Below are 253820 nucleotides of genomic sequence, written 5' to 3'. Positions count from 1 at the left end.
GCTTTTAGGGCAGAAAGTCAGTCAGTCAATATAATTTCTTAATCAACAAGGCTAACGCGATAACAAAATGCACAATGACACAATACAGAGATGCAGCAAAATAAAGATAAAAGGCTATGATAAAATAAAATGACATGGTTATGAGCAAAGTTCCCGTTGCTATATATAGCACTTGCCCAGGAAGAAACAGTCCTTAACTAGCTAAATTATTCTCCTTAACAGCAGAGAACTTAAAGAATGAATGAATGAAAAGATTTTTTATTGCACAATTACTTAAAACCATTTGCAATATTTCTTACATTGGTAAATAGAAAACGAGTAAAATTCAGCCGAATGCCATGGTGAAACTGTTTAATAACACGTGTTTATCTTAAAAAGGAAAGTAATTATTATAGCAGCAATTATAAAATAAATGTCCGATTCAATGTCTTAAAGACATCGGGTGGCAGAAGTGTGAAACAGAAGTGACATCTATGTCAGCCACTGTGTGTCTAAGCACCACTAGATTTAAGGTGACTGAGTACCTAATGTCGTGTGAGAGTTTGATGTTAAAATTGAAAAGCAAGTCTATTACCTATTTATTTACTTTGCTACTGTACAAGCTCTTCAGATGTCGACCAAACCTTCTTTATCGGAGAGCCCAACACGCAACTCAGCCATATAGTTGCCATATTTGACCAGATCTGTTGGTGCGGTGCAGTCGAACAGAACTGTCACCGCTTCTTTGCATGTCCGAACCCCTTTAGATAGACACATCGATTTTAGGAGCTTCTGATGTTGTTGTAGCAAGCCGGGGCAGCAGCAGACTAAATGTAGCAGATACCTTTATTTTGTAATTACAGATTCTGCACTTGGTTATAGAGGCCAGGGATTTCCATCCAGGGTTTAATTTTTTGATTGGAAGGGGCATTAGCCTGGCCCATTGAATGTTTTTAAAGCCTTCCTCCCCACTGCTTGCTTCAGGTAGGGCTGTAATTTATGCTGTTATCAGCCGCAGGAGCCCACCCCGTGCTGTGTAGTTTCCTAGGTCGGCTTCCCGTGACAATTGGTAGATGTGTTTGTTCAGTGCGTTCTTGATTGCCAAGTAGCTTAGACCCTCTCTTCCCCAGTTTTGTGTTGCCAGACCCAATGTTTCCACTGTGTCTTGCATATAAGTTTTCCATGGATTGGTTGTCTCTTCATAAATGGGCTTTAGCATGCTCTTTAGGCCTCCAATTGGTGCATTCAAAACCTGGTAATAATATTTGGCCTGCATTCCCAAGCATTCATAGTGTTGTTGCACAAAACCGAACTCCCAAGCAGATCAGGCTGCTCCGGGTGTGCTTTGGTAGCTTAAATATGTGTTTGTGCGCCTGGCATTGTTATTTCTCTAGGATGATATCCATCTTGCCTGGGAATGCCTGCTGTGCATAGCCCGCTATTGCCCTTATTTTGGACAGTATGACTCTTCTTATTGGGACGGTCGTTCGACTAAGCCATTTGTCATGAAGTTTGCACAAACCATAGATTGTCGACTGCGCTTTTGAGTTCATTTTTTGTAGGTGTAAGGATGCTTTCCTGGTATCACTGAGCCATGCCCCAAGATAGTTGTATGATTTTGCGGCAGCAATTGTTTCACTGCCCACTTTCCATTTAAGTAGTGGTGTTTTTGCACAGCATCCAAATATCATCACTTTAGTCATGTGTGGATTTATTACTAATTCATTGGTCTCATTATAGATGTTGAGAGCATTTAGTCCCCTTTGGGGGCCGATTTTGGTGTGATCCATCACAACCATGTCGTCTATGTATTGCAATATTTGAAACTTGTTGAGGCCTATTTTGAAACTGGCGAGGTTGACATTTTGGAGCAGATTCCCTAGATCTGCTGTATATAAGTTAAAAAGGGTCGGGGCAAGGACCCAGCCCTGTTTTAGACCCCGGTCTGTAAAGCACTTTTTTGTTATTGTGTTGTCTTCTAATTTAACTTTTATCCAGGTTTCACTGTATAGGGAATAATAATAGCATTCAAGAGGCTAGTTCGAATGTCCCAGTTTCATAGCTTATTCCAAAGCTTGTGTCGAGAAACCCCCTCACATGCCACAGAATAGTCGACAAAACAGACAAAAACTGTTTTTTTATTTTTGAGGTTAGCTTGCTGGCTCAGATAGAAAACGGCCACTATGTTGTCAATTGTCGACCCTCCTTTGCGGCAGTAGCGGCCCGTGGAGGGAGCGATGCAGCGTGCGCAACGAAATTCATTTTATTTATTTAAATGTTTACTTACCTCCTTTCATCCATATTCCGGTGTTTACTACCCCCCACCCTGCCTCTCCCACGCCCCACCTCACCGCCCCACGGAACTCCCTCCACGGGCCGCTACTGCTTTGCGGAACCCTGTTTGATATAGGGGGGAGGATTTCTTTGTCTTCGATCCATCTACTCAAATCTGCCAATAGAGTGCTATCATAGGCTTTCCATTCGGTGTCCAGTAGGGCAATCAATCTGTAGTTTTTAGGTTCTGTATTGTCTCCTTTCTTGAATAAGGGTTGTAGTAGTGAGCCTCGCCATGAATCTGGGACATTGACTTGCAGGCGACATTCAAAGAATAGGTGGGATAGGACTCCTCCCCAGTATACGATGTCCGATGTCTTCTCTGAACATTCCTTCCGGAAGCCCGTTGAGACCCAGGGTCCCGTCTTTTCTTATCTTTTGTAAGAAGAATGAATTGTGCAACAGCATGCACAGTGAAACTGTTCAGTATCATTTGCAGCCTGAGGAAGGAAAGTCAGCACTGATGACTGGGAACAGATTTACAAAAGAAGATGGTCACAGTTGTTTTAATAGATGTAAAATAACAGTAACTTTGTTAGCCTGTAGGGGGACTATTGTTGTGAAGGGCTCTCAAAGAGGCCGAATCCATTCAGAAATGAGCATGTAATCTTTTTAGATGAAAAAAAACTAGGATTCAGGGAGAGGTGACGTTAGAAATGGTAGATATGCTCAGACAGTAATCTCTGTTAATTGAAGAGTTTAGTTTATTCAATCCCTCTATCATCCTTTTTGTTATTTATTTAATCACCATGGGTGGCAAAAAAACACAAGGCACCCACATAGGAGATTTTTCTTTTTCTATAAGCAAATCAGTTAATGACTTACGGTTTTGGCAGCCCATAGAGAAAAGTATCAAAGTTCGAGTCAATGCAGCATGGAAATTACACAGGGTACAATCCAAACAATGCCTGGAGCTGGGTAATCTGATCCTCAATATGTAACTGTGTCAATTTCTGATGAATTTTTTATTTCCCCCACCATAACATGTCTAGCGCTGCAACATCCTCACTGTGAGAAATTGGTTACTGGTTGAGGGGAGTGTAACCATTCTCTAGCAGCCACCACAATCCTTGTCAGGGTGAGGCACAAGCAAACCTCAAATTAACCAGGGCTAAATCTTCAGGTAGCTTGGCACAGAGCAGTCAGGCTTAATTTAGAGTCAATGTGTAAAATATGCATGCAACACTTGAAACATTAATAAAATGGAAACAATACACAAGACAAATATCACACCAAGCTAGAAAGATAGAGTAACATCTAATAAATAAATCAAGACCAAAATATAAACAATCCAATCAGTAGAACCGGAGATATGCAATTTTTTAACATTTAAGTGAAAATAGCATAAAAAATCCCATAGCGCCACTCATGGCTATCTGGTCGTGCAAGACCAGGAGAAAGTCACAAGTTCAGGCCGACCGCAATTGAGCGCAGGTCGGATACAGGGACCAGGTTAGTCCAGCTGAAAAGTTACCATCTCAGTCCAGCGCAAAGTCATGTTTGAGGTTGAGGGGGACGCACGGAGCAGAGAAGTGTTGTGGATGGTCGTCAATGTAGCACAAAAAGCAGACCTGTCGCTGCTGACATTTGTCGCTGTAGTGCAAATATCTTGTAGTAGTGAGTGGGTGGGTTGGAGCTTCACGGTGGTGCTCACTGCGAGCGGTTGATGCTGTAGCGTGAAGGGTCAAGCTGACAGAACTTCACATTGGCAGGCTGTGAAAGTGACAAGGTTTCAGTGCCAATGGGCCACTTGCAGTCGCAAGGAGACTACAAACTTCAGTTCAGTTTCTCTGAGGCCACACCAAGGGTCCAGGACCTTAGGGGCACCACACGGGGGTCAGAGACGTGCTCCTGCTGGATCTGGGTGTGGTTGCAAGTAGTAAGGAGCCTATTATGTTGCTGTGGCTCTTAACAGGAGGTCAGCAGATTAGTCCTTGTAGTCACTCTGGGTGTCCTGGGTTCAGGTGTAGTTCCAATCTCTCTACTTCAGGCTGAATGACAGCCGGGCACCAGCACTTAAGCATTGGTCAGCAGTGGTAAAGTGTGCAGAGTTCTAAATGGCAACAAAAATGGGTTCAGCAATCAGGAGTTAGAAGGAAAAAACTTTAGGATGACCCTGCAGAAAGGGCCAAGTCCAACACTCCTGAAACACTGCCTTGTAAACTGTACAGGGCAGATTAGCTCACAATTTGTACTAGGTTTGTGTAACAAAAGTTATGCAAACTGGAAAGACTGTTAATTTGGGATTTACTGGGGAACTGGGGAATATATTTGGGAACCAGTGCGCCTTCGTGATGGACCAGAAGCCCTCCGCCCCATCAGCGCCTTGAGACCCTTACGGGTGAGTAGTTGCGCTCTACAAGCTACCTGATTGATTGATTGATACTTTAATTTGAGGGAGAAGGAATGACTCAATCCATAGTTTAGTCCCCCCACCACACACACGTTAGAATGGGCGTTTTTCCATGGAAGTAGCAAACATTGTGATTAGTTGCTGAAGGACACTGGCTGTCTGGGACAGGACAACTGCCTCAAATGTATAAAACAGGGGAATACATCTGTTGCCCTCACCTTGAACAATGCTAATTGCAGAGCCTGTCTCCTCGCCTAGTGTAGTGATATAAATCCATGATTGACCTTCGTCTTCTCTCAGGGAAAGACATGACCGGTGAGTTAACATACAAATCTATTGTGTACAGACACTGGCACTCATTATTACTGCACATTATTACCTATCATTCAAATATTTAACTGCACAAGTGCACTTAGATTAGCCCCAAAGTCTCCTGTAGCAGGGAGAAAGGAAAACGGTGCCATTTCTCAGTAGATATGGTGCTGTCTCACTCTCTACCTTTCTCACAACGTAATGCAGCAAATTTGATTGCTATGATGCATTGTGTGAAAAGTTAGTAAATCTGCCCCTACTTGTTTTGCCTCCCTGCAACTAGGTGTTCAAATGTTTGTCACCCTACTTTTGGCCAATACCAGCGCATAGAATCTGCAAGGGCACAGACCATGTGACAAGGTTATTTCCTTTACAATGTATAATCTTAGTATTAGATGTGCCATTACTCAGGGTCATATGCTCAGATGCCTTACATTTTGTGGAGAGCAGGCTTTGTTATGTTAGGAGTTTATAAATGTGCAAATAAATAAAAGGTGTCCTGGCACTGAGAGACTAGCAACTGCTCTACCCACTGCAAAAGACCCAAAATAGATAGGCACTGAAAATCAGGCAGCAAAAATCAGGAAAAAATAAAAATGTGGAACTTATAATGAGAACAGACACAGGTGTGGGACCATAGCCACCGACTAGTCCATGACCCTTCTGCCCAATTCTAAAATACAATTATATTGTGTGTCAGCAAGTTCTCTGAATCTTTCTGAAATGCAAATGTGGCAATGTAATAGGGAGGGTATTCCATAATTTAGCCACCACCACTGAGAAAGCATCCCCACCTGACGGGGCTTGCTGGAATTATAGAACTAAAAGAAAGGCATCCAGTGATTGAAGGGACCTACTCAGGATATAGATATTGAATTCGTTCCTCAAGTAGAGCGGACCAGAATTGTGTTTGGCTCAATGGACAATGCATACAAACTTAACAGTAATCCTTTTAGCAAAAGAATGGCAGTGTAGCATGCTCAATGCAGAAGAAGACGGGCATGCCAGAACAGGCCAAGAGCTAGCTGGCAGTCATGTTTTGGATGCATTGAAGCTTGTTTATCAAGTCATGTGGGGCACCCAAAAAAGAGAATTACAGTAGTCAAGGGGACAAAGAATAGTTGCCTGAACCATTATCAGGTGGGCTGAGGAAGAGGAATGGAACAATTTTCCTTAAGACATTCTGCGAGAGAAAACAGGAGGATTTTAGATGATTTGCCTGTCTTTCCAACAGGAGATTGGAATCAGACCAGGTTGAGGGCCAGACCATAGAAGGAAAAAGTCTATCCAGGGAGGTGAGAGACTCACAAAACCTCAGTCTTATGATTGTTAAATTTCAAGGCATTGGAATGTGGCCATGAAGATACAGTGGACATGCACTGTTGGAGTGCTTCAATCAAGCTTGTCTCTGTCCTATCAAAGGCAATGATCAATTGAGTGTTGTTGGACTTGCCCCTTTTTGCAAGGTCATCCTAGAACATTTTGCCTTCTGTATTATGTCTGACGTGTTGTTGGTGGTTTTATGACTCTGGGAGCTTTTTCACTGCTGATCAGTACTAAAGTGCATGTGCTCTCTCTGGTGAACATGGTAAGATTAGTCTACACCTGTTTGGCTTATTTAATTTACCTGTAAGTCCCTTGTACAGTAGTATCTCAAATATCCAGGGCCTGTAAATTAAATGCTACTGGTGGACTTGCAGTGCTGCTTGCGCCACCCACCCTAGTAGCCTTTCAAACCTGTCCCAGGCCTCTGCCACTGGAGGGCCTGCAAGTGCAATTTACTACCGCCGTGACATGGTTTATAAAGTGGTTGCCATGTCAGCAACTCCCCTTTTACTACATGTATGTCACCCTTAAGGTAGGCCCTAGCTAGCCCTATGGGCAGGGTGCTGTGTAGATAAATGATAGGACATGTGCCTTAGCTGTGTGGCATGTCCTCGAAGTGACAAACAGCCTATTTGGTTTCTCACTGCTGTAACGCTGCCCTCTCAGAGGGATGTATTGGGGATTCCCTGATATGTGCTTCAGTGGTAATTCCTGACATGAGAGGGGAAGCGTGACCGTGTTGGAAAAGTAGTGATAAATCCTGCTTAGTGGTGAAAGTGAATTTATTATTAATAATTTAGAAATGGCACTTTTAGAAGTAGGCATTGTTGTGTGCTTAGGTGTCTTTGTGCCCTGCCTGGATGTGTATTGACCATCTGGTTCTGACTGACAGGGGAGAGGGAATATGCACTCACTCCGGCCAGTCCCCGGGGGGGTTGAGGTGTGTCCTGCCTTTCCTGGGTGACTCAGTGCTAGGCTGCAGAGACCTTGACTGAATTTAGAGTAGCGGGAGGAGTTTTCCCTAACAGCCTAATAGGCCCGGTCTGCATTTGGAGTGGTGGGAGGAGTAGCACCTGCAACTCAAAAGGGCTGTGCCTGCCTTCCCCAATGCTGGTTCCACCCCCCTGTGGTGTGTCTGGGGCCTGGGCTGAAAATGTGAATGGGGATGTTGTGCACTTCAATGGTGGTTGAAGTGCCCCCCAGAACAAAGACACTAGTACTATAAGTAGAGGGGCTGTGACCCCATGAAGGGGAGAAGACACTGCTGTGTGTTTGGAGGAACTGCCATTTGGGACTATCTGCTTGTGAGACTGACCTGCTGCCTGCTGAGTGGCTTAAGGGATAGCCTCTCTGCTGGGTGACCCTGTGTGCTGGCCTGCCTGTGCCCTGTTCTCTGCCACCAGTTACCTCCCAGGGCTTTGTGACCGCCCTGTGTGATTTTTACCCGGCGTATCGTGAGCGCTGTGATTCCCCAGCCTGTTGTTGCAGAGTTTGTTTGGAGCACTGTACAGGGTCTGGGGATTGCTTTTTCCGGTGAACTAATGTGGGCACTTCGTGGGGTCTCATGCCAGCTGAGTTCTGGGCTGAGTCACCACGTGACTGAAAAGAAGGCACCAAGTGCAGCCGCTCTTGAGGGATCGAGCACCGCAGGAGAGCCAGCCATTGCCTTGCAACCAGAGGAAGCTGCAACCCTGCCCAGCAGGAGACACAACAGATCGCCGAGAGCAGTAAGGACTCTCTCCCGACTCAGGCCATGTCACACAGCCTGGGGGGTCCACAGCAGATTTTGAGGCCTGGTGTTCTTGCTGACAGGGATGCCACCAGGGCCTCAGGCAAATCCAGGTTGAGGGTGGAGTAGCGCCACGGCAATGAGCTGTACTGCCAGGTAGCCCAACCAGCTCCATTTTACCCACAGGTGTGCTGGCACCGTGAGGTTGCGAGAACAGTCTGGACGTGGTGTGTCTTACTCAGCGTGTTCTGCCTGCAACAGGGTTTGCCAAAGTGAAAGTCACCCTGCGAGCCGTGTGGCCGCCATAATGAAATATAAAGTGACTCGGGCATGCCGTCTGGAAGTGGTGTCTCACTCAGCGTGTCCTGCCTGCAACAGGGTTTGCCAAAATAAAAGTCACCCTGCGAGCCGTGTGGCCGCCATAATGAAATATAAAGCGCCTCGGGCATGCTGTCTGGACGTGGCGTGTCTCACTCAGCGTGTCCTGCCTGCAAAAGGGTTTGCCAAAGTAAAAGTCACCCTGCAGCCGCCATAATGAAATATGAAGCGCCTTCGGCATGCCGTCTGAGAGTGGTGTGTCTCACTGTGCACCAAGAGTATTCTTACAAAGTAGCCCAAAAGTAGCAAAACAATATAACAACAAAGTAGCATAATAATAAAAATACAAAGTAGCGTACAAGCATACAACGCCATTCCCCATGGAAACGCATGCGATGGTTTAAAAAATAAAGTGCAGCAAGTTAATATTAAGCCTACTGTGTAAATCCGCCTGTAAGAGATCCAATCCCGCTGGGCGTGGCCTAACAAGGACAGGCTGGCAACCAGGAGGGGCTACAAACCATCCGGGACAATCAGCAAAGTCGGATTGGAATAATTAGTGATGAGAAATGACGCATACCAATCTAATTTGAAGGCGGAGCTGAGACAAGGCTTCGGAATCCGTATTGATTCCAAGAAGCCCTCGCATGGCGAGCGCAGCGCATGCGCGCTGCTAACGCCAGGCGAGATCTAAAAATGAGACTAGTAAGTTTTTGCTGAAGTCCACACAGTTGTCACTACATGCAGCACCCATCTAGAAGGAACTACCTCTACAAGAAAAGGGAGAACACACTTCACTGGGCTCGGTAGGCTCAATATGACAGGAAGTGGGCAGAGAGGATTGCGCCGTATATCATCCATTAAAGTTCAAGGGCAGGGGGAAACAATTCCTCAAGGAAGAGGAAATTCATCTAACATAGCGCCTTCACGACAGGAATCAAGGTACTTAAGCAGTACTTCATTCTACACGGCAGGAGTGAATTGAAAGGGCCCAGATACAGTGCCAAATCAGAGCAAATGCCATGTAAAGGCATCAACAAATATGGAGGAAACTCCAAAAGGAATTCAGGTATGTATTGTTTGTCTATCAAAATATGTTTTCCCAACTACCTCCTTAAGTTCTTTAACATTCTGCGCTGCCCTTGTGGCACCTTAAATCAGTGCAAGCAACATATCGTTGTTGGAGCAAACCTGACTGAGTGCCCTTATTGATTTAAATTGATTGATTTAGAGGATCCTGATCAAATTCCATATCAGCCCTGTACAATGGTCCAGTTAGTTAAAAAGGAAAGGAAGCATCAACGCCTCCTCCTAGGCTAGTTGCTTGGAGAACAAACCACAAGGGCCTCTTTATCTGCTTCCACTTTGGCCTGCTCTGAGTCATGTTAATCATTTTTAAAGTAAAAGGGGAAAAGGCCAACAAAGTGAGAAAAGCACTGAAAAAGCAAGTGAAGTAAATTTCGCATCGAAAAATATAACATCTCTGCAATCTTGTGAATCCTGCAAAGAATATTAATTCCTGACATGAATTTCCAATTAAGTACTGGATAGAGATAACTGATCGGTATGATACAAAAGGCTTCGCAGACAAATTTCAAAGCCAAAGGTTTAAAATAAATGTATTGACATTCAGACAATCATTAAATGCCCATTGTCAAAAATTTGCTAGTGGTTTAAAGTAGCAAAGAATGATTATTTTGCAGGAATTTCACTCTTACAGAAGAAGGTGTCACGTCTGTCAGGAAAATGAGAAGAAACAGCGATGTGGAAGCTGAATCAAGTCTCATCACCAGAAGGTATAGTTTCATTCTCTGATATCCAGCAAAAGTTTTAAATTGAATTTCATGGAAGATTCTTTAATTTCTTCAATTAAGGATCTTTTTTCTCACTGTCGTATGATTGAAGAACTGTTGGTCTATACTGAAGTTGTTTAATGCACATTGAGGGTTGATCTGGAGAACACACCACTAATCGCAAGGTAAGAGCAAAGTGAGCCAGAAAGTAGAGATTTGAATTCTCAGATAAAGAATGGATGAAAATTAATCAAGACATGCATACGCTCCATTGCTCTAATCTCCATCATTTACAGTAATATTCTGTGCATTGTTTATAACTTACCCTGCGGAGGATTAGTAACTTTGCTCCAGGAAACCCTACCATGTTGACTAGGTGTAACAATATAATGAGCATTTGGCGGCAATTGATTTGGGAATGTCCCAATAATTAGAGTTTTCCGGGGAAACATGAAGAGGATGGGTCACTGTACCCATCTCCATCATCCATCTGCACAGGAAGTGAATTCCCTGGCTTTCACATAATCCACCTGCGCAGGAAGTGGAATCACTGGATTTCCCATTATTCATATGCACAATAAGTGACATAACTGAATTTCCCATCAATCTTCATAGACAGTGGCATCACTCCTCTTCCCTCCTGGGACCAACCTTTTAAATAAAAAAGTTTTAGAGTTTTATATAGCGTGAACTAGACTCGAAGATATCGGGTACCAGAGCGCTTTACATGAGGACCAGTTTTGTTACACAAGGACACAATGGCTGCCATTGCATGGACATGCAGCGAATGTGTGTAGCGGGTGCGCCACAGGCACGTCACAGGCAATCCTTTCTTTGGCCATTGCGCCTGGACTGCGCCCAGTGCCAGAAACCCTGGTCTTTCCCCCTCCTGCCAATACCATGCTGCAACCTTCCATGCCCTCAACCCAGGCTGCCACTCCACACGCTGCTGTCTCACTTCCTGCAAGTTTTCATGCCCTTACCCACACCCAAAACTCACTGCACCAACAGCACCCAACATGCCACTCTCTCACATGGTTCAGCGTGGATTACAGAGGGTTCAACTCAGTCATGAAGACTGATGCTCACCCTATCTGCTCACCCCGTCTCATGAGCTCATAAACAGGCTGTGAGCTGCCAGGTTTCTGAGTACCTTTAACTTGACGTCATGGTACTGGCAGATTGCCCAGACAGAGGAGAACAAAGAGAGGTCTGCATTTTCTACCACAGAGGGCCACTTCCAATTTTAAGGGATGTCCTTTGGATCGAAAAATCCCCTGGCCACCATTCAGAGGTTGGTAAACAGGGTCCTATCTGGAAAGAAGATATTCAGTGCCACCTACTTGGACGGTATAGCTGTCTACAGCTCCAGCTGGGAGGATCACCTTTACCATCTCCAGGAGGTGCTTCATGCTCTGCAAAAGGCAGGCCTGTCTACCAATACCAGCAAGTACCTGAAGGGTAGGGTTCGGTGATATATCTGGGATGCCTGGTGGTTGCGGAAAGAGAACACCCCCCGGGTCAATATTGAGACCATCCTGGACTAGGAATCCCCTAAAACTAAGACTGAAGTGTGCCACTTCCTGGCCGTCTCCGGCTACTATAGCAGATTTGCAAAGGGCTATGGCACCATTGTTGCCCCCCTTCACTAGGCTGATTTCTATGAAGCAGTCCTAGAAGGTGATTTCTGCCAGAAACCATTTTACGCCCACCGGAAGGCCATGTGCACAGAACCTGTGCTTAAGGCCCCTGACATCTCCCAGGAATTTATTGTACAGACAGACTCTTCAAACCATGGCGTAGGGGCTGTGCTTGCACAGTTAAATGAGGAAGACCTAGACCAACCAGTAGCCTTCATCCGCAGGAGGTACTGCCCTGGGAACAGAGGTGGAGTGTTATTAAGAGGGAAGCTTTGCTGTGGTCTGGGCATTGAAGAAGCTGAGGTCAAACCTGTTTGGGACTCACTTCTGATTTCAGACAGACCATAAACCCCTCAGGTGGCTCATGCAAATGAGGAGTGAGAAACCCAAACTGTTGAGGTGGTCCATCTTCTTACAGGAAATTACACTTTATAGTGGAACACCACCCTGGCTCAGACCACTCCAATGTTGATGGTCTATCCAGGCCCTTCCACCTTAGTGATGAGAAATCCCAGGAGGGTGGATAGTTCTCCTCACTTTCAGCTGGGGGGGCATATGCTAAACCTGTCAGCCTTAGGGTGGTCCTCCCCCCCACGTTTTACCTTCTCCACTCCTACTTTTGCTGATTTAATTTTTGTTGGCCTTAGGACTCTAATCAGTGCTAAAGTGCTTGTGCTCACTCCCTAAAACATGGTACAATTGGCTTACACCCGATTGGCTTATTTAATTCACTTATAAGTCACTAGTAAAGTGATATATCACATATTCAGGGCTGGCAAATTAAATGCTACCAAGTGGACCTGCAGCACTTATTGTGCCACCTAGTAAGTAGCCCCTTAAAACATGTCTCAGTCCTGCCATTGCAGCTTGTTGGCACTTTCAAACTGCCAATTCGACTAGGCACACAAATCCCCTTGACAGGCCTAAAACTCCCTTATTAAAACATATGTCATCCCTAAGGTAGGCCCTCAACAGCCCATAGGAAAGGGAATATTGTAGTTACAAAGCTGAACATGTACTTTTAAGTTTAATATGCCCTTGTAGTGAAAAACTCGCAAATCAATTTTTCACTACTGTGAGGCTTACCTCTCCCCTAGGGTAACATTAAGTTACCTTATTAGATTTAAGAAGTGCCATCCTTCGATTGGAAACAGGTAGGAAAGTCATGTTTGGCGCCTGAGAAATTGTGATTTAAATCTTCTTCACTGATAAAGTTGGATTTTAAGTCACAATTCTGAAAATGACACTTTTAGAAAGTTGGCATTTTCTTGTCATAACAATTTAGTGAGTGGCTGCAGCGTATATCCTGGGTCACATGACTAGGTGCAGTTTACAGTTGGCGTCACATGGTCAGGATAGGCCTAGCAGAAACACCACCATTTACATGCCTTCTCTTTTACACACAATGACTTTTGACATACATTTGCGTGCGTGTCAATGCAGGATAACATTCTCCGAATCTGCATTGCTTACATTTCTATTTCACGGGTACATTAGCATGACACCTTGAACATTTAGTACGAGGGAAAGGTTCACTCAAATGTCATATTTGTTATTTATCCAGTCGGCGACTCCACTATTCAAATAGGATAAACAGTTGTGGCTTAAATAGGGGATGTGACATAGCCACATGGATACTTTCATTATAAATACACCACCACGTCCGTGTTTAGACAGAGGAGCACTCAACTGACACAGCAAGGTCACTTCCTGCCGAAATTATAGCTCAGCTGATTACTGCGTACCAACACAAGGGATTTCCAGCTTCACACCAAGACGGGGGCATCCTGATGACATTTACACACAGGTAACGGGGAGTTAGTCTACCCAGCAGGGATTTGGTAGATGACCCACGCTAAGCAAGACTAGATTAGGGAGCACTAGGTAGGACTTCAACTATACATAGTACTTATATGCCAGCATATATTCATTGTCTTAGCACAATGGTGGAAATTTTAATTCTTTTCAGTGTTCTTGTGATGCTAATTACGCATTCTACTAATCATTGCAGCACACGTATTATAAGCAAGAATCACAATGCTATAATAAATATTATAACACCATGCTGAGTATTTCTTCTGTACTTCTTTGGCCATGCATGAGAGTCCAAACGAAAGGTTCTACATCTGTTACCAAGATTTCCTTGGGGATCAGGGTTGTCATGTTCTAAGGTTGCACACACGTTTGTTGCCCTGTAAGGTTAGGGGTACCGATGGTGCACTGTGGCTAGCAGGCACATAGTCCAAAATAGCCTGAGGGTGTGCACAGAATCAGTCTGGCGTAATCCTGACATGTATGCTGTCCAACATATGCAAAGTTTTACTAAGGGAAGTACAAGCTGTACAACATTGGACTTTGCACATTTCTCTCAGACATCATCACAATAGAGGGTCTGCGTGCTGGCAGGATGGACCATCTTGAATTGATAGGGGTAGAGCTGTCACCTACCAAACCTGCACTTCAAAGGCACTGGCTCAGGTCACACACAAAAGACTTCACACTAGCATATTGTGCCCCCAGACAGACTGAGACCAGGGCAGGGAGGCAGGAAATTCCAAATACCCCTGGAGGGGGAAAACTTCAGAAACCTCTCACCCTTCAAAGGGGGCACCATGTATAAAAATGGGGCCCTCAGACCCAATCTTCAGTACACTACTGTACCTGTGAATACTACAGAAGAAGGACTGCCCTGCTGCTTAAGGCCTGCCTGAGAAGGATGGACCTGCACCCTTCATCCCGGGCTGAGGTGACTACAAGCTACAGATGCCGCTCCACTTGACCTGCCTGGACCTTCAACTTTACCTGCATGAGACCTGCACGCCTCTGCTGGAGTGAATTCCCGATTCCCAGGTGGTGCCACCCAGTTCAGTGAGCTCTACCTTCAATAAAAAAAATTCTGAAGTTTTGGGCTGTTCTTGACTGCAAACGGGTCTGTTTGTGCCAAGTTCTTACCGCCTGCGCCAATCGTGGACCCAAAACTCCGGTTAACCTGACTCTTCATGCTACCACGATCACGAGCGTTAACTAGAAATCCGAAATCTGTACTTCACTCTGCAGCATCAACAGCCCATGATGACCGCCAACGCGAATCTCTAGCAACAACCGTTCACAACGCACAACAGGATCTTTACACTACAGCGAAAACCGTCCACGATGCCCGGCCTGCTCTTCATGCTGCAGCGATGTCCATCTATGATACTCTGCCTGCTCCTCGAGGCCTCCTCCACTGCAAACAGAACTCTTTGTGCTGGATTTTAGAAGGTAACTTTTTCAGCGAGAATGGCCTAAATGCTTTTGTGCCATGCTACCAGAGGGCTAAGCCCCGGCTAATTTAGTGACCTTTGGTGGTTCACCCTGACAAGGATTGTGGCTGTTGTTTGAGTAGGGTTTCACCTACCCCAGTCAACAACCCAATTTCTCACACTTATGGCCTACTGAACTCATTTTATGAATGGTGATGCTAGATAAAAGAGTGTGCAAAATCATCATATTAGCTTAGCTGCAGGTTGACATTAGTCATGCTAACAAAAAAAAAAACACCAGTGAGAAGAATCTTCCATTCCACAGTCCAGAGGACGTGATGTAGCGATTAGCACTGCAAGGCGATCCGATGATGCATGGAACAAGCGTGGAAGGAGGAAAGAAACAGAATTGGTTACAGTTCCTTGCCTTTCGCACAGTCTCAACAGAGGCGTTGATTGCACCTTAAAGGGTGAGATAAGAGGGGCTGCAGAACAGTTCCTTCTCTATAGAGAGACAGTGGGGAGAAAGGAGTAAAGAGACCCAGGAATATGGGAGTAGCTGATCCTGATTTTGATTGCTAGACGGGATGTGACAGAACACCATTATCCAAACGCAAGCCTGACAGCTTTCTAAGGTAGGCATGGATAATTTCATGGCTTGGCTTATAATAGTTAGGAAATTACTACTAGTTCTGCCAATACAATAAACTTGAAGCTGACCATACAAATAGTTGTTAGCTAGGAATCAGAATAATCTATTGGAATAAGTAGATATGAGTGATGTAAAATGATTTGGATTTTTCTAATATCCACTAATCCGACTAATCCGACTGCTGAGATTACCATAACATGTGCCATCATTCTGACATTTACGTCCTGACAACATAATAACTAAACACTTACTGAAAAATACCAACATCAGTATATGCCCACTGCTTCCGGGGAATGGGCTGTATTAATGTATGTATGTGTATCTCTTCCTGCACATGAGTTTCTCTGACAATGCTGTCTAACTCCTAACACTCTGATTCTGGATGAGCCTAACTTGTCATAGAGAAAAGTGAGACACTTGTGTCATTGCCTTTCCATCAACGGGGTGTGAGATGCATAATCTCCTTGTGGCTGGAGAGACCAACCAGATGTGCTGAGGTTCACGGCAGTAGCATCTCATTCAAGAAGATCACCCGTTTAATAACGACATACTAATTCTATGCAGCACATAACTCACTAATTCTCCATAAAAATAGGGGGGCCTATCTACAAGGCCGAAAAGCGGTGATAATTTTATCGCAATATCAGCAAGGTCACGCTATTGCGTGAATCCTTGCCTTAGCGCCTGTTTACTGAACGCCCAGCTTTGCATCTATAATGAGATGCAAATCGGGCGTTCTTTCCCGAAATAAATGGAGAAATATCGCTAACCGACATTTCTCCAATTATCAAGGGAATCGCTAACAAGCATAGCGATAAGAAAAGTAGCGCTAACCATGGTTATCGCTACTTTCCTTACGCCTGCTTTAGTTCTGACTTAGCGATGTAATCCAATGGTCGGTGGATTACATGGCTAAGAACACCCTGCCCTATCAGCAAGGTATCGCCGGTCGCAGTGCGATTATCGCTGGATTTCCAGCGATAATCACACTGTTTTCCAGCTAACGCTTGCATTCCTATCGCTTTGGAGATAAGCATTGCTGATAGCACGCTATCTCCGCGATAGAAAGCAGCAATAGCCGGCGATAAGTATCCTAGCGCTAAGTGCGCTTAGCGATAAATATCTCCGGCCCTTGCTGATATGCCCAGGGTTCTTTGACTGAAAAAGTGATAAAAGCTTCCACCAATCCAAAAAATAATTTCAGGTGCAGTGATTCTTTGTAAAATGTGATCATCCGAGCTGAGATTCGGCATCCATTGTTCACAGTACCAAAGGTACTCCTTCAATCTTTGAATGTGGGTCCTTGGGTGTGATCTTCTAGAAGCTTATTTTCCACTCAAAAAACATGTTATCTTTAGTAGCTGCTTGATCAGTCTACTACATAATCTCTTCCTTTCAATTTTCATATGGGATGTTCCTTGTTGATGGTAATCATCTCTGGTGGTACAATTGCCCTAAAGCTATGAAGGTAAGAACTGGTGTATTTAAGGAGGTCCAAAAACCAAATGTCCTAATTACTGTGCCCCACTGAAGATTATAGATGGTTGCCCTGAGCAGAAGTCCACCCATGGAACCTTTTATATCTGCAAAATGTTCCTCTCGTTGGAATTATGCGATTTTGCTGCTGCTGCATTTTCAGCATAATTATGCGTTTGCCACATAATCCATCATCTGCTGCATAATGTGCAGATTTTTAACAAAAAAAATGTTTATAGCTTAAATTGATCAAAAGTTACTAAAAAGCAGTAATACATGTTGCTGCGCCATAGAAGGCCCCTTGCAAAGTTTGACTGGTCATCTTTCTGCTGCTTATTGCTGTATTTGCGTGTCAGACTGATGCTAATAATATGCTCATTGGTAATATGCTTGAAAACGACAAAATTAGGTACATTTATCACAAAATGTACTGCATTATGCTGCATAATTTGCCTTTTCTTGCCGCTTTATTTGGGAAACGCTGACAAATAATGTGATCATTCCCTGCTGTATATTTCCACTGGTCTTGCATATCATTATTGTATTGTTACCAATTAATTATATTCTCTGGAAATATGTTTCTTTCTTGATAAATTGTTTTCACTATGAAATCTATGCCGAATTTGAGGCAAAAGAAGTGCCCGTTTTAGGTCATTTCTTTTGTAAGAAGAAAACTTCAGTGAACAAAAACAGTATTTATTCAGTGCCAATGAAGCACAAATAACTAAAAATTTAGTGGGTACTTGGAGTCTGCTCCTGTTACTGACTCCGCTAAACTGTCCCGCACCATTTTTTTAAGCAGATTGTAGTATTTGAAGTACATACGTTGGGGAGACCCCAAAATCTTCACCTTTTCTGCTTTTTCAAGTCTCATGGCTTGAGCTCTTGCTCTTCAGCCGGGAGTTGTTTTCTAAGGGCTTTGTGTATGGTAACATTTTTGAAAGTTGGAAAGTCTGAAAAATGTAAAATGCATGGTTCATGTAGTGGGTCTTGTATGATTACATTGCACTGTTTTTGTTCATTATGTTTGTTGATTGCAATGCCTTCCAGAGGTTGTTCTAACCATTACAGATAATTGCAAAGACTTTGGGGCAGTTTTTGTGGCCAGATCTGTCCAATGTGCAGTGCTGTGTCGGAAAAACATCCTCTTGGGGTTGAAAGGTGATAACTGCATGTGTGTATATTCAAAATGGAAAAGTCCCTTCGGGGCTATAATTGAAGTAAAGTATTTTATGTTTAATGTTCTAAAAGTGTATGCTGCTATAATTGCATAGTGATGTAATGATAAAGGATACCCTTTAGGGGCTGTGGTTAAATTGCATATTTCATGCAAACATGAGGCCGACAGCCACCCTTGATAAAAGTTTGCATACTTACTTGCCAATAGTAAGTGCTCTCACCCAAATTCTTGCTCAAGTATTGCTGCTGCATACAAGTGAATGTTTTTCACATGTGATTTGTTGGTCTAAATCTCCCCTTGGGAAAAGCAAGAATGATTTTGCAGTGTCATCCAAAACTATTTACATCAGCTTGAGTATATTTGTATAATGTTACATAGTATTTAGGGGAGAGAGAAAGAGGGAGGGAGGGAGGGAGAGAGAGAGAGAGAGAAAGAGGGAGGGAGGGAGAGAGAGAGAAAGAGGGAGAGAGAGAGAAAGAGGGAGGGAGGGAGGGAGGGAGGGAGGGGGAGAGAGAGAGAGAGAGAGAGAGAGAGAGAGAGAGAGAGACAGAGAGAGACAGAGAGAGAGAGAGAGAGACAGAGAGAGACAGAGAGAGAGAGAGAGAGAGAGAGAGAGAGAGAGAGAGAGAGAGAGAGAGAGATAGAGATAGAGATAGAGATAGAGATAGAGATAGAGATAGAGATAGAGATAGGGAGAGGGAGAGGGAGTGTATGTATATCTATATATATATATGAAATATCAGGTTGTTCGGTATGCAATGCGTAATACTCAAATCAGGTACTCCGTTATACATAAATGATGCAATGTGTAATACGACAGTCAGGTACTACGTTCTTCAGAAATGGAATAATGCGTAATACACTCAGGCCCCAATCACCGGGCCTTAGGCGGTCTCTTCTCCTCTCACAGTTGCCCCTCACACAGTACGATGTAATCCCAAAGTGCTGCTTCGCACTCCGGCCCCCGGTACCACCATTCCTTTGGCGATACGGGCCACGACATGAGCCGAAGCAGAGACTCGCGCTGGCAGCACGAGAGAGTGTCCGAGAGCTTTTCCCTCCGAGCCCGCGCCCCACCCTAGGAGTCGACACACGTTACCTGGGGGGGGCGCAAACTCACTCTCCTCGGTCAGTGGCTGGGCCTCCAATGCAGCTTTGTGAAATGGCAATGGCGGCTCTGGGCCGGCACTTCAGCTCCTCCGGGACTGCCGGTTCGGGCCGCCTCACTTACGTAGATCTCAGGCTGCCACAAAACACATGCCAACAGTGTCACTAAATCTTCCTTCACTCCGGGTGCACGATCACTGGGTACTCCACACACGAGTCTCCGTTTGCACGAAGATTACATGTACAGCGTCGCTGAGACTCTTTACTCCGGTGCACACGATAACATGGCAAATCCTCACGAAGGTCTCACGGTGAACAACTCGCCCGCACACAACGATGTTGAGACTTACTTGGATTCCTGTGCACACGACGACGAGGCCAATCCTCACGAAAGTTTCTCGGTGCACAACGCACCCGCATACATCGTCGTTGAGACTCACTTGGCTTCCGGTGCACAATATGACAAGGCAAATCCTCACGAAGGTATCACGGTGTACAATGCACCCGCACACAACGGCGTTGAGACACACTTGGATTCCGGTGCACATTATCAGTGGACAATCCTCACAAAGGGGTTCAGGCAGCACAAAGCACATGCAGTGTCGCTGATCCTTGCTTGGATTCCAGGTACCCCCGATCACAGATCGATCCTCCTGAAGATCTCCGGCTGCACAAAGCACGCACACACAGTGCCACTGAGACTCATTTGGATGCCAGGATCCTATGATCACAGGTAGTCCTTACGAGGGTCTCAGACTGCAACAGCCACGCTTACACAGCGCCGCAGAGACTCTCCTGGAAACTTTTATGTTCCTGTGTTTCCGAAGGGAGCGAGCTCACCTCAGGCCCTTGGGGATAGTTACTTCAGGACACATCACACCGCAAAGTCCTTCAAGCAGCGGGACACAGCAAAGTCCCTTTAGCCTTTCCTTGGTTAAAACAGCAAACTGCTGGCCAGCCTCAGATCACACAGCAAGAGCAGTCCTATCGATCAGTCTCTTCAGTTGTTTCTTCCTTGGCAAAGGTCCTCTTGACCACAAAGTAGCTCCAGTCTTGTTCACAGTTGATCAAGCCATTCTCCAAAGTTCAGGGGCTTCAGTTCTCTTAGTTATACCACTCAATGGCTTTAAAGTCTTTGTGCTTCAGGGGGCACTGGCTGTAGGAGAGTAGGATCTGCTTCACATGGTTACCCCCACTTTTTGCTGCTGTAACACTGTTTTTCAACTTTAGTCTGGCTGGTGCCCTGCTATTCAGGACCCCAGCCTAGCTGCTTTCTCTCTAAATTGATTCAATGTACTCTAGGTACATAACAGATTGGATTCTGCGGTGCCCTTATAAGTCCCTAGTACATGGTATACTATGTACCCAGGGCATAGGTACCCCAGAGGCCTACCAGGGGCTGAAGCATGTATTATGCCACCCCTGGGAAGCCCTCCAAAATGACACCACAGGTCTGCTACTGCAGCCTGGGTAAGGTGGTACATGAACCCATTACAGAGATATAGGTTCACTATATCTCACCTATCACTGCACATAGAAACCTATCAGTCACCCCTATGGCAGGCCTTATCAATCCTGAAGGCAGGGTGCTTGGTTATATGTGAGAGAGTGCCCAGGCATGAGCTGAGCCCCTCTGCAGCCTTCGGAATCTCTTTTCCGGGGTTGTCAGTAGTGCAGCCTGACCATATACTCTTAAGAGCATTATAACCAAACGGTAAATGCTAACTTTAGACTGGCTGCACGGAAACATGTCATGTTTGGTGTCAAGCACCTTGGAATCATACCCCCACACCAGTAACTGGTGTGGGAGTATGATCCCACCCTTCTAGAGGGAGAGACATGACAGCACCGGTATACCCGGTACCAACTTAAAAGAGCCCTGGCATCACAAAATGGATGCTGCAGCCACAGACACAGGTCTGGCCTCCTGCTGCTGACCAAAACTCCGGCAGGGGAGGCCTGGACAATAGGTTTCCTGTCGCAGGGAGATGTAACCACCTCCAGACAGGCTGATGTGTATTGGGGCTGGGTGGGAGCACTCTCTGAGTGCTTTGAAGTCCTGCACTGGGGGGAAATTTGGTGTCCTGTGCATAGTCCAGCTCAAACTGGTTCAAGGGCTACCAGACCCTGCTCTGGCTCAAAACTGGACAAAGGAAATGGGTGTAGCCACTCCTCTTCCCGAACCCTCCCATAGGTGGGTCCCCTGAGTTAGTCCAACACCTTTCTTAGGTATAAGTAAGGAACCCCTGGCAACAGGACTTTAGATATCCCTGGACGAAACTCTGCAACTGAATCCTGGAACTTCGACGCTCTACTCAAGATTAGAGGACTAAAGAAATCTCCCTTGGGGTCAAGGAGTGACTCCCCTGCAAGGCAGGCACCAACAAAGCAATTGCCGGTCTGTGTCTCCGAGGCTCCCGCCGGACTCCGAAGTACCTGCAGCACAGGAAGAGGATCTCCAGACTTCTCAGAGGCCGACCCGAGTCCCTAGCAAATCGGAGACCCGCAGCCCTCATGAGTAACGTGGAACCAGAACTCCTGGTCACTGTGCACATTTGCAAGTGCATTGACTTCTCGACGTCTCTTGAAGTCGTGCTTTGGGTTACTTGTAGCCCACACCTCGAGCAGAGAATCCACCGAAGGTTGTCGGCCTAGTCACCCCGAGTGACCCGTGGGCCGCCATTTTGTGATTCCTCTCGAGGTACCTTTGCGATCCCTGGTCCGTCGACTGGTGGGTCCCTGTGAAGGCAACTTTGATTTTCCTTGGACTTCCCTGGTTGCTCTAGACGTGCCCTGACTCCCCACCGTGTGGTGAGTCCCTCAGATCTTGCTGGTCTGCACCAAAGCATCTTTCTCCTTTCTGCGTTGGTTGCTGTTGACAAGGCTTGTTGTGTCCAATCTGGGCACCGACGCTGCAGCACTCGACATCCTTCGTGGCACAGCTCGAATCCAGCTCCTGGTCGTCCTCGACGCCTCCTGGTCCTCGTGGCTGAAGAGTCAAGCTTTACCTTCTTCACCTGAAATCACCTTACATCGGTGGGCATTCGTCTATCGTGCCCCTAGTCACTGGCTAGTGACCCAGACTCTGTCCCTTCTGCTTTCAGGTTCTTCTCGACTTCGATCCAGGCTTGGATCTCTTCGGACACATCACTTCTTCCTGGCAGCAGCACTTCCTTGCCAGCTCCCATTGAAAACGACGTGACCTGACACCATTTGACACCTATGCACCCGGCTTCCTTGGGTAACTAGAGTACTCCTGTGCTTCCTTGGGTGTCGACCCTAGAACTTCCTAAGTCCAAAAAGGTTTGGTCCTAGCTCCTCACTAAGTGTCCCTAATCTTTAAAAACCTAACCGCGACTTTCCCCATAGAAGCTAACGGGAGCTCGCGGCTATGTTCTCACACTGCACACGGCCTCCGTGGGTCCCCAGTGTCACTACCTTGGTTGGTTCCTTGGGGTCCCAGCGATTGGCCTTGTGTCTAGTTAAGTCGTGGTTCTTATACCACTATTTCAGTATACGGTTTGGCTCGCCCCTAGGGCCTGACGTGTATTTGTGCTATTCTACTTTAATATTTGAAGTGTAACTTATGTGTTTGGACCTCTAGCCTCATAAAGAGACTAGTAGGGTGTGTTTAGAAATAAATACATATATTTTATATATTTACCTGGCGTGGTTGCCTTTCATTTAGCCATTCAAGAGATTATAGACTGGTAAAACAAGCTGCTTTACATTCCTTCAAGACTTAGCCTGACGGCTGCTCTCCATAGCTACCACTAGGATAGCTTTCAACAAAGGTTGTCTTTAACCGATCATCAATAAGGGGTTGTTTGAACTGGTGCAAGGTGCCCACTATAACTAGTGGACAGCATATGCCAGGCCAACTTCTCACACTCACCCCTGCTCAAACCAGTTCTGGGTGCCTCCCTGCCAGTGACACCTTCTTCCTTTGATTAGTGGGGGTCTGGATTCTCAATCACTCAGCAGGAGATGGGACAATTGTTTTATAGCAGCAGCCCAGGCCTCTTCACCTCTAGGGGCTTCTCCTCCCCCTACACTTCCGATGCAGGTCAGCCTGTTGCTGTCTCACCTCCTCCCCTGGGTTAAGACATTCCCCATTTCCTATCGCTTTCAAATCCAGACAGTCAATCCACAGCCAGGCAGAGACACACAGAAATGTCAGAGCACAAATACGCAGCCACTTTCAAAAGAGTGGCTTCTGAACACACAATGCAAAAACCACCTCATAAAAAGATGTGTGATTACATTATGAGTTCAGGCATACTAAACTCCACCTTTCCATCTTAAGCCTTTGGGAGGACAGGCTGAAAAACATTACATTTCCATTCTGTCCTATGGGCAATATGGCCTTTCAATAGTGAAAACGAAATGGAGATTATTTCACAGTCAGGACATGATACACACCTTAGTACATGTCCTACCTTTCACATGCACTACACCTTGTCCAGGGGGGACCCTAAACCTACCATAGGGGTGTCTAAGGTGCACAGAAAGGGAAGGGTAAAGTCTGGCAAGTGAGTGCAATTGACAGAACAACATGGCACTTTCACAAACTGTGCACAGGCCCTGCAATGGCAGGCCTGAGTTCCCTTTATAAGGCCACTTGTGTGGGTGGCACAAATAATGCTACAGGCCCACTAGTAGCAATTACATTACCAGCCCTGGCACACATAGTGCACTTTACTAGGGACTTTACTAGTAAGGCAAACATACCAATCATGGACAACCAATTACCATTACTTTATACAGGGAACACTTACACCTTGACACTGGTTAGCAGTGGCAAAGTGTCCAAAGTATCTAAGTTGGCAACACCATTTCAGAAAAAAGGTCTAGGGGGAAAGCAAAATGTTTAGGGACTTTAGCCAAAAAGGGCCAAGTCCTACAACATTGAAAACTAAAAAGTACATACTCTACTTTTAAACACTGAACCCTGGGATCAGGACTGTTTAGGGCCTACCCAAGGGCTGACTTATATGTATTAATAAGGAAGGTTTGGGCCTGGCAAAAGGTTTGCCAGGTTGACATGGCAATTTAAAACTGCACACACAGGCTGCCATTGCAGACCCGAGACATGTTATGTTAAAGTGCTACTTAAGTGGGTCACGGGTGCTGCAGGCTCACTAATAACTGTTAATTTACAGTCCCTGGGCACAGGTAGTGCCGCTTTACTGGGGACCTAAACGTAAATCAATATGACAATTGGGTTTAAGTAAATTCTATCATATTTTTAAAAAATGAGCACAATCAATTTAGCACTGGTTAGCAGTGGTAAAGGGCGCTGATTTCTAAAGTCAGCAAAAACAAATTTAGCAAATAGGAGGGTGAAGGCAAAAGGTTTTGGGACGACCCTGCAGAAAGGGCAAAGTCCACCTAGTGGAGAAGTGTGGCTCAATGGTTAGAGCGGCAGACCCTGATGCAGAGGTCTGGCCCGGACCAGGGTTCAATTGCCGCCTCGGCGGGTCTTGGGCTCAATTTCCCCGGACCCGATTATTCTCACCTCGGTGCCTATTCTAATCATGGGTCCAACTCTGGGCAATAGCTTGCTTAATCTCCACAACGGCCCCAAAAGCGCTAGGATGCCTGGCTTCACCTTGGGGGTGCCCAGGAGTGGGCACTTCACAGGGAAAGGCCAGGAAGGGTTCCACAGCGGTATGTGCACAGCGCCTGAGAGACCCTTTCGGGGGTGTGCGGCGCGCTATATAAATGCACTACATTTACACTTACATTTACATTTAGAACAAAAAAAATTGTTTTGTGAATGTCTCTCTTTGTCAGCCTCTCCCTCCTGCTCAGATGTTTGTGCGAATGGAAGCCTCCTTTGGCTTCAATTCAAAGATCATTTAGAATGTTTCCAAGATGTATCACACACAGAATGACTACAGCGAGACAAACAACATATGTATATATGTGTGGAGTTGATACACGTATAGCTTAAAACTAACCAAAAGGCAGAGGAGAGCTTCCGAGCGTCTAAGGCAGAGGCCTACTGGTGAATGATTGGGGGTAGCTAGGTTTTGAGAGCACTGTGGAGTATTGCCACAATTTAAATGGAATGGTATGACAGCTTGAATAGAAATTCTGAAGTCACTTTCTGGGAAGAATGTTTTGTTTCAGGCCCTATTGGTTTACTTATCAATGCATCACTTAAAGATGAGATCAGTATTGAGTTTGATAGTGATTTAACTGTGGATGAAAGTAGGTGTTCATATTGGTCCAGGTACTTGAGTCACGTTTGGACAAGTTGTTGGCTGTTATTCTTGGCAAATAGTAGGAATTCTGTTTCTTCTCCATCACAACACTGATGAAGCCCTCTGCTCTGACCTGCAGAATGCCAAAGGACTCGACACATCCACTGAGCTGGAGCTCACGTTTCCCTCTAGTCCACTGATGGAAGGACTCCTTTACTGCACTCATCCACAAAGCAACAGTACTGCTGAACCTGACTCTTCTGGTTGAAAAGTCCAAAGCTAATTTAATGACAGATTTGGCAGTTGACCTCTTAATTTTGGGAGCCTGCTCCCCTTTATTGAGGCTTCAATACACTGAGGTTGGACAAGCCCAAATACATTCCATAGATGAGCCATCAGGCAGAACTACAAACCTGTGCCTGGTAACCAATAGTTTTTCACTGCTTGCCAGTCGCCCAAGGGGTTTGCGGCGCAGGCTTTAAAACTGAACCTCAATGTGTTCCTAACTACTCTGCCTGATCAGGAGTCCAAATGCATAAATGTTATGCTAGAAATAGGTCTTCTTCTCTGGTAGGTCGTCCTTGCACCCTTCTAATTCCACCTGCCACGTTAATCACAAGTGCTATGAGAGATGGTCCACCTGCCACCCAAAATACAAATGTTGTCTCTTACGCAACTAATCAGAGAAAGACAGTATGCGGTCAAGAAGATTTTGAGACCCAATCTGGATACTGTTATCTTTTTAGCCAAGTCCCTGAGTGTGGTCGTCATTAGACACCAAGCCTGGATGTGTTTGTCAGGCACAGACTGCTGGTGTCTGATCCACGGGCAGACTGCTGGTGTCAGAAAATTGATGTGCCATTATTTCAGAGTATTGGGTCCTCAAAATTGTAGAGAAAGGTTATACCCTTGCATTTCAGGATGTTCACCCTGACCTTGTTCCTGTTTGCTGCCCACCTTAAACTGTCCAGGCCAAGATTCTTTCAAGGGAGGTGTTAATCATACTAAGCAAGGGAGCCACAGAGATGATTCCTTTGATAAAAAAAGGCAAAGATTCCAAAATGTTTTGGTCCCCAAGGACTGGAGCCTTTGACCTATACTGGATTGTCAAGTAATGAAACGACTCTTCAGCACAGATACATTTAAAATGCTGATCTTTCAGCCCTGCAGGAGTTTTCTGTGATTTGTTGTGGAGTCCACTCACTGTCAATTTGATTATCCGTGGTTTCCACTCACCATGGGTGGGAATACATCTATTCTAGTATCTCAATGAGTGGTTATCACTCTGAAGAGATCTTCTAGGACCTGTAGTCAAATTTGGAATAGGACCATTTGATGTGTGAAAAAACCTTTTGTCGACAGCTAGAGATTGTCTTAGTCATAGGTAATGCTTCTTCTCTCTGTTGGAGTGGCAACTTGGGTACCAATGAGATTTGACTCCTCCCTCAATCTGAAGGTTTCATATCAATCTGCTTGAGTTATCGATGATTTGGATTGCCCTCAAAGCATTTTTGCCAGCAGCCTTGGGAAAATCTGTCCACGCCCTCAATGACTACATAACCCCAATGTGGTGCACCAACAAGGTCAGCGTGGACTTTCTTCCCTTGTACACGGAAAGTGTCCTACAGTTTCAAGTTGCCAGAGGCCATTTGGACTAATTCCACATTTAGTGGGATTTAGATCTGCAATACATATTCCCACCAAATCCACTGGTTCCTCGAGTTCTGAGAGAGATAGGACTGAGGGCAAGTGCTTCAGATTGCTCCAGACTGGGCATGGATAATCTTGTATTCAGAGCTGCTGTGCCTCACTGTCAGACCTCCTTTTCCTCTTAGTGAGGATGTTGTAGTACAGCAAAGGGGGCAAGGTGCCTACCCAAAACTTTTCTGCCTATACATTCAAGGCAGGGAGATTTAGCAGGCTCTCTCAATTGGACTTCCGAGGTTGCGTGAATTATTCATGCTGTATACCACTCCTCAGCAAATCTGTTTACTTCGCCTGTGGGTCATCCTTTCAGTCTTAGCAGAGGCCGCCCCCAAAGGGGGCCTCGAGGGCCGGCGCCATAATGGCCGCCCGTACCCACAAGGAAAGGATCCGGTTTGGCCGCCGGTAAGTGCCGCACTGCAAAAAGCGCCCGAGGCCCTCTCCTCCCCCTCCCCAACAACAAAGGGAAGAAGGAAAGGGGAAGGGGGATATAAGGCAACGCTCCCCCTGGGCAGCTCACCTTTTACATCAGGGAGCTGGGGGAGCGGCACCAACTGTTTTTGAGTATGGGGCACGTCGGACCGGCATACTTCTGTAAGGGACTGAACTTGTCCGAGCCCCTGATGTACTGCGGAAGGCGTGAAGCGCTGGATGAGGCCCTGTCGACTCAGTTTTTGGGTGAGCCAAGCAGAGGGATCTGAACGGGAGACGCACCACACCCCCATATGAGCAGCCACTCCTGGAGACCACATGCCCCGCTCCCAGGTGGCACTACCCAGCCACAACTGCTGGTCCGAGAAAAATGGACAGTACGGGGCGGACAGCTGCAGGTACAGCACAGGGCAAGCCGTGGTAGATTGGGAGCAGGAGGCTAGTGGACATGAGGCACGCGGATGACCCCATCCCCATGCAGCTGTGAAGAAGGATACAAAACAGAAGCAACAAGAATGACCGACCAAGGTCCAGCTCAACCAATACACAATTAGTGAAGACAATCCGTTAAATTGGTGCAAAGCCACTTCCTACATCTGTCATCCAGAGATGTAACATGAGTCAAAACATAAAGCCAAAGGTGGAAGGTGCACTCCTTGTGTCCGGACACATTAAATCAAATAGTCCAAACAGTATAAGATCTCTCTTCTTTTAATTCTTGAGATTTTTTCACGATCATTCAGACACGAACAAAGTACAGCCAACGCGTTTCGTTCCGTACAGGAACTTCATCAGGGCTCTTTCAAAAAGAGTAGAATATAGATATGGTAAGATACTCCTAGGGCAGTGTGTGCTCCTGTGTGGCTCGTTACGTCGCAGACAGAATTAAAAGGGCATATGAAAATTATTTCATTCCTTGTGTTTAGTCATCCCATGTATAAATTAATACAATTGGACCCTCATGCGGTTTCAATGATGGGACGCATTCGGAGTAGTGAGATTCCTTGTCTTCAGCATTCCGAACAAGCAGGGTAGCTGTCGAGCCCTGATGAAGTTCCTGTACGGAACGAAACGCGTTGGCTGTACTTTGTTCGTGTCTGAATGATCGTGAAAAAATCTCAAGAATTAAAAGAAGAGAGATCTTATACTGTTTGGACTATTTGATTTAATGTGTCCGGACACAAGGAGTGCACCTTCCACCTTTGGCTTTAAGCTGTGAAGAAGGAAGAGGCTTTCGGGCCGGAGGTGAACCGGCCGGTACAGAACAGCCATAGCTGCAAGGATAAGGGTTTTCAATAGTTAGGAGAAGTGGGGCTGCGCGCCTTTTTTGCCACTAGACAGGTGAAAATAGGGGTGTAATGGCGGCGTACGGTCAGAGCTGCCAGGAGCTAGGGAACCAGGCTTGATCCATGGCGTTGGCCCAGTAGCTGGCTATTTGATGTAAGAGCTCCTGGTAGGCGGTGTAGCATCGGCCACGCTGCGTGTAATCAACAGCCCCCGAGCTGCACATCCAAGGTGTGTGTCTCGCAGCGGATGGGGCTGGTATGGCTCCGGCCGAATGTCTGCCTCAGACCCGGTCCATGGGCACGTGGGACAGCGAGCTCAGATAGAGCTGTGCTGGGACTCCCCTTTCCCTCTACAATGCAGTTAAGGCTGTTAACTGTGTTTCTTAATCACTTACGCTACCCGGGCCTAATGGGGCAAAGAAGAGGGCCAGGGTAAAGTAGCTGATGCTTGTATAAAGAGCTCGGATGCCTACGGGGCGAGTCCGCGTGGTATGGACCTGCATAATGGGGAGGGAATGTGAATGTCAAAGCAATGAAAACTCCCTGATCAGGAAGGAATAGGCCCTGAGTGACAGGGCTGGTGCTCGTGTGAAGCACTTGGATACTTATAAGGGGGTCACAAGTAGGGTATGGGCCGAGTCTGCGCAAGATAAGTCTGCAAAATTCAAGCCATGATGGTTGAAGTACAAAAATAAATAAAATGAGGTGATTGAGGTTTTGTGCGGCATTGAAGGCGCATCCTTGTGGGACCTGGATTGCGGATATCACCGGTCAGCTGCTTAGGCTATCCATAACAGGGTTAAGCGCGGGGAGTACAGAGGCGTGTATATGCTGTAGATGGCTTGTTCGAGCCCCGCGGATGCGACTAGCCGATGGAGTGGATTTCTGTGCAACTTACGGACGACGGGAAGTAAGTCCCACCGGGCCACCGGTCATCCTTCCAGGATCGATAAAACAAGGAGCATTGATCACAGCAGAGCGCCTGACGCCGAGTACTAGCTATGCAAAAATGCCCATTCCTGGCCCTGCTGTAGTACAAGGTTCGCGTAGACTAAAGTATAGGCTACGCAGTGGGGATGAAAGGCTGATTTGCCCAATACTTAGAAATGTGGTTGCAAGTGGGGGGGGGGGCTTCCCGGAAGGGTACCTATCAAGGGTTTTATCATGGCCTGGGATTCTACGTTCCCGCGACCAGCCTGCTACTTAATTGTCTGAAGCTTGGGCCACTTGTGCATGGTGGCAACATTTTTCGAGGCCGAAAGGGTGCCAATGAAATAGAGGCTAGCATGACATTTACGAAGATAAGTTGCTACCTGATAGACTGAAGGTCGATTTTGAGGCATTTCTGCCCCCCCCCGAATTTAAACCAGGTTACAACACTTTGTGTGGAAATTGTCCTTGCGGTGTTATAACAGTGATATCTAGTGGCCCGAGTGCAAGGGGGCATAGATATCAATAATATCCAGGGTTCCACGTTCTTCATGTGGCCTCACGGCTATTGCTGCCGACTCTGAAGCAGGGAAATCAAGTTTGGAGCCTTGGGTCAACTCCACGTCCCGTGACTCAGGGCAAACCACGCACACCGTGCCTCCCCAATACCATTAGGAATGTGTCCGGGTGTAATGGCATTGGTGCTCATGTGAAGCGCTCCAATACCCTCGAGTCATAAACCTGCCAAAATGAACAAATAAATCCACAGGAAGGGTTCTTACTGTTTGCTACCATACATTGGAGGTGAACCCTTGCGCGACGCAAAATATTATTAAAAAGCGAAAGTTCTAAAGTGAAAGTTTTAAACATGAACCTGGAAGCACAGCACAAACACAAGGTGGGCAAGGCAAAGAATGGCGGCTCTCCTTTTCACAAGTCAACAAGCTCAGCATAGTTTAAGTAAGGAGTAGAAGAAGCAAGGGGCTTGTTAGTAGCGCTCAGAAAACACAAATGGCATTTGGCACTATAATATATACACGTTATTATATTACTATACCGTATACACGTTATTATATTACTATACTGTACAAAGGGCATGCGGCTGCCATAAACAATTACAGCTAGTTGCAGACTGGAAGCTGAACCCTCACGAATGGCCAGAGAGTTATATTCCGCAGGGACCTCCATGGTCGGCGTGATTGCAGGTACGCTAGTTGGTGGCATTAGCAATTAACTTTCTTGTAAAAAAATAAAATAAAAAAAATAAGACTTCCTCGCTAATATAAGTATAATGGCCAGGAGCATGTCTTGGAAAATAAACAAATGGACCAACCTCACTTTAGATCATCTCAATCTTCCCCGATATCTCACGCCCGAGCATGACAGATAATAGGGGTTTTGGGTTTCCCAGCTGACGTGGGCCTGTGATGTGCATTTTTGGCAGTTTTCCAAGCAGGCACAGGATGCCATGCCTGGTAGGGCTGTTTGAAGCATAGCACCAAATGGCAAATGTGTCACCAGGGGTAGGTAAATGGGAATAATGCGCGCTTCCCTTGGTGGAACCTGAAAACAGACATATCATAATAGCAGTAAGCAGCATGATCAGCAGGCTAACCAAATCGAGAAGGGCTGCCATCAACTCAAGTAGTGCTCAGGACTGCTGGGCGCTCGGCAGCAGAGGGTGGACACCAGACTGGTAATAGCAGGTCCCTACTTCTTGAATAAAAACCTCTGGGCATGCCGTGCAGCAAGGAGGCACAGGGCACCATTATACCATATTATGGCGGCACTGAGAGATGGGTGATTAACTGATTTACTGACGACCTCCTGATATTGCAACAGCTCCTGTCTAGGGGGCCTTTCGTTTTCAGTGGGTAGGCTATAGATACAGTTATAGCAACTAGCTAGTTGGGACACGGCGGTCCGCACCCACTCCCAGTTAGAAAAGTTTGCCCACACGGGAAACATATTAATAAATAAATAAAATATAATAATAAATAAATACATTTCAATAAGAATGACACCTGTGCAGGTGGATGCAGTAATGAGACATAGGACATCAGGACATCAACCCATGCATATGAAGTCAGTTGATCATATGGCGGCATCTGCAATCTAAGTAACGCCCAGGGTGCCAGGCACAGGGCACGTACCGCACACCGGATTAAAAAAAATAAAATTAAGTACCATTGAATGGGTAACAATAAACATCTGTTATGCAGCGCCAGTGCCCCCCTATTTGTACGGTATTTCAAGAGGGAAGGTCAAAGTCAGTTTCCCCGGGGACAAGGGCTGAGAACGCCCCCTGGGGCGTCGAGGTTACTAGAGGGACCAGCGCCCGCGACAACTGCTCCATGCGCAGGAGGGAAGGGAAGTGATACTTTAAAAAAACAAAACAAAAAAAATAAAAAAACGTGCAGTATAGTAGGCTTACAGGCATGCCGGTGCGCTAAATACTTGGCCCCCTGACAGGAGCAGACCGGTACTTACCGGGGCAGCCTGCCAGGAGCATGGACGAAGTAAAGGGTGTAATTAAGCAATGTATGTTGTATCATGCCTCCACGAGCGGTATCTGACCATCTCCCAATTTTGTTTGATTTCATGGGTGACTCATGGTGAGAGGATACAGTGCCATAAGACTCCGAACAGGACAAAGGCGTGCCACTACAGGAGGGCTAGGGCAGAGGTGAGCACACCACTTGTTTGTGGGGAAGATTGCCGTCAGACCTTACTAGACGTCAGCCTCCCGGAGACACAGCTATCCTAGCGCTTGAGTGGTACGACAACATGGGCGGGCCCACAAAGAGCAACAGAGGCGCAAAAGAGACGACACAGGGTAGGGGGAACAACAGGAAGACGGAAGCCTCCCTGGCGGCGTGGCGGAAACAAGAGGTGTATTGGTTTGGTAATGGAAACACACCGACAGGGTGGTGTATAGAAGGAGGGCCACTCACTCTGGGATGCCTTACGGCTGGGTGAGTACGCCTGACAGAAAATCGGAGTAGCAAACGGAGACGGCACTCGCAGCCCAGCTCCCGCCAGACAGCAGGGCGCAGGAAAGACTAGAAAAGTAGCGAGTTGTGGCCTGGCTCCGGGAAAAGGCTACCCCCCACATGCAAAGGGGCGTGGAAAACAACAAAGAACAATCTACAAGCTGTCAGGGTGATTTACGATCCCTATGATATTCAAATGAGCAAAAGACAAACTAGTGATTTATGGCCAGCTGATGATTTATGATGCCCATGCAGAATGATTTATGACAACGAAATGATGACAGATTTGTGACAGAATGATTTATGAAATCCCGATGATTTATTACCAAGATTTATGGCAACAAAAATGATGACAGATTTGTGACAGAATGATTTATGATACTCGATGATTTATGACCCATGATTTATGATGTCCAAATGACACTGAGTGATAACCAATTGTGATAATGTATGATAATGATTTATGACCCCGGCCCGAGAAGGAGTCCAGGGTAATTGTACAAATATGACGTATGTAATGTGAAATAAAACTGCGGCCAACAACCACCACAAAAACAATGACTGTTGGCTGTGTGTAGTAATACAGGTACACTGGTATGGTACGGTTCCGGGAATGGGCGCAGTGCGGCTGTTATAGCAGAGGCCGCTCCCGAAGGGGGCCTCGAGGGCCGGCACCATAATGGCCGCCTGTGCCCACATGGAAAGGATCCGGTTTTTGCTGGTCAGCGCCTCCGGGAAGTGTAGCGCTGCAAAAAGCGCCCGAGGCCCTCTCCTCCCCCTCCCCAAGAACAAAGGGAAGAAGGAAAGGGGGAGGGGTATATAAGGCAAAGCTCCCCCTGGGCAGCTCACCTTTTACATCAGGGAGCTGGGGAAGCGGCACCAACTGTTTTTAAATCCCACCCACCCACCCACACCTACAACAGCAGCGTCGCAGTGCTGACAGGGACGAAAGGAACTAAGGGTGCAACGATTGGCGAAGGAGACACACCGGGCGGTGTGTGAAAGTAAGGCCACTCACTTTAGGATGCCTCACAGCAGAGTGAAGTGGCACCACTCACTTTGGGATGCCTTACGGCTGAGTGAAGTGGTCTAACAAAAGGGGGTAGCAAACGGAGACGGCACTCGCAGCCCAGCCCCCGCCAGACGGCAGGACACAAAAGAGTCCAAAATGGTAGCGAGCTGAGGCCTAACTCCGGGAAGAGGCTACCCCCATGCGATGAGAGCGCAAAGAGAGGAAATCCAACCAAAAAGGGGCGGAAACAAGAGGTGTATTGGTTTGGTAACGGAAACACACCAACAGGTGTGTAGAAGGAGGGCCACTCACTCTGGGATGCCTTACGACTGGGTGAGTACGCCTGACAGAAAATCGGGGTAGCAAACGAAGACGGCACTCGCAGCCCAGCCCCCGCCAGACGGCAGGGCGCAGGAAAGACTAGCAAGGTAGCGAGTTGTGGCCTGGCTCCGGGAAAAGGCTACCCTCCACACGCAAAGGGGCGTGGAAAACAACAAAGAACAATCTACAAGCTGTCAGGGTGATTTACGACCCCTATGATATGCAAATGAGCAAAAGACAAACCAGTGATTTATGGCCAGCCGATGATTTATGGCTGATGATTTATGATGCCCATGCAGAATGATTTATGACAACAATATGATGACAGATTTGTGACAGAATGATTTATGACATCCCTATGATTTATGACCAAGATTTATGGCAACAAAAATGATGACAGATGTGTGACAGAATGATTTATGATACTCAATGATTTATGACCCATGATGTGATAACCAATTGTGATAATGTATGATAATGATTTAAGACCCCGGCCCGAGAAGGTGTCCAGGGTAATTGTACAAATATGACATATGTAATGTGAAATAAAACTGCGGCCAACAACCACCACAAAAACAATGACTGTTGGCTGTGTGTTGTAATACAGGTACACTGGTATGGTACGGTTCCGGGAATGGGCGCAATGCGGCTGTTATGATTTGCCAGAGGAAGACGATGTGCCTAGACATAATTGTCCGAGGTTTGGCAGTTCGCACTCTCCTTGGCTGGGCAAGGATTTGCTCTTGGCCTGGTTGAAGATTACCCATTGGCCTTTTCGGCCTTTATGTTTGTGCCTAATCTGCCTTTGTTGTGGTTTGAAAAGGTGAACTCATGTTTTCTACTTACAGGTTTATTGTGCCAGAACGGGACTTGAATTCAACTCTTTAGGTCTCGGCTCTAAACTGCGCGCATGCTTCAGCCTGCCCAAAGTCTTCCACTTGCTGGTACCACTGTCGCTCTAACAGCCTCTCCACCCATGTTTCCATGGCATGCATTTCCATGCCTCTTCCTGGGTTTCCTCCTTCATGAGAAATACCTTTGGGAACTTCTTTTTGCTTGGTTTACCTGCTCTCCTCATCCTGTTCTCATTAGCGGCGAGTGTGGTTGTTTTTTTCTCATATCCCGTGCCCAGCAAAGGGGCGTCTCAGTGCTGGCACAACTGTTTAATAACAATGTATGACGCCTCTGGCAGATGGTGCAAAGACGTGGGCCTCCAGTTCCAGCGTGCGCTGCTGACCCGAGCTACGCCAGTGTGCTTTGTGATCTCTAAAGCAGAAAATACACAGAGGAAAATCACCCTAAGTGGTGCACATGCCTGTGCCTGGAGATGAGCAAGTTCTGTGAGCGTGTTACAAATAAAGACATTGTATGCTTTTGTGCCCCGTACATTAGTCATGTAATTAATGCACTCCCGACCACTGCATCGGACACGTTGTCGGAGCTCAGCTGCACAGCATTGAGTGATGGCGTGCACTGTGCTAGTAGACAGTGCTTTCTCGCTTGTTTTAAAGTCTACACACTGCTGTGCAAAATAAAGAAACTCTGGTGCCCCACGTCCCACATTAATCAACCAGAACGTGTCTCGGTTATTAACAATTACTGACACAGCATAGTGCCCCCGCGTGGATCTGGAGGTAGCGCCTTGCCAGTGGAGTAACGAAACGTGAGCCCCTCCGCCCTGCAAAGTACATACAGGGGACCCCCCACGCTCCAGACCCAGTCCGAAGTTCTATGACAAGGGGCCTGCCAGTGCTTGAGGGGGGGGCCAGGACTCGGGACCCCAGAGCTCAGGGCCCCCGCACCACAGGGGCTTGGGTTACACCACTTTGCCGTGCCTATTGTTTACCTTCATAGCGCCTGCCCCACTGGGACCTTGCTGCGGGGTCCGATTAGTCCGCAGAGCAGGTAAGGCGCTTTAAGTCCAGAGGCTGGCCTGCATGGGCGATCGCAGCAATGAGGAGATCATAGATCATGCTCCAGTGTGGCAGTCTCTGGAGACAGTATGTTTTCATCAAAATTGTCCTGCAGCCACAGCCCGCTGAGCAGCTCCCAGCACTGGTAGACAATCACCTCTGTCCAGGAGGGCCCAGTCTCCCTTAAGTCTGAAATCAAAAGAAACTTCACCTATGCTCTTCATGTGTGTTGTAGGGGCCGGGGGGTTACTGTTTCACTGCAAGCAGGATGTTTCAAAGTCCGAGGGTGGCCGAAGAGGTAGAGCTCATTTTGTTATTCTTCAGGGGCTGCTGTAATGTATAGTTGTAAAATAACGCAGCCTAACCTTAAAAGGACAAGAGCATAATATGCTGGATCTACCGAGACCTAAAAACTGCTGAAGAGTACAAGGTATGTGTGTGGGTGTGTAGATATCCCAAGAATCCTTCTGACTTTTGCAGCAACACAGCTTTGAGAGAATCTAACACTTTTGATTTAGATAAGAAAGCCCCGTGTTTCTTTTTAAAGCTAAAATGAATCTAGATTTACCATTTTCTTCCACTTAACAATTCATCAATTCGAATGCAGCTTAATGTTTAAACTAATTCCTCAGCCCATTTTACCGTGCAGCATAACGGAAGTCTGTGGCAGGCATGTTTTTCTTAATGTATATTTTAGACTGTGATGCAAAATGCATGCCTGTAGTTACTTATTTCACACAGATAATGAATGGTATTTATGTCCTAATTGCCATGAATGAAGTTTAGCAATTTTCAGATCCATGCGGGTATGAATGCCAAACTGTCAGCATCTCATGAATTATGCTTATCAGGTGCCCTGCACTAAAGCCAGACTTAACTATCTGGTTGTTAGAAATGGGGGTCTCTAGTTGGCAGAGGTAGGTACATTTGTCCAAATAGGGACCCTTGCTTCTAGTCAGGGTAAGGGGATACACTCTTTAGATAACCCCTGCTCACCCCCTCGGTGGCTTGGCACGAGCAGACAGGCTTATCCCAAAGGCAATGTGTAAAGTACGAGTTACTTACCTTCGGTAACAATGTATCTGGTAGAGACGTTGTCTAGCCGCAGATTCCTTAACATAGAATATCCCCAGGCATCAGGCTGGATCCGGAAATTATTTTGCAGCAGCACCTCTGCGCACCGGGGGACGGCGCCACATGACGCCGCCATGATGTCTTCCACGTATGTGACGTCAGCGAGGTCATAGAAGTCCTTCCCGGCGCGCTGACGTCAGTTTTCTTTGGAGAATCTTTTCCGCGGTACAACGCGGAGCCGCCAACAACAAACTGTGAAAGTATGGGAACAGTGTGCGAGGGATGAAAAATCCGTGAATAAAGAAGGAAGATAGTGCAAGACACCATCGTAAAAGATAGAATTAGACACTGCCTACATACAAATGAAAAAGCTGCGAGAAAGAACCCCACAAGCTAAGCGAAGACCCTTCCTGAGTGCAACAAGGGAAGAATATCTCAATAGACAGTCATTACCATGTAGAACTGTCCACCGCAGGAAGGTATGAAAAGAGTGGCACTGCCCCTATAGTAATGGAGGTCTGAAACAGAGGTCAACAGATCCCCAAAGAAGATGACTGTAGAGGAGAGCAGAACCCTGAGTCAATAGAGAAGGTGGGAGGGAGAAAGCAGCAGGAGAAGAAAAGAAAATGAAGATGAATCTCCTGGTGAAGGTTAATCAAAAGGCATCCTTTTACAGGTAAGAAACCCCTGAGTGGGAGTCAGCTGTATTATGACACTACTCAAAGGGACGCAACAATGTGAACACCCGTGAGAGTAAAACCAATGGCAACTGAAAGGAGCCAGCGGAGAACCCTACATGGCAAGGTCCTCGCAGAACGGGGAGGCTGGGTGGGCATTAAGGAATCTGCGGCTAGACGTCTCTACCAGATACATTGTTACCAAAGGTAAGTAACTCGTACATCTGATAGAGACATCTAGCCGCAGATTCCTTAACTTAGAATAGATACCACAGCCATACCCCAAAGGGGGAGGTAGGTCTGTGACAGAACAACAGAAAGCGCCAAGCACTTGAGCCGGCAACAGAGTGACGGACAATGGGGAAGGCTGTGGCGGAACAGCCAGACAGCAACCCAAATAGCTCTGAAGAGCAAAAGATGACGGGATGCAAGACATCCCAAAAATGCCAGAATGGCGCTACACCATACCTGTATAAGCATGAGAGGTAGAAAAGGCACCAGCCATATACCAGAACAAAAGAAAGAGAGGAAGAAGGACCACTCTCAGCTTAATGGCGCACTATGTGAACACCAACCAAAGGTTGAGAAGAAACATGAAGAGATCCAACCAGAGCCTACCAGGCTAGCCCACGGAAGGAAGGCCGGAGAGGCTACAGCCAAGAACGAAAGGTCAAGAGTAGAAATTAGCAATGTTTTTAGAATTGCAGGCGGAGACAAGAAACACGCCAGGTGTACACCCAGTCCCAAAAGGGGAAACAGGGGCGAACAGTAATAATCTTAAGCACGCTGATGCAGGCCACCACAGAAACATGCACAGAGTAAACAGCCACAGAGACCATAAGGTGGCGTAGCTAAAAGAAGCATAAAACAGCCACAGAGACCATAAGGTGGCGTATCTAAAATAAAACATGAGGCCGCTCGACCAGGCAGCTGAAAGACCAATGTGAGAACCAACACACGAAATACAGATATGCAGGGTATAGACCTAGGACTTTTGACATCAGAAGAGCCGTCGCGCATGCCCTGCTGATATAATATAGGGTGAACTTAAAGAAGGAGGCACATCCGAAGGAAGGTGCAGCAAAGACACCAAGGTACTAAGGCGTAGAAACGGAGGGCGAATCGCAGAATTTCAGACCACACCCTCTGACTGGAAGGAAAGCAACCCTTGTCCAGAAGAGAGAATCGCTCAGTAACTGAACACGAAGAAGGGAGCAGTTTAAAACTGGGGAACCACCCCAGTAAGTGGAACGCAAAAAGGGGCTTATTGGCAATTCCGCATGCAGCACTGAAAAGCTCCCTGAAACATGGAGACTTCAGACCAGACCTTGCAGCCTCGAAGAGAGGTGAAGAGTTAGGAAGAAGAGTACCCATGGGACTTGTATATATACATAAATACATATATATAGCAAAAACTGGTAAACCAGCCACGACTATGTAAACATGGTTGTAGAGGAACACACCTGGTGCAGTAATGGCAGATGGAAGCTGCCCTTAAAGTGTGATGAACACCACGAAAAACCTTTCAAGGAGAATGAAGCAAATTAGCAAGATGACTCATGACGTATAGAAGATGACGCCAAGGCACAACAATGAGCACCGTACAACGGCAGGTAACATTGAGCACCGTACAACGTCAGAAAAGAGCACCAGAGGGCTCATAGAGGCCAAGGGGTCTCTTAGGCCTAGTTGACATAAACAGAGCTATATAATAGCAAACAAGTACCCCACACGGAGTATGCACACCCCAACAACGGGGAACACCTATTAGGACAAGCCACAGTCAGTGGAACAATCTGTGGAACACTGCCACAGTAGGTTAACTGCCAGTTTAAAACGCATAATGCATCCAAAGGATGCTAAATGAAAGGGTAATCACCCCCAACCATGGGAAAGGAAGACCTGAGGCTTACTACCAGCCTAGAACACATAACGCTTCAAAAGGATGCTAAATGAAAAGGTACCAGCCCAGAACAAACGCATGAGGAACACAGGCCAAAAGGCGGGGGGGGGCGAAGGGCAGCAAGGAGGTGCTGAACAGCCAAGTCGGTGTGAGCATCAAACAATAAAACCCCATCAAAGGGTAAATCAACAAGTCTTCAACATATTCTCTGGGAAGACGCTATCCCGTAACCAAGCATGGCGCCGCAAGGCGACTGAAACAGCCATGGCCTGGCCTAAGGAATCAGCAGTATCCAATGCGGAGCGGATTGTAAACTCAGCAAGGTCACGGCCATCCCGGAGAAGATGAAGGAGGTCAACACGAGCACCTTCAGTGCAGGTGGAGAGCAAAGACTCTGCAGAGTCCCACAGGGCAGAGGTAGCCCGAACCAGGACATACACTGTATTTAGTGACCGTAGTGCAGCACTAGTGGAGGCAAAGATGTTCCGAACCCATGACTCAAGCCATCTGGACTCCCGGGAGGGAGGAAGCATTAACCGGGGAAAGGAAGGGAAGGCAGTTTGCAAAACAAATTCCTGCACGTCTGGATGCACAAATAAGCAGACCGGATCATGTGGAGCAGGACGGTGGTGGTGCAAGACCGAACAAGCCACCGGATCACCGGAAGCTGGCAAGTAAAGGGTCCACAGACAAGGGCGCCGAAGGGGGTTGCATGTTCAAAATCCGAGTGGCCACTCTGAAAAAAGTCGCACCAGCCTCGGTAGCCCTCCGAAGAGGGGACAGTAGCACATCTGTAGGTGAGGGCTGTAAGCTAACCCTCCCATGACAGTGAGGGTGCAACCAATACCTAACTGAGGGGAGCCCCATTGACGAATGGGGGCCCTGATGAGGCTCTTGAGGAGGCGAGGAGCCTGCCGGTTGCTCCTGAGGAGGCGGGGATCCTGCCGGATCCACATATTCTAATGGAGGCACAGGCAAGAATACATCTGGCATCGTCGGGCGTGAGGCCGACGCCAAACTCGCATCCGGCGTCGATGCTGCTCCAAAACGACTTTAGTCGGCGCCGATCAAGCTTCGTCCGGCACCGACTGGACTCCATCTGGCATCGAATCGGGCCCCGTCCGGCACCGAAACTACGAGAAGCTCCCCTTCCGAAGGAGAAGGCGGCGCCGGGGATGCAAGCACCGGCGCCGACTCGGCCTCCACCACAACCGGCTCTGATTCCGAAGGAAGAAGCGGAGGTAGAGCCAGGGAGGCGCTAAGTTCTCCTTCCGAAGAAGGAGAAGGTGTCTGTGCCAGGGAGGCAAGCTTCCAGAGCCGCACCGGCCCCGACTCAGCCTCAACCACAACAGGCTGTGACTCCGAAGAAAGAAGCGGAGGCAGTGCCGGGGAGGCGAGTCTACGGCACCGGAACGGCGCCAACATCAGCTCCAGACAGGCGGCAGCCTGCCCAGAAGGCCGAGGCGTGCACTAAGTGAGGCTTTGAGCACCAGCAACCACCTGCGACGCAACAGGGAGGCCTATGGGACTGTGCGGCACGGCAGGGTTGCAATGGGTCGCAGAGGGGGCCCCAGCCGGGCCGTGCCCTGACGATACCACATCTCCGACATCCCTGGAGGGCAAAGGCTCATTCGATGCCGGGGTCGAACCCACCGGCGAGTCCATCAGGGACCCCACAGGTAGCGGAGCCCCCAAGGAAACCCCAGGGAAGGGAGAGGACCCAAGGGAGGCCTGCAGAGCCGTGGCATAGGCCTCCATCTGTGCCCGAGTCGCCCCCGCACCCGGATAGAGCGGATAGAGGGGGGACGACTGTCGGGGGTGTACGTCCGGAATATTCCGGGAACCAGTGCCCCTGACAACAGATGAAAGTGAGGTCAAGGACCTCGGCGACATGCACCACGACTTACCAAGATGTGGTGAATGATGGTCCGGGCACCAGAGGGCGATCGACGACGGAACTGCAATGAAGAGGCTGGGGGACAAGATGACTCCGACCGGGAAAGCCGTGCCGAAAGAAGCTTCATCCGGCACTCCCGCCGGGACTTCGGCTTGAGGTGTTGGCAGGCGTCGCAGTCCGTGGAGTCGTGGTGCTCGCCCAAACACCACATACAGATAAGATGTGGGTCCGTCGCGGACATTTGCCGCGAACAAGAATTAAAGCCCGAAGGCATCGCACACTGTTCCAGATGCGAAGCGTCGAAAAGGGACTGAAAACAGGCCAGAGGAACCGCTCACTCTGGATCCGCGTTGCACGCGGAAAAGAAGGAAACTGACGTCAGCGCGCCGGGAGGGACTTAAAGGACCTCGCTGACGTCACGTATGTGGACGACATCAGGGCAGGGTCGCGTGGGGCCGTCCGCGGGCTCGCGCAGAGGTGCTGCCGCAAAATGTTTTCCGGATCCAGCCTGATGCCTGGGGATATTCTAAGTTAAGGAATCTGCGGCTAGATGTCTCTTTCAGATGTATTTGTGCCAACACTCACAGTAACACAGTGAAAACACCACAAAAGAACACCACGTCAGTTTAGAAAAAATTAAATATCCTTATCTAAACTAAACAAGACCAAAACAAAAATATCCAATATACAGTTAAAAATATGATTTTCAAAAGGTTTCAAGAACTTGTACCATAGAAATCTATGGATGCGTGACTTTTCACCAAAGTACCTGTAGATGCATCAAAGTTCCAAAAGCCAAACAGCCGCAGCCCATGGGGAGGCGATGCGACAGTTCTGCGACACGCAGAGGATGAGTTGCATCGAATCCAGTCTGTATTGGGAGTGATGCGTCGATTCTTCGTGACGATTCCGGTTCGCAGGTGATGCATCAGGGAAAGCGTGCCGCATAGGCACGATGCATGGAAATCCAGAACGCGTCTGTGATTGAGGCTCGTCGATGAGCGGCGCTGTGTCGGTCCACTTAAGCCACAATCCCTCGATGCGTCGATCTTCACGTTTCTTCTTTCTTCCAGCTCCTAAACAGCAGCAACAACCTCCAGAGGCCCAAAACTGTCACCGGCACCTCTTGGCAAGCTAGAACTCACAGCAGGAGAGTTCAGGGGAGCTGGGGGTAAAGTCTTTGTGTCCCTGAGACTTCTGAACCAGATCCCAGCTTACATCAGGCCCTTGGAGATCTCCTTCAAGCAGGGGACACAGCACACAGCAAAGTGCATCTCCTTTCCTTGGCAGAAACAGCAACTGCAGGCCAACCCCAGACACACAGCAATAGTAGTCCTTCTCCTCAGTCTCTCCAGCTCTTCTCCTTGGCAAAGGTTCCTCTTGAATTCCAGGAATGATCTAAAGTCTGGGGTTTTGGGTCTGATACTTAAACCCCAAAATGTCTTGGTTCTCTTTGTGCAGGGGGCTCTGAGCCCAGTTCAAACCAGTTCTGGGGGGCACTCTGCAAGTGCACAAAAACATCCATTGTCAGTGTGAGGCTTGGCTCCAGACACACCACAGGGGGGCGGAGCCAGCATTGTAGAAGGCAGGCACAGCCCTATTCAGGTACAGGTGCTACTCCTCCCACCACTCCAAATGCAGATCAGGTCTATTCAGCCCAGTGCTGACTCATCCAGACTCCTGGAGCCACTGCACCTCCCCAACCTCTTTCACTCCAAAGCCAGACAGTCAATAAACAAACAGGCAGAGGGACAGAGAGGATGGTTGAACAAGAAAATAACCACTTTCTAAAAGTGTTATTTTCAAACACAATTTAAAAACCATCTATACTAAAAGATGTGTTATTAAATCCTGAGTTCAGGGATATCAAACTCAATTTTACTACCTTATCCCTATGGGAAGATGCACTTGTAAACATTTTGTTTTGTGGCAGCAAAAACTTTGGAATACTCTACCCTCCTCGATTTCCCAGGTGGAATCCCTTCCGGTGTTCAAAAAACTGCTGAAGACTTGGCTATTCTCAGTTTAGTCAGCAGCCTGTCATTCTCCTCTCTTCTTCCCAGCGCCTTGGCACCTTCGGGTTTTAGTGCGCTTTATAAATCCTCATCCAATCCTATCCTAAATGTAACAAAGTATTCCCCATTCTGTCCTATGGGGAAAGATAGCCTTTCAATAGTGAAAAACTAAATTGGCAGTATTTCACTATCAGGACATGTTACACACACCAGTACATGTCCTAACATGTTACACACACCAGTACATGTCCTACCTTTCACATACACTGCACCCTGCCCAGGGGGGGGTACCTTGGGCCTACCACAGGGGTGTCCAATGTGTAAGAGAAGGGAAGGGTAGAATAGGGCCTGGCAAGTTGGTGCACTTGCAAGTCGACATGGCAGTTAACAAACTGCGCACAAGCACTGCGGTGGCAGGCCTGAGACATCTTTTCAGGGATACTCATGTGGGTGGAACAATCAGTGCTGCAGGCCCACTAGTAGCATTTGATTTACCAGCCATGGCACACTCAGCGCACTTTACTAGGGACCTACTGGTAAATCAAATACGCCAATCATAGATAACCAATCACAATAACAATTTACACATAGAGCATATGCACTTTAGCACTGATCAGCAGTGGTAAAGTGCCCAGAGTCCTATAGCCAACAACCACAGGTCAGGAACAAATAGGAGGAAGAAGCAAAACGTTTGGGGATAACCCTGCAAAAAGGGCCATTTCCAACACTGGGTAAATTTGTATCTATGGCAAAAGGCCCAAGTTGGCTTCAGCTCTGACTGTTCAATCAAATATAAAACTTATTTTTTGACGTTTTATCCTTAGATAACTGCATACAAGATAACCACACACCTAAATGAAACATAATAAATCATCCAAGTTAAAGAAATTGATGTGAAATGCATTCTTTATGTTAATGTTATGAAGTGTCAATTGGATAATGCAATCACTGCAAAGATTTGGTGCATAATCAACAAGAAACAGAACTGAGCACTGGTTGAAGCAGTGGGAACTAGTGAGTTAAGTATTATGGTGCTATGAGGTTGCAGCCTGCAACTGAAAGCACTATGAATATTTACATTGTTTTAAAATTGTAATACACCCTTTAAAGGATAGGGTGCATGTAGGAGGCTAGCTTAGTACATGGGGCACACTTGGAGAAGTGATACACCTTGCACTAATTCAGGCAACCCTTATGGTCATTTTAGTGGTCTTTGATAACCTTAAAGCTCTCAAAGGGGTAGCTGTGGAGAGCAGCCTTCAGGCACATCTTGAAGAAGTGTAAAGCAGCTTGTTTCACCATATTTAATCAATAGTGTGGATTAGAGAAAGAACCACACAGTGTCCATGAAAAATAAGGTTATTTATTAACACAACACAATCACTCCCATTTGGTATATCTCCTACCCGAAGATATTAATAATACATACAGGAATATTTGGACGAAATCCGGTAAGTTGCAGAAATATAGACTGGTCTCAAAGGGGAGACCAAGCCAGATACTAAATAAGTGGAATGCGAATTGCAAAGTAGAACAGGACTTGGCCCTAAGGACTTAGAAGAGCTTGTGAACCAGGAACCAAACAAGGTAGGTACCCAAGAACCTCAAGGAGGCTGTGTGCAAAATGGAAACACAGCAGCGTTTTCAACAGAAGTCAATGGAGAAGTCACGGTTGCAGTTTTGAATAAGAAGGACCCTTTCCAGAGAACCGCAAAGAAACCCTTGGAGGACGGAAGGTTGGAGAGCCACCCTACCCATGGATGCCCCAGGAACTAGGTTACCTTCACCAGGCAGTAGGGTGCATGGGGGAGAAGTGATGCTGGAACCATCGGTGGATGACAATAGGTGACTCAGGAAGAAATGTCTCTGGAGAAGTCTGTGAAGACGTCTGGTGGAATCCAAGGGTGAATTCTTGAAGAGGTGAACCTGCAAGCTGAGGGGACAGTGTCTATGCCACTCAGAGGTGACCGGGAGGCACGGAAGCACAATGCCCGCCTTTGTCGGGAAGTTCAGAAGAGTTCACAAGGACCTTGTCACTGCAGCTGTGGGGACCCGGCGACACTGTAGAAGGCTAGGAACCGCACGTGATCTGTCCCACCTCAGATGACGGTGTCCAACGGGAGCACCAACAAGCCTTGGTATACGCAACTGGCATGGAAGATGAAAAGAGGCAATCGTTGGGGCCAGCAAGGTCCAAGTGACTCACCATGTGCAGGAGAGATAGAGCAGGCGTGGAGCAAGTAGGGGGCCCTCCAAAGCCGAAGAAGACCCTCAAGAGGACGCACAGGAGTCACAAGAGGCCCTCAGGCAGCTCACCAAAATTGGAGGCCCACGATGCATGGTATGCAGGGAGGATGCTGTTTTTCAAGGGATGAGATGCCGGAGGCTGGAGTTTCTTGTAGCATGGAGATCTCTGGTGGGCAGAGCCAACAAGCCTTTGCAATGACAAGTTGACGCGGTGCAGGGGTGCTCAGTCTCAGCGGCACAGACGAGAGATACTGTCCTCCAAATTGCAGGGAAGACAGGTCAGGCCTCTGGGGAGCCACAGATCCACCACCTATGTTGCTGAGCCTTGTGAGGTCGTAGGACAATAAGATCAGCAGGCCGGTCAGCTTGGATGCGGTGCCTGCAGATGCAGGGCAGTGACTCCTTCACTCCAAGGGAGATTACTTCAGATGACCTTGATACCCACAGGTCCCTGAAGATCCTGAGTGAAGTACAGGCACTGACGAGGCAGAATACTTGCAGAAGAGCAAGACAATGAGCAGCAGGAGTCTTCCTTGATGCAGTCTCCATTCCAGGCGAAGTCCAAGTGCCCAGACAGTCGAAGAGTTTAGTGGTTTCAGTGATTAGTTTAGGTCCACAATTAATCTGAAGATCCACCCACGGGAGGGTCCTTAAGTACCCAAGGAAATGGTTGGTACAACTCACACATCCCACCCAGAGGAGGGGCTGAACCGAGGGAAGGATATTCCACTGTCCTTTGTCCAGTTTCATGCCAGAGCAGGAACCGAGGGTTCCTGAACTGGCTCAAACCTGAACTGGCTCAAACCGGTGTTTGCAAGGAAGGCACCAAATGTGCCCTTCAATTCAGACTGGTCGCGTTGGAAAGCACGTCCACCGCAGCCAAATACACTAAGTCCTGTCTGTTAGGTGGTCAAACCTCCCTGCGACAGGACACCTATTGTTCTACTTTCCCCTGCTCGAGCTCAGCTCAGAAGCAGGAGGGCAGAAGTGTCTGTGGTCGCAGCAGCACTAGCTTGCTGTCAGACCCTGGAAGGCTGTAACTGGCGGTACGGGGGGCTCCTCTAAGAAGCCCCCCGTACATGGGATCATACCTCCAACACCATAATCGGTGTTAGGGTATGATCCCAACATGTTTGATACCTAAAATGAGCAGGTTCAGTGCAGCCATTGTATAGTTAGACATCTTGTAATGATTGACTGCGCTTACAAAGCCTGAAGGATCAACTCTGGGGTTTGTAGGGGTGTCCTGCTCATGCAGGGGCACCCTCACACTTATTACCAAACGCCCTGCCCTCAGGACTGAAGGGCCTGTCACAGGGCGACTTATAGGCTTTAAGTGTAGTGACCTCAAGTATAAGAAAACGTATATCTGTTGTGAGAGTTTCAAGCACCATCTCATACAGGCTGTAATGGCAGAACTGTAGTCAGAGTTTAAGTAGACTCCCAGGGGTGGCACTATACATGCTGCAGCCCATGGGAGACCCCTGGAGTACCTATGCTCTGGGCACCTTAGTACCATATACTAGGGACTTATAAGGGTACACCAGAAGCCAATTGTGGAGGTACCAAAGTACTAACCAAAGCCATTTTGGGAGAGAGTGTACGGACGCTGGGGTCCTGGTTAGCAGAATCCCAGCAAACTACAACAACATACTGACACCAGGGAAAAAGTGGGGGTAACCAGAAAAAAGATAGTATAATTATGCAGGCAAGTAGGATCTTTCTCTCTCCATCCATCAATCGGGTGTCCTGGCTCTCTGCTGAGGCGTGTTTTTTTCTGCTTTCCGAAGAAGTCTGTCACGAGCAGGCGACGACTTACCTTGCTGTGTTTCGTTCATTTCAAGTGAATCATGACTCTGTTTTGATAAGCCTGGCATCAGTGGTGAGGAAGAGAGGCAAGCAAGCTCCTCTCGACATTTTGATCTTTACACTGCGGAGTGCCATTCGCTGCGCAGCCTCTATGCTTCCCCCTTGTGTTTTCCATGACAGTAGCCCCCTCGCTCCTCCTCCCACATTTTGTTTTGAACGGAAGAGTAAGGGTGCATTATAAGCAGTCTTGTATCAAGTTATGATCAGCGAGAGATGCTGTGTGGCAGGGGTTGGTGGGGGGCTGTGTAACCTTGTTGATTTGGGCTCTACCATAATAAGCTGGGACACTGAATTAACAAGCATTAATAAAGCCAATACGCCTTTGCAATGCAAGAGCTATTGGCTTTGTCAATGTCTTTTAGCTATGATGTATAGCAGTAGAGCTGCTGTTCAACATGGCTGAGAGTCAGGGGAAATAAGCACTATGGCGCTGCTATACAACATTGCTAAAAGACATTGACAAAGCCAATCGCTCTTGCATTGCCGAGACCTATTGCTTATGTCAATGCTTGTTTCAATAGAGGTACTCTTTTGGACAACTGCTCTTTGAGGCTCCTCACTACAGTCTCTCTTCTCGCTATTACCGCAGCTTGGAGGGCGAGCGAACTGCAAACTTTCACTCTTCTACCTCTGTTCTGCATCATGCTGGACAAGTTTGTGCTACAGATTCGGACCTATCTTTTGCCAAAGATGGTTTCACCCTTTCAAACAAATCAGAGTATAACCCCTACCAGTCTTCATGCCTTGTACGCATCCTAATAAGGATAAGGAGTGGCTGCATTTCTTGAAACAGCAATAAGACCGGAGCATCTAAACTTGACAGACCCAAGAAACACTATGTATGGCTAGCTGTTCCTAGGTATTTCATGACACAAAAAAAACAAGGCAATTCAGAAGCAGGAGTCTTCCCACTGGATAGCATTTGCATTGCCAAGAAGGAACGTAAAGGTGGCAGGGTGCATTCTACCAGCATGAAAGTGACTTTTTCGTAGCATTGTCTAAAGGTGCTGCTATTCTGGACATTTGTCAGGCTGCAAGATGGCTTGTAGACCACCTTTACTAGGCACTAGTGTCTTAAATACCAACTCTGCAAAGATCATTTTGCCACATCCATAATGCAAGCTTGTTTTGGAATAGTTTTATTTTAAGACCCAGTATATGGTAATACTGCTAGGGGGCTTATACATAAAGTAACTCATCTGGAGGTGAGACCATCAATCTGAAATATAAGTTACTTACCTTCTATAACAATCATTCTGGTGGATACTCTTATCTACCTGCAGATTGCTCACCGCATACTCACCTCCCCATACTTAGTGGCCACGCAGATTCTTTTGATAAAGCACCAAGTTTCTTTCTCATATTTGCACACTTGTGTTCTTTAAATAGGTCAGTCTGATTTCCACCTCGGAGGATGTAAACAAAAAAGCCGAGAACTTATGTCAGCCTGAAGTGTGGCATTTTGTATGGCTCTGTTCATTAAGTCTGTGGAGGGACCAAGACATGTAGCACCACTTGCTAGTGCTGTGAAACTGTTTCAAGTTTCTAGACCCAGTCTGGCAGACACTGCCGTGTATTAGATGAAGGTTTTAGAACTAAAACTGTAAAACAATAAATAATTAAAAATGCACTACCCAGACTGCGTTGTTCTAAAACCAACGATTAGGCTATGAGGCGCTCAAAAAACGGAGGAAAAGCAAGCTAAACTTTACAGAACAGGAAAAAAACTCCACAGACAATAAAACGGCTGGTTGGAGATTGCAAGGAAGAAAGTGTTGGAAAAGAGAGGAAGGTGCGGGATCACATTTTATCTCTTAAATTTAAAAAAGAGATACTCGGATCATTAACTGCTGCACCTATGGATATAAAATGGCTTCACCAGTCAGGTAACAAATCAGACGAAATTAATTCGGCTCGAGGTGAACCTCAGCTATTTTGAAGGCAGGGCGGTCTAAACTTGAGGAAAACGTCAAATGAAAGGTACATGTCGGACACTAGCAACAGATTGCACTTTCCTTACCTCAGACATGAACTATTTCTACAAACTCATAAAAGGTGTTAACCCCTTCTGTGCCACGCCCTTTCCCCCTCCTGTGCCGGGCGTTTCATTAATGGGTGGGGTTCATGACGAGATAGTCTCGTCATGGGCACAGCGCGACCGTGCTCCATGACGAGACTATCTCGTCATGGGCACAGAAGAGGTTAAAGCTGGCGAGATAAAAAATAGACTGAATATTGTAAAGCACATTTAGAAGAGAGGTTGCAAGCAAGACAGTGGGTGTCGGGTTAACGTTATCCCAAGACCACCACTACAACCAGATTTGAAGCCGGTGAACAGTCTCATTTAATGCTAAGTAGCAGACTCTATAACAGCAAAATATTAGAGAAAACTCAGATGTTCACTTACCTTGTTTTTGAGAAAGGGAGTAGTTCCCAGGCTTCGGTAAATATAGTCATTCATATTGTCTGCACATTACTTATTTTGCTGGTTGTATACATTTAAAAGCTTTATTCCTGCTACTACTGTGCACAGAGCAAATAGGGTATCTCTTCGAAATATAGGTATTACTTTAATATATCTGAAGTCTCTTATCAATTCCAAAGTGAAATAGATCTGAGGAGCCCCACCTTCAAGCATGTCCATTTAGAATGCATATCAATTTCCATAAACGTCTCATTTAATTTAAAATGTGTCCTATATTTCTGTATTGCAAGGTTTACTGCTTTGCAAAAACCATGAAAAAGAGAGTTAAAGGTTCTTCTTTATTTTAAACATTTTTCTAAATTGCTGGTATTGTGGGCTCATCTGTTCCTTCTTTAAACATATCGATAAGCAATTTGTGAATGTAGACATTTCACAGCTTTAGAAAATTTCGATTATCAGATCCCAGAATACATGCGATAAAGTAGTAAAACAGCAATGTAGAACAACTTCAACAGAACACACCTAAAACGGCCAGTTGGCAAATGGAGGGAAAAAAAGTATTTTGCTTAAACCGTTGTATGGCGGACATTTGGACACAAGAGCAGTAATACCACATTTAATCGTTCGACTCCTGTCCAACAACCCCCTTAAAAAGTTAGACAATATACAAGAAATAAAAAAATGAAAGTTATTGACAAGAAGTGAGCGTCAGAAGCCCTTATTGCACAGGAAATGTGCTACCAACAAATTATCAGGACTCTTATGGTTACTGTACAAAATAAATTGTATGCAAATAAAAAAAATCCCTCTAAGTTCTGCCACTTTGACATGCTACCAAAAAAGCCATTTCAACTAACTACATGCTGCTTATTGAATTTACAGTAGGCAAACAATTTTGCAGTGACCAGCTGGGAACCAATGTGCAGGTAAAAGTTTCTTTCAGATGAGCACTCATTAAACAATACTGACAGGTCCTTACGATTTAGCATATACAGTGGAATTTATCTCTTATAGGGAGTTATATAAACTTTAATTTGGTAGCACGCTGTAATGAACAAAATACTGCCATGCACATAATCTTTAAATATTTAACCACAGGAGAATTCTAACTTCGTGTTTTTTTTTGGCTTTCACCAATCGTCAAAACTAAACATATCCTATTGGACGATTACCTATTGCCTAATTGTCAACTCACATTAACAGGTGTTCCAATTTCCCTGTTTGCACTTCTTTGCAGATAACCTTTAAGACCAGACACCATCATTCGTGAATAACAACATCAAGGCCTACAGATAGCACAATCATGTATGGTAAAAATCAGAACAGTTGTGCACACATCCAACAAACTGGAGAAACAAACGTTTGGATTTCCAGCAGACATAATCTAAAACGGTTTCCAAACTTTCCTTTCCTTTGACTGAAGAAAAAAAGAACAGTTTTAACATATAATTAATTCACTATTTTCCAAAAATCAAAGCAGAGTTGTCCATGGAGAAAAAAACATAAGAACGCCAACATTTATATTATTGTTACGTTTGATGATGTCTTTTCCATTTCCTCAGGACACTGGTTGCTTACTACTTCCTTGATGAATTGTTCCAGGGCAGTGAAGTAGCCCTGGCACTGCCAAGTGTCATTGTGAGTTCCATCAGGGAATATTGCCAGCCTCTTAGTCCGAGATGGGGACAGTTCATAGAGCTGCTTCATCATTACTGGAGGAATTAGCTGATCTGACAATCCAGAAATGAAAAGGGAAGGCATTCTGCACTGTAAGATTTTTCGATATGACAAGAACTTATTTTTGTAGCACCATAAAGGAAGATATCTCATTGGAAAGAAAGAAAACAAGGTACTGGCCATGTGGGGGATGCTGAGGAATGTATTCTCTATCATTACAGCAGCAATCCTGTGGGAGTTTCCAGAGGCTAGATGAACAGCCACAGCTCCACCCAAGGAACGTCCAAAAAGGATAATTTTCGTTTTGTCAATGTCTGGCCGAGTCATCACATAATCTAGCACAGCTTCAGCATCAAGGTAGAGTCCTTCTTCACTAGCTTCACCATCGCTTTTCCCATAACCTCTATAATCGACTAGAAGCAGATTAACTTTTAGGTTTACCAACATCAGCAAAGCATTTGGTAATCTATGCCCGATATTTCCGGCGTTGCCATGAAAATATATAACAGTTGGAGTGTGGCCCGGGTTGTCTCCAACATATCTTAACAGAAGAAGGTTGAGAACTATACCATCTTTAGTCTTAATGAAGATGTTTTCATGGGGTATACCAGTAGGCATAGGAACATAGAGGCGCGATGAAGAGGGCTGTTCAGGGAAATAGAGCAGCACATCTTGGAATTTGTACAGGATACCAGCAATGGATACAAATATTAATAAAAGTAAAAGTATGCCTCCATACATATTAAATGTTAATATCAAAGGTAACAGAGACACCCGGCATAGAGCCCATGACCAGGAAGCTAACAAAAACAGCCATCGTTCAGCATATGCCCAAAACTTCCATGACTTTTCCATAGTGAAGGCCAGAATCAATTATTTTCCATCAGACACCTGGAAAAGGAAAGAACAATAAAATCAGTCTTTAAAAATTGACTTCCACTAAAGATCACATTAGTATCTCTATTTGCATCTTGAAAAGTTTGTTCTAAATTAAAATTCTTTCTAAATTTACAAAACAAACACAAGATTCAACAGAATGTAGTGGATGAACCACAATTTGTGGTCTAATAGTGCAGGTTTTCTTCATTTGAAAACATACTTTTAACTAAAAACTTGCAGCAAGGATGGCTGCCTAGTATCCGTAACCAGAAGCAAGTCTTATTGGGTGAGACTACGACAAAAACAGACACCCTTTTCTTAAATGCTGTATACATTTCACACTCTAACAGTCAAACCCCAGTCTTAGATCAGATTATTGATGTAGTTAGAACTAATTCTGAGGAAAAGCCAGGACGATGGCCACACTTTATTTAGAGCGAGACAGCTTATTAGAGAGAGCGTGCTATTACTAAAAACTTTATGGAAACAGCTTTCCAATAGGAGGTTGCCACTAAATGTAAGCCCAACACAATACAAGTAACTGCATCATTTAAAATAGTAAAACTTTTTAAACGCTCCCCAAAAATCTAAATATGCATATGAGGATACACAATTACAGTAAGACATTATGATTAAAACATACACTAAGTTCAAACACATTTAGAAAGTTCCACAAGTCTTGAGTTTGAAAAAATGAGTTAGTCCAGTCAATTACAACGCTAAATGACATTTCATCATCTAATTTTCTCTACCTCAATAGTGCAGACTAACCAAACATTCACATTGCTCTATTTGCCTCTATTTTATTGGCTGAATATGTTTTAAATACAAAGCTAGGGCAATACCGACCTTCACTGACACTACTCTGAAAAGTAAATTAAGAGCTTCACAAACTAATCTTATTTGTTTTTGAAAAAACACTGGTTTCAGGAACCACTGATTATGCCTCTAGTTTGTTGGACAAACCAGTATTTGAAGGACTCTCTGGTGCATTCATACCACAATTAAACAAATTGCTTTTTTTCTCTTACTAACAAGCCCACTGAAACTATTTGATGAGGACATCGAGGGAATGAAGCTCAGTAAACAGGATCCAATTTGGCCAATAGCGATAATAAACAAATAAATCAATAATGTCAAGATCTTTTCTACATTTCTATACATTTCTAGAGTAGAATTTCCTAGAACATAATCTTTTTCTAGTACATTGTCTGATAAAATTACCAAATTTTGATCCTGGCCCCCCTCATTTGAGGCATAGGCGGTTAATTGTCACACACGGGCTGCAGCATGTCTTTATATCACCCAGATATGACAAAAGTATACAAAAATAGGGTGCAGCTTAAGTGAACTGCAGTGACACATGGAAGCACAATGTGCACCTTGCAAGCTCGCAGAGTAGGCTGTGAATATATAAAAATACAGAACACTACAGGGAAATGATTCAAACTTATTTCTTACTTACTTTATCAAAAAATCTTATTTCAAAATTAAATTAAATTAATTAAGAAGAAACTAACTTTATATAACTGTACTTTTTCCTTCCAGAGTCTCGACTGGCACAAAAACAGTTATTGCACACAGCACCCCCAGGCCTGAAATACACATGCTTTGCATGGAAAGTTAACAACACTCACTTTGAGGACAATACTTTGCTGTAAGTTCATAAATGGCAGGTGGGTGTTAACTGCTATCACTAAGCAGGGATCTGCTACCTGGAAGTGTGCAGAATAGTTGGCAAAACAAAGAGCAGCTTTAGCACGGCCTCTTTTTGACACCTCATACCAGAGATACCAGGCTTCTCTTATTCATTCCTGGTGCCTTCTTAGACATGCCGCAGTCACAGTAAAGAAGAGAACAGTTTTAACCATGTCAGTCGTAAATTAAATTCACCCTATTGGAAAGCACCCACATTGACCATCAAAATGCAATTATTTTAGATTTGGTTTTTATTACTTAATTACACATATTCATTATTAGTCACACAAATCTTCTCACATTGTCCTTCTGTCTTACAATTCACATATTAGTATTAAATACCCAAATTTAAATTACAGTTTCAACAATATTCTGAAGCATCAAACAAGAAATGAATGGTTTATAAAGTAGCTACAGTACTAATCTTTGACAAAAAACAGCCTAGAACAGTCAACATGTGTTTCGCGACTCCTGATGCTTTCTCAAGTCTGAAAAGACATTACAAGTAAAATCATTGTGAACATTCAATAGTACATCAGTTCTAAACACTTTTCAGTAATACAGTACTCGTTATGCATTTACAGTATTATGCTGATCCATAAGCAAAAATATAAAGAAAAAACAAGACAAGAAAAAAGAAAAGAGATGAATCAAAATCAAATCAACACATTGAGACTTCACCACGCAGTGCGAAGTCCAGAATTTAAACCTTCACACTGGTTCATTTTCTATGCGCAAAAATTACCTGTACTATATTCTTATGTACTCATGCCCCAATAAGAATATTCAAAAATACTAAAAGTTCATTATGAATACTCTCATATCTTCATGGAAGAATGGACTTCCACCGTTAATGGGTCAGATTAATGTGCACAGGAGCCTTCAATCTCGAACAAGGCTCCATTAATTCTAAGAAGACATTAATTGGATAGAACAATTTTAGATGTATAAATGCATTACCTCAAAAACGTATATGACGCCCAATCATCGCCCAGGAATGTTGTGCCCGCTGCATCCAACCTTTCAAATAGAGTACCCCCAAATATTCAAAGTCAATAGTACCATTGGGCACTAATAGGAAAAATATATTGAATGCATTTAAACAGAACAGAAACTATTTTATACCGAACATAAGCATCATCTTTGTTTAAAATAATATATGTCCCATTCAAGAAAAATTCCAAACTACAAACATGTAAAAGCATAATTCACATAATTATGTTCAACCTACTAAAATGCAACGAAAAAGAGGAAATTACCACTGTCTATACCGTATAACTGCTCAACCTACATCATAGATTTCATCCTTACCGTCACAAATTCTCTATAAGAGCTGTTGCCAGTAGAATACAAATTATGGACAGGCTCTCACAGTTATGAATTATAGCTTCAGGTTTAACATCCAAGAAACACCCATAATAAGGCCCTAAAATTAAAAAATAAATAGACTAAAACATAAACAACACAACTTTAATTCAACTACAATAAGACACCCTTTGTTTCCAAAGCTCACAGTCACAACTGCTCGTTTCACTTGTAGCCACAACCAGTGAAAATAGAAACTAACTGTATTCCCAGTTTATATCGTGGAATACACCAATCAGGTTAACCCAAAAAAAGCGTGCGCTATGGGAACCTGTAAGATTCGTATTTAGTCCAATTAGAAACAAACTAAAATATTACACTCCATCACAAATAAATACAGTTTACAGTACCCAAAAAAAAAAATAACATTGATGACCTCTCCATTGGAAATGCAGGGATTAAAGCTCACACTTCCAACAAGGATTTTACCAGTATCCGATTTTAGTGCTATTCCTTCAGTTCCCATTTAAGTTAGTTATAACTGCTCAAATAGTATATTGGAAACAAAATTAATTTACAAATATTTTATATTTTTTTGGTCACACGCGCTCTCTTCTTGAACCAATTAGAGAACCAGAAACTTTGCAATTTTAAATTTGCACAAACCATCAGAAAAAATATAAAATGTACAATGACTTAGTATAAAGACCTAGTATAAATCACCATTGCTAACCTATTCATGGTTGAAACCGGGATTAAAACTCACACTTCCAACAACGTTTACACTGGCATCTGTATTTAATACTATTTCTTATGTTTCCATTTGAGTTACTAATAGTTGTTCTTATCTAACAGTGAGAACACCATTCCTGAAAAAATATTTTCCTAATCACAGAAAATATCTTCTTGAACAAGTAGTCATCTTGCTTGCTGTAGAATGACTCATCACTCATCTATGAGGAAATTCAACACTATGTCCAGCCTAAAACACTATTTGTAGTATTGACGCCTGGAGATAAAACATTGATCACAGAGAAATAAAGATATTAATAAGTCATCCTCATCAAAATTACCAAACTGTCCACATGATTCAATCTAGAGCATCTGAGGCTTAAGTGGCATCATTAATGGAACTGTAACTATAACTTATCTCAAACTTAACTCATCCTAGATAGTATCAGGTACTGTCCTCCAACACCACCACACCTCAAAGATAAAGAAGATTCACCACTTCACATTAGTCATAAAAGTCTATATATAACCGAAGTCAGTTACCTTCACTTCCATCTAAATTATGTTAACTCAATCAAATAGAAAAGTATGAAGCTCCTTATCAGAATCCGATCCACCTCGTATTACATTTTCTTAAATGTTGAATTTTATCACCTCCTTTTCTGTCACTCCTTACCTGCTGCTATACCCAAAAGTTTGATCTCAAAAATGCCTTTACTCTCATGGTGAGCCCAAAAACTATTTGCTACAGGATCTGAGTTGTCTGTTATAAACTGCTGATACATGTTCATTTCATCGTGCTTTTTAGTGCCCTTTTTGTGGATCCTACATACAGTTTTCCACACACACAGAACATGATATATACACAATATTCTGAGTTAAAATTCATACATGTTAAAATAGTATAGGTCTTGTTACTAACCAAATCAGAAAAAGCAGTACACTTATCGATAACACACAGTGGTCTAAGTGGGGGAAAAAAACTAGGGAAACTGGGCGGAGAATCAGAGGGTGGGAATAACCTGTGGATTGGATCAGTGGGCGGAGTCAGAGGTTTAGCAGAAAGAGCAAAATATCCCAATTTTTTGTTTTTGTTTCCAATTTCACCAACCAGTTACAGCTTATTACGTTATTTAATTTAACCAATGGATACACATTTTTATTTATGGTTTAACATAAGTTGACATTAAAATACATTCAAAAAGAGGGACACGTTTCCAATCACAGAATTTCCCAAATATCCTTAAAAGTGGAATCACAAGCCATTTGTCTCCCAGCCGTGGAGTTTATGTCATCAGCACTTCTCCTCCCTTTTTCCACAAGAGCAGTTCAAACATGAATGACTAACTATCCTAGTTTGCAAATGTTCTCCACATAATTATGACTGTGCCATATTTGCCACATCATACATCGTGTGCTGCATAATCTGATGATTTAACTAGTAAATTGTTCAAATGGATCAAAAGTTCCTGAAAATGTGACTTGTGCTGCCGTGAAGTGGAGGGCCCTTTGCAAAGGTTGACTGGTCACCTTTCTCACTGCTGCAGTTCTATGTTCCCCTGGTACTAATATGGCAAAATCTTTCCAGAGACTGTTAGCATGTGTAAAATGTCAAAATAATAAAGAATCAGCCAAGTTACAGCACCACTACTACCAGTGTAGGGTGTCAGAGAACTTTACATCACACATATTACACTGAGACACTCAATCTTACGTTTGTAAATCACTGTATAGGAAATGTTACATAAGACAAAGGACTACAAGGTGTAGGAGTCACATGACAATCATACTAGTAGGCAGCATAGTTTAATAGTGATGATCAAAACAGAAATCCAGAAAGATCAAGGACTCAAGGGACAGACATCAGGACTGTGCCCGTGGTTCCACTCGTGATATTTGGAACTGACTCGGGAGCGCATACTGGTAGACTGGTGATTCCGGCATTCACATTATTACGCAGGACCAATTGTGGCCCATTTACAATCCTGGCTTTTGATTTCAACGTCCATGCCTTGAAAAAGTCTTAGAAAAAGACGAAACACGTGTCGGAAAATCGTGTGCTGGGAGCTTTTACACTTTTATAATATGAATAAAAACTGCTGAACAGCAAGAAGATTGATCTTTCTAAATTTCTGTTTTGATCAATATTGTTGAATTGTCTCTGTTTGTAGTAGAGGGTTACTTATACCCACAGGTGTGATAAACTTAATCAGGACTAAATAAGTGGTGTGCTATATAAGCCCTAGTTTTTGTATTTAAATTGGTTGCACATTTAGTTGTGCCGACAACACCGTTAGGTAGTAGGTGTTTGGGCCCAACCTAGCACCCGTGTATAGATACACAGGAAGATACTTATATATTTCATGCTGAATGATTGCTAGATTACTGTCTGTTTAGTGAATGTGCAGACGCTTCCCTTCAAGGGAACACTACTACCTGTATTTCTTATGTTATATAGTTTAATAGGGATTGGTCTGGAGAAACACAAACTCTGAATTTAGAACGCAAATCCCATGGTTGGGGGTTCCCTTCAATAACCAGAATTGATTTCTATCCAAATGGACCCTTTTTTGCAACATTAGAATAATCGAAGACTGGGGAAAAAATCATGAAGCTCTAAAGTATACCTTGCAGTTGGCATGCAGCTCTTACATGACCGTTAATAGCTCACTGTTCTATGTTAGGATTTTAACTTATTAACTGCAAGTAACAATATGGTCTCTCTGACAAAAGCAGTAACCCACTGACCTATTTACATTATGTGCACTTTGTGATCTGCATGGTACATGTTCTTAGCAGCAGGCACAATAACCCTCTGAGCTTCCTTTCCATGAGTCAAAACTTCCACTAGACAAAACACCATCTCTCTCTACTAAGAACAATAATCACTGGAGTTATCATGACATTTTTATTGTTGCCGAAAATTGTTGGAGGCCAGGAAGAAGGCAGCAAGTGCTTTTAAAAACATATTATACTTACAAACATGACACCCCCACCTGAAGTCAGCGTCTGGAGCGGTCACACTGCCCTAGAGCCACCCTGCTCAAGAGTTCAGTGACCTCAGTGACAGTCACTGTCACTCTATGGTGTGCTGGTTCATAGTCCTGCCCGCAAGACTGGAGATGAACTTCATGGATTGTGGTGGACAGGCCTTCAAGGTTAACCCACACTTGCCACTGCTAGGGTCCACCTGCTGGTGCTAAGACACCAGGGCTTTTAAGATCTTGCGGGGCCTTCTTATGTCTAGCATGGGAATGTGCTCCCTCAGGAGAGTGGTCTGGGGGACTGGTCAAGTAGGCCGAACCTGGTTCCCCAGTTTCAAATTCAGTAGCTCTGACCATAGTGCCACATCCTCTCCCGCACTGAACACCATACTGCCCCACTGAGAAAAACTTGCTCTGCACTGACCCGCTATAAACACCTGGATGTGACTCAATTCAAATTACGCACTAGACAAGAGTAACATGCTGCCTAAAAAAAATTAACAACACTGCACAAGTTACTGACTGACCGCCATGTGACTGCTTTGCAGATTGTACAGGCATACATACATTAAGAAAGAGGTCATGACAAATGAACCTCTTTGTGAGTGTGCCCAGGTATTGCCAAATAGTAGCAAGGAATTCAGAGGCATTATTTGGTTCACCATGGCTGAAGTACTGGGATTAGAAAGGTGCACTAAAACACATGGATAAGTACTATATAATACCAATAAATACATCAATTCCTGGCAGACAAATGCTGATATACTGTGCCAAAAATAGTACAGTTGTTAAAAAAGTGTGAGTACTGTTCTGAGAAAAGATAAGAATAGAAGACCGCGACAGAAATTAAAGTGTTATCTCAATCGCCAGCTCTTAATGATACAGATGTGGTGAAAGAGTCTTAGCTCGCTTGTGCCCTAGTTAAAATAAATGTAGTATGTTTCTACATTTTTACCATCCCAGCTAAATATACAGAACAATTCCAACATTAGTCCTATCTGTACAAGATGTATAAACTGGGTGTTCTAGTAGCTCCACTACCTGTGCAGGGGGTGTATAAATAGTATGTAAAATAAATGCAAAAGGATGCTGCTGGTATTTCGACTGAGAGTGCACTGAGGCCTGCTAACCAGACCTCAGTGCCAGTGTTCTAACATTTTTAAAAGTACATGTTGAATTCGCTACCCCCAGTTGTCATAAGCTGATTTACTTATAAGTCCTTGGTATAGGATACCAAGGGTATTCAAGGCATGCAAGTTGGAGTGGGCACCCAGGACTGCAGCACTGGTGCCAGTGTGTCCGACAACGTATCTAATGGCTCCCAGCCTCCCACTGCCGCCTATTAAAACTGAAAGATTGACTTTGCCATTTAACCAATTGGCAAAGCCCACAGCTCCCTTAACAATATACGTAAGTCTTCCCTAAGGAAGGCCTATAGAGCCCTAAGGAAGGGAGCTGTATATTGTTAAGTGGAAATTATACTTTCAATATGTCCAAACAGCAAATCTTCCACATCGTCGTTTCTGCTGTGGAAGATTTAATAGCCCTATTGGCTAACACAGCGTTACTGGCTGACCCCTCAGTCCGACTAACTGCTGAATGGGAATACTAAAATGTCTACTGAAAGGTATCAAATTAATTGTGACATTAAACCCGCCTTGATGCCCAAGTCGAATTTAATGTGACTTTTAGGGACAGGCAACTTTTAGAAAGTTTCCTCTCTGTTGCCCAGTTTGTCGAGTGGCATTGTGCAGCTGCTGGCCCCCAGACAGCCTTCTGCCCGCCTGGGGAGTCGTGTGAACGACTCCCAGGCCCAGGAACAATAGAGGCCCAGGAACAATAGAAGCCTGCTACAGAGCAAGATGCCACAAAGGGTGTTGACCCAAACAGCGACCTCCAAAGGGAAAAGCTGCCTTTAGTAGGCAAATGGCAATCACACTCATGTGGAGCTGCCCCTTTATTCAGGGAGACATGCTGGCAGTGGGAACAAGGAGGGGAAACAAGTGACAAAAACGGTTTTCCCGTGGGCGTGTAGCCCACAGGTAGCCAGACATCTAGGGTGGGCTACCAAGCTCCTAACATGCAAGGCAGTATTCTGATATCTTGAGAGAGGGTAAAATAGTGCACTCTGGGATTGCTAGATGCCACACACAGCTGAAAGTTGTCAGGAGGGATCCTAGCAGCCCATTGGCTAGTGACATCATCATCCCTCCGGGCACTTTCCGGGCATAAATATTGCACCTCTGGTGCCCTGAAACTCAGATCATGATGGAACCGGAGAAAAGACTGAAGGTCTGCCCTGCTGACCCCCTGGACCTGGCAAGAGAGCCTGCACTGACTGATGGACTGCACCCGTTGCACCTTGGGCTAGCAGAGAGAGGACTTAGCCCGTGGCCCCTTGAAAAGCAGCTCCGAACCCTATACCAAAGAAGTGACTCCAAGGGTCAGTCGGCTGACTCCCTGAAACCAGTACTAGGGCCATCAAAGCTGAAGTAGCTCATTCCTGCAAGTCAGTAGCTGCATTCTTTGAATCACGACTGACCACCACTGAGCAACCTAAGAGACCTCGATGCCCAAAAGTTTCACACGAGTCTGCTGGAACTAGACGTGTAGATTGAGTCCAGATTGATCGCCAAGGATGGATACGAGCCCTAAGCAAAGGACAAAAGGATACCGCTGGACCCACTGTGTAAGGAGATCAATAGTCAAGCATCAGCTGGTATTCTACAGGCTCAAAAAACACTTCGAGGGACACTGACCCTGGTGGCCAAAGTCATCCCACCTTACCAGTGGACCGAGGAATAACCACAAGGACACCCCCGTAGGCTGCACAACACACAGAGAATCTTTTAGCATCCTTATCATCCTGCATCAGGACCACTCCATTGAAGTCAATGGCGGTCTTGATATAAAGTGTGGAACTGGAACCGAGATTACTTTGGTGACTGTCCAAATGCTCCCTATTGGCCCCCTTGACCTGCTCTCTGTTGGAATTGGTCGCCACACTCGGGCCAGAGTAGCCAAACACAACTCTTCAAATGTTTCAAAAGTTTCTAAACTTTACAGTTACCAATGATAGTTTGAGCTAGAGACTAAAAAGCGGAGATTTACGTTTTACTTAAAACCTATATCTCCAGAACACTACTGTAGATTTTGTTCATCTTGGAGTCTAAAAATTCAGAAAAATATCATCTATTTTTGTCAATTGGTGTTGGATTTCTTTCGTGGTGCGTAACTTTCTTATTCTATTGTTTGGTTCATCTAAATGCTTTATACTAGGTCCTTTATTTAAGCCATGCTGCTCGTAGCCAAATTTATGTAAAGTGGACTGAGAGCGACCCCTCGTACAATACAGGGAAAGGGGTACCCAATAACAGGTATCAACAAGACAATCCCAATATTACCACCCAATGGTATAGTACTATAAAAATATCACACTAATATCACACAGATTCCGGAAATATATCACATTTATTAAAAAGAGAATTTGGACAATAAAAAATCCTAAATCCATCAATACAGTACACATTAAAAACAATCAATTTGTATCAACATTCATTTTATACATTTTAAAAATACAAAACACAAACTGTTATGAGCCCGCATAACAGAAAAACAGACAGACAGTGGACTTTGTCATCTAAGACACATCTAAAATGACCGTGATTTTACACCGTGATTTGGGATATATTTGAAACTGCTATCTCCAATCCTCTACGGCGGTCCCTTAGATTGTGTATATCTTTGGCGTCGACGCGTTTCGATGGTTTGAATTTTATAGGACCATCTTTATCAAGACAATTTTATAGGCTTAAGTTACTTCTGGCTTGATTTAAAACCTTTCGAAATACAGCCTGCTGCTATGTGCTCGCTTCCTGAAATAATTGAAGGCGGAAGGCTAGCGTTCTGGTTTCCGTAAAAGAACTTCAATTCCCAGAAGTACACAGACTTCAGTTGAGAACAGACGGAGCAATAAGACTCCATACCGGCGGAATTATTTGAGAGCCGTAAGGAACCACTACGAGACGTGCCAAAAGGGTGTGATAGATGGACCCCAGTCTCTGATAAAACTATTTGATTTTTCATTAAGAAACACGCTACCAAGAAATACGCTGCGGTATATTATACAAGCGCATCTACGAATACCAAAACTGAAGTCTGTGTACTTCTGGGAATTGAAGTTCTTTTACGGAAACCAGAACGCTAGCCTTCCGCCTTCAATTATTTCAGGAAGCGAGCACATAGCAGCAGGCTGTATTTCGAAAGGTTTTAAATCAAGCCAGAAGTAACTTAAGCCTATAAAATTGTCTTGATAAAGATGGTCCTATAAAATTCAAACCATCGAAACGCGTCGACGCCAAAGATATACACAATCTAAGGGACCGCCGTAGAGGATTGGAGATAGCAGTTTCAAATATATCCCAAATCACGGTGTAAAATCACGGTCATTTTAGATGTGTCTTAGATGACAAAGTCCACTGTCTGTCTGTTTTTCTGTTATGCGGGCTCATAACAGTTTGTGTTTTGTATTTTTAAAATGTATAAAATGAATGTTGATACAAATTGATTGTTTTTAATGTGTACTGTATTGATGGATTTAGGATTTTTTATTGTCAAAATTCTCTTTTTAATAAATGTGATATATTTCCGGAATCTGTGTGATATTAGTGTGATATTTTTATAGTACTATACCATTGGGTGGTAATATTGGGATTGTCTTGTTGATACCCGTAGCCAAATTTAGCCAGGATTGTGCTAAAGGTTTTATAAATGAGCCAGACTGGACCCAAGACAGTTTGGCAAGTGTATTACATGGTAAGGTCGAACTTCCATGCCAATAATACATTATAGTCCTCACATAGAAGAACAATTGGAGCGCTATTGACATGAAATTTAAAAAGTGAAGGCAGTGGTGCTATCACATTGATGTGTTCATAGTTCGGGAGATCGCTATAGAGTGTAGAATATCTGTGACATTCAAAGGTGTACTTAAATGTCCATCATGAAACTGAGCCAGGTGCCCTGAGAAATAAGTGCCCCGTTCCTCATTCGGGCCACACTTGGATAGGTATCATATATTGTAAGATGCTGCATTTCAGAAAATAATTTGCGTGCATCTATTTTCCTTTATCCGCCACTGCACAAAATCTCCTCCTTATACAATGCATTCTGTATTGTTAGGGGTATTTCTAAAGCACGAATCAGGCCTGGGATGGTCTGGGCAGAGCAACGCAAATAGCAACAGGGATACATGTTTGCATCAGTGTTTAGATAGACAGATTTCTAAATCGGTTCAACAAAAACAATTTAAAACAGCAATGTCAATTATATTGGACTACCAACACTTTCCTAAACAACCAGAAAACTGTGACAGCAAGTGCTCCTCGCCATTACTTATTACGGGAAAACATCAAAAGGAGCGCCCAATCACAGAAACACATCAAACGTTAAAGTATATTAATCAATTCCAGTAACTTGAAGTGGGACGGCTGGAGAAATTTGACCATGAACCAAATTGGCTACCCATAAATGTCATGTTGTTCATAAAGGAAGGAATTTAAAATATGACCAATCTGCGGTTTCACATTAAAAAAACACATAACCTAGAAAACATGCAGCAAGTCACATCCTGTTTAAATGTGGCGGTCCAACCTGTGGTTTGGAAACAATAAACCATTGGTGGAGACTTTTTCTGCAGCGGACAGACCACTTTTAGGCTAAGACATAGATTAAATCAGTAGAGTTGTTCTTGTCACCTGGCACCCGGAGCTATTTCCCTGAGGTGGAGGGTAGAGTTAGGGGGTGAGAGTGATTAGCTTAAGAGCCATAACATTCTTTTCTACAATAGATTATGCCACACAACTCTTTCATTTTATCACATTGTTTTGTTAGGCAGAAAGGTCAAGCAATACAGCATTCAAGTTAACATTTCAAAGCATTTTTATATCATCAGGCAGTCAACAAAACAGGAAGTAGAACTGCTAGTGAAATACAGAAAAAGAAGGAGAACAGGCTTAACACATCAGTCAGACCACAGCATAAATAAAACCCAACCTTGACATTAGACCATGGCTCCATGAAGTCCGAGCCCCTCCCAGGAGATCAGCAGACATCACAAAACCTAATGTAACCTAGATGTGGAAACAGATTTAGTAAGACATGAGGTGACCCGACTGCATATGAAACTTGTACCTGGACTCTTCTTTGGTGCAGTTAACACTATAAAATAGGGTGTGTGCAAATGCCTAGGCATGTTCATGATGATTCTGAGGTCCAGAATCTGTTCTGTAACCTGGAGGAGTGCATCAAACATGGCTCCTATCTTGACATGACACTACTGTTCATGTCCTGCATTAGGAACATAAAACAGTGATGCCAGCATACTTGTTTTTTTAGAATATAGTACTGAACAGGCCTTCTTATTGGTTCAGATGGAGCGTGGCCTGCCTTGTAAAGTTCCAATATCTGTGACACTCAGACACTTGCGTTAATATATAGAGAGAGAGTGAGTGAGGGTGTGGTGTGTGCATGTGTAACGTGTTATGTGTGTGTAAGGTCTGGATATAACCAAGACTCTGCTGTGGTGAAAGGATGGTTGCTGTAACCTGCTGGCTCAACTTTGGACTGCCCGTGGTTTGACATGGCAAAAAATGGAGGGTGGAGTAGAGCTGCCCTATTACAGTAGACGTGTATGGTCTACTTTCCTGGAGCTAAAGAGAGGAGCACAAGACACTGAGGAGTAGGAGGATGGAGACAGGGCTACCCTCAGGAAATAGGAGGCCCTTTTAGCAGGGGTTTGCGGCTTAGGTGTGTTTACGCTGCATCAGTTGTTACTGAGTACTGCCATTTGGAGGATGATATGAGACTAGCGAGTGAGTTGTCAGATTAAGTGTTTTGGGTAGAAAGGTTTCTAGACAGAGTCTGTCCTTCTGTCTGTCAGACTGCAACTTCAGGAAGACGGATGACAGCCAGTTTCTGAGTCTTTACATCTCATTGATCTCATATTTGGGATAGTGTTGCTTATAGGCAGACTCATCACTATCTACTGCGAGAGTCATCATCATGTACTGCAGTCAATAAATGAACTGTGGCGAACTATGAGAAGTATTAACAACACCAAAGCAACAGTGTTCTGTTTAGCATCACTGTGACGTGGCCGGAGGAAACTGTTCTCCCTTTGGCTCCATGTGCTGCAAGTCCCAATAACGCTGCCATAGCGGAGAATTTTATTGTATATTTTTTCGTGTACAACATCTTTATATAGGTACATAGCAAAAAAATAAAGCCTTTTTGTGACAATAGTGCAGATGACGCAGCGCATGAACAAAGGGAGGAAAACTGACTTTGGACAGACCTGCTTGTAGCCAACCTCATCACTACCTGCTGCAAGAGCGATTATCCTCTACACAAACTGTACTGCAACCAGGACATTAAGTTTAATAAAAATACAGGTGTACCAATATACACAATTCCTGGTTTACACAACAATCTGACATAAAGACTGTCAACCCTTTACAAGTGGTCATGGCATGTAATATACAAGATGAGTCTAATACCCGTAGTACTTTTACACTGGGCAAATGTAAATACTGTCCAGCCTTAACCTTTTTCTAGACAAGAGCAACTTGCTAGGAGAACAACCATTAAACTGTCTGTTATGAAAAAGAAAAGAACTTTAGGCCACTAAATCAGCTTATCCAGAATCATTGGACTAATTCTCCTCTTTTTGGTTAACGTGGACTGCCATCTCTATATACTAGAAGAATCGGTCAAGTGGGGGTATATATTGCCTGCAGATCGCTCCCAGCCTTTCGCAAATAGCTCTAAACTTGGCTGTTTCCATCTCTTTAACATAGGTTAACTGTTTGGTTAATTGGTAATGGGTGATACTGGTTGAGCGAGGAGGCTAACGCTGGGAAACCATTTTTTAGGTAGCCATGCGCTTTACAAATCACGTATAATAATAATTATACCACTGTATATTTATTGGGAATTAAATTGTACTTTCAAAACATATCACTCAAAGTCTGCAGAGGAAATCATTTTCAAAAACCTACTTCGGTTAGTTCCTAAAGGTGATTTGTCTCATCTGAACAGTAACTTGCCAGTGTGTTTATGGAATAGACCACAAACAAACTGTGCTGATAACAAGTCTTAGCATCATTATGGCATATTCTGGATTCAGTCAGGATTTTAGTGCAAATAAAACCATGCCATAAAACATCAGCATTAAGTAAATTGACATTTATTAAGCTCACAAGTTAAGAAATAATTGTTTAAAAAGATGTGGCAATCATACCAACCAGTGGATCAGCACTACCTCAGGCAGAGTGGGTGTCCTCTGGCACAAGGGGAATAAATTAGGATAATAAGGTAAGAAAAAGAAGGAAGAAAAAGGCACTTAGTAAGGAAAGACAACAAGAAGATGAAATAGCAATGAAGGCCACAAAATAGGGAAAAGAAGGGAGGAAGGAAGGCGAATACAAAAAGATGAACCAAAAGATTTGATAGGAGCAGAAAGGAGAAGAGTTGAAAAGAAGAGTACAAAACCAAGGCAGTAGGAGAAGAGATGAACAAAATGACAAACGTGTGAAGGGGCGAAACAGCCCACTTTTTATTCTGTTTCTAATCCTGGATTCCTACCCTCGCCATTGTGTGATCTTGGGTATTTCGATTTGGGTCACATTCCCAAGGTGTTTCATGCATATAACTGGAACATTAAGCATGTAGAAAAAGATATGCAAAGCCCCTGATACTACTGTTGGATCAGTGGACATTTCCACTCAGAGATAATTCTCACAAACAATACAGGACTAGGATACAGAAATTCATGTTTAGCGGTTAGTAATACCTGAATCCCCGTGAATAAGGGATCAGTTCGAGGGTAAGATATGAACCTAATGGTATATGCGGATAGTGAGATGGCGAAGGTATTGACTTTTTGAAAGGATAGCTTAAAGCTTACATTTTACCTCCATTCATTTTGATAAACAGGATGTTCACTTCAGGTTAGGTCTTCAGGAGTAACACAAATGTATCGTTGTACGAAAGGAATGGAGGTTGGCATATGCATATTCCTTTATCAAGTTTATTTAATATATCACACTCTTTGTAATGGATGAGAATAGGAAAGTGGTATATAAAACATAGAAACTAATATATATATATATATATATATATATATATATATATATATATATATATATATATATATATATATATATATATTAGAACTAAAGGCTATGGGAAACAAAGTATTAACAGTGGAGATTCTGGTTCATAAACAAAGAGTTCCAATTCTTCCCACAGTAGAAGAAGTAGCTCAGTATGAGTTTCTGGGAGTACTTTTTTTAGGTCTCGCCAAGCGTAGCAACGTGTATGCGCTGCGATTGCTTTGCGAGGCATGCGGTATATACTGCAGTGTGGAAGCTTTGTGGACGCTCCGCCCACTCTCTGCCCATTGGCTTTTGTCTTAAATGCTGCCTTCTGATTGGTTTGAGGCTTGTTAGTCATCATTTGTATCCTTCCACGGCTATTGGCCCCTTTACTACTAACCCTATTTTCTACCCTGTCTCCCCACCCCACTGCCCCCTCCCTCAGTCTGTGACTTCTCACCCTCCCCCGCCCCCCTCCCCTCCCCACTCCTGTTCGCGTTTTCTTGCCTACCGGCACTTCCGTTTTCATCTTTATTATTGCCACCTTGAAATATGCGAGTTCAAGATGCGTGCTGTACAAAAACTTCTGTTTAATGAACTAGATTTTAATGTTACTCTAAATATAATAAGACTCTAGGCAACATTCGGGGTATGCATGGCAACTGACGCCTCTTAGTTCACAAATGGCATTGTTGTCGGGCGGGAGGAGCGGCAGTGTTTTAACTCATGCTTAAAACAAGCACTTTTAAGAACTTCCTCTCAATTCAGTGCAATAATCTTGTGTACTGAGGTGACGCACTAAAGAAATGCACTTTTTTTAAATTCTGTAGAGACATTATCGCACATTTACATCATGTTTACTGTATGATTAACATGCCAATCATTTTCACGGCTCGCCCACTGGCTCGTATACGGCTGGCTCTACCTGTTAATTGATATATTGGCTTGCGCACCTCTAACAAAGAGAGATGAATGGATACATTACAGTGAGCCTGGTAGACAGTAGAGAAATAGACTGGTGCAGACAAACAGACAGTCAGTCTCCATTGTCTCATGTCAGAATCATCACTTTCAATAACCTGGAAATCTGCCGGCAACTCCCGCATGCCCCAACCTCATCCCCCTCACCTATTTTTAGCAGAAGCAGGAGATTCTGAGCTGTGCCCTGCTGGTGCAGAGGAGCACAGCAGAGTTTGTAGAAGCGCTGGGATCCCTAGCCTCTCTGGGCGGGCACCTAAGCCTTCCGGGTGCCTGCACACTCAGGATAAATGAATACATTTTGTTCTGTGCTTTAGCACCCCTCTATGAGCACTGTCTGGTAGATAAAGATCTGTGTTAATAAACACATTCAGAGAGGTGGTTGTGTACAAACAAACAACAACCACAATACTGTACGTTTTGAACGTTTAGGTAAATACCTGCTCATCGAGTAACTCACTGGCTGATCATTCCATGGCACTACCAAAATTCCATTTGGACACATTTGCTCAACCGTAAAACACTCCCTTCTATGGGTCATTTAACAACTCGGGGCTTTGGAGTTAAGTAACCTACTTTGGATGCTGTGTAAAAGAGTAAATACAAAAATTAATGCAATGAAACTAAGCAACCAGTACTGTCTAAAACACTGTAAATAATGACACGCATGCTGGCATTTTGTTTAGTTAATGTTGATTTTCTCACAGATGCGAGTAAAGTACTCTTAATATCTTAATGAAATCTGCACACTTTTAACAAATAGCACCGGGCGACCTTTGACAACTAGGCAATTAATACATTTTCATGTACCCCCGAAGCCCCCCACCCCCGTGGCAAACTTATTGCCTCCCAGTGTTTGGGAGATAACCAAGACACAGGAGAGTGAGTCAAATAGTCTAGAAAATGAAAGAGAAGCCAGGATTCGGATTCACATAATCCGATCCCGATCGCGTTGGTTAGTCTGTAAGCACTACTTTTATTAATGAGTTTCGCATTAGTAAAGCACCACGGTGTGCATGTGTGGCGACACTACACCCATGAGGTACGTGCCAAGCAATTGTTGACACAATCCACACTTTGCGTCTTTTTCAATATATTTATTACGAAGTGCAGGACCTTTCAAAGGGATTTTGCACACTACATACATTCACTCCAAAAATAAAACGTGAGGGTAAAAAGCATTGCCATTTACAATGTCAATAGCTCTAACTCACAAATGCAAGACCTATTTGCATTGCAAATGCTTGTTTTATTAGTCTGAAACTACAATGCAGAATTAAAATTAGTATGGTTAAAATGCAAGATCAAGATTCAAATAATAGTTCCCTTCTTAATATAAACCCTTTTTCAAAGTGCTATATACTCCTTTAGAGGAATATTTTATTATTTCAGAACTTTCTAAACACTTTGCACTTTTTCACGCCTGTTTTTGAAACAGATGTTGCATGCCGTATATTTAGAGTGAGTTTGGGGATATAATATAGTGGTGTGAACTATTATAATCACTGGATACTCGAGAGAACTGTGGCAGCAATTAGTTGGTGGTACGTTTAACATTAAGAAAAGTGAACAGTAATATTAGTGTAATTATCTGGGCACAAGTTTTGACAGATTGATATTTCTATTTATTTTTTAAAGGATGTGCTACCATAGACTTGAATTCATAAAACAAAAACATTGTAGTAAACTGACCTGCAGATTATAAATAGTAAGAGACCAGTGCAGTTCCCAAAATTAATAAAAAATGCTATTGATGAACTGTTTAACATTATAAAGGTTAATATTTTAAAAACAGTAGAGTTATATTTATGAATGGAGTCTGAAAACAAGGTGACATACTTATATGTCTCTTTGCCATGCCACAAAGTTAATGATATTCCATACATTTAGCTTTAGGACTTCACAGATGTTAGATTAATGAGAAGCAGAATAACTTCAGTTGTTTAAGTAAACTAACCTATAACAATTAAAAGATATAGAGAAGTTTTTTATTGTAAAATAGTTAAAAGAATCTATGAAAAAGGTCTCTATGCATTTGTTTTGAAGATTTTCCACAGTACTCTGTTATAAGGGCGTGTAAGGGAAACAAATGTAAGATTGCATAAAGTGAGTATAAAAAAAGAACATACATTTTTGGAATAACATTTCTTACACTACCTATTGGTGGGAGTATTAGAAAAGAAGATATTAATTTGGGATGTGGGTGTCCATACCACCTAATGATCTACTGTGGTTAGGTTAAAACAAACCTTGTGGGATTCTCTTTTCAAACACTGGTACATATGGCACAAGCTGCAAACAATCCCCAATGAAGTGCATGCGATGTTCAAACAGCACCACCAATTTAAAAATAAAGAACAAAACACAACAACATTTACAAGCCCATTTATAAAATAAATTGAAAAGTTAATAAGCAAAAAGATACCCTAATCATCAAAATAGGTTAAGGGGAACCAGAGTTAAACATTTTTAAAGTTTTGGGAAAAAAGTGATATGAAAAAGTAGAAAACACAAGGAAATGATGGACGGAGCGCTGAAACTTTTCAGACACTCACAGATCTGGGATGAATCCATCATCATTCTTTAGCTCACTTTGCCACCTCAATTCAGACCCAGCTATATGCAAATCAGTCTCGACCCTTTGCCTCATGGGAACAGTCCAGCCCGAACTGCCAAGCCAGGTCTTCCCTGAACCGAAAAAAGGCATCCTGGGACCGGTTTCAGGGTAACACCCTTCATCAGCCAGGCTAGCTTGAATTCAGTGGCAAAGTGAGCAAGGGACCCACGTCTGGGCATGCCATGCCAGAAAGAAAAAGTAGGACAACATTAAAAAAAGTCATTGTTCAAAGTTGACTGCGATCTAGGTGCGATCAGAATCCTACTGCGATTAAGAAGAATAACAATACTTTTTTTATTTTTTTTATTCTTTAAATGGAACTAGAAATGGTCCAAGGCTGTGGCAGGCAAAGGTCACTTCAAACGGGATAAATCATCACCGAGCTCCCACTGAAGCAGCTGTTTTTGGTGCCAAAAGCTTAAGAGTGAGATAAACCTGGATTCCGTAGCTAGCGAGGTCACTTTGCGGGTCACAAATATTTGACAATTCTCTGCAGGCCAAATTTTTACATTCGTACTTAGTTACTTTTTGGAAGTTTGAATATTCCAGTGGAGCACGGCTGGAAGCAGTAGCAGGTTAAGGATCCATGAGGCGCAATACCTTCATCACAATATCTAGCTGAACCTATTTTTTCAGTATGGCAAAATACTACAAGTGGGACAAACTTGAATTTCTTGGTTGCCTTGGGTGAGACATCTCTGGACACAGTCCGGTCCCTTGTCCAAGTTTTCCCGAGGTAAAAAAAACAAGCATTTGCAATGCAATAGGTCTTGCATTTACGCGAGTTTGAGCTATTGGCATTGTAAATGACAATGCTTTTTTTAAGTTTTGGTTTTTAAAACATACACAACGACTAATCAATCGACTGATAATCTGAAATGTCATTACAAATGTTCCCTTTTAGAAACCAAAATAAATGGTGTAAATATTGTTATCCTAAATTGGCCAGAGCATGAAAAGGAATAGTGCGCTTATGAAATAACGGCAGTCTGCCCTCTCTTTATTAGTTGCCATGTCTACTGAATTAAAACGTGATTTTTGTTTTTTTCAGATAAGACATTGTGTTTTTTGTTTTTTTTCCCTCCAGGCTTCCAAGATCCACTCAAAGTCATAAAAAAAAAAATAATAAAAAAAATGCCCAGGGCACATGGGGAGCAAACGCAAAAGCTGAGAGGGAGGAAGGAGTAGAGTTAATGGCAAAATTGCGAGTTCCAAGAAAGGTGCTTAATTGCTCTTTATTTTACTTTGGGAAATTGTTGGCATGTCTGAATCGGAAGTGCTCGCCAGGCACCCGCCTGGCTGGCTTGCTCACGTGCCATCCAGGCCCCAGGAAATGAGGCATCGTGCCTCACCGCTGTGTGCCCTGCACTGGGATTGTGTTCTTCTATTTCCCAGGGCTAATGATTTTCACCCCCTCCCATCCACCCCCCCCCCCCCACACACACGTGGAGTGCTACAAAGGAAATCTCAGGCGAGGATTCCTACTGTAGCCAGACACCTCGAGTTCCTGCCTTGTGTACTCCTTACCGTAAATGCAGCTTATCCCTTCCTCCCTCCCGCCGGCCACCCTGACAGGATCGACGGTCAATTACCAGGGTAATTTACAGACGCGTTTAGTCATAACTGCTTTTAGCCCTGCGTTTTCTGTGGACCCGGAAGCCCCTCTCCCCACTACCACAGAATATATTTCGGTGCTTTCAGTGTAGTGTTGTGGTTTTATACACTATTCTCACGCCCTTGCCTTGTTTGTGGGTTTGAGGAAGCCTAGAATTTACATTATTTGACTGTGGAACCAGTGTTTGGGCACTCTTACTTAACCGAACAGTGTGATACTGAGTAATTCGAGTCACTGTGCTTCAAATAGTTTGCCAAAATGGCGAAGTGTTAGGAAAGAACTAATCAACGGTATTTAGTGCTATAAAAACTAACATCCAGTGTGCTGAAAAGGCAGCTTATCCTAGGCCCAGTGGAATTGCTGTTTTGTATGTTTGCGCAGTTGCTTACAATTTCTAGAGTTGCATATGTTCGAAATATCCTGACCTCTCTCCAGTTGGAACCGAACTGTGGCTTTAACAAACATGAGTTTATAAATCAGAAGTGCTTTACGGCTAGAGCTTTGGCAGAAGAGAAATACTTGCATCGAGTGGTGGGACTTCAGGGAGGCCTCATTTTGTTACCGTATGCAATTATTCTTGTAATGTTAGTGCCTTGCACAGTGGTGTCTGTTCTTCCAAGCTTGGGGAGGGCTTTCAGACTGTGGCCCCCATCTCGTCTTTCCCGGTGGTCTGCTTGGGTGACCAGGGGCCCATCACTTCACAGCTTTGTATCTTGAGCCACAGCTATCGTCAGAGCTTTGAAATGGATTCCAGTATTAATCGTATTCTGGAATGTTACTGTGTACATTGTAGAGCCGACCATGGAAGCAGAAGCAGTCGTTTGGTCCTTGCCCATCAGGGGCTTGTTACAGTGAATGTGCACTGTCTGGCAGGGGGAGCTGTCGTGCACTTGAGATGTACTTCACTGAAGCGGCCTGTGACGCTGGAATATTCCAGGGGTGGTTTGTGTTCCTGTTCGGAGAGGGCGCGGCCAAACGTTTTGTGTTGGACTGGGCATATCACATAGGGCACTTCTAGTGTCATACAGTTCCCACTTTCTCAGTAAGACTGCGTTTGGGCAACATAAGTGCCAAAATGATGTGGAACAGAGTCCGCGCATGCCATAAGAAAATGTTGACCTGATTTCTGGCTAGCTCGTAGTGTGCCATGTGGGACCCTAAAGTGACAGGGCACCAGATGGGGTCTGCAACCTCAGAACATGACAACCCTAAGTCTGCCAAGAAAATTGTGGAAACAAATCTTAACCTTTCATTTGTAACTCAGGCACGCCCAAAGAGGTATACGCGAAATACACAAGGAGAGTTTTAAAAATTTATTGAGGCAACTGGAATCGTGTGTAGAATGTATGCGCTGCAATGATTATTAGAATGAAGCAAACCGATGTCACCAGCATGACAAAAATAGTACACAGGATAAATAATTCAACCACTGTAGAATTGCATTTGATTATATGAATACATATAATTGTACTCCTAGCAAACTCTGCCTATCGTAATGAGCATAGGTGTGCTAATCTGCCAGATCCCACAGAGAGGTCCAACTCCCCTGTGCGTGCGTTTATCATCCAACAGGTAGGTCTGATGTTGAGCAGGCTGTCATCCTTCTGAGGATAGGCATGGAATCCAGCTGGGCTAGAATTCAGGCACAGAGTGACCACGACAATCCTGTCAAATTGCTCCTCTGCCTAAGCAAGGACTCATGTGGTTTAAATTTTAAAATAAAGCCATGCACTCAGTGCCTGAGCTCTGGTCCGGCCGCATCTTGTTTATTCTACCCACCCAGGGCGGTCGCCTACCAGACAACAATCCATAACACATTTGCGCAGAGTACCGGAGACCTTGTACAGAGTGTTCCAAGAGATGTACATGTAAGCAATTATTTCCTGAGTATACTGATGTGCAGGTAAATTGTGTTACAAAGGTCACTGTTTCAAAGAAGTCAACTTTGAACGTAAAATGGATGAGTTTGTGTCTAGGGCCTATGCAACCACACAACACTAGGAACCAGTAGAAATGCAATCCTCAGTAATTTCTCAGGTCGAGGCTTGACAATGCTTGAACTCACTGAGGACTTCCTTCCAAGTACACTGGCTGATAACCCGGATTGGCTCTCACAGACTGTGCCTGGCCTAACGAGCAAGGGGAAGACCTCACCTGTCAAATCAAATCAAATATAGCTTTATTCGATTTTAGTCATTTAAAATCAGAAAAGCTTACATTTCCATAAAAACAAAATAAGTAGTAAATATTTGATAAAAATACATTAAAATACAAATATCTGTCATAAAGTGCAAAAGTGCTTTCAAGTAGATCAACTATCTTTCAGTGCACTTCAGTCCTGCTGTTATATACTTTTTCTAGCTCTCAGTGCATTTTTCAAAAAACCAGTCATAACACATACAAGTAATACACTATCTAAAAATTGTAAGGATAAAAAAGCTGGTTTACATTGTCGCCAGCCTGCTTGTTTTAAAAAGGGGAGAATCCATCTTTTCCTTTCTAGTGCATAAAATTTACAAAATAGGATCACATGAACTGTGGATTGCGGTGACACATTATCACAGGGACAGGAAGAAAGCTCTCTGGTCCAATCATTTATACCAGGATAACTAACCAGACGATGAAAAGTGTTAAACCTGAAACGAGTTAAAAGATATCTATCATATCCCTCAGTGCAACATGTGAGATATGGTTGAATATCAAACGTTGTCAAGGTCAAATGATGTTGTACTACAGTCTTCTTGTTCATCTCCTTGGTGACTCTGAGTGACTCTAGGTGAGACAGGCAAGTTAATTTAAGTTCCTTCCTTGTGATAGCACACATTTTCTCTGAGGTAGAGTAAAACTCTAGATGCCCTATGTCATTCAAATTTTTTTTGACGTAATCCAACCATACCACCTTATTAACATGGTCCAGGTTCATTGTATCCCCTATTATATCTCTATTTAGACCTGTACTACTAGTAGTCCAGATACGGTGCCACAACAGGACAGGTTGCATTTTAATAATGTTGTAACATAAGGGATACCCAACTCGCTGTGGCAATTAAAAACCGAGGAGCTTGCTGGTACAGCTAAAATGAATCGTAAAAAGGCATTTTCCACGCGTTGGATCATAGAGGCATCATAAAAACCCCAGACTCCCGCTCCATAAATCACAATACTTATGCATTTAGCTTGATAAATTTTAAGGAGAATTTCAGGGGGCCTTTTTCCCATGTTCTTAGTGAAGTTAATAAGAGCCGCAGTTGACTTCATAAATAATAGGCTCCTATTTTTCACCGCTGGGCCCCAAGAGCCCGTGTTTGCGAACAAAACGCCCAAGTAAGAAAAAAGTATTGGTAGAAACTACCCTTTTATCCCCCATTTGGAGGCTATTACATTTACTTCTCCCTCTCCCACAGGTCATTATAAAAGTTTTTTTTGCATTTAATTTCAGACCTAGCCTGTCCATAAAGCCTGTATATAAAGTAAGTGCTTTTCGCAGGCCCAATTGCGTACGGGCCATAAGTACCGCATCATCTGCATAAAGGAGGGAGACTATTGGCCTTTTGCTGACATACGGGGGGTCCTGTGCCGTTCCTTCAAGCTCTTGCTCTAGAGCGTTGGTATATAGAGTAAAAAGGAACGGCGCAAGCACACAGCCTTGTCGCACTTCCCTATCCACAGTAAATGGGGCGGTACATTCTCCATTGGAGCCATAGCGCACCTTAGCGGTAGCCCCAGAGTATAGTTCTTTTAAAAACTGTATCAAAACTGGATCTACCTTAAGATTTGATAAAATACTCCACAATTTATTATGTCCCACACAGTCAAATGCGGCAGTTAGATCTACAAACGCCACATAGAATTTACCGCCCTTTGCCTGAGTGTACTTTCCGATTAAAATGTTTAAATTTAAAACTTGTTCCATTGTCCCCAGCCCTTGTCTAAAACCATATTGCACATCGCTAATTATGTTATTTTCATCAGCCCAAGATTGGAATTTATTCAACACTACTCTTCCCATAACCTTCATTAAGGAATCGAGAAGAGATATTGGGCGATAACATGCCGGGTTTTCACGATCTCCTTTTTAAAAAATTGGAACAATTACTGACTCTGACCATGTTTTTAAAAAAAAAAAACCCTTGCGCAACTTGCTTGCAAAATCCTAGTTATCAGGAGTATCCAGAGTAATGGGGTGGAACTGAATAGGTCAATGGGAAGCCCATCAGGCCCAGGAGCCTTACCACCTCTACTTGCGTTTAGTGCCTCGGTCACTTCGTCTAGGGAGATTTGCAGTTCGATGGGCAAAAAAGTGTTCAAATTTTCTGGCAAGGGAGCTATAGGGTCAAGATTGGGCTCCTCCTGACCCGCGGTGCTATAAACCTTAGAGAAAAAATCTATCCATGTTCTTTCATCCATTGCGACCGCTGTTGTTGCAACATCCTTATTTTTAAAAAATTGTGCATTTACTGCCCGCCAGAACATGGAACAATCTTTACACAGTGAGGCATCGCAAAGCTAAGTTTTTTAGCTCCTTCTTGCGGGTTTTACGCGCCTCATTATACAACTTTCTACACTCCCTAATTTCAACTAAATCTCTCTCAACCCTATTTAGAGCCTCTTTTAAGCGCGAGTATGACTTAGTACAATTTGTATCGAACCACCCATTTTTCCGATCTTGATTACACCTACGTTCAATTTTACGCGTATTTTGAACAATTAGGGAGATCTGGATGAAAGCATTCAAGATGGTATCATGTGAGGAATATTCCTGCAGGCAGGCTAAAATAAAGGCATAGGCCTTAAAAATGATTTGCTTATGTAGCTCGACCTGATTGCAGCTCTCCCAGCGTAAAGTATATCCATTTTGAGTAGCAAGATGGATACCCTCGGTCCCAACCAAATTATTGCTCAGTCGCCAAATCTGAGCGTCTGGCAATACTAGGTCAATGTTAGAGGCAGATGGTCACTCAGGGCTTTTAAATGTATTTTAAAATTGGCTATCCAGTTTGCATAGCAGTTTGGGACAATGATAAAATCAGTAATAGATCTACAGCCTCTACCTACGAAGGTATAATCAAAATCCACTCTAGGGGAGCACAGTCGGTTTGCAAAGCCGAAATCATGAGAAAACAAGAGTTCATAAAATTTTTCTCCACGCTCCGTATGTTCGAAATGTATTAATGGATCATCCTCCTCAATTATTAAACAACATGCCCCTGACTCTGATTTAGAGCATAGCTTAATATTAAAATCACCCCCCCAGATCGTAATCATATCTGTATCATTGGGAGCTCTCAATTTGCCAATATCATCACTAAGCTGACTCAGAATATCCCCCAAATGGCCCTTCTCTTTATTATTGTAAAAATGTATCAAAGTTATGCAATAATTCGAGCCAACGTAAATCAAGCCTATCTGATAGAAGTTTGTCGTTTTTATCATAGAAATTTTATGCACTTCCAATAAGTTTGAGATATAGATACAGAGCCCCCCCCCCTTGTGTCTGCCATGACTTGATTGAATTGCTGGCGTATGGAATGTCCTATACCCCTCAATATGAAATTCCTCTGTTAGCCAAGTCTCTCGAAAACATTAGATGTCAAAACGGTCAACAAAGTCAAGCCAAGCTTGGGTATTCTCTTTACTCCGGAGACCAGCCACGTTTCAAAATAACACGCTAATAACCTTCTGGATATTTAATTCATTAATACAGATTTCTTCTCTGACAGTTTCGGTCTGACATATCAATTCCGTCCCCCTGCACTCACCACTGTTTAGGACATTGGGGTGGCCAGACTTTAATGGGCCACTAAGACTAGTTCTTGGCCCGTCGTCCTTTTCCTTTGTGGCCATACATTCCATCCTGCCAGAGTTCAAACTTGAGTTTATATTCAGCCTATCAGGCTCACAATCCTTCGGGTTATCGTTCTCGTTATAACTGGTCCTCAGACCTTTCTTAGTTATCAGTCAATCATTCTCGTCTAGTGTTTGCAGAATCTCAAATCTATTAGACATCTCCAATTCTTATAATTCCTTTGATAGTTGACTGTGATCTACGGAGGGATTCCATTTGGATCTTGGGCCAACTGAGTCTATAAAAGAAACCTAGTGGGAAGATATTTATGCCTACTTCTGAAGTATCAACTTCCATTGCTCTATTCAGCACTTCCCTAACCAAGGAGGGTAATCCAAGGGAGAGAACAACACAGTCACCCCTGACAGCTTTATGCTTTTACCTACCCAAGGAACCCGCCTCACCATTTTAAATGCCCCAAACATTTCGGCAGTTAGTCCCACTCTCTTCCGCAAGCAGTAGATGGTTTTATTTCTCAATGTGTCCCATGTTTCAGTTTCTCCTGGTTTAAGGACAGGAACATTTGCCAGTATTATTGTATATGGAGCCGCTGCCGGCGGAAGATCAAGATTATGTACCTTACGTGGGCTTACTTGCGGCAAAAGCAAAGATGGACTTGGTCCAGATTGTAAGTCATTTGGTATTATACCCCCCTGTCGACTCACTGGTATTCTCTTCTCTACTATGCGTAGATCTCCGTTGTTACTTATAATCCTTTTATCTGTAACTACCGCAATTTTCTTCTGTGCCTCATCACTATCCACAGGTTTACTAACCTTTTCTGGGGGTTTGTTGAATACATTTTGACTTTGGCATCCAGTTAGGGTGGCTGAGTGACTAGGGGTGTTCTGTCTAAGTGGATTTTTGTTAGATATAATTAGATTCTGATTTATCGTAATCTTCTCTAGACCTTTTTCAATTTGAATTAGTCTATCTTCCAAGGTGCCCATATATGATTTAACATAACTTGTTAACTCTAGAAGTAAAGCTTCTAGTTTGGTACTATCACCTAGTAATTGTGAACTATTTCTAACTTTTGGGCCTGAGGTAGTGGCTTTATCCTTTTGTTTCTGTGTATGACATTTTTTCCCCTGTTTTTTGGTCAAAGTACTCTTAGTGAGGCTATTATCAGTCGAAACCTTATGGGGGTCGGGGGTCTACCTGGACGTTAGTGGAAGGCTTTGGTAGCTTTGGATTACATTGCCTTTTGGGGAGGGGGGGGGTAAGGGGTCAAAATCCTTATCACTGACGGAGACTTCCTCATTGACATTACTTATTGCTTGGATGCAACCATTTCCATTTAGTGTTATACCCGAGGTTTCTAATGAGCGACTGTCCACAACCCCCTTACATGGTGTATTCTTTTTCCGGCTATTCCCAGTTAATCCCTGCGCTTCTACACTTAGTGACTCCACTGATGAGATCTGTTTTTCTTTAACGCCTACAGCACCCGTAAGGTAGTTTAGCAGAGTCATTTTCACATCCTTGGGGTTGCTAGAAAGTTTATCAGATTTGGCACAGTGTAGTTTCCTTTTCCCCATTTCAAGCTCCGAGATTATGGATTATATATATATACACCTCCACTAGTGATGTTCCCCGAACCTCAGGGTACAAAATGAAATGTCGTGGAGCAAATCTTAAACAGAGACACAGTACCTTCTAATGTTGAAGTTGAATACCTCAGTCAATTCCGAAATTGAATTTGAAAGGGGGGGTGGCCCAGCCCAGCCTCGGACGGGCGCAGACAGGCCCGGGCGCGGCGCGGGTACGCCCGCGCAAGTCCCGCGCTGCGGGAGGGCTGCTCGAGATTTGAATGGCCCCGGCACTGTGGTGACACGTTATGCAGGCGACATCTGGCGCCTGCTGGGGGCTGTAGTCCTCAGAAGGCCGTTCCCTTCACGGCGTAGCCCGATGGCCAATGGACAGGTGAGCCGTTCCCCTCACGGCTAGGGCAGACAACAGCAGCAGCAACAAATATGGTGCGGAAGAAGCCGTTCCCCTCACGGCTGTATCGGCAAAGTACAAAGCGCGTCAAACAAGGATGCAAAATGCAGCAGCACGCACAACAGTAGTCGTTTTAGATACTAATTTGAATTACCAAAGACTCAGTAGGAAATGGAGTTACTGAAATACCATGTCACAGCCTTATAGTATTTACATTCAGGACTGCAACATTAATTGTGATGCTTGCTAGTTTAATCCTGCATATGTTCTGTCTTCTACTAAATTCATCTAGTCTAGACTTCTTGCGCGTGTTGTATATGAAGAAAGGGTGAAGAAAGCCAAAGAGAGTTCTTTGTCTCCAGTATGTGTTGTCCATTCCCAAAACTAGGTCCTTTTTAGGTCGAGCCTGGGCAGCGCATGCGTTGCTCTGTGAGGCATGCTGTATTGGAGTAAGGATGTGAAGCCCCGCCCATTCTCCGCCCATATTGTTCATTGGCTTGTGTCATTGTCCTCTGTAAATGCTGGCTTCTGATTTGTTAATAGGCTTGTTAGTCCCTCCTTGGTACCGCCTTGTCTACATTTGTAACCTCCCATGAGGACTGGCCCTTCTACTTTGGTTGTTACACAGTACATCTTATTTGGCCTGTAAGCACTTGTTGGAAAACGAGGCAGTATCTGTGAGACCAGCACAAATAACATGACTACATTTGTCCTTCACTGGGAATCAAACACCCAATTGTAGCGCCCGACTCTCAGAGGGTAGCGTTGCAGAGCAGTCTGAGGCCTACTCAAGGGAGGTGGTGTGGGCTAGTAATCGCCATTGGCAGGTGCGCAGAAATAACACTCAATAATTGATTGTCCAGTCAGTACTTTGGTTTATAAAAGTAAGAGTACATTTATTAAACACACACATTACTCAATACTATGCACCAATTTACAAATATATATAAGCTGTTGCAATTACTTTGTGACATTGCATAACATCTCCACCCCTCCCGCGGGGGGGGGGGGCTAATACCACCACTCCCATGTATGCACATCATCTTGCCCCCAATGCAGTGGGTTGAACATAACATGGAGCGAGGGACCTGTGCACCGGCACCATCCCAGTGGCGACCCACCCCATTATCTCAACAAGCAATTAAAATAGGTACACCTGCCCTGGTGACACACAACTCTGATGGAGCATTTCCTACTGACTATGAACTATACACCTCTACATCTTAAGGGCTACCAGCTGGGGTTCTTCACCTAAGCGCAGCAGCAAGAATACATATGAAAGCATCACTTTGGAATGACAGTACTCATCACATTTGTGGATCATTAGAATGCTCTCTGAGTTACTTCTCTATACATCCCCCGTTGTAGAACAAAAGTTCCAGCCCAAGAGGTGTTGAACTAGTGGTTGAGCCCTTGAGGGGTTATTCGTTTCAAGTCCCCATGTGACTTAGGGAGGAACTTCTTTTCGTGCTGGGGGGGAGACTGCACTTCTCCAGCAGCTCCCCCAGCACCTTTGCACCCATGTGGTGGTGACCCCGTTCTCCTGGGGCCACCACAAGCAGAGAAAAAAAGCTGTTTGCCCTTGCAGGCCGGTACTGGCCTGTAAGGCATTTTGGGACTTCTTGCATGCTTTAACAGCAGCTCTCCCGCTGCTCCGGGGAGAGCCGCGATGTCAGGAGTGCCACGATGAGGGCCTCTGGCCGCTGGGGACTTCCGTTGGAGGGTCCGGTCCCACCCGGACCCCCAGGTACCTGCTATGGCTCGGAGAGCCCATCCCCGGCTGCTCATGCAGATTTTCGGGCACCTCTTCTCGCGGGGCCCGGTCCCACCCGGGCCCCGCATGGCCATCCTGATGGAGAGCCACCTGGGGAGCCCCTGCGCGGCCAGCACCCTCGCGTGCTGCCGCGGGAGCCAGCTCAGCATTTCTCCGGCTCCTCCGGTCCTCGGGGAAGTGCGATAGCACTCCCCCCACCACCCCCCGACTTCTCTTCTTCTTCGGGGCCCGGGGATGGGGTCCCGGGCCCCTGGGCACATCTTCACGGGGATCCACGATTTTACTTCTTCGGGGCCCAGGGATGGGGTCCCGGACCCCTGGGCACATTTTTGCAGGGGGGAGGGCGCGACATCGCTCCCCCGGGGGCCCATTAAAGACCGGCAGTGGAGCCCCACGCACTTCGTCAACGGTCTTCTTGGCGGTCAAAGGTCGCCTACCTTCTGGGGGGCATATCTCAGCCCCCAGGGCACCGAACTGCGCCATTTTCACCTCCTCTTGCTTCTGGTGGCGCTCCCCAGCCACTGGGAGCACCATCCTTCGCCCTCTGGGTCTCCCAGAGGGTGGATTCAGCAGGGGGCTGTCTTCACTGGCTCCCTGCGCCAGCCTTTCACCTGGCTCTCCTCCTGGACCTCTCTTCTCCCTGCGCAGAGGCCCCTGCTTCTGTGCACTGGTCCTGGGCTCTTCTCCTGGCGCTGTTCGTGATCCTGGGGGCAGTCAGGGGGTTCCTTCTTCCAACTGCCCATTGTGCCAGACTCCAGCACCTTCTGCCTCAGCAGACCACACCCCAGAGAGAGCTCCTCGTCCTGTGCAAGTTCTTTTAAGAAGTTGGGGAGGGGGCTGGCAGGAAGTCTCTGTTTGCCCCATCACACAGCGACACATCACTTCTCTGCCCCATCTCCCTCCTTCCTGCCCAGGCTTTTGGGTTTGTTCAAGATGGCGTCGTCTAGGGTCTCCTGCCACATGGTCTCTGAAAAAGCCCCTTCCCCCCAGAGCTGCCTTTTCCCTGGTGCAGCCTGGTGCCTGGCACCCAGTGATAGAGCTGATGGACGAGCCTGTAGCTCCACCCATCTTCTCCTCCTTGGAGAGGAGGCCTTAGCTCGTGGAAGAAAGGTTATCAATCCAGCCCACTGAGGGCAGGCCCCAGCCAGGCCCTGGTTATGACTGACTCAGAGAAATATGACATTTCTGGATGACCCAAAAGCAGTACAAATATGACTTTGGACTCTGCAGAATACTTCTTCTCACACCCGTTACAGTGGACTTTAGTGCATGTCTGGAATTTGTAGGCCTTAGGAAAGTAAAACTAGCCCATGTGCTTCCTATCCCCACAAGAGAGTAATGGAATACACACTGACTTTCCCTGGCATGTTTCTTCCCAGTGCATAAAGCCTATTCCATGTCACGACCCCATTCTGCATAAGTCCTGCCACACCAGTCTATCTGCACCTGCTCCTTGGCTGCGCACGCTAGGAATCTCCCCTACGCAGCCCCTACATGTGTGCATTGGATACCACCTTCTACATTGAGAATGTTAATGCTCATGTTAATGATCAAGACACATACCTTCAATTGACCTCGGATCCCACCAAAGAATTTTCAGCTGTTTTACTGGCTATTGTAAACAAGGCACTGGAACAAGGCACTATCAATGATAGAGACAAACGGTTTCTTATCACAGACTATCCTAAGGTACCATATCTTTATATGATACCTAAGATTCACAAAAATCTTGAGAAACCTCCATTTAGACCAATTGTTAGCACCAGAAACTTTATCCATGAACCTATTGGAAAATATATCGACAGACACCTACAACCCATCGTCCAAGCTATGTCTACATACCTCAAAGACACTACAGACTTTCTTGTTAAACTCAACCAAATTCAAGTTCCAGGCAACGATCAAATAGTTTTATGTACTATTGATGTCAAATCTTTGTACACCTCCATTCCACATGATTTGGGCATGCAAGCGGTTGAATCGTTCCTTGTAAATACTACTATGGATGAGGACTTAAAAGTTTTTCTACTTGAACTATTACACTTTTCTCTATACCATAGTTACTTTGTTTGGAATGAAAACTATTACATTCAACTGTCAGGTACATCGATGGGCAATTGTGCCGCACCTGCCTACGCCAATATCTTTATGCAGCGCTTTGAGATTGATTACATTTTATCACAAGAAGCATGGTCAAAGAATTTACTTATGTTTTACAGGTACATTGATGACATTTTTCTTATTTGGAAGGGTACACAAAAGGATCTGGTGACAAAGATTACCCACCTCAACACCATCAACGACCGCATTCAATTTACCTACGAACTAAATCAAAAACATATTAAATTCTTAGACGTTGACATCACAGTACTAAACAAGGAAATCATTACGACCGTCTTCACGAAGACGACCGACCGTAACAATCTTTTACACTTTTCCAGCTTTCACCAAAAATCTCTGAAGAAACACCTTCCATATTCACAACTCCTAAGAATAAAACGTATATCTTCTACAGAGGAGATTTATCAGCAACAAAGTGATATCCTTATGGATAAATTCAAAAAGAGATCTTACCCAGTTTCTGTTTTGCAAGATGCCAGAAATCGTGCTGAAACTAAGGACAGATCTACCCTGTTAGAAAAATCCACTTGTATGACTTCTGATGAAAGACTGGTATTCGTATCCAAATTTTCCAGACAAAGCTACAAAATCAAGAACTCCATTCGGAAATATTGGCCACTTTTGCAGTCTGAGTCTGATTTTAAAGGTATTTTTGATCAGTTACCAATTTTTGCTTATCAACGGACTTCAAACTTACAACAGCTTCTGAACAAGACCTCCTCCGAATCCATTATAACACACAAAGGAACTATCCCATGCTATAATTGTGGTGGCTGCAACAACATTATCAGGGGAACCAGCTTCATTCACCCCTCGAAAGGAACTCCAATCAAACTAAAAGTTACAGCCACTTGCGACTCTAGCAACATCATTTACCTTCTTAAATGTCCATGCGGTCTTCCTTACGTAGGCAAAACTGAAAGGAAGATGAAAACCAGACTCATAGAACACAAAAGCAACATTCGAACTCTCAACACTAAGTCTACGGTTGCGAAACATTTCCTTGAAAACAGACACAACTGCAGCCAACTGAGATTTTTGATTCTGGAACAAGTTCCACTGTTACAAGGAAGAGACAACAATGCCTTTTTATTGCAACGTGAATTATTTTGGATAAACAGACTTAATGCAGTTCATCCTTTTGGAATGAATGAACGTGTTGAATACAGTTGCTATCTGTAAAGGACTTCATGAATTGTATGCGTTGTTTCCACACTGAATCTTAGAGATTTACTGTTCATGCAGCCACTATTGCTTGGTTAATATAATTTTTTTTTTGTTTACATAATTGCAGCGTTTTCGCTATTGTATATTCGGATACCTTTTCCGGCTATCCTTACTCTAACTCGTGGTTTCCTTGACTACCTCATACTTTCTCTAGTCTTTTATTACTTGCTTTCGATCACGTGTCACTTTACGCAATACACGTACCTGTCACTTCCGGGTGAATGGGCTTTATCTTCCGCTATCCAAACTTTGTACCGGCATCACCTCTCCACGCGTTTACTTTGTAGAAGCTCTGGCGGTTTCTTCAGGTATTTATGTTATATATCAATCTACCCGTATGTTTCTTTACCTTTGGGATGCACTATTTTGACTTGGTTATCACGAAATTCATGGATCACCCGTTGGCCTTTCGGCGTTGTACCTCGTTCCACCTTGTTCTCGCTATACTGGCTCCTTTCCGTTAACCTACTGTTGACCGCATTCTGACCATGTTTTCTTTTTAACACACACTGAGGTATATTTTCCGCTCCGTTCTTCACCATCGATCACCTAACGCTACGGTTTGTTAACTTACTAAACCAAACTCTTTACGTCCTGGACCTCTGCTCATTTTCTCTCTCTCATAGAAATACACCCCCCTGACGAAGAGCGAGTCCCGAAATGCATCGGGGATATCTGAAAAACTATGCCATGAATGTTGACCTTTTGACCTATTAACATGGATATCCTAATTTGAGTATGAGATGTATCATACTGGATTACTGATGAATTAAAAGACAGCACAAAGAGCTACGAAAACTGTTTACTTTGTTCTTTAAAGCGGATCCTCCGCTGACTGAGTGCTGATGTGAGGTCGTCTTTCTTATGAGACGCTTTTCCTACTTGCACACGCATGTACACATGTGTCTGCATGTAACCAGCCCGGTCTCCCTTACTCTAGCAGCTGCGCAATGGCCTGGTCAAGCTAGGGGGACACCAGTAAAAATCCCCATGCAGTCTCTTTCATTATGAGTTCACTGTGGGTGAGTCAAAACCACCTTCAGACAGCACTATTTTCTTTAATGATTTTTTCTTAGTACAGGAGGGTCTTTAGTAAGCAGTTGTGACCACTGGCTTGTTTACTCACATTGTGCATGGGTTCTGTGCACAGCGCTGAGAGGGGGACGGTACGTGTCTGTTTGCTTGCGGTGTGATACTTTACATTTTTTTTAGCCTGCAGCGCCTCGAGGCAGCAGGAGCAGGTGCTGCCATTGCACCGCCGCCTTCTGCCCAGTCAGTCTTGTTAACCGTTTGCAAAGCTCGGCTTAACATTTAGCGATTTGAATTTCTTTTGCCTAGTTAGCCAGAAAACAAACTTGATGTCATGCAGGAAAGGCCACAAGCTTAAAGTTATTTCATGCATGCTGCAGCGCTTTTCTGACACGGATTCGGTGTCTAAGCTGTCCTCGAAGCCTGTGGTTAACAGTTCCAGCATTTATGTACACTACACACATGCTTGAGTAATGCAGTCACTGGCTCAGCTGGGACAGTCCATGCGCCTCAGCCGTGGCTCTGGGCTGGGAGACCACACTCCGCTCACGTGCAGATAGATAGAATGCTGACTTTCCACAAGCTGATAGTGAAGCCAGGCTTTCACAATAAACAACAACAAAAAAGAAACCTGTACTTGGTGAATTCAAGTTTTAAGCGGTGTATATTAGATACTAAAACAGCTAACCGCCTGTTTCTGCTTTCATCCTAACTCTCCAAACCTAGTGGCATTGAGATGGGTTCTGCAGCAGGTTTATGCCGACTTTTTCCCTGTATAATCTTAAATCCTACTCATAGATCACCCAAAATCGTATAGGCAAACAAGCATTTGCAATGCAATAGGTCTCGAATTTGTTAGATTTTGAGCAATTAGCATTGGAAATGGCAATGCCATTTATTTATGTGTAAAAAACCTGCAATAATAAAAGACATTGTCATTTAGAATACCAGCAGCTCAAAATCTCGCAAATGCGAAACCTATTGCATTGCAAATGTTTTTTCAGTTAAGTTATGAGACAGATTCACAGAACAGCAAGTCTTCCCCGCTTCAGTTGGTAAATTGATATATCTTTATTAGCTGACGGCCAAGGGAAACCTACAGTGTGCAACCAATATTTATTAGCAACACAACAATCAAACTACCTGGAATGGGTCAAGCAAGAAGAAAACATTCAAATTTAACTAAATTAGAGTTCAAACAAGAGTCTGGACTCAAAGCTCATAATCTCAAGAATCTGAATCGGCGAAGAGCACAGTTATAAAAGGTAAGTTTCATATACATTAAAGCATGTTACACTATCCCTGCATGTAACTTTCAAAGACTGCAACTACTCAAGGGCCATAGCATGAAGTCGCACTGCCATCTGCTGGATTACAAGGCAAAACGTTGAGGTTACAAATTCAAAACATAACATTTAAATCAATACAACAATGCACGCCACCATCAACAATATTAAATAACTGTCAACCTGGCATTAGCATACCAGGCTGCAAGAAGGAATGGAAAGTAGCTGGGCTATATTATAAAGTGAACATATCACTGTCATGCAAACGGGCAGGAGCAACTTAAGACCAAATACCAATGCTCTTTGTATTTCCAGAGAGTATGACTGACAGTAGGCTACTTTGTTTTTAATTCTATGACTTTAAGCAGAGGTCTGTTGAGGTACCTGCAGTACCTAAGGTGTCTCGAAAGGACAACTATGCAACCCGTGGTTGCTGTTACCCGACTAATCAACCCGTCTGACAGAGGAATTGACAATGCATAGTAAGGGGGGATGACATCTTAATAAGAGGGAACGCACAGATAGACCCAATATCTCCACAGGCAGCCGATGAAGAGAGCAATCCTCAAGTTTCACAGACAACGATATCTGGATGTTCACCTGCCCATACATCAAAAGGATTCAACGAAAGGAATTTAATGTATGCCTTTATAAAGTTAACTAAACATGAACATGTCTATTTGTCCGGGATCTTACCAATTCTATCAAGCTATCAACCATTTCAGGATTGTATCTGCTGCCTCTCCCCCTTCATCTTGGCATTCCTCCACTGTCAAAGAACACTTTTCCTTCCTCTAAGAGTGCTATACCTACCTATTCCCTACCTCAACACATTCTCTCACTGTTACAATTTCTCAACCTACCCTCTTCTTTTCAAAAACAATCTGCATAATCAACTTATAAATTTCTCATCCAGGCCTCGAATTGCTCTCCCTCAATCCCCCTCTGACATCCAAGAGAGAACTCAAAGTTAAACAACAAAAACTGAGATGATCATTTTAAGGGGATTAACTAAGGTTGTGTATAGGCACCTTACTCTAGTCTCTCAGATAAATACCAGTGTGAGCGAACACTTCTCACACTATACATTACTAGGAAAATCATTCTTATCATCGGTGTCCTCCAAGAACTTGTTGATAAATGCAATGATTTTATCACAACCGGTTAAGGCAATTTGCTCCATCGGTGCATCAGTGTCTATTTAATTCATTGTCTCCAGAATACCAGAATGCTTTGGTGAGATTGAGTTTGCATGTGCCTGCCTGAGAGTATATCTTTAGCGGATCACTGTCTTTCCAGCCAGAAAATGGCAGCATACCAATACGAGATCTCAAGGATCTGTTTTGTAGGTTAAAGTATTTCACACTAGTATGTTGAGATCATGTACTCTAAATCTTCTCATGTACCACAAGTTCAGAATGGGACAAAAATATTTTTCATCCTTGCAGGCTCTTTCGGAGTCCTGCGGTAATTATGAAATAAGGCGCAACCTACATTTGCAACCAATTTCATATTTATACCCATTGCAAATAGCATTTGGACTCAGTGTTTTTACATGCACAAATACCGTATGGAAGGTACAATACTGGTTGGTAAGACCAAAACTATGTTATTCCCCATTATGACAGGTACAACTTGGAATTAATTGGGCACAACAACTGCCACGGGATATACTGAAACTGTGTGACAACAGTGTTTCATCTTGAAGAATTGTACACCTGATATTTCTGAACCACTCAGAATGAGGGGCCACAGGTCCCCGTGAAATAAAACTGTTAAACGAACATTTTGCGCTGAAAGAATGTTTTATTTTACAACTGAATTTATTTTATCTGCAACAACGTCCAACTCGTTTATAGATATGAGCCCTTGTTTCCAAGGTATTCATCAGCTGTATTTAGTCCTAGGAAACCCGTAGGATCAACATAATTTAAACTCAAACAATTATGAGGTAAATTATAGATTTTCTTTTTCATATTCAAATTCCCATCCTCTCGTTTCCTCCACCCTGTGTGCTCTATTTTTCTTCTTCTCCTCGTACAAATCTTGGTGGATTTGTATGATGCTGCTCCTGACCATAATAACATCACGGTGTGTCAGCAGGAGAAAAAGGTCTGGATCTACACCAACTAATAATGCTTAAACGCTGGTGAAACGTAGATGCTTCTAGCTGGAAAATACCTTCTGATGGGGTTTGAATAGCCTTCTGCCCTTGGTATTCCCCCTGCTAGCAGTTCAGTCTGTGAGGAACCTGGGTGTTATATAATTCAACCTTAATTTGTGACCACCAGGTACAAGGTAAAGATCTCCTTTGTATCTTTCCAAGATAGTACCCTTCCTGCTATTAGAGACTTGGTCTGCTTGGAGCAGCAGAATTTCCTGGACTTTTTATTTGTTCAATGGGGTACTTGAATCTCCCTCAAAGATAATCATCAGGTGTTAAAAGAAACAAGCACACAAAAACTGGTGGTAGATTAGAGTTAGAAATTCTACAGGCTCCCCAGAGAATACTTATGGATTCGGATGTCTTTATGCCCTGGAATTAAAATGGAGTTGAATCAGTAAATCTGTTTAGTTCTCATCCCAATACACAGCTAACGACGTTCTTCACCTGGGAATTTTATAAATAAGGGCAGGGAGGTGGGGACAGCTGGGGGAAGTTAATATGAGAAGGCAAACCAAACTTTGTTCACTCGCCCTTAGGCATTGTGGACATGGTTACCAATCATGCTACAGCCATCGTGGGTCACTACATTTGTAACAAGGCGGATCACAGGAAGCTTAGTTCCTCATTCAGCGAAAATCGGTACATGAAACAATCAAACACAACTATTCTTGGGGAAGGTGGGGAAGCTGGGGCTCGGCAAGGTATTCTGATCTCGTGGGAGGGGGGGGGGGGTCTTTCAATAAGAATGTCAAGTGCTTCAGGTTTGCTTTTTCTGCAGAACATTTGGCAATAGGGGAGTGTCCCCCTTAGTATATAAGTGCTTAAAAGATTATGGGCCAGATGTACAAAGGTTTTTTGTGGGCACAAATCAGTTTTAGACCTGTTTAGGCCCGCAAAAAAACGGTAGCCCATGTACTAATCCAATTTGGCGAGTCCAATTTGCGACCCGCTAAATAGGATTAGAGACTCCCTATTAGGAAGGGGCATTACAAGGGCGTCGCTTCCTAATAGCGACTCCTTAAGCTGTGTAAGAATGTTTTGCGACCGCAATTATGGTCGCACAACACTCGCAGTTTACCACCCTTATCAGAAGGGTGGTAAAGCACTTGCAAATGGGTAGGGTTCCCCAGGGGACCCCTTTCCCTTTGTGAACGCATGTGCAAATATTTTGTAAGGGCAGGCAGTGGTCCCACCCTGCCCTTAAAAAAAAAAACTGAAAAGTTTAATTTGTTTTTAAAATGCATCCCATTTTCCTTTAAGGAAAACGGGCTGCATTAAAAAAATGCTTTATTCATAAGCAGTCCCAGACAATGAGGTCTGCTGACCCCAGCAGGCCACCACCCCTGGGAATGCCAGCCATTCCCAATGGGTCGCAAATTGCGACAGCCTCATTAATATGCATGAGGCATGCTATTTGCGACCCCATAGCTAACAGTGTCTCAGACACTGTTGTGCATCCCAATTTGCGAGTTGCAAATTGCGAGTCGCAAATGAGACGCAATTTGCGTCTCGCAAATTGGCAGGTCGTACATCTGGCCCAGAGTTTGACTAGATACCAGATGTGAGGTATGTGGAGCTCTGCGCAAAGAATATAGTGCTTAGTTTGGACAATGGAGATCTTTCTAGGAAGCAGCTATTGGCCAAGCTGGCTATTACCTTTATCACTGCCACAACTCCGAATTTCAATATTCATTTAATATCTGATCTTTCTTATTTGGCAAGACTAGGTTGTACATAGCATATTGTCTTAGGAACTTATGAACGCATGGTATATCCCATCACAGCGAGGTGGTGAGATGGACTGTGCAGATGGCTTGCACGGTTATGTCTAGGATTGTGCCATATTGATATTGATACTGAAAATGTCTGTAGAGTGCTAAAATGCCCTAGGGCGTCTTGGCGCTGATGTACAGAACTGAAAGCAAATCTGTTTGTCAACGATGAAGATATTAAAGAATCTGCTTTTGTGAAAAGAGCCATGTTTTTAATTATTTCCTAAACTGCAGGAGGGTGGAGGATGCTTGAGACTGAAGAGGGAGTGTGTTACATAACTTGATGACAACATCTGAAACATTTCTCCTTCTCCAGGCGGCTATCTTCATTTTCAGATGTACCAAGAATTTGGTGTAGCTGGAACGGATGGATCTGCTCGGCCTATACCAGCAAAAGATTTTCCTCAAATATTGGGAACCTGTATCATGAAGCACCTCATAAGTCAAACCTAGCGCTTTAAATGCCACTCTATTTACCACCGGCAAACAATGCAGACGCTTGACAGTTTGAGTAACTGATGCATGTTTAGGAATTTTTGTAAGCAAGTGAGCAGCAGCATTTTGAAGAGCTTGTAATTTGCTTAAGTGTCTTTTTGGATGCCCAAGTACAGTAATCAATGTTAGACAACACTAATGAAGTGATTAATGCTTTTTGTAGGTCAAAGGGAATAAACTGCAATATCTCTTTTAAAATGCTTAGGAGGTAGAAACAGGCAGAGGTAGTTCGATTTATCTGCTCTAAGAGCATGAGCTTACTATCGAGAATAATCCCTACATTTCTGCCTTTGGCAACGGGAGATGGAAGGTCTAACTCATGAGGCCTCCAGGTGGGATTCTAGAAGGTGGTATTTTTTCTGAACAACAGGGCCTCTGTTTTTTCTGAATTTAATTTCAGACAGTTGTTATCCACCCAACAACTTCCTGCATACAAGATTAGAAACGGTTTGCAAACTCTGATGGATCATCTGAGATTTAAACTACAAATTGTGGATCATCTGTATACGATACCGTGGGGAAGCCAAATGATTAAAATCAGTTGGTTCGGCGGTGCCACATAGATATTAAAAAGGGTCGGACTCAGGGAAGGTCCCTGAATGACCCACAGGGCAAAATGAAAGTTGTAGATGTAAAATCACCAAAAACAACCGTCTGTTCTCTGTCCATCAGAAACGATGTCAACAGAGCAAGTGCTAATCCACCAACCCCTATACTTTCTAGTATTGAATGGGAGACAGTATTGAAAGCAACAGAAAGATCTACTAAGATCAATGCTGCTTTCCCTCCCTTATTCAGGACCATTCTTATTTCTTCCACTGCTGCCACCAAGGCAGACTCTGTGCTGTGGTTTTTCCTGAAACCAAAATGCACTGGGTCAAGGATTTCGTTTGCATCCAGAAATTCTGAAAGTCTAGAGTTGAGATGTTTTTTCCAATATTTTTGTTGGAAGAGAAAACCGAGCTATGGGCTTATTCCATTTTGCTTCCTTAGGATCCAGTGAAGGTTTTTGTAGTAGGGAAAGAATGACTGCCTTCTTTCACTCGATGGGAAAGGTTCCTGTTTGAATAATGATATTCAAACGTGTGGTAAGATGGCCCGAGATCACTTTTGATGCCAATTGAAGAGTAGATGGAAAACAAGGGTCCAAAGGTGCGCCAGATTTATTGGACTTTAGAAGCTAAATCACCTTCTCTTTCGTCAGCAGAGGGAACTCTATTAAAGTATCCCGGAGAGTCTGAGCATTCTATGAACCATCCCTTCAGTTATGGCTAGGTGTAAAGTCACCAAATATTTCCTGTATCTTTTCCTGAAAGGGATTAGTTAATTTAGGTCAGCTGATCCGGTGCAATAGTGTTATGAGTGTCCAAACTAACCAGTTTTTTTACAGTATTAAATTACTCCTTTCCTTTAGGAAAACTGAATGGAAGATTGGGTGTAATAGAAGATGCTTTGACTAAACCCTGTAATAAGTGCGAGCTTTCAATACATCCTAAGGTTGTACAATAGGCAAAAAACGATATTACTCTTTTAGATCCTTGTTTATCTATACAAGCGCATAATCAAAGTTCACAACCATTGACTGGGAGTGGAACTGGAAATGCGGGGGAACAGCCCCAGACCATCCATACATAATGGATGTATTACTAATCAGTATGAGGAGCAAAGTATGAATAGAAAGTTAAATGTAATGAGAGGCCTAGAGTTTGAGAAACAAGTTCCATACATAGATCTACCCCCGGCTGTAACTCCATACACTGTGGTACTAACTAACGTACCAAGGTTGCGTAAAGGGACTGAGGAGACATGAGATAGTTTAAGAAATAAATCTCTATCTTGGCTGGGGGGCAGAATAGGCTTAACAGATTCAATGAGTTTAAAATGGCCAGAAGGGTGGGCTGGATAGGAAGGGGACAAAAAGACAAGGAAGGAGATTGTGTGATTCTGAATTTTAAAACCCCGTGCCTAATTGAGACAATTTTGGGCAGGGTGTATAATAGTCCAAATCGGGAAGCTCAGATCAATATTGTGCCATTAGGATACTTTTATAAACCCAGCTATTTTGGTTATGTCACTAAGAGAAAAGCTGTTCGATCCACAACTCATGGTACAAGCTATGGAATACCCACTTTTAATCGCTTTAATATGTTACAGGATCTGGAAGAAGTGGATTGACAAAACGGGCCTGATAACACCTGTATAAATGAGGTACCTAAGATATCCAGCGTACTTGGTAGCAATAGAGTGCAAACGAACTGTATGGTTGATGTTGGCCTGGGGGACTTGACATATACGGGTATACATGAAATCATAGAACATTGGAATATAACAGCTGCTGCTTTAGCACTGAGTGTTAAGCCTGGGATTTCTGACATTATGGATGATATGTTTATGACAACAAGGGATATTAACCCGGAGTCTAGTATAGTAGAAAGCCTGTTATCTGACAGAGCCCCCAGTGTTATGGGTAGATGTAACTTCATGTTTTGGAATATAGCAGGTTTAAAATCTAAAGTGAACAATGTATTGTGGTATGAATTTGTACAGCAATTTGAAGTTTTCCGTTTACAGGAAACATGGGTGATAGAACCAATACATATTAATGGTTATAGAACCTTTCATACCAATGCAATAGTTTCCAAACATGGTAGAGCAAAAGGGGGGCTGCGTACGTACATTTCGAATATAGTTCATTTTGAAAAGGTAGAGTTGGTGTGGGAGGATTGTTTTTATCAAATTATCAGATTAAAGGTTGATATAAACTGTTTAGTAATACTTGTGAACTATTATAATAATATTCCCTAAGACTTTCTGGAAGGGGTTGTGAAGGCAATACGTTGACACCTTTATAAGTTGCAGGAATCAGCGAGTAAAGATTTGATTATGATATGGGGGGAGATTTTAATACTGCTTTATGCCTACACTCGGATAATGGGAACTGTGGATTCACATATGATATGGAGACTTTTCTTCCACACTTCCCACATACAATGTATGGTGAATGTCTGAATGAATTAGTATTAGAGTTTGATTTGGGCTTTGCAAATATTTTAAGTATTCCTTCTGTGACTCTCGGCCCTACGTTTAATGGGCATGGATCCTTCTTTACGATTGACTTCATATTGGTTTCTAATCGTTATGGCTCAATCATTGATAATTTCTCCCAACACCACATTGCACTGAGCGACCATTTTGCTCAGAGCGTGGGTTTATCCCTACTTAGACATAATATAGGTAAGGCCAACAGTCCAAATGTTATTCAAGAAAATATTATTCTAACTAGTCAAAATGGCTACACCCTAAGTTGGGAGAAAGTGGTACCCTCAGATTTTATGGCTGGGGTGATAAACTGTTATGAGGCGATTAAGGCATGTCTGGATGAAAATACTGCACCTAAGGATATTATAGACAGCTTTATTATAATCATAGATTATATTAAAAAGACGCTTACTATTAATATAAAACGTAGGAATCACTGTAAAGGGAGAAAGGGCTGGTTTGATCCGAACTGCACTCGGGCATATAGAAACCTTAAGCATGTCCTGCATAAATTAGTTAAAGATAGGGACAAAATTAGAGAGGCACGGAAAGAGTATAAGCAGGCTCTAAAAAGTAGAAGAGATAATCTGAAAGTAGAAGCCTGGACAGCCCTCCGTGAAGCATCAATTGCTTAAGATCCTTGTGCATTCTGGAGGGCAGTTAATGCTCCATTTTTCAAAGAGAAGGCGGTATCTACCATTGAGGTGGCTATTCCAGAGAACAGATGGATAGAGCACTTCTCGCTTCTGTATGATGTAACAACCCCACAGTCACATGAAATGGGGGGTAACGAGGGTGACCGTGACACAGTATTAAGGGACATTACGGAGGACCAAAGCTTACTGTCTAGGGACCTTGGGAAAGTAATGTCTTTTGAGCTCAATGAGGTAATACTGGCCATTGCTGTAAGTTCGGGAGGCAAGGCAGTGGGGCCGGATGGTGCCCCTGTCGATATTTTTAAAGCTAATATTGCTTTATGGGCCCCTCTATTGACACAAGTATTTAATGCATCAAGTTTGAATGGTTTTATTTCAACATGGTATGAATCCATCCTTGTCCCAATATTTAAACAAGCATTTGCAATGCAATAGGTCTCGCATTTGCGAGGAGTTTAAGCTATTAGAATTGTAAATGGCAAAGCCTTTTATTTATGTTTCAAAAACCAAAACAAATCAAAAGCAGTGTCATTTACACGTTAAGGGAGAGGGCATGTTAAGGGTGAAGGGTGGGGAGTGCATGTGGAGGGTGGAGAGTGCATGTGGAGGGTGGAGAGCGCATGTGGAGGGTGGAGAGTGCATGTGGAGGGTGGAGAGGGCACGTTAAGGGTGGAGGGTGAAGAGGACATGTTAAGGGCGGGGAGTGCATGCGGAGGGTGGAGAAGGCATGTTAAGGGTGGAGGGCGAAGAGGACATAAGGGCGGAGAGTGCATGCGGAGGGTGGAGGGGGCATTTTTAAGGTGGAGAGGGAAGAGTGCATGAGGAGGACGGGGACTGCATGTGGAGTGCCTGTTAAAGGTGGAGGGCAGGGAGTGCATGTGGAGGGTGGAGAGGGCATGTTAACGGTGGAAGATGGAGAGCCCAGAGGGCCATGTGTAGGGTGGAGAGTCGAGAGGTCCATGCGTAGGGCTGAGAGTCGAGAGGTCCATGCGTAGGGCTGAGAGTCGAGAGGTCCATGCGTAGGGCTGAGAGTCGAGAGGTCCGTGCGTAGGGCTGAGAGAGTCGAGAGGTCCGTGCGTAGGGCTGAGAGTCGAGAGAGCCATGCGTAGGGCTGAGAGTCGAGAGGTCCATGCGTAGGGCTGAGAGTCGAGAGGTCCATGCGTAGGGCTGAGAGTCGAGAGGTCCATGCGTAGGGCTGAGAGTCAAGAGGTCCATGCGTAGGGCTGAGAGTCAAGAGGTCCATGCGTAGGGCTGAGAGTCAAGAGGTCCATGCGTAGGGCTGAGAGTCAAGAGGTCCATGCGTAGGGCTGAGAGTCAAGAGGTCCATGCGTAGGGCTGAGAGTCAAGAGGTCCATGCGTAGGGCTGAGAGTCAAGAGGTCCATGCGTAGGGCTGAGAGTCAAGAGGTCCATGCGTAGGGCTGAGAGTCAAGAGGTCCATGCGTAGGGCTGAGAGTCAAGAGGTCCATGCGTAGGGCTGAGAGTCAAGAGGTCCATGCGTAGGGCTGAGAGTCAAGAGGTCCATGCGTAGGGCTGAGAGTCAAGAGGTCCATGCATAGGGTGCGTAGGGCCGAGTCTCGAGAGGTCCATGCGTAGGGCTGAGAGTCGAGAGGTCCATGCGTAGGGCTGAGAGTCGAGAGGTCCATGCGTAGGGCTGAGAGTCGAGAGGTCCATGCGTAGGGCTGAGAGTCGAGAGGTCCATGCGTAGGGCTGAGAGTCGAGAGGTCCATGCGTAGGGCTGAGAGTCGAGAGGTCCATGCGTAGGGCTGAGAGTCGAGAGGTCCATGCGTAGGGCTGAGAGTCGAGAGGTCCATGCGTAGGGCTGAGAGTCGAGAGGTCCATGCGTAGGGCTGAGAGTCGAGAGGTCCATGCGTAGGGCTGAGAGTCGAGAGAGCCATGCGTAGGGCTGAGAGTCGAGAGGTCCATGCGTAGGGCTGAGAGTCAAGAGGTCCATGCGTAGGGCTGAGAGTCAAGAGGTCCATGCGTAGGGCTGAGAGTCAAGAGGTCCATGCGTAGGGCTGAGAGTCAAGAGGTCCATGCGTAGGGCTGAGAGTCAAGAGGTCCATGCGTAGGGCTGAGAGTCAAGAGGTCCATGCATAGGGCTGAGAGTCGAGAGGTCCATGGGTAGGGCTGAGAGTCAAGAGGTCCATGCGTAGGGCTGAGAGTCAAGAGGTCCATGCGTAGGGCTGAGAGTCAAGAGGTCCATGCGTAGGGCTGAGAGTCAAGAGGTCCATGCATAGGGTGCGTAGGGCCGAGTCTCGAGAGGTCCATGCGTAGGGCTGAGAGTCGAGAGGTCCATGCGTAGGGCTGAGAGTCGAGAGGTCCATGGGTAGGGCTGAGAGTCGAGAGAGCCATGGGTAGGGCTGAGAGTCAAGAGGTCCATGCGTAGGGCTGAGAGTCAAGAGGTCCATGCGTAGGGCTGAGAGTCAAGAGGTCCATGCGTAGGGCTGAGAGTCAAGAGGTCCATGCGTAGGGCTGAGAGTCAAGAGGTCCATGCGTAGGGCTGAGAGTCAAGAGGTCCATGCGTAGGGCTGAGAGTCAAGAGGTCCATGCGTAGGGCTGAGAGTCAAGAGGTCCATGCATAGGGTGCGTAGGGCCGAGTCTCGAGAGGTCCATGCGTAGGGCTGAGAGTCGAGAGGTCCATGCGTAGGGCTGAGAGTCGAGAGGTCCATGCGTAGGGCTGAGAGTCGAGAGGTCCATGCGTAGGGCTGAGAGTCGAGAGGTCCATGCGTAGGGCTGAGAGTCGAGAAGTCCATGCGTAGGGCTGAGAGTCGAGAGGTCCATGCGTAGGGCTGAGAGTCGAGAGGTCCATGCGTAGGGCTGAGAGTCGAGAGGTCCATGCGTAGGGCTGAGAGTCGAGAGGTCCATGCGTAGGGCTGAGAGTCGAGAGGTCCATGCGTAGGGCTGAGAGTCGAGAGGTCCATGCGTAGGGCTGAGAGTCGAGAGGTCCATGCGTAGGGCTGAGAGTCGAGAGGTCCATGAGTAGGGCTGAGAGTCGAGAGGTCCATGCGTAGGGCTGAGAGTCGAGAGGTCCATGCGTAGGGCTGAGAGTCGAGAGGTCCATGCGTAGGGCTGAGAGTCGAGAGGTCCATGCGTAGGGCTGAGAGTCGAGAGAGCCATGCGTAGGGCTGAGAGTCGAGAGAGCCATGCGTAGGGCTGAGAGTCGAGAGAGCCATGCGTAGGGCTGAGAGTCGAGAGAGCCATGGGTAGGGCTGAGAGTCGAGAGAGCCATGGGTAGGGCTGAGAGTCAAGAGGTCCATGCGTAGGGCTGAGAGTCAAGAGGTCCATGCGTAGGGCTGAGAGTCAAGAGGTCCATGCGTAGGGCTGAGAGTCAAGAGGTCCATGCGTAGGGCTGAGAGTCAAGAGGTCCATGCGTAGGGCTGAGAGTCAAGAGGTCCATGCGTAGGGCTGAGAGTCAAGAGGTCCATGCGTAGGGCTGAGAGTCAAGAGGTCCATGCATAGGGTGCGTAGGGCCGAGTCTCGAGAGGTCCATGCGTAGGGCTGAGAGTCGAGAGGTCCATGCGTAGGGCTGAGAGTCGAGAGGTCCATGCGTAGGGCTGAGAGTCGAGAGGTCCATGCGTAGGGCTGAGAGTCGAGAGGTCCATGCGTAGGGCTGAGAGTCGAGAGGTCCATGCGTAGGGCTGAGAGTCGAGAGGTCCATGCGTAGGGCTGAGAGTCGAGAGGTCCATGCGTAGGGCTGAGAGTCGAGAGGTCCATGCGTAGGGCTGAGAGTCAAAAGGTCCATGCGTAGGGCTGAGAGTCAAAAGGTCCATGCGTAGGGCTGAGAGTCAAGAGGTCCATGCGTAGGGCTGAGAGTCAAGAGGTCCATGCGTAGGGCTGAGAGTCAAGAGGTCCATGCGTAGGGCTGAGAGCCGAGAGTGCATGCGTAGGGCTGAGAGTCGAGAGTGCATGCGTAGGGCTGAGAGCCGAGAGTGCATGCGTAGGGCTGAGAGCCGAGAGTGCATGCGTGGGGCTGAGAGCCGAGAGTGCATGCGTAGGGCTGAGAGCCGAGAGTGCATGCGTAGGGCTGAGAGCCGAGAGTGCATGCATAGGGCGGAGAGGGCATATTAAGGGCGGAGAGGGCACCTGGAGGGCGGAGAGGGCACCTGGAGGGCAGAGAGGGAACCTGGAGGAGGGCACCTGGAGGGCGGAGAGGGCACCTGTAGGGCGGAGAGGGCACCTGGAGGGCGGAAAGGGCATGTGGAGGGCAGAGAGGGCATGTGGAGGGCAGAGAGGGCATGTGGAGGGCAGAGAGGGCATGTGTAGAGCAGAGAGCACATGTGTAGAGCGGAGAGTGCATGTGTAGAGCGGAGAGTGCATGTGTAGAGCGGAGAGTGCATGTGTAGAGCGGAGAGTGCATGTGTAGAGCGGAGAGTGCATGTGTAGGGTGGAGAGCAGAGTGCATGTGTAGGGTGGAGAGCAGAGTGCATGTGTAGGGTGGAGAGCAGAGTGCATGTGTAGGGTGGAGAGCAGAGTGCATGTGTAGGGTGGAGAGCAGAGAGTGCATGTGTAGGGTGGAGAGCAGAGAGTGCATGTGTACGGTGGAGCATGTGTAGGGTGGAGAGCAGAGAGGGCATGTGTAGGGTGGAGAGGAGAGAGTGCATGTTTAGGCTGGAGAGCAGAGAGTGCGTGTGTAGGGTGGAGAGCAGAGAGTGCATGTTTAGGCTGGAGAGCAGAGAGTGCGTGTGTAGGGTGGAGAGCAGAGAGTGCGTGTGTAGGGTGGAGAGCAGAGAGTGCGTGTGTAGGGTGGAGAGCAGAGAGTGCGTGTGTAGGGTGGAGAGCAGAGAGTGCGTGTGTAGGGTGGAGAGCAGAGAGTGCGTGTGTAGGGTGGAGAGCAGAGAGTGCGTGTGTAGGGTGGAGAGCAGAGAGTGCGTGTGTAGGGTGGAGAGCAGAGAGTGCGTGTGTAGGGTGGAGAGCAGAGAGTACGTGTGTAGGGTGGAGAGCAGAGAGTGCATGTGTAGGGTGGAGAGCAGAGAGTGCGTGTGTAGGGTGGAGAGCAGAGAGTGCATGTGTAGGGTGGAGAGCAGAGAGTGCATGTGTAGGGTGGAGAGCAGAGAGTGCATGTGTACGGTGGAGCATGTGTAGGGTGGAGAGCAGAGAGGGCATGTGTAGGGTGGAGAGCAGAGAGTGCGTGTGTAGGGTGGAGAGCAGAGAGTGCGTGTGTAGGGTGGAGAGCAGAGAGTGCGTGTGTAGGGTGGAGAGCAGAGAGTGCGTGTGTAGGGTGGAGAGCAGAGAGTGCGTGTGTAGGGTGGAGAGCAGAGAGTGCGTGTGTAGGGTGGAGAGCAGAGAGTGCGTGTGTAGGGTGGAGAGCAGAGAGTGCATGTGTAGGGTGGAGAGCAGAGAGTGCGTGTGTAGGGTGGAGAGCAGAGAGTACGTGTGTAGGGTGGAGAGCAGAGAGTACGTGTGTAGGGTGGAGAGCAGAGAGTACATGTGTAGCGTGGAGAGCAGAGAGTACATGTGTAGGGTGAGAGCAGAGAGTGCATGTGTAGGGTGGAGAGCAGAGAGTGCATGTGTAGGGTGGAGCATATGTAGGGTGGAGAGCAGAGAGGGCATGTGTAGGGTGGAGAGCAGAGAGGGCATGTGTAGGGTGGAGAGCAGAGAGTACGTGTGTAGGGTGGAGAGCAGAGAGTACATGTGTAGCGTGGAGAGCAGAGAGTACAGGTGTAGCGTGGAGAGCAGAGAGTACAGGTGTAGCGTGGAGAGCAGAGAGTACAGGTGTAGTGTGGAGAGCAGAGAGTACGTACATGTGTAGCGTGGAGAGCAGAGAGTACGTACATGTGTAGGGTGGAGAGCAGAGAGTGCATGTGTAGGGTGGACAGCAAAAGTGTATTTGTTGGGTGGAGAGCGGGATTGCATGTGTAGGGTGTAGAGGGCATGTTAAGTGTGGAGTGGAGGATGCATGCATGGAGTGAAGATCTTAGCTGTGGAGGGCGAAGGAGAGTGTGGTGGGAAGTGAAGCAGATCCTTACAGTGACACTGGACGGGAAGGAGGTGTGCCGCTGCAGGGTCAATGGTACTGAGGAATATAAAGGTCTGGGGGGTGAGGGCAGATGCAGATCGGCGGAGAGTGTGGAGGTGAGAGGGACTATGAAGTGATGTGAGGGTGGGTGTGAAGTCACGCCCAAAGCGGGATACTTTGGAGCATCAGATCAGAGTCTCCGCTACGGCTCAGCAGCCTGTGATTCTGGGCATAGGACTTAATTGCGCAGTCACTGTAAAATGAGTGTGCGCTTGTGTAATGCGACTGGTGCTCGGGTAAAGCGCTTTAGCGCCTTCAGGGCGAGTTGGCGCTACATACAACTGACACAGTCGTCAATGAGCAGAGCCGGTTGTGAAAGAGATTTATTCAAGGGAGGGACAGGAGGCCCCTCGGTTGTGATGGAAAAAGAAGAGTTTTCACCTCTATGGGATCACTTCCAGTGCTTCCCCAGCACTCAGGTAAAAGCAGTCCCTGCTGCCCCAGGTTCTAGCCGTGGCGTAGGCTTTATAAAAAAAAATACGCGGAAGGCATTAAATACATATAACAAATATAATTGAGCAATGGCTTAACCTAGACAGTTGCAGGACTGGTGAAAATCTAGCCGGATCATCAAAAGAAAACAACGCGCGATGAAGAAGAAAAAAAAAAAAAATAGCAAAACTGGATGCCACTGGAGTTGTGGGGCCGGGAGGAAGGGTTTATTTTGTGTGGGGGCGGGGAAGAGGGGGTGATGGTCACGGTGAACATTACATGGTTCTAGCAGTCTATCTATCTGGTTGGAAGATTAAAGAGCAGGTGATTGTAACTCTGGACTATTAAAGTATGCAAGTAAAAGGGCACAGCAGACATGAAGCAAATAGCGTATAGAGAGGGAGAGGGTTGCAGGCGCATCACCTATAAGCAAAACAAATGAAGCAGAACAATCTCTCGGCATGCTGTGGCGGGGGCGGGGAAGCGCATTCCAGGCGGGGGAGCGGACCCTTTGAAGTATGCTACACGTGCACGCGCCAATGGGCTGAAGCGCTTCCCCAAACGGATTGCATGGCGGCTCGATGCACGTGATTGTGCGCGTGCTCACCATGCAATCCACTTTTGGGAGCACTTTGAAATGCCCCTCTTACTAGAGTCTCGCATAGCGATTGCGTAAACGCAATAGCTAGGTGAGACCTAAAAACTAGAGAAGGACACACACATGCATAGTTCTAAGCACAAAAGTACATTGCACAGGTAGGCGAGCAGGGGCAGATAAAAACATATGTACATACAAAGACATATAGACATATACCTACACAGATTAACAGATACACATGTAAATAGTCAATTACATGCATTTATTCACACATGTACGTGACTATATAGACATATACATTCATAAATAGAGACAGACATATTTAAAATATCCTGACAGATGTACGGACATATTAATATAGTCTGGCAAATATACGCAGACCAAATATACAAACATAAAAAGTATAAATATATAAGATCCATTCATATTTAGACAGAGGGACAGATTAATTGACAAAAACAAAACACACAAGATATAGATGAGTGGACAGAAGAATATAAATATATGTATATATATTTATTTTTCGCAGAGTTTTATATAGCGCAAACTTGACCCAAATCCAATCAGGTATCAGAGCGCTGTACATAGCACCAGTTACGTTACATGAGGACACACATTGATTTTTTGCTAGGCACGGGGAGATTAAGTGATTTGTGCAGAATCACAGGATGTTCAGCGTCATTACCGAGACTCGAACCCAGTTCCCCAGGTCCGAGGTCGAGCGCCCTAGCCGTTAGGCCAACTCCTCTGTGTGTGTCTGTGGTACTTTATTGTGTGTATGCTGTAGACATGCATGAGTGTAATGTATATACATTTGTAGGCGTGGTTTGTGTAGATGTGATGTGTGTATAGGCCCACGTCCTCAGCACTGTGCTAGTTACACATTTGATCAAGAGAGCACAATACTCGAATCTCATTAAACAAGCTATCAGTCTCTGTCCTCTCCTCTTCTGTTTGACCTCCTTACCCTTTTGGTGAAATTGTGGCCATCCATCACCCATACCTTACTCTCATCCTGCCTTCAAAGCTTGAAGCTCTGTCAAAACCAGTATTGTTGGGGTACAGGACAGGAGCAAGACATACATTCATATCCATTGCAATTGTAAACACTCGTTGGCTTTGGCCCATACAGGGCACATAAACGCATTTTTGATTTCTTGGGTTCGCGGGGGGGGGGGGGGGGGGGGGGGGAGGGTATAGGGGGGGTTCCATGGCTCTGACCAGTGTCTGATTTGTAAAAAGAACATAAGTGCCAGGGCCCTCACCAGGAGGCCACTGCAGCATGCACCACCGATTGCCAGTGGTAGTGCTGCCAATTACAGTACCAACCTTTACATTCCAATAAAAGTGACAATTTAGACTGTTCACGGCCCACACAGCTCTAAGAATGGCTTGAGAGCAAGTATTAGTTAATTTCAATGTATACTGATAAACAACTGTTGTTCTGCTTATCTTTAAATAACACAAACTGCGCCACCGTGTGGCAGCTGTCATACGCGACTGTGTTGTAAATTAAGTGCCGAGCGCCGGAAACCGCCGGCTCGAATTAATCACTGGCTGTGACTTGCTTGCTGCTCTCCTTAACTATCCAAAATGTGTGCATTGCGTTATTGCTCCAATTATACACTCTTATAGACAGACATCCATTCAGACCAACACATATATGTACCAAGCACCCATACACACAGATCGCAAGGCATTCAGATACCCAATGAACGAAGAGCAAGAGACATACAGACAACAATATACTTAGACGAAAAGACATGTAAACATAAAGGAAACCAGTCCGACAAATCACAAGACACCCACAGAGCCATGTGCGCAAACAGCCAGGCATACATGAACAAAGGCCATCTGATATACACGTGCTCACGCTCGCAGGCCTATAAACATGCAGGTATTCATGTACATGAGCAACAGACATGCAAACGCGTGCTAGTCAAATAGATATACAGCCACCCACGCAACTGAAACAATAGACATGAAAGTGCCCATGCACATAGACAAACAGACATACTGACTTACATTGACCAATGGACGCAGAAAAACCCACATAGAGGTGCCTATGCACCCGCTACACCAACAGTCAACTAGACACCATGTCCATATACACCAACAGAGAAAACAAGACATGTGGCAAGTATGCACGCATATGAACATGCACAGAGGCACCAACCCGCATCACCATGTTCATGGTCCAACAGGTATAGTGTGCCATGCATGCAGTCCAACAAATATACAGACAACCATGAAGGAAAACCAAAGGACTTATAGGAACCCACGCACAATGAAAAAAGTCACATTCAGGGTCTCTGGACACAGACCAAAATGCATACTGACAAATAAAGTGACCAATAACTGACAGGTATGAGCACGCACCAAAAAAGACAGCAATAGACACAGAGGCATATATGCACACAGTTCAACTGATGTAAATGTGCCCATGAACACATACCAAGAGACATATAGGCACCCATGCGCACAGAGAAACAGTGATGTAGGCATTCTTTCTCAGATAAAAGGAGACCTACAGGTGCTCATGCAAACCAAGTGATAGCAGGTATGCGGATACGTTAACAAACTGACATTCACTTACCAATGCACAGCAACCAACAATCAAACAGGGACGATAACAGACATGCAGTTGTCCATTCACAGACAGGGACAAGTCAGCCATGCATACAATTCCATACACCCATTCAGGCAGAAAACACATCCAAAGATCGATGGGCAGGGGATGGAAAAACAACTGGTCATTGCTTCAGATAAATATTAATATAATATTCACGTGTGGATGAATGTGTAATTGGTGCTGGGGAGATGTAGGTTTAATCGATTACCCTTAGGCAGAAAATATTCTAATCAAACTAAGGAAAGTAGAAATCACTTTTTGACGGGAGAAGGAATATTACAGTCGCTATGCCGAGCCATGCCGGCCCCTCTCTGGAATGAGCACTTGTACAGAAGAATGCAGCGCAGGCTGGATGCACATTTCATAATTTGCCTCCTTCACGTGATCAAACACAAGCAGCACTGCAATTTAAGACCTGCATCTCTAGTACCAACATACATCACACTTACTGCTGCCAAACCGAACACCATGTATGTAATAAAGGGCTCGCCTGTCACTAATCAGCAGTGGGAAGAGTGTTAGTACAATTGGTTCAACTGAAGTAAACAAATGCTTCACCACACAGAATGGACTAATCTATTCAATAAACCCCTAAAACCACAGACATACATGGAGAGATTTGGTAACACTACTTACATCATAGTCTATGCCAGCATGTTTAATAGACGTTGTTTCCTACAAAAACAGAAATAGATTTGGTGCGCATGGAGTTGATAATCTCGCTTCCGTTCACGGCCCACTTATCAAAGGAATCACTTGTTTGACCTATGAGAGCTTTTTGTAGCAGTCGAGTCAAAGAAACTTCCCACGATACTTATTATTTCACTGTGCATGCCTCCTCCTATTTTCATTTTCATGTCCCTACAGATAAGAAGGACCCAGTAAAGTGAGGGATTTCACAGGGCTGAGACACTTTGACATTACAAGGAAGTTTGGAAGGAACAAAGGAAAAAAAAAACAACAAGACAAGCCCGGCGGAGCGTGGCGCGCGCGCTTGGCGGGGTGGGGGAGCGCATTCCAGGTGGGGGAGCGGACCCTTTAAAGTAGGATGCCAAACGGATTGCATGGCGGCACGATGCACGTGATTGTGCGCGTGCTCGCCATGCAATCCGCTTTTGGGAGCACCTTTGGGAGCCCCTTTACAAGAGTCTCGCTGAGCGATCGCTTACGCGATAGCCAGCGAGACCTAAAAAGGGGATAGGAACGACCCAGCCTATTATCGACCAATATCGTTGTTAGATTCAACAGTAAAAATTGTAGGTCGGGTCATACTGAACAGGCTCCAGGATTGGGCAGAAGAGTGGTCGGTGATAAGCGACTTACAATTTGGCTTTCGTACAAAATTAGGAACTATTGAGCAGGGCCTAAATTTAAACATTTTATTGAATAAATACATTATGGTAAAAAAGGGGCCCTTGTATATGGCCTTTGTCGACTTATCATCGGCATTTGATTGTGTAAATCATAATAAGCTGTGGCTTATTTTGGAGAAATTGGGCGTCGAACTAGTTTTAAATCTCCTTTATAAGAGAGTTTTATCTAAGGGCAAGGGCACGGGTACAGCTTGGGACGGGTGGAGAATGCACGGGACACTTTAATGTGAAACGAGGTGTTAGGCAGGGGTGCGACCTTGCACCATTTCTTTTTACTTTGTATATAAACAATATTGAAAAGGTTTTAGTCCAAGAATGTAAAGATGTACCTGAGGTTGCGAAGCGCCCCATCCCCGCATTATTATACGCGGACAATGTGGTCTTAATGGCACGCACCCCGTAGGGATTGCAAAGGGTGGTTTCCAGCTTTGCTAATTTTATGTCTGAGAGAGGTCTCACAATTAAATCTTCTAAGACTTTTATAATGAATTGCAGGACAGGGTGCATAAAGACAAAATCTATTTATATTGATAAAAACGGATAGAAACTACAAAGATACTTTCCTATCTGGGGATATTGTTTGATCGTACGGGTTCATGGGTGCAGGCTGTCAAAGCAAGGAGACTGCTATACATTAAGACCTTATCTGCTCTATCTAATTTCAGCAGGAAATTGGTCAGACACCCAACGGTGGAACTTTTAGACATCTATAAAGCGAAAGGCATTAGCGTTGCTACGTATGGAGAAGGCATATGGGGATACGCGGACGTGGGCTCACTCCAGGTAGCTGAAAACATGTTTTTGAAATTTTTATTGATGGTCCCTAATTGTACTTCCTCCTTTGGATGCCACACCGAACTATGACTGGCATATTTGGATGATATTATTAGGATTCAACCAGTCCTATTGTGGCACAGAATATGGATAACAGAGGAGAAAAACTTTAACAGGAGAGTTTTAGAAAATTGTAGGGGCCTGGATGGGGCAATAAGGATTGGATGGTTGGCATATGTTAAATCATTTTTATACAATATAGGATTTTATGAATTCTATGATAAACCACTAAATATGGTTGGGACGAGCAGGAAAGATTTAAAGAACATTTGTTTGAATTTCCTGTCGGAACAGAGACTGAGTACTGAGCTGAATAAATCCTCGGTTCAGGCACACAACCTCATATTAACCACTTTTAGTCTCCAACCATACCTACGTCTGTCTATGAGTGACTACGATCGATTCTTACTTGTGCGTTTTCGCTTGGGTACTTTTTATAGATTAATATGTCTCCCTGTTGCCAATGACTGGTCTAAACAGCTCTGCAAATGCCTGTGTGATGACACCTCTGACCAGTCTACAATCCATGTGCTATTCTTTTGTAAATTCTATATCCTGCAGAGAAAAATATGGATTGTCCCTGTTCTAAAAGAAATTAGAGACAGTTTTTACTGTAGCTTCTGTAACGACTTTCTTAAAAAATGTTTTTAGATCTAGGAAATCGATTTTAATGTGATACTAAGCAAATGAAATTAAGCTTATATATGTACTCTTTTTCCCTTTTATGTAGTTTTTTATCATATGTATTTTAACGTATAAATGATTTTGTATGTGCTTTTATGGTTATATTTTTCGTGTAACCGAATAAAGTATTATTGAATTCAATTGACTCGTTTCCAGATTTTTTTGACGATTTAATTTTTAACAATCAGTTGCATATATTTAAATATAAGTTGTTTATATTCTGCTAGATGGACTGATGCGTCTAAAGCTTTCATGGTGGGCACAATGTCAGACTTTATTATGTTCTGAGCATTAAATTGTACCCTCAAACAGCTTTACTTAAAACATACGAGGGAGATGGGTACCCTGGTACTAGATAAGCTTTGATGTATATTTGAAATGCTTTTTAAGGATAAGAAGTTGAGCATTACCACACCAAAGAAAGCAATACATCTATAAAGGGTGACAGCTTACAGAATATTGTTTTTTAGCATTTGTATAGCCCTTACTCCCCTAATGTGGGGCACTGAAGCTCTTACGCACACTTATAGCAAGCTGCTCCGTGTAGGGTGTTTTATTTTGTGCTTATATGGGAAGTGTTTTCAAATCATGTGAGAAGATTATGATGGCGCGGTTATTTGGGGCAAAGCAAGTGGTAGTGTGATCGGTGACGGTATCAGAGATAGACACAAATTTATATTTATTATAGGTACTAACCAAATCAGACTTGATCCTGCTCCAAAAGGAATAGCCCAGCCCAAATTGAAAAGCCAGCTCCTCTCTGATCAGCAACACAGGCTACCCAATACCAGTTTTGTCCAAGTTGGGGCTCTTCAGTACGGTCCTGTGTGGTTCCAGAGGCACAGTGAGTAAGGGACCCAAGTCTGGGCATCATACTAAAGTAATCACAAAAACAAAATTTGGGTGGGATGCTTGAATTAATCTCAAAGTCTAGTAATCACTTGGGTACTTATCCCAGTCATTGTTTTTTTTCCCCCCCATCGGCCTCTTCAGATTAGACCCGGCCACTTGCAAATCACCCTTGATTATGTTTGAATGGAAACAATCCAGCCCATTTGGGTGGCATGGTGGGAGAGGAATGATGGACTAGAAAGCGGGCGTGAGTGACTGCCAGAGGCTAAGATTAATTCAAGCATTCTCTCCATCACCTTGTTCTTGATGCAGTTGACGTCATAAGTGCGACAGGTCTACCCAGACAAGGGTCCTGAGCTCACTGTGTCAGAGGACTCAAGCTACACTCTACCGACAAGCCCCGAGTTGGATTAAACCGGTCAGGGGTTGCGTGCAGCCCTGTCTGGAGGAAGGCTCGCATGGCAGTTCAGGACAGACTGTTCCCATGAGGAGCAGGTTCAGTACTGATCTGCGTAAGGCAGGGAGGCATTGACCACAGCAGGCAAATAATGATGGAATTGAATGCAGCCCATGCAATTGCAAGTGGCTTACATTAATTCAAGGATTCCATCCATCACCTTGATGTTGCTGCAAAATGTGATATCGACACAACTTTCAGAATCAACTCACTATCCCACAATAGTAGGGGTCAGCAAACGTGACAGAGGATGGAGAACAGAGCCGATCTCATCAACCACCACCATCTTATGTGTTGAAGAGGACTGAATAGGTTCTTAGTTAATGGTTGACTATATTGCCACTGGACGATCAGGTGTTTGAGTCTGATGTGTAAGGCAATTCAGAACTATTCCAGAGCCAACGTGAACAGTGTCCCCCTTATTAACTGAGCAGGAAGCTTAAAGGTAGTTATACATGGGCATTGCTTTATTATGATAGTGTGGGTCAGACCGATGTTACTCTGTGATAAAGAAGAAAGCAAACTAAGTGGAGAAAATGAGAGAACCAAAAACTCTGCACTGCAGGAGATGTTAATGGTAGAGAGGGGGAAACTGGTGCACCTGGGAGGGCTGCATTGCCTATATTATTAGGCATACATGACCAAAACCCACAACTAGCACAATAAAGCAGGTTGTGTCATGTGTTCTATACGGAGCCCATTGTGGTTTTCCCTATGTAGGCCTAACTGTGCTCGGCACAGTACAGGCCGAATTAGCTTTGCACATGTTACTAGATATACATGTTTGCTTTTCTGCCACATTATATTTTCATACAGAGCCTGCAGTTGTTTTCTCATTCTGGTTTTTTTCTGGGATTTAGTCTGAACATCAGATAAGGTCAAACAACAATGTCCCTTGTTATTTTGCTCTGGTCAGGCACTCGCACCTAGACACAACACCGCAATGCAGCTGTTGTTTATGAACATGTAAACCTTGTCATATAGGTATGCACAGTAATGTAACACACAGAAAGAGACATATATTTCCTGGGAAGATCACTGCTGTATCTGAGATGTAGAACGTCCATCTGAGAATGCTAAGGTATGGGGTACGCTACTAAGCCCAGAGATCTTTGCTGCATAATCAGTTTGCTTCTACAGAAGGGGATGTGGTTAGGCTATTCTGTCTTACAATATGAAAGGGCTTTTCATAATATAGTTTATTGACAATGCTAATGGTATTTTTGCTAGGCAGTTATTTTCTGATTGTGGCACGTATAATGCATTCTAGAGCACAATAGTTTAAATAAACATTTTAAACTTCCTTTGTGTCTCAGTCATATCTTATTGTGGATGAGTACGAGTGTGTGAGCGAAAGGGGGCCCTTGTTTCCGTGATCCCTTAGAGGGTTAGGAGTGTTGTGTTCCGGGGGTGTCAATTCACCTGTCTTTCTGGATATGTGTAGGAGAGCAAGTGAGACACTATAGCTAGTCAGACTCTGGCTCATGGTACTGAGGTGGTATAGTGACTATCTATTGATGTTATTTGGTCCCAAGCATAGTTATGTTCCTGAGCAGAATCCCTGCAACGGTTGCAAACAGGTATCGTTGTTGAATGTAGAAAAGGCCTCCCACCCTATGTTGGACATCTAGACAGAGAGGGTGGGAGCATTGTCTACTGACAGGCACAGTTAACACAGGGCATTTGAGAGCTACTATTGACTGTTGTATACAGCTGTGCCACAAATGCATTGAAAAATGAAATATGTTAAAACAAAATTTGTAGTAGGCAAACATACTTAAAAAGCTATAGGCCTGTAACAAAGAAATGAAGCATGAATTCTTAACTTGACATGACTATGGATGTCATGAATGAATAAGAAGACATATTAAAACTGAAAGGCTTATTTTTAACAATAAACGACCGTTGTCCAGGATGTTTTACTTCTCTTTGCTGCAGACGTTGCAATTTCAGAAGTGACTGTTTATTAGTGACTAGTGATTATAGACGATCAATGGTGAGGTTCTCACCATAAAAGATGCAGATGACAGGGAGAATGATTCATGGGAAGACGTTTTTGGAAAACAAGAGAGGATGTGCCGCAACATTCAAGGACACATGGTTAAAAGACAATTTTACTCTGGTGAGAAGATGGGGAGTAAACCTCTTCCCAAGAGTGTGCTGAAATGTTATTGTTATTGTTCCTACTTCCATGGTACCATCATTTACTACTACACTTCTTTTACGACATACTGTGCCCCTACTTCGCTACCCTTGTACAATTGTTTAATATAACTTCCATGTGGCATGTGTCGTGTAATCTATGATCACTTGTTTTTTATCCCTATTGGTTGTTGTTTTTGCATTATTGTCCTTCTCTCCTTCCTAATGTAAAGCGCTCTGATATCTTTTGGGATCTTGTTCGCGCTATATAAAACTTTATAAATAAATAACTAAAAATAAACACAAAGTGGAAAGAATATCAATGTTGCAACATAGAAGATGTTTATAATAGTGCAGGTTTTTAGTCTAGTTAGCACTGTAGGTGTGTGTCCCTTGTCCCAGAATCTCGGAGAGACTTTTTACTGAGTTTTCTCAGACATCTTTTAATGACAAGTCTACGCTTATTTCTTGGTCTGTTGTTATTTGAGCTGAGAATACTTTCCAGCTTATTATGCTAAAGCTTCATGCTTATGCTTGATTCTCTCATCTGAGGTTCCGCTTGTTGCATTATTATTGTATCAATGCCTTACTGATTAATATGCCGATTCACTTTATTACTAAATATCGATTGATTATAATAACTTTTAAAGATTTGAAAATAATACCCTTTAACTCACACTAAATCTGTTTATTGGCTGAACTAAAAGAAACGATAATTGATACTGCTTTATATTGACTTCAGCTCCTTACATCTCTGTCAACATCAAAGATCCATCGACCTGTATGCGGTGGTTCATGATTGATTAGTAAGGGATAGTGAAACCCCGTGCTCCAACAAGGTGCATGAAGTAATGGGCAATCAGAGATTATAAGACTGCATTCGAAAGACAAGACTAAGACAACTGGCCCCAAAGGCAGCCAACATCCTGGGGAAGACGTTTTGGTAACTTAAGTAAAGACTGCAGTTAAGGAGTTGGATAGCAGAAAGACAACTGGCTCAGATGGCCTCGCTGCCAAGCTTAATGCATGCTATATAGCCCTGTTGGTTCCAGAAATGACTGACAAGTCCCGCACTGTATGGCGGGAGAGGCCCTACTGGTCTCGGTACTCAAGCTGGGAAGGGATGTGACAGGGATGGCATTGTACATGCCCCTCTCAATGCTCAAGAAACATTATAAAATACTGATCAAGATCCTGCAAACAGGCTCCTCCCTCCAATATTGCAGTTGCTCTACTTGAACTAAGGCTTAGAACGGAGCCTCAGCATCTATTAAGACTGGATGGTGTCCATAAATATTGTTTTTTATATCAAACAACAATGTCTCAATGTGGGTTTCATTGTACGGAACAAATATGGAAAACAAAAATAAATATAAAATTTGTTTAAGGAGTAAATCAACGTGGGGAGAGACACAGGGAGACAGAAATGAGTTGAAGTATTTGTATTTGGAATGCTTAAAACATGTTGGACATATTAAACATCATATGTACAAGTCACATGGATAAGAAGCACTGCGTAACATTACTGGAAATGTAACCAATAAAATACTGTGCACAAGTGCTCGTGAGAGTTGTGACGGCGCAAGTGACACATGAAGTGATATTTACAGCGGTGAAACAGGGCGCAACAGGGAATACAGTGGTACAATAAGTCTTGTAAAATTAGGGCATCCGAACTATCAATGCTGAAAAATTACGAAGAACATTAAATCGTATGCCCGTGACATGAGGGCGCCAAAAATAACGCTGTTTGAGTCAATGGCGTTTCGGCCTGTAGAAATCTAGGCCATCATCAGGACTGGTTATAACGCCGGCTCTCTGCACGCCTTGAATTTTCCTGTGCCCGATTGATTCGTCGAAAATTCAGTACTCATTGACTAGGTTCTGAGCCGCCTTTCTTCTCACATTCCCGACTGCACACACGGACCTCCCAAACCATTCCGAGGCCGTGTCCATCTGGTGGTTCCCTTGCATCCGTGCGGCCACAACACTGCCCTAAAATTATATGTAACCAGTCCTGATGATGGCCTAGATGTCTACAGTCCGAAACGCCGTCGACTCCAACAGCGTTATTTTTGGCGCCCTCATGTCACGGGCATACGATTTATTGTTCTTCGTAATTTTTCAGCATTGATTGTTCGGATGCCCTAATTTTACAAGACTTATTGTACCACTGTATTCTCTGTTGCGCCCTGTTTCACCGCTGTATATATCACTTCATGTGTCACTTGCGCCGTCACAACTCTCACGAGCACTTGTGCACAGTATTTTATTGGTTACATTTCCAGTAATGTTACGCAGTGCTTCTTATCCATGTGACTTGTACATATGATGTTTAATAGGTCCAACATGTTTTAAGCATTCCAAATACAAATACTTCAACTCATTTCTGTCTCCCTGTGTCTCTCCCCACGTTGATTTACTTCTTAAACAAATTTTATATTTATTTTTGTTTTCCATATTTGTTCCTTACAATGAAACCCACATTGAGACATTGTTGTTTGATATAATATACAGCCCCAGTCTCACTGTGGTCTACGGGCTACCTCCTGTGGTCTCATAAATATTGTTTGGCGCGTTGCCTGCAGAGGATGCATGAGCAGACACCACAAGCTTTGGAGCTGCAGCTAAAAGCTGCTCGACCTCCAAAACAAGAGAGACAGTGGATGACTAGAGACTTGGTAATGCAAGCGGCTCATGTCAATAGACAACTTACAAGAAGGCAGGGACTTTAGGGACTATCATGATTTGAAGTATGATTAGGAAATTGCCACTGGACATTTCCTATTATACAGATCTTTGAGAGCTGTGATCCAGTCAATCAATCAATCAATCAATCAGGGAATTGTAAGCCCGCTACTCACCCGTGACGGTCTCAAGGCACTGAGGGGGTGTGTCCGCAGATCTGTTTCGCTAAAGAGCCAGGCCTTGAGGGTCTTCCTGAAGGTGTTCAGGGAGGGGGCGCGTCTGATGTCTGCCGGTAGCTCGTTCCAGGTCTTGGCTGCAATGTGAGAGAAGGATCTTCCGCCTGCTCTGGCTCTGTTGATGCGCGGGGTTTCGGCCAGTGCGAGGTTGAAAGATCGGAGGTTTCTTTTGGGTACGTGGAAGTTGATTCTAATCGTTGAGGTATTTGGGTCCGTTGTTGTGTAGGCATGAGTGAGGATTTTGAGTGACCCTTTTCTCCACGGGGAGCCAGAGGAGACTTCGTAGGTGTTGGCTGATGTGTTCGTGTCGGGGGATACCGAGGACGAGTCTGGCGGCAGTGTTCTGTATTGTCTGGAGGTTGCAGAGTAGGGACTTGTTGATGCCGGCGTAGAGTGCATTTCCATAGTCCAGTCTGCTGGTAATGAGAGCGTTGGTGACTGTTTCCTTGACTCAGGGGGGATCCACTCGAAGGTCTTGAAGAGGATGCGGAGGGTGCTGAAGCAGCTGGAGGTGATGGCATTGACCTGTGGGTTCATGGTGAGGGATGAGTAGAGTACGATGCCGAGGTTTTGGTGTGGTCTGAGGGGGTAGGTGGGCTTCCGAGGGCGGTCGGCCACCAGGTGCTGTCCCATGCAGAAGGGGTGGTACCGAGGACGAGGACTTCTGTCTTCTCGGCGTTGAGCTTTAGGCAGCTGCTGGTCATCCAGACTGCGACGTCTTGCATTCCTTTCTGAAAGATGAGTTTGGCAGTGGCAGGGTCTTTGGTGAGGGAGAGGATGAGCTGGGTGTCGTCGGCGTACGATACGATGTTGAGGCCGTGTTGACTGCGAGGGGGGCCATGTAGATGTTGAAGAGGGTCGGGCTTAGTGATGAACCCTGTGGGACTCTTAAAGTGATTTTCGTGGGGTCGGAGAGGAAGGGTGGGAGTCTTATCCAATGGGTGTGGAAAATGAAGATCATCAAACAACCAACCCATGGGGGGCTCCAGACTATATGCACAATTGAGGGAGGTCTAGAGTGGTGTACCTCATGCACCGAGCACTCCTTCACCAGACTACTTGCTCGTTAGCTAGCCTAGAGAAAAATGGGTGGAAGAAATTGGTAAACTGATTAACGAATGTAATTCGGAACACAGTTTAAGTGTTTCCAGGAACGCTATATTTAAACAGATAAAATTCAATTATTAGCACAGGACTTACATTAAGCCTCACAGAATCAATACGTTTTACCAAGGTGTGTCGGCATCATGCCCAAGATACAGTGAGGGAGACACAGGATTCTTCCATAAGGTCTGGAGTAGTTCGCGCCTTGGGACATACAGGGAGGAAGTGTACGTCTTGTCAGTGAAGAAAAGGGCAAGTGCACAGCTCACACACACACACCAGAGGCCTGTTTTACTGGGTCTCTTTCCATGTCCCAGAAATAAAAAAAGTTATTAGCAGGTTTGTTGAAACAACATTGGTCCTGGTGAAAAGGCAACAGTGATGAACTGGAAGGAAACGAGTGGGACTAGTTTGACTAAAGGGAGCCAGGAAGTGCTGAAATGGGGTTAGTGTGAGAGCACATTGTTGAACATGGAGACCAGGAGAGGGTTGAGGAAAAAGGGCTTTGAAGATGCGCCAGACAAAATAAGTGTTTATGGTCAGTGATGTAGATGGAGATCTACCAGACCGCTGACATGAGTGATGATCTGGTCTAAGGCACAGATTGTTAGTGCTGTATTTGATTTCAGTGGTACTTTGAGGGCTACCTCTGACCAGTACCAGCAGCCCCCCACCAAGAGATGCAACAGTCACAATGTGAAACTTCTGAATTAGTTTATTTTCTAGGGTTGATGCACCATACCATACCACATTGTACACAGCTAATGAGTAAACAAATGCTGATGGGATAGATGCTAAATAAAACGTAGTTTAAGCCCATTAGAAAAATGTCTGTAACTGATACATCGTCTAGTGTTGCTTTTGAAACAATAAAATTTGCTTTGCAAATAGAGCACCAGATAAAAAAAAAAGAAAGATAAAAAACACAAGGATCCCTTTCGAAAGTTTACCTGCCCAGACCAAGCTGGTGCTTAAATCCTGGAAAAAATGCGCCGTAGGAGGAATGGGGATGTTAAGAAAAAGGTAAAGGAATTTGGGCAGAACCACCATCTTCGTGATGGATATATATCCTGCAAGGGATGGGGGCAGCTTAGTACACATTGGGAACCAATGTTCCAACCATGCCACAGCCGGCCGTAGTTAGCACATCAGAGTTCCACAGGTTCTCAGCTGAGCCAAATGCCCAGGTACCTCACTGGGTCGGTTGGCCATTTTATTGGGTACTCCGAGAGAAATGGTGTTGTACCAACTAATCTGTATGCCACAAGAACCGCCAATGCACACAACTTCGTGCATTATGGGGGCCATGTTTACCTGTGGCACAGCCATACAGTGTCATATCCGCATAAAGCGAGACTATCAGACCCCTAGTTGTGAATCCAATGCCCCGATGTAAGTGATGCTGCCTTAGTCTAGCCACCAGCGGTTCCATCACAATCACAAAAAGAATGGGGACAATGGGCAGCAACTATGTGTACCAAGTGTGATAGGAAAGGGGTCCGACAAGAGCCCGTTCAGGTGAATTCCCACAGTAGGAAGGGTGTAGAGGAGCTGTATGTTTTGGATAAAGTGCAGATTGAGACCGAGGCAGGCAAGCAATGGAAAGAGGTACAGCCATTTCCGGGTATCAAATGACTTGGTGGCATCAAGCAGAGCTGCTATTGCGTCCACCTGGGGGTCTAGATGGTGCATCACTGTGAAGATGGTGCAGAGGCTTTGTGATGTCAAGCGGCCAGAATTGAAGCTGGATTTATCGGGCAGAACTATGTGGGGAAATGTGGCAGCAATCTATTCGCCAGGATTTTGGCAAATATGTTAACGTTGACATTTATCAAGGAAAGAGGTCGATAGAATCACACTGGGAGGCCAGCTTGTCTGGTTTGAGGAGCATGACAATAACTGCTTCTCTGAGCGAGTGGGGAAGGGTACCAGCCCCCACAGAGTCTTCAAACATTGCCAAAAGATGTGGCACCAGCAGAGAGGCAAACTCTTTGTTTGTAGAAGGCAGTAGTAACACCACCTAATCCAGGGGTCTACTCTCCAAGGAGGCTTTGATTAACTCCTCATTAGTTATGGGGGAGTCCACGTAAGCATGATGGGCCCGGTCCAGCCATAACAATTGGAGTGTATCAAGATACCCTTCAGTTCTGACAGGCCTAGGATAGGCAGTGGCGTAACAGAAGACCCTATAGCCCCCATGTTGCGGGGGGGAGGGGGGGTGAACCACCAAGCTCTGGGGACCCCCTCCGGACCCCTCAGGTCCCTGGCCTGAAAGCTCCAAACTGGGCCCAGAGTTGGAGGAACCCCCCTCCATGTACTTTGCAGCAGAGCCCCCTCTAGTTTCATTACGCCACTGAGGATAGGGGTGGCAGTGTATAATTTAGAATAAAAGGAAGACATCACGTTTAGCAATCCCCGAGGAGACAAACGATTGGAATCTTCATCCAGTAGTTCTGTAACGTAAAAGGATACCTGGGGTGGGCGGCGCAGACCCGCTAACGTCCTGCCCGGGCGGTCATCCTCTCTGTAGCATTGGGCCTGCACATCCCGGTGTAGGAAGGAGGTCTACCTGTTAGACTCTTCCATAAGTTCAGTTACATTGTTCCGAATAGTGGCCAACAAGGCATTATTGATAGATTGAAAATATGCTGTCTTTAATCCCCGGATATTTCTTTCTAGACACAACAGCCTCCCACAGTTAGCCTTAAGCACACTAGATTGCTTTGCAATGCAGGCCCCAAGTATTACCACTTTGAAAGTCGCCCACAGCATGGAGGCCCACCTGAAGGAGCCCTATTATATGCAAAATATTCCACTATCTCCCTAAACTTTCCTCACAGAATGCCATGTCCCATAGTGCCCCTGGAGGTAGGCGACAGCTGCAAGTGCAAGAGGCTGCCTATAGAATTAGCATTACGAGCTTGACCGGGGAATGATCCGAGAGGTATCGGGGAAAATGAGTAACACCCACAGTCCAACTCTAGATGTTGTGAGAGACTAGCCAGTGGTCAGTTCTAGACCTTACATTTAGGTGTGCAGTAAGACAAGTGCCCTCCCTTGTAGCTGCAGGTTTGTGAAGACAAACATGCTGTAGGCATTTATCATGAATAACCGTGAGTAAGATCCGTGCAACATTAGGATGTGGGCGTCTTGAGGTACTGGAGTGACCCAGTTGGTCGTATAGTGCCACACTGAAGTCGCTCCCTCCCCTCCCCATATTATTGCACGTGCTCCAAGGCCAGAGACCAGTCTTCAAATCTCGGAGAAAAAATCAGGGTCCCCTTCGTTTGGACCATATACAGCCGCCAACAGTATGGGCCGCCTGTGTAGCTCTTCAGCAAGTATGACATAGCGCCCTTCCCTATCCGTAATAAGTTTGTATTAGCTGCAAAGAGAGCCCTCTTGCAGAAGGAGGATTACACCCCTTCCGTAGTTGGAGTATAGTAATGTGTGAGCATCACCACATCACCTAGCGTACAGCGCAGATGCCGATGACTGCTACAGATGCAGTTCCTGTAGGAAACAAATGTATTTCATATGTCTGGTGAGGTAAGCATGAACTAAGAGGGCTTTTCGGTAGTCGTTAAAACCCTGTTTGTTCCAGGTTAGGCAGGTCGTGGAAATCATGTCACACTTTTTTTGATGTGTTTAGCGAATTTGAGGGTCGATTTTGCATTCATAAAAAAATAAGGATTGCCTTTGAAAGAGATATGTAATTTAGCTGGGTACAACATGGCGTAGGGGATATCAGCCTGTTAGGGTGGCCTGAACCTACAGGGTGAAGTCCAGCTAAAGAGATAAAGCATTCCTCTGATAGTGTATCTCCTTGCGTTCCCGTGCAGTCCGCAGTATGGCATCTCGATGTCTACAGCTCAGTAGGCGAACGACAATTGTGGGCGCTGGCATAGTTCTATATTTTTCTAGCTTGCATTGAATAGCAGAGAGAACACATTTATTTTTTGCATTCCTTTAATGATTATAGAAAAGTTAGAATCATTCTGAATGTTTCTAAACGTTCTGAACTTTAACAAGTTTTTGAGGTGTTATTGTTATTCTTCATCTTTGCAAACATGCTCTCTTTCAAACGAAAGAGCTAGGCACCAAAGTTCTAAGTGGTTTGTGGAAAAGATGATGGTGTGACGATGTATTCTATGGGATAAAGTACTCCCTGCCACACATGATAAGAATATTGCAAGTCACCTGTTCCATAACTTTATAGTTATGGAACTCCTCGGTGAATTGCAATATCCTGATTATGTACAGCAGGGAGTACTCAATCCCTTCTATATTGTGGTTAAGAGTTTAAAGACACATTTTCTATTTTAAATTAGTTATGCTATTAGAGCTAACGGTTAATGAATGAGAACAAAAGAAGAATATGTCAAACAAGCGTATTTATTATTTTCGCTATGTAATGGGGCAGGGAAAAAGAGTCCCTTGTGTTGGGGTGAAAGGCAAAACACAGTGCGATAGGCTGCAACTTCCCTCATTCATCAGTGGCCTCGTCTCTGCCCTCTGAAACACATCTGCAGTTTGACAGTCTATTCAGAAATGGGACCAGCATTATTGCTCAGTGACAGAGCCTCTGATCTCCTCAAGTATCTGACACTCTGCAAAAAAGGTGGATGAAGTTGATGTATGTGAGTGAACAACACCCCAAGACGGGTGCAAACCAAGCAATGCAGATGAGTTGAGACGTCTATCATTAAACCAATAAATCCCTCTGTGATAACATACCAGTTTACACGCACCTCCTAAGACCAGCATTTTGCAATCGCGGGGAAAGAATACATTAATTAAATAAATGCAGTATGTGCCAAACATTATTTTCAAAAATTAATTGTAAATGTATGTCAGTAAGACTTTAAATATAAAAAGGGGCACAGGGAGAAATAAAGGTTCAACTTTAATTCTTTACACAGCATATAGTGGCCTGGAAAGCAACCATCAAACGTGAATGCAAATTAAAGCAAATGTTTGAACACTGCGGGGGGGGGGACAGGGGGGTTGGGTTGCTGGAAAAACTGAGAAAGAAACATTTGCTTGCCCAATAAGTTCCTGCTTTTATATGAATGTAGAGGAAGTGTAGCCATGGTTAAAAGAGAAAAGTGTTGTGCAATTCCCTCCTTAAGTTAAGCTGATTACAACATTGTATCTAGTTGTGTCCTCAGCCTACCACCTATTCAGGGCGACCTTAATTTAACTCTAAAAGTATATTTTTATGTAACGCTTCATTCAAGTTGTACTGGTGATTGTTTTAATTACGGTAAATAATATATATTGCCAATAGTATTAGTAGCAGCAGTATTTTATTGTACAGTTAATTAAAACCTTAACAATCAAACGTCCCAAGGATGTAGGATCATAACAACAATAAAAACAAGGCTGTCCATTATGAAAAATAATAGTACAAAAAATATGCAAGGTGCTAAAACTGCGTTTTAGTCAATGACAACAATTTTTGGCCACTCGTTTTTAGCAACATAGAAAGAGAGCACATTTTAAATTTTACAAAGCCTATTATAAAAGTAATACAAAAAAGTGCTGCTTTTTGGGCAATGGCAAATATGCAAAAACATTCATTCTTTGCGCCAGCAAAAAACAGAGACGTGCAATGTACTGAGGGCAAACGGTGGATTGCCCCATGGTTGCTTCAAATAGAAACTCCAAGCACTTTGCAGAAGTGCACTATTGGGAGATAGTGAAGAATTGTCCCAAGGAAGCTTCAAATGGGATATCTAAGCGTTCTACGAAAGTTCACATAGAGGATCCAGGCAAGCCTGGACAGGCAGCACAGGCAGCACAGTCGTCCCAGGATTAAATGATCACTGCACAAAAAAGCATTAAGCGGAGGGGTTGTTATGACGAACAATTTTTAGCGTGGAAAAAAAAAGTGTTATGTGCAAAGGCAGTGAAGGGGTGTCACAAGGGTGCTTCAGATGTTGTCTCCGAGCATTTAGCAGAGCTTCAGTGTGCAGAGACGATAAGGGCCTAATACCAAAGTTGCTTCAGGTGTTCTCCCAAAACGTTACACAGTACTTCGTTTAGACGATCCATACAAATGCGGAACTTGTAGCAAGCAGCACAGATGACCCAGGATTGAATGACAGATGCATAGAAATGCACCAAGCTGAGTTCGTCCTAGGACTATGACAAGTAGAAAGTAGAAGGCCACAATACAAAGGGAACCGCAAATTAGCCCCGGAGTGCCTCAGATGTTTTGTAAAGACTAAGCATTGTGGTGATCGGGTTTTCGGGACCGGTTTTTGCAGCACGCATGGTGCTTACAGTACCCAGTTTTGCTGCGGCCAACCAGATGAATTTGACTGTTTTGATGTTAAATATGTTGTTATCAAGGTTCAGGCTGGTGATTACTGCCTGACACCAGGTTTGGACTCCCAGACGAACAAAGTCTCTGGGAAGGAGAACTTTTCTTCACTATAACAGGGACAGACAGATGCATAATATATGGATAATAGTTTCCTTGCCCAATCTGCAGAGGAGGCACATTACACCATGGATATTTGTGAATTGCCATGCTGGGAGATGACCCTGCATGTTCCACTGCCCAGTCCAAGAGACATTAGCCCGGCCTTTATCCATAGTGGTTAGGTGCAGGTAATGTAATTTGGTTGTTTCCAAGGGATGTAGGAGATAATTACTGACCAAGCGTGAGAGCACTTGCTCAGTGTTGTCATATCCTCTAGCCTTGACATCTTCTTTGCGGTGATTGCTGGAAGCTTTTTAAATGCTAGCTATGGGAGATGATTGCCCAGTGCCTCTGTAAGTGAGAGTTCCATTAGTTTGTCGTTCAGGTAGCGCTTATAGGTGGAAGATCCCAAACTTGTTAAATCGAGCCAGATTAAGCCATGCATAGTCTTGTGGAGCAGGTCTAAGCCTGTGGCAGAAATTTAAGAACAAGTTGCTTCTGGCCAAAAACAGCTTTGCTCTGTTAAACTCTAGCCTTACCTGCACCAGTTATGCTCTCTTTGGCAGACAGAGGGCGGCTTTATAAAATTTGTGTTGTGTAGTTATCCAGTGTGGTGCCTTCCTACCCAAAGTGATTTTGCTCCCGTAGGATATTGCAGGGATGAACTTTGCTTTCATCACCTGGAGTAGTGGATCTAGGCTCGGGCCCAGAAACTTCTGGGCCATAGTCATAAGGGCAAACATTAGGCTAGTGCCTTTGTTTTTCAAAGAGCGCAGAAGGTGTTTGACCAAACCTTGACTGTCCAGGTGGATGACCAGATACTTATATTCGGACTGTGCTGGAGACATTTCCCATTAAGATGCCACCTGTATACTGCCTTGTTTCTTCCTGGATGTGACCATTGCGGTTTTCGTGCAGTTTATCTCAAGCCTGTTCCTGACAGACTGAGTGTAAGGTGGTTAATTGACATTGAAGGCCAATCTTGGTAAGGCTAAAACAGTATGAGGTCATCTGCATAGAGCAGATGGGTCATGCGTTGACCTACCAATTTGGGTGGGTAGAACTTTTAATGTTACTCGTTTGACCACCACTTACAAGCCTGAGTTGGCCTAGCTAAAATACACTGGGGGGGGGGGGGGGTCTGCAGATCACTGTAAAAAGAACAATTAATGGACGGAATGCAGAAACAATGTCAAACATTCACCCCAGTACAGAGATCTGGGCCTAAATCCATTGTTTTTTTGCACACTGGGCCATTCCAGTTTAGACCAAGCCATATGCAAATCAGTCTTGACCCTGCTCCCCATCAGAACATTCTATCCCGAACTGCCAGGTCAGGTCCTCTCTGGACCGGAAACTAGCATCCTGGGACCGGTTTTAGGGTATCACCCCCTCATCAGCCAGGCTAGTTTGACTCCAGTGACATGGTGAGTAGGTGACCCACGTCTGGGCATACCCTTGCCACTTAGGGCGACAAATGCAAAAAGAACAAATGATGGACGGAATTATGAAACAATGTCAAACACTCACCCCCAGTACAGAGATCTGGGGCAAAATCCATTGTTTATTTGCACACCAAGCCATTCCAGTTGAGACCCAGCCATATGCAAATCAGTCTTGACACTGCTCCCCATGGGAACAGCCCAGCCCGAACTGCCAGGCCAGGTTCTCCCTGGACCAAACACAAGCATCCTGGTACTGGTTTTAGTGTATCACCCCTCATCAGCCAGGCTAGCTAGACTCTAGTGGCATGGGGAGCATGGGACCCATCACAGCATGTCCGCTACGAACTATAACACACTAGGCTATCTTCGGTGCATATATGAAGACTGCTTCTACTTACCATGGAGCTGGTGTTAATGACAGGGTGTGAGGCTACAGGTAAGGGTGATACTGGGACATTTTTAAAAGTGTGTAAAAGCAGATATGAAAAAGAAAAGAAAAATGTGCTAAAAAGAAAACGGAGAGAGAAAAGAACAAGGAATAAACAAGGCATAAGGGACATTATACCTATCTGAACAATGAAAGAAGGGTGAGTATGCTGATGGATTGTTGAGAAAGACAGGGGGAAATGAGGAAGCAAATGCAAAAGGAAGGAGAGAGGAAGAAGCTTTAAGAAGGAGTAGGTAGGGAAGGTGTGTATGCATGTTTTTCCCCCCATTGTTCTGGTTCTGTGCTTTCATCCTCTCAACTTATGAAATGAGCCCTGCAATGAGATAAAAGTAATGTTGTCACATTTACCTATAAACAATTGAATCTAGGTGGTATGAGAACTCTGAAATAACTCCCGACGTAACTATGTATGTCAGACAGCCCGTTTTCTGTCTGTCCACTGGCTTCCTTTGTGCTGAATATAATATCGATGCCTTATGTTTGACAGGTCATGCCTTTCCCTTAACCCCAGACCCATGCAAATTTAGAAGTAGGCTCCTCTATTGTGTGCCACCATATCAACACTAAAGGAAACATATTTTCTAAGACGTTGTCAAAGTCAACAGAGCTAGCAAAGGTTACAGAAGAGGAAACATCTGCTATAATAAAAAGGCGGGTTGCACTACATTGGAAATAATAAGGCGGAAAATAAATACGAGGCAATCTAGTCGCATCAAGTTGATTGCGATTTTAAATAAGGTTGCTGCCAGTCGGGACATGCCATCAGTGTAGAGCAACTAATGCTTGATATGCTTCACCGGCACTCTGACCCATGCTCTCCCCTTCCACTCAGCCTACCAATCTGCCAATTTATCTGAGCGTATATTTGCTATTAAGAAGATGTCTTTGGTACCAAGAAATTTCTTTTGCAATACCTGCCTTTGTCTATGCCACCCATCCATTGTCTCACCTGGGATACCCTGTTGATCGTGTTCGGCTGGCGTGGGGGGTGGTCGCTGGTGCTTCATGCTCCCCGGGTCTTCCATACCAGCAAGTCAGCAGCTAGCAGGACTTACAGGCCAGCCTGTCACCGAGGCAAACTGCATTGTCTTCAGCCAGTGTCATAACACACGCCGCTTACTAGCAGGGAGGAGCTGTCTGGTTGAACTATTCACGCAGGAGGCATGGCCATTATCAGCACAAGCAATGTGTGGTACGAATTCAGGAGTTACATGCTGGGCGACTCTGTCCTTCTATCAGTGGGCGATTGTCCCCACTCTACAAAGAAGGACTTTCGCCCGCTTCTCTCAGTGAGTCCCTGCCGAGTAAACCGGCCGTAGGCTGACTGAATTTAAACTCCACCTATATCAGGTTTTGAAGTGCAGTCCTCCGTCCAGAGCCACTCGGTCAGCTCTAGCGTAACGGTAGTGTCTTTCTACGGTTTACCCCCTCTTCCTTATTGCACCTCTCTTCCTCTTCGCCAAGTTAGGCCATCAAGTTTGTGGTGAGCATGACTGGCCTATCTGCCCCCTCCTTCACTTGTACAGTTAATGCTACGCTGGAGTAAGCTGTCGATTCCACACTCCTGGAACCTAAATGATCATGTGATATTAGATGCCAAATGTAAGTATCGATGCCATGCTTTTAATTTTCATTGGACACTTAGGTCAGTACTTAAATGGGCAGATAATCTCAGGTTCTGGGCGCCTGCATCTTTAATTTCAAAGGGAGAGTATCTGCACTTCTCAGTGGAGGTTCAGTAATTTTAATAGTAGAGTCCCGACACTTCTCAGTAACTCAGAGGTACTCTGGGGCAATAAGTCCCTACTTTTATGTAATTCCATTTCAACCTCTGGTCAAGGCTAGTGGAATTATGCGGTAAGGAATAACCAATAATTCGACAAGGAGTACCAAATTATGTGTCCAGAAAAGGCAAATAGTGCAGCATAAGGCAAATAGTGCAGCATACATGCAGAACATTTTGTAATACTATTAAGTTGTCACTTTTACACATGTAAATAAACACTGTCTTAGCAAATATTTCAGTTCATCAGTACCAGTTGAACAACCATTAATAGCGATAAGAAAAGAAAAAAAAAAAGATGACAAGACCACGTTTTTAATAAACGTTTTGTTCTTTTGAGGTAGAAACATTTTTCGTTAAAATCTGCAGACTATGAGGCAAATGCAGCCAACCCATAGGTATGCAGAAAATGCTGCAGCAGCAGAAACCCAAAATTACCCTGGCCCGGACTTATGTGCCAGTTCTAAGGATCTTTTTTTTTTGCTTCTGTGTTCTATTTTCAAACATGAACTGTGACACATTAAATGGAGATTGTCATATGTTGCACAGTTATCTCAAGTGTGTCCAGTGTCGAGTAATAGGAGCTCTTACTGTCCCGGCTTTTCCTTTTAACTGAGTCATTTGTATCTCTGCCCTCATTAATGAGCAATTTAATACTACAAGTGCCATAATCTAGAGAAGAAAGCCAAACTGGATGGTCTACTGCACACAATCCATAGGGTGATTTAACAATAAGCATCTCTGATAGTATGCACTGGTGTCCGTCAGTCTACAAGCCAGTTCATAGTACAAGGGCCTCTTTTTCTGTTCAATAATGAAAGCTTATGCTTAGTTTTCATGGCAGCCATTTTACGGTTTGACTGAATGTCACCAGTGCTTTAAATGGGCAGGTACTGTCAGGTACAGAATACCTGTTGTTAGAAACTGGGTTCCTGGTTGGCTAGGGTATACACCCATGTCAGGCAGAACCCACCACTATAGTCAGAGTACCGGAGTTACACACATAAGATAACCCCTGCTCACCCCCTTGGTAGTTTGGCAGAGCAGTCAGTCTTATCACAGAGGCAATGTGTAAAGGTATTGCGCAACACACACACCAGTGGCACACAACATACACCACAAAAGGGACTCCACACAAGGTTATATAAAAATATTCTCTTATATTGTATATAAAACACATAGACCACAATTATATAAATCACCCTCAGTTTACCAACTACCCAATTGTCATGAGCATAACAGTTAGTGCACCAAGTCAATACCTATAGGTTGCACATGTCATAAAATCCAGCATCAAAAGTCATTACTGTGCATATCATTCAGTTCCTGAACATAACATTTATAGCCAGACAGTAAATACATTTCTAGATTGCATGTACCATGAACTGCTCCTGCTATCGTGAACTGTGTTTTACTTGGTTCAGCAGAAGCAGGCAAATGGCATCAATCACAATTACGTATAAATTGCAGGGAAAGAAAACTAGCAAAATCCCAACCTTGGGATTAGCACCTCTGTGCTATTTGCTCCTGAGAACATCATCCCAGAGCATTGGTGGTGATTTGCGTGCCTGAGCCACCGCACCTGTACCTCGCAGTAAAATGCGGCTCAGTGGAAACAAGCACAAAGCCCCTGGCAGAATTTCTGAGAGGGAGAGAGGCGGAACACTTATGCAGAGCTGAGATCCCTTCCTCAGGTTTACGGGGCGAGAGGTGCAAGGGCATTTGCTTCTCGCTGCACATCAGTATGGTGCAGCTGGAAAACTCCTGTTCTTTGTTTCTCGCTGCACGTCGGCCTGGTGCAGCTGGGAGACTCCTGCTTCCCTCAGGAAGCGTCGCACCCAGGCTTTTCCGGCGGCGGCACTCATTGCTGTTCCTCGCTCTGAGCGGGGACCACCACGGGGTACTCGGTGGTTGCCGGGGCAACGACAGGGTCCCTCTGCATTGGCTCCTGCCAGGCAGCCGCGCCCTGCTGATTTTCAGACATTCTTCCAGCCCAGGGCCTGAGGACATGGCACGGAGGGTGGTGGCGTTGCTGAATAACGGTGCTGAAGTGGGCACGAAGAATCGGTGGTCACGGAAGTGCAAGGGAGTTTTCCAGCGATACAAGCCCAGGGAGGCTTTTTCAAAGAAAATATAGCACCAGGTATTTCCAGAAAAACCATACAAGCTCTTCAGAAAAGCGCAAGGAAGTTCAAATAAGCACCATGAAGGAAGACATTGATGTCCCTGAGTCTTCCAAAACAGGAGGCCAGCACACACAGGCCCTTGGAGATTTCTTCACAAGCACTCAAACAGAAAAGGCAGTGCTCCTCATGCAGCTCTTCAGCCCTTCTTCTTGGCGGGGTCCTCTTGTTTTTAGAAGTGAATCTAAAATCTTGGAGTTTTAGGTCCAGAACGTATACCCCATTTTCTCATTGTTCTCTTTGTGACAAGGGCCTCTGAGTCCAGTTCAAACCAGTCCTGGTCCAGCATGAACGCAGGAGGTGTAGACAGCATTGTGAAAAGGAGACGCAGTCTATTCAGGTGCTAGTGAAAACCCCTCCCACCACTCTAAATGCAAACAAGGTCTATTCAGACTAGCGATGAGTCACCCAGGCAAGGCAGGGCACACACCTCAACCCTCCTTGGGACGGCCTAGAGTGAATACACATACCGTGCTCCAATCACTCCAAAACCAGACGGTGAATACACAAGAGGCAGAGGCACACAGGATGGTTAAACAAGAAAATGTTATTTTCAAACACAGGATTAAAAAACCCTCTTTACTAAAAGGTGTGTTATTAAATTCTGAGTTCAGAGAGCCGAACTCCATTTCTCTATCTTGTCCCAATTGCAAGTTACACATGTAAAATGTTACAATGCTTTCCCAATGAGCCTAGGGGACAGACAGACCTTCCACAGTGAAAAAAGAAATACACAGTATTTCACTATCAGGACATGTCAACCACACCAGTACATTCTACCTTTCACCTACACTGCATCCCGCCCATGGGGGTACCTTGGGCCTACCTTAGGGGTGCCTTACATGTAAGAAAAGGGAAGGTTGGGGCCTGGCAAGTGGGTGTCAACATGGCAGTTTAAAACTGCACGTGCAAACACTACAGTGGTAGGTCTGAGACATATTCATAGGGCTACTCATGTGGGTGGCACAACCAGTGCTGCAAGCCCACTAGTAGCATATGATTTACAGGCCACGGCACACTCGGTACACTTTACTAGGGACGTATCAGTAAAGCAAATAATTCAATTATGGATAACAAATCAGATTCACAATGTATACAGGGAGCTCTCGCACGTTGACGCTGATCAGAAGTGGCAAAGTGCCCAGAGCATCTAAACCAGCAAAACAAATTCCAGTACACAGTCACAAATGCAGGAGGTAGAGGCAAAAAGTCAGGGGAAAACACGCCAAGGAAGCCAAGTCTAACACCTGTGCTTCTTTAATTTGAAGAGAGAGTTTCAGCACCATAATATTTTTTCACAACACAATATTTAAAGTTTACTATGCGTTTCTTCTTTTGAAGTTCATATTGCGCATTCTGAATAGACTTGTTGGATTTAGATTTGATTCCACTGAAGAACAGGTTCCTTCAGTTGAGGCATTGGCCCAAAACCCCTGGAGGTTTAAAAAGTGCATTTTATCAGTTTTTTCAGTTACACAGTTATATCTAGCTGATCTATAAGCTTGTTTTCGTTAGAGACAGTTCTCCAGAGGTACTGCAAATATACATCAACTAAAATACATAGAAGGGCGTTGGGTCAGCCCCGCTCTCTTAAAAAGGCATTCACATTCAAGGTCATTCTACAAGCAGCATACATTAAATGTATCAGTCCCTGATTTGTTTGACGAGCTAGTCATATTTTGGGACAAATCGCTATCTAGCTAGTTGGGAGGTTTGGGTGTTGGGCTTTGTGGACCATTGCATTCTGTCCCATCTGGGATGGATGTGGTAGAAGTAAAATAATGTATGTTGCCACCACCACCTGCATTGCCTGACAGCCCTCCATGGAGCCGGGAGCTCTTGTGCTCTTGCTGGGGGTGAGGCTGGAAAAAGTACTGAGAACCTGATATTGCATAACTTGATTTGCTCGGTGCTGGAGCAGAAAATAGCACTGTAACTTCTTTTTCAGGATTCATTCCAAGAATTTCGCCATATTCCTTTACATTTTCAAAAAAAATACTGAACGTGAAAAAGGCAGTGTTTCATATCAGAACTACATGCTACATACAATAAAAGCTTCATTTACTATTAAACTTATTAAATAGTAGAAATTGGTGATTGTATTCATATTTTCCACGATCGATTTAACCAGACATATAACACTGTAGTTTACTGAATTCACGTATTAAAAAGAAGTGTTAGTATAAGGGAATTACTATATGCTGCCAAGATTTCACCATGCAAACCAGTAATCATGCTTGTTATGTCTGCTCTAACTGTTAAGAGATACACTGAATCTTAACAACGTCAGAATCCTTTGCCTAGCATTCAGGGTTGGCCTACATAAGGGTGTGGGCAAAAATATTTCATAAAAATACAGAATAGGCGAAATCCTCATTTTTTCCAGTTTGGAGAGGGGAATTTTGCTAGAAAATCGCAAAATCCACCCAAGTTCGCTCCACGGGCGAACCCAAGAGATGAGTAGATTTTGTAGGGCATTTATGTAAATTGTGGTTGAGGAAACACCTCCTCAAACTGTCCATGAACCAGTCAGTTCCTGTGGTTGTCTTTAGCTATCTTTTCATTAGTGAGAACCACATGAACTGTTCGAAACCTTTGTCTGCGGACCTTAATATTTCACCCAGCATTGTCTCACCTGGGATACCCTGTTGATCGTGTTCGGCAGGCGTGGGGGGTGGTCGCTGGTGCTTCATGCTCCCCCGGTCTCCCCTACCAGCAGGTCACCAGCTAGCAGGACATACAGGCCGGTCTGTCACTGAGACAAGCTGCATTGTCTTCCGCCAGCGTCACAACACACGCCGCTTCCGGGCAGGGAGGAGCCGTCTGGTTCAGCAAGTCACGCAGGAGGCGTGGCCATTATTGTCACAAGCAATGTGTAGTCCGAATTTTACATGCTGTCCTTCTATCAGTGGGCGTGTCCTCGCGCTGCAAAGAGTGACTTTCGTCCGCATATCTCAGTGAGTCCCCGCCGAATAAACAGGCCTTAGGCTGACTAAATGTACAGTCCGCCTAAGCAGGGTTTGAGGCGCAGTCCTTCGCCCAGAGCCACCCGGTCAGCACATGCGTCACTTTCGCGTCTACTGTTTACCACCCTCTTCCTGGTTGCCCACTCTACTTTTGTGCCAAATTAGGCCACCGAGTTTGTGGTGAGTGTGACTAGCACGTTTGCTCCTTCCTTCACTTGTACAATTATCGATCTGCGGGAGTAAGCTGTCGATTTCACCAGCGATCCACACTTTTGAAACCTAAATGCTCGTGATTTGAGCTGCCAAATGCAAGGACGGACGCCGTGCTTTTACATTTCGTTGTCAGGTCAGTGTCTTTATTTAGCAGGTACTCTCAGGTTCTGGGCGCCTGCATCCTTAATTTCAAAGGGAGAGTATCCGCACTTCTCAGTGGGGGGTTCAGTACTTTTAGTAGTAGACAAGAGTACCGACACTTCTCGGTAACTCACAGGTACCCTAGGCAATGAGTCCCTACTTTTATTTAATTCCATGTCACCCTCTGGTCGGGGCCAGTGGAATAATGCGACAAGGAGTACCAAAGTATGTGTCCAGAAAAAGGCAATTGGTGCAGCATAAATGCAGATCATTTTGTGATATTACGATGTCAGTTTTACACATGTTAACGCTGTCTATGCAAATATTTAACGTCACCAGTATCAGTTTGACAACCATCAACAGCAATACGAAAAAGAAAGATGACGAGTCAACCCTTGCGAAGATTACGTCGCCGCTTTTTTAATAACTTTTGTCTCTTTGAGGTAGAAGCATTTTTTGTTAAAATCTTCAAACTATGAGGCAAATGCGTCCAACCCATAAGGATTCAGAAAATGCTGTAGCAGCAGAAACACATTATTCCACTGGCCCTGACTTATGTGGCAGTTCTTTTTTGCTTCTGTGTATGTGTTGTTTCCAAACATAAACTGTGACACGTTAAATCATGGTTACTCGCAGACATTTCCCCTGGGGGCGCACAGTATTCTCCGTGGCATTTATTTTAGTTATTTATTTGCAAAGTTTATATAGCGCTGGCTAGACCCGGAGGTATCAGAGCGCTTTACATAAGGATCAGCGAGTTACAGGTTACATAGTTACATCAATTACAGTAACTAAGTATTGACCTAGAAGAAAAACATGAGATTACACAAATATGATTTATTAGCGTGTAGCATAGCCAAGACACACGTCATATGGAGAATGAAAGCTAGAGGGGGAATGGTGACAGAGGGAGGAGGCGAGGGAGGGAAGGAAACACAATGGGGAGACAAGGAAAACAATGTCTGAAGTCTGGCTGGGTAGGTGATGGCCAAGGGGGTGATCCAGAGCCAAACTCCTCTATAGCTGCATAGGACATCTCCACCAGGCATCGGCCAAGGTTGCTCAGGGCTCCTCGGTAAGTACGGACAGTTATGGGTTCTGCTCAGGGGGCATCGTCATAGTTCCAGCAAAAGCACCAGTCCCCGTCTTACTGGGAAGCGCTGTCTGCCTCGTCCTCCAGCTCGACCCCAGGCTAATTTTGGGCCTCAACCAGCAGAGCTCCAGCTTAGAGCTGTTACTCTGCTGCCATCTTGCTTGCTCCTTCCTTGCACCTTCCTTGCACAGCCCACTTCTGAGTGCTATCAGTGTTTGATGGCCTATTTGGAAGGTACCGATCCCCTCCTTCTTTACATCCCTCCAGCTGCACTGCAGAGTTTGATGCCGCTGGGGCTCTGTACTGCAACACAGCTGCCTCACCCCTTTCAATTTTACGATCTTCGTTAGTGTGTTGACTGCCATTTTGGGGTCAGGCACGGCCAGGCATGGATCTGTTTTGCCGCCGTTGCTAGCTTGAGGCTGGCTGACCTGTCTCGAAATTGCTCCCTCTGCCACCTTGCTCCAATCATGCAGATGCAGTGCGTCCCCTCCTCACCAGTTTTACAGATTACGCCCTCCCGGGAACCACAAGAGCGCACCAAAGACTCTCCACGAGCTCCTCCAGTCGCGGTCTGCAGCTGCTCCGATCGTGCTGCTGAGCCTCCTGCAAACCGCTCCTCCAGAGAACCCGATGGGATTGTGAACGCCACAGGACTTCCCCCCTCTGCTCCGGTAAGGCACCTGGGCATCAGCGGCTCCTCCGTTCTCATGACACGGCAGCCGCCATTTTGTGTCGCTCTGCCGCAGCTCTCACGGAGCCCTGGGGAGTCTCAAAAGGGGTCTTTTCCTAGCGTGGACAGCACTCGCCTCCACCGAGTAGGTCGCGTTTCCGCCGCCTCTGGAGCCGGTTTGGCGATTTTTAAAGGCGCTTATGCGCTGGAGGCACTGATGCGGACCAGGAGCCGGGGGAAATCACGTCTATTAAGTCTTTTAGGATTTGGGTTCGAATCAAACCCCTTGCAGGTTCCTGTGTCCGATAAAATATGGTTTTGCAAAGTTCCTTTCCAGGAACTTGGATGCAGGAGATCTCCACAGCACCCCAAGACATTAGTATTTAAGAGATCTGCCAATCTCCCTTATATGTTCTCAAGCCCCTCCAACCCTGTGGTCTCCACAACTCCTCTGCCTGGTCCTCCATACTCTGGATCTACAAAGTTCTCGTCCGGTCGTCGAGCAGAACCCTGGCCTACACAATTCAACTCCAGACTGCAATGCTTTAACACCCCCAGCACTAACTAGTTCCTGCACAGTTTCCAACCAGGCCTCTGCACAATCCAATATCTGCTCACAAATTCCCCATTCAACCCCAGATGTTTATACTTTTGCATTCACTCCCCCATGAATCGCAAGATCCTATACTTAGGGCACTTACTCAGGAAGCTACGTGGAGGCATGCCTGAAGGTCGCACGGATGGCAGCAATGAAAGAATAGGGGTGATGAAATCTGGTTGTAGGGGGACGTGAAGCAAATGCATGGTGTAGATAACAAACCTTCACATGACTTCTGTTTGCCACCAATGCTCTATCAAGTTTCAAGTTTCAAAGCTTTATTCGGCAGCATGTCATAAAAGCAAATAAACATCCTAACAATACTATAAATACTATATAAAAATACATTTAAAAATACATTAAATCATGATGCTGGCGAATAGTTTAAGAAGAAAACATCATCAATAAAATTAATCTATTTATAAAGTAAAATCTTCATTTTTTAAAATTAATCATGCATCATTTGGTGTCAAAAGTTCATTGACCTGCTTCTAAAGATTTTAGGGTGCGAGAGCGTATTATCCAGGTCCACCCTAAGAATTTAGCAACAGCAATAGCCAGGCAGGGAGTGCAATCAGATTCAAGTATTCTTAGGGCCACCTTGTAACTGCGTGTTCCCAAATTTAAACATACTGGTTTTAACCACCTATGACGTGGAGCAATATACAAGGGACATACAAACAACAAATGTCCTGCGTCCTCAATCAGATCTTTACAGTGGGGACATTTATTATCCTGGGTAGATGACCATCTTTGGGTAAATGCTTTTACTGGAAGGGACCCGATTCTAAACTGAAAATACAGTTTTTTTTATCAGTGGCCCTTTCTATAATATCCCAATATGCCTCACAAGATGGTATAGATTTAATGTCAAAAAAGCGACCCGTTAGGTTGGCATTTTGACCAGAGCTAAAGGCAGATGTCAGGGTCATATCCCAGTACAATTTTTTAAGAATTGACTTAGATGGGAAGCTTGAACCATTTAAGTCATTCCATAAATGCCCTAATTCCAATTTTATTAACAAATCTCTAATTTCCTTGAGCCATAAGATGGAATGAAAATGGTCCGCCCTAATAATATCCTTCAAGGCGATGGCATAATGGGCTAGTTCGGGAGTTACCATAATCCGTCGCCAATAAAGGAGAGGGCGTAGTCGTGCCAAATCCTCAACTTTTTTCCTGCCTATGTCGTATGTGAGCGGAATCATTGGGGTACTTTGAGGAACTCCTGTTATACAGCGTAAAAACTTATTTTCTGCCAATCTTAGTTGGTTCAGATTAGCAAAACCCCATAGTTCTGATCCATACAAAGAAGCACTAACGACTTTCATGTTATAAATTTCCAAGGCAGGAGTGATGGGCTTGGACAGAGAAGATTTGAATTTAGAGACTATTGCACCTGCTAGCTGTTGAAATTTTAAAGCAGCCATGTCAACGTGATTTGTCCATTTCATATTATTCTGGAGGGATATTCCTAGGTATGTAAATGCCTCAACCTGTTCCAACGGGATGCCATTAAATTTGATGACACCTCTAAAATTTTTCCGCTGGTTTAAGCACATGAACTTAGTTTTGGAGGTATTTATCTCAAGACCGCGTTCTTGACAAAAGTCACCAAACAAATTTAATGCCTTTTGTAGCCCGCTTGGTGTCCGCGAAACTATCAGTGTGTCGTCCGCGAACATGAGGACTGGCACACGAGACCCTGCCAATACAGGGGCATCCGTGGGGGAGCCACTAAGATGGTCAACAATGCCGTTGATATACAAGGAGAACAACGTAGGTGCCAAGACACATCCCTGTCGAACACCACGCTCAACAGGAAATGGGGCAGTCACCTCCCCCTGACTTCCCCACCTAATGCGTGCATAATTGTTCTCATGCAAGCAGACAAGTAACGTTAACAGTTCTGGCGCCATCCCTGCATCGTCGAGAACCCTCCATAGTTTTGAGCGAGGCACTAGGTCAAAAGCTGATTTCAAGTCTATAAAGACCGCATAAAGGGTCCCATTAGTCAGCTTCACGTTCCTCCAGTAAAGAGCTAAAAAAATAGAAAACCTGGTCAACAGAGCTGGTGCAGGGTCTAAACCCGGCTTGATACGGGGATAAAATGTTGTTTTCTTCTACCCAAGATTGTAATTTATTTTGCACTAGTCGACCTATACGTTTTTGTGCTGAGTCTATAAGACTGATAGGTCTGTAGTTGCTTGGTAGTGATTTATCGCCTTTTTTAAAAACCGGAATTATTTCCGCACCTTTCCATGAAGGGGGGATAGGTGCACCCATAGCTACAGAATTGGCTAGCCATTGAAAATATTGACACCAAGATAATCTATCAGTTAAAAACACATCAGCAGGTATCCCATCCATTCCTGGGGCTCTGCCCCTGGTTACACAATCTAGTGCCAAATTAACATCCTTAATCGAGAACACCTGCGTTTGAAAATAAATAGTGGGGCAAGTGAATGTTCTCCTTCAGATAAGTTGGAAGCATATTGCGGTCTGAAGAAGTCCACCCAGTGATTTTTAGCAACATTATTTTGAGGTGATGGTGCAATCCCACCTCTATCCCACTTAACTATTGCCCAAAATTGTTTTTGGTCTTTGGCTAAACAGGCAAGTTTCAAATCTTGCCAGTGCTCCTCATCCCACTCTTTCTTAGCCACTAACTGTACTTGCCTATATAACTTTCTAGCAGCTCTCACACCTTCGATATTTCTTGATCTCAGTGCTACACTCAGGTTCTGGCGAGCTATTTTACAAGCATTATTGAACCATCCCACCTCGGGTAGTTTTCTCTTATTATCTTTCCCAGTCTTAGAGGGCTTCATAAAGAACCCTTAAAGTTTTACAAAAAAAGGTGGTATGGGCCTCAAGCATAATTAAGGAGAAATTTTTATTAGCAGAATGGGTATTTAAATTGGCTACTTCGTCAATGACCACTTTTTCAAGGTCCTCTACCTTCTCTGGCTGCTCAGTAAATCTATCCCATTTAACATGTCGCATATTGTTCGATACGACAATATCCAGAGTAGTTTTCTCCCCTCCAATTTTGGGTTCTCTAAGCCCGTTAAGAACTTTAAATTCCATACACAGGGGATTATGATCGCTTTCCTCCCGTGGAATTATAATCATATCGTTCAGCCTATGCCACACTCTAATATCCACCAGGAAGTAATCTATGCGACTAGAGGACCTACCATTGTCGAATGTGCTTGCACCCTGCCGATCTGACTGAGTGCGCCCATTAACTGCTCTGAGCCCTCTTTCCAAGCAAAGAGCTTTGAGTTGAATGGCTACTGCTGACCATCTCTTAACTGCGGGAAGATCCAGCTGGGGAATACCCCACCTGCTGTCCTCCTCGACAGCAAGAAACTGGTCCTCAGAGCCAAGGGGCTCAAACGTTGTATTAAAATCTCCTCCTATAATTATAGACATCTCGGATGGAAGTACTAAGAGATGATAATCAAGGGCAGAGATTACGTCAGATAGAGTTCCTCCAACCATCCCTCTTGCATAAGTATTAAAGATTACCATTCCCTGGCCATTAGGCCAAGTGATGTTTAATGACAGAATGTCGTTCGATGGAAGGCTCTGTTGATTAATTTCACAACATATTGATTGACGGATCCAAATTATCAAGCCACCTGATGGACGACCTTTAGATTTTTTTAGTGGCAGGTATATGAAAATTAAGGAATACCATACGAAAAACTGGGACCAGTGACCATGATTCCTGGAATAAGATGATGTCAAACTGGTCAACAAAGCTGCACAATTCAGTGGAATGCAACTTGTTGCCAATTCCTGCAATTTTCCAAGAAAGAAAAGTCATCCCTGTCTCAGTTACGGAAAAACAGGAAGACTCTTTTGTTGTTAATGAACCATGGATCTCACCGGCTAACCTGTTCACGTGTTCAACATTAATGCATGGAATACCTGGTAATTTGTTTACAAATACCTTGGATCCTAAGCTTCCACCTTCAAAAGGGCTGGAGGATTTTAACGTGTGTAATTCACTTACCTCTACCTGCTTTTCTATGGGGTTACACACTACTCCCTTTTCTTGACAGATTACGGGAGCTATAGGAAGGGTTGACCCATCAAGCAGTATTATATTCTTATTCACTGGTCTAACATCCCTATCAAGTCAATCACATTCATTTAAATCTGACAAGACCCCAAACCTATTTTCCAAGCTAATGTTCCACTTGCTAGTTGAGTCACTCCTACCCCCTTTGTTAGGGGCCGAAATCCACTTTGGCCTTGATGTCGCTCGATTAGCTTTCCCACTTCTCAAACAATAAAAATATTTTAGGGTTAATGGAATAATACCACCATGCCTTCGTTGGGGGGGGGAAGTATATTGCTCAGGACACTGGGGAGCACGCCTAGATTTGAAAAGTTAAGAACTACACAATTCCCCTCAAATTTTTAAGGGTTATGCCCTAGCCATGATACTCTTCTTGCCATGATAATTTCCCCGGCTAATTGTTGCTCACCCCAAGGGGACATCCTTATGTTGTTTGTCATCCAATGCAGGGATTTGCTAATCAGAGAGGATGTGGATTCTACTTTACCAGGCAACAGGGTGGGTACATGAGCAAGAACTAATGTAAGGGGGTAGGCCTCAGCGATACATTGAAAATGGTCACTCTCTAAGTGCAAGACAGTAGGGTTAGGTTGGGGACCGTCTTTGGATGCCTTCCAAAGATTCTTTTCAATTATAGGTTGCAAAGGGGGATAATTCACTATCTCTTTTTCTACAGCCCTTTCTCCACCCCTGGATGGCACCACATTTAGGGTTGATCTACTTGGTACCAGGGACAAAACACTAGTCACCTCTTCCACTGGCTTATTTATCAGAGCACTCAATCTTAGTACCTCTGCCATAAGCTGATAAATTTTGGCCACCAATGGTATAATGATACTCTCTATTTTAGTATCGATCATACTAACTATTTTTGTAGATAGCTCATTTGCAGGGTCCTTGTTATCATGTAGCCCTGATGCCTCTGCCTTATTCAAACTTTTAGTTACAGCGGTCGGCTTTTTCCTGCCTGGGAGAGACCCATTATTTTTGGTCTGGGATTTCCTACATGCTCTAACTGCCCTGGTTCTAGGAGGAGGGGCAAGGGGCTGCGAATCTGTTGCTTCGATAACCAAAACTAAATCTGGATCAAGGTTAGGTTGCAGGATATTGGCTGGGGGCACACATTGTTCGGAAATGTCACTGTCTAAGACCTCTATGTCAGTTGGAGTACTACTGTTAGCCTGTGAAGGAAAGTCCAGCAATGATTCTGACAGAGGATTCGTCAAAGGGAGGTTGGAAGAAAAATTTAGCCCTAATGACTCCCTTCTGTCATTGTTAATTTTGCTGACAATTTGTACCAAATAATTATCCATAGTATTCGACATCGAGGGTTTTTTTTGTTTGGACATACTACCACGGAATTATGATGATACTTTACAGTACATCTATTTGATGACACAATCCGTAAATAATAGTATGTAGTATTGTACACTTCCAGGTAGATATCTGTTCTATACAATGTAGCCCAACGGAGTGTTCTAAATAGTAATGCTCAACAAACAGCAGTACCTGTATGTCCTAGATCTTGAAGATGGAGCAACAATGAATCAGATGGAAATAATATGGCCCGTCCCGTCCTCAATCGACCTCGGACGGCCTCAGACGGCCCGCCCTTTGCCCGGGCTTAGCCCGGCGCAGACCCGCGCGCGTCCCGCGTCGCGGGGGAAGTCCTCCAATTTAAGCGCCTCCGGGCGCGCTGCTGACGAAGGCGGGCTTCTGCCGCTGAGTTGCTTGGGGGCTGTAGTCCTCGCTGTGCCCCGCGGCAGATGAAGATTAGCTGCGGCGGCAATGAAGAGAAAAGGAGGTGAGTGCCCCGAGAGTCACCGGCCAAAATACAGGCAAAACTGGTGCAGAGTAGCCCTGGATTCTGTTAGGGACACCCGCTCTGCCGGGGAAGTCCTCCAATTTAAGCACCTCCGGGCGCGCTGCTGACGAAGGCGGGCTTCCGCCGCTGAGGTGCTTGGGGGCTGTAGTCCTCGCTGTGCCCCGCGGCAGATGAAGATTAGCTGCGGCGGCAATGAAGAGAAAAGGAGGTGAGTGCCCCGAGAGTCACTGGCCAAAATACAGGCAAAACTGGTGCAGAGTAGCCCTGGATTCTGTTAGGGACACCCGCTCTGCCGGGGAAGTCCTCCAATTTAAGCGCCTCCGGGCGCGCTGCTGACTAAGGCGGGCTTCCGCCGCTGAGGTGCTTGGGGGCTGTAGTCCTCGCTGTGCCCCGCGGCAGATGAAGATTAGCTGCGGCGGCAATGAAGAGAAAAGGAGGTGAGTGCCCCGAGAGTCACCGGCCAAAATACAGGCAAAACTGGTGCAGAGTAGCCCTGGATTCTGTTAGGGACCAATGCTCTATTTTCATGCACCAAGAATGAAAGTCAAAGCATTAACATATAATATAAAACATGAGAAGGAAACAGATACTCATCTGGTGGCTGAATTGCAAAATGTGAAACAAGAAGCCTGGCATCATACCTGGCTTCCCCACTTGACGAAATTGTGTGATCCTACGCAATTGGTTCTTTTAACTTTGCCTTCTATTTCCTCATTACAACATATGAGAGCCCCTTAAAAAGTACAAGTTCAGGATGTGTGCTGTACAAAATATTCTCTAGTGTTTTATTTAATAAACTATAATGTTGTTCCAATCATATTACAACCAATATTACACACAAGGTGCACCCAAAATGAATTGCCTCATGGTTCATTAATGGCATTGTTTTCAGAATGGGGGTGGCATGAATGTTTCTAAGATCATGTTTGAAAATTATCACTGCTAATAAGTGCCCCTCAATGCAGTGATATAATCTAAGCTAAAATGCTTATGTATGTTAATAAAATACACTTTTTGGTAATTTTTTTTAGAGAGTTTGTTTTTACATGTTTAGTGCAAGATCTCTTTAAAACTAAAGGTGTACCTAAAGATAAGTTGTCTAGAACACCTTCTGTTCTTCTTTATCAATACTTTAGTTAATGTGTAAATAAAGTATGCCCGTTTTTTTCACAGCTTTCTGAATGTTCCTGCTCTGTCAAGTAAATAGCAGCCCAGTGCTGCTGTTCACCAGAGGGGCACATTTAAAGGTCAGGAAGGGCCACATTCGGCTCCCGGGCTGTATGTTGATTATCCCTGCGTTAAATGGTGATTGTCATATGTTGCACAGATATCTTCAAAAGTGTCCAGTGGAGCGTTCTAGGAGCTCTTACTGTCCCGGCTTTTCCGTTTAACTGAGTCATTTGTAGCTCTGTCCTTATTAATGAGAATTTTAATACTACATTTAGAACTGCATGACCCCATGGCCAGATATAATTAAACCAGGGAGGTGGGCATGGACCCCACCTCCCCGAGCCTTATTAGGCCCTGGGACCACCTTTCTGCAGGGCCAAAATTAAAGGGAGTGCAGTCCCCGCCTCAAGCCTTAATAGGCCCCAGGGACCCACCTCCCATCCCAGGGACAAATTCAATTAAAGCGAGAGGGGGCTGCATTGTCCCCCCTCACCGAGCTTCGTTAGGCCACAGGCCCCCCCTCCACCGGCTGGGCCAAATCCAATAAAAATGTGGAGGGGGAAGCTTGGACCTCTCCCCAAGCCTTCTAAGGCCCCAGGGACCAAAATCCTCTGGGGCCAAATCCAATAGAAAAGGAGAGGAGGCTGCATGGCAGCCCCTTCCTTAACCTTATAAATAAATAAATAAAATAATTTAAGAGGGGTAGTCCGCTTGTTCCCCCTCCCTGAATCTTATTAGGCGCAGGGACGCATCCTCCAGGTCCATACATTTTTTTTTTTAAAATGGAAGGTGGACCACGTGCCCCCTGCAAGCCTTCTCAGGCCCCGGGCCCCCATGCCCCTGGACCCAATGTACTTAAAAAGGGGAGGGACCACCTGGGCCCCCTCGTTGAGACTCGGGCTCTACAGAACCCATCCCCCTGGGGCGAAACTAAATGAAACAAGCATTGGCATAGCCAATAGGTCTCGCCTTTGGGGCCTTATAAGTATTTAATTATGCAGCACAATATCCTTGGTGCAACATCAACTGTTGCATGGCTAAACACTTATAATGTCCCAAAGGCAAGACCTATTGGCTATGCCAATGCTTGTTTTTCGTGGATGCGCCTGCCTTTCCACTCTTTTTTCCCACTCCTGCCTCCGACCCACAAAGAAAATGTAATGATTATTGTTATACTTCTCACCTACTGCAGGCATGTGACGACGCTGGAGTTATGTTGTTTATTCTTCTATCTTTTTTAATTGAGCTTCCGTTAGTGGGCTGATTATGGCAGGTTCCCCCCTCAAGGGATTCCTGCTCCTGTGTATCACGTTCCTATAGGTCAAAAATGCATAGAAAACTCAATAAACAAATTAAAAAAAAAACTCTAGCTGCGAACATGCCCAATACTCATTCTGTGCTCGGACTGAGCGCAGTACTGACACCACAGTGAGCGACGTAAAGTTCCGGGCTGTGACCAAGCTCCGAAGAGATAAAACTGCACATCTGTATACTTCTACCTCAAACTCAGCACATCACAGGATTTGAATGTGTGTACTGCAAAGAGCTCAATGGAAAGTAAAGTTGCTGAAGGTCACACCCATGCTCCTCACAGTGGTCAAAAGACCGCTCTGTGCCACGCTATCGGAGCACTCCAAAACCTGCAGGGAAGAAATAAGTGAGCATCTCCAACCTCGCAGAGCGATAAAGCAACGAACTGTAAATGTACACACAATCCTGGAAGAATAAGCCTCGGAGAACGCTGCCTTGGAGGGTGAGTAGGAAATTATTTTCTGGAAAGATTTCTGCAGCCACGTGGCGTAGCTGGATGACGCTGGCAGCCGCTCGGCCCCAGTGACATTACTTGATGTGTGTAATGTTAGTTTGAAACGTTGCCTCTCCAGTGCCACACAACACTAGCTACTAGATTTCCCCAGAGCACTACCTTATTCCGTCAGTACCGTCCCAAGTCAAAGTCCGAGAACCACGGCCTGCACGAGGGGAGAAAAGACACTGCGTGGGAGACAAGCGTAGGCACGCTAATTAAAAACAGATGGCCCCTGCACTCTGCTGCTGGCTCCTGAGAGCAAAACGCTCTGGGAGTAAACATTTCACAATAAGCTGGGACTTCCACACGCCTTTGGCCAATTGCGTACTAAAGCCAGACGCAAAGGCCAATATCGTGTGAGCACCACACGCACGAGCTTCTACACAAGCTGAAGTGATTCAAAGAGGTCGATTTCCTACGCAGCGCATGCACGCTGCCATAGGCTCGACCTAAAAAGGGACGTATTGAATTAGCCAATATTTATGTTTAATGTGGCCTCATGCTGAAGCTCAAAGCATGCTCAGATACCAATCACGTGTGTGATCTATGGAAGATGCATGTGCCATAAATGGATATCTACAAGACATTTCTAGATTATTGCCTTTAATTCGGGTACCTAACACTTAACTGAATCAACAAGCATTTGCAATGCAATAGGTGTCGCATTTATGAGAGTTTGAGCTATTGGCACTGTAAATGACAATGCCTTTTATTTATGTGTTGTTTTTAAAACTGATCAATAAAAGGCATTGTGATTTACAATGCCAATAGCTCAAACTCTCATAAATGCGAGACCTATTGCATTGCAAATGCATGCTATAATTTTTTTTTAAAAAGTGTTAGGGGAGAGCGTGTCCTCCTGGCAATAGCAGGCAGGACAAAGCTATTTGTGAAAATAGTGCTCGGAGGCTGTAATTAAAGCCTATCGAGTAACAGCACACTGAACAGGGGGTACCGCCATTGAAGGTTACAAAATGAGAAAAGGCAGTACTAAGGAGGGACTACTAAGCCTTTTGACCAATGAACAGCCACAGTTTAGAGTGGACAATGACACAAGCCAATGAAAAATGTGGGCAGAGAGTGGGCGGAGCTTCAAGTCCCTACTACACTACAGCACGCCTCGCTGAGCAACGCATGCGCTGCCCAGGCTCAACCTAAAAAGCAGAAGGTTAAGAATAAAAAGAAGTGCTGCAGCGTTTTGGCAGCCAAACACATTCCTCGACCTCGATCCTGCATCCAGAAGCTTTCACAGGGAGGTTCATTATTCCAACTGCTTTGGCTAACAGGAGCCAGCAGCTTCCTGCGCATGCGAATTTCACTCAGCATAGAATAACAAATCACAATGAATTAGGACAAATCAAATCTCGGAGGTGAAAACCGCACATCAAACACCGCTGTTCGTTTAAGAATGTATTCCAGCATCCTACAATAGGCGCAAACTAAAACAGACCATAAAGCACAGTTGTCTCCGCACTTCAAAAAAGATTGCAAGAAAGTGCACACGCTATAAAACAAAGAAGCGATTTATTGCTGTTTAAAAAGATCCTGTAACTAGGAAAACAAGATCTGTTTTAGAACACATTATACCTGCAGTTAAATAATGGTTTCTTCATGTAACTTAACAGAGAGGTAATTTTATACATGAATTTAGCAATTAGTCGCACTGGTTTGTGCTACATCCTCACACTGACAATTGAATACTACTTACTACTTTACAGACATGGTGACGCAGGTAAATGACGTTACATAAGACGTGTCAAATCTTTTCTTGCAGGCCCTTATTTAGAGAAAGGTGTGGAATGCAGACGTATGCAATATCGGAATTACAGCACACTTTTACCGCATCTGCAGGTCACTCAGCACATGCAGAATTACAGCCGCAGCCTGCACGCCCAAACCACCCCGAACCTTCAAAATCACCACAAACGTCTAGAGAAAGAACTGCTATCAAATAGCAGGTGGTAACTATTTTCCACTCCCACGTGTGTCATCGGGAAGGATACAGAAGAACAGAAAAACAAGGTTCCTTTGGGTTCCTGTAAAACAAAAAGCTCACTTCTCAATCTCATTCAATCAACCACCATAAATGTCCTAACAAAACTGTATATATATCTACCTCGCCGGTTTAAGAGAGAAAAAAAACATTGATTCAAATATATTATATCCTATTGATCACTTTGGATCAAATGGTTCACATGAAATCATCACATATCAAAAACATTAAAAAGCTCTGTACATACAATATATACATGGTGTTAGAAATGGGATTTCTGGTTGGTTGAGGCTTGCGCCAAAGCCAGGCAGAAACCACCACTCTAGTCAGGGCTGGGGAGTTACACGCCAAAGATAACCCCTGCTCACCCCCTTGGTAGCTTGGCACGAGCAGTCAGGCTTATCTCTGAGGCGATGTGTAAAGCGTTTGCGCGCGCACCCAGCAACAACACCCAAGGCCCACCACAAAGGAAACTCCACACAAGGTATTCTATAAAAATAGCCTTTGTATTATACACAACACATTAGATAAAAACACACACTTTACACTGTGCCAACAGGCACGGGCAGAATTTACAAGGGATTATATGTACAGGCGACAGGGCCACATGGACCACTGTCAGGAATTAGCACTCTTAGAACATTACACAAATTACCAAGTGTACAGGTAGAACACAACCAGTATCTACTGGTATCAGGTAAGTACCACCTACGCAACCCTAACCACCTTAGGAAAATGTCACGCAGGGAACTAGAACCTCACTAGCACCACCTGTACTAGGAGAAAACAAACAACCACCTAAGTATCACAATACCTGTAGGGGTAAACGCACATTTCACATGATGCCTAAAACATTCAGAGGTGTAGGGAAGGAAAACACATGATGCATAAACTACATTCAGCGGTGTAAAGCAATGGAAAACACATGATGCATAAAAAAATTCAGAGGTGTAAGGAAGGAAAACACATGATGCATGAAAACACATTCAGAGGTGCATGGAAAGGAATAATTGCGCAAGAATTCATATGCCACCACCTGTGGCAGTTCCTAGGCCAACTGGCCTTGTCAGGGCTAGGACGCCCTGTGTTCAAGTCAGGCTGCGCCAGCCAAAGTGTACCGGGGCACAACCTAAACGTAGCAGTTGCCCACTAAGTGCTGGGCAACTGGGAACAAGGAGCGTGGGCACCACTGTGCCCCTTAAAACCAATCTGCCGCCCTGGGAGCCTCTCTAGGCTCTAAACAAATGCCCCCTAGAGCCTCGCGGGCTCTAAATAATAATGTGCTCCTTCGTTGGAGTGGCTCGCGCTCAAAAACTACAATGTCCCCCACGTTGGAGCGTACTCGCGCTCTGGACAAATAGGCCACCTTGGTTGCAGTGGCCCGCTACGGCGGCGACACCCCAGGGGAACTCGGACACCGGCACTGCGGCCGGACTGGGCTTTATGTAGGAGCCTCACGGGGCTCGAAGAGAATGATGCCCCCGCCTGTTGGAGCCTCACCGGCTCGAGGAGCACTGCGCCCGCCCTCCGAGGGGGCGTCCGGCGCTCTGAGGCCCACAATGCTGCCCCCACTCACCGGGACTCGTGAAGACCTCGTCTCCTCGCTGCTTCGGCCACTGCGGCGCTGCTCTTCTCGGGGCCCCGGGGCGCAGGGTAGGCTCCTGCCTGCTCCGGGCTTACAGATCCAGCGCGAGTCTCGGGAAGGAGGCGGGGTAGGCTCCCGCCCTCCTACTTCCTGTCCTTGTTGTCCCGGCGGCCCGCCCCCGGCCCGCCTGACTTCCGGAATGTCCCGGCCCAGGCTGCAGCGGTGATTTTCTCTACGGCAGCCACGAGGGGTAGGCTCCCTCTTGATAGTGGATACACGGCGGGGTGGGCACCCGCCGTAAAAATAAACAAATTAGCGGGGTGGGCACCCGCGAGCACAGATCAGCGGGGTAGGCACCCGCTCGGGTGATAACAATGCCGGGTGGGCACCGGCCTCCAGAATCAAAGCGCACACAGCGCTAGGAAGTCAAACAGCGCGCACAGCGCCACAAAGTTCAAGGAGCGCTCCCAGGCGCTGTAAATCAAAAAGGTCCAGTAGAAAGTCCTCCAAGAACAGGGGGGGGGCAAAGGCTGGGCCCAGAGCCAGCACACAGGGCCCTCCAGCAGGGAGACAGTCCCCAGTGGCGGTCTCTCCTGGGGCCCAGCAGCAGCAGGCCCCCTCCAGGTGATCCTGCAAGTGAACACCCAATGTAAGGGGACACAGCCCCTTTTTATACAGTAAATTCTTTGTCTGCAAGGTGCAGGGAAGGGGCGAACCAGTTACATCTGGTTCCTGAGCACTTTGTTTTGCTCAGCCCCTCTCCCTATTCACTGGCAGGCCAGGGTCATCAGACGCACCACAGGGGCCGGAGCCAGCAGTGTGTGGGGAAAGCCCTGTCCTATTCAGGACCCCGGTATACTCCTCCCCAGCCATCAGTATGCTAAACTCCCATTCACCACTGGGTGACTCCTCCTGACTCTGGGGATTTCCCTAGTCCGTCACATGACCTCCACCAGCCAATCGCCAGACAAGCCACACATTTCATACTGCACACTGAAGTGCCCACTTCTAGAAGTGGCACTTCCATACTAGGTACATGCACGCCGCACACATCATCGCGCAGCATTCAATCACCCGAGTCCGCACATACCAAACTCGGGCCTGCACACCCCACGCATCAGGAACTACCAGGACACATACATTCCCCCAGGCATTCCTATGGGAGGGCAGGCCAACCTCAACTCACGCACGCACTTTACCCTGGGACACAGCGGTAAAGTGCGCAGAAACCAAAAACCATTACACCAAGTCACCAATAAAAAGCAAAAAGTCTCGGGGGTGAACCTGCCAGAAGGGCCAAGTCCAACACAACCCCCTTCCAGCCAAAACGCAGGGTAGACCAATCACCACCGTGATGGTCTTCCCTGCTTGGGGCGATAAAACACTGACGCAGGCCCGCAACGGCAGGGACACTCTCCGGTTTTATGCCACTCTGAACTCACATGGTTTCCTCTGAAAAAACTTGGCAGACCAACTGGGCTACCCCCCGGGTACTCCTCAGCTGTCCGTGGCCAGGACCAGGCCCTAGACCACCTAGGCGCCACTGGTCCTTGCCTAACCACAGAGTGGGGGGTAGTAACCCCTGGCACATAGTGACCATTCTCCACTCTACCCCTCATCAGGGCAGTTCTAAACTGCCACTGATCCTCCAGCCTAGGGTCCGTACCCTCAGGCTGACCAAAAGTCACGGGTGAGGCTCTCCTCCCCCTACCTCTTCTCCTAGGGTTCCGCCCTCTCTTCCTCTGAGAGGCGACCCCGTAACGCAGCTCACCTACCAGCTCAGGACCCCTCCCTGAGAACTGGTCTCCCAACCTAGGGTTTAACCCCTCAGGTTGCACCGGGGTCAGAGGTGGGCTCTCCCACCCTCTGCACCCCCTTCCAAAGTCCTGCTCCTTACCAACTGGGGCGGTACCTCTGGAAGAAGAACCGGTCAGGATACTGGTTACAGTAGTCCGGCCCTTCAGGTCAGGCTGCTCCTGAACCTGGCCTCCCAACCTCTGGTCTAGAACCTTCGGTGGAATAATTGCCTGGCACTCCAGGACTTCTGAGGACTTACACACCATTCCCCTGAGGCTGACACATGACCCATGTGTCGTGTGACTGTCTGTCTGGCGCAGATCTCCCGTCCCCTGTCTACCTGACAGTGCGTGAAGATCCCCCAGAACAGAAGTGGCGCCACCCGGGTCCCCCCAAGAAGATCTAGCCCAACTGGCTAGTCCCTGGTCCACTGGTGCATCCACTGCGAAACTCATCCCCCAATCACTCCTCAGGCTGGACTTCCGTCCCCTCCCTACTGGAGCGGTACTGCCTGACACCAGAACCACTGGAGCTCTATTTACAGAGACTCCAGGTTCGCCATACACTAGGCGATCCTCCTCAAGTGGCCTAACAGGACAGCCTAGGCCCCCAACCTGGTGTTCCCTGTAGAAACCATCCAGGCCCTGAGACTGGGTTTCGGGCCTCTGGGGACTCAAAGTCACCCACTCACTCCTACTCCACTGAGATAGGCCGTGAGTCCCTACACCCCTCTCACTACTCTGGGACCTAGCTGGGCTACTCTGAGCCTCTTCCCCAATACTGGACGGGAAGATACCTGAGCCACTACTATTGGACGTACTCTCCCATGCTTCATCAGAACCGTGGGCACTTTCCCAACGGTCCGCTTCTACTACCAATGGCCATATATCAGAAAACCCACACTCCAACAGGTGTTGGCGCAACTCCGGCACACAACAGCTGAGCAGGTGCTCTTTTAGAATCAGATCAAACATTTCGGAATAATCAGGTTCCGTGTTAACCGTCACCCAATTAGTCAGTGCCTCCTCACATTCTTCTGAAAAATCATCCCTAGTCTGGTGAGACAGTTTCCTACTGCTCCTAAACTTTAACCTGTACTCCTCCTCTCTGGAACAAGGTACCATACTTGGGGAACTGGGAATGGGACGTCCTGCACTGGACTCTATCTCGCTGCCACCACTGGACTCTACCCTCCCTGGGGAATCCAGACAACTACAACTGCGCCCCGGGGACAACTTACCCTCCAGAGCTAATTTCTCCCTGGCGAAGGCCCTCTCAGCCTCCGCCATCCTCTCCTGCGCTAAGACCCTCTCGGCCTCCAGCTTGGCATGCTCTAACCTGAGCTTCTCCATGGCCAGCTGATGCTCCCTTTCTTCCCTCCTATCCACCCACTCCTCTGGGGACAGGGAAAGGGATTGGGTGCTGCTCCTGACACTGGACCCAGCAAGGGACTCCCTATCTATGGGGTCTTCACTGTCTACTGGCGTCCCTGTCAGGTAACATTCTTCCTCCTCTTCAGATTCCTCAGGGCTCCCCTCAGTCCCACCACCCTCTTGGCGTGCGGCCCGGGCCCTATCTTCCTCACTGCGCTCACGTTCCCATTCATCCTTCTGCCAATGGATCAAGTTTTCCCTGAGTTTTGACTGGGAGTCTGACACACTCACTGCTATGTCTCTCTCCTCACAAAACTCAACCAACTCCCCCATACTGTATCTGAACAGACCACAGAAATTAAAAGCAGACTCCATATTGGCAGGACGCTCAGGGACACGTGCAACACAAGGGACCTAGGTATCTGAGCTGAACAGGAGTACACAATCCACAAAGGTTTCAGCAAGCTCTCTATCCCAGAGAACTCACACTCACTTGCCTAGTGCCACACACCACTCATCCACACACAACCCTCCCCTCGGACTGGTAAGGCAGTTTCTACCACCCCTGATTCCTCAACCTGACCACAAGTGACACAGGTACCAACTCTGGGCGCAGGGCGGGGAACAAATGTACAGGACACTATTATGCTGCCACCACTGGATCCCACCCTACTGGTGAATCCAGAAACACATTTCCACAGAAATGACAAAAACAAACTTAGAACAATAATCCCTATACCATGTGATTATCTAAATGCAGAGTTTTGTGGTGCAGCCAGTCGCCGCTGCGGTACAGCGCAAACGCAAGTCCAAATCCCACCGCTGATCACCAATGTTAGAAATGGGATTTCTGGTTGGCTGAGGCTTGCGCCAAAGCCAGGCAGAAACCACCACTCTAGTCAGGGCTGGGGAGTTACACGCCAAAGATAACCCCTGCTCACCCCCTTGGTAGCTTGGCACGAGCAGTCAGGCTTATCTCTGAGGCGATGTGTAAAGCGTTTGCGCGCGCACCCAGCAACAACACCCAAGGCCCACCACAAAGGAAACTCCATACAAGGTATTCTATAAAAATAGCCTTTGTATTATACACAACACATTAGATAAAAACACACACTTTACACTGTGCCAACAGGCACGGGCAGAATTTACAAGGGATTATATGTACAGGCGACAGGGCCACATGGACCACTGTCAGGAATTAGCACTCTTAGAACATTACTCAAATTACCAAGTGTACAGGTAGAACACAACCAGTATCTACTGGTATCAGGTAAGTACCACCTACGCAACCCTAACCACCTTAGGAAAATGTCACGCAGGGAACTAGAACCTCACTAGCACCACCTGTACTAGGAGAAAACAAACAACCACCTAAGTATCACAATACCTGTAGGGGTAAACGCACATTTCACATGATGCCTAAAACATTCAGAGGTGTAGGGAAGGAAAACACATGATGCATAAAAACATTCAGAGGTGTAAAGCAATGGAAAACACATGATGCATAAAAACATTCAGAGGTGCATGGAAAGGAATAATTGCGCAAGAATTCATATGCCACCACCTGTGGCAGTTCCTAGGCCAACTGGCCTTGTCAGGGCTAGGACGCCCTGTGTTCAAGTCAGGCTGCGCCAGCCAAAGTGTACCGGGGCACAACCTAAACGTAGCAGTTGCCCACTAAGTGCTGGGCAACTGGGAACAAGGAGCGTGGGCACCACTGTGCCCCTTAAAACCAATCTGCCGCCCTGGGAGCCTCTCTAGGCTCTAAACAAATGCCCCCTAGAGCCTCGCGGGCTCTAAATAATAATGTGCTCCTTCGTTGGAGTGGCTAGCGCTCTAAAACTACAATGTCTCCCACGTTGGAGCGTACTCGCGCTCTGGACAAATAGGCCACCTTGGTTGCAGTGGCCCGCTACGGCGGCGACACCCCAGGGGAACTCGGACACCGGCACTGCGGCCGGACTGGGCTTTACGTAGGAGCCTCACGGGGCTCGAAGAGAATGATGCCTCCGCCTGTTGGAGCCACACCGGCTCGAGGAGCACTGCGCCCGCCCTCCGAGGGGGCGTCCGGCGCTCTGAGGCCCACAATGCTGCCCCCACTCACCGGGACTCGTGAAGACCTCGTCTCCTCGCTGCTTCGGCCACTGCGGCGCTGCTCTTCTCGGGGCCCCGGGGCGCAGGGTAGGCTCCTGCCTGCTCCGGGCTTACAGATCCAGCGCGAGTCTCGGGAAGGAGGCTGGGTAGGCTCCCGCCCTCCTACTTCCTGTCCTTGTTGTCCCGGCGGCCCGCCCCTGGCCCGCCTGACTTCCGGAATGTCCCGGCCCGGGCTGCAGCGGTGATTTTCTCTACGGCAGCCACGAGGGGTAGGCTCCCTCTTGATAGTGGATACACGGCGGGGTGGGCACCCGCCGTAAAAATAAACAAATTAGCGGGGTGGGCACCCGCGAGCACACAAATCAGCGGGGTAGGCACCCGCTCGGGTGATAACAATGCCGGGTGGGCACCGGCCTCCAGAATCAAAGCGCACACAGCGCTAGGAAGTCAAACAGCGCGCACAGCGCCACAAAGTTCAAGGAGCGCTCCCAGTCGCTGTAAATCAAAAAGGTCCAGTAGAAAGTCCTCCAAGAACAGGGGGGGGCAAAGGCTGGGCCCAGAGCCAGCACACAGGGCCCTCCAGCAGGGAGGCAGTCCCCAGTGGCGGTCTCTCCTGGCGCCCAGCAGCAGCAGGCCCCCTCCAGGTGATCCTGCAAGAGAACACCCAATGTAAGGGGACACAGCCCCTTTTTATACAGTAAATTCTTTGTCTGCAAGGTGCAGGGAAGGGGCGAACCAATTACATCTGGTTCCTGAGCACTTTGTTTTGCTCAGCCCCTCTCCCTAGTCACTGGCAGGCCAGGGTCATCAGACGCACCACAGGGGCCGGAGCCAGCAGTGTGTGGGGAAAGCCCTGTCCTATTCAGGACCCAGGTATACTCCTCCCCAGCCATCAGTATGCTAAACTCCCATTCACCACTGGGTGACTCCTCCTGACTCTGGGGATTTCCCTAGTCCGTCACATGACCTCCACCAGCCAATCGCCAGACAAGCCACACATTTCATACTGCACACTGAAGTGCCCACTTCTAGAAGTGGCACTTCCATACTAGGTACATCCACGCCGCACACATCATCGCGCAGCATTCAATCACCCGAGTCCGCACATACCAAACTCGGGCCTGCACACCCCACGCATCAGGAACTACCAGGACACATACATTCCCCCATGCATTCCTATGGGAGGGCAGGCCAACCTCAACCCACGCACGCACTTTACCCTGGGACACAGCGGTAAAGTGCGCAGAAACCAAAAACCATTACACCAAGTCACCAATAAAAAGCAAAAAGTCTCGGGGGTGAACCTGCCAGAAGGGCCAAGTCCAACACATGGGAAATATGTGTAGACAAAATAATTCATCGAAGCCACAATTTACAACACACTGGCTGTCTTATACATGTTTAATGGATACGTAACTAACTGGTGATGTATTAAGTAGTTTTGTCTATTCACAAAGACAAATGATTTTGTCTACACTTATTTCCCCTGTATATATTGTATATACAGAGCTTTTTAATATGTGATAATTTTATGTGGAACTGTTTTTATTGTCACTTGAGTGACTCTGACCTTGTGTGCAACTTGAATTAAAAAAATTTATTTAAAATGTCAGAGCAAACACAAGTAAGATTTGTTTATGTGCAATGCAAACGAATGTCAATTTCACTAGCAGCCAATTAGTTGTAAATATACAACTGCAGAAAACAAATCATATACTAACAGTCACTTACAAGGGATCGTATCCTCAATTGAATCAAATCCGCCCGTGTGGGGGGAGGAGCCTAGCGCGCAACCAAGATGGTCGCGTAGGTGCGAGGCTCCCGAGGACCTCCGCGACCTCCTGAATTAATCCTGGCGATATCCTGTCCTTGTTGAGGGGACTGTGTCGGGGAACCAGAGCTGAGGCGCCACCCGTTTTTTGGGCTCGAATCGGACCCCGAACACCGGTGGGAGCATCGATCGAAGGTTGCGGCCTTCTCCTCGCCGGCCCCCCGGATTGGAGTGGTGGGGCGATCCGGGGACAAAGTGAATAACAGCGGCGAGCGGGGCTGGGCGACTCGCGTACCCCGCACTTTCACTTTCGCTTTTGCGCCCTCCTTGCTTCGGCGGGGTCGGGCTGCGGAGCGGGGTGCGGTGGTGTGGTCTTGTCCAGGTGCCCGGCTGACCCGCCGGCGGTGGGTTGACCCACGGCCCGGTGGTCGCCCCCGCCCCCCCCCCTGACACCCGTGATTTGGTGTGGCGGCCCGTTTGGAGATCTTGGCACGACGGTGGAAGGGCCAGCATGTCCACCAAACAAGATGGCGACCGGGCGAAGATGAAGACAACTCGCCGTGGCACGGCGCACCAGGCCAATAGTATGGATCGCTACACGCTCCAGAAGGGTTCTCCGGAGACATCGCGGACATCCCCGGTGGGCCCGACGGAGGCACCTGCCCATCCGGTGGATCCGACCCTCCGGGACGTCATGGGCGCCATCGCGGAGATGAAGGCCTCAGTGGACCAGCGTTTCGATACCTTGGCGCAAAAAATTGACTCGGTCCTGGTGGATGTGGGCCTTGTGAGGGCAGACTTGTCAAAAACAAACGACCGAGTCGACTCCCTGGCCCACACCACAACGAGCCTCACGACGGACGTGGTGGCCCTCCAGAAGGAGGTGCGCCGGCTTGGCCAGGTGAGCGCCCTGATGGACCGGCGACTAGAGGATTCCGAGGGTCGGGCCCGGAGGAATAATGTCCGTATTATTGGTGTGCCGGAGGGCCGAGAGGCGGAGGCGGCGGATCTCTTCGTGGAAGAATTGATCCTGACCCATCTCCAGCCCCGGGGGCTGAGTAAGCTTTTTGCGGTGGAGCGTGCCCACCGGGTCCCCGGGGGCCGCCCTAAGACCGGTGCCCCGCCGCGGCCTCTTATTGCCCGAATTTTTAATTTTCGGGACAGAGATGCCATCCTCCAAACCTCCAGGCAACAGGGACCGGTCAGGCTGGACAACGTGGATGTACACTTCTACCCAGACTTTACTCCGGCGGTCCAGAAGCAGCGACAGAGCTTTCTTGGTATTAAACGTCGCCTAAGGGACCTAAACCTCAAGTACTCGATGCTCTTTCCGGCTAAGCTGAGGGTGGAGGTGGATGGCCGTACGCACTTCTTCGACCGGCCCGAGGCGGCTGGGGACTGGTTAGACACTTTGCCTGGAGATCGGGGCGGGGGGGGCGCGGCTGGCGAGGAGGGCCCGCCGGATCAGAATTGAGGGGTGACTGTATAGGCCTTGCTCTGGATGTTGTTCCTTTACCATATATTGTTTTCGTATGTTCCCCTCCCATGGAGGTCGGGTGGGGTCTGCTGGGGGCTTCCCTCCTCCTCTGGGGGACTAGTTAGTATTTAGCTATGGGGCGACAGGCACACTGCACTTTGGGGGGGCTGTCTGGGCTCATGCAGGGGTGCAGGGAGGGGGGAGTTCTGTTGGGACCGGGGGGTGGGGGGGGTGTGTTGTTTGTTAGCACCGCAAGGCAAACCCGCAACTGTTTTGTCGTTTTTAAGATGCTCGGTGGGGGACGACCGATTGTTTCGACGTATGATGGGGGGTAGGGATTTGACTGTGTTGTCATGGAATGTTAACGGCCTGGGGGATAGGATTAAGCGTGGTGTGGTCCTGCAGTATTTAAAACGTATTTCACCAGATGTTGTCTTCCTGCAGGAGACGCACCTTATAGGTAACACCTTTCATGCAATGAATCGGCGGGGATACCGTTTGGCGGCCCACTCCGGCTTCACTTCGGGCTCGCGGGGGGTGGGTATTATGGTCAAGAACTCGCTCCCGTTGGAGATTGACGAGGTGCGCCATGATGAGAGGGGACGCTACACTGTTCTGGTGGGACGAATGGAGGGTAGAGTGTTTATCTTTATATCAGTGTACGTCCCGCCTGGGTTACAAGCCACTACATTTGCGGACCTGGGGCGCCTCCTTTTGGACCTTCCGAGTGGCCTGTTGGTGGTTGGAGGGGACTTTAATGCGGTTGCCTCTGGGTCTATGGATCGCCATCCCCCTAGGGACCTCCCCCGGGCACAGGCGTGGCTGCCCGGCCTCTTAGACACGCTGGGCCTGGTGGACTGCTGGCGCTTAAAGCATCCTGGATTGCAACAGTACACCTTCCACTCGGGGGCCCATGGTAGCCTCTCGCGGCTTGATTACATCCTTGTCCCGGCGGCCCATGCAGGGAGGGTGGGGGAGGTGCGCCATTTGGCACGGGGTATCTCAGACCACTCCCCATTGTTGTTGCATTTCGATGTCTTCCCGAGGGGGGATGGCAGGGTGGCTCCGATTAATGCATGGTATTTGCGCGACCCCACCATTCGTGCCGACTTGATCAAATCCTTACAGCGCTATTTCGATGAGAATGTGGGGTCGGTCCCGTCTGCCATCTCCCTGTGGGAGGCTTTTAAGGTGGTTCTTAGAGGGGAGGCTCTCTCCTTTATTTCCAATGCCCGGCGGCGCGAGCGGGAGGAGGTGACCCGGGTTGAGGCCGAGATTGCAGAACTGGAGGGTGACCTGGGGAGCGGGGTAACAGACGCCAAGTTGCATGTTTTGCATTTAAAGCAGGCGGCCTATCGGGCCCTCGTCACGGAGGCGGCCAGGGGCCTCGGTAGAGAGCAGCAGGGGCGATTGTATGATGTGGGTGACAAGGCTGGCAAATTGATTGCGTGGTTGGATAAGAGGGAGAGAGCGAGCCGCGTGGTGCCTTTGATTGAGAGCGTGGATGGTGTGTGTGTCACCGAGCCGGAAGCCATTGTCTCCTGCTTCGCGGACTATTTCCGCGAAGTCTACTCCCCGGTTTCTCCCTGCTCGGAGGAAGATTCCCATGCCTTGCTTCGGGACATCGCACTGCCCTCCCTTACGGTGGAGGACAGGGATTCGCTGGACGCCCCGCCCACCTCGGACGAAATTGCCTCGGCTATTCGCTCGGTTGCATCCGGCAAGGCCATGGGCCCCAATGGTATTCCCATTGAACTATACAAACTACGCCCGGATGTGTTGGCGCCCCACCTGCGCGCGATGTTCCTTGCGGCCCACTCGCGGGGCTCCCTCCCGCCGGACCAGCGTCTGGCTACAATTGTGGTGATCCATAAGGAGGGGAAGCCCCGTGAACGGGTCACATCCTATAGGCCGATCTCCCTTTTGAACGCGGAGCCCAAAATCCTCGCCAAGGTGTTGGCCAACCGGTTGGTCGGCGTGGTGGGCGATTTGGTTCACCAAGACCAATCGGGTTTTATACCACACCGCAACACGGCGCTTAATCTGCGGCGCTTACACGGGGTGCTCGCGCGTGTCCCATTTGTGCGGGAGCCGGCCATCTTGGCGTCCTTGGACGCCACCATGGCGTTTGATACGCTCGAATGGCCATATATCTGGGCGATGCTGGCGAAGTTTGGGTTCGGCCCGGGTTTCGTCAGCTGGGTCAAATTGCTATATTCGGGCCCGTTGGCGCAAGTGGTGGTGAATGGGCGAGTATCGGCCCCATTCGCGCTGGGGCGGGGCACGCGACAGGGTTGTCCCCTGTCGCCTCTCCTGTTCGCCCTGGCCATGGAGCCCCTGGCGGAGTGGCTGCGGTGGCACCCTTCTATCCGTGGTCTCCGCTGGACCCCCGAGCATGAGGACCGCGTGTCCCTCTATGCCGACGATATCCTTTTGTATCTCGCCTCCCCGCGCAAATCACTGATCGTCCTGGTTGATGTTTTGCGCTCCTTCGGTCGCAACTCAGGCCTGGTCATCAACTGGGCGAAATCCTGTGTCTATGTGCTTTCCGGGGAGGCTCCGGTCCTGCCACGGGACTGTCCGATCCAGATTGCCTCCCAGGGTTTCCGGTACCTGGGTATATATATCACTCTTGACCCGGAGGCCCGCTATGAGCGGAACTTGCTGCCCCCCCTCCAGCGTTTGAAGGAGGACGTGGTGCGCTGGCGGCGTCTGCCGCTCTCGCCGCTCGGCCGAGCGGCCTTATTTAAAATGATGTCCCTGCCGCGCTTCCTCTACGCCCTCCAGAATACCATGGACTTGGTCCCGGCACGCTACTTTCGTGAGGTGGAGGGCCTCCAGCGGCGTCTGTTCTGGGACGGGAGGCCGCGTATTGCTCTGGCTAAATTGACGCTCCCGTGGTACGATGGAGGGGTCGCCCTCCCGGACATTAAACGGTATTACTGGGCCTCCCAACTAGCTGCAATTAATCATGGCCTTTACGGACCCGCCTTGAACCCGGCATTTGAGATGGACAGGATGCTCCTGCCCGGTGGCGATTATAATCGAGCGCTCTACTCTGGCGCGCCCGACTCCCGTCTGACGGGACCGACGCGTGTCATGGTGCGTGTCTGGCACGCGGCTAATGCAGCTATGGGGTGGAAGGACCGTTTGACCCGAGCGTCTCCGCTGTATGCATCTGAGAGGTTGGGCTCCCTGTGGACGTCGAAGGGCTTCGAGAAGTGGGACACGATCGGAATCAGCACGGTGGGAGATCTCTGGACGAGGGGGGGATTCAAAACTTTTGAGACGCTGCAGGCGGAGTTTCAGCTGCAGGGCAGTGAGTACTTTCGGTACCTACAGGTCCGCCATGCGCTGGGCTCCGTCTTCCTGGATGTCGCATCCATTCCGGAGTCTTCCCCCCTGGAGGACAGAGTGCTAGATGGCCATGTTCCGGACAGCACGATCTCCCTCATATACAAAAAATTGATCAACGATAGATCGTGCCTGCTGACTAGTCTCCGCGAGGCTTGGGTTGCCGACGGGCTGGAGCTGGACGACGAGGATTGGATTTCCGCGGTGGCCTCTCCGAAAGAGGTGGCCATCCCGGCTCGCCTTCGTTTCGTCCAGCTCAAGATCCTTCACCGGGTCTACGTGACGGGGCCAAGGCTTCTACGTATGGGTTTTGCCGGTGATGGAATGTGTAAGCGTGGCTGTGGTGCGTTGGCGACTTTCATGCATATACTGTGGGAGTGCCCGAAGGTGGAGCGATTCTGGCGTGGTGTGCATGAGGTTCTACGAGTGGTTACGCGTGTCGCGCTGCTGCCTGAAGCGAGGAGATGCTTGCTGAATGTCTGGGAACCTAATGACTATTCGGTCCCGCAGACGCGGTGGGTGACTCTGGGATACATGATAGCTAAGCGTGATATTGCTCAATTGTGGGGATCCCAGAGGCCCCCTGCGGTGTCGGCCTGGAAAGAGCATATGGATTGGTGTATGTTTCGTGAAAAGGTGGTGTATGTGGCGAGGGGTAAGCCTGGGGCGTGGATGAAACTCTGGGGCCCCTGGAACGCCTACCGCGGGGGTATTTGTGAGCCGCCACTGCTACCGGCTGCCTCGCCTGCTCCGTCTCCCTAGATGGCCCCCCTCCCTCGGCCGCGGGCGCGTGGTCCCCCAGTCCCTGATTCACTCCCGTCCCCCTCTTCAGAGTTTTGCTGCTGTTTGGATCCCCCACTTATGGAGCACGTGTTGTCACTTTGGATCGCGGGTTGCCTTGCGGTTGTGGTTTGTTGATGTTGTTTTGTTTTAAGAAAATGGAACCGTACTGTGGGCATGGAGCTATGAGGCCTGCACCATAGATTACCCCTGTTTTCCTACGGTGCACCGCTGAGAGACTTTTTGCTGTATGTATGTAATATGCTTTTGATGCTCTAGCGGCCGGCCGTGTGGTTGTAGGCCCATACCTGTAACTTTTATAAACTGCAATAAACGGTTTCAAAAAAAAAAAAAAAAAAAAATCCGCCCGTGTGCTTCAAACCAAACTTCTAATTCAGCCTCCTGCATGGGGCAGCCCTGTGAGGGTTACTTGGTGACACCATAAGTGGCCTGAGGCAAACTTCCGATTTTGATTAAAATACCATGAGTCAAACAAACGTCTGAGGTCAACGCTACACCTGTAACATGGCGACCAAGAGGCCTCTGAAGGCTGCTTGACAGGCTTGTGTTAACGGTCTAGTGGCTGAGACTAGCATGTGAATGATCAGCCGCTAAATACACTTTCCAAAGTTTTGACAACATTTAAAAAAGGGATTGCTGTAAAACATAGGCATCTAATTGCAAAATGCAGGCAGATATGTGGTAAAATATAGACAGATACGTTGTAAAAACAGGCAGATATGCTTTAAAATATAAGCATACTCTACCCTTTGATTTGAATTATGAAATGATATAAACATACATTCATGGAGCCAAATGCTGAAAAATCTATAATAATCATGTAGTGAATCACACGCATTAACTTTGATATTTCCATAAGTCATGGACACTGGGAAGTTGCCCATGACTGTTGAGGAAAATATAATGTACACAAGTTCATTTACTGACCAATAAGCATCGCTAAGAATGTTTCAAGCATGTGCCTGCATGCCCTAACATGTAACTATAATTCAGATTATAAGTGTGAAGTTCACTCTGCAATATAGGTCTAACGTTTTTTTGTTTGTAGTAAAGAGCGTTTATTTTTGGTAGCACAGCAATTTCGAAAATACTGTTTTTTATTAGCTAAAATGATCTCACAATTGGTCAACGTGGAGCATACACCAGTCCATAAGATCACAGTGGCCTTTTAATACTGCACTGCTGTCAAGGTCAGAGGGTCACGACCCCTAGAGAGCTATTAGTTCCCCGCTGCAGTGATTGCAGCAGTTGAAGGTGATGTTTTCATATCTTCTGGTGTAATGGTGGAAACGGCCGATATTCTTTTTAGCGGGAAAGAAGGGCGAAAGCAAAGATTCAAAAAATGACAGCGCCGTTGATTCTTCTGGACAATTAACTGGATGCAATATTCTGGGCATCTGAAACGAAAAACATATTTTTATAACACTTTCAAACTAATAAAAGCTTTTGACTTAATTGAGCAATAAGGGACGCCCAACAGCACAATACAATTCAGATGAAAAGAATGGCTTTGAGAATGACAATTAAGAAATGACAGTTTGAATGCATCCCTGTCCATGCACTTCCTGTTCTTACTGAATGGCTTATAGTTATAAAAAGCATCGGGGCAGCAAAAGAATAACATTGTAAAGTAACGGCTGGCACGAATCGAAGGTGGCAGGCGGGAAGGAGGTAAAGACAAGCATTGCCCGCGCGGCCGTAAAAGTTATGGCCTCGCGGCCGTGAAAGCGAAAGTAATCGCGATCACAGCGAATGTGATCGCGATCGCAGGATGGGACGCGCTGTGTGGCAAGCACGCGAGTGGTGCGCGCGCAGCAGTGATTGGCAGGTGCGCGTGTGCACGCTCGCGAGAACGCAAGCGCCAGGCCAGCGAGGTCTGGTAGGTAGCACTTTGGAAACCCGTATACTAAATGTCGAGCAACAGCGCATGCGCTGTTCGAGGCTCGACCTAAAAAGAGAAAGAGGGCTACTTGTCCCTCCCCACCCCAAACCTTATTAGGTCCTGGAAACCTACCCCTCTAGCCAAATGTAATGAAAAGGGGGAGGGGGCTGTGCGGCTTCCCTCCCGGACTGTCTGTGACCCTGGGGACCTCATCCCCCAGGGCTGTATCTGTTTTAAAAGGAGGAGGGGGGGGGGTTCATGTGGCCCCTCCGCCTCATTACGCCCTGAGGAACCCATCCTCCAGGGCTGTGTTTATTTTAAAAGGGAGAGGGCTGCGTGGCCCCCATCCCAGAGCCTATTATGGCCCTGGGGTCCCCATCCCCGGGAACCTGCCTTTAATATAGATGGGTACCCCATTGACCACCTGGAGCACCCAGCATCAACACTTTGAGGGCTGCAGGAAAGTCCCAGGGCCCCTGCGGCCCCTGCTGGCTCCCCACATGGTGCGGGAGCCGCAATACTCCCACCCACAAGGAGTAGCTGCATTTATGCGGCTCCCTCCTGGGCGGTATCAATATGTTTTGTTTCTCTGTGAATACCAAGCTGACACCCTAATTAGGCGTACCAGTCCCAAGGTGCACAGCCCATTGGTGGGCCCATTGCCCAATCCAAAACAAACGTAAGTGTTCATCCTTATTTTATAATCTATTTTATCCATGTTTATTCAATTCAAACAGCCAAAGCGTTAATGTTCACTTATTCCATGTTTATTAGTAGCATGATGTTTCCGCTGTATAACAATCCATAATATTCCTGTCTTCGCTAATAACAATCCACATTTCATTCCTAGATGTTCAACACCCAATGCATTTCAAGATAAATTCTCTTTGTCAGGGGTAACTGAAACAGGAAAGTAAGGAACAAGGTTCCATCAGAATCAAAATTAAAACTGAATATTTTCCCCAAGTAAACACCCACAGTAACTCAGCAGTACACAATCAACTATTCTGTATGTACTATGCAGTTCAATCACAACTGTCACTAGCATTTCATGCCCCGATCGTTCTACTAATTAAATTCCAAAAACGTAAAAACTCACACAAGTGAAACTCACCGATTTAAACAATGAAGTTACTCCCCAAGTTCTAACACCCACATTTAAAGTAGATAAACCAACCCCAAAGGCATCATCAACATAGCGTAAAACGTATCTGAATGTTTAAACCACCTCTGTTCTAATCCTCTGTTCAAATCCTCCATTTATGCCACAAGGTCAGTTGATAACACACTTACATCCACTTGGCCCCCATCCCCTTTAAGTAACATAACAGCCCTGGGGTTGGGGTCCTCAGGGCCTTTTTAAGGCTCTGGAGGGAGAGCCATGCCTCCTCCTCCCCTTATTAAATACTATAGGCCCAGTGGAATGGGGTACCGGGTCGAATATAGCTTGGGGAGAGTGGCCTCGTGCCCCCTCCCCATAATTGTCAAATTGAGCCCTGTGGAATGGGGTCCTTAAGGCTGAAAATCGCTCAGGGAAAGGGGCCATGCACCCCCCTCCCCTTAATAAATGTATTGGGTCCAGGGGGATGGGGCCTCTTCCCTTAAATATAGAATGGTTACCCATGGGGTGGGTTCCCCGGGACCCTAAATAGGCTGGGGAAGGGGGCCCTACTGATGGCCCCTTGACCTAGTTCTCATAGGAAAAGCATTTTTTGTCTTGCATACATCTTTGGCCCTGGTTAACCAATCATCACAAAAGTTTCCCAAAAAGGTATGCCAGTTATTCTACTTGTGCATGAAAAGTTTCGGGGTGATCCGTCAAGCTAGGGCTGAGAAAAAAGGGGACGATCAAAAAAGTATGCTTCCCATGTTAATTCCTGTATGGACTAAAGCCCGAACTGCTGAACGGAATTACACCAAATCTGGCAGAAAGGTAGCTCTTGGTCCAGAAAGCAGCCTTTTTAGGTCTCGCCTAGCGACGCAGCGCATGCGTTGCTCGCCTTGGCGAGACCTATTGTTGTCGGTTTCTTAGCCGAAGGAGAACGGACATGTGCACGCGCGTACGGAAGACAGCAGGTGTGCAGGCGCACGGCGTCTCTTTTGCTGTCCGCGTGCACGGTGTCTCTTTTGCTGTCCTGTCTCCTTTCCGCCCACCCGGACTGAATATTTTGCTTGAGCACGGCCGCGGTGTCTCTTTTTGCGTGCGCATCGCCCCGGCGTCTTTTTGCTCACGATTCCAAATTACTCCAGGGATTCCATCTTGTTGTAAGGTTGTGTCTGACCGAGGTTTTGCAATGGCTCGGGGTGGAATACTTCAGCGTTGCATTTCGACCTGTTACGCGCTTGAATAAATTGACGCTTGTGCCTGTTTCACCTTAGGTTTTTAATCACAAATTGTAGGAGCTGGGCCTGCGCACGATTATTCGCTGTTAACCGTCCGTCCCTGTTAGCACAATAGCATACCTGGAGCATCGTTTCGGCTCTTGGAAGGACAACACTTATTTCACATTATGCGCTGTTTTGCAATTTGTTGCTCACAATTGTCCCACCCCTTGCCAACCAGTTTTGCGAGAAGTCTTTGTGGTAGGGGTAATACTGTTGGGGACTGGTAAAGGAGAGTTCTTTAAATGGGAGAAGAACGGAAGGGTCTCGCAAAGGGGCGTAACCGATACAATTAAGGGCATGGCTGAAACCATTTAAGCTAAACATCTGTGCTCAGCTTGTCACCCGACTGGTATTTTGCCACCACTATCATTGCATCCATATATATAATACAACAATTAATATGTCACATACAACAAGCCACGACTGTTGGCTTTGCCGATGGTCAGCTTCGCGCAATGCGTACCTGATCCGGGGATGATTAAGAACGCCAACATGCGTACAGATATCCACAGTGAATGAGCAAACATTCAGTCATCAAGTTTCATTCGGGTGAACGCTTTCCTTCTGTTGTGTATCTTTACATGCGCTACAGCTGTTTCAATCGGGAACTGCAAGCGGTGTTGTATGTGCTGCTTGCAGATTGTATCATGTCGGTCATGTCCTTTCCCCGTTTCACTGTAAGGAGATCTGGGAAGTGGAAGTACAGGAAGCATGCCAAACAATGCAGCGCCCCGTCCCCCCCCGCCCTTTTTTTGTTCTCCCTCTTCATTATTACGCAAAATAGGGGGAGCTTGTCTGCAGCACAGGTGAGAATTAATCTCATTCAGGTCATCACTCTAGCCTCACAAAAACGCACAGCTGGGACAATGGGGGGGGGCACCTTGTTTAGTGTAGTTCTGTCTGCCTGCGCCCCTTGTGTTTTCAGGACTCGAGCGAGTGAATAACTTTATCCCCCGGCCGCTAGCTTTTGTCCCCCACTCAAAGGGCCTTTTGTGGTGCTTGTCGCGGGTCGCTCCGGTTTCCTGGGAAGACTGTGCCACTGCCAGCCTCCCGGGCACCTCAAGGGCGTTCTCACCGATCTGTGGTGCGGAGCTCCCAGCTTGTTGCCACAGGCGGTAGCAGAATGAGGCTGGTGTACTCGGTGCGGCCTGCGAGCCGGACACCCACACTCTGTTCTAACTCGTAAGAACCGGACAAAGTCTGCCGCCAGCTCCTGTTACGGTGGGTACACAGAGTATTGCTTGTTCGCATCCTGTGTAGGGATTTTATATAGTCTAACATGATGGTCTGTCGTCTACATTCCTTTCCCAGATAGGCCAGAGTTAAACCTACACTGCATTCTGAGAGCCAGGCTCTGCTCATATTCTTTGCCAAACACATCTGTTAGCGCAGTGGATGAATGCACCTGCTGTAGAGTTTGCTCTGCTGCCTGAAGACCGCAGGCTCACATCCCCTTAATGGCATACTCTGTATTTCGCCCTGCGGAAGTCCAGATGGGAGATCTGTGCCTAGCATATATCTACAGTCATTTGAGCTTGCCTCAAAAACGGAGGCACAACTGTGAAATGGAGGTTTGCTCTGTTGACCAAAATTCTCCTAGACTCTCCCATCTTGGCTGAAGTGCCCTACAAACACAGGGAAAGAAGGAGAAAGATGGAACGGTGTCACAAATTGAGAAAGAAAAAACAAAATAAAGGGACAGGGGTGCCTGACAGTGTACTAAAGAAGTGTGAGGTGGATGCAAGACTACGAACCCTTGGTGCAAGCGCACTGCCACATAATGGGCCATACGAGTCTGGGCAGAGCCTCTGGCACCTGCATTTACATTTTCACAAATTAAACACTGTCTGCATTTCATTGGCCAAGCCCTGTCTCCTCATGATCTCTACATTTGCACGGTACAGCATTATACCAAAAGTGACCTTTTATGTTTCAATGTTTTTTATTAGAAGAAAATGTATGCTCTACCTACCGGCAAGCATTGCAACATCCCTCCCTTTCCAATGATATGTGTACACCTACATATCTCAATCTGTTAAACTGTTTACATTGAAATTTTTTGTCATGACATAAATATTCTTTTCTAAACGTAGTTCAGTGTGATAGGAAAAAGGGTACGGAAAGGAAAAGACGGAAATGCAAAGTAAGAAAAAGACGGTGGAATATGGATTAATGTACAAACTGTTCACAAACTTTGCCTCGCATGGAAAAGTGTGAAAAAAGAAAATGGAAGGGGAGAAAGAACTGAACTTACTTTAGGGGAGCAGATGGGGGAATGTAGAGTGTGGAGAAGCAGAAATTGTGGGAGCACACAATAAATGTCAGTCTTAAACTCCGCTAGCTTACACGGAGACAGGCGTGCAATGCCCATTGGGCTGAAAGGGCTTCAGCCCCCCCCGTCGTGTATGTCAGCCCGGGCTGAGTCAGCTTCCTGGGCTGGCGACCGTCCTATTGCAGCTGCACCCGAGTACTTCACAGGTCTTTAAAAGACCCTTCACTTGTTAAATAGGCTTTGTTATGTTTTCACCCCTTCTTAGAGCCCCTGCATCGCCACTCTGCCTGCTGCTGGAAGAATTAGCCCCCGCAAAATTTTTATTAGCCCGCCTCGAAATTTGGCTCTAGTTGCACCTCTGCACGGAGATGACTCCCTATATGGTTTCATAACCCCACAAACGGACTCAGATGGTGAGATTACCACTCTTGAGCAAACTTCAACTATCTGCCTTTGTAACACTCCTAGATTTGACTCTGTCCAAGAAATAGCCTGGTGCTTCATGTTGATTGAAGATGTAACTTTTATCCTTCCACAGCACCTACAGCAGTGCTGTTGTGAGTAAATTTAGATTCCGTATATAGGTTTCCCGGTTTATGCCCTTATATAGGTCCAATTCATATTGCCCTTATTTAGGCATAGAAAATCCAGCCCTTATTTAGGCATTGTCCATGCTATCCAAATACAGGCATGGTCTCCTACATCTGTCAATCCACGTCACAACGAGTTCTTGGAAAACCAGACTCTTAAGCCTTTAGGAATTTGCCTTGCTTGGATATTGATTTCTCCAAGAACTCATTTAGTATGCATGATCATCTATTCCTTAGGGGTTCATTCATGACGTTCAGATGCCCGACTTTTACGTCAATACAGGCATTCCTAAACACCTTCAAGGTATAAATATACCTGCACTTGCCTTGGGAAACCACGGTTCCGGTACGGTCCAGTTCGACTGCCTGCTTGCGGTTCGCCACAGCAAGTTCGGAAGGAGATCGAGTTCCCGCCTGATGCACTGACCAGACGCTGTCATCCTCCTCGCAGAGAATCCAGCTCCAGTGTTTCTGACTCCCCTTGCGGGGTGTTAGATATCGAGTCCCGGAAAGAGATTCCAACCTCACACATTCTAAGGTATGGAGCCGACTAGAACTTAGAGAAACTTTTGGCAACTATTGGCAAAACTAAAACTATAGCTAGATATACTTTAGAAAACAGCACCTACTTCTTATCTCGTACTACACTTAGGTTACGTACACTGCGGTAGAACTATTTAGAAGCTTCAGATGAGTATCCACATTTTAGCCTGTGTAATTTATGTATGTATTTTATGAATATATGTCATAGCTACAAGCCATGCTATTGCAGTATTATTTTATCTTACTGCTAACCCTGTATGTATTGTACTTCGCATCCTGTTTTACGATTGTAGCAGTTTATATCTCTTGCATGAGAAATAGGACTGTTCAATAAACCCTTTTTAATGAAGCGCCCGTCTCTCTATTTCTGTGCAACTCTGTAGAAACGAAGCATGCACGATTGACTGAGTGAAACTGTTATCTATTGTTTCCACGATTCTGAGATTGTTCCGACTCTAAGGGAAACAAAGTTGTCATGTTTATGCGGTTGTCAGAAACGAATCCCTTCTTGTATATTCGAGAAGTTTCTAGTGACCTCTGAGTTAGCTGGCACACACAAGTAATTAAGTTTAATGTACTCGATAGAGACATACTGACCTCAGTCCTATGTCAAAACTATAGTGTATATTATTCCAATGCACAGAGCCTATCGGGGATATAGGAACTACACTACATGGCGCCCAACGGTTTGGTAAGGCACTAATTTAATGCTAGATACTGAAGTAACTAAGTCTGCTTTTCTCAGAGACCCCTACTTATAATACTCCATAAGACGTCTGGAGTGGGTAGGGATAATATCCGCCATAGCTGAGTAGGACAGAATCCTTTGTATTAGCTGTTTGGTTTGTTCAACGTTGAAGGATACAGTGTTCCAAAATATTGTGTACCTTATCTTTGTTCCCTTGAAACTTGCTCTGCATTTTTTATTTCAACATGTTCGATAGCGACACAAACACCGTGACCGGTGGGGCTGTAGCTGACCAAATCTCAGCAGCTTTTAATCATACAGGTTTTCAAGAAACCGATGAGGATGCTATAATCATCCCTCCAAATTTAAGGAGAGCCATCACTCTAAAACTTATAAAACATGGCCTTACACCAAGAGGTGGTAGAGCAGTTTTTGTGATAGAGGCACACAAATCTCACCAGACAGAGGTATTCTATTCATGGATTGTATTCCCAGAATCAAATCCAGTAACTAAAAGGTTTCACCTCTACAAAGAAGATGAACCATCTGAGGAATATATTCCTTTTGAGGATATTGAAATTCCACTCACATACCAGGAGCATGATCTCTGGTTTAAAGGCGCCCTAAAACATTACAGTCACATTACCAGGCTCGGTCCAATAGGTATATATATAAACTACACAGTGGATATGCTAAATGGACCTGCACATCATATAGTTCAAGCCGTAATGCAATCAATTGTTATTAGCAATTGTATTGGGTGCTAGCATGTCGCCACATACTCATCCACCAAGAGTAATAGTCATCTCAAAGAATACCAAATTCCCAAGATGTTAAAATTTTACAAAAAAGGCAATGCTGCACACCCCAAACGTAACCTGCACCCCTTAAGACAATCCTATTCCTGGGTGTAGTCCAAAAGTGGTAAATGTTCATACGAAAAACACCATAGATATCCGATCTTGATGTAACAGGATATGTTATGTTTATTCTTTCATAATCATATAAGTATCCAGTTTTCACAACGCAGCCGACGCGCGTTTCGCCCAACGGGCTTTCTCAAGGCTGCATACATACAAGAAAAAGAAAAAAACAACGTATCTAATTTTCTGTATACACAGAGACATACACAATATTCTCAGCTGTGTTATGCCGTACATTCTAATGTAAAACAAAACCATAATTGATCATCAAGTTCAAAGGGAGAGAGTTCCCCAAGGGATAGAAAGTGATCCCCTTCATTGTATGATTAGTAGAGAGATAGATCCCGATAGGTTCCCCAAGTGGATAGAACGTCAGAGTCCAAGAAACCACTGAATCCCTAAATACTACTGTCATAAATTATCAGAATTCGTCATTCATTTTACACCGATAGGTATAGTGAGTGTTAATGGATGTGCCCGTGTCAAAAGCCAATACCCGAACAGTCATTGGTATTGAAGTGCTCCAAGTCATGTGATATAAGGTGATGACATCTCACCTTGTGCGTTTCACTATTTTGTTCGTATTAGGTGTAAAGGAAATTCCCAAAATTACACCTGAAAAAAAGATTATAATGTACTGTAACCACTGGCAATATAACTCAATTGGTGTTCGTCAGTACATCTGTTGTGACAATCTGTATTGCTTACCTAGTTCCCACCAAATGGTCACGTGATTCGTGCCCCAAGTACGGCGCTATCAATGTTTCTTCGTATCCGTAGTCAGTCAAATGTAACCAAGGACCAGGATCCGTCCCCTCTAAATTAAAAGTATAATGGAAACAAAGATTTACTCTAGTGTGTTGTCAGGATCATCATTCAATGATGACCACTTAAATACTATACGCGTGAGCAATTGGAGGATCGTAGGTGCTTGCTGTGGTCTAGTAGCAGTCATGAATTCATGTTAGTTACTAACGATCAACGTTTTACCGCACCTATTGTGTGCTATGTATCTGCATATCAAACCGAGAGTTATATAGCTATTTTATTCCCCAAAGTGAATCGGCTTATGCATTAAGGTCCAAACGCATATGGAAATGTATTCGTGTTCATTACACCGCGCTTCGTATCACTTCAAATATTTACGTGACACTGCCCATATCGCATACGGAAATGTATTGGTGTACATTACACCGCGCTTCATATTACTTCAATAATTTACGTGACACTGCCCATATCGCACTCACCTCCTTCACGTTATTTATTCTCCCGCATGTTCCTGGGCGTTTGTAAACCGAATGCCTCCCGCCATTAAGGTGTATAAGTAGAAGTTGTCAACACAGAAAATGGACTCACACCTGACGCAACCAGATTCAAAGTAAGCGAACTGGCGGCCATGTTGGAACGATACAACAGTATATGTATTATGTCTAAACTCCGTCCTCTTTCTCATATCGTCCCAAATTGCTTCGATACATTGTAATTGTCAAGTCCTGTTCATATACTTATTCATCAAGAAAAGACCCGACATCATCACCACAGTGACGTTTATAAAGGCGAGAGAGCATGGTATTTCGTAATAGGTAGCTGAAGTCAGAAACAGAAAGGACAGGTAGCAGCAGGTCATATGAGATAGGAATCCTGGCGCCACAGCATGTCATAGACAATATTGTATTGAAAAGCCTGTTACAACATGATTATAGTTCGCTGTAATATTGCACATTCCATTATTAAAGTAATGACAGGTATCGGTAGATAATATACCAAAATATAAGCTTGTAATTGTTATTTATAGTGCATAACACATTGATCTACAGAAATTCAAAAAGTTCCTTATCAATGTTGATCCCATGTTCAACTGCTCTAAGGGAAACGATCCATTTACATTCTTTTTGTCTGAGCATACTAATTCTGTTGCCACCTCTCTGGTGTGGCAGTACTACCTCAAGACCATGAAAAGTTATTCTGATCAATTCAGTGTGGTTATGTGTGGTATTAAAATGTAAGGCTAACGGATATTGCAAATTATTGTTTCTAATAGCTCTTAGGTGTTCCTGTATCCGTTCCTTTAGTGGTCGGATAGTACTGCCTACATAAATTTTTCCACAAATGCAAATGATACAGTAAATAACGAATTTCGTGTTGCAATTAATAAAGTCGTTGACTGTATACAATCTTTCAGAGTTGTATTTGAATGACATGGTTTTGTTCAGCGCAAAGGGGCAAACATTGCAGGTACCACATTTAAAAAACCCTTTGGGTTTTGCTGGTAACCATGTTCTTTGAGGCGTTTTTGAAATAAAGCTGGGGCATAGAGATTGTCTCAAAGTATTACCCCTGGCAAAGGTAATGTTGGGCCTTGGTCCCACCGCCTCCATGATTTTCTCATCATCTATTAATAGATGCCAGTGTTTTCTAAGAATTTTGAAGATTTCTACACTCGCAATAGAGTATGGTGTAATAAACCTAATCATTTTTGTACTGTCTGGCCTTTTGTTTGCTTTCATGCGGCCCTTCAACAAATCCGTTCTAGTCATACTGTTTACAGCTTTACGTGCCTTTCGGATATCATATGTCTTATATCCTCTGGCCATAAAACGTTGTTCTACTGTGTTGAGTTCGTTATCCAATATTTGTGTATCACTGCAATTTCTTTTTGTACGGATCATCTCCCCCAAAGGAATTGCTCTAATCTGTGAGGGTGGGTGTGCACTGGTGGCATGCAGAACTGCATTGCATGCCGTATCTTTTCTGTATGGTCGTGATAGCAGTTTGTCCTTAGCAACTACAATTGTAATATCAAGAAAGTTAATTTGTGTGGTGCTTTCTGTTTTCGTAAACCTTAAGTTGAAGGAATAAGGTGAGATGTCATCACCTTATATCACATGACTTGGAGCACTTCAATACCAATGACTGTTCGGGTATTGGCTTTTGACACGGGCACATCCATTAACACTCACTATACCTATCGGTGTAAAATGAATGACGAATTCTGATAATTTATGACAGTAGTATTTAGGGATTCAGTGGTTTCTTGGACTCTTACGTTCTATCCACTTGGGGAACCTATCGGGATCTATCTCTCTACTAATCATACAATGAAGGGGATCACTTTCTATCCCTTGGGGGACTCTCTCCCTTTGAACTTGATGATCAATTATGGTTTTGTTTTACATTAGAATGTACGGCATAACACAGCTGAGAATATTGTGTATGTCTCTGTGTATACAGAAAATTAGATACGTTGTTTTTTTCTTTTTCTTGTATGTATGCAGCCTTGAGAAAGCCCGTTGGGCGAAACGCGCGTCGGCTGCGTTGTGAAAACTGGATACTTATATGATTATGAAAGAATAAACATAACATATCCTGTTACATCAAGATCGGATATCTATGGTGTTTTTCGTATGAACATTTACCACTTTCGGTCCAATAGGTAGACCAGGAGCAACATGGCCGATTTTAGCCGGCTACACACCTCATCCTGACATTGAAGAAATGTCAGATGTGGAACTACTAGCTCAACTCAAGGAGCTAATCAAAATCTACAGACAATTAGTTCAATATGTCATGCAGACTTTCACAGTCCAACCACCATTAACCATTCAAAATCCAGCCCCTCATCAGGGGAATACACTAAAAATTACTCCACAGACTCTACACGCAGTCATGGGTAAAATGCCCACAAAACGTGAACAAATTCCGTTCTGGATAGCTCAAAAAATTACTCAAATCGAAGCAGTATTTCCTAATACTAGCCCTTATGAGAAACACAGAATTCTAACAATCTGTTTAACAATGGGGATCACACCACATCTGGAAGACTGCACCACTTGGGGACAGTCTTTGCTGCTACTTACACTAAAACACATGGTGTTCCATCTATGGCGGTAATACCTGATGTCCTGTAACAGATTCAAAACGAATACGGTGCAGAGCCTACTCTGAATTTGGGTATGAAGTTACTTAAAAATTTCGACCAGGTCTCAACAATAATATTATCTAATATTAAAGAGGAAGCAGCATCAGTGGCAATCCGCCACAAATTAAGGGAATTTAATGTAACAGAACAACCACAAGAACTAGCCAGAATAATTGAAAAATCCCATGAAGAATTAGGCAGAGACAGTTTGGGAGGGAAACCAGTTAACCACAACTGTCTGAAAGTCCTGAAAAGGCCTTTACTAAAAACAATCTTACCTCCTCTAAAAAGAAGTGGAAAAATAATAAACAACATTCAGAAGAAAAAGATAAGAAAAAGATTCTCAATCCCGAGGTAGGTCTCCTCAAAAGGAGTCCTCTGAAAGGAGGTGTAACCTAAGGAATAGGGATAAATTGAGAAAACCTGACCAATATCAAGATAATGAAACACGTTCCTGTCGTACCTTTCAGATATCATCACAGACATCCGAAAGGAGAGGACAGTCCGACAACAAAGAAGAACGCGTGAAGTCCAAAGACGATCAACACGTTCAGAAAAACAATCCAAAACCTCAATTCTCCAAAAAGAAAGTAGCAGGTCTGAAGATCAGACATGCCGAGGATTCTGAAAACACAACTAAAGAACGGAGAATGGTCTCAGACAATGTTGGACAATGCAGCAGAAGTTACAGTAGCTCGCCAGAACCTGAAGGGGCTTCTGGAGACAGTGGACTTGAATGAGGACATTCAAGTTGAAACTGCAGATACCACGGTTAGTTCTCCGCATAGGTTATATGAAATAACACTCCAGATGGAGGGACACATACCAAGAAAAGTGAAAGACTCTTTTGGGAGTGACTTTCAAAGGGTTATGATATACTTTTAGCAGAACAAGACTGGCCACCAGAATTTGTCAGAGAGTGCCCACATGGCGAAGACATCATTATGCCAGCCTTCTCTAACCATGTTCCAGTACATTTAAAATATACTTATGCCAGGAAATAGGCCGTGGCCCAGGCCCCAGCATTATATAAAAATCATGTAGGATGGGATGAGGACTCGCCTCACCGCAAAATCCAGTTAAAAATTCAACCAACTTCACAAAGGCAGTACCCAGTTAAGCAAGAAGCTAAAAAACAAGTCAGGGAGATCTTAGATCAACTTGAATACCAGGGGGTGATCGAAACATGCACCTCATCAATTAACAATCCTTTGTTTCCTGTCTCCAAACCAGACAATACATATAGTCTAGTTTTGGATTACAGACACCTAAACTCATGTTGTAAAACATTGCAGTGCAAAATGCACACAGTACAGCATTAATGAATAACATTGTGCGTAAAAAGTACAAAACCACATTAGACATTTCAAATGGTTTCTTTTGTAAAAATATTGCACCTGAAAGTAGATATTTGACCGCTTTCTCAATAATGGGGACCCAGCATCAATTTTGTCGACTCCCACAGGGGTTCAAGAACAGCCCAGGGTTATTCTCAGCAAGAGTAACAGAGTTACTGCAAATTTATGATGACGAGGCATTGTCTTATGTTGATGATATATATCTGACAGACGATGACCTGGACAGACACTTGAACAGGGTGAATACCATTATATTGGGCTTTGCCTCTGAGGGTTACAAATTCAACTTTAAAAAGTCCAGAATTGCCCATCTCAACGTCCTTTTCCTTGGATATGAACTTTCAAGTGAAGGCAAAAGCCTGGCAGCCAACTTTTTAGAAAAGTGTGCACTGCTCCAACCTCCAAAAACGCTGAAGAACTTACAGTCGATTCTAGGTTTCCTGAATTGTGGAAGAACATTCTAAACTATGCAGAGAGGGTTAAACCTCTTTACCAATTAATCAAACCTGATTTCAAAGCCACAACTTGGACACAAGAACACACAGAAATTCTGCGTGCACTTCAAACAGACATTTTAGCAACAAAACACTTGCAAACACGCGTAAATATACGCAACTTAGTGATCCGAATCATTCCGGGTCAGTGCGGATTCACCTACTTAACTTTTAATGAAGGTGAAAAAGTACCAATTGCATCCAAATCACACTTGTATACACAAGCAGAAATGAAATTCACTTCTACAGAAAAGATTCTGACAGCAGTTCAAACCGCTGTAGCAAAAGAAAAAGCCTTAGCACAGGGGAAACGCATTATGGTCGTAACTCCTGTACCAGCCTTAGAGGCAGTTACTAAAGCTAGCAGTCCGAAAGCAAAAGCGTTACATCCGAAAAGGATACAATGGGTTATTTCTCTTGCTGCGACTGATGTTGAATATGTTTTTGATCCTTATTTGAAAACACAAGCATTCCTGCAATACGAACACGAATGTCTTCTGCCTACTGAAATTCTCCCTCTTGATCAGTACGAATTTATAATTTATACTGACGGATCTGCACAATCCGCTACGGGGAATTAAACAAGCTTACATTGCAGCATGCGCGATCGTTAAAGGTCGTATGCGCGATGGCAAACTCAGACCTATGGTCACAAAAATGTAATTTCTAGGAGATTGTACAGCTCAGCAAGCTGAACTACAAGCATTCAAGATGGCACTTGAAAACACTGATCACATATTCTCCACACTCATAGTGTGCGATTCTTTTTACTGTGTTCAATCTTACAATGAATATTTACAGAATTGGCTTCAAAATGGTTTCAAAGATGCAAAAGGTCGCACAATCAAGCATAAAACGCTTTGGGAACAAGTAGTTCAGTTGCGAAACTGACTACAAAACACTCACGCTGAGTCATCAACGTGATGGCGTTCACGTTGAAGGGAATTCATTGGCTGATGAAGCCGCGAAAGGAGCTGTGCAAGCGGCTTCCGTAGCTGCAATCACTCGTTCAAAAACAAAAATAGACAGTGAAATAATGCTGACTGTCAATGCTTCAAGCAAAGGCAGCGGTGCACCGTTACCTAAAAAGTTTCCACTCAAATACTCATATATAATTGATGCGAACAGCGTTCCGTTTGCTCGAATCCCTGGAGTGGGGGATAGGGTAACACCAAACATGGAACGAAGAGCAGCTTTGATTAATGAAGCACATCTGGGAGAGGGTCTGTCACATCAGGGGATCTCTAAAACAATTTTAGAACTAAAAGAGATGTACTGGTGGCTAGGAATGAGTACACTGATTCATATCTTCATCAATAACTGCATAGACTGCAATAGAGATCGCAGTACAGAACGCCACCAGATACCTGACTACAACATAGCCAGCCCAGTTCAGACACCATTATTAGACAGCATTAGACTATCTACGTGCAGGTGTCCTCTTGGACAAATGCCATCTCACAAACACTAAATCAAGGTTGCTATGGATGTGGCCTCAACGCTCGGCTGACGCTCGAACTGTTATAAAAGATTTGCGAGTCTTTATCGGCACATACGCAATAGGCACACTACATTCTGACCAGGGTCTTGCGTTTAGCTCTCGAGCTTACAAAGAAGCCATGGCCAGTTTGGGCGTAGCATTGCGGTATTCTTCTCCATTCCATCCTGAGGGAAATTCTGTTGTGGAAAGAAAAAACGGGGATATAAAGCAGTCCATAACAGCTAGGGTATTAGGTTCGGGTGATGGGTGGGTCAAACACCTTTATGGGGTCCAGCGCACACTTAAAAATTTGCTAAGAAGTTCTCTAGGGGGTGTCACTCCATATGAAGTTCTATTTGGAACTAGAATGTTGGTACCGGACCTTGATATGCAAGGCACAGTGATGGAAAATAAAAAGTTTGATATCAAAGATCGTTTGGCTGTTTTACAGGACTTAAATGAACTAAGAACGAAACAAAGCAACGTGCTCCTGAAGCCAACCATCACTGGGGAAAAACCAGCCGTCCCAGCAAGGCCTGTCTGGATCTCAAAGCTTGGTGATCTAGTAAGAGAAACGATCGCGGAGAAGAAGGAATTTGGGTCTTCTTACAGACAACCAGTACCTGTCCTAGCAATCCACGGATCAAAAACAGTACTTTTGCAGCCCCTTGCTGGTAAAAAGGAGAAAAGATTTGTGTCCATCGACCTGATCAAACCACACTATGTGGCCGATACTAAGCAGTAGGCCAAGTGGACTCCGACAATGTAGCAGACGCACTCCGCTGGCTACAATCCAAGAGGTTCAAACTGAAAGACTCCTCACTTTTGAAGATTCTACAGTGAGAAATAAAGGACTAAGCAACAAAGCTATGGCACTTGTCCCTCTTGAAACCCAAATAACAGTTCGTCCTGATACACATGTCTACAACGAAGTAACTAGTGATCAACTGGTTCCAGCAAATTAAACAGATCCTGATGAAATTCCAACCATTGACAGAACAGCCTCTGGCTATTTCATGAACTTTGATACGTTTTTTGAGGATCCCAGCGAACCTGAAATGACGCCAGCACAAAGAACTTTCAAAGAACAAGCAACAGACTTTTTTCATCTCCTGAAAAAGACTTATCTGGTTTCACCATGGATTGAACTATGGATTGTTTTGGGAATATTTCTCTTTCTACTTTGGTTAGCTCTAGTAATAACTCTGGGTATGCTGATAAATGGAGATATATTCAAATGGACACAGCAAGTAAAAGAGTGAACTTACTTCTCCAGCCACACAAATCATCCCATCGTGAAGCAAGAGACTTGTCAGCAGTGAACATCACAGCCATTCCTATACCAGAGGGTATAGTTGGGGAAAAAACTGAATAACTGAATATGACATTTTTGGCCTGTCGGAGCATTTGAAGATTCCACATTTATTTAAGATTTCATTAAGTGACTTTATTACCTATAGTACCTTTTCTGACGATTAGGACTGCGAGACTGTTAATAACATGATGTTTGATCTAGAGATGTCTGCAGTATTCACAAGTATTTAGAGGGTTCATCAGACTATGAACAAATGTATTGTTATAACCACTATGGTCAACATTTCTTGCATAAATCTGCAACACCTAGAAATGTATTTATGTATAACCAATGGGAACATTGTCCTACACCTCCAAATGGTAGTTCAAAAACTTTTGCAATGAAATTTCCATATTTTTCTGGCGACAATTTGTCTAATCCAGAAACGTTTTCCTTTAAAAATGTGAACAAGACAGGAACGAAAAATATGTTAACCAATACGAAACAGATTTATTCTGCAGCCTTTATTGCCCAACTGTCTAGACAGGGTTTCGACTTTTGGAAAGACAACATTGAGACAAAATGTGTCTGGAGTACAAAAGATTGGCAAGTGCAAGGGATAGAAGCTTTGTTTAGAGCCTGTATCATCCCTGAGCAAATTATGTTTTTGAATGACACTGTCCAGCAAACGTCTTACCTTGCCTTAGGTTAGCCAGGAGACATGAACACACCGCCATACCTATACGTGCAAGTAATAGCACTACACGGGGGGAGGTCGACGTACATAATATTTTGCATCACAACAGATCAGATTCAGAATGGAAAAAATGGTTGCTCTGGCCCACAGACACAAACAACTGTCAAGATCGATTCCTGAACAAAACACAGGGTTTCACTATCAGTAGGCCAGACCCACGCTATGTTCAAAGACTGCACCCAGGGGTAATAACAACATACAGTGTAGGGGAACTTTGCCTTGATTGGCTACGGAAAGCTACACTGAAGGATGTAAAACAACACTTAACTTTACTTCAAGAAGACGCAGACCTTAGGGAATTCTTGCTAGGACCAAGAAAACCACGTAAAAAACGTTTCATATATGCCGATATCTACGCTGCTTATAATGAAGCATGGAAGGTTACCCAAGCAGAGACTCCAGAACGAATACGAGAAATTGATCGTATTAATTTAGAGAAAACTCTCTCTGTAGTAGACAATGGGTTAACAACTCTGTCGTCCAGAATATATTCATTGGACAGCATTGTGTCTTCTGTTATAGACATCATGGAACAATACTTGGTCATGTTGTAACATGGTCAGTCTCAGCTACGTTCTATCATGCTATTAGGCTGGACGCTACAAAACTTGCGTGCAGGCTATGTGCCTTGGCGTTTAATCAACACTATGTCACTGTTTTCAGAATTCAATCTCACTGATAGCAGATCAGACTGTCACAAAGGGGAGCAGACTGCACTATGCTGAGCATTGAAAAACTGGAAAAATTACCATTCACAGTGGCAGAAAAACCAGCTACTGAGTGTTTCATGCATGGTAAAATTACTCTGCCTATTACAACTTTCCATTTTCAGTATTGCCTAAAACAGGGATACTCGTAGTACGGCCCGGCAAGCCTTCCTTGGTGGCCCGCGGACCTTACAGACATCGTACCTGTGCAAGCACCGCCGGTTGCAGCAGCGTGGAGCTATGGGGGCCAGGCTGGGTGATTCTTTTAAAAGCCATTCACTTGTTAATAAGGCTTTGTTGTATTTCACCTCTTCTTAGCGCCCCTGCATCTCCCCTCTGAATGAGTGGAGATGCAGGGGCGCTAAGAAGAGATGAAATACAACAAAGCCTCATTAACAAGTGAATGGCCTTTAAAAGACCTGTGAAGTACTTGGGTGGGACGGCTGTGTGCATTCCGTGGAAGCTGACTCAGCGCGGGGTGAGGTGACGGACAGGGGGCGGTATACAACTGAAAGGGCACACAGTGGCAAGAGAACTTTCCAACTCTTAGAACACACATCCAGTCTGTGTCGTGTATAATAAGAACACAAATCCCTTCAGTTAGAATACCAAATATTTAATACAAAATGTCAGTGCACTCAGTATCTGAACATCACGTGAAAGCTTCGGACCAGGAGAGTTCCAGTAGTGGCCATCCTCAATCTGAATACAAGCCACCTCAGCCTTTCACTCCTCTGAAGTTGATAGCAAGCATCATTAAATCAGACAACCACACTTGCAGCACAAGCGTGCACTATTAAAATCCATATTCATTCGACATGGTGTATTAACATACAAAATGTAACCAGTTCTCGAGTCAAGTGACTAATGCAGTTTACTCGGGGCGGGGAATCTTTAGTGTCTGGTAATACGGGAAGGGGAGCTTCCAAATTAATAAAAAAACGATGCCTCCTAAGTTTTATGTTTAAATATGTCCTCCATGTCACTTCGTTTCCACAGCTTTCTGGTGACAATTGTCATTGTCAAAAAAGAGGATGAAAGATAAAAGAAAGAAAATCGTCTGCCCAATAAATTAAACATCTTCGAAAATATTAAATAAAGCAAATAGAGTGCAAAGCCTGTAAAAATGTCACCACAATGCGGCGAACCAATCCTACAGCCTGGCACACACCGAGCCACAGCTCCCTCCAACGGCCTGCTCTGGGGCTGTGGAAGGAAGGAGGAATGAGCTGCAGAGAATGAGTGAGCTGCAGAGAATGAGTGAGCTGCAGAGCACAGGGGAGAGCCACAGATAGGAATGAGGAACTGATTGAGAGAGAGGGAGAGAGATAGAGAGAGGGAGGGAGACAGGGAGAGAGAGAGGGAAGGAGAGAGAGAGAGAGGGAGGGAGAGAGAGAGGGAAGGAGAGGGAGGGAGAGAGAGGGAGGGAGAGAGAGCGAGGGAAGAAGGGAGACAGGGGGAGGGAGGGAGACAGGGAGGGAGACAGAGAGGGAGGTAGACAAACGCAGTGAGTGAGGCAGAGAGAGAGAGATAGAGGAAGAGAGAGAGGGAGAGGGAGGAAGACAGGGAGAGTGATAGAGGGAGAGTGATAGAGGGAGGGAGGGAGACAGAGCTAGATAGATAGATAGATAGATAGATAGATAGATAGATAGATAGAGATGTGTGAATGCCGGGTCTGGTGGCTCAGTGAACGAAGGCGTCTGCTGCAGGGGCCTGTGTTCAACCTCATGGTCCCAGTTTTTTTTGTTGCTCTAGCCCCGCCCCCTCCCCCACTGACCCAGCCCCCACCGGTGCGGCCCTTGGCCACAAACCACACTGTAAATTTTGCCCCCGAGAGAAAGTTTGTGAGTACCCCTGGCCTAAAACATATACCAGTAGGCAAATATGAAAGGTTGGGTAAAGAATGCATCAAGACATCCTGGGATTTACCTTATACACATAGATGTTGGAGTAGGGAACGTGAAGTGTTTCTTAGCGGTGAAAACTGTGAACACGCACTAAGCGGTTCTCTCCTTTGTCAGGGTATTAACTTACATAGGGCCTGAGATGGTTCCACTACAAACTTATGCTGTCACCTGCAAGGTTCACCGGCTGCAGTGATTAATCCAATGTTTGGCTAAGTTTTGAATGGGAGTTACATTATGTTGAATGATCACAGCTGCTGTGGCATGTTGCCAGGTATTCCATATCTAGATACGGTTACATCCAGGGTCACTTGCTGTATGGAAGTCTTGTTTCCACAAATAGACACAGTCCGGGAGTCGCCTTTATGGCCATTACTGAACATCTCTTCTATACGAATTGATACTCTAAGCAGAATGAAAGCCATTCTTTTACAAAAAACAGTGCCACTGACCTCGGCCAGAGAAACCTATGATCTCCAAGTCACAAGGACTTCTGCCGAGATACATACCCATTTGTATACAAACTGCCCTGTACATTTCTCAGAAATGTTAGGTCGAATCTTAACCATGTCTGATACGAGCGGTATTATACATGTACTTATGACCGTATGTGCAGGACTGTTAGCACCTTTTCAAGCAGTCCTCAGCATATTTCCAAACTTCGTACACTCTGTGTTTGGCGGACTGCCGCTCCTTTTAGCACTCGTTGCAGGGATCCTATTTTTGCTCCTACTGCTACGATATGGCAAGCCACATCACCATCGTCACTCCAGGCACCGTAGAGGGAGCTCTATTGGAGAGGAAGTGTCGTGAGCGCATCGTCCAAATTTTGGGCTTACCTCGTCTACGAGAATTAAATACCACATGGTTTCTGTCATTCAGATCAGTCTGGCAAGATTGCATCTTACCTGTTCTACGCTGCCTGCTCTGCGGTGAAGAATGCGTGCTAGACATCTGTGTAACACTCTCATCAGTCATGCCTATGGATATCCCGGTCACGGCCCATGCTCTGTGTTGTCCCCAGCGGCTACCAATCCTGAAGACGGCATTCATTGAGATCTCGCAGGCGCAAATTGCTACTGCTGAGGTACGAGAGGAAACATTAGGCACCCAGGTAACATTCAATTTGAACACTGCTGATGCAACCAATGCTGAAGGCGATAGTTCACATCTATGTGCAATTAATCTTCTAAACGAGGTATTCCAACTTTCACTTACAATGGTAGACAACTTTTTGTCTACAGGATTAGAAGATTTCATGTTTTCCCCAGACCATCACACTGATTTTTGATTCAGGCACACAGTGTTCCGATGAGACTCTGAATGTGGCCTTCTTCTTTTCAGACAAGGGACTAACTTTGGAACTTTTTTCCTATGATTAATTTTTTTTTCCAAATGTGTATTTTTCATTTTTTGGCACAGTAATCTGCTTATAGTAGAACTATTCCTAGAGAATGGAATTCTTTGAAAATCTTCCAGGGACATTTTGCCACCTTGTCACATCAACAATTGATTTGTGTTAACCTGCTATGAAATGGTTTTGTCCCCCTTTTTTCTTCTGTATTAATGAGCCATTTCATCATGTATATATTACTGGTTCATTCTTTTTAGTATTTCCAATGCACACATATGCTTTAATATGAAATATTGCTTTTGATATGTACAGTACCTTATGCATAGCAATGGTTTTGTAATGCTTTTTCAGGACATATGTTTTTAGATATGTTTTAGCTAATCATGCAATACTCTCTTTTAGATATGTTTAGTATGTTTGGGATTTAGTAATGTCGTTCATATGAAACTGGAGTGGGTGTTGTGTGTAGATTTAGATTCCGTATATAGATTTCCCGGTTTATGCCCTTATATAGGTACAATTCATATTGCCCTTTTAGGCATAGAAAATTCAGCCCTTATTTAGGCATTGTCCATGCAATCCAAATACAGGCATGGTCTCCTACATCCGTCAATCCACGTCACAACGAGTTCTTGGAAAACCAGACTCTTTAGCCTTTAGGAATTTCCCTTGCTTGTGATTTCTCCAAGAACTCATTAAGTATGCATGAACATCTATTCCTTAGGGGTTCATTCATGACGTTCCGATGCCCGACTTTTACGTCAATACCAGCATTCCTAAACACCTTCAAGGTATAAATATACCTGCACTTGCCTTGGCAAACCATGGTTCCGGTACGGTCTAGTTCGTCTGCCTACTTGCTGTTAGCCACAGCAAGTTCGGAAGGAGATCGAGTTCCCGCCTGATGCACTGACCAGACGCTGTCATCCTCCTCGCAGAGAATCCAGCTCCAGTGTTTCTGACTCCCCTTGCGGGGTGTTAGATATCGAGTCCCGGAAAGAGATTCCAACCTCACACATTCTAAGGTATGGAGCCGACTAGAACTTAGAGAAACTTTTGGCAACTCTTGGCAAAACTAAAACTATAGCTAGATATACTTTAGAAAACAGCATCTACTTCTTACCTTGTACTACACTTAGGTTAGGTACACTGGGGTAGAACTATTTAGAAGCATCAGATGAGTATCCACATTTTAGCCTGTGTTATTTATGTATGTATTTTATGAATGTATGTCATAGCTACAAACCATGCTATTGCAGTATTATTTTATCTTACTGCTAACCCTGTACGTATTGTACTTCGCATCCTGTCTTACGATTGTAGCAGTGCATATCTCTTGCATGAGAAATAGGACTGTTCAATAAACCCTTTTTATTGAAACGCCCGTCTCTCTATTTCTGTGCAATGCTGTAGAAACGAAGCATGCACGATTAACTGAGTGAAACTGTTATCTATTGTTTACACGATTCTGACATGGTTCCGACTCTAATGGAAACAAAGTTGTCATGTTTATGCGGTTGTCAGAAACTAATCCCTTCTTGTATAATCGAGAAGTTTCTAGTGACCTCTGAGTTAGCTGGCACACACAAGTAATTAAGTTTAATGTACTTAATAGAGACATACTGACCTCAGTCCTATGTTAAAACTATAGTGTATATTATTCCAATGCGCAGAGCCTATCCGGGATATAGGAACTACACTACAGTGCTCAGTACCAGAGTGAGCATGTGATTTCCAGTTTCATCAAATCCTTTCTCACCTCTTATAACTCAGTGCTCTCAGTCATTGCTCTGAGGCATGGAAAGAGGAGACTGTGCCGACCCTGAACCTGTGGATTATGATTTAGAGTCACGGTCTTCCTTATTATAGGTTTGTGAAGGTCCGGGTCATACACATTTACAGTGACTGTAACACCAGCTGGGAACACAGTGGTATCAGAGGACCTGGTTGGCTGTCTATAGGCTTTCCTCACCAATTCTTTGGCATCGTAATTGTTACGAAATTTCATAACAGTAATTCATGCGTGGCTGCTAACGGGGACTGCTGCTTTGTTATTTTGTTCTCCGATGATACAGTGGGAAATCCCAAAATTGTTTGCTTAACCGCCTCAGGTTTTCAATGATTTTTTTTACCATCAACAGTGCCCTTGTGATCCTACACTGAAAATCCACCTGTTCCTGAACCTGTTTTGCTACATAGTCCAGCAGCTGTACAAGTAATTGTACTCTTGTGTCCACGGCGGAAACAGAATCTTCCTTTCCAGTCATCCCTTACTCCAGGTGTTTTAGGCTGGATTCCATCGCAATAGATGCTCTCTCAATACTGTCCAGTTTGCCCAGAATTGATTCTGAGGTCACCATTCTCTCCCTTTGTCCAGGCCCTAATCCTCCCGCTGGTCTGTCATCACCACTTTCTTCTGTTATTCCTTTCTTGTGGGTAGATGGCTGGGAGATATCTTTCTTCTCTCTCTGTCTGTTTGTATGCCTGTCTCTGATGTTGATTGCCTGACATTTTTCGTCCATGCTGTCACACTACTGGTGGACCTTCCAGTGGGCCTGCTGGAAAATGCAGCACCTTTCAGTATCTGCTTCCCTGCCACATTTACCTCCAGTAGCCAGAGGCTGTCGGGTACTGCCAGATCTGCCAACTCACACAGCACCACAGTGTGTCACATAATATCAGCCCCCTTCATATGGTCCTGGTGAAGAGCTGATATCACAGTGTGTCCACAGTGAACTATAAACCGCTACAGACAGCGAGTTTAAGCTATTGGCATTGTAAATGACAATGCCTTTTATTTATCTGTTTTAAAAACAATTCATAAATAAAAGTAATTGTCATCTACAATGCCACTAGCTCAAACTCTCGTAAATGCGAGACCTATTGCATTGCAAATGCTTGTTGTGCATTGGTGTAAATCCTTTCAGTAGTTTCCAAGATATGAAAAGAAAAACAAATTTGTATATATAGAGACGTGGATCCTCCGAGGATCCAACAGTCCCTGTGCTGAAATAGGATTTGCTGACAACACTTCAACTAGGAAATGTTGGCACCCATCTTAGGACTCGGCTTCAGCCGAGTCACAAAAAACTGAAAAGGGGCAGGGTAAAAATACTGGTCCTGGGGTTCCCCGGGACCTCAACTAGGACAAAAAACACATAAAAAATAATTACAGCAAAATCATGATTGTCGCGAATCAGCGGCAAAAATAATAATAATTAAATAGAAGCACCGGCTCCCGCGCTTTTTTGAAGAATTACCCCCGGGTGGGCCCGGTATCAGGGGCTTATTCTTTTTTTTAATTAGGGGAGGGGTGCAGAAGCCTCCCTCCCCATGGTTCAACTTGGCTCTGGGGACTGCCACCTCCCTGGGGCTGGCCGAGTCTTATTTAAAATGGAGGAGGGACATGCGGCTCTTCTCCTGTGGTTCTAAGAACCCTGGGGACTACCACATCCATGGGGCTTTGAGTAAAAAGAGGGGGTGGAGACCCCCCTCCATCGCTCCACCGGGACCACCACTTTCCAGGGCGCTGTGTATAATAAAGGGAGGGGGGCCACACAGCTCCCCTCTCGGGCCATTTACTGCACCGGCGATCACCACCTACCCAGGCCGGCCCGTATATTGTAAAGAAGGGGGACTGTGTGACCACCTTTCTGGAGTAATTCATGATCCTGAGAACTCCCCACCCCGCACCGCGCCATGTCGTGCTATGCTCCTGGGTGCCCACCCCTGGGACATAGCAGTTTGCTTTCGCGTGGTGGGAGGTGACATCTCGCGGCAAGCGAGACCAAACGTAACTCCACTCCCAACAAGCGGGAGCTATCAAACCGCTCCCGTTTGTTGGGAGCAAAGATTTTATCTGTTTTCCTGCCCGCTATCATGCGGGCAGGGAAACGGATGAGATGATTGCTCCCGCACAAAGGGAGCTGCATTTCTAGCATCTCCATGTGTGCAAGAGCAATGCTGGCTCCCACAGAAGGTGGCGAGCTGGCTGAGACCGCGGGCCCCCATCAAACCAAACTGGGTGCCCTGGATGGGCTCCAGGGCACCCAGGAAGTTGTAGCCTGGCCCCGGGATTGAGGTCACGTTGCTAAAATTGACCCGGGAGGGGGGCCTGCACAACCCCCTCCCCTTGTGTAAAAACAAATCCTTACTTCTTGTGCTTGGGGAAGGCAAAGCCTTCGTATTCCACATTGAAAAACAATCTGAAATCCTTAATGGAGGTGACTGCATCGTTTATCTATTGGAGTGCAATCTGATCTGGGGTCACTGTGATGAGTGATTTATTTCTTGTTGCTCCTGTTGAGAGTCCATGATTCTCCCTTTTAAATGCAGTGAGTACACAAATGCCCCATATAATCTCCAAGCTTCACCCATTTAGCCATGCCCCATTTTCCTTAGCACAACTCATGATCCTTTACACAGCAGTAGTGTAGACTATGCACCAGACATTTACCCAGGGAGGTAGCAATTACTAATTAACCAAATTAAATAATTCCAGTTGGTTAGACATTTTTGGCAAAACTGGGGAATCTTCTTGGAAAAAATGAGGTTTGATTCTTGCCCTCGTCCTGATTTCACAGAAATTAAACCTCAATGGGAAGCAGTTACAAATAGAAACATAGCAGGTTCCCCAGTTGAAGCGCCACTTCAGTAAAGCACAAACAATCCCAACTTCTTAGGCTTGGCAAAGGCAAAGCAACTGGGTTTCCTCTCTTATCCCACGTTGAAAAACTATATGAAATGCTAAATGGAGGCAAATTCATTGTTGATCTATTGGAGCATAATCTGATTTGTAGTGACTGTGATGAGTTGTTTCTTTCTTGTCGTCTCCTGGTGAGAGCAGAGTCCATGATTCTCCCTTTTAAATACCTTAATATGCAAATGTCAAAAATGCATAGCACCACTCACAGACATACACAGGCACTCACAGACATACACAGGCACTCACAGACCCACACAGACACTCACAGAGCCACACAGGTACTCACACACCCACTCAAACACCCACACCCACACAGACACTCGCACACCCACTCACACAATCACAGGCACTTTCACACCTACTCACAAACACTCACACACCCTAGCACTCACAGATCCACTCATTGACCCACACAGCCACTCACACCCCCACTCTCAAAGGTGACGGGTTACAGTTAGGATTAAAAAGTTAAAGGTAGAAATTCAATGAAAAAAACCAAAGGTTACAGGGATGTTCCAGTCAGGAAATATAATTTTTTTTAAGCTAAAACTGTACTGAAAAACCAAAGGTTACAGGGAAGTTATAGTTCGGCTCAGATTTCACTCATATAAAACCAGTGAAATTCAACAGTTGTAGTTACCTGAGCTAACTAACTTGCACCCCTACAATGCACTGCTTATGACCTCACATATTACATCACTCATGACGTGGTCCGTGACATCACTGATGGCATCCCTGATGATGTCATCAACACATCCACTCATCCAATCAGCCTCTCATACATCCACTCCTGTCCATGTAAGCACTCACATATCCATTCACAGACCCATACAACTACTCGCACACCAACTCACTCATCCATACAGCCACTGACATGCCCACTTATTCACCCATATAGTTACTCACACACCCACTCATACACCCATGCAGTCACTTACCTATGCAGTCACTTACCCATACAGGCACTCACACAATCATTCACTCACCCACTCACTTATCCACTCACTCATCCACACATACACTTGAACACCAAATCACATACCCATAAAACCACTCACACAACCACTTACAAACCCATACAACTACTGATACATGCACGCACACTCCCACCGAACCACTCACACACCCACACGACTCACCCACTCACACCCCCACAACTCACCCACTCACACCCCCACAACTCACATACCCACTCACACATCAATACAGTTACTCACAAATTCAGTCACACACCCATACAACCACTGACACACCAACTTACAAACCCATACACCCACTCACACCCCCAAAACTACTCACACTTTCATACAACCACACATACACCCAGTCACATACACGCACAATGTACAAAACCACTCATACAACCACTCACACAGCTATTCAGAACCCCACTCACTCACCCATACACCACTCATACACCAACTCACTTACCTATACAGGCACTCAGACACCCACTCACAGACTTCGACTCGGCATGCGGCGGTTTTTCCTGCTGCTGACAGGCACTGTGTCGATTCTTCGGCTACATGGGGCCGTTCGGTTGGAATTTCCCCTGCACAGCAGTGCAGGGTCGAATAAAACAGCTGCAACAAAGGCAAAGCATCGATTTTTTTTTTTTTTTTTTTTTTTTTTTTTTTTTTTTTTTAAATGATTTCTTCACAGCCTTCTGTAGCAGGAACAACCTCTAGGGGCTGAGAACTGGACTTGGCACCACCCAGCAGGTTAGACCTAACTCTCAGCAATGGAGTTCATGAAAGCTGTAGGTGAAGTCTTTGTGTCCCTGAGTCTTCAGGACAGGAGGCAAGCACACCCAAGCCCTTGGAGATTCTTCTCAAACAGGTTTCACAATAAAGTTCAGTCTTTGTCCTCTCCTTGACAGAAACAGTAACTGCAGGCCAACTCAGCAAAACAACCCACAGCAAAGGGGCAGTATTCCTCCTCACAGTTCTTCAGCTCTTCTTCCTTGGCAGAGGTTCCTGTTGATCCCAGAAGCGATGTAAAGTTCTTGGGTTTAAGGTCCAATACTTATACACCTTTTTCCCTTTTAATGTATTTGTTCAAATAGTCACTCTTGCTCTGTAAAACCAGTTCTCTCCTCCCTGATACAGCTTCACTTCAGAGGGTAGAGTCAGCATTGTGCAGGGCAGCAACAGCCTATTCAGGTGCTAGTGACCACTCCTCTCACCACTCTAACCCAGAAAGACCCATCAGGATATGCAGGGCACACCTCAGCTCCTTTTGTATGAGTGTCTGGAGTGAATGCACCAACCGCCCCTGTCACTCTAAACCCAGACGTTGATTCCATGAGTAGGAAGAGGCACATGGAATAGTAAAGCAAGAAAATGCACACTTTCTAAAAGTGGTATTTTCAAACACACATTTTAAAAACCATCTTTACCAAAATATGTACTTTTAAATCCTTAGTCCAGGGAACCTAAACTCCAAAAATCTTTCTCGTCCCAATTGAAAGTTACACTTGTAAAATGTTACAAGGTATCTACAATGATAACCTATGGGAGAGAGCTTTTTAATAGTGAAAAACAAGACTGGCCGTACTTCGCTCTCAGGACATGTAAAACACACTACTACATGTCCTACCTTTTACATGCACTGCACTCTGCCCATGGAGCTATCTGGGCCTACCTTCGGGGTGACTTGCATGTAAGAAAAGGGATGGTTAGGGCCTGGCAAGTAGGTGCACTTTCCAGGTGGCAGTGAAAAACTGTGCGCCCAGACACTACAGTGGCAGGTCTGAGACACATTTGAAAGTCTACTTCTGTGGGTGGCCCAACCAGTGCTGCAGGCCCACTAGTAGCATGTGATTTATAGGCCCTGGGCATACACAGTGCACTTTACTGGAGACTTACCAGTAAATCAAATATGCCAATCATGGACAGCACTGGACAGCAGTGGTAAAGTGTGCAGAGACAAAAAAACAGCAAAAGCAAAGTCCAGCATACCAAAACAAACAGGAGGCCAGAAAGCAAAAAGACAGGGAAAACACGTGAAAAGATGCCATGTCTAACAGACCTCTTCCTCACACTGATAGGAACTCTCATTGGGTAGTCTGACCTAACATCCCTATCACGTAATTCCCTGTCGAAATGTGTACTTTAGATGTAATTTTGTAACCAGGCATTCCAAATTACTTATGCAACCCTCCTGTAATGTGAGTGTTAACTAACCTTTACAAATTCATATAAACTATTATAATCATGTCAGCTCTCTCTAATTTAGAATTTTTTTCTACACACGTTTTTATTTTTTACACTTTTGCTAGTGTAATTTCATATTCATGGACTTCAATTATTTTCACCATTTTATTGTCAGGTGTTTTACATCATATTAAAACAAACCTACTTCACCTAAATAAAAATACCCAGAGTCATTGGTCATTTATTCGTAGCCAAGGTGGTTTGACTCAGGATGCTCCCCGGCATTGAGAAATCTCAAGTGTGCACTGTGTGCTAAACCCAAGGATCCCTCCTTAGTAGAGAAGACCTGTAGCTTTTATAAACTAGAGCTGGCCAGACGCAAGACCATCCTTAAGGAGGAGGCCTTGTCAGACCTGACTGGGGCTGCCACTTGAGAAGTAGTTCTAAACTTTGGAGCAGCATCAACTGCCCCTTCTTTGCAGCTGACGCTGCCTCCCCCTGGAGGACTACATCTCTGAAGACAGTTGGATGGCCCACTTTGAGGTAATCTACAACCTCCCACTTTCTGCATCCTGTGGGGGTGTGGGTGCGGTAGAAGAGAATGCCTTTCTCACATTTTCTAATTATGAAGCTAGGAAGGGTATCCTGGGACCATCTAAGAACAACACTCCCGGCTCGGACGGGATACCACCCAACCTCTTCGTGCAGGATTTGGAGGTTTGGGCCCCAATCTTGACCACCCTTATCAACCTTGCAGTGATGGCTGATCCCCCTTCCTCATGGACAATGTCCATCATTGTTCCTGTTTTTTATAAGGGGAATGGGGACAGTACTCACTGTTACAGGCCCATCTAGTTGCTTGACTTGGTGGTCATGGTGGTGGGGCATATTATTCTGGAGAGGCTATCTGATTGGTCTGATTTTAATAATGTTTTATCCGAACTCCAGTAGGGATTTCGTTCTGGGCTGTCAACAGTAGATCAATGCCTGAACTTATACTTAGTCCTTAGCAAATACACCATTGCTCGTCCCAGTTCCATCTGCCTGGCATTCATGGATCTCTCATCAGCGTTTGATCGTGTCAGTAGATCTAAGCTCTGGCAGATTTTATTTTTGATATATCTCCATAGAGATACTGTGGCTGCGGTACGCTTTTCCAAAGATTTAAAGGTTACACAAGGTTTTAAAATCGAAAGAGGGGTGTGGCAGGGATGTATCCTGGCCCCCTTTCTTTTTAACCTATACATTAATAACCTGGGGTAAGTCTTAGCTGATCTTAAGTTAGATTGCCCACAGGTGGGGAAGCGTTGCTTACCAGTCTTCTTATACGCAGACGATGTAGTTTTAATGGCAAAAACTGCTAGGGGTCTACTGTCTCTGTTGAAATCCTTCGTCCACTTCATGGAAGAGTTAGATCTCTCGGTGAATGACAAAAAATCATACGTGATGGTTGTTGGCCCACCCTCTATTAAATCGTCCACATCCAAAGTCGGACTTTCTCCAGTGCCAAAGACTATTTTTATTTGGGCTTGTTGTTCGACTCCACCTTAAGTTGGAGCCCTTTGGTTAATAGGAAGAAGGAGGATTTTGTTAGGGCAAATGCTGCTGTTTAGGTCTCGCTGAGCCCAGCGCATGCGCTGGCTCGGAGTGACATTTTGTATGTGAGTTTTCAAAGTGCTGCTGGCTGGCCTAGCGCTTGCGTTCACGCGACCATGCATGCGCGAACCGCTAGCCTTCAGCAGCACTTTGAAAACTTGTGCGTCATTGCGATCACTTTCGCTTTCAGAGCGATCACGATGACGCGTGCTTTACAATTACACAGAGAATCAGGCTCAAAGAATCTTCTTATGCTAAGGCAGGGTAACATTTTACCACGAGTTCACAAAGGCAAACATATTGCAGTTAGAAGCCTCTGGCAAAACTGTTCAAGTGAACACTGTTAATTATGTGTGAAAAGGGTTCAGCATTCATTCAGCTCCCAGCCAGCCAAATGTCTCCCTTCTGTCCTCCCCTTGCCTCGCTCTGCCCTTGCACTGTTCTTTGTGACACTGCAGAGCAATCTGCCCCCCCATCTATCTCCATACGCTGTTCAGCTGCCGCTGCCTCGTGAGCAGACCCTCTGAGCCCAACCCCCGTCCCCATTACTTTCACTTTACGTCTCCTTTTGAGCTTGCTCTTTTGCCCCTGCTGCACTAGATCTGACATTTTGTCTTCCAGAGTGGGCAGGGTTGTTCATGAAAATGTACAGCAGACACACATTAATAGGAGTAGGGTGATAGGTGCAACTGGCTGTCGTGGTGACATGTTATGTCATGTCCTACAGTTGTTGTATTATATAGGCCTGTGCCATTTTTTGTTACACTGGTGTAATGGAATTCAGATATAGCTCATCACTATATATACACCACACGATCCTGTATCTTCTCCCATTACACCCGGTACAGTCCTCCGTTACCCCCAAGCTAGGTTTGCATTACATGAAGACCAGTACGTATTAACACAGTCTCTAATTCCTACTAAGGATGGTTCTGTCGTTTCGTTATTTAGTTCGGGGCATTTTAAAGGGTGTTCTAAATTCTGCACACACGTGTCCTGAGTGGCTAGGTAACTAACCACTGAATGAAAAATTTTCAAACACTGTCAGTGTAGAGAGCAGAGAAGTCTACTGAAAGGGCATGGTCTATGCAGGCACACCTACATTTTTTGGCCTAGTTCCATCTGTCAGTACCTGTGTACCGACACACCGTGGAAAGTGTGCCACGATGGCTGTGTTTTACCAGCGAGGTCTCGAACCTTCATTTTATCGGCAACTGGTACTCTTCCTCTCTGGGTCTTGTCTGCCACTTATCTCTGCTCAGACTGCTGTTGGTGCATACTTTTGTATATCACACCAGCTGGAATTTCGAGACTCCTATTACAGAGAAAGCTTTCCTCACATACTAACCAAATACAATACAGTCAGCAACAGTGTACTTTTCACTCCTGTACAGAACAGTGTCAGCATGGACAGCACAAGTGCAAGCTTCCCTCTTGCCAGAACTACAGCAGCACAGGCACCTTCCCTACAAAGTACATTACCATCATGATCCGCGCAAGCTTCCCAGATACAGTCTATATGAAGGGTAGCAGCGCAAGCGGCAGAGATACCAAGTCTATATGAAGGTCAGCGCAAGCTTCCCAGATACAGAGTCTATATGACCGACAGCAGAAGTGCAAGCTTCTATTACAGAACGTACAGGCACAGTGTGTTGCAAGATTCCATTACGAAGAGAGCAAGTACAGTACAGTCAGCAGTAGTACAAGCGTCCTCATACTCCCACAGAACTAATAAAGTGCAAGCAAGTACTGAGCAAGCTTATGTCTTACATGAAAACGGTACTATGCATGTAAGACCAATTTATTCTGGTCCCACACGGATGAATGTTTTGTTCCCCTGCAGTATTGCTTTCTCACGGGTATAGAAAAATATCTTCATAGCAGTAACATTAATAACTTGGCATGCCCTTAAAGTAAAGGAATACGACCCTTGCAAAGTTGGAAGATGTTTCATACAGCTGTGGATTTTAACAGAACATTTCATATGAGGCCTTTTCTCGATCTGCCAAGGCAGCTACTTGGCATTCATTCTAGCAATTAATGTCATTTACCACTGATGTTCCCGGTTTACAGTACTGTTGCACTCCAAGTGGATCACCAGCTACTCACTGTTGGGACTTGACTTTCAGATGATAGCCGGGTAGATCAGTGTAGCTTTATTCTAGGATCTGGGGTGGGGTTTGACACCTAGAAACAGTATAACACAGCCAATAACTTGTCTTAAATTCAATGGACAGACAGTTCTCACCTTTCTATTTTAAACCAGCATTGGCATAGCCAATAGGTCTCGCCTTTGGGACCTTATAAGTATTTAGTTATGCAGCACAATATCATTGGTACAACAGCATCAACTGTTGCATGGCTAAACACTTATAAGGTCCCAAAGGCGAGACCTATTGGCTATGCCAATGTTTGTTTTAACTTTGCATCACAAATGGACAGCAGACCCACTGGGGTTATTTTACAGATTTACTGGGCTAAGTGTAGAACTAAAACGGCAAATGGGAGTGAGATCTGGGAATACATTAACCTGGATGAGCTGCAAACGGATGAGGTGTTGTAAAGTTGAGGAAAGGCTGTGATAACATTTTTGTATGGGGCTATTTTTAAGGATTGTGGCTAAATAAGTATTTTTATATTTAGTATGTTTTTAGGATGGCTTTTACTGGATGTGTTATTTTATATCTGTACCATTTTTATGATTTTTATTCCTAAAACCAAATAAAGCTTATATAAATAGATTGAGAAAGGCTGTGAGAAAGACGAGCCACTCTGGTTTTGGAATGCATAATTCGTAATTATGTGGCACAAATTTAAAGATATATGTATTTATATTGACTCCAGGCATTAAACCTCAAAGTGGTATAAATTCATATATGACTTAATGTGTTATCAATGAAGAATGTACCTACCATCCTGTCATATATACTTTAAATATATTAGTATTTTCACTATAGTAATCCAACTGTACAAACTCAGTGTGACAGTATATGTCACTTTCTCATCCTGTTGCTATACTTTTTTCACTGATAGACTAAAGTGCACCTAACTATTCTTTCCCTTTATTCCAGTTATTAAGACCATCCTTATATGTCCCAAATTTTGATACATAAAATTGATCTCTCTGCTTTCTCTTCCTAGCCAAATGATCCCCTCACTGTTCCTTCACACTTTTCTACAATGAACAAAGTGAGATTTTCCATTGTATGTTGCATCTCTATATAATAGCCAACTAAAGGTGCATTACTCTAACCGATGACCTGAGTTCATTCAGCCTAAATCTCAAATCTCGCTCTGTTTCCCCAATATATCTTTTGTTGCTTTGGCATATAATTAGGTAAACAATGTTACTCGTTCTGCAGTTCACCCTGGATTTAATAAACTGTGAAGCTCCTCTATAAGTTATTCCATCCTTCTAAATTATGCACCAACCGTTAATTCATGTTCCACATGGAAAATTGTCCAACATTGGTTTTTCACATTTGATGCTTACCTGGCCGGCTCTATTCTTGTTTGTATGTACTAAGCAACTTTTAATTGTCTTATTCCTCTTTATTCATGCTAAATGCAAAGAGAGGACAGTCCTATCTCTCTTGTCTCTTTACCTCCCATATAGACCAATACCTATTGAAGTTTATCAGTCACGCACATTGTTCTCTTTAGTTCTGTTGTGTTGCTCAGACATACTTTCCCTGTTGTGGTTTCTGACCCTCCAATACGCCTTTTTAATTAATCTGTTTGGATAACCTTGCTCATTTAATCTATCCTTCAAATGGCCTGCGTGCTTTCAAAATCATATATATTAGTCTAATTTCTCCTCTGACTGATAAATTGCCCATACGGGATATTATCCTCCTGACTCCTAGGGTGATTGCGTTCATGTAGTAAAATGTTATTCTTGTCAGTTGGTTTTGTAAACAACCCAACCTCCAGAAATCGTCCCACTGGAAGCTTGATGTTGCCCTGTAGATAAAACAAGAGGCCAGCCAACTGACTATTGAAGTCACTTTTGGGGGTCCTGGAGTCAAGACAAGGAAGTGCAGAATTTCTTCAGGTTCTTCAGACAGCAGGGCAATCCATCTTCTGATACTTCTGAGGTCCTGGAGTGTTTTGAGAATAGTTATGGGGATGCCACGTGTATGCCCAGTGTCAGCCTGTTGGTGGGTGGGTGGTGGAAATTCTTTGTCTACCCTCAAAACCAGTTCTGGACAACTCCCCCCGCCCCCCCATCAAACTGGTTTGGAGCTAGTCTGACTAGAACTGCAAAGGGGAGGTAAGCCTAGGTGTGAGTTTCATCTACGAGTAACAGGTTTGGCATCCTTTCAAGCTCAGGAAGGTGCTGGGCACCCCCTGTCAATGAAGGAAAGTCTTACACCACACCCAGAGTTCTTTGTCCTCTGACCGGAACAAACCACATCTCATTGTAGCGGGGCCAATAGTATTCAGGCAACAGTTGACACTGGCAGAAAAAGGCTTTGGGTTTAAGTAGGAAAAAGACTACTTTCTAAGAGTGTCCTTTCAAAAATATTAATAGAAAATCCGATTTTACCATGAAATTGAATTTTAAACTACTATTAAATTGAGGCTTTGATATATTTCTCTAGCTATTCCCAAACTGAATTTAGCATTATTGAGTGTAAATACGTAAACCAGTTTCATAGATGTTTTTTTAGTGCCAGTGCATGTAAAATGTTGAATATGCATGTCCTACTTTTAAATACCATACACCTTTCCCTATGAGCCTTTAAGGCCTACCTTCGGGGTGAATTGTAGGTAATAAAAAGGAAGGTTTATGCCTGTCAAAAGGGTTACTTTGACAAATAGAAATTACTGTTTAAACCTGCAAACCCAGGCTCTAGTGTCAGGCCTGGCTGGAAACATGTTTTACAGTGTTACTTTAGTGAGTACCAGCTCTCTGGTAGCATTAAATTTACAGGCCTTTGGTACATGCAGTACCAAATATTAGGGATTTAGTAAACTAAATGTGCTGACCATGGGAATATATATATATATTTTTTTTAATAAACCAACGTTTTTTTGATTTGATGTAAATATTACAGCGATGTTAGCCAGGTGCAAATGAAAAACATGATATATATAGACAATTTCATATTGCAAGTCATTCCAGTCCATAGAGGTCCCACCATTTGCCTCATAGTCTCCTGTATTGTGTGGGAACCCAGAGCCTTGTATATGGGCTCTTCCATCTTCACACACCAGTCCATTATCCTGTGACATGTGACAAACTAAGGCAGGGCCACAGAAATCCTTATTCAAGCAATTTCTCATTTGCCAATCAAACTGCCCAGCCCTACTAAAAACCTGTCTCCTCGGCTCCCCCTTCCCCCAAATCTTCCATCAAGCCAAGCAGTGGAATTCCTTGCATGCGTCAATAGCGCACTCTAACACTAAGGAAAGAGACTGAAATACTGCCCCCCAGTAGGGGTGGTCATCTCGTAGGACCAGACCATATGGAAAAAATCTGCTTGTTTCTCGTCCCACTGGGGTCAGGCAGGCGAGGGCAGCTTACAGGCCTCACACAGCTGATGCAGCATTAAGTGAGTATTGTGCAGATATCTGAATTGTATAAGAAGGAGCCTAAATTGCTAATTCCCTGGGTGCCATGAGGGTCTCCCTCCATTCGCTATCTTCCAAGTAATCCACCCACAATTCCCACTTAGCTCTGCTCAAAACAAACAAACCAGCAGAGTTAATAACTAGCGATTTTGAGATTTGGAATATGCCTCCTGACCCATATGTCCCATGAGTAGTTTGTTTGGCTTCTAGAGGACTAAACTGTGGACCCCCTGGAGTGAATCTGTGTAGCTTATTAGCACTTGGTGTAGTTGTAAGAATTTGTAAAATTGAGATTAGTGGAGGCAAAAGTCTTCCTTTAGGTCTTGAAAGGACCCCATACAGGAACCCTGCCACACATCTTCCAGCGTGGAGATCTCAATGTCATCCCATCTACCAAAACCCTCTAGACAGGTCACTTGTTTGCAGAGTAAATTTCCTGTCCCAACCCGACAAGCGCAGAGCAGACCTCCATTTCAGCAGTACCGCCCGAGAAAGTTTTGTCTGAGACCTCGGCATCGGTGCTCTGTACAGCATGGCCATTATGGACTCATAGTCCAGGTTAGACATCCCAGCCCTGAAAGCAGGGTCTGCCAAGCCTCCCTGGAGCCAGTCATTTAAGACAACTAACTTTGAGGCCCAGTAGTATATCTGCAGTATGTCTGCAGCTGTCAAGCCACACCAAATGTTGATGCCTTCCTGAAGACGATGCATGGAGCTTTGTGGGTGCAAAGGAAGTGCTCCCTTGTGTTGTCTTTTCATTGTGGGTCCGGAGATGGGGTCCTAGCCCTGTCCATGAAAGTGCGGCCTAGGGAATGGAGTCCCCAGACCTAATAGGACTCTGGGAAATATTTAAATCTTGCACCGACCCCCCAGGCAGTGGCCCACCCCAGGGATGTAAATACTGAAAATGCAGCAGATATCAGTTGTTATAGTAATAAGCCCCCTTTCTTAACATTTTTATAATTATTACTGAGTTAATAACTACTGGAAAATATAGCTAGTAACGATTCACCCATGTAAATGTAGATACACTTGCCTGTTTGGCCAACATGGCTGGCAGTTGGCCGATGCTGGGGCAGGTGGGCTTGACAAGACATGGTAGAATATTGATTCTGCATATGGTGCCTCAGTTTCAAGTTGAAAAGCTGGAGGTATTTACCACACCCAAGAAATATCACCCAAGAGTAACCGTATGGACACAAAGTTGTAAATACCACACCCTATTTCCTCCAACTTGTTGTGAGGGCCTACAAATGCACCAGGCTAGTATAACATCTTAAAATATCTCAAAATGTACGAAATAGTTAAACTGTCCCCTTCTTGCTAAATTGTCATCCATTGCACTGAATTGTATGGAGAGATCACTTTGGATAAGCATTTCAATATCACGTGACCTTTTATGCTCCTTTGTAAGGTGGAGAACTGTGATAATACCACAGAATAGATGGTAGGTGCTGCTTTTGTTTTACCAGATCCAGGGTGGACCCATAGATTGCCCAGCCATTCCAGGCATTTGTGTGATTGAGCCTCCAAATGAGTTCTGTCTTCAGGTCTTCTTAGAAACGGACTAATAAGCTGTACATAAGCTCTACTCAAAATTGTTACGTCTTTAATTGTTACCTGCAAATCTTCATAGCCCCTTGTATCCATCTACTAGCTGTCTCATCCGCCTCTTTGGGTAAAAATCCCCTGAGTTTTCTCTGATCTTGGAATGCTTCTGTATTCCGAAAGTCCTGAGGTCTGTGGGACCCTTGAGGAAGATTTCAGCCAGGCAACCAAACCATACCTCATCTAAGTCAATGCCCTGTCCGTGAAGAGGAGGCTATAGCGAGTTTGCTAAGTCCTTTGAGGAAGAGCTCTCCTAAGAGGCACCCTTCCGCAATAACTCTGGCTTCAGAAGTGGCTAACTCCCCTAGCTTGTGGCCAATTTTAATTGATAAAGAACACCTCTCTGTGGAAAGAGCGCAAATGGCATTGACGATGAAGCAGTCTGTGTATTGCGGCTAACCCGACAAGATGCCTGGAAACCTGAGACGTATAGCCTTTGCCTTCTTGGCTAAGTCGAGGATGTTGGTGCGTGGCCCCATAATGTCTTAACTAAAACAGAAATGAATGGGACCAGAGATTGAGCCTTCCCTCACTCTCCCAAACATACACTTTAACTCACTTTACGTGAAGGACTAAATAAAATCCCTTCAATTGAGGAGAAACAAAATGGGTAAGAAAAAACTTACTGGGAAACCATTTAGTTTGTTAAAATATAGGTTGTTAAAATTGCCCTCACCCACTGAATAGTGGCATGTTTTATCATAGGGCCGCTTACACCCTGGCGCAGACCAATGCTCAGGGTTGAGCCTGATTTTTGCTTTGTTACTCGTAATTTGGCTATGATCTCACTTGTCCTAGCCACCCGCCAGAGTCTCCCCATAGTGCTGCGTCAAGCTTTACTTACTGGGTTAAAGTGCAGCGTCTCATGCCGTTCCCACTCTGGTAGCGAAGGTCCAATTGTTAACATACTGCTCGAACAAAAACCTAATTACCTGTTAGGTACCTCTGTCGGCCATACTGGCATTCTCTGAAGTCTCAGCATACAAACATATACGCCCTCGGTATATAAGCCTTCATGTGAGTGTTCTAATAATCTAATTTTCGAGGACATTTTTATTTTTACTAATGGTCCAATTTGATGGTCCTGTCTTTTGTTCCTATAATTTCATATTGAGGGTATAATAGTTCTTAAATGGGAGGAGAATTTTTTTGTTAGTTCTCTGATGAGGGTAACTTTTTGTTAGCGAGTACTGTGGTGCCAAGGAATGGAATCATTCAGTCCTTTTTCACTTCTATGTAACCTATGTACCATCTTTGTTCACGTTGGAACAAAAAGCTTGTCACGTCTCTGATTGGCTTGGGAAGATAGGGTTTGTCAATTACTGTCCATTTTAGATCTTTCTCGGAGTGTTTCATTTCTAAATTGTGTGAAGTAAGTTTTGTTGTTGTCTTTTTTGCACCTCACATTACACATATGATCTAGAATTCTTACCTTTACTCCTCTTGTTGTCATCCCTACATATAAGTACTCACAGTGGCATTTGATCATATAGATAACATTATCTGAATTGCATGTGGTGTGACTTGTCAGCTGCCAGGGATATTTCAGACCTAAGTCCTCAAATTTACTATTCGTGGTTGGTGGACATGCTTTGCATGAACCACATGCATAGTGTCATGTCACCGGGGGCAAACCCCAATGGTCCAAATCAGTTTTAGCTTTTGGTATCTGTGTTCTCATATGTACCAAAATGTTTCTAATACTGGCACACTAATCACGAATAGTAAATTTGTGGACTTCTCTCATACTGATGCCTCGCATTGATGGCATGAGGAATGAAAGGGAAGAAAAGGGGCAGGGGATTTTATACCGTCTGGTGAAAAGGTCTGACAAGGCAAACATTACTGTGCAACAAATCAACAATTTTTCCTCGTTTCTGAGTAGAGCACATTTAATTACCCTCTCTACAGTTATTATTCTTGATGAATTGTATCAAAACATATTTATAATCTACATAGATAATAGCACTTAATCAAGAAGAGAAAAATATATATACACAAAAACATGACATAAATCACAACATTCTATACATAAACCAAAAAGGACATCAATGTATAACACAATAACCCTACAAACATTATTCTTACTAGTGTCCTCCTTACAGATCTGGAAGGACCACTAAGAGGTACTCCGGGTGGTACACTTAAGGTTAGTCAACTAGTACAGGTCATTCTAGTGTACCATCATACATTTCCAAACAATCACTATATTTCCAACGACTCCTCCGTAAGAAATGTCTACGTGACCACGTTTCAGACTTAATACCTTACTGTACAAAAAATCTCTGAGACTATCAAAACAGCCAATAATTCGCAATGTGCAGCAACTCCTAATTTTCTAGGTGCTCAGGATACGGTACACCTCCCTTCACAAATGATGGAGCTCCCTCAGTCAGTATATAATCATTCACCCTCTTCGTTTCCTCAACGCCATATACTCAAAGATCATGCTCAGCTTATTCTTGAGTCTATAGTGAAATCAATCACTTCTCTGGCTCTCTATTAGTCGACCGCCGCGAGGGAAGTGTACCGTATCCTGTACTGTACCCAACGCATCACCTTTCCTGCGGGTAAGGAACCAATGCATCACCTTCCCTGCGGCTGTTTTTGCTTGTGATTTTGGAGCATCCTAGGGACTTTGTGCTGAAAGTGACACATCCATAGTTTCCTATGGACAGAACTGCTTTTTACCTTTTAAAAGTCATAGTTTGACATCTGTATGTTAGATTTATGTCGTTTTGGTCTTGTTTGGTTTAGATAATGTTTCTTCATTTTTCTAAACTCGTGTGTTGTCCATTTGTGGTGTTTTCATTGGGTAATTGCGGGTTATAGACAAATGCTTTACACATTGCCTCTGTAGTTTAGCCTGATTGCTCTGTGCCAAGCTACCAGAGGGTGAGCACAGGCAAACTTAGGAGTATACTTTATTCATCATGACTAGAACGAAGGGTCCCTACTTGGTCAAGATGCATACCTCTGCCAACTAGAGACTCCCAATTCTAACGTTGTGGCACTTCGCTTTCCAGAATCCTATACAAATATCAGTCTCTTGTCAATAAACCACACTGAACAATCAGGGCTGATTACAAACCATGACTGCTGATTTATTGCCCTTCTCCACTGAAGGTCAACTCCCAATCTTTCCTGGTTCTCCACACCACAAACTCAAAACCAATGGGTAGAATATCCACCATGCTCTGATTCATCGACCACTTATGTAGGCCAATGAATGTGTGACACATGCTCTATCCAATCCCAAATAACACAATAACACTTACACACATATAGACAGCAACTTAATCGTGTTACCACTGCATCACAATCACACCCTTCTTGATTGCAGGGTGTGGATAAACTTTGGGTAACCCTCCAATTCCTCTGTAAGGTTTGAGCTCTGTGATGCCACACTAGTGGAAGTGGTGCATTAACCAGATGCTAGACTACATAACTTGGTCAAGTAAAAAGAAGGTTTGTATTTCTTACTTTTACCTTTTTCCAACTGCTGGTTTTAAGTTCAATCTAGATGTCATTTTACTTGTATTTTTGAGTAATTACATACTCTGTTTAGTCAACACAGAATATTGACTACATTGTGAAAGGCTAATCATTATGTACAATGAAAGGCAGTTTAGAAAGTTTCAAAAAACTGACTAACCATTGTATATTTCATAAGCCACTGTTTTAAAGGTGAATCATGTCTTACATTTCTATCTAGCTATCCAAACCCAATTCATTAAAATGTTTGTATATTTCAGATCTTAAATATACCAGGGCGTTTAAAATGCTAGGCTGTCAGAGATGAAGCCATATTGAAATCTGGCTGAAGGACCACCACTACAATCTGCAAGCAATCGGATGTTACCTTAAGGTGAGCCTTGATACAGCTTTATCTCTCCTAAACCTTAATACTAGCATTTAAAGATGTTGCTGTTGGTAGGCTATGATCATTGTGCAACCCTCCAATGACAATCAAAACACCTCAATGGATGTATGTGCATGTTGGCTGCGTTTTGTAAAACTGGTATTTCTTAGAACTGCTTTCAGCATAAGGATGAACCATAAATGCATTTCCACAAGATTTATCTATTTTCTTTTTTAATCAATTTGGGAATTGAGTAATTAACTACCATCCCAATATTGTATTCTGTAGCCTGTGTAAAAGCCGAAGAGTACCAATGCACATGTAAAGCAGAGGAGCATCTAACAAGATTTTTTTGTTGAACCCGCTTTTGTATGAGGAGTTGTAAATTTAACACTATGTAAGTCAGTTGTCAGTGTGCTGTGTAAGAGTTGGGCTTAGCTGCCCAGCCCTGAAATCTGAATGGTAAAATTGTAGGGTACCGTTATATTTCAAAGGTTTAACATAAGTTTAAGGGGTAGTTTAATCAGTTAGATTTCCTGCTCTAAACCACACAATTTTAAAGGATTCATCTCCGTGCATGATAGTGAATTAGGCTGGAAAATCATTCCTGTGGCAAGAAACTAATTAAGGAAAATAGAAATCAGTAATAAATTTGGATTTTCATTTAAAATTTTTGCAAGTGTGACTTTACTAAGATTATCGTTTTACTGCCGTTAGGATGTCCAAATCCAACTTAGCCCAGTGACCTTTATCTCGTTCTTCTGGCTGAATTCCATGCTTTTGATCTTTGCCGAATTCCCTTTGCTCTACATTCTTTCCCAGGAGAGGTGCTGCCACCCTTCTAACCTAAAACCTTCCGAGAACACAAGGTAATCTGTAAATATTTGCATTCAGCATTAGAAACCGACCAACAAATGAAATGTGTTCTTGATCATAGATCTGCTCCAATAAAGTTATTCCTAATTTCAACTGCCTTCTATCATAGCAACCCCCTATCAAAGGAAGTTTGGGGATTATTGAATCCATCCCTAAAGGGTCTGCCTGCCTGTCACTGCCCTTCTCTTTTGGCATTTGTTAGGCAAACGAAAGCCACAGCACTGGACTTCTTGGAAGAGCAAGGGTCTAACAGACTGCAAGTGCTCTTCTCTCTGGACTGGAAAAGTCAGGGGAATCTAGAAGGGGTGTATTTTGCTTTGTTTCTCGAAGGGTTGGACGAGGTTCTCTTATTTAAGGAGCTAGGCTAGGGAGAGAGAAACAACAACAAACGGCAGTTCTGCCATTGTTGAAACTGGACAACAAAGCGTTGTGGGATTACTTGTGCAGACCTTCTTCTCGCTGTAACAAAGATTCACGTGGCAGTTTAAAGTTTCGTTCCATTTTATTGTTTCATTTTTGTTTGAAAACATTTTGTTCATTTTAAGCATCAAGGTATGTAAATATTAGCAAATCAAGATCTACTTTTTGACACCAAATCCCTCCCGTCACGCAGTCTGTCAGGGGTTTCCTATTTTTTGTTTGGAAGGTGATTCACAAATTAATAACTAGTGGCAACATTGACAAACATAACTCCTCCCATCCCTCCACGAAAGTCATTTGGTGTTTCTACTTAATCTCTTCAGGGACCAGTTCTGTCTTTATGCTCTCAGTGTCTGTGGGTATCTCAAGACTTGTCACTCTTCCTGACAATACTCCATGACTGGTTTTCTGATTTCCTCAAATTGCTCTCTCTCTCCTCCCTCAGGTTGCATGTCAACTTCTCCATTACCATCAATGTCCAAGTGCTGAGCCCACCAAGAGCTACCTGGGATTTTCAACTGTTTCCTTGTCCTGCTGTCTCTTTCTTGGCTGCTAGGAGCATATGAGAGATCACAGTTCACTCCCCTTAACCAATTTTCCCAGTCACAAGGACGAATTCCCAGTATCCCTGTGGGTGGATCTGTTTGTATTGGTAAACCAGTTACCTTCTTTATGTGGCTCAGTATATCTTTCCAGAATATGTCTCGGGCATCTCCATAACATGTGTGACATAGTGCCCCCACCCCGCACTACCTCCAGCATCGGCATTCTATATTAGGAAAGGTTTGCTTCAATTTCTGCTGTGTCGGGTACCAATCGTACACTATTTTATACTACTTTTTTTTTGTCCTGCACGTTTATTAGTAGTTTTGCTATGTCTCACCATAGTCTCTGCCAATATTTTGGGCATATCTCTACTTGTGTTTTATCATTGAGGGACTTCAAAGCCCATATATTGCTTAGATTAACTGCTTAGTATTTTCAGAGGGAACAGATTTTTTGTAAGACATTAAATATCTGATTCCTGCTGCTTTGTTTAACGGCCCAGTGTCACAATTAGCAGTACCAAAGTATTTAATTCTACGGGGGTAAAAAATCTAAATTGCATTGAGTAAATGATTAGATTATGTGTGCCTGGTCGAGATCTCCCTCGAGCATAGAAATATCAACCCATTGTCATTCTTCATGTTGTGTGGTGGCTAGGGTCAAGAGGTGTTCTTTCATTTTTAAGTGTATTCTACTTTCTGAAGACTATATTTCTAAAGATCAAATTTTAACAACCAGCAGACACATTTTGCTCAGAGTTCTTTCTGTTATGAGTTCTTTCTAGGCTTTCAAAATTGTAGCATGCTGTAATGATTGATTTGTTACTGTGTCCAAATAAACAGTGAAAATGTCCACAGTAATCTACCAATCAGTAGAGTAGAAGATTTGTGAAGAAGGACACGCATATTTTCTACTGTCTTGTAAAAGACAGTGGAAGTAATACAATCCACTATTTATTTAAACACAATAACTAAACAGCCATTGTGGGAGGTTTAAAGAGACATTCTCACAAGAAAAACATGCACTAAATAGGATAGCACACAAGATAAGGAGTACACAATACCTTAGTTCTACCATACCACAGCGACCCTGTAAGTCTTTTCTTGTAATGTCCCGGGCGTATAAGAATCCTTTGGGAAGTAGTGAATTTAGGTTCAACATTTGTTATTTTAAAGAGACACACTTCCTTCGGTACCTGAAAACAATGAGCTCCCAACTTTCCCCTAAAATACTTTTCCTCCTGCCAAAGATGAAACTGAGGCAACACAGGACAAAGAGGAGGAAGAAATTGGGATCTCCCAAACTCACTATAAAACTCTATTTTCTGTAGAGGCCTCCGACCACTGTCTTGGAGATCGCTACCAAGAAACTGTAACCCTCCCTAGGCTTAACAAACTAGACACTGATGATCACAAAGGAAGAGATCTTAAAAGCCAGTGGAAGTTTAAGGCATCAGGGCCAGATCGCTTCATTCCTACTTTTCACAAAAGCTTTGCATCCCAACTCACCCCAACATTGACCAAAGTGTCAGAACTCTATATTCCCTGCTGATAGTACTGATCTAGACTCCAAGTACAATTTGATAACAACCATCCTTAGGCAATCTATTGATGAGTTAGCTCCCGAAAAGGCACAAAAAATAAAAGGTGTAGAGAATGGAGCCCCCTGGTTTACTGAAGGTCTACGCGAACAAAAGAGAAAGCTCCGCTACCTCGAAAGATGCTGGAGGAAATCTAAAAGGGCTACTGATAGGGAATCATATCGAACGTCGTTCCAAGCATATAAAAAGCTTATTACATCAGCCAAGAAGGAGTATTACGAGACGCGTATCAATAACGCCACAAACATACAGAGAGAGACCTTTCAAATATTGAAAGAGTTAAGTAAGAAAGAGGAAAAGACAGATATCACGATCGATTGCGATACCTTTCAAGGATATTTCCTGGGAAAGGTAGCGACTATCTTGTCCGACATCAAGACGAACAACCCAGTCCCTTATATCGAACAATCGCCCCTCCCAGACTCTCCTACTCCAACTTTTACCAGTTTTCCCTACATTAACTCTAGCACTCTGAGGAAACTCGTAGTGTCTACCAAATCTGGCTCCCCCGCTGACCCCTGCCCGCCTGACATCTTTCGGATGGCAATACCGCTTCTAGAAGACCAGATCCTTGACCTTTTAAACATCTCATTAGTCACTGGATCTTTACCATCTACCTTCAAAGAGGCATGTGTCAGACCTTTGATGAAAAAGCCTGGAGCCGACCCAACTAGCCTGAAGAACTATAGGCCAATTTCCCAGCTGCCATTCCTGTCAAAGGTACTGGAACAGCACGTACTCAAGTCCCTGTCAGCCCTCCTGGAATCTCACCATCTTCTCCAGGAGCGGCAAGCTGGTTTCCGTGCCCACCATAGCACGGAACTAGTAATGCTGTCGGTACTGGATGAGCTAAGATGCATGGCTGACAGTAAAAGGCCAAGCGCGCTGATATTATTAGATCTTTCAGCAGCGTTTGATACTGTCAGCCATGCACTGCTCTTGGACAGACTGGCTGGGTTCGGGATAGGAGGGCAGGCTCTTAAATGGCTCACAGCCTTCTTAACAAGAAGGACACAGAAGATCCAGTTGGCAGACCAGGTCTCAGAGGTGGGCATGTTAGTCTGTGGGGTCCCGCAGGGGTCAGCACTCTCGCCACTTTTATTCAACCTCTACTTGCAACCACTGATAGAGTCACTGGCAAACATGAAGTGTAAAGTATTTAACTATGCCGACGACACTCAGCTATTGCTGAGTATCGATAATACACCATCGGCACAATCAGTGGCTCAAGACATCCTACGTTTTACAGTGAACTGGATGTCATCTAACTTGTTGAAGATCAATCCGGATAAAACGGAAGTCCTTGTCATCTCGACTTCTGTTTCCCCCTGGAGCGATTTGTTCTGGCCACAAGAACTAGGCCCTACTCCAAAACCATGCCCCAATGTCAAGAGTCTTGGGATGAAAATCGATCAGGAACTCTCAATGGTCAATCAAGTCTCCGCTGTAGTTAGCTGCTGTACTAACCTGATCAGGCAATTACGTAAACTCGCCCCCCTGCTCTCGAGAAATATGCTGCAAACCATTGTCTCAGCCACAATAGTGTCTCGAATAGACTATGGAAACGCGCTGTATCTCGGCCTTCCAAAGAATTCCATCAACCGTCTTCAGGTCATTCTAAACGATGCAGCACGCCTGATCTTTGGAGTGCCGAGGAGGACCCATGCTTCCCCCCTGCTCCACCGATTACATTGGCTGCCCGTGGTGCAGAGAGTGGAGTTCAAAAGCATGTGTATCTGCCACAAAGCAATCCACGGACAGGCGCCAGCTTATATAAAAGAAAGGCTTGAACTCTACGAACCTAAACGTATCTTGCGATCGTCTGGATCTTTCTTACTGTCTCAACCACGCTTCAAGCTAACAACCAAAGGAGGCAGATCCTTCTCAGTGCAGGCCCCCATTAGTTGGAATAAGCTACCGGAGGTGCTTCGGAGAGAGCCCAACCTTCTCCGCTTTCGGAAGTCTTTGAAGACCTTACTCTTCAAAGACGCATTCCCGCTTCTATAGGCGATTGTTAGACCTGAGACCCATACTTCCTCTTTCCATCTTTTTTCTGTACTTGGTCAGTAGCGCTTTGAGACCTGTTGGTGAGTTGGCGCGATATAAAACCCAGTTACAATTACAATTACAATTACAGTGTTCAAAAGCTGCTCCGCAGACCACAGAATACCTATGTCGATGACCGAAGCAGAAATATCTTTGAATATTGAGGCCAAGATATTAACTATAAAGCCATGGTTAGCAAGTGATGTTATCCCTGATTCACGCTGATAAAAAAATGGGTTTATCACATGGGTGCATTGTGAGCGACAACCCAAAAAAAGCCTAAAATTAATTGACATTGTGAGGAAGTGATGGAGAGATGGGCCATCCTCTCTCTCTATGCTAAAAGGGAATTTAACCGTGTGGATTGGGGCAGGATCACAGCTATTATATACCATATGGTATTTGGGACGCAATTCATAATGCAAATAGTATCTGATTATAAACCCAGGGAGTGAGGGTCAGGGTAAATGGCCACCATACAGAGCAGATCCCTACTTCAGAAAATTTGGGAAAATAGACAAATAAAAACTATACATTTCAGAACAGATACAGTGAAGCCAACAGTGTTTGCAGATGTGCTACTGCTGACCCTGGAGGGCTCAAAGCAGTCCCTCAAAGAATTACTTGCATAGCTGCTGAACTACTCAGAACTTGCGGATTCTGGGTTAACCTCCACAAGTCAATGGACCTTATCCTGCAGGAGTCACCAAACTGAATGCAAATATAGAGGACTCAACCCCTTTTTGCTGGACATTTGAGAGCCTGAATTATTGGGGAATTCAGATGACTCCTAGTTTTCATTGTGCTGTGGATGATTATGTAATCTTGTTGTTGGTGGTGGGCGATGCAAATCTGATGCCCCTTTGAGGTGTCCGTGTAGGACTGTATGCTGCCCTAAAATAAATGTTGTTGCCAAGAATCCTCTGTCTTTGAGGCCTTCCCTTACAGGTGAAGCAAAACGTTTTTACTAAATTGAAGGAACTATGCAATACTTAAAATTTGGGACAATACACACCCAAGATTGAGCTGGGAGTAATTCGCCAAACACCCAAAGGAAGAAAGGCTTAGGAGATCCTCATACATTCCACTATTTTCCGGCATCCCAACTCAGGTACATATTGGAATAGCAGATGTGACAAACTGACAAACTCTGGTGCTGCTTTGACCAGAATCTATCTAACCGACTTCTTGAAGAGGTGCTTTTGACACCATGGGCAGGATATATATATATGTTTCCCAGATTATTAAGGTCATGTTAACAATGTCAGACCAAATGACAACCAAGATGCTATACGGTACTTATTTCTTCTCTCTTGGAAAGGAAAGGATCCGAATGGAGTTGTGGACAGGGGGCTAGCATTAGATCATTTGAAGAAGTTAAATACATGTATATGGTCCCATAAACTGAATGCTTCCATTATGTGAAACTCAGACATTGGGTGCTGCAACCATAGGTAAAGGGGGAACAACAAAAAGCCAAACTGATTTTGAGAGATTTCTGCAGAAACTCACCTCCACCCAACATCTGTTTTTAAAGATCATATACCATTCTAAACAGTGCTCACAGTGCCGACAAATATACGTGCCAGAAACTGTAGGAAAAGGAGATCGGTATTAATCTAGACAAAAAACAGAGGGTGGAAATCTTTGTTAGGGAAAATAACTTTGCTAGACATGCACAAATGAAGGAAACAAATTACAAGATACTATATAGATTGTACTATATGCCAGTATGTCTGCATGTCATTGATTCTAGGAAATCAGGAGATTGCTGGAAAGAGTGTGAAAACCCATTCACACTTGTACACATTATATGGAATTGGTCGAAGCTGAAGAGGTACTGGACAGATGTTCTGAAGGGCATCAACTGTCTAATAGAGGATGAACTGGAGAAATGTCCCGAAAAAATAATTTTAGGCTGACCAGCATCCTGGTTATACCCGATACTCTAGATGAGGGAAAACCATTTCACTGCTGCAAAACAGTTTATAGTACTATCTCTTTGGGACAAGAAGATAACACTGGCATTTGCAATGTGGCTTCAGAGGTTCTTGATGGCTTGGGGCTTGGGAAACTCGCCTATAGTAATTTAAGCTTAGACTGAATACTCCACAGGCTACAGACACCAGTGCTTCAATTTATGAACGGTGACTACAGAGGCCTTACCTGCCACAGGAGACTTAGATTATTTGATTTGTTAGGCACCACCATATACTTATAATGGGGCCAATTGTTGAAGTGCATGCAACTTGCTACATATTAGAATGAGCTACCAGTGGAAACGATAAATTCATAGAGATCTCTGGTTTGGAGAGGGAGGGAGGCTGTTTGAGGGGTGAGTTTTCGCTTGGTGGGTGCACCCACCTGTTGATCAATCACTACAAAATACCCAATAAAAACTATTGAAACCTGAAAGCACATTCTCAAAGTGAATGCCTTATGCTGGGCTTGGTGGCTCAGTGGACTAATGCGTCCACTGTAGGGGCCTGTGTTCGACCTCATGGGTCACAGGTTCAAATCCCGTCGGGTCCACCAAGCCTTTAATCCTTCTGAGGTCGATGAAATGAGTACCATTGAGTTGGGTAACAATAAACATCTGTTATTCAGCACCTTTTGGTGAACGTGCGCTTTACAAATACATAATATATGATGTTCTCAAATCATGAAACTATCATTATGTTACGTTAAATCACCTTAATCCATCTATTAATCATACATAAGATTAACATTTGCCTTCACAATAAAAAAAATACTTGGCGTTATTTGTGGTATTTTCAGAGGTTAGTAATATTTTTTTATGTAAAATCCTCCTCTTATTTTTCTTGGTAATTCCGAGGTTAATCATGGAATTTCCTTTGTTTCATTAAATTATTGGGGTAAGACCCTCCTGTATTCCATGCCCTTTAAAACTTACATTCAGCCTAAACCCCATTTTACCATATCCCTAATTACTTTTATTAGTTACCCTTGCCCCAAACTCTTCTATACTTCCCTTTTCATTTGTTTCCAGTCTTGTGTATTTTCTAGTTTATTAACTGTGTGTTTTTTAACTGGGGGTAATTGATTCAGAAATTATATGTTACCAAGAAGAGGGTAGTATGAACCTGGGATGGCAAGATAAGGGAAGGGCCCACACAGTTAACAAAGTGGGTTGGTAATTCGCGTTAGTGCTTGTAGGGTTCAGTCACTGCTGCAGGGGCTCACATGTACTTGTAGAAGAGTCCTCCTCTGGTTTGGGATGATGGAACCCAAACATGGGGGACATCAGGGTGTCTCTCTAGACTGTTTGTTGAATGGATGAGAACAGCAGGACAAGCCATCAGATGCTTAACAGGGCGCAGGCCTAGACCTGGCCTTGAAGAGTTGGGCAGCTCACACTTTAAGCACCCCTTCTGCAGCCATGTATTGGCTTTTGTGGGTTTCGCTCAGACTATTTTTAACTGTCTGGCAGCAGGACAGCATTTTATTTATTCCTATAACCTATTCCGATTTATTGTGCCTTGAAAGTGTAAAATTCCAACCAGCCAGGTTGCGATTTGTTTTTCACACTTCAAGACAGGTACTGGTGCTGCTAGGCAAAGCAAACGTGCCCTTTTCCCAGGACTCTAAAGCAGAATTTGGTCGGTGGCTGTGTGGCTCCCCTCAAAGGAATGCTGGTTTGGTAGGAACAATGCGTGTTACACAAGTTCTGGGTGTGCTCGTTTTGCTGTGTTCTTGAGCCACATAGTTCTTCGATCTTGAGTTTATCTTTTAGTTAAAAGGGCGTTCATCCCCCTCTCTGGATGTTTAACCCAGGTGCATCAATGATTCCGCTCATAATCATTCTAATGATAGCAAACACGTCAGCACACCAAACAAAACAAGCATTGGCATAGCCAATAGGTCTCGCCTTTGGGACCTTATAAGTGTTTAGCCATGCAACAGTTGCATAACTAAACACTTATAAGGTCCCAAAAGCGAGACCTATTGGCTATGCCAATGCTTATTTTAACTGCTGCAATCTATTGAAGCCTCACGGAGAACATCAAACCGGCCGCGAAAGTGATTGCGATCGCGATCAAACATCAAAGCGGCCGCGTGGCCGCGAAAGTGAAAGTAATCGCGGTAAAGTGCGACACCCGCGCACATGCACTGTAGCACTAGGCTGGCCTGGTAGCACTTTTTGGAGCCCTCACAAAATGTCTCGCCAGACCAGCGCATGCGCTTGGTCAGGCGAGACCTAATAAATAAACCAGAGTGTGGTCCACGTTAGCAGATTTGCTGCAATCTAAAACTATAGCTGGCCTTGCTACAGCCAGGACCTACAGTGAGGGCATCCGGTGGGGTCTAGAACCTCGAGCATATTGGGATGAGAGAACAGGTCAGAGTTGTAGATGTACAGATGTGTACATGTGGAGCGTTAGATCTGCTATTGTCCTTCTCCGTTAACATTAGGATCCTTTCAAACCCTACGTGGGGGGGGGGGGGGGGGGGGATTGAAATAGTGGCAAGGGAGGGCTAGCACACCCAGCTTTTAATTCTCCTCCTTATACTTCGCGTTTTCTGTTACTGACATCGTACTTAATTGTTGAAATTGTGAATGGACCAATTGGTGCCTGATTAAAGAATGCTCGGATTCGGGGATAGCATCTTGTGTACCATTCAAAAACCTATGACTGTAAGACGTGTGCTGCCTTTTAATAAATTCATAATATAATAAATGTTAAAGTCTATAAAATCATATTTTCATTGGTTTGTTTTTATTCTTTTAGACACGGAACTATATGAAATCGTGATGTCTTCAGCTGCAACTTCAGATTCCGTGCCAAGAAAAAATGTGGCATCTCAAGTTCCTTTCGTGGATCTCTGTTTGACACTTGAGAAAATACAGAAAACAAAGGCCCGCCCAGACAAAGCAAAATATTTAAGAGAATTTATAGATTCCTGGAGGAAGTTCCATAAGGCGCTTCATAAAAATGAAATTAATACATCTGACTCTTTTTATCCGGCAATGCGACTTATTCTTCCGCAGCTGGAGAGGGAGAGGATGGCTTATGGAATAAAAGAAACTATGCTTGCCAAGCTTTACATTGAAGTGCTAGGTTTACCCAAAGAAGGCAAAGATGCATCAAAGCTTCTGAACTATAGAGCACCCAGTGGGTCTCATGGGGATGCTGGTGACTTTGCTATGATAGCCTATTTCGTCCTGAAGCCAAGATTCCCAACACATGGCACTTTGACCATACAGGAGGTGAATGGCTTTTTAGATGCCATTGCAAACAACAATGCTACAAAAAAGAAAGACCAGGTAAAGAAATCTCTACTTCAGCTAATAACCCAGAGCTCAGCCTTGGAACAGAAATGGCTGATCCGAATGATAATAAAAGACATGAAACTTGGGTTCAGTCAGCAAACAGTTTTTTTCATTTTCCACCCTGATGCCACTGAGCTCCATAATGTAACAACAGATCTGGAGAAGGTGTGCCTGCAACTTCATGATCCTACGGTCTCCCTCTGTGATGTTTCTATCATGCTATTTTCTGCCTTCAAGCCGATGCTTGCTGCAATTGCTAACATAAAAAATATTGAAAAGCAAATGAACAACCAAAGTTTTTATATAGAAACTAAACTTGATGGTGAGCGTATGCAAATGCACAAAGATGGCGATGTGTACAAATATTTTTCCCGAAATGGATTTGATTACACTCAGCAATTTGGGGCATCACCGCTAGATGGATCACTGACACCTTTTATTCATAATGTATTTAGAATTGATGTGCAGAACTGTATTCTTGATGGTGAGATGATGGCTTACAATCCTAACACACAAACATTTATGCAGAAAGGAAGCAAGTTTGACATCAAGCGATTGATGGATGATTCGGAATTGCAAACCTGCTATTGTGTGTTTGATATATTGATGCTAAATGATCAGAAATTGGCCCGTGAGTCGTTGCGAAAACGTTGTGAGATCCTCCATAAGGTTTTTACTCCAATTACAGGTAGACTTCACCTTGTACATAAAACAGAGGCCAGCACCAAGAAAAATGTTGTAGATGCATTGAACGAAGCCATAGATAACAGAGAAGAAGGAATCATGGTTAAAGATCCATTGTCCATTTACAAGCCAGACAAGCGTGGAGAAGGATGGTTGAAAATCAAGCCTGAATATGTCAATGGGATGATGGATGAGCTTGATATTTTAATTGTTGGCGGGTACTGGGGAACCGGTCAACGGGGTGGAATGATGTCTCATTTCCTGTGTGCTGTTGCAGAGGCTTCACCTCCTGGTGCAAAACCAGCAGTGTTTCACACAGTTTGTCGTGTTGGTTCTGGATACACAATGAAGGAACTATATGATCTTGGTTTGAAGCTGGCACCACATTGGAAGGTATACCGCAAAAGAGATCCACCTGTTAATATTTTATGTGGACTCGAAAAGCCTGAAGTGTATATTGAGCCTTGTAATTCTGTCATCCTTCAGATTAAGGCAGCAGAAATAGTGGACAGTGATATGTACAAAACAGGCTGCACCTTACGGTTCCCTAGAATTGAAAAGATTAGGGAGGATAAACAATGGTACGAGTGCATGACTTTGGAAGAATTGGTTGAGCTCAAAGAAAAGGCATCTGGGAAGTTGGCCTCCAAGCACTTTGATGTTGATGATGAGCCACATGAAAAGAAGCGTAAAACTCTGCCAAAACCTAAGAAAGTTATTGCCATTCTTGAGCACCATAAAGCCCCTGATCTCTCCAGTGTCAGCAAAGTTTCTAATATGTTTGAAGATGTTGAGTTCTGTGTTATGACTGGGACAGAGGAGCACTCCAAAGCTGATCTTGAGAGCAAAATTGCAGAATGCTCCGGCATTGTGGTCCAGAACCCTGGACAAGACACTTACTGTGTTATTGCCGGAACTGAGAATGTGAGAGTTAGGAACATCATCTCGGCAAACAAGTATGATGTTGTGAAAGCAGAGTGGCTATTGCAATGCATTGAAAACAAACAGTTCGTAGCTTGGCAGCCCTGCCACATGATCCATATGTCTCCTTCCACGAAAGCGCATTTTGCAAGTGAATATGATTCCTATGGTGACAGTTACTGTACAGACACAGATCCAACCCAGTTGCGGGCAGTGTTTACTCGAATGCCTAGCTGCAAAGAGAAGCTTCCTCTGGATATGATAGCGGAATTAGAGCAGCGCTACTCATGGGATGTCTCTCCCCTTACAATGTTTAGACAATACTCCATTTATGTGGATCTGCTTGCCAAAGTGAATGATCCTAGTTCCAGAATCCCTGCATCTGGCTTAGAAATTATAGCTCTACAGCTGCGATTTCATGGTGCAAAAGTAGTGACGCACCTAGCGGAAGGGCTGTCACATGTCGTTATTGGAAAGGATCACACTCGTGTGGGGGAAATAAAAGCTCTTCGAAGGACCTTTGAAAAGAAATTCAAAATTGTATCTGAATTGTGGGTTAGAGATTCACTGAAAGAAAAAAGCTTGCAGAATGAGACCGCTTATTTAATTTAATGCGATTTGCAGTTAGGCTGCTTGTGATGGGTTCATGATTTCTCAGAAGCTTCGCATTGCATGCTTCTCGAAGTGTCCCATGTTTGGAGTTTATAGTGCAAGACCAATTTTCTTTAGAAGTTTTCTAGTCCGGTATTGTTTGTAAAGCGGACGTGTAATCCTTGTGGCTTTTCAAGGTCCAGAATATAATTAGATGCTTTTTCCAATAATCAAATCTTATTTATGGTTTCAAGCACTATAACATAATATGGCAGTTCGATATGCAGATACAATATTTATTCTGTATTTTCCCCACAGCTAATAGTGTTTCAAATTGTTGTTTCCCTTTTAGTATCTTCTACCTGCAATGCACAATAACGTATTTCATGCCTACACATGCCTTCTTGACTGCATATCTCTTAGAAGTATAGAAAGATGTTAGTGTAATTTGGTAATCATACAGGAGAGTGTTTTTTGGGTTGTTTTCGGCTGCATTTGTGCAGAAAGGAGAACCTCCTGAGGTAGCTAAATATTTTGAAAAAGTTTATCTACTAAAACATAGTGCTCAATAGTACACAATGCTCTATGGCTTTAACGCTTCTGTTATAATAAAAAAAAGATGCTATTGAGCTATGTGAAAGACCAGGATTGACTAAATAATCCGTCCACATCTTTCATTATCTTTTGAGCTGGTCCATTTGCGGATCTTCATCTCAACAGTTTTTGGACGTTTACACTTGGGATGTTTTTGCTGGTGATTGTTTAACTGCATCTGTCATGTGATTAATTAGGTACTTTTGCTACCAGAATCTTTGTCAAAAGTGCTCCAAAAGCGCTGTCTTCTCAATAAACAGTTTTCTTTAACAGTTTTTTTAAAGCACTCCACGAAAGATGTTTACTTGTGAATGCAATAATAATAAAAGCACTATGTTAAGGACATTTATTTTTATAAATATTTTAATAAATCATATATTTATAATAATGTTTGCTTTATTCGCATATGTTGTCTAAGTAAGGTGCATAGTATTACTTGAAAAAGAGATTATTCGTGGTAATGTGTGGATTGTTTTGCTTCATTGGTGACTTGTGCTTTCACAATCTTTGTAAATTTGTAGATGAACAGTTAGCAGACTGTAAGGAGTGGGTTTCTGTGCTCACCAGAAACATGTTTTATCACCTCTTGATAATTCGTTGAAATTCACACAGCCTTTGCTGATTAAATATGAGCTTGTGGCTGGAAGAAATGTAATATGAAAATTAATAGTGAGGTTTATTTGTAATTCTTGTATTAAACAGCTACAATTTTAAGTCCACTTGCTGTACAACTGATGCCATGAATGTATTACCATTTCAGCACATTTGTGTTTTGTGGATTTGGGTGCGAGTATTAAAAGATTATAGTGGTTACAAACCCTCTGATTTGAAAAATACCATGGTTTGGTACCGCAAAGATTCTGTCACATATACCAACCCATTTTGCAGTTAGGAAAAGTTTTTCTGAATCTTAGAATAGTATTTCAGATCCATACTATATCGCTGTATGTAAGGGGCATTGCTTCCAAATTGCTACGGTATAAATCAATAATTTGCATCTGCAATTCTGGCTGCATAGTATTGACTAGTTACCACCTCCTAACTTGGGGTAGTAACTAATTTGTAAAGGGGAAAAAGTCCCCTTTGGCCCCTGATCCTTTTGGGAAATAAGGTGGTAGCTTCGAGGGGAGGGAGGGAGTAGGCGGAGGCCCTTTCTGTGAGTACTTAAATGTATATATAGATTAAAGTACCTTTCTTTTAACGAAGTAAAGGTCTGTGTTGGACAACCAGTTATTGTGCTGCAGTATCGTTATTGAGTTTGGAGCTTGCGCTCCCCCGCAGTACTTCCTTTAGAAGTTTCTCACCGCTTGCCATCGCCACCATCGAGAGTCTGGTTCCAAATGGGTTTTTGCAGAGCCATAGTAGGATGGACCCCGGGACATCAAAGTCAAACAATTCCAAACCCTTCCTGCCCCAAGGACCTTAGAACGTGGTCTGACAACCAACGGAGAGGACCCGACTATCGACCTGATGTAGAGATTGACAGACTGAGTAAAGGTTGTCATGTTGTCAGATGATTTTACAACCACTACCCTGCGTTTACTTTGCCTGGCAAATTGGGAGTTCACTGCTGGCTCTGTGTTGAACTTAATGGGTTTGTATTAATTGACTTTGAGGCCGTTCAAACAAAGGCATTTAAAAGTTTGGTGTACATCTATCATTGGTGCAGATGCTTACACTAATATTTTTTTGAGTTTTTACTTTTACAAAAAAAACCTTTCATCACGTGAGATTGTTTTTGGAATGGTAAAAGCCAATGACCTTGACACCATGAGAATTTTCTCCAATGGTATTGGGGTCATTTTTAGGTTGAGCCTAGGCAGCGCTTGTGCCGTCTCTTCGAGACCTGTTGTATTCAGGGTTTGTGGGCTTTAACTCCACCTTTGCTTTTGGTTTGCTACTTGGATTGCTCTTCAAAATATCTTGATTTCGACTGGTTCACTGCCTCTTTGTCCCTCCTTTCTCTATTTATTTACTACCCATAGAGCAGCGCCTAACTACTCAGTAGCTTTCAACTGAAGAGCTTATCTGTTAGTTCAGTGACACTCTTAATCTGTTAATTGCTTTCTCTTCAAGTTCAGAGGTTTGTGTGTGTGTGTGTATATAGCTTTGCTGCAAGGCAGTGTGAGCAAGCGGAGAACTGCGTGGAAACATGAGGCGGTGCACCCGATCACCTCCATTTTCTGTGTGTGTGTTGCTGGGCGACCTAGTACACCGCCTGCACTCCCAAGTGAAACATTTACATCCTTGCTTGTGTGTGAGCACCCGAAGAGCAGCGTGCTGCCACACTGCATCGTGACCAAGCGGACAATTGCGTTGTCCTACTTTGGCAGAGTTCGGGGCTACTTTGTAATTTATTTACAAGCACTTTTCACAAGCGCAACTGTTTATTGTAAAGTCGCCTTTCACGACCACTACTATGTGCCCCGCCCTCTCTTTATGTATACCACGCTGTACCTTTCCTCCCTCCTCTTGTGCTACGCGTCCCTTCTGCCAATTACCAGCCCCTGCCCTTTACTCCGCCAAGACAGTGCCTGTTCAGTGTGTGCACGTCAAAGCGAAGGGCACAGGAGGCACAGCCACGACTCTAGTGCATGCCGCGCTGCTCCTCCCGTAGCCCGTCATATGTTCTGCATCCCTTCTGCCATTAGCGCGCCCGCCCTCTCCTGCTCAGTGAGTGGGTTTTGGCCACAGCGGTTCCACGAAACAGCCCCTCACATTCTTGGCTCTGCTATTGCAGCCCCCGTTCCCTGTGTGGGCTCGATCACTTAGGCGTTACTGAGCAGTTTCCACTTGTTTGCCCTATCTCAGCAGTTTGAAGTTGAATATATTCATTCCTCATACCCTGCGAATGCATGGGCCAAGATGTAAGATGTCCATTAACTTAATTAAGGTTCTCTAATCGCGACTAATTAACACATGCAGTGGTAGTGCGGTGGACTTCAGGCAAGCAGAGTGGCAATATTAATATATGCGGCTTTCTTTCTGCTCGTGTCACAGCGCGAGGTTGTAAACGGCTATAACGTCCATGTACCAGGCTAAGGTCAGGACAAAGAATCACTGTAGGTGATGCACAGCTGCCTATTTATTGTCTCCGTTTCTGGGGCACGTTAGCATCAAAGTCAGCAGCTTCTTGACACAATGTTTGTTCTGAATGGACAGATGGCGCAGTCCTCCCTTAAGTGCAGAAGTCACTTTGTGACAATTACCACAGCTTTCTTAGTTGCCCTGAGATACTGATTCATTTCACCACGCACAAGTGACCCCGAAGTGCCTGCCAATGGTTGTTTAGGAATCATAATGAAAGACTTGTTCAGAAGGGGTAAAGGTTTGAATCCCTGCGGTCCACTCTGGTTTGAATACCAGGCATTGGCACCTCTTGCAAACTCTTACTGACCTGTGGCTGTTCACAGATTTGGCTGTTTGCAGAATCATAGACGTCAATACACCAAAATGGCAGGGGTAGTGGAAGTGACATCACACATCCTTTGGCCTTAATGGCATCATATTAGGGGACACATTACTACTACTGACTCCAAGGCATGGTGATTAGTGGCACGGCACTGCTATAGATCGCATGTTCCCCCATGCTAATTTAGCACCATGTCAAGGGAAACAGTGGCATGGCACTCTCCAGCTGTGATAATTGAGAAAACGAAAATGGTGAAGGGAAAAAAAAAACACAGACTACTCTTTCAAGGATCTTGGTTCCTTTTTCAAGCAGTACGCAATGCAGGGAATGGACATGCAACCCATCAATATCCCATCATACGCCACAAAACAAAATACCATTCCTCATACTCGCACTCATAACACACAATCCCACTCCGCATAGTTCCAGTACACTCAATACTACATAATTACTATCCACATAATTGCACTGCACACCATGCCACATAATTCCACTACACAAATCCACTCCACACAATTCCGCAACTAACAATTACAATCCAACCCACATAATTCCACTACACAACACATACATACACTTCATAACACACAGGTAAAACACAATGCCGTTTACAATGCCAATAGCTCTAACTCAAACAAGCGCGAGACCTATTGCATTTCCAGTACTTGTTTATATTTACTGTCCTTCACCAGTAGGGGTGATAGACAGTTAAGAAACAAAAATGCCATCTGACCACTCACTCTAAAGAGGATGGACATTCAGATGGCTTACTTCCGATGGCCCGCACTCCTTAGAGGGCTCACATGAAAAAGGATACTGCACCCTTCCTCCCCTGTAATCATGCTGGACACAAGCTTCAGCTCACCCAATCCGCATTGTCCATTCTTGTCTCCAATGTGTTAACCCTGCAAAAATAGTGTGCAACATTTGGGTTTCCAGTGTGTCCCATGAGTTTCGATTACCACAATGATCTAGAAAAATTCTCATGTCAAATGTGACTTTCTGTCATAGCCCGAGACTTCCTCTTCCCTTGATTGATGTTGATTATTGGTTTACCTGCTGCATCTCCGATTCCTGCCCAGCCCCTCTGGTTTCACCCACACAGTCTTATCCAAGCCACTATGTAGATCTGAGTTCATAAAGCATTGCCTAGAATGATGTACTTTGTACCTGTAGTTCTGTGTTGCTGTGTGTATGTCGTGCATTTTATAATGGGCTTGTGTGTTATTTCTACTCCAATATTGCTACCTTCCCCAATCCAGGACCTCCTATTGAATGCTTCTCTCCCTTTTGCAAGGTCCTCCAAGTGCCAGCAAGCAGGTAACCCATTTCCCCCTTCTGCCTGTGTCTCCCTCATCCATGACAACCTGATCCACTAAACCTTCTAAGACACTTGCAAGCACCTCCTTCAAGGGCCCAGAGAGAAAGTGAGGGTGCTTGCTACTCTGTTTTATCTCTTACTTTACTCGCCAGCAAAACACACTCTCCAAAATATATATATTTGAATGGAATCAGTGCTATGAAATATTCTCTCTTAGGAATTTGCCTCTCCCAAACAGCATCTGAATCGCAGGCTTGTGACCAGTTTGACGAGACTACAAGCTTTACTCAATCAAAAAATCCTTCTTTAATTTTATTTTTAAACATTTATCATATTCAACCATGCATGTTGTCATATCATTTCTATATTAAATTAATATAATACTGCTATAAACGTGATTGGTACAAACACTTTGCTAATACAAAACTAAAACAATTGTGCCTAAGTCTATCCTTTAGCAACTGCAGTGCTTCCTAAATGCCTCATATTTACTAGCAACATTTAAGAGTTTTACAATATTGTTATGAAGACAAAATTAACTAATCATAAAAGCAGTTGACTGAGAAGCTAAGGACATCTTCCAGTCAGTTGGAGGTGCTCAAATTGTATATTTACACAAATGTTGAAAATATTGCTTTAGGCCTGCGTACTTCCGCCACAGCATTAATCACGACTAAAACATCAGTTGTTATATTTTTCCATTCCGAAGAGACGAGGTACTTGGTAAAGTTCTTCGGTTGAGCACAATTCATATCTTAAGTCCTGGATCGTCTGCTTTTTGCATACTGTCTTTTGCTTATTTCTTTCTTATTGTAATTATCTGTGATGTTAATTTTTATGAACCAACCTGTGAGAAAGGGAATTATTAGTTAGGTTGATTGGTTTCCACTACAAGTAATAAAGTCACTGTCTTGCTAAGTCCTATAAAAAGTTTTAATATTTTAACCCTGAGCTCCACTCCTTCAAGCAGTAACAAATCAGACAGACTTAACTTATAGAAAATGTGGAAAGCAATTAAAAGTACCAAACATTTGAACACGTCAAAAACACAATACAATAAAACTCCCACTTCAATTTAGAAGATAGAGTAAAATGACAAAAATCCCAAAATTGGAACTATAAATATGATTTTTTTTTTAAATATTTAGGGAAAATAGTGCCACAAAGTGCAAAGCGCTAATGATAGTTAATGGTTGCAGTAGACTGGGACTTAGGTGCGATTGGAGTCCAACCACGGTGTAGCACGGGTCAGATACACAAAGTAGATTGACCATGGTAGAGCCTGAAAGTAGTGAAGTTCGAAACATTTATAAGTCCTAATATAAAATGGGACTGTGTTGTTTTTCTGAGGAAAAACTTTTCTCAATGCGGGACAAACCTGAAATTCAATCAGACGCAATGGAACCGGTGGTCTGATACTTTGTGCAGACAGTCCTCTTAAAGCTGTTGAGCAAATGTTTTGAAAAAAGTGGCCAAACTTCTTTTAAACAGCCACAGGCACACAGAGGACCTCAGGGCAAGTACTTAAAGATTCTCACGGTGTCAAGCCGAGCGAAACAGCAAAGTCCAATATAGGTCCAGTTGCCACTCGTGAGCTGGTATTCTTCACAGAAATGCACTCTTCCACTTTATGTTCCTGGAGTCACCCAGGAGATATTTCTATCCTTGGATTTCAAGTGGAAGGGGTTCAACCTCCTCATGTCCTTCAGTTAGGTCACAGATGCTAAGTGCAACAGAATCAGTCCACTTAGGTTCCTTTCTCAAGCCCAGCAGTGTTTTGAGGCTGGCTGGCTGAGGGTTCATCTTGGCAGTGTTCTCTGTCCTATGGGTGAGGGACACCCTTAGACACTCCTAGTTCCTCTTTGATCAACGGAGCAAAGGTTCAGTGGCCCTGACCTAACCACATTTACAGTAGTTTCTGTTTGCTTTACTGCAGTCAGAGCATTTTCAAGATGGTGAAAGACTTTGGCTGCACTAAACCTGGACTCTGAAGGCTGGGGGTGTGTGGGGAGTGAACAGTGTTATTTCTAGTGTCCTCCCACTACTAAAAGTAAAATCCAGTTTGAAGCAGGCACTGTACTCAAAACAAATCCAAAGACAGAAGTCTGGTAGGACAAAATCAGGGTCCTTCAGCAGCCAGACAGGTGATACACGTGAATTGTCCTGGATCCTGTTTGTTCCATTTGAAAAGTGCCAGAACCGCTACATGTCCTTCAGACAGACCTATCATGAAGTCTCTGGCACTGGTGTGTCAACAAGAGGGGCACAGCTCCCACCCTGCATTTTGTATTGAGATAAGAAAAGTTGTCTCTGCCCTTTCAGGTTAGTCTATTTTGTTCTCCTAGTAGGAATTTCACACTTCATTTTCACCTCATTATTGCCGAGCACTGACTGAGAGTAGCTGAAGTGCTAATGCAAATTAGCCCCATGAAAGCTCAGGCAGGTAAAGGGTCAGGTTCTAAAAGTTACTTTCCCATAATATTTTTTAAAAACCTGACTTCACCATGGATTTGGGTTTTTGATAACTATTAAAAATAGGGTTTTTTATTTTTTTATGTGAACAATTTCCCAATTAACAATATTAGTATTCTAATCTGCACTCCGGTTTTGTACATTGGACAGGTAGGCCCACTACAGTCAAAATAGCTTTTTGGGCATTGCGTTTAGGTATCCATTCCAATCTGTAGATGACCGTATTTGTGTTTCTCTCTTAGCCCTTTCCCCTGCTTCTACCATTTCTTTCTGATATTCTGCTGTGTGTGGTCAGTAGCGATTATGTTGAGTGGTGGATGAGTGAATTGCTTCTGTTGGATTGACTGTACAATATTAGTTCTTTCTGACACTTGCTAGGAGGAACTCACCTCCAGCTGCAGGGCCAAGTGATGCACCTCAGACAACTAGAGGTCAACAATCATCAGTAAGGCCCACCAACGTAATTAACCAACCTGCCCTCCCAAGCACAAACTGATTATGATACCACTGTTGGCCATTTGTTTTAGTAGCCAGAGATGTGGATGACCCTCCTTTTTAAATGTGGATCACATGCAGTATTTGTGAGTTTACGCTAGGCAGTACTGTATGAAATTGGGTTATTAATTGAAGGGAGGCATCCTTGTCAGGGTAATCACCACAAAGCCCACTAAATTAACCTGTGCTTAACCCTCTGGTAGCTTGGCACAAAGCAGTCCGGCTTCATTTAGAGCAATGTGCAAAGTATATATGCAGCACACAAACAGTAATAAAGTGAAAACACAATTAAAAAAAATCCCAAAATAAATTTAGAAAAATAGAGTACATTTTTATAAATAAAATGATACCAGAACAACAAAAGTCCAATCAGTTCAAATGGAGATAGGCAGTTTCAACGTTTTAATGTAGGTTTAGTAATGAAATGCACAATTCATGGTCATTTGGTCTTGCTGGACCCAGGGAAAGCATAAGTTCAGGCCAACCGCTTTGGAGTACGGGCCGGTTACAGGTACCAGGTTAGTTCAGCTCGAGGAGTTCATTTCACAGTTGTAGGAGGTTGTGAGGAGCAGGGATAGCATTGCGGATGTTTGTCTCTGTAGCGCAAAGAGAAGCCGGGGTGGTGCGGACTGTTGTCGCTGTAACGTGAAGAACTGATCAGGCAGCGCAGACGGTCGTTGCTTGGGCTTCTTGTTGGAGTCCACATCACCAGCCCTTGCCCTGTCACTCCAAAACCAGACAGTGAATGCGCAAAACAGCAGAGGCAAGTATATTGGTTTAACAAGAAAATGCCTACTTTCTAAATGTGTCATTTTCAAACACACAATTTAAAAACTATCTCCTTAAAAAGATGTGTTATTAGATTCTGAGTTCAGAGAGCCTACACTCTATTTCTCTACCCAGTCCCAATGGAAAGTTATGCTTGTAAGATGTTGCAAAGCAACTCTCATGTTAGCAGATAAGACAGATATCCTTTCAACAGTAAAAACCGAAATTGGCAGTATTTTACTATTGGGACATGTAAAATACACCAGTACATGTCCTACCATTTACAAACCCTGCACTGCGCCCATGGGGGTAGCTTGGGCCTACTTGATGGGTGCTTTACATGTAAGAAAAGGGAAGGTTAGGGCCTGGCATGTGGGTCAAAATGGCAGTTGAAAACTGCGCTCACAGACACTGCAGTGGCAGGTTTGAGTTACATTCACTGGGCTACTCATGGCAAGCCGACTAGTAGCATTTGATTTACAGGCCCTGGCACACTTGGTGTACTTGACTAGGGATTTACCAGTAAATCAAATATGCTAATCATGGCTAACCAGTCATAATAACAAATTACACATTGAGCATATGCACTTTAGCACTGATCTGTAGTGGTAAAGTGCCCAGAGTCCTAAAGACAACGAAAACGGGTCCGTAAAATAGGAGGAAAAAGCAAAACGTATGGTGGTAACCCTGCAAACAGGGCTATTTCCAACAGTCATGAAGAGCCCAAAACCTCTGGATTTTTCCTTTCTTGATAGTCAAAGGTCGAGGGCCTGGGGAGGCACCTCTAGGGGAATCAATAAATCTCTCTAGGGGAGGCCAGCAGGGCTCAGCCAGGTCCAGTTGCAGGTCCAGTTGTAGCAGTTCAGCTGGGAATTTGCAGCAAGGCCTCTGGGGATTGTTGTTTTCCTGTAGCACGTACAGTAGGTCAGCCAGCAGACCCTTGGAGTCACTCAGGTAGCCTGGGATGAAAGGAACAGGTCCAATCTTCCTTCTCATAGCTGCAGGACCTTTGGGGAGCAAGGCAGGACTCAATCAGCAGGTCACTCTTCGGGGAACAAGGCAGTCCACCTTCTGAAGTGTTAACAGGTCTGACTTTGGGAAATTCTATGCTTCCTCTGCCAAGGCTCCTAGAAGGCTGAGGTGACAAAAGACTACTGTTGGGTTGATTTGTGGGTACAAAAGGCAAAGCCCTTTGAAATGTAAGTGGGCCTGGGTACAACTCCGCCCCCACAATCCTTGCAGGATGGCCCATCCTGCCCACAGCTAATCCCTTTTAGTGTCACTGTCTGGAAGGAAAACACAAACCCCAACAGCAGAGCCATTCACAGTCGTTTGAACTGGGGCACTTGCAAAAGGCACAAGTGATTTAGGCAAGAAAATGCCAACTTTCTAAAGTGTTTTTTTCAGAAATGTGATTTAAAATTCGACCATTACAGAGGTTATTAAATGTTCATTTATATGAGTCTAAACAGCATATCTCTCTCTCCTCCCAATCAAATGTCATTGCCTATTACATGTATTAAGGGAACCCCATGTTAGTCAATGGGAGAGATAGACCTTACAGTATGCAAAACCTCTGAAGGAGTTTTTCAGTACCAGGACACGTAAAACTTAAATCCACATATCCTACTTTTTAAAAACAAGGTACCCTGCCCTATGAGCCTTTAAGGCCTTCCTTAGGGGTCACCTTTATGTATTAAAACGGAAGGTTTTGGCCTGACAAATGTTTTATTTTGCCTGCACTAACTGCTTCAGTTGCAGGCCTGAGACATGTTGTAAAGTGCTAGGTAGTGTAGTACCATTTACTAGGGAGGTACTAGTTAATTAAATGTGCCAATTACGTATAAACCAATCAATCTTGTTTGAAGGAGAGAGCATACGTCTTTTGTGTGTTTTCACATCTAATTTTGGATAGTAGGATATTCTGTTACCATTGTATGTTATCTCCTTACGTGCTGTTATGATTATTGTTTTACTCTAGTATTTCTGCAATTTGACCATAAACATTCAGGGGGGCGACTCAGGTGGAGGACACTGAGACTCACTTTGTCTACTTCCAGACCTTCAGAATATGCGATATGCATTATGAATTTGGAGTTCCATGGGTTGTGTCTGTGAGCCTTCCACAACTCCCTTCTTTTCCTATGTTCTAGGTCCATAAGCCTGTCCTCTGTGCACTTAGTTGTTAATTCCAAGTGGCACACCACTTTCATGTGGTCATTATTGGTTTCCTGTAGTGCAGAGAGCCTGTGCTCCAGTTAAGTTGTGTGTTCTCGTTGTCCTGATATTTTCGCAGTAGTGTGACATTTTTTGTTAGATTGCCTATATTCTTGGCAATGGCTTTGCATCCATAAGTTCTGCGTTAGTATTCATGATTAATCTCCTTGTAGCTTTTTTTTCCAAGCCAAAGAGGAGAGAGCCAATGTTGTAATCCTTTCTTTCATTATATTTTTGGTCTTGCTGTGATGAGCTGCACCCTCTTTCCCCTTTCCAGGCATGGGCAAGTCTCTCCAGTGTGTTCCCCAGCAAATATTCTTGTTAATTATCTCCTTCATGCTGAGGTCATTAGTCGAGCCCTCCTCTCTGTTATATCCCATCTGTGAGGTCACAGATTCTCACTCCTGTCAACTACAATGTTTTACTAGTACTCCAGAGGCTACACTTTCTGAGTCTTGGAGCTCAGTCTGCAAGCAAGCCAGAGCTCCCCAGTGCAGTCAGTTATTAGGAATTGCATTAGTGCAGAAGGAGCTCCCTGATGCAAACCAAAATGTATTTAGAGAACAAGCAAGGAGTTGTATTAGGGGAAAATCAAATGTGTCACATCTTGCTCCTTCTTCCCCTTCCTGGCAAAAGTCAAAATTGAATCTGTTCAATATCTATTCTTCATCCTTAGAAGTAGTGGGGGCAGACGCCCCCACTCCCTCTCCGGTTCATCTGATGGCCATCTGCCATTGCTGGGGAGGGTTTAATAGGACCCTTGGTAAGGACGATCAATATTCTGAAAACTAGACACCCAGGGAAGTCTAGGGTGGTGTACTTCGCACGGATCCCACACATTTTCAATGCCCTGCAAACCTAAACTCATACATGTTTTACATTTCTGTGATGTAAACTTCTGGAATCCACAGGGACCTAGAAAATTAATACCACCCAGCACTACTCTACTTGTGCCTGGCTCTTGGGTAAGAAAACCTGATGACAGCCATACAAGTTACCCCACCCTCAATGACCCCGGGTGTATAGATTTAAAAAAATCCAAGTTTTCTAGGTTTCCCTTGTTGCCCGCATAGCTGAGGTCCAAAATCCACAACTGCCTATATTGCAAAAAAGGGATCAGTTTCCTGTGGAAAATGCGGTGTCTATGTTGTCTTTTGGGCCTTTCCCTGTCACAGGCATTAGGCATACCCTCAAAAAAGGGGAGTCATTTTATCAGTAGACTTGGGGGAATGATGGGTGATAGGACGTTTGTGACGCCCCACTGATTCTAGAAGTTTCCCTAACAGAAATGTGAGGAAAATGTGCGTTTTTAGTCAATTTTTGGGATTTACAGGGGCTTCTCAGTAAGAATAATTAATGAGAGCCATGCAGGTCACCCCACCATCTATTTCCCCAGCGTCTGTTTTTAAAAAAATGTACTGGTATACTAGAGCCCAAAATCCACATCGACCCCCATTGCAAAAAAAGGGTCAGTTTTCAGTGTAAAAATGTAATGTGCCCATGTTGCGTTTTGGGCCCTTCTCTTTTGTGGGCACTAGGCCTACCCACACAAGTGAGACTTAGCTTTATCAGGAGACTTGGGGAAATGCTGGGAAGTAGGAAATGTGTGGCTCCCCACTGATTCCAGTGATTTTCCTCACAGAAATGTGAAGAAAATGCATGCATTTAGTCAAAGGTAGTTGTTTGCAAGGTCTTCTGGGTAAGATAACATGGTGAGATCCAAGCAAGTCCCCTCACACTGGATTCCCACTGGTATCTAGTTTTAAAATTTGTACAGGTGTGGTAGGTTTCCCTCGGGCCAGCCAAGCTACGGTCCAAAATCTACAGCTACTCGGTTTGCAAAAAAAGGGTGAGTATTTAGTGGAAAAATGTGGTGAACCCATGATGCATTTTGGGCACTTTCCTGTTGTAGACATTAGGCCTATCCACTCAAGTGAGGTACCATTTGTATTGGGTGATATGTGTAAAAACAGAGTAGTAGAATATGTATTACCATTTTGATTTTTCTGCATTTATACCTTCCAAATGTAAGCCAGTGTGTAAGAAAGACGACATTTTGAAAATGGTCTCTGAATCACATGCTATTATGAGTACCCATACATTCAGAGATGTACAAATAGCCACTATTCCTAAGCTCAGTGTCTGGTGTTCATTTTATAAATATATAGGTCTTCTTCATACCCATTTTTCATTCTTTATAATTTACCATATGAATTGCTCTATACTTAGTACATAATGAAAAACCATTGTAAGGTGCAGCTCAGTTGTTGTACCTCGGGTTCTTGGACAACCTACAAACCCTTTATATCCCTGAAACCTGAAGTGTGTAACAGACGTAATGGTATATTGTTTTTGCAAATCGGCTATTGTAACAAGAAGTTAAAGATGAAAATGTCACAAATGGTCATTTTGTCCTGCTCATTTTCAATGTTTGTTTATTTAAACAGTTAGTTAATTCTGGAAACCTTGAGGGATCTACGTTAATGGATTTCACACCTGTTTGAACCGCAAACTGGAAGTAAGTTGAAGGAACAATAATGAGGAAAAATGGGCTACCTCTAGGAAAAATACCAAAACTGTGCTAAAAATGTTTTTTTTTTTTTTGATTTAGCTCTTTTCCTATTTCTATTTAAAAAACAAAATCTAGGAATATCTTGGCTGTTTTCTCGGTCCCCTCAGGAGAATCAACAAACCCCGGTACCTTTAGAATCCTTTGATGTTGGAAAAAAAGTACATCGTTTTGGCGTGGATACCTTATGTGGATAAGCAGATAAGGAGGCGTAGGCTCCACACTAGGGTGAAAAAGCCTTAGCAGTTCAGGGGTTATATCTATGTCCTGATCTAGCCTTTCATGTGTTAAGCAGCCCTCCCTTCCCTCTTTCAAGTAAAGGAAAATTGTTTCCCCAAGACTTTCATTCAGTCCCGTTGCAGGTGCAGCTGGGCTGTGCCTAAGCGAGACCCAGAATCTCAGTGGTCATTCACTATCTGGTATCATCCGCTCAGCTCACTGCGTTTCTCTGGATTTTGTTGCAGTCCTCTCCTTGCCACAAATTCAGCCCAGACCTCCTCGTTTGTAAGAAAATACAGGAGTGGAGGTGATTACATTCAGGCAGAAAGGCAATAGAGGAGAGGAGAGGATGGTGGGGAATGGGTTCAAAGAAGCATGTGTGTTAAGGGGCGCATAATGTTTTGATTTATTAGGCGCGTGTGTTAAGGGGTGTATTAGGTTCTGATTTATTAGGTGATAGCTTGCAAATAGAATGTGTATATCACAGTAATCACGACAATGGGAGAGTGTTTAAGCAAAGTGGGATTTTATGTACATCATAGTTAGATTTGTCACGGGTGTTATCATTATCCGAAAGAGTTAAAACTGTTCATCTTTTCATGTTTTCAGAATCCCCTGACGAAGAGCCCCCAGGGCTCGAAATGCATTGGGACATTTCAAGTGTGCTCGTTTTAAATGGAGGTCAATTTGAACGTACTGTTGTACGAAGCCTAGAATGGCATACAGCAAGTATTGGAAAGGTTAATTAAATAAATATGCAGATTGAACCTGACTGTCTCCGTTGTGGTGAATAACAGGATGAAATTATCGGTAAACGACGATAAATGACTATGTTTATAAAAGAGTACTATGGAATACCAGGATGAATTTACATATTGGAGGGAGTTGTTCCCGTCACTAGCTGTGCATCAGTAACAAGAGCGCAAATGTAAGGCTCTGTCACGTTCACTTAATAGTATCAGCGGTTCATGGGCGATCCGTCTTTACTGGTCGCACGCACGTTCAGTCAAGTTTGTAAGTTGGTGTACTTTTAAGGGAAGGAGTGCATCCTCATCACCTAATCTTCTACTCAGAATTCATCGCCCAAAGGAGGTTTGCACCCCATCAGTGAAGAATCATTTACACGTAAATTTGGAGAACATAACAAGATTTCGTTTATCACCGCGGAGACAGTGTATCTAAAGAGCATTTGAACAACCTTCTGGACATTTTCATTTGGATTAGTTGACATTGACTCTATGGATGGATGAGAGCGTTTTTTATTGCTGTTTTACTCGTTTTGTTTTTTCACGTATTATTTTACACAAGCATGTTTGATCATTGACATAGTTTAGTATCTGGTTACCAATGATTGAGTGGTAACACTAAACATCTTAGATATTGATAAAGATCCCGAAATCGTCAGTGATTAATTTAGGCACTTATTTCAGTTGTGAGTTAAAAACGGGGGAGGGCAAATGCATTGTGGGAATTACAGTTTATGAGGCAGAGTTTCTGTTTGTGATCTTGAGACTATTGGGTGTTTAGCAAGAGTAATCGCGTCACGTGGGTAGCCAATTAGCACGTCTGGTAGGTATTTAGGTTAAAGGGTATGCAGAGCATTAGGACTCATTCAGAGAAAGTACGAGGAAGCACAAGGACAGAGTTTTTCAAAGCGAGAAATTGAAGTAAGTGAGATTGCAGCGGAGGACTATATGAAAGTAGTGAGGGTTTTCATGCGAGGGGACGGGCATTGAGGGAGGAGTAAAATGCAACAAACTTGTTTGTAAGAAAATACAGGAGTGGAGGTGATTACATTCAGGCAGAAAGGCAATAGAGGAGAGGAGAGGAGAGGATGGTGGTGAATGGGTTCAAAGAATCATGTGTGTTAAGGGGCGCATAATGTTTTGATTTATTAGGCGCGTGTGTTAAGGGGTGTATTAGGTTCTGATTTATTAGGTGATAGCTTGCAAATAGAATGTGTATATCACAGTAATCACGACAATGGGAGAGTGTTTAAGCAAAGTGGGATTTTATGTACATCATAGTTAGATTTGTCACGGGTGTTATCATTATCCGAAAGAGTTAAAACTGTTCATCTTTTCATGTTTTCAGAATCCCCTGACGAAGAGCCCCCAGGGCTCGAAATGCATTGGGACATTTCAAGTGTGCTCGTTTTAAATGGAGGTGAATTTGAACGTACTGTTGTACGAAGCCTAGAATGGCATACAGCAAGTATTGGAAAGGTTAATTAAATAAATATGCAGATTGAACCTGACTGTCTCCGTTGTGGTGAATAACAGGATGAAATTATCGGTAAACGACGATAAATGACTATGTTTATAAAAGAGTACTATGAAATACCAGGATGAATTTACATATTGGAGGGAGTTGTTCCCGTCACTAGCTGTGCATCAGTAACAAGAGCGCAAATGTAAGGCTCTGTCACGTTCACTTAATTTTATAAAAGTGGCATTTTCAGAATTGTGACTTAAAATGCGACTTTGCCACAAAAAGGAGAATTTAAATTACAATTAATTTGAGTCTAAGTAGCATATCTCTATCTGCTCCCAATCTATAGTTAGCACCTATTGAATGTAATAAGGTGACCCAGTGTTAGTCAATGAGTGAGATAGGCCCTAACACAGTGGAAAACGAGGTCAGTGTTTTTTCACTGCCAGGACATGTAAAATTAAAGTACACATGTCCTACTTTTGAATACCATGCACCCTGTCCGCGGAGTTGTTAGGGCATACCTAAGGATTTATTTATAAGTATTAAAAAGAATGGTTTAGGCCTGGAAAATGGTTTATTTTGCCAGGTCGATGTGGCAGTTTAAACTGTACTACATGCTGCAGTGGCAGGACTGAGACATGTATTTTAAATGCCTTCTTGAGCTGGTCGAATAATGGGTGCTGCAGGCCCACTAGTAGAATTTACTTAACATGCCCTGAGTACATGTATTACCATATACTAGGGATGTGCAAGTAAATTAAATATGCCAATCAGGTGTAGGCCAATATGCCCATGTTTAGGCAGAGAGCACACTTATTTTAGCACGGGCTAGCAGAGTCCTAAAGCCAACTGTTAGAACTGGGGGTCTCTAGTTGGCTGAGGTAGGTACCTTAGTCCATATAGGGACCCTTGCTTCTAGTCAGGGAAAGGAGGGACACACTCTTAGATAACCCCTGCTCACCCTCAGGTAGCTTGGCACGAGCAGCCAGGCTTATCTCCAAGACAATGTGTAAAGTATTTACAACCACACTCTCAGTAACACAGTGATAACACCACAAATGGACACCACACTGATTTTATAAAAAAACAGCGGTATCTTTATCAAAAGAAATACGATGAGACCAAATGATAGAAATCCAACATATGTGTATTCGTAATATTGAACTTTGCTGGTTATTAGGCCAACAATCACTTGCAGGTTCTTGCGGTATTAATGAGCAGTTCACGATGATCTAATGCAGTCCTAATGCAATGCTATGCAGTGCGTAATGTAGAAATAAGACAATCCCTAATGCAAGTACTAATGCAGTTTGTAACGCAGGAATAATTCAGTTTGTAATGCAAGAATAATGCGGTTCTTAATGCAAGAATAATGCGGTTCTTAATGCAAGAATAATGCAGTTCTTAATGCAAGAATAATGCAGTTCTTATTGCAAGAATAAGGCAGTTTGTAATGCAAGGAATAATGCTATAAGCCAATCTGCGCGGTCAGCTCGGGCACCACTAGGCTCCAACAACAGAGACAATGGTCATAAACTTAAAGGGGCGGCCCCGGTACTGCTGGACAGGTACGGGCTGCTCGGGGACTCCGCGCGTCTAACGAGGTGCAGCGGGAGAGAGATCAGAGGACTCCTGTACTCCTCCTGCACGCCTCCCAAGGCCACACACGCTTGCGGCTCCCGACCAGAGTCCAAGCCTTACCTGGGGGGTACGCTGCCTCTCTCTCCCTCTCTTTCTCTCCCCGCTCATTGGACGTCCTGCTGGGCGGTCCCGATGATGTTGCAACTCCGTTGCTAGGCGACGCTGTAGCCGGACGGGGTACGGCGCTGCCTTCTCCTTTGTTGATGATCCTGGGCAGATTCCTCTTGGCGAACAACGATCATGATCCCTTTCACCTTGCAGCTTCCTCAGCTTCAAGAAATTGTTTAGCACGTTGTGGCTCGGGCCGACGGCGGCAATCCTTACTCACAGCCTCAGTTACGATGACGGTTCGGGTCACAAACAACAATGCAGCAGCGTGGACGATGTTTCCCTCTGCAGGGACCATGCGGTCACTGGGCACCTCGTAAACAGCACCACAGACCACACAGCAGTCTCAGGTGTGCAAAAGCACACGCACCAAGCGTTGCTGGGATACGTTTGGAAACTTTGATGTTCCTGAGTTTCCACAACAGGGGACCAGCTCTCCTCAGGCCTTTGGAGACAAGTTACTTCAGAACACAGCACACAGCAAAGTCCTTTCAAGCAGGGGGACACAGCAAAGTCCCTTGTTCTCTCCTTAGTCAAATCAGCAAACTGCAGGCCAGCCCAAGAACACACAGCAAGGGCAGTCCTTCTCTTCAGCTGTTCTTCTTTGGCAGAGGTTCCTCTTGATCACAAAGTAGTTTCAATCCTTTTTCAGTCTTGAGTTCAGTCTTGAGTTCAGGAGTTTCAGGTCTCACAGTTATACCCCTAAATGCCTTTGAAGTATTTGTGTTCAGGGGGCTCTGAGCCCGGTCCAAACCAGTTCTGGGTGTCTTCCTGCCAGTGCGCACCCTCTTCCTTTGATAGTGAGGGTCTGGGCCTCAGACGCTCCGCAGGAGGTGGAGCCATCCTTTTGTGACAGCAGCACAGCCCTCTTCACATCCAGGCGGCCACTCCCATCACACCCAATGCAGCCAGCCTGTTGCTGTCTCACCTACTCCTCCCTGGTGTCAGGACAACTCCCCGACCCTGTCACATTCAAACCCAGACAGTCAATACACAACCAGGCAGAGGCACGCAGGATGGTAAGGATAAGAAACCAGCCACTTCTAAAAGTGTGGTTTCTAAACACACAATTTAAAAACCATCTCCACAAAAAGATGTGTTATTAAATTCTGAGTTCAGGCACACTAAACTCCAGCTCTTTATCTTATGTCGATGGCAAGATATGCTGGAAACATTTTGCACAGCATTCCCCATTCTGTCCTATGGGCAAGATGGCCTTGCAACAGTGAAAAACGAAATTGGCAGTATTTCACTGTCAGGACATGGTACACACCTCAGTACATGTCCTATCTTTCACATACACTGCACCCTGCCAGGGGGTTCCTTGGGCCTACTATAGGGGTGTCTGATGTGCATAAAAAAAGGGAAGGGTAAGGCCTGGCAAATGGGTGCACAACAAGGCAGTTAACAAACTGCGCGCAGGCACTGCAGTGGCAGGCCTGAGATCTCTTTTTAGGGCTACTTATGTGGGTAGAACAATTACTGCTGCAGGCCCACTAGTAGCATTTGCATTACCATTCCTGGCACACATAGTTCAATTTACTAGGGCCTTTATTAATAAGACAAACATACCAATTATGGACAACCAATTACCACAGCACTTTATACAGGGAGCATATGCACTTTAGCACTGATCAACAGTAGTAAAGTGCCCAGAGTCCTAAAACCAACAAAAACAGGTCAGAAACAATACAGGAGGAAGGCAAATAGTTCAGGGATGACCCTGCAAAAAGGGCCAAGTCCAACACCAACAAAATCAAATACATAAATATGTGAGGGGGTATAGAAAATATTTGGGTGTTACTCTGCAGAGAGAGGGCCAGGTCCAACATTTAGGTATAGTAATAACCTCTTAATTTACATTAAATTCACTGAACAAAGGTTAAAATGATTATAGTTAGGTGAAATGTCAGTTAAAACGTAATGTTTTAATGTAAAGAAAATTCACCATTTATACTTAACTGAAATAGGTGTAACTCACACCCTCTTCATGCAGTGCCTATGAGCACTCATATTGGGAAACTCATGGCATGTTCTGTGAAATCATTAATAACATCACTGATGACAATTGAGGGTCGAGGTATAGTTACTTCAGTCAAGTAAAAATGGTGAATTTCATAGTTTAAAAAAAATGTAAAATGTTACGTTTTAACTGACATTTTTATTATTAAAGAAAGGCTTCTGCACTGGGGATGGAAAAGTTTCAGCAGTTAAGGGGTCAAATTGCTAAATCCATCCTACAAGCTTCTCTCAGGGTTCAGTGGTTGATTGAAAAAAATAGATCGTTTATGGAAACCTATTTTACCCTGTGTCATGTCTCCAGAGCACAGGTCTGCTTTCGGAATTGAATTTTTTCCATTTATAGTTTCAGCAGCAGCTTTAACAAAAAAGCAAGACTCTTTCCCGAAACCCAATTTAATTATTGGGTTGTAAAGATAAGATATGCTTGGAAACAGAAAAATAGTAATTGAAGTTTCTTTTTAGAAAGTTTTTTGCAAGGTGTATAAACTAAATACAAATATTAATTGATCTGCTCAGGAGACGATGATGTGGCTGAATTCCTTGTTATAATGTAACTGTGGACTGTTTCTTTACAGCTGCAATGGAACTACGCACATCTTCCAGTCTCTGATGTAAACATGTAAGGGCACAATTTTTCTGAAAGAAAGATGCAAAATTGTTTGTAGTAAGTGTAACCAGCCATCTAAAACCGTGGAAAACTGTTAGTACAAGTGATTGTCCTAATTTACCAAGCTTGTTCCTTCAAACGCAAATGTGACATCTGTTCCTGAAGTCTTAGACTGAAATATGTTTTTCACGTGATCCACGTTTCGTATTATATTACATGCAAACATCAGCAAAGTCTTATTATGTTTGATCTAATCCCAAATGCATTTGTGAGTACGGGAAGTAGTACTGCAGGAGTTCTCTTTTACCTACATTTACATGTGTCTATGAATCCACCCCGAATCGCCCATTTTATTCCCATTTCAGATGTTTTGGGGCCAATTCACAAAGGCATGTAAGAGTCCCCAATGGTGTACTTCAGGACTGCTCCTTCAAATGCCTTTGTGTCTATGCCCCATTGACATGATCTTTGGTTAGGAGAATCTTGAAGTGTTGGTAGGTAACAAAATGGCTCTACCATAATATTTAAAGTAACACAAAACAACGATTGATATGAATTTTGAAAAAGCCTAAATATTTTGACAAACTAAGGACAATATTTGAGACAAAATTTGGTTCTTGTCTGTCAAACTAGTGAGTATTCTACTGCAGTGGCAGCTCCTTCACTAAGGCAAAGGAGCATAGCCTCACTCCTCAAAAGGAAAATTAAAATGATAAAAACATCATTATTATCATTTTATTTTTCCTATGGCAGTCAGGGGCCCTGTTTCATGCGGGGTGGGGCTGGGCAGAGCAGGAGGGAGGAGTGGCGGCACACTCTAAATGGGCATGACTGTTTAGTCGGCCGTCTTGGGCCGGCTAAACAGTCATGCACACTTTGCATGATCCCCACCAGACCGTAATACACAGCCTGGAGGGAAACATGCACAGCCTCCCAGTCCCTGACTGAGCACCGAACCACAGCACTCAGACCAATCACAACACTGCATTTCAGCACTGTGAGTGACTTAGGGGAGCCTGGAGCCCGGGTGCTTCCTGCTGCTTCCTGCTACCTGGACTGGAGACAGGAAGAAGGAAGATGAAGAGGACAGAGGAGAGGCGGCAGCCGGCCGTTCCCCATGTTAGTGCTTCTTAAAAATGTATTTTTTATTCCCCCCGACCCATCAACCCGTCCGGTGGCAGCCACTACTGCTCTACTGTTTGCACAGTGCACCAGAAATAAGAGTACATTATTTTTATAAATACTTTTCACTTTAGATATGTTATGTTATGCTTTTGTGCACCTGTATGCCTACTAATATTTCCTGGCATTAGTTTGGAAGACAAAGGGCTGCATCATATCACAGTAATAACAATCCGATGTACAAAGTGATTTACAAAAATCACAGGGTTATGTTATGTTAGCAGTTTGTAAAGCGCCTAGTTACTCCACTCTGGAGTGTCCCTGCACTAGATTTCAATCAACATAACTGGCGGCAGGCTTCCCTTAGTTGTTAGTAGGCGTGGCCCTTCCCGAATAGTCAAGTTTTCAAGTGCTTCCGAAAAAGAGCCTCTGAAGGCTCTAATCTGATATGAGGCAGCAAACTTCAATTTTTTAGCTGCTAAGAATCTAAAGGAGCTGCTTCTAAAACACGTTCTACGAAATTTCGGGATGCTGGAAAAGCCTATTCCATCTGATCCCATACAGCGGTTAGGGAGATGAGGCTGAATCAGAAGCTGGAGATAGCCAGGGCCTTTCCTATGGAGAATCCTATGGGCGAAGCACATGGCTTTGAATGTAATCCTTTCATCAATGGGAAGCCAATGGAGTTTGGTCAAGGCTGACTCCGTTGGGGCACTTCTAGGTATATTCAGCAACAAGGGAGCTGCCACCTTTTGCATCCTCTGGAGCATCAGAAGGCACCTTTTAGAGGCCCTCAGATAGAGAACGTTTTAGTAATATAGCCGGGCTATCACAAGAGCCTGGACTGCAGTTCTTTTCGCTGAGTCCGGGAGAAGCCCCAGGATCTTCTGGAGCATTTTCAGGGTGCCAAAACACATACCTACAAGAGTTGAGATTTGATCTCCAAAAGATAGAGTGGAGTTGAACCATACTCCTAGGTTTTTCAATTTCGGGTTCGGCAAAGGACCGGACTAATTTAGCCACCACGATCTGGACCAGATGGACGGTTGTTTCCCTACCACCAGAATCTCAATTTTGGCCGCATTCAGTCGCAGACAGATATTCTTCACCCAACTGGCCAGATCTATTAGACAGTGTTTGAAATCATTTGCTCTTTGGTTGTTTTCCTGAGCCAGCGTGATGATCAAATGGGTGTCATTGGCATAGGATACTGTAAGAATGCCATGACCCACAATAAGTTCGGCCAAACGTCGCATATAAAGTTTTAAAAGGGTCGGACTCAGGACGGAGCCCTGAGCCACTCCCCGCTGCAGCGTCAGAACCTTGGATGTGTGCGGCTGTTGGGTAACCTCAAATGTGCAACCCAACAAAAAATATGCTAGCCAGCCCAACACGGTGCCACCCACCCCTGCGTTTTGTGGCATATCTAGCAGAAGTCCATGAGAGACCATATCAAAAGCTGCACTTAAGTCAAGCATTACAAGTGCAGCTATACTACCTTCTTTAGCCGCTTGGCGGAGAGATTCTGTTGCGAATAGGAAGGCAGATTCAGTGCTAAAAAGTGGCCTGAAACCAGATTGCGTATCGTGTAAAAGAGCTTTTACTTCCACAAAATCATCAGCTGTTGAGGGACGAATTTCTCCACAATCTTTGCAAATAAAGGCAACAGGGATATTGGTCTTAAGTTCTCAGGTACAGAGGGATCTAAGGTAGGTTTCTTTAGTAGTGGAATTACAATAGCGTGCTTCCATTCCTGAGGGACCTGCCCGGAGAGAAAGGAAAAATTTAGCACATCAGTGAGTACAGGTACAATGGCTTCTCAGCCTTGCACAAATATAGCCGGAGACGCTGGGTCTAGCAGTAATCCAGAAATTATTTTGGACATTAAGCTGTGGGTCTCAGCCTCTGATACATCTTTAAGATTTAAAAAAGCACCTGGACCAGCCGTACCGGTCCAGGTGGATGCAGCAAACTGGAAATTCCTAACACGCTCAGCGAAGGAAGAGTAGATATTGTCTATCTAATCAAGGAAGGAAAGTGCGATCTGATCGCAGAGGGCAGTGGTGGAAGGGATTGACACCACTGTCCGTTCCCAGGATGTCAAAGATTTAATTATCTGGAAAAGTTCCTTCGGGGCATTTTTTCACCGCTTGATTTTTTTAGAGTAGAACAGCATGCATGCCTGCCTTATAGCCTTATTATAGTCTTCCAGGGAGGCCCAATACGTAATTTTGTGGTGTTCTTCGTAGTCTTTGCATCATATGCGTTCCAACAGCTTACATGATTTCTTTTTTACTAGCAATGTTTTCATATACCATGCAGCCGATGGCTTGGGCGCGCATGCTGGTGGTGGTTTTCCTGGGAGCCAGATCATCTAGGGCCTGATTAATCCAGCTCGTTGGTTGTTTGTTTGCAATCTGGGGCCAAGTGTTGAGTACTGGTGTTTCCTGCTTCAACGCTGTCATGAAAGCTTTTGATGTAACATGGGACCATTTATGAGCACTCATTTTATGAGGTTGTGGTACTAGTGGGGGAGGTTCATGGATATCAAAAGGGACCAGACTCTGAGCACTCGTTATCAAATTAGAGTTTGTAAAAATAGGGTCCAAAATATGTCCGTGCACGTGTGTATATGTCAAAACCAGTTGCGTTTATGAAAGCATTCCAAGAATCCACCAGACCTTTGGCTACAGGAGAAGTGTCATCATCAATATTAATCTTAAGGTCTCCCACTATCAAAAAGTTGGCATACTAGAATGTATAGTCAGAGATGACATCCAGAGAGACTTAAGAAAATTGGCCGCAGGACCAGGAGGGCGATATATTAGCAAGCCTGTTATAGTGCGGTGATCAGAAAAAGCTAAACTGAAAAAAGCTGCTTCTGAGTTAGCAATGTCCAGCTCCATCAGTCTACATTTCAGATTATGCTTAAAAATTATTGCCAAACCTCCACCCCTTTTCAGCGGGTGATCAAGTCTTAGAATAGCATAGTCCGGAGGGATAGCGTCAAGGATGTCTTGGGCTGGTGAAGCTGTTAGCCACTTTTCAACTAAAAAGAAGGCCGCAGGTTGATACCGCCTAATTAAGTCTGCTATTTCGTACTTATTTTTAGGCATTGAGCTGCAGTTTAGTACCATGCATTGGTTGACCTTTGAACTTGCCCGCCAGTTCTTACCTTGAGGATCCTTCAAGGTTAAAACCACTAGGGAGAAGTTACACCGCCTGCATCCCTCATGAAAAGATAGTACTTTGAGAGAGTGCAAGCAAGCTTCCTTCATAGGGCAAGACAATGGCAGCAATTTTCCTTGCAAAAGAATATATCGGCCCTAAGGTAGAAGAAGCAGAGGTTCTGGCTCCTGGCGCCCTCCAGGCGCGGATGGGCGCAGATGGGCTTGCCTTTGGTGTGCCTTCGGCGTGCCAGCAATACATCTGCGCAGCTGGCTTGATTAAATAGCCCACCTCCAGAAGGGAATGGCTAAATTCTGTCAAAATTCAGGGGCAAAACAGCAGGAACTGAAGTCCCAGAGCTCCTCTTCAGTCAGGGAAGCTCTCCTGCCAGATTGAAGTACTGGGAAAAAGAAAGGATCAATTAACATAAATAACTAAACTAAAACAGGGTGAAAAAGAAACACATAAAACCAATTAAAAGTAGCTGGTGAGACACTGACCTAAGAAGGCCGCCACCGGGCTGGGAGCCAGGCACCTTCCCGTGTCTAGTGCGCTACAAGATAAGCAACCTTGAGTACAGGGAAGCAAAAAGCACAACCACCCAGGAGAGCGTTTCCACTCCAGGTGATTGAAATCCAGGGCGTCCTCACAACTGGCATGATTAAATAGCCTGCCTCCAGAAGGGCGTGGCAAAGTTGTGTCAAAACTCTGGGACAACACAAAGCAGGAACTGGAGTCCCAGCGCTCCTCTTCAGTCATGGAAGCTCCCCTCCCAGATTGAAGTACTGTAGTAGGAAAAAGAAAGACACAATTAAAATAAACTAAAACAGGGTGAAAAAGAAACACATAAAACCAATTAAAGCAGCCGGTGAGACGCTGTCCTAAGATGGACGCCATTTCAACCACCAAGGAAAAAGTTTCCACTCTAGGGGCCTCATGTAGGTAGCGAAATACCGGTCGGTAACGGCCGATTTTCGGTAAATATGCCGTTACCGACCGGTATTCAGACAAGTGAGATGTAGGAGTCCAAAAACCACTCTTCGGTAAATATGAGGCGGTAAATACCGATTCATAGTTACCGAATTCCAAAATACCGATTCATGTTTACCGAATACATAATTAACGAATCGGTAAATATGAAGTGGTAAATATGAAGTGGTAAAAATCTAAAATGACATGTAGGAGCAGGCGGTAATTAAGAAATCCAGGAAAATCGGTAAATAAGAGTCGGTAATTAACACGGATTGAAAGCAGGTGGTAACCATCAACAATGCACATAAGCAATCCCAAAATGCAACAGCGTGGACAACATGGCCGCCATGTACGTCATTGCAAGGCGCCTACGTCTACAGGCAGCAGGACTGAGGGTGTGGCGACGGGAGGAACAAATCTACAGACAGCGCATCACACTATTACAGCTGACTGATGCAGAGATACATGAGAGGTACAGGCTACACCCCGAAACCATCATGGACCTGATAAGGGACCTGCACCCACTCCTGGACCAGCCAACAAGAAGGGCGCACGCCATACCACCACATGTGCAGGTGCTCTGCAGCCTACATCTACTGGCATCCGGCAGTTATCAGGTGGTGATAGCTGCGGTGGGTGGTGTATCCCAGAGTTGCCTGTCCCGTTTCTTCAGGAAGTTCCTGGATGCCATGATGCAGAGAATGCACCACTACATAAGCTTCCCAAACACACAGGCTGCACTGCAGAAAACAAAAACAGACTTTTATCACATGGCACAGTTCCCCCATGTCATCGGCTGTATTGATGGTACACACATCCCAATCTGTCCACCAGCTGATACAGAGCACATCTACAGGAACAGGAAGTCCACCCACTCCATCAATGTGCAGGTGATCTGTGATGCAGGGAACATCATCACAGATATTGTTGCAAAGTTTCCTGGGAGCACCCACGACTCATACATCTTCCAGAATAGTGGGATCTACACACGACTGAGTGCCGGCGAATTCGGAGAGGGATACCTGCTGGGTAAGTAACAGTGACGCCCCTTGAAACCTGCAAATCAGAGTGTATAGAGGCATGTAACTGATGGTTCCCTCTTACTCATCCAGGCGACAGTGCATATGCATGCCGTTCATTCATCCTCACTCCCTACCTACACCCAGCAACCCAGAGTGAGAGACGATACAACGTGGCCCACAAAACAACACGCAATGTGGTGGAGCGCACGTTTGGACTACTGAAGAGCAGGTTCCGCTGCCTCCACAAGAGCGGAGGCGCACGCCAGTACAAACCCATCACCTGCTGCAAGATTATTGCCACTTGTGCAATGCTGCACAACCTTGCCATGAAAAAAGGTACAGATGTGGAACTAACATATGTTGAGGACAACGAGGATGAGTCAGGCCAGCCAGAGGGCAGCGCAGCTAGAGTGCCAACTGCAATCGATGGGAGAGAGAGACGGGCAGAGATCACATGCAACTATTTCTGAGTAAGTGAGGGGACACAGCGAGTTGTGAGAAGTCATGACGTAGTTTAATGTGGCACCACGCCATGAACACATGAACAGGCCAATCTGGCAATATACCATCTATACAAGGAGTATGTCCAGGGTTACGTCACCCAATGGGAAGTGGCTAAGCAGGGCCACATCAATGTTTGCGCATACGCGCTGCAGTGGTGGATTGCACGGCCTGTGCATCCTCACTAGAGCCAACCCCAAGCCGCCTGCTGCTCCTGCGTGCTTCTGGGACGGGGGGTGTGATGCTGCTGCTGGTGTCGATGCGCTCCGCAGCATCCCCTGCAGCAGTTGTCGACGCCTGACTAGTCAATAGCACCCCTAGTGCACTTGTCACCTGCACCATCCCCCGAGACAGGTCGCTGCAGCACTGTGTTAGGCCCTCCTGCATCGTCACAGAGCGCCGGCAAAGTAGGGAAGTCGCAGTTGCCAGACGGTTGAGTGCCCTGCTGGTAGTGTCCCTTCTCTGGCGTTCCCGGCGCCGTGCTTCGATGTCAGCATCTAATTTGCTGCACAACTGCTGGATTGACTGGGACATGTCCCGAATGCCCGCAGCCATGCCGCCAATGTTTGTGTCCATGTTGACTAAGCTTGTCTTCATCACCCGCATGTGCCTCTGGACTGACATAACTGCCTTTGATTGCAGGCGCTGTTGCTTCAACATTTGGCCCTCGAGCCCCAAGAAGACACCATGGCCGTCAGTGGGTGCTGGTGGACTCTGGACACGCGACCTGCGGCGCCCTCTTGCTCCCGTCTGTGCTGCCTGTGAGGTGTGGGGCACAGTGGGATGGCTCCCTTCCTGGTGCCCGGTGCGGTCTTCTGGGCCCATGCTGTCGTCTGACGAGGTGTCGAAGGCTCGTAGCCTGGCTGCTGGACGCCTCCTCATTCTCACACCTGCAAGCGGAGATGTGGCCGGTGATTCGAACATGAGTGGCGATGCTGGCTGTGGTTGTGGTGATGCTGGCTCTCGGTGAGGTGATGCTGGCTCTGTGTGCGGCGAGGCTGGCTGTGTTGGTGGTGCGGCTGCCAGTGGGCCTGCTCCCTGGTCTGAACTCGTGCTGGCTAGAGGTGATTTTTGTGGCAGGTGTGCCGTCTCCCCTGCAGCATGCCCTGTACTGCATGATGTCACATCTGTGGACAGAAAAACAACATTGGCTCAGTGTCCCCGAAGGGCTGCATTGCAAGCGTCACAATAAATCATTTCACATTCCAATCTGTCCTCTGTCTCCTTGTGCCTCGAGTGCGTGACATGCCCTGTTGCCCTGTGACATTTACGTCATGGTTAGTGTTGCCCTGACTACATCTCCCGGAATGCATTGCCTGTCTGCACTGACACGTGTGGACTGCAGTGTGATTCTCGTTTCACAATGGGGGATGTGGGATAGGGGTAGGGGGGGCTACATTGCTGTGCTTTCATCTTACCTTGGTGTGTTGCGGCTCTGGCAGAGCTGTCGGCGTCCCCAAGACCCACGACGCTCTCTTGCTCGATTGTGGCCGCCACCAGCTCCTCCAGTTCGGTGAGGGCAGGTGCCCTGTTGGTTCCACCTCCGGTCTGGCTGGCCTCCTTCTGGATGTCGCCCATCTTCCTCTTGGTCACAATCCTCAGGTCATACCAGCGCTTTTTGAGGACCTCAATGTCCCTGTGGGTCACTCCCACAGCATTGACCTGCGCCTGGATGGCCAGCCATATGTTGCGCTTTTCGGCCTCAGGCACTTGCAGGGATTGCCTCCCAAACAGCTTCTGGTGCTGCTTCACCACCTCCTCCACCAGCACCTGGAGTTCCTTGGGGCTGAATTTGAGCTTCCTCCTCCTTTCCCCTCCGTCTTTCTGTGTTCTCTGGCTGGACATGCTGTTCGTTTCCCGCTCGCACATGCAACTGCTCCCTGCCTCTCCTCTGCACTCCAAGCCTCTCCAGGGTCGGCTAATTATGTACACCTGCCTGGGTGTGGCCACGTCGGCTAATTGTGTACACCTGCCTGGGTGTGGGCAGTTCCTGGTTGGGTGGGCTGTCGTTGCACAGGATTAGCTGTTTCGTCAAGTCATGTGATGTTATTTACCGAATCCGTACATACCGATTCGGTATTTTCCGATTCAGTGGTTACCACCTCGGTATTTTCCGAATCGGTAGATACCACCTCGGTATTTTCCGATTCGGTAATTATCACCTCGGTATTTACCGATTCGGTGAATTCCGATTCGTATTTACCGAATGTTACCGAATCGGTAACTGTTACCGAATTTTTACCTACATATAACTTACCGATTCTAATTTACCGATTCGGTACGGCTCGGTATTTAAGAACCGGTAAAATTTATTTACCTACATGAGGCCCTAGGTGATTGAAATCCAGTGCATCCGCACAGCTGGCATGATTAAATAGCCCGCCGCCAGAAGAGCATGGCTACTTTCTGCCAAAACTCGGGGGCAACACAAAGCGGGAACTGGTGTCCCAGTGCTCCTCTTCAGTCAGGGAAGCTCCCCTCCCAGATTGAAGTACTGGGAAAAATAAAACAACTATTAAAATAAATAACCAAACTAAAACAGGGTGTAAGAGAAACACATAAAAGCAGTTTGTGAGATGCTGACCTAAGATGGCTGCCATCAGGCGGGAGCCAGGCACCTCCCTGCTCCGAGTGTGCTATAAGGAAAGCAATCTTGAGTACAGGTAAGGAAAAAGCACAACCACCCAGGAGAGCGTTTCCACTCTAGGCGATTGAAATCCAGTGCATCCGCACAGCTGGCATGATTAAAATAGCCTGCCTCCAGAAGGGCGTGGCTAAGTTCTGTCTAACTCGGGGGCAACACAAAGCGGGAACTGGAGTCCCAGCGCTCCTCTTCAGTCATTTTTTTATCCAGTATGGGAAAATATGTTTTTTGTATTGTTTCCCCAGTGTCTATTGCATATGATATCATTGAGCTTTATTGGATTCACATGATATATTTGAGGTTAGTTTCATCACTTCTTTATCCTACATATATTAGATTGCTGTTACATTATGGTCACCACCTAACTATAAGCTTTTCCTGTCTATATAAATCAAACTATATCTGTTTTCTGCTATCCTATCTCCAGCTTTATGGAAGAGAGATTCTACCCAGGTAGTTAAATTTACGGGGAAAGACCCAAAATGTTGATCCTTTGTCTCAGCATAAAGCACGTACATGTTGACAACTATTCTATTGTTTTCACTACAGGAACCACCTACATTCCTCCTCACAAGGATATTCGTCTGTGACTCACAACAAGGACGTGTCTCCCTTTTTACTCGGCCTGAGTGGTGAACTCCGCTCCGTTTGTGGGGTTTGCAGAGTTTTCTGCACTCAGCGCTCTGTGGAGCTCGTGGAGTGCAGAAAGCTCCGCGTAGCGCAACAAATTTATTTCCCCGCTCGCGCTCACCACCGGTAAGTTGGTGGTAGAATTTTTACCCGAGCGACGGAAAGATCATTGCAAACAGCTGTTCGTGCATGCCACACTCTGCTGCTTGCAGAACTTCACTGAGTTGTTTTTGTCACTTTACGGAGTTGCGCATAGCAGAACTCTGCAAACTCTGCCCAGGCCCAACCTTTCCTTGTTTTGTTTCCCCTCTTCTTCATCAGGTGAGAATTACACAAAGATAGTTGGAAAGATGCCATTACAGATGCTCCCAGCCTGATGATAAACAGGGTGTCATCATTGTACCAGTATAAAACAAAGCTTTCAGAGCAAATGAGCTTTGCCATATGTGAACTATAGAGCTTGAATCAGACAGATGATAAGGTGAATTCCTGGAGAGTACCACAGTTCACAGAAACTAAGTATGCTAGTAATGGAGGGAGCATCTCCAATTGAAGTTGGTCATTGGATGACTCCCATGACATAGCCCATTTCCATTTCCATCCTGAAGTTGTCCGAGACCATTAGCAGCACTGACTCAGTGCTAAAACTTTGGCCAAAAAACAGCCTATGTGCATGGGTCTTGTTTCATCAAAATGCCAGGCGTGATGGAAGTGACATGACGTGCCATGCGACCAGTGGCGGCTCCTCCGCTAATGCGGAGGAGCGCCGCCCCACTGCTCAAAAGGAAAAATACAATCATAATAACGTATTGTTATTATCATTTTATTTTTCCTATTGAAGTCAGTGGCTCTAGGGGCAGGGCTGACCAGAGCATGGAGAAGAGTGGTTTACACTCCTTAAGTGTGCATGTCTGCTTGGCCGGCCCAAAACAGTCATGCACTTTGCATCTTCACCACCAGGCCTGCTTCACACAGCCCAGTGAGGAACATGCAAATCCTCCCATTCCCCATTTGAGCGCCGATCCATGGCACTCAGACCAATTACAACGCTGCATTGCTCCACCACTCCCATCTGGTAGCAGCCGCTACTGCATGTGACCCCTGCCTGATGTCACAAGAAGTGACATCACATAAAATTTGACCTGATAACATCACAGGAAGTGGCATCACCTGCCCTTTGACCAACCTCGATGATATCACAGGAGGTGACATCACACAAACTTTGACCTGGTGACACCACAGGAAGTGACATCACCTGCCCTTTGGACCCACATGAAAAGGCTGCTGGCCTGAGCGGGGGTCGTCAGCACAATGTACATACATTGCACAGCCTCCAAGAGACAGCACCACCACGAAGTCTTCTGATGACTCAGAAGAAGGAGAGGCTCTGGTGTTTGACGAGGTGACGGAGGGTGGGTGGAGAGCACGGGGGCAGGGCAAAGTAATATGATAGCTATGATATTATACAAGGGCTGCCATTGGTAGTGCTTTCTCAAGCTCCTACAGATTGACGGCCTTGTGTGCAAACACACAACTGGGATGGTCACGTAGTGCGCAAACACACCACTAGGGGGTGGCCATGTGGTGGTAATATTTTTTTTTTACAAATAACCGTTAAGTCCACGTAAGCACTGGCTGGCCGTCCCCAGGAAGCTGGAAACAAGAGGGAGAAGTGAGTGATGATTATGCCGGCTAAGGGGTCGCAAGCATTATGGCAGGGGATGCAACGGTTGTCCTAGGGGGTCGCAGTTGTGACCCCTGGCGACCCCTGAATGACACCCATGCTTATGTGATGTCCAAAATACTATCAGATTTCAAGAAGTTACAAATATGCCTGGCAACATGTCCCTCGAGAATCATGGTGACTGTGGGTGTTAACGATCCGGGCAAGTATTTATTCGTGACAGCTGGATTTGCTTCACGTGTTGTAAATAATATGAAAACCACCCAGACAAATGTAAATTGACCTGCCATTAGCTTGGGAGAAAAAGAGATTCTTAAAGAATTGAGAAGTGAATTTATTTTAAAGTTGTGACAGGACAAAGATCACTTGAAGAGTCAGTTTTCTTTTTTACTACATTAAAATGAAATGTATTTTTGGTTAGGGGAAAGATGAGAGCCAGGTAGAAGGAGACATGAGTCACGTTAGACAGAGTAAACCACTTATGAGGCAATTCTGTGCAATTTTTTCCAGGCTAGTTCCTAACAATAGACAATCACCTATCATTACCACTACACATATTGTTTTTTCATGGAACAACTATCAACCTCAAATTCATATCAGTATGCCTGTTTTTGGTTGCTAAGTGGAAAATGACATGGAAAATATCAAAAGTGATATCATATCCAGCTCACAATCATCAAAACCGATATTAATTCATACTGTATCTACTCATGCTTAATTCAGTAGAGATGATTATTAAAAACCTTGCTTGCTTATTAATCGGACTTTAGTTTCCATGTTAGCACTTGGAAATCTATTGGTTTAGACACTCAAACTGTTTAACCATTTGTATTCAGTAGTTTAATCATCAATATTGGTTACATCTAATTTATTGCTCAAATTGTAGAAATCAGGAGCTTCAAACAGAGAAAAAGGAACTGTGGGGTAACAGCTGAATGCCATGTTTTGTTGAAATAAAAAGGCTCACAGTTCAGCAACTTACCTAGATTTCCGACAGGATCACAACATTTTTTTGAATGGTGCTTTTAAGGCCGTTCGTGCTTTAAACACCCTTTTCCACCCTCCTATGAATAGCAGAATTTTAAAGGTTTTGATGCATGACAACAGCATTAGTGCACATTTACTATGTGTAATTTTATTGTGTTGATGATGTGCTCTATTGTTTTTTGTGCTGCAACTTTTCTGACCTGAGTTATTGCAATTTAATTTTGATTCTTGTACTACAGTTTTTGTTTTCTGTTATAATTTGCCTTTTTTATGCAATATGCTATGTTTTAATTTTGACTCTGTTTTGCTGTGTGTATGTTGTTGTTTCTTTTTAGTTGTGTACTTTAGATATGTCAAAATAAGATATAACTGTCATGGGTCATGTCCATACCCTAGTACCATACCAGTCCCCAGCAATAAATGACCCATCAACTACTGAACAGACATGGAATAACTGAAGAGATCTACATCCTGCTTCTGGCCAAAGGAGAACTTTATTTTGTGTGCCTTAACTGGTGCCAATTAGCTACATATTATGACTGCTTCTTGACATCTCACAATGGCAGTCATATATGGGTAGATATTAACAAAGATCATACCACCAGAACTCCCTTCTATCTTTCCCGCCAAACGCTGCCTGCTAAGAACCATAAACCTTAAACATAATTGGGACTATTCAGAAACTGCATCTTTTAGTGTGTTTAATGGTATTTCAAAAGTACCACACAATGGTATTTACTAACCTACATGTAAAGGTCTATGCCTCCGCCTCTCCTATCTTTTATGAGCGAAGATCTCCACCATGGCTGCAGAAAACTCCTCACATGTAGGTATATATTTTTTTGTAGTAAATGTGGGTGGGACAGAGGCAGTGGCTGGGAACTAGGGAGTACTACTAAAGGGGAGATGTTTTGAGAGAAGTTAGGAGGAGTTAAGAGAGGGATAGAGAGGGTTTTAAGCATGCACTTACCTCAAAAGAGTAAGCCCATTTTTATATTCAAACTGCAATTCTTTAGTTACTGCACCAAGAAAAGACCCACAACAGCCATAAATGTTTCCAAGCTTGAGCTGGAGTAAATCCTCCAATAGAAAATAATGGATGTAGGGATTTAAAACCCCATAGGAAAGAATGTTAAAATAAATTAATTTAGTAATCCTTTTTACAAATATATATATTAACGTGTTTTAATGTTACAAAATGTATTTAAAATATAAATGTTATTTTATAAGAAACATTTTAGAAACCTTTTCAATTTAAAAAGAAATGTAACTTTAACCTTTTTTTAAATTTAAAGATACATGTAACCTTTTTAAAAACATAAATTAAATGATTTTAACTGAATTAAAAACAAAAACACCTTTAGTAACTTGTATTACATAGTAGAAACATTTTAATTTAGGTAGGTGTTATCCTTTAAATAAATTATAATAAAAGTTATATAATTTAATATACTTTAATAATTAAATACATGTTTAATTTAGAATTTAGTTAATAGTGCTGCATCATTTGTATATACTAATCTATATTTAATATACTTATATAAATGTAATTTACAACTGACAAATATTTGAGATATTGTTTTTTTAACCTTTAATTAACTTTCTAAAATGCTCCTATAGTTTACCATAGAGAGATCTCCTCTCCAATTGCGGAGGCCTCCACCAAGTGTTCAGAACGTAAAATATGGTAATAAAGCATAAAAGAAAGGGTTTGCCTGAATAAGCCTATGGAACCTGGGCTTTACATAGAACAAATAGAGTGTTCCTTGGAGGGACAGATCAAAACCTAAATGGTACTTCAACAATAATGGTTACTCTTCATATTGGCAAGCAACTTAATTTCTGTCAGATTTTCAATATTGTTAATTGCTTTTCCCTAGCTCAAAAGCTTGTTATTTGGGACTATTCCGATACCTACAAATCTGACATACCATTCATAGACAAAAAAAGTGCTACATTGAAAAATCCAGGGATATTAGCACATTTATTGGTGCATGGTTCCATATCTATTGCCATCCATGTTATATATCTCTATGAAGAGAAAACAGTCCTTGTAATATAGTCTTTAAAAAACAGATGGGTGCATACTTGTGGTAAGTTGTTTGTAGTACACCCAGAGGTTGTTCAATATATTGAATCCAATTTACTGAACAAGAAGGTGGAAGAAGAAACATTCATATTTTTTTGTTTTTCCTCCTGCTGTCTATAACTCAAAAGAAAATCCTATTCAGAGCACCCCTCTATCAAAAGGTTGACACATTTGAGCTATGTTATTCAAGGCCTCATCAGGACAAAAACAAGAAAGTGTGCAGATTCCTAGAGCATAAACATATATACATATAATTATTAAAGTATCTGAATATTTAGCTGAGTGTGAACCACTGTTGCAAGGCTGCTGAAGAATAGGGCCAGTGCTACTACCACCACCGCGTAAATGGTATCAAACAGAGAGGGGAATATAATAAAGTAAAATGGTACAAATAGTTTTTTTGTTCTGTTTTCAGGAGTGACCCCAGAAAAGCCAGCATGGAAATAATAATGCAGATATAAACATCCACTCTAGTGTCACTTAGTGCACATACACAAACATTTGCAAATGCCTTCTCCACAATTATCCACTCACCTCTAGGTTACAATTGATATTTCCTGATCTAACAGTTGATATAAGTGTTGTAAGAGACAATACTTATCTGTGTTTTCACCGAGTAGGGAATAAAAATAAGACTTTAGAAAAGAAAGGATTTCTAAAGCGGATTAAAATGTGTTTCATTTCCCAGTCCTAAACTAGCATATTGGCTGGGTCGAAACTGGGGTGGCATGGGAGCAAAAGAACGTGGATTAAACCTAGATCCTTGTGACTGGGGGTGAAAATTTGCATTTTTCAGAATTCTGTTAATTTGTTCCTTTTGCTTTTGTCTCCCTTAGTTGGCAGGGTATGGCAAGATGTGGGTCCCTTGTTGTCTTTGCCACTGGATTCAAGCTTGCCTCGTCCCAGGATGCTTGTTTCCGGTCCAGGGAGGACCTGGCTTGGTATTTCAGGCTGGATTGTTCCTATGAGGAGCAGGGTCAAGACTGATTTGCATATGGATGGGTCCAAACTGGTGTGGCGTGGTGAGCAAAAGAACAATGGATTAAACCCAGATATTTATGACTGGGGTGATTGTTTGCATTGTTCACCATTCCATCCATCATTGGTTCTTTTAACTTTTTATAAGTGGAATTTTCAAAATTGTGACTTTAAATCCGACTTAACCCTTAAAGGAGATTTTAAAATACAATTCTTTAGACACCAAATTCAAAATTTCTATCTGCTCCTAATCAAAAGTTAGCACTTAACAAATGTTATAAAGTAACCCAATGGTATCCTATGGGAGAGGTATGCCTTGCAGTAGTGAAAAGGGAATTTAAGAGTTTTTCACTACTAGGACATGTAAAAGTTAAATGTACATATCCAACTTTTTAAATACACTGCAAAGCAAAGTGGCTATTTAAAACTGCACACACATACTGCAATGGCAGGCGTGAGACATGTTTAAAAAGGGCTACTTAATTGGGTATACAGTCAGTGCTGCAGGTCGACTACTTGCATTTAATTTAAAGGCCCAGGGTACATGTAGTACCACTTTAATAAGGATTATAAGTAAATTTGTAAAATAAATGTGCCAATTGGGTGTAAGCCAAATGTGCCATGTTTAGAGGAGAAGGTGAAAGCACTTCGTAACTGATTAGCAGTGATAATGTGTACAGAGTCCTAAAAGGCAAACAAACAGATTTAAAAAACAGGAGGATATAAGCAAAAAAGTAGGGATGACCCTGCAGAGAGGGCCAAGTCAAACACATGGCATAAAGCTCTGAGCAATAAAAACATGAAGGTTTAGTAGTTGAGGTTGTGTCTT

The 253820-nt window shown here is 44.7% G+C and overlaps 2 protein-coding genes and 1 long non-coding RNA gene across 5 annotated transcripts; 2 read left to right on the top strand and 1 right to left on the bottom strand.

Moving 5' to 3' along the window:
• Positions 1–50667: 50667 nt before the first annotated feature.
• ABHD13 (abhydrolase domain containing 13) lies at positions 50668–132450 on the bottom strand. Of its 2 annotated transcripts, none has more exons than XM_085622901.1 (2): positions 132317–132450; positions 50668–52916 (listed from the first exon to the last, which is right to left on the bottom strand). In XM_085622901.1, the coding sequence occupies exon 2, from the start codon at positions 52878–52880 to the stop codon at positions 51867–51869; it is 1014 nt and encodes a 337-aa protein (XP_085479027.1). In that variant the 5' UTR covers positions 52881–52916; positions 132317–132450; the 3' UTR covers positions 50668–51866. The 2 variants fall into 2 exon arrangements, with proteins under 2 accessions (XP_085479027.1, XP_085479028.1); XM_085622902.1 differs by lacking the exon at positions 132317–132450 and adding an exon at positions 126665–126789.
• Positions 132451–132739: 289 nt separating this feature from the next.
• Positions 132740–217514, top strand: LIG4 (DNA ligase 4). 2 transcript variants are annotated; one of them, XM_085622899.1, is made up of 3 exons: positions 132740–132993; positions 203452–203564; positions 213798–217514. In XM_085622899.1, the coding sequence occupies exon 3, from the start codon at positions 213821–213823 to the stop codon at positions 216554–216556; it is 2736 nt and encodes a 911-aa protein (XP_085479025.1). In that variant the 5' UTR covers positions 132740–132993; positions 203452–203564; positions 213798–213820; the 3' UTR covers positions 216557–217514. The 2 variants fall into 2 exon arrangements, with proteins under 2 accessions (XP_085479025.1, XP_085479026.1); XM_085622900.1 differs by having other exon boundaries at positions 132744–132827.
• Positions 217515–230258: 12744 nt separating this feature from the next.
• Positions 230259–231369, top strand: LOC146805625 (uncharacterized). The gene is made up of 2 exons (XR_014967483.1): positions 230259–230332; positions 231212–231369. It is a non-coding gene; the product is annotated as an uncharacterized LOC146805625 (long non-coding RNA).
• Positions 231370–253820: the final 22451 nt, after the last annotated feature.

Source organism: Triturus cristatus, chromosome 8 (genome assembly GCF_964204655.1).
Source record: "Triturus cristatus chromosome 8, aTriCri1.1, whole genome shotgun sequence".
NCBI classification, from domain to species: domain Eukaryota; kingdom Metazoa; phylum Chordata; class Amphibia; order Caudata; family Salamandridae; genus Triturus; species Triturus cristatus.
Note: the sequence above shows the minus strand (reverse complement) of the source record. Positions and strands in the feature narration are given on the sequence as shown.

What these genes read in the sequence shown, in the direction of transcription:
- LIG4 (XM_085622899.1), top strand. Translation starts at nt 213,821, where the DNA reads ATGTCTTCAGCTGCAACTTCAGATTCCGTGCCAAGAAAAAATGTGGCA.
- ABHD13 (XM_085622901.1), bottom strand. Translation starts at nt 52,880, where the DNA reads ATGGAAAAGTCATGGAAGTTTTGGGCATATGCTGAACGATGGCTGTTT.